General features: G+C 43.9%; 5 protein-coding genes and 3 long non-coding RNA genes across 41 annotated transcripts; 2 read left to right on the top strand and 6 right to left on the bottom strand.

Annotated features, from left to right (window-relative positions):
- Positions 1 to 5,237: 5,237 nt before the first annotated feature.
- Positions 5,238 to 100,774, bottom strand: LOC117978671 (tubulin beta-8 chain-like). Its single transcript, XM_055114379.2, is given in 9 exon segments — positions 5,238 to 6,662; positions 7,318 to 7,405; positions 24,011 to 24,206; positions 33,636 to 34,182; positions 37,914 to 45,142; positions 45,145 to 45,225; positions 45,721 to 45,831; positions 45,910 to 46,018; positions 100,529 to 100,774. Coding segments are annotated over 5 exon segments (1,503 nt in total). The 5' UTR covers positions 100,760 to 100,774; the 3' UTR covers positions 5,238 to 6,662; positions 7,318 to 7,405; positions 24,011 to 24,206; positions 33,636 to 34,182; positions 37,914 to 44,171.
- Positions 100,775 to 109,123: 8,349 nt separating this feature from the next.
- LOC129398084 (uncharacterized) lies at positions 109,124 to 139,634 on the bottom strand. Of its 2 annotated transcripts, XR_010109447.1 has the most exons (9): positions 138,498 to 139,626; positions 137,328 to 137,551; positions 133,684 to 136,326; positions 132,758 to 132,981; positions 129,081 to 131,756; positions 128,813 to 128,881; positions 126,888 to 127,647; positions 118,471 to 118,547; positions 109,124 to 109,138 (listed from the first exon to the last, which is right to left on the bottom strand). It is a non-coding gene; the product is annotated as an uncharacterized LOC129398084 (long non-coding RNA). The 2 variants fall into 2 exon arrangements; XR_010109446.1 differs by lacking the exons at positions 109,124 to 109,138; positions 118,471 to 118,547 and having other exon boundaries at positions 127,337 to 127,647; positions 138,498 to 139,634.
- A 4,509-nt stretch (positions 139,635 to 144,143) lies between these two features.
- LOC134728723 (uncharacterized) lies at positions 144,144 to 147,997 on the bottom strand. Its single transcript, XR_010109449.1, has 3 exons — positions 146,787 to 147,997; positions 145,617 to 145,840; positions 144,144 to 144,615 (listed from the first exon to the last, which is right to left on the bottom strand). It is a non-coding gene; the product is annotated as an uncharacterized LOC134728723 (long non-coding RNA).
- A 154-nt stretch (positions 147,998 to 148,151) lies between these two features.
- On the bottom strand, positions 148,152 to 151,863 carry LOC134728722 (uncharacterized). The gene is made up of 3 exons (XR_010109448.1): positions 150,652 to 151,863; positions 149,562 to 149,785; positions 148,152 to 148,560 (listed from the first exon to the last, which is right to left on the bottom strand). It is a non-coding gene; the product is annotated as an uncharacterized LOC134728722 (long non-coding RNA).
- Positions 151,864 to 152,021: 158 nt separating this feature from the next.
- LOC129392931 (zinc-regulated GTPase metalloprotein activator 1A-like) lies at positions 152,022 to 198,861 on the bottom strand. Of its 24 annotated transcripts, none has more exons than XM_063595270.1 (13): positions 198,584 to 198,861; positions 195,465 to 195,551; positions 193,022 to 193,118; positions 191,830 to 191,921; positions 183,755 to 183,814; positions 182,185 to 182,222; positions 176,254 to 176,300; positions 174,488 to 174,574; positions 171,811 to 171,855; positions 165,890 to 165,946; positions 154,596 to 154,743; positions 153,426 to 153,649; positions 152,022 to 152,424 (listed from the first exon to the last, which is right to left on the bottom strand). In XM_063595270.1, exons 1-12 carry the CDS (start codon positions 198,720 to 198,722, stop codon positions 153,635 to 153,637), a joined length of 912 nt encoding a protein of 303 aa, XP_063451340.1. In that variant the 5' UTR covers positions 198,723 to 198,861; the 3' UTR covers positions 152,022 to 152,424; positions 153,426 to 153,634. The 24 variants fall into 24 exon arrangements, with proteins under 24 accessions (XP_063451340.1, XP_063451344.1, XP_063451337.1 ...); XM_063595274.1 differs by lacking the exon at positions 154,596 to 154,743 and adding an exon at positions 197,490 to 197,587 and having other exon boundaries at positions 152,053 to 152,424; positions 198,584 to 198,722; XM_063595267.1 differs by lacking the exon at positions 154,596 to 154,743 and having other exon boundaries at positions 152,070 to 152,424.
- Positions 198,862 to 212,207: 13,346 nt separating this feature from the next.
- Positions 212,208 to 212,687, top strand: LOC129394287 (protein FAM87A). Its single transcript, XM_055100227.2, has one exon. It carries the CDS (start codon positions 212,208 to 212,210, stop codon positions 212,685 to 212,687), a length of 480 nt encoding a protein of 159 aa, XP_054956202.1.
- A 4,887-nt stretch (positions 212,688 to 217,574) lies between these two features.
- LOC134731052 (atherin-like) lies at positions 217,575 to 239,212 on the bottom strand. The gene is made up of 6 exons (XM_063607121.1): positions 239,139 to 239,212; positions 237,982 to 238,076; positions 228,773 to 228,933; positions 227,651 to 227,735; positions 220,957 to 221,437; positions 217,575 to 220,326 (listed from the first exon to the last, which is right to left on the bottom strand). The coding sequence occupies exons 1-6, from the start codon at positions 239,210 to 239,212 to the stop codon at positions 219,954 to 219,956; spliced, it is 1,269 nt and encodes a 422-aa protein (XP_063463191.1). The 3' UTR covers positions 217,575 to 219,953.
- Positions 220,062 to 281,548, top strand: LOC100970807 (tubulin beta-8 chain-like). Of its 10 annotated transcripts, XM_063595308.1 has the most exons (17): positions 220,957 to 221,095; positions 222,309 to 222,412; positions 235,146 to 235,319; positions 241,614 to 241,796; positions 243,276 to 243,357; positions 243,443 to 243,561; positions 247,368 to 250,843; positions 252,868 to 252,941; positions 256,603 to 256,771; positions 260,757 to 260,996; positions 268,123 to 268,201; positions 268,501 to 269,519; positions 269,785 to 269,946; positions 270,537 to 270,663; positions 271,604 to 271,693; positions 275,817 to 276,135; positions 276,780 to 281,548. In XM_063595308.1, the coding sequence occupies exon 12, from the start codon at positions 268,560 to 268,562 to the stop codon at positions 269,307 to 269,309; it is 750 nt and encodes a 249-aa protein (XP_063451378.1). In that variant the 5' UTR covers positions 220,957 to 221,095; positions 222,309 to 222,412; positions 235,146 to 235,319; positions 241,614 to 241,796; positions 243,276 to 243,357; positions 243,443 to 243,561; positions 247,368 to 250,843; positions 252,868 to 252,941; positions 256,603 to 256,771; positions 260,757 to 260,996; positions 268,123 to 268,201; positions 268,501 to 268,559; the 3' UTR covers positions 269,310 to 269,519; positions 269,785 to 269,946; positions 270,537 to 270,663; positions 271,604 to 271,693; positions 275,817 to 276,135; positions 276,780 to 281,548. The 10 variants fall into 10 exon arrangements, with proteins under 10 accessions (XP_063451390.1, XP_063451396.1, XP_063451394.1 ...); XM_063595310.1 differs by lacking the exon at positions 235,146 to 235,319 and having other exon boundaries at positions 268,501 to 269,946; positions 270,537 to 271,693; XM_063595320.1 differs by lacking the exons at positions 220,957 to 221,095; positions 235,146 to 235,319; positions 241,614 to 241,796; positions 243,276 to 243,357; positions 243,443 to 243,561 and adding an exon at positions 220,062 to 220,174 and having other exon boundaries at positions 268,501 to 269,946; positions 270,537 to 271,693.
- Positions 281,549 to 288,358: the final 6,810 nt, after the last annotated feature.

Raw genomic sequence — 288,358 nt, 5'->3', positions numbered from 1 at the left:
CTGCCGGGCCCTCTTGCTCCAAGTGTAGTGGCGGCTGGCTCCCCTGCTGGCAGCTGGGGACACTGCCGGGCCCTCTTCCTTGCAGTGTAGTCAGGGGACGCCCTCTTCTGACCGCTGGGGGTACTACAGGATCCTCTTGCTCACAGTGTAGTGGCAGCACGCCCCCTGCTGGCAACCAGGGCACTGCACGGTCCTCTTGCTCATGGTGTGGTGCCCCTACGCCACCTCCTGGCAGCTAAGGACACTGCAGGGCCCTCTTGCTCACAGTGTAGTCGTCGTTCGCCCCCTGCTGGCAGCCAGTGACACTGCCAGGCCCTCTTGCTGGCATTGTCGTGGCTGCAAGCCACCTGCAGGCAGATGGGGACTAGGCAGGGCCCTCTTGCTCCCGGTGTGATGGCTGGCGTCCCCTACTGGCCGCCTCCTGCACCACTTAAAGTCAGAGCGCCAGTTATTAATCCCCATCAGTTCTGTAAATTAAAACTGAAAAGGAGCTATTACTGGGAAGAGCTGATGTCCCAGTTAACTTGGAAGAAAGATTTTCACCAAGAGGCAGTGCAAAGATGGAAGACAACTTCATTCAAAAGAAATACAGTGTAAAGAGCTTATTGTAGAAAAATAGGGAGGAGTGGGCTGATAGTGCATGAAAACACCCTAAGAGTCCTGTGCGGGGAATTTTATTTTGGACTTCACATTCCTGCCTCTGTCTCAAGTCTCCGCCTGTTTTCTTTGGTTCTCCTGCTACTGCCTTAGGTCCCCAACTTGCCCCACTTAGGCTTGTGGGACCTCCTTACTGTTGATTGAGGTACATGTGTGGTGATCAATCCGAATCCACACTGGCACCAGCCTCCTTCCCGCCATCCCAGGCAGGCTGACAGCAGTCACGTTTGTATCTACTGCACCTTCCTCTTTTGAATGTCTTTCTCTGCCCTAATCTGTACTTATGGTGCCAGGTTTCTCTTAAGAATGTCCCCTTTGTCCTTCTTATCTGCATGTAGCTAGCAATATTCTGACATTTTTATTGCAGAGTGAATGATGATTGGGGCATCTTAAGAGAAGTTCTAGGGTGTTTCTGCGTAGGTACCTCTTCTCCCTCCTAACCACAATTGACAAGTGCCCATCCACTCTAGCACTAGAGATGCTACTAATATGTGCATTTTTGGGGGTCCCTCCAGGTGAGGCTTCCCAGACTTCCCCTTTTCCAGGAGCTTCCCCTCCTGTTCATGTCTAGCTATCTACTCTAACAGAGCCCACTATCCTGTGTCTTTCCCAAAAATAGTCAGGGAATGATTAATTGGAAACCATAAGAAATGATATGCATGTAGATGAAAACTTTACAACTTACACAAATAATCACTCAAAATCATCCTTACACTAAAAATGCAAAACTATACAATTTCTAGAAGAAACTACAGAAGAAAAGCTATGTGCCTTTGCGTCTGGTAATGAATTTTAACAAATGACACACAAGGTTGATATACACAGAAGAAATGACAATGTGGATTTCTTAATATTTACAGTTTATACTCTGGAAGAGACCTTGTTAAGAGAACCAAAAGACAAGCCACATATGGAAGAAAATATTTGCAAAATACAGATCTGAGAATTTGTATTCAAAATATATTAAAAATTGTTAAAACTAAACAATAAGTTAAACAGCTCAATTAAAAATGCACACAGATCTGAACAGACACCTCAACAAAGAAGATCTACAGATGGCAAGTACACTTACAAAAAGATGCTCAACATACTAGAGACCTGAAAACCATAAAAAGCACAGCTGGTCTATATATAAGACCAAATATAAGACCAAAATATGCCACCCCAAAATATAATGGTAGGAAACCAGAATATGCAACCCCAAAATATGTCCCTTTGGCTTAAGAATTATTCCAAGCTAATTATTTTGAAAAAAAAAAAAGCTAACAAAGGAAGTTGTGAAAACACAGTAGAAATTACTTGTGTAAGGAAAATTTACATCTATAAAGGAAATAACCATTTAATAACCTTTGTAATAACCTTTGTAATAAACCATTGTAATAACCTTACAATCCAAAAATAACATTCCTAAGTATTTTGACAACTACTTTGATGTTATTTCCAATCAAAACCTACCATGAAACCCCGTCTCTACCAAAAATACAAAAATTAGATGGGCATGACGGCATCTGCCTGTAGTCCCAGGTAATCAGGAGGCTGAGGAGGGAGGATCGTTTGCACCCAGGAGGTAGAGGTTGCCATGAGCTGAGATTGCACCTTTGCACTGCAGCCTGGATGACAGAGCCAGACCCTGTCTCAAAAAAAATTTTAAAGGAAAACTATAGCCATTATAGCTTATCAGATTCTAGTCTTGTTTCTTGTTTCTGGGCTATTTTTACCCCTTTGTAAACTGGATCCTGCCATCTGATGAATTTTGTCCCACAATGATACTTGGGGAACAAGAAGCCAAGTATTGTCTCTCCTACTAATGTATCCATTGTCAGTTAATTTGAAGGTCTCCAACCCTGGAACAAAGTTAGAAGAGGAAGGTTCTGCTCCCCAAAATGCATAACCAAATTGTGGTACATTCATGTAATGGAATACTATTTAGCCATAGAAAGGAACAAGCTATCAACTGACACAAAGACATGAGTGAATCTTGCATGCACATTGCTAAATGGAAGAAGACAGTCTGAGGAGGATACACACAATGTGATCTCATTTAATGAGACACTGGAGAAGGCAAACTATACAGATGGGAAGCCATTGGCTCCATGGGGTGGGGGTTTGAAGCATTCCATATGATACTTTAATAGTGGGATATCTGCCACAATGCATTTGTCGAAATATGCAGAATTTTACAGCCAAATGGTTAAAGCAAACTCTATTCAAATTAAATACAATTACTCAGGATGTGGAGTATCCCAGGACAGAATACATCATGTGAAAAAGAATTTATGCTACAAATTACTATGGTTTGGATGTGGTTTGTCCCCACAAAAACTCATGTTGAAATTTGACTCCCACTGTGTCAGTGTGGGGTGGTGGGGCCTAGTGGATGGTGTTTGGGTCGTGGGGATGGATCCCTCATGAATACATTAATGTCCTCCATGGGGGTGAGTGAGTTCTGTTCTCACAGGAATAGATAATTTCTGCAGGAGTAGGTAATTAAAAAGAGTCTGGCTTCCTTGGCTTCCCTCTTGCTTTCACTTCTGCTATGTGATCTCTGGGGCACCCCTTGCTCCCCTTCCACTTTCCACCATGAGGTGAAAAAGACTGAGGCCCTGCCAGATGCAACTGCCCAATCTCAGACATTCCAGCCACCAGTATTGTGAACCAAATGAACCTTTTTTACTTATAAATTACGCAGCCTCAGGTATTCTGTTACAGAACCACGAAATGGACTAAGACACAAATGTAGGTAAAAACTCACTGAAGGTGTAGGGAAAATGGTGTTGACCTAAGTCACTTTGAAAAGGAACAGAATCTGTAGGCTGAAGGCACATGAACTATACTTCATCATTGGATTCCACTTTATAAAGTTCTTTCCAACAAAAGCAATTGTGAACAATTGTAAAACCACAGTGTCTGTATCTGGAATAAAACAATGACTTACATAAGTCACAGATGGTGGGAACCAGGTTTCTCACTGTTGAAGTGGGAGATTACAAATTAGCAAGGCAAGAAGGCTAGAATGATTCATGTGATAGTAGATCAGAGGTGGAGACATCAATGTAAACTTATGTTTAGTTTAATAAAGATACACACAGTTCTACATAGAAAACTTTATAATTAGGTGTGTATAGGTAGGTTAGACACACACATATACTTCCTAGCATTGCCAATGAGGGACAAGATACAATGTGCTCATTCAGCAGCCAGATGTAAGTTTTCCTACCATTCTGAAAGGAATCAGGCTCTTTGAAGAAATGTCTGATACTAGAACTGGGACAGTAAATATAGGAGCCAGGATAATCTGGAAGTATCAGAAAGTAAGTAAGTACTAAAAAATTTAAAATATATCAAAGAAAAATAAGAGCCAATAAAAACAGCTACTGATGGCCAACACACGAATGAATTGTGCAACATAATACTGTAGTGTTGAATAATAACTAAAGCTTAAAGTCATTATCTAGGTGTCTGTATTTGTATCCCTAGGTGAATAAGCAAATGGAGTTGCATAGAAATCTCCTTTGCAAAAGAATTCCAAATAATTGATGTAGACACTCAGCCACCAAGAAGGTGGAGCCAACTCCTCACTCCATAACTGTGGGCTCTGCATAGTGACTTGCTCCAAAAGAACACACGGACTCTAAACCCAAACCCGAACCCGAACCCCTAACCCCTAACCCTAACCCTACCCTAACCCAACCCTAACCCAACCCTAACCGTAACCCTAACCCTAGCCCGAGCCCTAGCCCTAATCCCTAAGCCCTAAGCCGTAAGCCTAACCCCAACCCCAACCCCAACCCCAACCCCAACCCTAACCCTAACCCTTCCTCAGCCTCTCAACCTGCTTGGGTTACAGGTATGAGCCCCGGTGCCTGGCCAAACATTCCATTTTATATGCATATGCTAGGAATGAATAATCTCTAAACCAAATTATGAAAATTCTACCTTAAAAAATACCAATAGCAATATTATACTTAGGAATAAATGGAATGAAATGACAAGACTTAGATGAGGGAAATTATAAGACATTACTTAAGGAAATTAAATTCCCAATAAATGTAAAAACTTATCTTATTTGTGGATTTGTAGACCACATTGTTAAGTTTCCCAAAGTACACGAAGCAATCCGTGGATTCAATGTTATTCCTACAAAAATCCCAAAGGCCTTGGGACAGAAGTGGATAAGCTGATCCTGATCACATCCCAATTTCAAATTTTATTACAAAGGAACAGTAATAAAAACAGTGGGATCCTCGCACAGGAATAAACAGAAATATCAACTGAATTGAATTGGGAGTCCAGACAGAAAACAATACCTCTATGCTCAACTGATTTTAGACAAGGTCCATTACCAGTAAATTGGGGAAAGAATCCTGTCCTCAACAAGTGATGTAAGGCAACTTGCTATCCACATAAAGGGAAATGAAATTGTATCCTTACCTCATACCACATAAAAAATTAAACTACAATGGCTCAAAGACCAAAATAGGTGAAAACTAAAAACTCTGGAAGAAAACATACAGTTAAGCATTCATGACCTTACATGTAGCAATAGTTTCTTACATCTGACACCAAAAGCACAGACCACAAAAGGAAAAATAAATCAATTTATTTCCTCAAAATTTACAACTTTTACGTCTCAGAAGACATGAAGAAAAAAGTTGAAAGACAAAATGTTATAATAGGAAAAACAACTGTCTTATAGTATACTCTCAACACTCAACACAGAACACTTCTGTTACCAGATACATCGGTTTTTTCCCCACACAGACCAAATCTTGGGTACCAGCTGGGTGTCCTACAGTGCAACCCAATTGTGACAGTAAATGGAGAAAGCATCAGACCCCACAGGCTAAGGACTCAGTCCTAGGAATACACGTCATGCCCCTTGTTGCTTGCAAATTTAAATGACAAACACAAGGATGGTAAAAAGAAAGTGACTTTATGCCAGAGCTTAGCTGAAGGGAACATACAGGCTCTTGCCTTAAGGGAAGCGCTTCCACTTTCTGGGCAGAAAGCAGGGCTTTCGGACTTGCCAGAATGGCATGCAGGGGATGAGGTGAGGAGGTGCAGGGTCTATGGGACATGCTCTGATGTTTTCTCCATTAGGTGATCTTGCTAGCACCACCATGGGCAGAGCCAGGTTGTAAATTGACTGTTGTCTGCTGCCAATCTCCTGGTGGGGGAGAGATATGGAAGTGCCAGTTTGTTTCAAGGTTTGGTCCCTGGAACTTTTAAGTTATCACACAGTTGGAAAAGTTTGCAGTATAGGAAGTGTCTGGTGGAGAGACAGTAAAGCTTATAATTGCATTCCTAAAGAGCTAAGTGCAGGAACAGCAAAATGGTAAAACTAATTCATTTCTTCTGTAAGAAAATATGGGTACTCCGTTACAAGACTGTAACCACTTAAGGTGCCAACCACAAACAGTAGGTTCCCAGGTTACCTTCTGTCTGACTTTGCTACAGATTGGAGGCTCCCACAACACCCTTATTGGGTTCAGCAATTTGCTACATCACATTGCACAACCCATGAACGCAGTGTACTTACTATTCCTGACTTATTACCAAGGATCTTTTAAACGCTACAAATGAAAAGCCAGAAAAAGAGATGCACAAGGTGAGGTATGTGGAAGGAATGCAGGCCTCCCATGCCCTCACCAGACATGATCCTCCCAGTATCTCCTGTGTTGGGAGAGCAACACAGATGCTCTCCCAACCCTGTCCTTTATTACACAGGCAAATTGGTTACGTCTGTGGCCATAGGTGATCAACTCAACCATCAGCACCTCTCCCCTTCACAGAGACGGGACGGGGGAAGAAATTTCAAATCCTCTAATGACAAGGTTGCTTCCCTTGGCAGCCAGCCCCACTGAGGCTATCCAGGTGCCCCCAGCCATCAATCATTTCATTAGCATACGAAAGACACATTACTTCGTACATTCCCGAGGCTTAGCGCTCTGTTTCAGGACACTGCAGCAGAGACCACACATTAACTCTTATTACGTTCCAACAACCTATAAAATGGAAGAAAATGTCGGCACATTAGATACTTCATCAGTGTCTGTTATCCAGAATGTATAAAGAACTTTTACAACTCCACAGCAAAGACAACCCAATCTAAAAATTGACAAAAGACTTTAATACACACTTCACCAACAAGCACATGAAAAGATGCTTAACATCATTACCATAATTAAAACCATGAAGAGATAACCCTTAACTCACACAAGAATAGTTATACTAAAAAATAACAAGTGTTGACAAAGATGTGCAGAAACTTGAACTCTTAAACACTGCTTGTGACAATATGTGACAATAAGTGACAAAATGGTGCAGCCTACGTGTAAAATAATTTGATGTTTCTTCATAAAGTTACAAATAGATTTACCATATGACTCAATGATTCCATTCCTAGGTATATACCCCAAAGACCTGAAAACAGCTGTTCAAACAAAAACCTGTGTGCTCTTTAAATGTGTCAAGGTCATAAATATGAAGGAAAGTCTGGGAAACAGTTCCAGGAAAAGAAAACTGGATCCGAATGAAAAAAAAAAAAAACACATTATACTCCCAAGTGTGGCACGAGGTAAAAGTGAAGTGAGTTTGTGGACCGAATTATCATGTAGGAACAACGCTGATTTCCTGATCTAGGGGTTATGTGGTAGTTACCTGGGAGAGTGTCCATGCTTTCAGTGCAATATACCAGAGTATTTTGTGCGACACTGCAAATCTGGTACGGCAATAACTGTTGGGGAATCTAAGGGAAGAAAAAGTTGTATTTTGTACTACTACGGGAAGTTGCTTAGAAATATGACATTATTGGAAAGTAAGTTACTTTTTAAAACAACCATGTCAATACCATGCCAGCAAAGCAGACACATCATCAAAATCCATTACAGAGGCTATAGTTCAGCCAAAGCTGTAAAACCCTTAAAAAAGCCTCAATGTCAACAGGGTCCACTTACTAGATATTATTCTATATATTAGTATTAGAGGCAATTGTGTCAATATATTAGTGTTAGGGCATGGTATGGACATTTAGATTAGTGTTAGGGAATGGTGTGGATATTGTATCGGTGTTGGGAAATGGTGCAGATATTACATTACTGTTAGGGCATGGTGTGGATATTATTACATTAGTATTAGAAGAGATGGTGTGGATTAGATGAGTATTAGGGCATGGTGTGGATATTATTACATTAGTATTAGAAGGGATGGTGTGGATTAGATGAGTGGTAGGGCATGGTGTGGATATTATTACATTAGTATTCGAAGCGATGGTGTGGACTAGATCAGTGATAGGGCATGATGTGGATATTACTAAATTAGTACTGGAAGTGATGGTGTGGATTAGATCACCGATAGGGCATGGTGTGGATACTATTACATTAGTATTAGAAGCGATCGTGTGCATTAGATCAGTGATAGGTCATGGTGTGGATATTATTACATTAGTATTAGAATGGATGGTGTGGATTAGATGAGTGGTAGGGCATGGTGTGGATATTACTACATTAGTATTAGAAGCCATGGTGTGGATTAGATCAGTGTTAGGGCATGCTGTGGATATTATAACATTAGTATTAGAAGCGATGGTGTGCATTAGATCAGTGATAGGGCATGGTGTGGACATTATTACATTAGTATTAGAAGGGATGGTGTGGATTAGATGAGTGGTAGGGCATGGTGTGGATATTATTACATTACTATTGGAAGCGATGGTGTGCATTAGATCAGTGATAGGGCATGATGTGGATATTATTACATTAGTATTAGAAGCGATGGTGTGATTAGATCAGTGATAGGGCAGGTGTGGTTATTATTACATTAGTATTAGAAGGGATGGTGTGGATTAGATGAGTGGTAGGGCATGGTGTGGATATTATTACATTGCTATTGGAAGTGATGGTGTGGATTAGATCAGTGATAGGGCATGGTGTGGATATTATTACATTAGCATTGGAAGCGATGGTGTGGACTAGATCAGTGATAGGGCATGATGTAGATATTACTACATTAGTATTGGAAGCGATGGTGTGGATTAGATCAGTGATAGGGCATGGTGTGGATATTATTACATTAGTATTGGAAGCGATGGTGTGGATTAGATCAGTGACAGGGCATGGAGTGCATATTATTACATTAGTATCAGAAGGGATGGTGTGGATTTGATGAGTGGTAGGGCATGCTGTGGATATTATTACATTAGTATTGGAAGTGATGGTATGGATTAGATCAGTGATAGGGCATGGTGTGGATATTATTACATTAGTATTGGAAGCGATGGTGTGGACTAGATCAGTGATAGGGCATGATGTGGATATTACTACATTGGTATTGGAAGCGATGGCGTGGATTAGATCAGTGATAGGACATGGTGTGGATATTATTACATTAGTATTGGAAGCGATGGTGTGGATTAAATCAGTGATAGGGCATGGTGTGGATATTATTCCATTAGTATTAGAAGTGATGGTGTGGACTAGATCAGTGATAGGGCATGGTGTGGATATTATTACATTAGTATTAGAAGCGATGGTGTGGACTAGATCAGTGATAGGGAATGATGTGGATATTATTACATTAGTATTGGAAGCGATGGTGTGGACTAGATCAGTGATAGGGCATGGTGTGGATATTATTACATTAGTATTGGCAGCGATGGTGTGGACTAGATCAGTGATAGGGCATGGTGTGCATATTATTACATTAGTATTACAAGCGATGGTGTGGATTAGATGAGTGTTAGGGCATGCTGTGGATATTATTACATTAGTATTAGAAGTGATGGGGTGGACAAGATAAGTGATAGGGCATGGTGTGGATATCATTACATTAGCTTTGGAAGCGATGGTGTGGACTAGATAAGTGATAGGGCATGATGTGTATATTATTACATTAGTATTGGAAGCGATGGTGTGGATTAGATGAGTGTTAGGGCATGATATGGATACTATAACATTAGTATTGCAAGCGATGGTGTGGATTAGATCAGTGATAGGGCATGGTGTGGATATTATTACATTAGTATTAGAAGCGATGGTGGGGACTAGATCAGTAATAGGGCATGGTGTGGATATTATTAGTATTGGAAGCGATGGTGTGGACTAGATCAGTGATAGGGCATGGTGTGTATATTATTACATTAGTATTGGAAGCGATGGTGTGGATTAGATGAGTGTTAGGGCATGGTGTGGATATTATTACATTAGTATTGGAAGCGATGGTGTTGATTAGATCAGTGATAGCGCAAGGTGTGGATATTATTACAAAAGTATTGGAAGTGATGGTGTGGATTAGATCAGTGATAGGGCATGGTGTGGATATTATTACATAAGTATTAGAAGCAATGGTGTGCAATAGATCAGTGATAGGTCATGGTGTGGATATTATTACATTAATATTAGAAGAGATGGTGTGCATTAGATCAGTGGTAGGGCATGGTGTGGACATTATTACATTAGTATGAGAAGGGATGGTGTGGATTAGATGAGTGGTAGGGCATGGTGTGGATATTATTACATTAGTATTGGAAGTGATGGTGTGGATTAGATCAGTGATAGGGCATGGTGTGGATATTATTACATTAGTATTGGAAGCGATGGTGTGGACTACATCAGTGATACAGCATGATGTGGATATTACTACATTGGTATTGGAAGTGGTAGTGTGGATTAGGTCAGTGATAGGGCATGGTGTGGATATTATTACATTAGTATTGGAAGCGGTGGTGTGGATTAGATCAGTGATAGGGCATGGTGTGGATATTATTACATTAGTATTAGAAGGGATGGTGTGGATTAGATGAGTGTTAGGGCATGGTGTGGATATTATTACATTAGTAGTGGAAACGATGGTGTGGATTACATCAATGATAGGGCATGGTGTGCATATTATTACATTAGTATTAGAAGAGATGATGTGGACTAGATCAGTGATAGGGCACGATGTGGATATTATTACATTAGTATTGGAAACGATGGTGTGGACTAGATCACTGATAGGGCATGGTGTGGATATTATTACATTAGTATTGGAAGCGATGGTGTGGACTAGATCAGCGATAGGGCACGGTGTAGATATTATTACATTAGTATTAGAAGCGATGGTGTGGACTAGATCAGTGATAGGGCATGCTGTGGATATTATTACATTAGTATTACAAGCGATGGTGTGGACTAGATCAGTGATAGGGCATGCTGTGGATATTATTACACTAGTATTGGAAGCGATGGTGTGGAATAGATCAGTGATAGGACATGATGTGGATATTATTACATTAGTATTGGAAGCGATGGTGTGGATTAGATGAGTGTTATGGCATGGTGTGGATATTATTACATTAGTATTGGAAGCGATGGTGTTGATTAGATCAGTGATAGGGCATGGTGTGGATATTATTACATTAGTATTGGAAGCGATGGTGTGGATTAGATCAGAGTTAGGGCATGGTGTGGATATTATTACGTTAGTATTAGAAGTGATGGTGTGGATTAGATGAGTGTTAGGGCATGCTGTGGATATTATTACATTAGTATTAGAAACAATGGTGTGGACTACATCAGTGATAAGGCATGGTGTGGATATTATTACATTAGTATTGGAAGCGATGGTGTCGACTAGATCAGTGACAGGGCATGGTGTGGGTATTACTACATTAGTATTGGAAGCAATGGTGTGGATTAGATCAGTGTTAGGGCATGGTGTGGATATTATTACGTTAGTATTAGAAGCGATGGTGTGGATTAGATGAGTGTTATGGCATGCTGTGGATATTATTACATTAGTATTAAAAACAATGGTATGGACTAGATCAGTGATAGGGCATGGTGTGGATATTATTACATTAGTATTGGAAGTGATGGTGTGGATTAGGTCAGTGATAGGGCATGGTGTGGATATTATTACATTAGTATTGGAAGCGATGGTGTGGACTAGATCAGTGATAGGGCATGGCGTGGATATTACTACATTAGTATTGGAAGCGATGGTGTGGATTAGATCAGTGATAGGGCAAGGTGTGGATATTATTACATTAGTATTGGAAGTGATGGTGTGGATTAGGTCAGTGATAGGGCATGGTGTGGATATTATTACATTAGTATTGGAAGCGATGGTGTGGACTAGATCAGTGATAGGGCATGGCGTGGATATTACTACATTAGTATTGGAAGCGATGGTGTGGATTAGATCAGTGATAGGGCATGGTGTGGATATTATTCCATTAGTATTAGAAGCAATGGTGTGGACTAGATCAGTGATAGGGCATGATGTGGATATTATTACATTAGTATTGGAAGCGATGGTGTGGACTAGATCACTGATAGGGCATGGTGTGGATATTATTACATTACTATTGGAAGCGATGGTGTGGACTAGATCAGTGATAGGGCACGGTGTAGATATTACTACATTACTATTGGAAGTGATGGTGTGGATTAAATCAGTGATAGGGCATGGTGTGGATATTATTACATTAGTATTAGAAGCGATGGTGTGGACTAGATCAGTGATAGGGCACGATGTGGATATTATTACATTAGTATTGGAAGCGATGGTGTGGACTAGATCACTGATAGGGCATGGTGTGGATATTATTACATTAGTATTGGAAGCGATGGTGTGGACTAGATCAGTGATAGGGCACGGTGTAGATATTATTACATTAGTATTAGAAGCGATTGTGTGGACTAGATCAGTGATAGGGCATGCTGTGGATATTATTACACTAGTATTGGAAGCGATGGTGTGGAATAGATCAGTGATAGGACATGATGTGGATATTATTACATTAGTATTGGAAGCGATGGTGTGGATTAGATGAGTGTTATGGCATGGTGTGGATATTATTACATTAGTATTGGAAGCGATGGTGTTGATTAGATCAGTGATAGGGCATGGTGTGGATATTATTACATTAGTATTGGAAGCGATGGTGTGGATTAGATCAGTGTTAGGGCATGGTGTGGATATTATTGCGTTAGTATTAGAAGTGATGGTGTGGATTAGATGAGTGTTAGGGCATGCTGTGGATATTATTACATTACTATTAGAAACAATGGTGTGGACTAGATCAGTGATAAGGCATGGTGTGGATATTATTACATTAGTATTGGAAGCGATGGTGTCGACTAGATCAGTGATAGGTCATGGTGTGGGTATTACTACATTAGTATTGGAAGCAATGGTGTGGATTAGATGAGTGTTATGGCATGCTGTGGATATTATTACATTAGTATTAAAAACGATGGTATGGACTAGATCAGTGATAGGGCATGGTGTGGATATTATTACTTTAGTATTAGAAGCAATGGTGGGGACTAGATCAGTGAGAGGGCATGGTGTGGATATTACTATATTAGTATTAGAAGCGATGGTGTGGACTAGATCAGTGATAGGGCATGATGTGGATATTACTACATTAGTATTGGAAGCGATGGTGTGGACTAGATCAGTGATAGGGCATGGCGTGGATATTATTACATTAGTATTGGAAGAGATGGTGTGGATTAGATGAGTGGTAGGGCATGGTGTGGATATTATTACATCAGTATTGGAAGCGATGGTGTTGATTAGATCAGTGATAGTGCAAGGTGTGGATATTATTACATTAGTATTGGAAGTGATGGTGTGGATTAGATCAGTGATAGGTCATGGTGTGGATATTATTACATTAGTATTAGAAGCGATGGTGTGCATTAGATCAGTGATAAGTCATGGTGTGGATATTATTACATCAGTATTAGAAGGGATGGTGTGGATTACATGAGTGGTAGGGCATGGTGTGGATATCATTACATTAGTATTAGAAGCGATGGTGTGGATTAGATCAGTGTTAGGGCATGGTGTGGATATTATTACATTAGTATTAGAAGCGATTGTGTGCATTAGATCAGTGATAGGGCATGGTGTGGATATTATTACATTAGTATTAGAAGCGATGGTGTGGATTACATGAGTGTTAGCGCACGGTGTGGATATTATTACATTAGTATTGGAAGCGATGGTGTGGATTAGATGAGTGTTAGGGCATGGTGTGGATATTATTACATTAGTATTAGAAGCGATGGTGTGCATTAGATCAGTGATAGGGCATGATGCGGATATTATTACGTTAGTATTGGAAGCGATGGTTTGCATAAGATCAGTGATAGGGCATGGTGTGGATATTATCACATTAGTATTAGAAGGGATGGTGTGGATTAGATGAGTGGTAGGGCATGGTGTGGATATTATTACATTACTTTTGGAAGTGATGGTGTGGATTAGATCAGTGATACGGCGGGTTGTGGATATGATTACATTAGTATTGGAAGCGATGGTGTGGACTAGATCAGTGATAGGGCATGATGTGGATATTATTACATTAGTATTGGAAGCGATGGTGTGGATTAGATGAGTGTTAGGGCATGGTGTGGATATTATTACATTAGTACTGGAAGCGATGGTGTTGATTAGATCAGTGATAGGGCATGGTGTGGATATTATTACATTAGTATTGGAAGCGATGGTGTGGATTACATCAGTGTTAGGGCATGGTGTGGATATTATTACGTTAGTATAAGAAGGGATGGTGTGGATTAGATGAGTGGTACGGCATGGTGTGGATATTATTACATTAGTATTGGAAGCGATGGTGTGCGTAAGATCAGTGACAGGTCATGGTGTGGATATTATTACATTAGTATTAGAAGGGATGGTGTGGATTAGATGAGTGGTAGGGCATGGTGGGGATATTACTACCTTAGTATTAGAAGCGATGGTGTGGATTAGATCAGTGTTAGGGCATGGTGTGGATATTATTACATTAGTATTAGAAGCCATGGTGTGCATTAGATCAGTGATAGGGCATGGTGTGGATATTATTACATTATTATTAGAAGGGATGGGGTGGATTAGATGCGTGGTAGGGCATGGTGTGGATATTATTACATTAGTATTAGAAGCGATGCTGTGGATTAGATGAGTGTTAGGGCATGGCGTGGATATTATTACATTAGTATTAGAAGCGATGCTGTGCGTTACATTAGTGGTAGGGCATGATGTGGATATTATTACAATAGTATTAGAAGGGATGGTGTGCATTAGATCAGTGATAGGGCATGGTGTGGATATTACTACATTAGTATTAGAAGGGATGGTGTGGATTAGATGAGTGGTAGGGCATGGTGTGGATATTATTACATTAGTATTGGAAGTGATGGTGTGGATTAGATCAGTGTTAAGGCATGGTGTGGATATTATTACATTAGTATTGGAAGCGATGGTGTGGACTAGATCAGTGATAGGGCATTATGTGGATATTACTACATTAGTACTGAAAGTGATGGTGTGGATTAGATCACCGATAGGGCATGGTGTGGATATTATTACATTAGTATTAGAAGCGATGGTGTGCATTAGATCAGTGATAGGTCATGTTGTGGATATTATTACATTAGTATTAGAATGGATGGTGTGGATTAGATGAGTGGTAGGGCATGCTGTGGATATTATTACATTAGTATTAAAAACGATGGTATGGACTAGATCAGTGATAGGGCATGGTGTGGATATTATTGCTTTAGTATTAGAAGCAATGGTGGGGACTAGATCAGTGATAGGGCACGGTGTGGATATTACTACATTAGTATTGGAAGTGATGGTGTGGACTAGATCAGTGATAGGGCATGATGTGGATATTACTACATTAGTATTGGAAGCGATGCTGTGGACTAGATCAGTGATAGGGTATGGCGTGGTTATTATTACATTAGTATTGGAAGCGATGGTGTGGATTAGATGAGTGGTAGGGCACGGTGTGGATATTATTACATCAGTATTGGAAGCGATGGTGTTGATTAGATCAGTGATAGTGCAAGGTGTGGATATTATTACATTAGTATTGGAAGTGATGGTGTGGATTAGATCAGTGATAGGTCATGGTGTGGATATTATTACATCAGTATTAGAACGGATGGTGTGGATTAGATGAGTGGTATGGCATGGTGTGGATATCACTACATTAGTATTAGAAGCGATGGTGTGGATTAGATCAGTGTTAGGGCATGGTGTGGATATTATTACATTAGTATTAGAAGCCATGGTGTGCATTAGATCAGTGATAGGGCATGGTGTGGATATTATTACATTAGTATATGAAGCGATGGTGTGGATTAGATGAGTGTTAGCGCATGGTGTGGATATTATTACATTAGTATTGGAAGCGATGGTGTGGATTAGATGAGTGTTAGGGCATGGTGTGGATATTATTACATTAGTATTAGAAGCGATGGTGTGCATTAGATCAGTGATAGGGCATGATGCGGATATTATTACGTTAGTATTGGAAGAGATGGTGTGCATTAGATCAGTGATAGGGCATGGTGTGGATATTATTACATTAGTATTGGAAGGGATGGTGTGGATTAGATGAGTGGTAGGGCATGGTGTGGATATTATTACATTACTATTGGAAGTGATGGTGTGGATTAGATCAGTGATAGGGCAGGTTGTGGATATGATTACATTAGTATTGGAAGCGATGGTGTGGACTAGATCAGTGATAGGGCATGATGTGGATATTATTACATTAGTATTGGAAGCGATGGTGTGGATTAGATGAGTGTTAGGGCATGGTGTGGATATTATTACATTAGTATTGGAAGCGATGGTGTTGATTAGATCAGTGATAGGGCATGGTGTGGATATTATTACATTAGTATTGGAAGCGATGGAGTGGATTACATCAGTGGTAGGGCATGGTGTGTATATTATTACGTTAGTATTAGAAGCGATGGTGTGGATTAGATGAGTGTTAGGGCATGGTGTGGATATTATTACATTAGTATTGGAAGCGATGGTGTTGATTAGATCAGTGATAGCGCAAGGTGTGGATATTATTACATTAGTATTGGAAGTGATGGTGTGGATTAGATCAGTGATAGGGCAGGTTGTCTATATGATTACATTAGTATTGGAAGCGATGGTTTGGATTAGATCAGTGATAGGGCATGGTGTGGATATTATTACATTAGTATTAGAAGCGATGGTGTGCATTAGATCAGTGATAGGTCATGGTGTGGATATTATTACATTAGTATTTGAAGGAATGGTGTGGATTAGATGAATGGTAGGGCATGGTGGGGATATTACTACCTTAGTAATAGAAGCGATGGTGTGGATTAGATCAGTGTTAGGGCATGGTGTGGATATTATTACATTAGTATTAGAAGCCATGGTGTGCATTAGATCAGTGATAGGGCATGGTGTGGATATTATTACATTATCATTAGAAGGGATGGGGTGGATTAGATGAGTGGTAGGGCATGGTGTGGATATTATTGCATTAGTATTAGAAGCGATGTTGTGGATTAGATGAGTGTTAGGGCATGGTGTGGATATTATTACATTAGTATTAGAAGCGATGCTGTGCGTTACATTAGTGGTAGGGCATGATGTGGATATTATTACATTAGTATTGGAAGCAATGGTGTGCATTAGATCAGCGACAGGGCATGGTGTGGATATTATTACATTAGTATTAGAAGGGATGGTGTTGATTAGATGAGTGGTAGGGCATGGTGTGGATATTATTACATTAGTATTGGAAGTGATGGTGTGGATTAGATCAGTGTTAGGGCATGGTGTGGATATTATTGCATTAGTATTGGAAGCGATGGTGTGGACTAGATCAGTGATAGGGCATGATGTGGATATTATCACATTAGTATTGGAAGCGATGGTGTTGATTAGATCAGTGATAGGGCATGATGTGGATATTATTACATTAGTATTGGAAGCGATGGTGTGGGTTAGATCAGTGTTAGGTCATGATGTGCATATTATTACATGAGTGTTGGAAGTGATGCTGTGGACTAGATCAGTGACAGGGCATGGTGTGGATATTATTACATTAGTATTGGAAGCGATGGTGTGGACTAGATCAGTGATAGGGCATGGTGTACATATTATTACATTAGTATTAGAAGCGATGGTGTGGACTAGATCAGTGATAGGGCATGCTGTGGATATTATTACATTAGTATTACAAGCGATGGTTTGGACTAGATCAGTGATAGGGCATGCTGTGGATATTATTACATTAGTATTGGAAGCGATGGTGTGGACTAGATCAGTGATAGGGCATGATGTGGATATTATTACATTAGTATTGGAAGCGATGTTGTTGATTAGATCAGTGATAGGGCATGGTGTGGATATTATTACATTAGTATTGGAAGCGATGGTGTGGATTAGATGTGTTAGGGCATGATGTGGATATTATTACGTTAGTATTAGAAGCGATGGTGTGGATAAGATGAGTGTTAGGGTATGCTGTGGATATTATTACATTAGTATTAGAAACGATGGTGTGGACTAGATCAGTGATAAGGCATGGTGTGGATATTATTACATTACTATTAGAAGCGATGGTGTGGACTAGACAATTGATAGGGCCCGGTGTGGATATTATTAGTATTGGAAGCGATGTTGTGGACTAGATCAGTGATAGGACATGATGCGGATATTACTACATTAGTATTGGAAGCGATGGTGTGGACTAGATCAGTGATAGGGCATGGTGTGTACATTATTACATTAGTATTGGAAGCGATGGTGTGGATTAGATGAGTGTTAGGGCATGGTGTGGATATTATTACATTAGTCTTGGAAGCGATGGTGTTGATTAGATCAGTGATAGCGCAAGGTGTGGATATTATTACATTAGCATTGGAAGTGATGGTGTGGATTAGATCAGTGATAGGGCATGGTGTGGATATTATTACATTACTGTTAGAAGCGATGGTGTGCATTAGATCAGTGATAGGTCATGGTGTGGATATCATTACATTAGTATTAGAAGGGATGGTGTGGATTAGATGAGTGGTAGGGCATGGTGTGGATATTAGTACATTAGTATTAGAGGCGATGGTGTGGATTAGATCAGTGTTAGGGCATGGTGTGGATATTATTACGTTAGTATTAGAAGCGATAGTGTGCATTAGATCAGTGGTAGGGCATGGTGCGGACATTATTATATTAGTATTAGAAGGGATGGGGTGGATTAGATGAGTGGTAGGGCATGGTGTGGATATTATTACATTCGTATTGGAAGCGATGGTGTGCATTAGATCAGTGATAGGGAATGATGTGGATATTATTACATTAGTATTAGAAGGGATGGTGTGGATTAGATGAGTGTTAGGGCATGGTGTGGATATTATTACATTGGTATTGGAAGCGATGTTGTGCATTAGATCAGTGATAGGGCATCGTGTGGATATTATTTCATTAGTATTTGAACCGATGGTGTGGACTAGATCAGTGATAGGGCATGATGTGGATATTATTACATTAGTATTGGAAGCGATGTTGTTGATTAGATCAGTGATAGGGCATGGTGTGGATATTATTACATTAGTATTGGAAGCGATGGTGTGGATTAGATCAGTGTTAGGGCATGATGTGTATATTATTACGTTAGTATTAGAAGCGATGGTGTGGATTAGATGAGTGTTAGGGCATGCTGTGGATGTTATTACATTATTATTAGAAACGATGGTGTGGACTAGATCAGTGATAGGGCATGGTGTGGATATTATTACATTAGTATTAGAAGCGATGGTGTGGACTAGACAATTGATAGGGCATGGTGTGGATATTATTAGTATTGGAAGCGATGGTGTGGACTAGATCAGTGATAGGGCATGGTGTGTACATTATTACATTAGTATTGGAAGCGATGGTGTGGATTAGATGAGTGTTAGGGCATGGTGTGGATATTATTACATTAGTATTGGAAGCGATGGTGTTGATTAGATCAGTGATAGCGCAAGGTGTGGATATTATTACATTAGTATTGGAAGCGATGGTGTGGATTAGATCAGTGATAGTGCATGGTTTTAGATATTATTACATTACTATTAGAAGCGATGATGTGCATTAGTTCAGTGATAGGTCATGGTGTGGATATTATTACATTAGTATTAGAAGCGATGGTGTGCATTAGATCAGTGGTAGGGAATGGTGTGGACATTATTACATTAGTAGTAGAAGGGATGGTGTGGATTACATGAGTGGTAGGGCATGGTGTGGATATTATTACATTAGTATTGGAAGCGATGTTGTGCATTAGATCAGTGATAGGGCATGGTGTGGATATTATTACATTAGTATTAGAAGTGATGGTGTGCATTAGATCAGTGATAGGGCATGGTGTGGATATTATTACATTAGTATTAGAAGGGATGGTGTGGATTAGATGAGTGGTAGGGCATGGTGTGGATATTATTACATTAGTATTGGAAGTGATGGTGTGGATTAGATCAGTGATAGGGCATGATGTGGATATTATTACATTAGTATTGGAAGCGATGGTGTGGACTAGATCAGTGATAGGGCATGATGTGGATATTACCACATTAGTATTGGAAGCGATGATGTGGATTAGATCAGTGATAGGGCATGGTTTGGATATTATTACATTAGTATTGGAAGCGATGGTGTGGACTAGATCAGTGATAGGGCATGGTGTGGATATTATTACATTAGTATTGGAAGCGATGGGTGGACTAGATCAGTGATAGGGCATGGTGTAGATATTATTACATTTGTATTAGAAGCGATGGTGTGGACTAGATCAGTGATAGGGCATGCTGTGGATATTATTACGTTAGTATTACAAGCGATGGTGTGGACTAGATCAGTGATAGGGCATGCTGTGGATATTATTTCATTAGTATTGGAAGCGATGGTGTGGTCCAGATCAGTGATAGGGCATGATGTGGATATTATTACATTAGTATTGGAAGCGATGGTATGGATTAGATGAGTGTTAGGGCATGGTGTGGATATTATTACATTAGTATTGGAAGCAATGGTGTTGATTAGATCAGTGATAGGGCATGGTGTGGATATTATTACATTAGTATTGGAAGCGATGGTATGGATTAGATCAGTGTTAGGGCATGGTGTGGATATTATTACGTTAGTATTAGAAGTGATGGTGTGGAGTCGATGAGTGTTAGGGCATGCTGTGGATATTATTACATTAGTATTAGAAACAATGGTGTGGAGTAGATCAGTGATAAGGCATGGTGTGGACATTATTACATTAGTATTGGAAGCTATGGTGTGGACTAGATCAGTGATAGGGCATGGTGTGGGTATTATTACATTAATATTGGAAGCGATGGTGTGGATTAGATGAGTGTTAGTGCATGGTTTGGATATTATTACATTAGTATTGGAAGCATTGGTGTTGATTAGATCAGTGATAGCGCAAGGTGTGGATATTATTACATTAGTATTGGAAGTGATGGTGTGGATTAGATCAGCGATAGGGCATGGTGTGGATATTATTACATTAGTATTAGAAGCGATGGTGTGCATTAGATCAGTGATAGGTCATGGTTTGGATATTATTACATTAGTATTAGAAGGGATGGTGTGGATTAGATGAGTGGGAGTGCATGGTGTGGATATTACTTCATTAGTATTAGAAGCGATGGTGTGGATTAGATCAGTGTTAGGGCATGGTGTGGATATTATTACATTAGTATTAGAAGCGATGGTGTGCATTAGATCAGTGATAGGGCATGGTGTGGATATTATTACATTAGTATTAGAAGCGATGGTGTGGATTAGATGACTGTTAGGGCATGGTGTGCATATTATTACATTAGTATTGGAAGAGATGGTGTGGATTAGATGAGTGTTAGGGCACGGTGTGGATATTATTACATTAGTATTAGAAGCGATGGTGTGCATTAGATCAGTGATAGTGCATGATGTGGATATTATTACGTTAGTATTAGAATCGATGGTGTGCATTAGATCAGTGATAGGGCATCGTGTGGATATTATTACATTAGTATTAGAAGCGGTGGTGTGGATTAGATGAGTGTTATGGCATGCTGTGTATATTATTACATTAGTATTAGATACGATGGTATGGACTAGATCAGTGATAGGGCATGGTGTGGATATTATTACATTAGTATTAGAAGGGATGGTGTGGATTAGATGAGTTGTAGGGCATGGTGTGGATATTATTACATTACTATTGGAAGTGATGTTGTGGATAAGATCAGTGATAGGGCATGTTGTGGATATGATTACATTAGTATTGGAAGCGATGGTATGGATTAGATGAGTGTTAGGGCATGGTGTGGATATTATTACATTAGTATTGGAAGCGATGGTGTGGATTAGATGAGTGTTACGGCATGGTGTGGATATTATTACATTAGTATTAGAAGCGATGGTGTGCATTAGATCAGTGATAGGGCATGATGTGGATATTATTACATTAGTATTAGAAGCGATGTTGTGCATTGGATCAGTGATAGGGCATGGTGTGGATATTATTACATTAGTATTAGAAGGGATGGTGTGGATTAGATGAGTTGTAGGGCATGGTGTGGATATTATTACATTACTATTGGAAGTGATTGTGTGGATAAGATCAGTGATAGGGCATGTTGTGGATATGATTACATTAGTATTGGAAGCGATGGTGTGGACTAGATCAGTGATAGGGCATGATGTGGATATTGCTACATTAGTATTGGAAGCGATGGTGTGGACTAGATCAGTGATAAGGCATGGCGTGGATATTATTACATTAGTATTGGAAGCGATGGTGTGTATTAGATGAGTGTTAGGGCATGCTGTGGATATTATTATATTAGTATTGAAAGCGATGGTGTTGATTAGATCAGTGATAGCGCAAGGTGTGGATATTATTACATTAGTATTGGAAGTGATGGTGTGGATTAGATCAGTGATAGGGCATGGTGTGGATATTATTACATTAGTATTAGAAGGGATGGTGTGGATTAGATGAGTTGTAGGGCATGGTGTGGATATTATTACATTACTATTGGAAGTGATGGTGTGGATAAGATCAGTGATAGGGCATGGTGTGGATATGATTACATTAGTATTGGAAGCGATGGTGTGGATTCGATGAGTGTTAGGGCATGGTGTGGATATTATTACATTAGTATTGGAAGCGATGGTGTTGATTAGATCAGTGATAGGGCATGGTGTGGATATTATTACATTAGTATTAGAAGCGATGGTGTGCATTAGATCAGTGATAGGGCATGCTCTGGATGTTGTTACATTAGTATTAGAAGCGATGGTGTGGATTAGATGAGTGTTATGGCATGGTGTGGATATTATTACATTAGTATTAGAAGCGATGGTGTGCATTAGATCAGTGATAGGTCATGGTGTGGATATTATTACATTAGTATTAGAAGGGATGGTGTGGATTAGATGAGTGGTAGGACATGGTGTGGATATTACTACATTAGTATTAGAAGCGATGGTGTGGATTAGATCAATGTTAGGGCATGGTGTGGATATTATTACATTAGTATTAGAAGCGATGGTGTGCATTAGATCAGTGATAGGGCACGGTGTGGATATTATTACATTAGTATTAGAAGGGATGGTGTGGATTAGATGACTGTTAGGGCATGGTGTGGATATTATTACATTAGTATTAGAAGCGATGGTGTGGATTAGATGAGTGTTAGGGCATGGTGCGGATATTATTACATTAGTATTAGAAGCGATGCTGTGCGTTAGATTAGTGGTAGGGCATGATGTGGATATTTTTACATTAGTATTAGAAGCGATGGTGTGCATTAGATCAGTGACAGGGCATGTTGTGGATATTATTACCTTAGTATTAGAAGGGATGGTGTGGATTAGATGAGTGGTAGGGCATGGTGTGGATATTATTACATTAGTATTGGAAGTGATGGTGTGGATTAGATCAGTGATAGGGCATGGTGTGGATATTATTACATTGGTATTGGAAGCGATGGTGTGGACTAGATCAGTGATAGGGCATGGTGTGGATATTACTACATTAGTATTGGAAGCGATGGTGTGGATTAGATCAGTGATAGGGCATGGTGTGGATATTATTACATTAGTATTGGAAGGGATGGTGTGGATTAGATCAGTGATAGGGCATGGTGTGGATATTATCACATTAGTATTGGAAGCGATGGTGTGGACTAGATCAGTGATAGGGCATGGTGTGGATATTATTACATTAGTATTGGAAGCGATGGTGTGGATTACATCAGTTTTAGGGCATGGTGCGAATATTATATGGGTGTTAGGGCATGGTGTGGATATCATAGTAATGTATAGCACAGTGTGATTATTATATTAGAGGCCACTGTAAGAATATATATTAGCAGCCACTGTGTCTTGGACGTTGACCATGATACTAGGGTATACTCCAAACATTGAGATTTGGGTGTTTTATTTTTCTAGATTAATTTCTTCCTCTGCTGAGTACTCTAAAGACTCACTCCTTGGCACTCAGGGCCGTGGACAGCAGCTTTTTACTCACCAATGAAGAACACCAAATTAACTTGACCCTCGTGCTGCCCTGAGGAAGTTGAAGCTCCTCGCTGCTTCTGGCACCTCAGCGGGAAGTTGGTTGGGGCGGGATCGCGCGCCCTCTGGTGGAGCGATGGTTCATCACAGACGCTCTTGCTCACAGTTTCTCGGCGGATGTGCGCCCCCTCCTGGCTGTCCTGAAATACCTATAAAATTCAATATTCAGTTTATTCAGTGTCATAATTTTGGAAATTCAAACCGAAATAAAGGCCACTATATCCATACCTTTCCCATAAATGGTGATGGAAGAATTATTTGGAAGCCATATAGAATGAAGTGACTCTATACACAAATTAAAACACAAAAACCTGCTCAAAATAGTCCAGAGACTACAACTTGAAATGCAAAACTATAAATAATCTAAAAGAAAACCTAAGAGACATTGGATTTGGTGTTGAGTTTTAACACACAGCATCAAGTGCCAATTCGTGAAAATACTGAGAACAGACTTTATAAAACTAAGTTTTCTACTATGAAAAACCCTATTCAGAGAACAAAAAGACAAGACACACTGTGAGAAGATATTTACAAAATACAAACGTGATTTTAAAAACTGTATTGAAAATACACAAACAACTCTTCAAACGAACACTAAGAAAACTAAAGGCCCAAATAAAACTGGGTAAATATCTGAACAGACATCCAGCCAAATAAAATATATAGATAGCAGGCCAGGTGTGTTGGCTCATGCCTATAACCCCAGCACTTTGGGAGGCTGAGGCGGGTGAGTCACCTGAGGTCAGGAATTTGAGATCAGCCCGGCCAACACAGTGATACCCCCTCTCTACTAAAAATACAAAAAAATTAGCCAGGCATGCTGGTGGGTGCCTGTAATCCCAGCTACTTGGGAGGCTGATGCAAGAGAATTGCTTGAACATCGGAGGTGGAGGTTGCAGTGAGCCAAGATCACACCACTGCACTCCAGCCTGAGTGACAGAACGAGACTCTATCTCAATAAAAAAAAAAGAAGAAAAAAAAGAAAATATACAGATAGCACATAATCACACAAAAGGATGCTCAATATATCTCATTAGGAGACTGGAAATTAAAATAATGCTGAGATATCACTGCACACCTAGTACAACTGTGGGACTCTTAAAAAAGCTCAACAGTAACAATTGGAGGTTGAAGAACAATAGGTACGGCCATTCATTACTGGCAGAATGCATGAATGGGTACAGCCACTTTGGGAAACAGTTTGACAGTTTTTCCCAAAGATAAACAAGTCTTACCTTACAATCCAACAAATGCACCCCTAAATTATGTATGTTTAGACAGCTGCTTTGAAAAATTATGTTCAAACAAAAACTAGCATGTAATTATATACGAGCCACTCTACTCATCATGGCCAAAACTTGAAGTAATCAGAACATTCTTCAATAGCTGAATGCATAATCAATTTGAAGTACAACCATGCAATGGAATGCCATTCACCAACAGAAAGGAATGAACTGTCAATCCATGAAAAGAAATGAATGAATCTTGCATCTATGTTGCTAAGTAAAGGGTGGCATTATGAAGATGCTATACATTATATGACTCCATTCATATGACATTCTGGAAAAAGCACAACCAAAGAGATGATAGATCAGTGACTGTCTGGGGTGGGGATCTGAAGTATTCTGTATGCTACTTCAGTAGTGGATATCTGACAGTATGCATTTGATAAAACCCACAGAATTTTAATGCACAAAGAACAAATCACAATCTACACAAATTAAATTATTTAGGATGTGGAAGTATCTAAGGACAAAATACAGAGTGCAACCAAGAATCTAACTGTATTACCAATGTATGTTGCAAGTGGTGGGCCAAAGGTGCTGAGCTGGAAATGAGTAGAATCCATAGACTAAAAACAAAATGTACTATATACATGAACAGTGGACTCTATTTTATAAAGTTATTTCCCATAGGGATAATAGTTAATTTTGAAACCACTATATCTGTAAAAAGAAAAATAACCATGATTTTCCTCTATACTATGAACATTCCACTTTTAACAGCAAATTGTGGGGGGGGTGGGTGTTTCCCACACCAACCAATTTTCCAACTCTCTGGAAAACAATTGGGTATCCTGTAATTCAACTGTGACACTGATTACCTGGAGTTAGTATACACCCTACAGGTTAAGGGCTTAGTAACACCAGACTGTCCACAACCTCAGATGCCAATCACAAGTAATGAATCCCCAGTTTACCCAAACTTCTATATGACTTGGCTAGAAACTAGGCATTCCTACACCCCCTCTTCAGGTTTGACAATTTGCTATGATGGCTTATGGAACTAGGAAATACTTACTTATGTTTACCAGTTATTATGGTCTCAATGTGTGTACACCCCCACCCCAAATTCCTATTTTGAAATGTAATCCCCAAAGGGATGGTATTCAGAGGTAACCGAGAGGTGATCGGATCATGAGGGTGCTGTCCTCATGAATGAAACCAGTGCCCTTATGAAAGCGTCTAGGAGCCCGTTTCCCCATTCTGCCATGTCACGACATGCTAGAAGGCACTATCTATGATAGATGAGCCCTCACTAGGCATCAAATCTGTCAGCCTTTATCTGGAACTTTCCAAATTCCATATTTTAGGAATTTTTATGGAAGCTTCATCATGTAGACATGACAGATTATTAACTCAATTTCCAGTCCCTTCACACCCTCAAAGGATTGCATGTTAAGCTAAAAGTTACAACCTTCTTATCATGGCTTGGTCTTCCTGGTGACCATCCCCATCCTGAAACCATCCAGGAACCCACAGAGTGTCCTTATTAGAACAGAAGCCATTCCTATTATCCAGGAGATTCCAAGAGATTTAGGAACTCTGCGTCAGGAACCAGGGCCAAAGACCAAATATTAGAACACAAGATGCTCCTACTGTTCAGGAAATTGTAATAGTTTTAGGAGCTCTGTACCAGGAACTGCAGACACAGACCAAACATATATTTCTTATTAAGTCCCAACCTGGAATCTTGATCAAGAATGAATTCCTTGTTCCCAATGGTACAAGGGATGAAATAAATGGCAGATAGATAGTAGGAGCCAGGTTCCTCACTATTACAGTGAGAAGTTACAGATAAAAAATAGGGAAGCCTAGAATGATCTCTGTCATAATGAGTCAGAATATATATATACAACATAAGTATAAACTCACATTTAGCTTAACATATACACAGATGGTTCCACATAGAAACCTTTATAATTAAGTGGGTACATATAAGTTAGAAGACACACATATATTTCTTTGCACTGTCAGCTGTAAGTGTCATGATGCAATGACCACATTTAGTGTCCAGATGTAAGTTTTTCATACCATTCTCTAACAAAAGAAATCAGGGCTATTAGAAGAAATAGCTGGAACTAGGACTGGGACAGAAAATATATGAGCCAGGGTACTTTTGAAGTAACAGAAATGCATTATAAAAAAAACATGAAATTATGTAAAAGGAGCCAGTGGAAAGAGCTACCAATGGCCACAGGTATGAACAAAGAGCAACAAAATACTGTAGAATTAGATAACAACCAAAAGATTAAAGTAACTATCTGTGGATCCATACTGGTATAAATAAATGATTAAACAGATATGCAAATGGGCTGAATAGAAATCTCTTATACAGAAGAATTCCAAATACCTGATATAGACACTCAGCCATCAAGGAGGTGGGGCTAACTCCCCATTCCTTAAGTATGAGCTCTGCATGATGACTTCCTCCAAAAGCATACATACAATATAGACATGGGAAAAAAGTAACTTCACGGTGAAAAACCTGAAAACACTGCCTCAACCAAGTGATAAAAGTTAACATTAATGGTGATAACGCATCTTGAGAGCATGAAGTGACTAGACTAGCACTTGCAAACCAAAAATAAAATTCAAAGATCTTTCCCACAACCACCTCTCCACCAGGGGACACCAAAGTTAACCTGGAAGACTGGTTCAGGCTATGATGGGAAAGAGGTGGTCAGACATTCCTCAGTATGCCCTCCTACCTTTTGGAATTCAGGAAAAGCCAATCAGCATTTAACATCAACACGACCTTAAATCTGATAAGAAACATTTACAATCTATTCTCTCTGAAGCCTGCTACCTGGAAGCTTCATCTCCATGATAAAACCTTGGTCTCCATAACCCCTTATCATAACCCAGACACTCCTTTCTATTGATAGTAAGTCTTTCAACAAACTGCCAATCAGAAAAATTTTAAATGTACCTATAACCTGGAAGCCCCACCCCACCCTAATCCTTTGGGTTGTCCCACCTTTCTGGACCGAACCAATATATATCTTAAATACACTTGATTGATGTCTCCTATCTCCCTAAAATGTATAGAACCAACCTGCACCCCAACAACCTCGGGCACATGTTCTCAGGGTCTCCTGAGGGCTGTGTCATGGGCAATGGTCACTCATATTTGGCTCAGAATACATCTCTTCAAATATTTTACAGTCTTTGACTCTTTTTGCGGACACACTACACATCTGCTCTGCTTCCCCCAAACCCCTAAACCCAGGCTGATTATGAGAAAAACCCCAAGTAAACCACAATGGAGGACATTCTACACAATACCTCACCAATCCTCCTAACACTGTTTCAGGTCCTCAGAAGTAAAGTCTGAGAGACTGCCACAGCCAAGAAGAGCCTGACATGATGACTAAATGTCCTATGGGATCTTAGATAGGATCCTGGGAGAGAAAAAGGCAGAACTAAGGGAAACCAAATAAGATGTGAGCTTATTTAATAATATAGTAATATCCTGTCATTAACTATGACAAGAAATGATATAAGATGTTGGTCAGGAGTGGTGGCTCATGCCTGTAATCCCAGCACTTTGGGAGGCTGAGGCGGGCAGATCACCTAAGATCAGGAGTTCAAGACCAGCCTGGCCAACGTGGTGAAACCTCATCTCTACTAAAAATACAAAAATTAGCCGGGTGTGATGGCAGGTGCCTGTAATACCAGCTACTCAGGAGGCTGAGGCAGGAGAATTGCTTGAACCTGGGAGGCGGAGGTTGCAGTGAGCCGAGATCATGCCACTGCGCTCCAGCCTGGTTGAGACTCTGTCTGAAAGAAAAAAAAAAAAAAAAAAAGAGATGTTAAACCTATCTGATACATGTTGATATGTTAAAAAGAGGGGAAACTAGGTTGCGTCTACATGGGAAATCTGCATTTTCTTCCCAATTTCTGTGTGAATCTAAAACTAATTTAAAATAAAACCTCTATTTAAAAATTGTAATTTTTTCAGATATCTGCTAAATTATTTCTACTAAAAATTAGTAATTGGCAGTAACTACTCCTACTTTTAAAAATAAGAGCATTCATGATACTGCAAAGTAAATTATACAGACTAATACATACTTTCAAAGAAATGCCCCTTTTACATGTTTTATGTTAAGATAACATATATGTGTAAACATGGTCGTATCATTTTTCTTATGGTGTAGTTCACTCTCTAAGAAAGCTGGTCATCTTAGAACCAGGGAAAAAAATTCACATTTTGGAGACTATTTCAATTTACGGCTGGATGCTTTCAAAGTATGACTTTGTGAAAAAAAAAAAAGTTCAAATTGATTCCTTGTGACTGGATCACTTATTCTAATGAATGCTTGCCTTTATTTTGTTTCCCAGCATTTCTTTCAGCTACGATACAACAGAAGCAAATATTTGCCACTGGAAAAAATATTCAAAGACACTCTTAGGTTAATCTATAGCTGATGACAGTCAGTCTAGTCTACATAGCAAGCAGCTTCAAGATATGATTATTTAGCTAAGCGGGAAATGGGACGTGACTGCTGCCTCATTCCCACGCCTCTCTGGACCTGATAATTTAGAGGAAGCTCACATTTGCAAGATAAAAATTTTCTTTTCCTTCTCAGTATTAAATATGCTGTCACAATAGAAGAAAGCTTTACTGACTTCTTAAATGATGTGTTGAGACCGGAAACCTAAAATGATAGTTACTGAGAATAGTGCTAAAGCCCTAAGTTTTTAGTCACACCCTCACCTAGGTAGGAACCTAACCAAAAGGGGAGAACTGTTGAACAAATTACGGGAGGTCATTGTTTTGGTCACAACTCCTGCATGAGGCCACACTGAGCAGGCAAAACCAGAATGGAGACACTCACGCTGAATGACACACAACGAAGCTGAAACTTTAAGGAAGCAGATAGATCCCAAAAGAGCTCCCTTTTTCCTTGAAGAGATTCCAGTCTACCTGAGTCAGCATAAAGAAGTCCCCTCTGCTTTAATTCTTACCAAAACAAGTAACTTGAAGTAATCTGATATTAACAAATCAGTTGTTATTTTCTATTGCTCTATTTCCGCCTTACACAACACAGTGTTCTGCTATTGCCCAGAGGGCACTGAGACCAAATAAAAGTTGAAAATGCCACACTGAAAGCAAATAAGTCCTAATAACTCAACTTACAACGATAACAAAGAGTGACACCAATGCCCAAAGTTTTGATCAGTATCTCAAAATTGAGAGGCTGACCAAAAGGGAGGAATTCTTACATCAAACAACATTTGGGCTTTAGAAGCCTCCCAATGAGTCCTTGTAAAGAGTCGCGGCCGGGCACCGTGGCTCACGCCTGTAATCCCGGCACTTTGGGAGGCCGAGACGGGTGGCTCATGAGGTCAGGAAATCGAGACCATCATGGCTTACAAGGTGAAACCCAGTCTCTACTAAAAAAAAAAATACAAAAAAATTAGCGGGACTTGGTGGCGGCAGCCTGCAGTCCCAGCTACTCGGGAGGCCGGGACAGGAGAATGGCATGAACCCGGGAGGCGGAGCTTGCTGTGAGCTGAGATCGCGCCACTGCACTCCAGAGCGAGACTCCGCCTAAAAAAAAAAAAAAAGAAGAAGAAGAAGAATCGCAACCTACTTTACTATAGAAACAAACTGAAAACCTGACTTGGGAATGTATCATTGTTACAAATAGCGGCGGTTCAGCCAATCACATCAGCCGAGTGTCAGTCAATGGCCGGCAGCCAGCTGTTCAAAACAAGTTCCAAGAAGGCAAATCCGGGCTGTAACCAGGTCTGTAACCAATCCAGCCACCTCTATACCTCACTTCTGTTTTCTGTATGTCACTTTTTTTCTCTGGCTATAAATTTAACCTGCACATATTGTGTGGCAGATCATTCTGAACCATTTTTGGTCTGGACTGCTGCCTGATTCTAGAACCACAAAAAAAAAAGCCAATTAAGATCTGCAAACGCACATTTGTTGTAATTTTGTATTTTAACAGTTGTGCCCTACAAAAGACATTAAGCTGAAATTAATCAAAAATCATTTACGGTCATGATTAGGTCATAAAAAATTGTCAAACATAACAATTCTTCAAAAAAAGCTAAAAAGTATTTTTTAAAAATATTGTTGATGGAAAAAAGAGTGCAAAAGTAGATAGGAAAATTATGTACAAAACTAAAAACAGAGGAGAAATTAAAAGTCAAATAATTGCATCAAACTGGAAACCTAGAAAAAATGGGTGATTTCCTAGTAAAAATACACATTAACAAAATGGGCACTGAAATAAGGCAACTATGAATATACCAATTAGCATAGAAAAGCTAAGAAAGGTCCTTAAAGATCTCCCAGTGGAAAAAGGCCCCAGGACCATCTGGGTCCATAGCTTAGTGTAAGCTGACTTAACTAAATGTGATTTTACACTCATGCATTGCATACATATGATGGTGGTCCCATGAGATAAAAATGGAGCTGAAAAATTCCTTCCTGGCCATCTTGTCATAAGCTCATGGCTCAAAGCATTACCTTTTCTCTGTTTTGATACCATGAAAGGAAAATAAATCTCAGGACCCCCAAATCACTAAGCCAAGGGAAAAGTCAAGCTGGGAGCTCGGTCAGGCAAACCTGCCCTCATTCTATTCCTAACTAAGATAGCTACAAAGATAAAAAGCTACATACCTCACTCACAATTTGCCCACGAAGAATTTCCTTTTGGACAAAGGACAGACAGCACTCAAAGTCATCCCTCACCTGAGACAGATGCATATCTGATTGCTTCCTCTGCCCTATTATTTATGTAAAAATGCAGATTCATTGAGCCAGACTAAATTGTGTATTCAGTGGAAGGCTGATCAAGGATTCAAAAGAATGCAACCTTTTGTCTCCAACCTACTTCTGACCTGGAAGCACCCCCACTTCCTGCTTCCAGTTGTCCCGCCTTACTGGGCCAAATGACTGTATATCTTACACGTCTCATCTATTCCTAAAATGTACAAAAGCAAGCTCTACCCTGGCCACCTTGGACACATGTCGTCAGGACCTCCTGAGGCTGTGTCAAGGGTGTGTCCTTAATCTTGGCAAAATAAGCTTTCTAAATTGACTGAGACCTGTCTCAGATATTCTGGGATCACAATCTACAATCACCATGGTGTTATAGTTGACTGCAGCATTCAGTACAGAGACATGCTGTACAGGTTCGTAGCCTGGGAGCAATAGGCTATACTATGTAACTTAGGTGTGGAGTGGGCTACACCATTTAAGTTTTATAAGGACACTCTACAGTGTTCACACAAAGATGAAATCACCTAAGGATAGATTTCTCAGAAAGTATAACATCGTTACGAGATGCCTGAGTGTACTTTAAATGGTCAAAGCCTAGGAGAAAAAAAGAAACTTAACTCTTGTTATGGGTTAATAACAAAGCTTAAGAGAGTTAACATAGTTCATCTAATCTAAGATGCCAATGATTAAAAAACATTATTTTATGCACCATCACAAATAGGTTGCCAATTAAACCGACTTTCTGAATAACACACAAATGTGAATTTACTTCTATTAATGCCAGGGAAGTAAAATGAAAAATAAATTATGGTTTTGACATGTTAAAGCAAATAAGGCGGGGGTTAGCCTGAGGCCTTCCCTAAGCAAACAGAAACCGAACTTGGAGGCATTTGAACTGACTTAAAAAAATTAACAAACCAACCACAGTCAATGCCAAAAAGCTCAGCAGCCAGTTGGCTGTATGACTAGGGACGCTGAGGGAACCATCCCCACAACAGGCGGTCGCCTAGCTGGAGCCACTGAGGAGCCTCACTTAGGGGCCACCCTAAGAGCTCAAAGCCCCAAGCCGATTTCCGTTCTGGTGCTTCCTGCGTGATTCATGAACCATTCCTTTGCTGAAATAAACTCCGCTTAAATTTATTTTACCTAAAATCCTTTTAACAGACAAAGTCCAGTATTTACACTGAAAATACGGTTGTGAAAACTCACATCTACATCTGCTCTTCAATATTTTTCAAGTACTTTAACACTCTAAGAAAAACGAGCCACTGGAGCGCAAATAAAAGCAAATCGTGGGGTGCGCGTCTCCCTGGGGCTCTCCATGTTGCCCTCAGGGTTTCTCCCTTCTCTGTCCCGGATCCACCCCAAACAAACCCAAATTGGTCAAAAATTAAAAAATGAAACAACTCAGTTATGCTATAATAATGAATAACAAAGCCACTTAATGATGGGCCACTTTGTAAAATAAAATAAATACAACTTGAGAAAGTGGAGCGCGAGGCAGCGCGGCCTCCTCAACGCTGAGCCGGGACAGAAAGCTTTTTCCTCACCTTTCCTCGGGCAGCCTCGGGGACCATGAAGCCACAGCTTCCCCAGTCGTTCCTGAGGAGCTGAGGAGAAGGAGGCTGGGTCGTCCCTGGCCACGGTCCCCAGGTGTTCCTATAGAGCCAGCGGCGTCTCCCGAGTGGGTCCTGAGGAGGAGGAGGCTGGGTCCTCTCAGGTGTCCCTGTAGGGATGGAGGCGTCTCCTGCGTAGGTCCTGAGGAGGCGGCTCGGCTCCGCCCCCTGGAGCCGCAGGGCGTCTGTGCCGGAACCCGGGCGCCTCTTGAGGTTCTGTGAGGCGGCATCGCGCCCCCTGACGGCCGTCGCAGGCGGTGCAGGATGCTCAGGTGCTCGCGGTCGAGCTGTGGCCTCGCCCCTCCGGTGAATCTCCGAAGTTCACTGTTCTGACAATTACTTGCCATGACTTTTGAAAAACCAGCTGAGGCCGGGCGCGGTGGCTCACGCCTGTAATCCCAGCACTTTGGGAGGTCGAGGCGGGCGGATCGCGAGGTCAGCAGATCGAGACCATCCTGGCTAACACGGTGAAACCCCGTCTCTACAAAAAAATAAATAAATAAAAAATTAGCCGGGAGTGGTGGCGGGCGCCTATAGTTCCAGTTACTCGGGAGGCTGAGGCAGGAGAATCGCTTGAACCCGGGAGGGGGAGGTTTCATGGAGCCTCCTCTAAACAGAAAAGACCGACCCCCAGTCAGTGTTTTATTTTCCCTGATGACCGCAGGCCATGAACTTATGGAACAATAACGTAATTAGGCTCTTGGACCCAGGGAAGTAGCTCCATGCCACCTGCCCTCATTTGCTGAACATTTTGGTTTCTCGGATCTGCTACTCAGTTTCCAGTCTCTTCCTCCCTGCCAATGCTGCCTGCGTGCCTCTTCTGCAAGCAGCAACCGCCTTCCACCTTCCATTCTCTACTCTTTAGCCATCATCTGGCTGGACTTTTCAGAACGGACTGCAAAGGAGAATAAACTGGCTGAGTCTGAGGGTGCACTCACGTGCAAAGTTGCAAGCTTTAATGTACCCATCTTGGCAGATTTTGGCTCCTTAGAGTTCTTTCTCATTTGGGGATCTCATGTGCCCTCTCATGAGGTGGGCTCGCTGACTGTCTGCGCTGGTGGCATCTGGCAGCACCTTGTCAAGTGCACCTAGGTAAGAACCTGGCTGCACCTGATGCTTAGCCAAATGGGGAGCCCACAGTTCTGTGTATCAGGTGATGTTTAATCTCTGGAGGTTAATGAACGTGAGGGAGCGATACTGTCTGGGACTGTCCACATATTGCGTCTGAGTCACTGAAGGAAAAGAATGTAGGGTCTGTTTGCTGGGACTGGACACCTCCATAATCACATGCTCCGTGAAATGCAGGCAGGAGATCTCGCTTTCTACCTCTGGGATGGGAGTGTGCAGTTTCAGAGTGAGACTAGCTCACACAACTGACTCTTTATTTGGGAAAGAGAAATGAAATCAGATGCAGAAATTTAATATCCACTAAGATGATATCTTAATCACAAACACTCTTCTGGTTTTTAGAAATGTGAATGTTATTTACACTAGGTTAAAAAACCTGAATATCCAACAGCATGACACCGACTAAAGAAATACTGGTGCACTCTGGAACCTTGCACACCACTTATTGGCATGGGAACAATGGGAACACGCCTATGCAAAGATGTGCATGGAAATTAGAAGAATGCAACACTGTAGAACAGATGTGACTAGGTGCATGATCAAGAGCACACAAGACCAAGCCTGCCTCTTCACACACAAGACCGCGCCTGAGTCTGCACCACGTGACGGGACCATTGTGGAGCAAGCCTGGGAGATTCTGATGTAGGCAGCAGAGGCGTCACTTAGGGACCAGACTTCAGTGGGAAACCACCATCTCCTTCCAACCCAGATGCACTTCGTGGGAAACGCGAGCAGATGAAGGTCATGTAGGAGACGAAAGAACTCGCTCCCCAAGCCCATAGGCCTTTGTCCTCCACCCATGGACCGAAGCATCTTGTTAGATGACGGCCGCCCGCAGCCAGGGCCAGCGGAGAACCTGCCATGGAGCAGAGGTCCGTAAAGAACTGCTGACTGTCACTGTCCCTACTTGGGGGCCACTGGGGGATCTGATGCATCTCACTACCCTTTGTAAAGGAATTATTGAAAATGTCAGCCCTCTAACAAGGCATAGGTTGATTAGTTACAGGATTTAACATTTCTATTTTAAAAGGCAGCATTGAAGAATGTCTTTACAAAGGCTGTACAAAGCCTGCCATATTCTTTGTCACACAGATTGACTCATGTGCAATGCAGCCATTTGATGAAACACTGGCATTTACCAGATGTAAACTTATTAGCAGACGACAACTAGAAATAGTGTGCTGGATGTGCCCGTTTATTTATATGAATATAACCATCTCTCTAGATGCATCGAAAGATACACAACATGAGATCCACTTTATTTCTACAAGTTTATGATCAGGTGGTCAGGACAGGGAAAGAAGAGGAAAAAACTTTAAATCATGGACCTTTATTCTTAGACACCTTTATCCTACATACACAAGGGACATGCATGGTTGAAATAACGGAAACAAGGTGGATAAAAGTGAAAGTAACTTAAACTACTTTACCCAGGAATGCCCAATTCAGATGCTGCAGAGAAGAGCATGAGAACCGGGTGTCTTCAGGACAGGTGTGCATCTGGGAGCAGAGTGGGCATTCATCAGCAGGGAGGAGCAAGGCCTGGGTCGGGGGACACTGGGGCTGCTGTCCCAGAGGCTGGCAGTGTAGCCCTGAACCCCCAAGACTTCACTGAGTCTCCCCTCAACCACCTAAACCAGAATAAACTGATGTAGCAGGACTCCTCAAACACTGTGCAGGGTCTCCATGTCCTCGATGGCCCCCGATGAGCCACAGTACCCTCAGGTCCTGGTGAAGGAGCTGGTGCTGCCTCCTGCCTTTCCCCACATGGGGTCCTGCAGCTCATCCCACACAGCCTCAGATTCCCTCTACAGAACCTGCCCACAGATGTCTTCCGAGACCGGCAATACTGGGAGGCCTGTGGCCCAGACCCAGGAGGAACCAGCTGAGAGGCTCCGTGGAGGTATCGCTGATGGTGTAACCAGAATGAAAATGCCCACTTCTGTTCTGCTCCCTGAGAACAACTGTCAAGCCAGCATGAGTTTCCAGTTGGAACTTTTCCTTTTCTCCCCATGTTTGTCGCTGTTTTAATGGACATTGCCTGGCTATTAAATCCCCCGATGAACTCACTTTGAAAATTATCTATTGCACTGGGCACCCTTTCAGGAATCACTGAGTGTTAATTTTCTCAGTCTGAGTGATAATTTATGAGTCAAACAAGGACAGATCTGAAGCCAGAGGCTGCTCCTGTTGGAAAATCCCTGAGGATGATGTTCCGGGGAAGCCTCCAGCCTTGGGAGTCCCGTGGAACTGAGCCAGCCCAGGTCATGAAGGGAGCTGGTGCCAGACACTGACTGGGGACCTGCTGGCCTCTGGGCAGACCGCTCTGTCCCTGCACCTGGCCTGCCAGGTATCCCTGTGCAGTCATACCAAGTCCTGTGCTCAGAAGGGCCCCAGAGTAGTTTAAAGTTCTGCTGCCGCCCCTGGAAGCTCATGATTTTGAACAACAACAACAAAAAAAACCCCACGTTTTCCACTCAGCCCCACACATTATGTGGCCTGCGCAGCTGTCAGGCTGTGGCCACAGTGCTGGCATCTCTCACACAATGAAGGCTGCTGGAGTCCTGGCTGACTTGTTTTGACTCTTTTGTGAGGCCCACACCTAAGCTAAACACTCACGTGCCCCCATGCTGACTCCCCACACTCTAAAGCGTGAATCTGCCCCTTCAGCTGGGAGAGGGTCCTCATGTCATCTGGGTTTTCAGAGAGAAGGTCAAGGGAGCCTGGGTTCTAGTTCTTCAGTAATCAAGAGTAAGGGTCTTACCTGTTCACAGGTCCCTGTGGCTGCTTTACAGAAAGCAGGAAGTGGCCACTTCAGCCACACGGCTGCATTTCCAGCTCAGTCCAGGCAGAGCTGCACCCTGCCTTGCACCTCTGCAGATCCTGAGGGGAGTCCTTAACTGAGCCAGGGCGAGTCCTGGGGTCACTCTGCCCCTGTGGACACTGCCCCTGGGCAGGCCCTGAATCTCCTCTGCTCCCACACTCTAGAGTTCAACAGGTCTCAGGGGCTCTGCCTGAGGACTGCCCTTCAACCAGGTATTCGTAATTTCCCCAAGACCCAGGCTTGCTGAGTCACTCAGTTACCTGAATGCCTTTTTCACAAAGGGATGACTGTGCTGCTCCGTCTTCCTTCTTTTTGTTTGCGAGGCCACAGGGAAATCTGGATCCTCTGGTGAAAAAGCAAATCCAGTTTCTTCTTCTTCTCTTCTTCTTCTTCTTCTTCTTCTTCTTCTGCTGCTGCTGCTGCTGCCGGTTCTTGTAAATGTCCTCACTTGGTTTCTGGGCAGCAACTTCCTTGACTTGACTGGGGAGCAGATCTGAGCTGCATTTACCAGGCCATGCCCAGGGGAAGTGATCAGTGTGGGACCGTGAAGCTGGATTTCCCCAGGAGCTCCCTCCAAGCTTCTGGTATGATGATAAGACTCGGGATGAACCAAGGATCTCGAACCATGGGACAATGTGAAGTCTAGACCCAGTGGAGGAAGAGAAAGGCTACGGGAAGGGCAGGCTTCACTTTACTGAGCATCCGCTACCTGCCACACAGTTTCACGTGACTTATTCTGTGTGTTTCTCACAGCACCCTTGAGAAATACAGACTACGATCACATCTTTTACATAAAAGAAAACCACCATCCAGGGAGGCGAAGTCCCTTGCTCACAGACTGTCATGTGGGAAGCTCTCTGGATGCAGTGATGTCCTCCAGCTGCAGTACCAGGCAAGCTGTCCCAGAGTTCATGGAGCGGAAAGGCTCGAGAAGCAACTGAGGATGCTCGAATCACAGGTTTATAAAATCCATTCGTAAAACACAGCAAGAAGCTGAGGGAAGGAGATGGGAGGGCCGTATGACCTGATTCCTGTGCTGTCAACATTCATCGGTTCTCTTCTTTCTCTGCTAGTCAACCTCACCCCCTCAGGTGTGACCACGAGGACCAGAGCTGAGGTCTGGGCAAGAGTGCTCACAGCTGAAGGGCTTATGACACACACCAGCTCAATGGGACAGACATGGGACAAGTGTGCCTGATCATGGTGGAGTTGCCAAGAAGCAGCTGTCGCACTGCCATGGGTTCTACGTGTTTCTTGGGCAGAGGACGCATGCGACCAGAATGGGCACCAGGAATGGTGGTGAACGAAGGCCCCATGGTTCTGCATGTTTAGGTGTCTCTTGTATAAAGGCACATTGTGAATTGAACATTTAGTGCCCAGGAGCCTCATGCATATTAAGTATCTCTTGGCCCTTGTGTCTCTTCCTTCCCACATGTAACATACCTGTTCTCTGTAACTATCTATTCTGAACGTATCTAAAAACCATGTCTTGCCTGTGTTATACAAACCACATGCATACTCACGTTCTCTGATGTAGCTGAATGTTTCCTAAGGCCAGGGCACATTTCAGGGTCACATAGAGTGGAGAGAGGGACCAAAATAGCCTTGCTCTGTTTGACTCCCAGCCGAGATGTCTGCTGGGCAGCACTGCCTCTGTAGGCTCTAATGGGGGAAGGGAGCTCAAGGGAGCCTCTGGGGCTGGGCAGGCTACCAGAGAGTGTGGACATTTGGGTGGACCCTGACGGAGGACTTGGGTTTCCTTGGGAGGAAATGTCAGGAAGGGCATCTGGGGCTGAGAGCACTGTGTGAGCAACAGAAGGAAGGAAACTGTGGCTGGCTGGGAAGGGATGGTATGGGGGACAGGGTGAGACTTCTGGCCCTGGGTGCTCAGATGAAGACCTGGGGTTGCCTAGTGGCTGGAAACACACACCAGCTGTGGCAACTTGACCTCTGGGATGTGAGTGTACAGGCAGCTGCTGAGAACGGCTGTGGATTTGGAGATGTGGCTACAGGGAATGGGCAATGGATTCATCTGGGAATTCTGCAGGCAGTGGCCCATAGAGGAAACAGCCTGGAAATGAGACTGCAGATACGTGCTAAAGAGGCTGGAGGAACAGTGACCCCAGTACAAGTTTATGGATCTTATCCACAATCTAAAGAAATGGAGGCCAAATGGCTTTTGAAATTCTAAGATACATGCAGAGGAAGAGTAATGCTTCATGGGAGAGCCAGACTCTTACTGGCAGTGACGCTACACAGTAGAGCTCTGTTCCTCCTGCCCATGTCTGTGGTTGGGGCTGGGGTAGTGCACAAACATGACGCTGATGAGGCCCAAGCATTGTTGGAAAAGAATTCAGCAGCTGCCACAAGAATCTTGAATCCGTGGGTGAAGACCTTGACTTTCTCTGGGACCAATGTGGTCAAGAACAAAGTAAAATCATGACAACAAACACTGTTCAGTTTTCCAAATATAGGCTATTTTAAATACTCTACATTTACCCTCAAAGACTGACATAACTTAGAATAACTTTTATAACAGCAAGGATGAGAACTAAAACTTAAATTGTAAATACAATTTTATTTATAAAAACAAAGTTAGCTTCAAATATTTTATGAACTAGTAGAATTTTAACCTTTTGTCACATTTCCCAACAAAGTAAATAATTCTTTTTTTCACTTCTAGTCTGTCAGAAGAAAAGTCTTAGCTGAAATGGCCAGAAACTCTGACGCACACTCCGGAGGCTGCTTCCGGGGCACCTCGGCACGGCCGCTTTTCCATCCCGGCCCTCACTTGATGAGGTCCAGCAGGGTTGAAATTGTTTGACATGCTTGTTCCCAGTGCGGTAAAGAAATAGCACTTGAATGTAAATTTAATTTTCTCAGCAAGGCCATTTTTATTTTTTTTTTAATTTCTGCAGAAAGGGTACACTCACCAGCAGTTTTGCCACAAGAGTATACTGAGCAAAGGAGACAGGGTCATTTATAACCTGACGCATCCACCCTACTGCTGTGTCCAGTTTCCAGCGGCTGGAACGGGACCTCACATTCTGTATTTGTTCCGATTGGCTAGCAACTTAGAACTTTTTTAGAGAGGAAAAGGCAGAGGAGAACAAAGGAAGGAGGAAGTAACTTGTGGAATGCTGAAAAAAGTAAAAACACCTTCGAATAAAGAAGAGGAACAGGCAATGACCTAAAGCTTGCTTGGACTAGTATAAGCATGCCAGGGCAAATATTTAGGCTAAATTGTGGGAGCTAAGAACATAAAGTACATTGATTTCTTTATTAGGGCTAGCAGATATTTAAGAATGTTAGCACAGGTCTTTGAATAAATTTTGCTTCTAAGAGAAGTTACTATTTATTTCTAATGAGATGGGAAGGAAAGTCTTTGAAGAGGAAACTCTACTTTTTACAGAAGTAGGAACTTAGACTTACAGTTTGCACATTGACAAACTTGTTTTCCTTCCGTACACGAGGGGTTTATGATCCTCTGTTGCAACTGATTTGTCTTATGTAACTTCAAGAGTTACTCGTCAACCTACTTACTATTCTGGACTTTTCGGGAAATGGCAATTTGCCTTCCTATTTAGTGGGAGGGATACTGAGACTGCACTTTTTCTTACCCCAAGAAGTGCACAGTGTCATTGCAATGTCAACATCAGGGAGATCTCAGCCAGTGTGAAATAATTAGATCGTCCACTCAAAATTCTTAGTTACATCTTTTTAATATTTTCTTCACACTTCTTAAAAGCAGCTTAACAAGAATTGCATTAGTCAGGGTTTTCCAGAGAAACAGAAAAGAGAGGAGGAGATGTCCAGAATTGTCTCGTGTAATTACAGAGGCTAGAATCCAAGGAAGAGTGGCTTGAGTCCAGGGGCAGAATTCCCTCTTCCCCTGGGAGGTCAGTATTTCTTCCTTTAAGGCCTTCAACTGATTGGATGAGACCCACCCACATTATGGAGCATAATCTGCTTTACTAAAAGTATACTGGCTTAAATGCTAATTTCATCTGAAAAATACCACAGAATAATGTTGACCAAGTACTGGGAGAGGCCTTTTCCTTCATCTTTTGGTAAATTGCAATCCCTGGGTATATTCACATTTGAAACTCAAATGTGGGCATTGGCTACTGCAGGCCTTTCCCGGCTCAATGGAGTGCAGACAGGGGAGGCACAGGAGTGACTCCATTGTGTGAAGAGAAGACTGATGAGGGCCCGTGTGGCACCTCAGGTAGGGTCTGCACTGTCTGGACTATGGTCAGGCCCCTGCCTGAGCCAGCCCTGCTCTCCAGTGTCCCCAAGGAATCCCTGAAACTAGCATCTCATGGAGGAGATAGACGATGCAGGAGGTCCCCTGTGCCCAGAACAAATGGTACAACAAGGCCCCTCTGTTCCCCAAACTGGTCTCAGCAAACTTTCCCCACAGCTTGGATCTGGGCAGGTCACAGGGCCCAAACCTCATGACCAGCAGTGCTGGACCAGGGGGCTAGAAGGGCAGGTGGAGCTCTCTGACGACATTGTGGAGAGGAAGGGTGCCAGGCAAGGGGTGTCCAGGCAGGGGGTGTCCAGGATACTGTCCTGAGAGCCTCTCCAGGGACAGGTGCCCTTAGGGGCAGAGAAAAAGGCAACCGGGGAGACCAGAGGAGTCTGATGCAGATAAGGAGGGGCTCTGTCCAGTGATGTTTCTCCACAATGAGCTCTCCCGAGGACAAGCAGCCTGCTTTATAGGTGAACCCCATTGCACAGTGAGAAGACGAAGACTTCGGAACTCAGTTCCCTAGAACCTCTTCTCTCCCTGCATAGTCCGGCCCTATTGGTCCCTTCTGGTCTTGAAGGTCTTTAATGGAAACAAACCGCAAGGCCAAGGCCAGACCTGCCTGCCCTTCATGCCCATCTCCACGCAGCAGTTGAGTGTGGACTCTGCCTCCCCTGTCCCCCGAACAGTGAGTCCCCACCAGCCCCTCCAGGGACACAGTGCCAGCTCTGCAGCCCTCCCATCCCTCTGTCCATTCTTCTGCAGGCAGGATGGGCACTGTGGCTGGAGGAAGGCTCCTGATCCACTGCTTTGGGGGAATCTCTGATTTAGCACTCCACAGGGAACACAACAGAGATCCAAAGCTGAGTACTGATTCAGAGAAAGAACATTTCTGCTAAGCTTAGGGCCTCAGGGAGGACAGATAATTATCTAAAGTTGACAGAACAATCAATTTTCTGGGTCTGAAGTTTACAAACAAAATCCCTCTCCTTTGAAGGCAGATTAGCCGTGGAAACACCTTCTACATTGCCTGCCTAAATGGTTTGTCTCTGCAATCAATCTCTCTATTCTTTCAAACAGAATTAGGATAATTTGCATAATTGTTTCTTGTCTCAGAGAAATCTTACGGGGAGGCTGTCTCCAGATAACCAGCAGCCTGGGCTCCAGGCTGGGTTGTTTCCCGACGCCAAACCCACAGGCAGCCTTGCGGTAAGGCTCCAGGCTCTAGAGCCAAAGGCTCTAGGTCAGAGGCTCCACCTGGGACCCCTGCGCCCTCCCTGCCAGGGCGGCAGAGGGAGCCACATCCCTGAAAGCCTCTGGCTTAGGGACCTCAGAATTCCCACCTCTGATAAGGTAATGAAATGAGCCAAAGTTGGTGAACAAACTGTGAACAAACTGGCCTACAGTGGCTAAAACCAGAGGGAGAAAAATAAGGTGATAAACCCCAAAAACCAGCCATCCTGGGAAGTTTCAAGGGGCTGCATAGGGTTCTACATAGGGTTCAGTGCATGTCACAGGCCCAGCAACCACATCTGCAGCCCCCAGGACCTAATCCCCTTCTACATAGGGTTCAGTGCATGTTAGCAAACACTGGGCTTGATTCCTGCCTAGTCCCTGCCAGATATCCCATGCCCACCTCATTAAGAGAATGAGGCCACACAATCACACCCAGGCCATCGTGGTGATGGAGTGGCTGGGGTCCAACTTGCACACCCTTCATTGCTGGTTCAGAGCCAGCTGTCTGACCACATTCCTACTCCAAGATGGGACTTTGGGGACATTAAAAGGGGTCAGCGACCCTGGTGGACAAAGTTCCAAAACATGGCCAGCTGGTCCCCTAGAAGTTTGGTACATGGGATAAGCCAAGGCTTTTCTTCAGGAACAGGTTTTCCACCACGTCGCTGCCCAAGGCCCAGGGCATCCCCAAGTTTGCGTGAAGCCTGCCTGCCATGTCCACAGCCCATGCTGAGCCCTCCTGGAGCCACTGGAATGCTTGTTCCTGGGCATGTGATAAGCCCAGACAGCTTCCGCCTTGCAGGACAACTGTGTGCATCTGGCAGCAGTAGCCAGAGGGCCCATGGAAGATGGAGGTGAAACCAGATGCTGTGAGAACACTTTATTAGGCAAAACCGCATACTATACAAATGCTTTAAAATGCAGCAGGAGATGTGAAGACACAAATGAACAAGCGCATAGTGACACATGGCTGTCAGAACACAGGAAAGAATCCACACTGCTTCCCCCCTTTACCTAGAAAAGGAGAGTTCTAGGCCACCTCCTCCTCAACACACTCCTCATCCTCCTCCTCCTCCGCCGTGGCATCCTGATATTGCTGATATTCAGGCACCAGGTCGTTCATGTTGCTCTCGGCCTCGGTGAATTCCATCTCATCCATGCCCTCGCCTGTGTACCAGTGGAGGAAGGCCTTGCGCCTGAACATTGCTGTAAACTGCTCTGAGACACATGTGAAGAGTTCCTGGATGGCCGTATTATTCCCAATGAAGGTGGCTGACATTTTTAGCCCCCGGGGTGGGATGTCACAGACGGCTGTTTTTACGTTGTTGGGGAGCCAGTCAGCAAAGTAGCTGCTGTTCTTATCTTGAATGTTGAACATCTGTTCATCCACCTCCCTCATGGGCATGCGACCCCTGAAAATGGCAGCCGCCGTTAGGTAGTGGCCGTGATGGGGGTCACAGGCAGCCATCATGTTCTTAGCATCAAACATCTGCTGGGTGAGCTCAGCCACAGTCAAGGCCCAGTACTGCTGGCTGCCCCGGCTGGTCAGTGGGGCAAAGCCGGGCATGAAGAAATGCAGCCGGGGAAACGGAACCATGTTCACGGCCAGCTTCCGCAGGTCAGCATTCAGCTGGCCCGGGAAGCGCAGGCACATGGTGACCCCACTCATGGTAGCAGACACCAGGTGGTTCAGGTCACCATAGGTGGGTGTGGGCAGTTTTAGGGCCTTGGAACATATGTCATATAGCGCTTCGTTATCTATACAGAAGGTCTCATCCATGTTTTCCATGAGCTGGTGGACTGAGAGGGTGGCGTTGTAGGGCTCCACCACGGTGTCTGACACCTTGGGCGAGGGCAGGATGCTCAATGTGTTTATGATCCTGTCTGGGTACTCCTCCCGGATCTTACTGATGAGAAGGGTACCCATCCCAGACCCAGTCCCCCCACCCAGGGAGTGGGTCAGCTGGAAACCCTGCAGGCAGTCACAGCTCTCAGCCTCCTGACAACGTCCATCACTGACTCCATCAGCTCCGCGCCTTCGGTGTAGTGTCCCTTGGCCCAGTTGTTTCCGGCCCCACACTGACCTGTAAGACAGTACAGCCAGTCACTCGACGGCCAGGTATACGGTCATCAGTGGTCACCACCATAATGCAGAAAGGGCCAAGTGTCACATGTGAGGTGAAAGCACCATTCGCCCTGCAGGTGGAGCAAATGAAACCCGCTCCCCCAGAGTTACAGGACAGCAGCTTCCCCTGTTAGAAATTAAGACAGGAGTCAAACCTGAGACGGGCTCACAGACCTCGCTGCAGGTGGCTCCTGCCCATTCTCAGGAAAGGCAGTAGCCACGACCCCAGCTCAGCTCCCGACAAGGACATCAGTAGCTCCTCACCTTGAGGAGACACCCGGGCCTTCCTCCCGAAGCCCGTTTAGGACAGGCAGATTGAGCGACTCGACTCGGCGGATAGGAGGGTGTTCAGGGGCCCTGGCGCCACAGTTCCCACAGGATGACCTTGGGGTGTTCCTAGATTTTGAGCTGCCCTGGCTAAGGAGCCGCACCCCAGTCCTCGCCCGCAGCTCACCGGAAATGAAGTTGTCTGGCCTGAAGACCTGCCCGAAGGGCCCCGAGCGCACAGAGTCCATGGTGCCCGGCTCCAGATCCACGAGCACAGCGCGGGGCACGTACCTGCTACCTGCGTGGGGAGGGAGGGCATGAGCGAGGGGAGAGCTACGTTCCCAGGAGGGCGGTGGGGGAAGGATGAGGGTCTCACCGCTGGCCTCGTTGTAGTACACGTTGATGCGCTCCAGCTGCAGGTGGCTGTCCCCATGGTAGGTGCCAGCGGAGTCGATGGCATGTTCATCAGAGATCACCTCCCAGAACTGCAACAGACAGGAGGGGCCAGACAGGCCGGGGCTGAGTCACGGAGGCGCCCCAGCCCCTCTCCCACCCCCACCCTCATCCACACCCCCATCCCTAGGCCGCCCTGTCCCTGGGGTCCACCCCAGCCGCCTCACCAGCCGCCCAGTTCCACCGTCCCCGACAGGGAGCCCAGGGGCCGCAATGCAGGGGCACCGCTCCCGCCACTGCCAACATCTTCCCCGGCCACCCGGTAGGCCCGGGCTGGGCCCTCAGAGCCCCGGCTGCCAACCTTGGCCCCGATCTGGTTCCCGTACTGCCCGATCTGCGTGAGCACAATCTCCCTCATGGCTAAGGCAGGATTAGGGCGGCAACAGAAGCGCGAGAAGGAGGAGCAGAGGCGCAGCGACCCAGCCCGCCCTCCGCTAACGCTTAAATAGCCCCGCGTCCACCTCCCTCAGCCTCCGATTGGGCTCCCAGAATAAGCAACAGCTTTACTTCCACACAGGTGCACCCACCTGTGAATCCCTTGGCGTTGAACGTCTGTTGGAGAACTCAGGTATCCTTGCTATGGTCCCTTCCACGTTGGGGAAAGCTGCTCAGCTGAAGAACTTCCTCCCACGTCTTTAGTAAGACTAAATTCCTAGCTGAGCTGAAACTGATTTTTCCTCCCATGTGGGAGGGGAAGACTCTTGTTTCCATATTCACAGAGTGCCTTTGCACCTGTCCCAGATTGATGACATATTTTTGTAACCGATGAGTCTTTTCATCTATTAGGAGATCTGTGGTTAGGAAAGGCCTTCCACATGTTAACTCAACAGGACTTAATTATACGTTTTACTTTGGAGCAGTTCAAACCCGCAGTAAGCTATGGGTGTTAGAGATAGTCAGGCCTCTGATTTAGCTAGTCTTCTTTAGGATTAGCCCTTTCACCTTTCCAGAGGACTGCGGTCTCCAGCAGAGTGAAGGTAATATTGGATTCTTAAAGCTGAGGATAGGTGTTGGGTTACGCCTGCTGTGAAAGATGGGCCATTGTCACTTTGCAGGCTTTTGGATTACCCAAACTGAGGAGTTATTTCTTCTGGTAAACATTTTTCAGATGGGGTGGGGAATGCCTCGATCTAACCAGTGAAGGTATCAGTAAGCATTAGCAAATATTTGAATCTCCTGCAGAAAGGCTTCAGGGTAAATTAGAGTTGCCAGTTCTCATGTAGATAGGTTCCTCAATTTTGGACAGGTTTAACTGGAGAAGGAGAAAATTGCTGGCCGTTTGGGTCATGTCAGGCACAGAGCTCACAGGGCTAAGTCACCTGTTTTAGTGTCTTGAAAAGATTTACCCCTATAAACAAATGAGACATTAACAGAAACAAAGAATCCCTTCTAGGGTGAAAAGAATCATGAAAGTGCTGAGTTATACTCCTGTGTTTGGTACTTGGCATTAGTAATTTATTACCATCATTCAGCCCGAGGGGCCCTGGACTGAAATGCAATCCCTGGACCATTTTTGTTCTTCTTCAGGGTATTCCGGCCCAGTTCTATGTATGCTGACCAGCACGCCCACAAGCTTCATTGGCCCTTTCAGTGCAGGGGCCTTGGCTGTGGCATCTACAAGGGCATTTCCTTTTACATGGTCAGTCTCTCTTTTGATCTCCTCTGCAATTAATTATAGTCACTTTTTGGCAGCAAAGCAGCATTCTAACAAGCTCAAAATCTGAATGATGTTGTATGGAAAAGCCCTTTGGGGTCAGGAGTCCCCACCCATTCCAAATTGCAGCATAAGCATGAAGCACTAAAAAATCAGACTTGGAATCAGTGTAAATGTTAACTTTTAAATCCTTTCCAACTGCAGGGGCCTAGTAAGTTCAATTAACTCAGCTTTTTGAGCTGAGGTCGAGGCCAGCAAGGCTTGTGCCTTGATTCTCTTGTGCTGACTACTAATAGCATATCTAGCCCTCCTGTTTTCCTGATGCATAAAAAAACTTGCATCTGTTAACCACTCTTCCTTGGGATGGTCAAGGGGCTCATCTCTCCTACGTCTGGCCTGCTAGAATAAATTTGTTTCATAACCTGTGACATGCTTTGGCTGTGTCCCCAGTCAAATCTTATCTTGAATTATAGCTCCCATAATTCCTACATATCGTGGGAGGGGCCCAGTGGGAGGTAATTGAATCGGGGGATGGGTCTTTCCCATGCTGTTCTCGTGACAGTGAATAAGCCTCATGAGATCTGGTGGTTTATTTATTTATTTATTTTTGAGACAGAGTCTTGCTCTGTTGCTCAGGCTGGAGTGCATTATCGTGATCTTGGCTCACAGCAACCTCTGATTCCCGGGTTCAAGCGATTCTCCTGTCTCAGCCTCCCGAGTAGCTGGGATTACAGGTGCCCACCACCATGCCTGTCTAATTTTTGTACTTTTAGTATAGACGGAGTTTCACCATGTTGGCCAGGCTGGCCTCGATCTCCTCACCTCAGGTCATCCACTGCCTTGGACTCCCAAAGTGCTGGGATTACAGCTGATGGTTTTATAAAGGGGAGTTTCCCTACACAAGCTCTTTTGCCTGCTGCCATGTAAGAGATGTGACTTTGTTCCTCACCTGCCTTCTGCCATGAGTGTGAGGCCTCTCCAACCACGTGCAACTGTGAGTCAATTAAACCTCTTTTTTAATAAATTACCCAGCCTCAGATATGTCTTTATTAGCAGCGTGAGAACAGACTAATACAACCTGTATGCCAGAAAGGCTGGGAGCACCTGTGGACTCTGACAGGTAAGTAGCTGGGTTTATGGTTTGCCAGGCTTTAAGGGTTATGTCTGGAGGGTCGGTCTAGCAATAAGGCCTCACACTTTCATAAATATTCTCCTATTATCCACTGGTGCCCTTTAGCTTCTAGGACCACCTTCCCTTGTTGTGGGGTCAAAAACCTGTAGGTGCTGTTCTAATGTTAGTTTATTAGCTTTGCCAACTAGAAAAGTGGTAGCAGCAATAGCTCTAAGACATCAAGGCTAAAAGTCAGAGGATCACTAAGGAAAGTAAAAGCTAAACTGTTTGGGGCCTCTTTCCTGGGGCAGCCTCCAGACTACTGCAAAACGGAGGCGGTGGGCAGAAAGGCAACAATATGCAGAGCACTCAGGTGAGGGACAAAGCACAAGGTGGACAGTCCAAAAACAGAAAGTGGCAAACATCTTGTTTAGCCAAATCCATTCTTCTCAATATTCCCCAGGGCCTCTAACCCTGTGGGCTTGGCCTCTAATCTGAGTATGACACCCCCAGGTCTCTAACTTTGGGCTGAGTCTCTCACCCTAATATTATACCCTAGGGCCTCTCACTTAAGTAATAGTGGGTAATCATTCTTGCCAACCTGAATGGCTTCGCGACTCTAAAAGACAGCCCACTTGCCAGCTGAATGATTCTATGTGGATTGTTTTCCTTGGAGTGGGGGTCTTGTCTTGGTGTCCCTTCATGGTGTTGCTGAAAGATTTTGCTGGAAAAGAGGTTCCTGATACAGACCACAAAGTAGGATTCTTAGATCTTGTGCAGTAAAAAATTTGAGGTGAGTCAGAGAGCACAGTGAAAGAAGCAAGTTTATTAGAAATGACTCCATTACAGAGTTGGACATCCTCAGAAAACAAGAGCAGGAATGCATTGTCTTTTGTTAGTGTCTGTACTCTAACTATAAAGAGAAAGAGTTATAATTACACTTGGAAGGTGCAGATGTACTCACTAAAGTCGGGGCTATTGGTTTTAACAGTGACCATTAACCCGTTAACCTAAGCTAGCTCGTTAATATTATCTTTAACAAAAAATGCTGCACTCCTAGGACATTTATACATTTTTCAGGCTTGGTGGAAGATGTCTTGTATGGCCATAAATATTCTGCAATTGTAATCTGTGGCCAGTAAAAAAATGTGGCTATTTCCAGACCATAGGTATTAACCTTCTAGATGCCTTGTGAGTACCTAGCTACTCATATTAAGATAGAGAATTCTAGTCATGTTTATTAAACTAGAAGCTTGATAACCATGAGTTCCTCTAACACAGCAAGTCTACTCCTCAAGGAGAAAATGCATTTCTCAGGAATTTTGTGCATTTTGTATGGTGGCATTTGGTATGTTTACCAAAATGGCAGAAAAGAGTGAAATTAGTCCTCAAAGATTTCTCAAGATTGGATATAAAGTAAACAAAATGATTATAGTTAATATGCAAGTTGACACAGTTGATATGCAAAAGAAATTTTGTTTGAAACACAATGAGATTTTTATTTTTATTTATTATTATTATTTTGAGACAGAGTCTTGCTCTACTGCCCAGGCTGGAGTGCAGTGCACCATCTTGCCTTACTGAAACCTCCGCCTCCCAGGTTCAAGTGATTCTCCTGCCTCAGCCTCCCAAGTAGCTGGGATTACAGGCATGAATCACCACACCCAGCTAATTTTTGTATCTTTAGTAGAAATGGGGTTTCACTCTGTTGGCCAGGCTGGTCTCAAACCCCTGATAACAAGTGATCTGCCCACCTTGGCCTCCCAAATTGCTGGGATTACAGGCATGAGCTACTGCTCCCAGCCACAATGAGGCTTTTAAATAATTCTGATTTCCTGCTGTTGAGCAGGGAGCTGAGCAAATTCAACAGATCATGAGCCTAAAGTAGGAGAAGACTGAGGACAAACTCTAGAACACATGTGATTAAATTAATTACAATGGAAACCAAATCAAATTTAATAAGGCCATACCTCTTAGTTTCAAGATGTTTCCCCTCATTTTGAAATGTGGTGTTATTCAGTGGAAAAGAAAAATAGTGTTTATCTCCAGAGTAAAGAACAGGGTTCCCTGCAGGGACTGACTGACTGAGAGCTATGGCTCAGGATTAAAAATTCTCTTTTTTCCACTTACAAACTAAAAATTAATTTCTAAGCCCCTATTGACTAAATGGACCCCCCTTCTTGGATAAGGACATTCCAAAGTTACCCTGAAAAGCTAGTTCAAGCCATGGGTCACACCTGCCTCGTTAGACTCTCCTCCCTTTGGTTTTAATTGTAATTTTTAATTAATTTTTATGGGTACATAGTTGGTGTATATATTTATGGGGGTACATGACATACTTTGATACAGGCATGTAACAAGTAATACATAATAAAAAACAGGGTATCCGTCCCCTCAAGCATTTATAGCTTGTGTTATAAACAATCCAATTATACTATTTTAGTTTTTATAAAATATATAATTAAAAATTTTTTTACCATAATCACCCTGTTGTGCTATCAAATACTGTCTTATTCATTCTTTCTAACAATTTTTTGTACCCATTTCACATCCCCACTAACCCCCTGTTCCCCCACTGCCCTTCCCAGCCTCTGGTAAACACCCTTATACTCTCTATGACATCAATTATTTCAAATTTTAGCACCCACAAATAAGTGAGGACATGTGACATTTTTCTTTCTGTGCCTGACTTATTTCACTTAACATAAAGCCTTTCAGTTCCATTTCTGTTACTGCAAATGACAGACTCTCATTCTTTCTTATAGCTGAATAGCACTCCATTGTGTATATGTACCACATTTTCTCTATCCAGTCATCTGTTGATGGACATTTAGGTTTCTTCCAAATCTTGGCTATTAGCAACATTTGTTTTTGACTGACTTCTGGATAAAAGCCACCTTAACTGAGGTGAAATGATATCTCATTTTGGGTTTGATTTGCATTTCTATAATGATCAGTAATGTGGAGCACCTTTTCACTTGCCTATTTGCCATTTGTATGTCTTCTTTTCATAAATGTCCATTTAAATTTTTGTCCACTCTTTAATTGATTATATTTTTTCTATAGAATGTTTTGAACTCAATATATTGTAGTGTATTAGTCTGTTTCTGCACTGCTATAAAAAAACTGAGACTGGGTTATTTATCTATTTATGTATTCAGATGAAGTCTTGCTCTGTCGCCCAGGCTGGAGTGCACTGGTATGATCTCGGTTCACTGCAACCTCCACCTCCTGGGTTCAAGCAATTCTCTGCCTCAGCCTCTTGAGTAGCCGGGATTACAGGCACCTGACACCATGCCCAGCTAAGTTTTGTATTTTTAGTAGAGACAGGGTTTCACCATCTTGGCAAGGCTGGTCTTGAACTCCTGACCTCGTGATCCACCCGCCGCAGCCTCCCAAAGTGCTGGGATTACAGGCATGCACCACTGCGCCTGGCGAGACTGGGTAATTTATAAAGGAAATAGGTTTAACTGAGTCACAGTTCCACATGGCTGGGGAGGCCTCAGGAAACTTACAATCATGGCAGATGGGAAGCAGGCACCTCTTCCATGATGGCAGGCGAGAGAGCATGTATGTGAAGCAAAGGGGGAAAAGCCCCTTATAAAACCATCAGATCTCATGAGAACTCACTCATTATCAGAAGAACAGCCTGGGGGAAACCAACCCCATGATCCAATCACCTTCTACCAGGTCTCTCCTTCAACACCTGGGGATTACAATTCAATATGAGATTTGGGTGGGGACACAAAGCCTAACCATATCATGTAACTATTAATTGCTTTTCAGATGGGTAATTTACAAATATTTTCTTCCATTCTGTGGGTTTTCTCTTCACTTTGTTTATTGTTTCCTTCACTTTAAAAAAGCTTTCTGACTTGCTGTAATTCCATTTGTCCATGTTTGCTTTGGTTGTCTGTGCTTATGGGGAATTATTTAAGAAATTTTTGTCCAAACCAATGCCCTAAAGAGTTTCCCCAGTGTTTTCTTGTAAAATTTTGATAGTTTGAGGTGTTAGGTTTAAGTCCTTAATTCATTTTAATTTGATTTTTGTATTTTGCAAGAAATAGGGTTCTAGTTTCATTCTTCTGCCTATGGCTTGCCAGTTTTCCCAGCCCTATTTATTACTGAAACTGTCTTGTTTTTTGTTGTATGTTATTGACACTTTTGTTGAAAATTAGTTTAGCTGTATGAGTTTGTTTCTAAGTTCTCTATTTCATTCCATTTGTCTTTATGTCTTTTTATTCTAGTGTCATGCTGTTTTAATTACTATAGCTTGATAGTACAATTTAAAACCATGTAATGGGATTCCTACAGTTTTGGTTTATATACTCAGAATAGCTTTGACTATTATGGTGTTTTGTGGTTCCATATATATTTCAGATTTTTTTTCTATTTCTGTGAGGAATGTCATTGTTATTTTGATAGAGATGGCATGAAATGTATAGATTGCTTTGGATCATATGGACATTTTTTAAAATACTGATTCTTCCAATCTGTGAACATAGAAATAACTTTCCATTTTTTTGTCTTCTCTTTCATTTCTTTTATCAGTGTTTTACATTTTTAACTGTTGAGAACTTTTATTTCTTTGGTAAATTCCCACACATTTTGTTTTATTTGTGGCTATTTCAAATAGGATTACTTTTTTGAATTCTTTTTCAGTTTGTTGACTGTTGGCATATAGAAATCCTACTGATTTGTATATGTTAATTTTGTATTCTGCAAATTTACTCGTTATTACTTCTAATAGTTTTTTGATGGAAATATTATGCCATTCTCACATTGCTGTAAAAACAATCGGTGACTGGTTAATTTATAAAGGAAATAGGTTTAATTGGCTCATGGTTCTACAGGCTGTACAGAAAGCATAGCACTGGCTTCTGCTTCTGGTCAAGCCTCTGACAACTGACAATCAAGGTGAAAAATAAATCCAGTGCTTGCACATCACATGGTAAGTGTGAGGGCAGGGGGGAAGTGCTACACACTTGTAGATAACCAGCTCTCATGAAAACTTACTATTGTGAGAATGGCACCCAAGGAAATGATGCCAAACTGTTCATGGAAATCCTGCCCTCATGATTCAATCACCTCCCGACTAGGCCCACTTCCAACATTGAGGATTACATTTTAATATAAGATTTTGGTGGGAACACATACCTAAACTATATCATTTTGCCCCTGGCCATTCCAAGTCTCATATCCTTCTCATATTTCAAAATACAATCATGACATCCCAATAATCCCCAAAGTCTTCACTCATTTCAGCCTTAACTCAAAAGTCAAAAGTCTCATCTAAGACAAAGCTAGTTTATTCTTCCTATAAGCCTGTAAAATAAAAAACAAATTAAGTGCTTCCAAGATACAAATGGGGCATAGGCATTGGGTAAATACTCCTATTCTAAAAGGAAGAAATCAGCTAAAAAAAAAAAGAGACCACAGGACCCATACAAGTCTGAAGCCCAGAAGGGGAGTTATTGAATTTTAAGGCTCCAAAATAATTATTTTTGATTCTATGTCCCATTTCCAGGGCACACTAATGCCTTGGGATGTTTAGACCTTGTGGCTTTGCATGGTTCAGCCCCCACAGCTGCTCTCATGGGCTGGTATTGTGTGCCTCTGGCTGGTTTTGTGTGCTTCTGGCTTTTCCAGGTGCAAAGTGCAAGCTGTAGCTAGATCTACCATTCTGGGATCTGGAGGACAGTGATCCTCTCCTCACAGATCTACTAGGCCATGCCCCAGTGGGGAACCCACATGGGGATTGTAACCCTACATTTCTTTGCTGCATTGTTTTAGTAGAGGTTCTCCATGAGGGCTCCACCCTTGCAGCATGCTTCTGCCTGCACACCCTAGCTTTTTTATACATTATTTGAAGTAAAGGTGGAGGCTCCCAAGTCTCAGCTCTTGCATTTTGTACACTCACAGGCCTAACAACATATGAAAGCTACCAAGGCTTATAGCTTGCACCCTCTGAAGCAGTGACTGGAGTTGTAACTGGGCCAATTTGTGCTACACCTGGAGCTGGAGCAGTGGCCAGAATGCAGGGAGCCATGTTCTAAGGCTACCCAAGGCAGCAGTTCCTGGGCCTGATCCCAGAAACTATTCTCTTCTTTTAGGCCTCAGGGTCTGTGATGGGGGGCTGCCTTTTAGATTTCTAAAATGCCTTCAATTCCTCTTCCCCATTGTCTTGGCTATCAACACTTGCTTTTTTTTTTTAAGTTATACAAATATCTCTAACAAGTGATTGCTCCACAGCCTGCTCGAGTTCCTCTCTTGTAAAAGCTTTTTATTTTTCTGCCACATGACTGGGATGCAAAGTTTTTAAGCTTTTACGCTATGCTTCCCTTGCAAGTAAAAATAAATTACAACTTACTTTTTTTTGCTGCAACATGTGAGCATAGGTTGTTAGAAGCAGCCAGGCCACATCTTCAATGCTTTAGTGCTTAGACATTTTTTCAACAGAAACCCTAAATCATCACTTTCAAATTCAAACTTTTATATATCCCTAGGGCATGACAGAAATTCAGCCAACCACTTTGCTAAGACAACATGAATGACCTTTGCTTCGATCCTAATAAGTTTCTAATTTTCATCTGAGACCTCCTCAGCTCAGCCTTCACCATCCAGATCACTATCAGCATTTTCGTCAAAGCCATTCAAAGTTAAGAAAATCTCAACTTTCCCTCATTTTTCTGTCTTCTTCTGAATCCTACAAACTCTTCCAACCTCTGCCTGTTTACCCAATTACAAAGCTGATTCCACATTTTCAGGTATTCTTATAACAATTTTCCACTCCTTTGTGCCAATTTTCTGTATTAAGCTTTTTTCCCATCACTATAAATACCTGAGGCTGGGTAATTTATTTTTTAGAAAGGAGGTTTAAGTGGCTCATGATTCTACAGGCTGTAGAGAAGACACAGCACTGGTATGCACTTCTGGGAAGGCCTCTGGAAGTTTACAGTCATGGCAAAAGTTGAAGCAGAATCTTGCACATCATAGGGCAAAAAGCAGGAGAAAAAAAACAGAGGGGCGAGTTGTTACACACTTTTAAATAACCAGGTCTTATGGGAACTCACTCACTATCATGAAGATAGTACCAAGTGGGATGGTGCTAAGCCATTTATGAGTAATCCACCCCAATGGTTAAATCACCTTTCACCTGGCCCACCTCCAACATTGAGAATTAAATTTGGGAGGGGACACACATTAAAACCCTATCAGAGGAGTCTTTACGTTTTTCCAAATATAAGATTATATCACTGGCAAAAACAATAATTTGACTTCTTTTCCAATTGGGGTGCCTTTTATTGCTTTCTCTTGTCTGATTGCTCCAGATAGGAATTTCAGAATTATGTTGAATAACAGTGGTAAAAGTGGATATTCTTGTCATCTTCCAGATTTTACAGGAAAGGCTTTTAGTTTTTCCCCACTTAGTATGATACTAGCTGGGGGTCTGTCATATATGACTTTTATTATGTTGAGATATGTTCATTCCATACCCAGTTTTCAAAGGGTTTATTATTAAAGAATATTAAATTTTATCAAATACTTTTTAGCATAATGGAAATGATTATATGGATTTCATCCTTCATTCTTTTCTTTTTTTTTTTGAGATGACGTCTTCCTCTGTCACCCAGGCTGGAGTGCAATGGCATGATCTCAGCTCACTGCAACCTCTGCCTCCCGGGTTCAAGCGATTCTCCTGCCTCAGCCTTCCAAGTAACTGGGATTACAGGTGCCCACCACTCCACTCGGCTAATTTTTGTATTTTTAGTAGACATGGGGTTTTGCCATGTTGGCCAGGCTGGTTTTGAACTCCTGAACTCAGGAGATCCGCCTATCTCGGCTTCCAAAAGTGCTGGGATTACAGGTGTGAGCCACTGCACCTGGCCCCTTCATTCTATTTATATGATATATCACATTGACTGATTTGCATGTCGAACCATCCTTGTATCTCTGGGATAAATTCCACTTGGTCATTATGAATTACCTATTTATGTATTGTTTAATTGAGTTTGCTAGGTTTTTTGCAAATTTTTGCATCAATATTCTCAAATATGGGCTCATAGTTTTCTTTTTAAATGTGTCTTTGTCTTGTTTTGATATCAGTGTAATACTAGCCTCAAAGAATGAGTTTGGAAATGTTCTTTCCTTCTCTATTTTTCAGTCTGGTCCTACAGACATTTTTTTATTATGGCTTTAATTTTGTTACTCATTATTGGTCTGTTCAGGTTTTGGATTTTTTCCTAGTTCATTCTTGGTAAGTTATGTGTGTCTAAGAATTAATTTCCTCTAGGTTTTCTAATTTGTTGGCATACAATTACTTATAGTAGCCACTAATGATCCTTTGATTTTCTGAAATGTTACTTGTAATGTCTCCTTTTTCACCTTTGATTTTATTAATTTGTATCATCTCTGTTTTTTAGCTAGCTGTCTAAATATTCATTAATTGTTTTACTTTTCAAAAAACCAACTTCTTGTTTCATTGATCTTTTGCACTGTTTTCTTCATTTTATTTCTGCTCTAATTTTTATTATTTCTTTTCTTCTAATTTTGAGTTTTGTTTGGCCTTTTTATTCTAGTGAATTAAGATGTATTGTTAGGTTATTTATTTGCAGCTTTTCTGATTTTTATATAGGCACTTACAGTTATAAATTTTCCTTTTATAATAGTACCTCTTTTACCATATTCCACAGGTTTTGCTATGTTATGTTTCTATTATTTGTTTCAAGAAAATTTTCCATTTTCTTTTTAACATTTTTATTGACCTACTGATCATTAAAGAGCATATTGTTTAATGTCCAAGTGTTTGTATAGTTTCTGAAATTCATTTTTTAATTGATTTCTAGTTTGTTCCATGGTGGTCAGAGAAAATGCTTGATATTACTTCAATTTTTTAAAATGTTTTTAGACTTGTTACTTAATATATGGTCTATCCTTGAAAATAACCCATGTGCAGAGAAGAACAATGTGTATTCTGCAGCTGTTGAATGAAATTTTCTGTAAATATCTATTAGGTTCATTTGTTATACAGTGCAGATTAAGTCTGATGTTTCTTTGTTGATTTTCTGTCTGGAAGGTCTATCCAATGACTAAAGTAGGGTATTGAAGTGTCCAGCCATTATTGTATTGAGGTCTCTTTCTTTAGCTCTTATAATATTTGCTTCATTTATCTAGGTGCTTTAGTGTTGGGTGCATATATATTTCTTATTATATCCTCTGGAAGAATTGATCTCTTTATTATTATATAATGACTTTCTTAATATCTTCCTACAGTCTTTTGTTGAAATCTATTTTTGTATGGTATAAGTAAAGCTATTTCTGCTCTTTTTTGGTTTCTATCGGCATGGAATAACTATTTCCATTGTTTTATTTTCAGTCTAAATGTATCTTTACAGGTAAAGTATTTTTTTGTAGGTCATAGATTATTGTCTTGCTTCTCTATCCATTCATCCACTATTTGTCTTTTGATTGGAGTATTTAGTTCATGTACATTCAATGTTATTATTGATAAGCACTTACTCCTGCCATTTTGTTACTTGTTTTCTGATTGATTTTTATCCTCTCATTGTTCTTTTCTTTCTTCCTGTCTTCCTTTTAGTGAAGGTGATTTATCTTTTAATATTATCTAATTTATTGCTTTTTACTTTTTGTACATCTGTGGTATGCTTTTTGATTTAAAATTACCATGAGGCTTGAATATAATATCTTATAACACATCATTTTAGACTGTGGACAATTTAACATTGATTGCATAAACAAAGAAACAAGCAAAGCAACTAATAAAAACTCTACACTTTAACTCCATTGCCATTCTTTTAAACTTTTTGTTGTTTCTCTTCCTTCCCTATTTTACTGTCTATGTCTTGGAAATATGTTGTAGTTATTTTTTATTGGTTTATTGTTTACTCTATTTGAGATTTTTGCACACCATAATTACCATGTTATAATATTCTGTGTTTTTCCATGTGCTATTACTACTGAGTTCTGTACCTTCAGATGACTTCTTATTGCTCACTCACTTTTTTTCTTTCAGGCTCAGAACTCCCTTTCGCATTTCTTGTAGGACAGGTCTGGTGTTAATGAAATACCTCAGTTTTTGTTTGTCGGAAAAGTTCTTATTTCTCTGTCAAGTTTAAAGGACTTTTTGCCAGATACATTATTCTAAAGTAAAAGTCTTTTTTTTTTCCTTCGGCTTTTTTAATATGTCATGCCACTCTCTCAGCCTGTAAATTTTCCCCTGAAAAGTCTGCTGTCAGATGAATTGGAGTTCCATTGAATGTTATTTGTGTCTCTTCTCTTGCTGCTTTTAGAATCATTTCTTTATCCTTAACCTTTGGGTGTTCAGTTAAGTGCCTTGAGGTGGTCTTCTTTGGGTTAAATCTGCTTGATGTTCTGTAACTTTCTTGTACTTGAATGTTGATATCAAATGTTGGGGAATTGTTTTTAATATTATTTCTTTAAATAAATGTTTAATTTTTTTTTTTTTTTGACAGAGTCTCGCTCTGTAGCCCAGGCTGGAGTGCAATGGCGCGATCTCGGCTCACTGGAAGCTCCGCCTCCTGGGTTCACGCCATTCTCCTGCCTCAGCCTCCCAAGGAGCTGGGACTACAGGCACCCCCACCACGCCCAGTTAATTTCTTTTTGTATTTTTAGTAGAAATGGGGTTTCACCGTGTTAGCCAGGATGGCCTTGATCTCCTGATCTTGTGATCCACCCGCCTCTGCCTCCCAAAGTGCTGGGATTACAGGCGTGAGCCACTGCACCGGGCCAATAAATGTTTAGCTCTTATCTCTTTTTCTACCACCTCTTTAAGGTCAATAACTCTTAGATTCCTATTTTGAGGCTATTTTTTAGATTCTGTAGGCATGCTTTATTTTTCATTCTTTTTTGTCTCCTCTGACTTTGTCTTTTCAAATAGTCTGACTTCAAGTTCACTAAATCTATCTTCTCCTTGATCAATTTTTCTAAGTAACTCTGATGCATTCTTCAGTATGATAATTGCATTTTAACTTCAGGATTTCTGCTTTATTCTTTTTATTTCAATCTCATTGTTAAATTTATCTGATAGAATTTTGAATTCCTTCTCTGCATTATATTGAATTTCTTTGAATTACCTCAACCAGCTATTTTGGATTTCCTGTATGAAAGGTCACATATCTCTATTTTTCCAGGATTTGCCCCTGGTGCCTTATTTAGCTTGTTTGGTGAGGTCATGTTTTCCTGGATGGCCTTGATACTTGTAGATGTTCATCCATATCTGGGCATTGAAGAGTTCAGTCTTTATTGTAGTCTTCACAGTCTGGGCTTCTTTGTTCCCATTAGTTTTGGGAACATTTTCCAGGTGTTCAAAGACACTTAGGTCCCAAGCCCAAAAACACAGTAGCAAACACGTAGAGGTACTGCTTTGGTGGCCTTGGATTAACATTAAGAAAAATTCTCTTGATTTATCAAGTAGAGATTCTTGTTCTCTTCCCTTTCTTTCTCTGAAACCAGCAGTGTCTCTTTCTGTGCTGAGGCATGTGGAGCTGGAGTTGGGGTAACATAAGCACCCCTGAGGCCATCACCACTGAGACTGTGCTGGTTCACACTTGAAGTAGGCATAGAACTTGGTCTCACCCAAGGCCCACTGTAACCACAACTTGGCTACCATATAAGTTTATTCAAAGCCCTAACCCTAACCCTAAACCCTAACCCTAACCCTAACCCTGACCCTGACCCTGACCCTAACCCCTAACCCTGACCCTGACCCTGACCCGACCCTGACCCCTGACCCCTGACCCTAACCCGACCCTGACCCCTGACCCTGAACACTGACCCTGACCCCTGACCTTGAGATAGGAATTTTCTAAACACAACAATCGGCCTCCAGCACCATCTCCATTGTCAGGGCCCAGTGCTTTACTCCTAAGATCACCACCAAGGCATCAATGCTCATTTTCATCACTGTATTCAACACTGTATGGGAAGTTCCATCCACAACAAATAGGAGAGAAACAGAAGTAAAGAGCACTCATATGTGAAAGGGGACAGCAAAACTGTCTACTCACAGATCACATGATCTATCTTACATACAGAAAATCATTAAGAACCCCCAAAATATTATTAAAACTAGTAAAGTAAGCAAAGTTACAACACAAAATCTCAATACACAGTAATCTGCTATATTTCTAGACACTAGAAACAAACAACGTGAGAATGTAATTATGAAAAAAATTCCAGTCTAGGGGTGGTGGCTCACACCTGTAATCCCAGCACTTTGAGAGGTTGAGGTGGGAGGATCTTTTGAACCCAGGAGTTTCAGGCCAGTCTGGGCAACACAGGGAAACCCTCTCTCTACAAATAACTTAAAAATTATCTAGGTGTGGTGGTGCACGTCTGTAGTCCTAGTTACTCAGGAGACGGAGGAGGGAGGATTGCTTGAGCCCAGGAGGTTGAGGCTGCAATAAGCTGCGTTCACACCATTGCACTCCAATCTGGGCAACAGAGCAAAACCATGCCCAGAGAAAAAAAGAAAGGAAAAAGAAATTCCATTTTTAAAAATCAGCAGGCTGGACATGGTAGCTAACACCTGTAATCCCAATGCTTTGGGAGACAAAGAGAGGAGTATCACTTGAGGCCAGGAGTTTGAGGCCAGCCTGGGCAGGAGAGAAAGACCCTACCTGAAAAAAATAAAAAAAAATTAGCCAGCTGTGGTGGTGCACACCTCTAGTCCCAGCTACTTGGGAGGTTTGAGGTGGGAGGATCACTTGAGCCCAGGAAATAGAGGTTGTAGTGAGTCATGATTGTGCCACTGCACTCCAGCCTGGGAGACAGAGTGAGGCCCTGCCTCAAAAAATAAAACAATTGCTCATAGGAGTATGGGTTTATCTGGACTCAGAATTCAGTTCCATTGATCTATTCCATTGATGATGCCAAAATCATGTTGTTTTTGTTAATGTTGCTTTCTAGTAAGATTTGAAATTTGGAAATGTGAGCCTCTGAGTTGGTTTCTTTGACACTATGTTGGCTATTCTGCATCCCTTGAAATTTCATATAAATGATAGGATCAGCTTGTGAATTTCCGCCAAAAGTTTTCTTGAATTTATTTCAGCAATGTTTTGGAATTTTCTATGTATGAGTTTATTTTTTCCCCCCAAAACAGAGTCTCGCTCTGTCACCCAGGGTGCAGTGCAGTGGTGCAATCTCGGCTCACTGCAACCTCCGCCTCCCAGCCTGTAATCCCAGCACTTTGGGAGGCCGAGGCGGGCGGATCATGAGGTCAGGAGATCAAGACAATCCCGGCTCACACAGTGAAACCCCGTCTCTACTAAAAATGCAAAAAAAATTAGCCGGGCATGGTGGCTGAGACTACAGTCTCAGCTACTCAGGAGGCTGAGGCAGGAGAATGGCGTGAACCCGGGAGGTGGAGCTTGCAGTGAGCAGAGATCACACCACTCCACCACACCACTGCACTCCAGCCTGGGCGACACAGCGAGACTCCGTCTCAAAACAAACAAACAAACAAACAAAGCACTATGTCTAGGTATGACTGTTTTCAGAAGAGGTGTCATACTGGTATAACATATCATGGCATATCGTAATACCCACCCACAACACTGCTGTGATGTTCACAATGCAGATGATACCTGCAAGACTGCTATGGCACCCTTAAAACTGATGTGAAGCCGGCAAGATTCATGACACTCCTAAGACTCATATGACACCCTTAATAATGATATGACACCCATAAGGCTGATATGATGCCCATAAGACTGATGGGACACCTGCAACAGTGATATGATGCACACGATACAGACATGACACCCGCAATACTGATGACACCCACAAGAGTACTATGTCACCCCTAAGACTCATATGACACCTGTAATACTGATATGACAGCCGCAATACTGACATGACAGCAGGGCGCTTGGTATACAGCTTCCACTGACCTGGATTTGGATTGGTTTGGCCTCTATAATGAAGTTTGATGTCTCTGCTTTACTGACAAGGTATTAATGTGGTTGTTTATAGTTTACAATAATTTCCTTCTTCTAGGAATATTGCAATAGCAAAGTTTAACTTATCCCTTCTCTTGGATTCCCCAGCAGTTACAGCAACTTCACACAAAATACTCCTATGTATTTTATCAAAGCAAAGACAGCCTAAAAATTTTTTTAATTTAGAAAAAAAAAAGCAGCCGGGCATGGTGGCTCAGGCCTGCCTGCAATCCCAGCACTTTGGGAAGCCAAGGCAGGTGGATCACTTGAGGTCAGGAGTTTGACACCAGCCTGGCCAACATAGTGAAACCCCATCTCTACTAAAAATACAAAAACTTAGCTGGGCGTGGTGGCGGGTCCCTGTAATTCCAGCTATTCGGGAGGCTGAGGCAGTAGACTCGCTTGAACCTGGGAGGCGGAGGTTGCAGTGAGCTGAGATGGCGCCATTGCACTCCAGCCTGGGCAACAAGAGCGAAACTCGGTCTCAAAACACACACACACACACACACACACACACACACACACACACACACACACACACACACACAACAAACAAAAAAAAACGAGCACTGATCCGGGGGCGCCTGTTTTCTTGGCCTCAGGCTGTGGCGCCTTCCCGTCCCCAACCTCCTGACCGCGTCTCCTCTCCTGGTACCAGGGTCTCTCCCCAGAAACAAACTCACATCCATAACCTGCATCTTGGCCTGCGCTGGGGGTGACCAGCCCAAGCCCTCATGAGGGGACGCTTTTATTAATATAAAGTGAGGTCCCGCTACAAACGGCGGACAGGGAAACACGGCCGCGCTCCCGCCGCTACACTCAACGGCAACAGGAAGCTTTTTCCTCATCTTCGCCTGGGCGGCCCCAGGTGTCCCGAAGCTGCAGCAGCGTCTCCTTGTCTCACTGTGGACGCGGCCCCAAGTGTCCCCATGTCTCCCGAGGCCGCAGCCTCTCCCAGCCGCGTCCTGAGGGGAGGAAGCTCTGTCCTCACGGTAAACGCCCCGCAACGCCGCCTTGCGGATCAGATATGGCTCAAGCGCGCAGCGCTCGGGTTTAGCAGGGGCTGGGCGCCCCCTCGCGGCAGCCCTCGGGAATCTCTGAAATTCAGCCTCCAGATTACTCCGGGCCATGATTTTGGAAATTTCAACTGAAATCGAGCCCACCATCACATGCCTTGATCAGAACGCATGGAGATTTTTAACAAGTAAAGAAGATGGCCAGTAGACAAAGGTCAATGGATTTTCTTTTTCTTTTTCTCTTTCTTATTTTAGAGACGGAGGCTTGCTCTGTAGCCCAGGCTGGAGAGGCAGTGGCATGACCTTGGCTCACTGCAGCCTCCGCCTCCAAGGATCAAGCAATCCTCCCGCCTCAGCCACCCAAGCGCTGGGATTACAGGCGAGAACCTCCGCGCCCAGCCCTAGCTGATTTTTTTTATATCACCAATAATGTATAGGAATAATTTGAACTTAATGAATTAAATTTTGGGTGTGCTATTGTAAATGATATTCTTTAAAATTTCAATTCATTGAGTATAAATCTAACAAAAGACAAACAAATACGCATTCAGGAAACTGAATCATGGTTGAGAGGAATAAAAAATATATAAATAAATGCAGATAGTCCTCGTTCAGAAACAATAACTTAGTATTGTTATCTTTACCACAAAGCTAAAGTAATGAAGAGTGATATTGGTGACAGAATAAGCAAAAAGATAAATGGAACACAATAGAGAACCCAAAAGACCCGAATAAATACAGTTAACTGATTTTGTCATGGGGCAAACGCAATTCAATGGGGAAAGAAAAGTCTGTTCCACAAGTGGTGACAGCACAACAGAAACCATAGTGAAGGAATGAACAAAGACACAAACTTCACGGGTCAACCAAAAAATCACTCAAGGTAATCTATAGACTTAAATTTCCAAATATAAAATAGTAAAAGTTATAGAAGAAAACCTACATGGATTTGGGTTGGTGATAAATTTTTAGATACAATAGCAAAAGCTAGTCCATAAAAGAAAAAGAAATTGATAATGTGGACTTTATTAAAATTTGAAATGTCTACTCTGTGAAACATCCTGTTACAAGAATCAAAAACAAAGCCACGGACTGAGAGAAAATATTTATAAAACAAACCTGAAAATGACTTATATGCAAAATATACAAAGAAATTCTAATGCTCAACAAGAAAACAACACAACTAAAAGGTTGACACCTCACTAAAAATGATATAAGACAGCAAACAAGCATCCAAAAGAACGCTCATGGCACTTGTCAAGAGGGAAAAGCAAATTAATGCAACAATGGTATACCACTGAGCATCTACTAAACTGACTAAAATCTTTTTTTAATGCAATAAAAATTACAACAGGAGGCGGGGCACAGTGGCTCATGCCTGTAATCCCATCAGTTTGGGAAGCAAAGTCAGGAGGATCAACTGAAACCAGGAGTTCAAGACCAGCCTGGGCAACATAGTGAGACCCTCATCTTTAACAAAAATTAAAAAAAAATTAGCCAGCCCTGGTGGCACATGCCTGTAATCCCAGCTGAGGTGGGAGAATTGCTTGAGCCTGGGAGGTAGAGGCAGCAGTGAGCAATGCTCATGCCACTGCACTCAGATTGGGCTACAGAGCAAGACTCTCTCTCAAAAAAACAAATAAATAAATAAAATTAAAATAAGTTGCAACAGGAACTCTCATTCAATGATAGTGGAATGCATAATGATACAGCAACTTCAGAAAACAATACAGCAGTTTATATTAAAGTTAAACATGCTCTCACCATAGAAGCACTCCTAGGTTTTGGGGGGTTTTTTTGTTTTTTTTTTTTGTTGTTGTTGTTTATTTGGTTTTGTTTTTGTTTTGTTTTTTGTTTTTTGGAGATGGAGTCTCGCTCTGTCACCCAGGCTGAAGTACAGTGGTGCGACCTTGGCTCACTGCAACCTCCACCTCCTGGGTTCACGCCATTCTCCTGCCTCAGCCTCCCAAGTAGCTGAGACTACAGGCACACACCACCACGCCTGGCTAATTTTTTGTATTTTAGTAGAGAAGGTGTTTCACCGTGTTGCCCAGGCTGGTCTGAAACTCCTGAGCTCAGGCAATCCACCCACCTCAGCTTCCAAAAGTGCTAGGATTACAGGTGTGAGCCACTGCGCATGGCCAACTACTAGGTATTTAGATAACAACTTTATAAACTTAAGTCCAAACAAAAGCCAATATGCTGTTATGTACAGTTGATCTCTTCATAATGGCCAAATACTTTAAGGGGTCAGGATGACCTTCAATAGGTGAATGAATAACCAAGTTGGGTACATCCATGCAATAGAATGCTATTCAGCGAGAAACAGGGGTGATCTATGAAGCCATGCAAAGACATTGATGAATCTGACATGCACATCGCTAAGTGAAAGAAGCCACTCTGAAAAGATCACATAATGTGTGATCCCATTTCTGTGACATTATAGAAAAGTGTGACTATAACTCGTTTTAGGCTCAAACTCCTGGGCTCAAGCAATCCTCCCACCTCAGCCTCCTAAGTAGCTAGGACTCCAGGCAAGTGCCGCCACACCCAGCTAATTTTTTAACTTTTTTGTACAGTTGGGATCTCCCTATGTTGCCCAGGCTAGTCTTGAACTCCTGGGCTCAAGTTAACCTCCCACCTCAGCCTCCCATGTAACTTGGACTTAAGGCATGGACCACTACACCCAGCTAATTAAAAAAACATAATTTGGTAGAGATGGGCCTCAAAATGTTGCTCAGGCTAACGTGAAACTCCTGGCCTCAAACAATCCTCCCTCCTTGGCCTCCCAAGTGCTGCGATTACAGGCATAAGCCACTGCACCCCACCTGATTTTTTAGTCAAGTTATTGTTTGTTGTTGAGTTATAAGACTTTTTAAAATAAGTTTCTGGATATTAACTCCGTACCAGTTATATGATTTGCAAATATTTTCTCCCTTTCTATATATGTTGCCTTGTCACTCTGTTGATTGTTTCCTTTGCTACACAGAAGTTTTTAAGTTTGATGTACTCCCATCTATCTAATTTTGCTTTGGTTGCTTATACTTTTGGTGTCATATCCAGGAAGTAATTGTTCATTACAATGTTATAAAGATTTTATTTTTTTTCTTCTTGGAGTTCTGTACTTTTAGGTCTTACATTTCAGTCTTTAATTTATTTTGAATTAATGATAATAGATGATGCATTACACGGTAGCATTCCATAGAATGGAATGATCTGGTTGGGATCTGTGTCCAAAACTTAGTTGAAATGTAATCCCCAGTGTTGGAGGTCGGGCCTGGTGGGAGGTGATTGGATCACAGGACAAACTTCTTATGAATGGTTTAGCACCATCCGTCTTTGGAACTGTACAGTGAGATCTGGTTGTTTAAAAGTGTACAGCACCTCCCCATCTTTCTCTCTTCCTCCTGCTCTGGCCATGTCAATTGCTGACTCCGCTTTCGCCTTCAGCCATGAGTGTAAGTTTCCCAAGAAGCCAAGCAGGTGCCAGCATCATGCTTCCTGTACAGCCCGCAGAACAATAAGCTAATTAAATCAATTTTAATTGGAGGAGACTCTGGCAGCAGCTGACGTCTGAGCCAGGAGACAGCAGTGGCAGCTTCCCTGTGGGACTTGGGTGCCTCCGTTCTGCAAGTCCTCCTGTCCACTGGCCCCTCCCAGGGCCCATGCCTAGCCACTCTGCAAGAGTAGGTGCACAGTGCAGCCTCTGCAGCCCAGCCTGAGTGCATTGCTCCACCTGAGTACCTTCCCCGTGACCCAGGAGCACATTGGATTCCCCAGCGCAGCGAGAGCCCAACCCCAAGCCATAGGACTTCCTGGTGTCCCCAGGGCTGTGGCACGTAGCTAGGGATACCGAGGGGGAGATCTGTGGCCAGCACTCGAACGGAGGAGGAACCCCCACTCTCAGAGCACTGAGAGAGGTGAGACATGTGGGATCCTGGGCAACGAGGGAGCGAGGCATGCCTCCCTCCAGAGGGCCAGTCCAGAAAGGGGGCGACCTATGCAGCCTCTGCCCTAGGGAGCCCCGCAGCTCAGAACACCTAACAAAAGAAACGCAGGCAGGCGCCAGTGATCACAGGAGGCTCCCCTCAAGGTCCAGGAGCTGATGAGGGGCTATCGCTCTCCCGTCTCAATGCAAAGCACACCTGCGAACGCGAAGTACAAAAGAACTTTGCTGCTGGAGATAGCAGCCGTTCCTCTTAAGCACCATCTATTGGATCACAGCCCTAACTACAACACCAAAATTGGCCAGCTAATACAACATCTGTGAAACCAAGCACAATTCACCCACCCGTAAGGGTCCTGTACAGAACCTTGGCCCTCTGAAGCATCCAGAAACGAAGCCAGCTGACAATACCCAACTTACACCGCAGTTAAAGGAACACCAACCCTCCCAGATGAGAGTCAGTGCAAGAACTCTGGCAATTCAAAAAGACACAGTGTCCCCTCAGAAGACCCAGGCCTGACGAGGGACGTGAGGAGCAGCCCCGACTCCCGGCTCAGTCGCAAACACCGGCGTTGGGGAAAACCAAGTAATAAAACCGCGAAACTGCGCCTGTGCGCGGGAGGATTCCAGATGGTTGCACGCAATCCCAGCGGGGTGGGGCAGGACCTTCCCCAGGGGCGGGACCTTCCCCAGGGGCGGGAAAAGCCAGGCCCCTCCCCGACCTCCTGAGCCCAAAACCGGGTTGTGCCCATGACTGACAGGCAAGGCTCCGCCCTACTCCCCGCCCCTTTAGCACCTCCTGACTGCCGATTGGCGGGCTCGCCTTGGTCTCAACGCTGATTGGCTGGCAGCACTACAGGCTGGCACCCACCGCGTCTCACCTCCTGAGCGGCTCCGAGAAGACGCCCGGCCAGGGTGAACACCGCGGCAGGAGAAAACGGGAGACTGTGAAGAGCATGGGGAGCCTTTGTCGTGCAGTGTGAAACCCTCGTAAACCCTCATCCCAAGACCTTCAAATTTTAGCCTAGGAGACCCCAGATCCCCTCACCCTGAGAAGCTCCAAATCCTCTCAGCCTCAAAAGACCCCAAATCCTGCCACCTTGAGGGATTTAAAATCCCCTCAGCATGAAACCCCCAAAGTACCTCAGCTTCAGACACCCCAAATCCCTTCACCCAGAGGAACATCGAATCTCCTAATGCTTAGATCCCCAAATATTCTGAGCCTGAGGAGCCACAATTTCCCTCACCCTAAGGCACCCCAAATACCTCAGCCTGAGGAACCCTAAATATCTCAGAGAGACCAAATTTCCCCAACCACAGATAACCTACATAGCCTGACAACTCAACCCCGTCAGCTTCAAGGACCAAATAACCTCAGTGTCAAACACCCTAAAACCCATTAATGAGAGACCCAAATCTCCTTTACCCGAGACCCAGAATTTCCTCAGCCTCAAATATCCCAAATCCTTTCATCCCGAGGAACCCCAAATCCCCTTAACCTGATGAATCTCAAATCCTGTCAACTAGAGCACCCCAAATCTCTTCAGCCTAAAAGACCCCTAATCTCATCCTGAAAAACCACAAATACTATCAGCCTGAGGGATACCAAAGCTCCTCAGCTCGAGATACCCCAAATTCCCTCAACCTGAGAAACCCCAATTTCTTCAGTCTAAGACATCTCAAATCCCCTCAGCCTGAGGGACCCCAAATCCCAACCAGAGAGATAGCTTCCCCTTAGAGATGCAGACTGATTTACTCCTGGATTTTTCTAGAATCCCCAGGTAGAGATCCCCAAATCCTGTCTATGCAAAATGTTCATTTTGCCTCGCTAAAACAGAACCCTGCTCCTCAGTGTGACCCAAGTCCCAGCAGTCAGGGGGCCTCAAGGTCTCCTTGGGACTCCTCTGGCTCTCACACCTCAGGACTCCCCTCAAACACCGGTAGCTACAACCCTCCAGGCACCTGTGCCACCCTTCTCCAAATGAGCCAAGCTGCAGGGGAACTAAAAGAACAAAATCCAGCTTACATTAGGTGGCAGCTCATGGCCAGTGGAGGCCTTCCCATCCCATCAGTACCCCCAGACCTCCCTGGGGTGCTCGAGACCTCACCAGGAACCCAGTCTTCCTGCTCTGAACACCCCAGCCAGATGGAGACGACAGAGCCTGGTTCTGGGTAGTGCTCAGGGCTGTTGCCCCATCTCAGCACCTTCTCCTTCCACAGGAGCCTTTGGCCTAGGAGCTGGGAGACTCAGGGGCCCTTCCCATACGCAGAATTGGAGCAGGGCCTTCTAGACAGTCCCAGCACCATGAGCCCTGAAAGGTCCCAAGAGGAGAGCCCAGAAGGAGACACAGAGAGAACAGAGCGGAAGCCCATGGTGAGAAGTCGGGGAGGTGAAGCCAGACTCCCAGCAGGAGCTGATCTCTGGAGTGCTGCAGACTCCTGACATGTACCCTTGGGTGACTCTGTCTGAATGTGCATGGAATGGGGGCAGCTGGTCCTGGCCAGGACATGGGGGAGAAAAGAACACTAGCATCAGCGACTGCTCTGTGTCAGCAGAGAGCTAGGAAAATGCTCAGTGTCTGCTCAGTTAAACAGGACACAATCTGGAGAAGGAGGGAAGGTCTTTATGTTTCACAGAGACTCCCAGAGGCCCCAGGCTATGCCCTACACACAGGGTAGAGGAAAAGGACCAGCTCAATGTGTATTAGTAAATCACTGATGGAATCTGTTACTTCCTCTAGGTCAAAGATGCCTTCAAAGACATTTCCATATACTTCACCAAGGAAGAATGGGCAGAAATGGGAGACTGGGGGAAAACTCGCTATAGGATTGTGAAAATGAACTATAATGCACTGATTACTATAGGTAACAGGAAGTACTGGGCACAGACCAGCCTGGGCGATATAAAACAGGTCTTTGGTCCCTATATTATTTTAATTATCAGGTGGCGGCATCTGCCCACAATTCCCTTTTGCACGGAGACAAATCTGGAGGGAAATATTGTTCTTTTGCGTCAGTGCAGGGTTGTGTGTGGATACTGACCATGCAGAGGTCACATCTTGACCTTGTTCAAGACTCTCCCAGCTCATCAGACTGAGCAGCACTGACTTTGTGGTGCTTTCCATTGCCACTGCCCTTTGTTCCTCCTCCCAGCTCTTCCATTTCAGAGCAAAATTTTTTGCTTCTTTTCAGGTCTCAGAGCCACTCGACCAGCTTTCATGTGTCACCGAAGGCAGGCCATCAAACTCCAGGTGGATGACACAGAAGATTCCGATGAAGAATGGACACCTAGGCAGCAAGGTAAGAGGGAAGGGAAGGAGGATTTTTTTTTTTAAAGATGGAGTTTCGCTCTTGTTGCCCAGGCTGGAGTGCAATGGAGTGATCTTGGCTCACGGCAACCTCTGCCTCCCAGGTTCAAGCGATTCTCGTGCCTCAGCCTCCCAAATAACTGGGATTACAGGCATGCGCCACCACACTCAGCTAATTTTTTGTAATTTTGTTTAGTAGATATGGGATTTCTCCATGTTGGTCAGGCTGGTCTCGAACTCCTGACCTCAGATGATCTACCCACCTTGGCCTTCCAAAGTGCTGGGATTACAGCCATGAGCCACCACACCTGGCCTATTTTTATTTTTTTTAAGACAGAGTCTTGCTCTGTCATCCAGGCTGGAGTACAGTGGTACAATCTCGGCTCACTGCAGCCTCCACCTCCCAGGTTCAACAATTCTCCCACCTCAGCTTCTCAAGTAGCTGGGACTGCAGATGTGCACCACCTTGCCCAGCTAATTTTTGTATTTTTTGTAGAGATGGGGTTTCACCGTGTTGGCCAGGCTGGTCTCGAATTCCTGGCCTCAAGTGATCTGCCTGCCTTGGCCTCCCAAAATGCTGGGATGATGATGATGATGATGATGATGATGATGATGATGATGATGATGACTGTTACTATTATTACAGACAAGGTCTCACTCTGTCACCCAGGCTGGAGTGCAGTGGCACAATCATAACTCACTGCAGCCTCAAACTCATGGGCTCAAGTGTTCCTCCCACCTCAGCTTCCCAAAGTGCTGGGATTACAGGCATGAGCCACCGTGCATAGCCCCCAGTAAGATTTAGAAGTGACCTCCTGGCCAGGCATGGTGCCTCACACCTGTAATCCCAGCACTTTGGGAGGCTGAGGCAACCATGTCACTTGAAATCTGGAGTTTGAGACAAGCCTAGCCAACATGGTGAAACCCCATCTCTATTAAAAATGCAAAAAAAGATAGCTGGGCATGGTGATGGGTGCCTATAATCCCAGCTACTCAGGAGGCTGAAGCTGGGAAATAGCTTGAACCCAGGAGGTGGAGGTGGCAGTGAGCCGAAATCATGCCACCACCCTCCAGCCTGGGCAACAGAATGAGAAGACTCCGTCTCGGGGGGAAAAAAAAGTGACCTCCTGAAACCGGCCTCGGTTTAGGTCTCAGCTTCATTTCAGAATTTAACAAAGGAAAAAGAGTCTTCCCTCAAAAACATAAATGTTCAACAAACCAGCACAATGTAATCCCAGCACTTTGGGAGGCCGAGGTGGGCGAATCATGAGGTCAGGAGATCAAGACCATCCTGGCTAAAACGGTGAAACCCCATCTCTACTAAAAATACAAAAAATTAGCCAGGCACAGTGGCGGGCACCTGTAGTCCCAGCCACTCAGGAGGCTGAGGCAGGAGAATGGCATGAACCCAGGAGGTGGAGCTTGCAGTGAGCCGAGATAGCACCACTGCACTCCGGCCTGGGTGAAAGAGCGAGACTCCATCTCAAAAAAAAAAAAAATTTTCATTCTTTTTTTTAAAAAAAGAAAACATTGTTTTTGCTAAACAATGTTAATAAATCACAGAACAATTAAAGAAAACAATTAAACTGCAAATCCACAAAAAAGCTTTCTAACACCAATCTCATAATAGTTATTGAGTTAAATGTCTTAGAAGAAATAATATTAAGTAAAGATACATCATTTATGTACATTTAATCATACTATATGATCCTCTTATACCAAAATGTATCTACTTCTTTGTCTCGATTCTGGAGCGGGTTTGAGAGAGCTGTTTAGTTGCCCTGATCTTTCCCATACGTCACTGACCAGAGACAGCATCAAGTAGATAAAATAATGTACCATAATTATAAAATAGAAGTGCAAAGCTCATTTCCTCTTCTACTGCTTGGTTAGGAGAGTTTAGAAGTAAACACAGTCAATCTGCCCAAACTGGAGAAAGCAACTTGGATTGGGTCTACGATTTCCCCATCTGTGGATTTGAGATTCCTTAAGACCTTAATGTAATGTAAGAGGAATGAAAGGCCAGCGTTTGCTTTTCTGCAAATGTTTTGACAGGAAAAGAATGTCTCTTTAGAGGGAATCTATCTCCCGTGGTTTACCACACATCTATACATCTTTATCTGAACTCAGTTAAAATCCCCAATTTAAATCAATTTATTTTCTATTGTGGAAATCAAACAACATATATTTACTCTTCTAACAATTTTTAAGCATACAACTTTATTAACTATATGCACACTGTTGTGCAATCGATCCCTAGAACTCTTTATCTTGCATGACTAAAACCCTAACCCATTGAACAATAACACTCCATTGCTTCCTCCCTCCAGCTCCTGGCAACTGCAATTCTGTTTCTATGAATTTGGTTACTTTAGATACCTCATATACGTGGAATCAGCCATGAAACATTTGTCTTTTTGTGACTGGCTTATTTAATCACTTAGCAGAATGTTCCCAAGATTCACCCATGTCACAGCATGTGACAAGATTTTCTTCTTTTTTAAGGCTGAATAATATTCTACTGCATGTATATACCACATTTTGAAAATCCATTCATTTGTCAATGGATATTAGGTTGCTTCGCCTCTTGTCTATTGTGAATAATGCTGTAATAACTATCAGTGTGCAAATATCTCTTTGAGATCGTTTTTAATTCTTTTTTTTTTTTTTTTTTTTGAGACGGAGTCTCGCTCTGTCGCCCAGGCTGGAGTGCAGTGGCGCAATCTCGGCTCACTGCAAGCTCTGACTCCCGGGTTCACGCCATTCTCCCGCCTCAGCATCCCAAGTAGCTGGGACTACAAGCACCTGCCACCACGCCAGGCTAATTTTTTTGTATTTTTAGTAGAGACGGGGTTTCACCATGTTAGCCAGGATGGTCTCGATCTCCTGACCTCATGATCCGCCTGCCTCATGGGCTCGATCTCCTGACCTCATGATCCGCCTGCCTCGGCCTCGTGAAGTGCTGGGATTACAGGCATGAGCCACCGCGCCCAGCCTTTAATTCTTTTTAATATATTATATATCCAGAAGTGGAATTTCTGGATCAGAAGGTAGTTCTGGTTTTAATTTTTTGTGGAAGCGCCATACTGTTTTTTTACAGTGTCTGCACCATTTTATATTCCCACTACTATGGTTTGAATGTGTGGAAGTTCATGTATTGGAAACTTAATTGCCATTGTAACAGTATTAAGAGGTGGAGCCTTTAAGAGGTGATTCGGTAATGATAGCTCCAACCTCATGAATGGATTAATGCCATTATCACAGGAGTGGGTTAGTTATTGCAGGAGTGGGTTCCTGATGAAAAGGATGAGTTGGGCCCTTCCCTGTCTTTCTCTCTGTCTCACATGCACACTTACCCTTCTACCATGTCATGATGCAGCTTGAAGACCCTTGCAAGATGCCAGTGCCATGCTCTTCAACTTCCCAGCCTCCAGAACCACAAGCCAAATAATTATTTTCTTTATAAATTACCCACTCTGGGCCAGGCACAGTGGCTCATGCCTGTAATCCAAGCACTTTGGTAGGCCAAGGCAGGCAGATCACAAGGTCAGGAGTTCGAGACCAGCCTCGCCAGCTTGGCAAAACCCCATCTCTACTAAAAATACAAAATTAGCCAGGCATGGTGGCATGCACCTGTATTACCAGCTACTTGGGAGGTTGAGGTAGAAGAATCACTTGAACCCGGGAGACAGAGGTTGCAATGAGCCGAGATCACACCACTGCACTCCAGCCTGGGCAACAGAATGAGACTCCATCTCAAAAAAACAAACAAACACATAAATTTCCCACTCTCTTGCATTCTAGGAAAGCAGCAGAAAACAGACTAAGCTACCCACCAACAATAAGCAAGTGTTCTAATTTCTCCACATCTTCGCCAATACTGCTATTTTCTGGTTTTTTGACAGAGGCTATCATAACAGGATAAGGTGATATCTCATTGTGGTTTTAATTTTCATTTCCCTGATGATTAGTGATGTTAAGCATATTTTCATATGCTTCTTGGCCATTTATGTATCTTCTTTTGAGAAATGTCTATTCAAGCTTTTTGCCCATTGTATTAGTCAGCCCAGGCTGCCACAAGAAAATACCACACATTGAGTGGCTTAAACAACAGAAATTTGTTTTCTGACATTTCTGAAGTCTGGTAGTAAAAAATCAGAGTGCCAGCATGGTTGGGTTCCGGTGAGGGCTCTCTTCCTGACTTGTAGTCAGCCTCCAGCTCACTGTGTATTTACATGAATTATTTGTGTGCCAACAGCAGGAAGGAGAAGGAATTTCTCTCTTCTTCTTCTTATAAAAGCAATAATACCTACTAGAAGATTTTTTTTTAGACAGCCTCATTCTGTTGCCACAGGCTGGAGTTCAGTGGTGCAATCTCAGCTCACTGCAAACTCCACCTCGTTCAAGCAATTCTCCTGCCTCAGCCCCCCACGTAGCTGGGACTACAGGGGCACGTCAGCTAATTTTTGTATTTTCAGTAGAGATGGGGTTTTACCATGTTGACCAGGCTGGTCTCAAACTCCTGGCTTCAAGTGATCTGCCCACCTCAGCCTCCCAAAGTGCTGGGATTACAGGCATGAGACACCGCACCTGACCAAAAGCACTAATGTCATCCTAAGGGTCCCACCCTCATGACATCACCTAGCCCTAATTACCTACCAGTGGCTCCATCTTTAAATACCATCATATTGAGGTATTAAATATGCTTCAGCATATGAATTTGGGGGAAACAAAATTCAGCCCATAGCACCCATTATTTAATTATTTGTTTTGTTGTTGTATTATAGGAATTCTTCATATATTCTAGATATTAACTCTTTCTTCGGTTTTTTTTTTTTTTTTTTTTTTTTTTTTTTTTTTTTAGACAGAGTTTCGCTCTTGTCACCCCGGCTGGAGTGCAATGGCGCGATCTCAGCTCACTGCAACCTCCCCCTCCCAGGTTCCAGCGATTATTCTGCCTCAGCCTCCCGAGTAGCTGGGATTACAGGCACACACCACCACGCCCAGCTAATCTTCTGTATTTTTAGTAGAGACAGGGTTTCACCATGTTGGCCAGGCTGGTCATGAACTCCTGACCTCAAGTGATCCATCTGCCTCGGCCTCCCAAAGTGCTGGGATTACACCCATGAGCCACAGTGCCTGGCCTGGATATTAACTCTTTATCTTCTTTTTTTTTGATACAGAGGTCTCACTATGTTGCCCTGGCTGGTCTCGAACTCCTGGGTTCAAGTGATCCTCCCACCTCAGCCTCTGAATAGCTGAACTATAGTCATGTGCCACTGCACTCAGCAACATTAACCCTTTATCAGATACATGGTTTGCATATATTTTCTTCCACTCTGTAGGATGCCTTGACACTGTGTTGATTGTTTTCTTTGCTACACAGAAGTCTTTAAGTTTGATGTAGTCGTACTTGTCTATTTTTGCTTTTATTGCTTATGCTTTTGGTGTCATATACAAGAAGTTATTGTTCATTTCAATGTCATGAAGCTTTTCCTCTGTGTTTTCTTCTTGAAGTTCTGTACTTATAGACCTTACATTTCAGTCTTTAATCTATTTTGAGTTAATTTTTGTATGAGATATGTGGTAAGAGTCTGTCTTCTCTTTTGCATATGTATATCCAGTTTTCCCAATACAATTTCTTGCAGACTGTCCTTTCCTCCATTGTGTAGTCTTGGCATCATTGCTGAAGATCATTTGACCATATACACAAGGGTTTATTTCTGGCCTCTCTATTCTGTTCCATTGGTCTATATGTCTGTCTTTATACCAGTACCATACTTTTCTGATTACTGTAGCTTTGTAATATGCTTTGAAATCAGGAAGTGTGAGGCCTTCAACTTTATCCTTCTTTTTCAAGATTGTTTCAGCTATTCTGGGTCCTTAGAGATTCTACATGATTTTTTGGATATTTTTCCATTTCTGAAAATAATAGCATTGGCATTTTGATAGACAGGGCATTGAATCTATAGATCATTTTGATAGTATGAACATGTTAACAATATTAAGTCTTCAAATCCACGAACACAGGATGCCTTCCATTTATTTGCGTCTCCTTAAATTTCTGTCGGCACTGTTTTGTAGTTTTCAGTGTTCAAGTTTTTGCCTCCTTGGTTAAGTTTATTCCTAATTATTCTATTCTTTTTGATGCTATTGTGATTGGGATTTTTTTCTTAATTTCCTTTTTGGATTGCTCATTTTTACTAAATAGAAACACAACTGATTTGGGGTGTTGCTTTTGTATGCTGAATTCATGTATTACTTCTTTTTTTTTTTTTTTTTTTTTTTTGAGACGGAGTCTCGCTCTGTCATCCAGGCTGGGATGCAGTGGCATGATATCGGCTCACTACAAGCTCCACTTCCAAGGTTCATGCCATTCTCCTGCCTCGGCCTCCTGAGTAGCTGGGACTACAGTTGCCCGTCACCACGCCCAGCTAATTTTTTGTATTTTTAGTAGAGATGGGGTTTCACCATGTTAGCCAGGATGGTCTCGATCTCCTGACCTCGTGATCCCCCCACCTCGGCCTCCTAAAGTGCGGGGATTATAGGCTTGAGCCACCATGCCCAGCCCAAATTCGTGTATTACTTCTAACAATTTTTTGGTAAAATCTTTATAGTTTTATTTTTATTTATTTTTTTAGATGGAGTCTCGCTCTGTCGCCCAAGCTGGAGTGCAGTGGCATGATCTCGGTTCACTGCAACCTCTGCCTCCCAGATTCAAGTGATTCTCCTGCCTCAGCCTCCCGAGTAGCTGGGACTATAGGTGCCCGCCACCATGCTCAGCTAATGAATCATTATAGTTTTCTGCATGTAAGATCATGTCATCTGCAAACAGAGATTATTTTACTTCTTCCTTTCCATTTGGATGCCTTTTATTTATTTTACTGGCCTAATTGCTCAGGCTATGACTTACAGGACTATGTTGAATAGAAGTAGCAAGACTGGAAATCCTTACCTTGTTTATGACCTTAGAAGGAAGGCTTTCAGTTTTTCATCATCGACTATGATGTTAAAAAATGGGCTTTTTGGCTGGGCGCGGTGGCTCATGCCTGTAATCCCAGCACTTTGGGAGGCCGAGGTGGGAGGATCACAAGGTCAGGAGACCGAGACCATCCTGGCTAACATGGTGAAACCCCATCTCTACTAAAAATACAAAAAATTAGCTGGGCGTGGTGGCAGGCACCTGCAGTCCCAGCTACTCGGGAGGCTAAGGCAGGAGAATGGCCTGAACCCAGGAGGGAGAGCTTGCAGTGAGCCGACCTCGCGCCCCTTCACTCCAGCCTGGGTGACAGAGCGAGACTCCATCTCAAAAAAAAAAAAAAAAAAAAAAAGGGCTTTTCTTATATGACCTTTTTACATTGAGGTGATTTCCTTCTATTCCTAGTTTGTTCAGTGTGTTTGTCATGAAAGGTCAATTTACATTTTAAAAATTAATGTAATAAACACCTTATTAGGTATACCTTTACAGATAGGCTGGAACAAAGATGAAGTTTTATCTATTTTTTTTAATCTTAAGAAAATTAGCAATGCCCCCAATAGAAGCATAGGCCTTAATGATACTTCAGAAAACATTTCCAAATTGCCCTTGGATAATACTTGGAATCACCACTCTCTGATTCAGAATTCTCTGTCTCTAATGAGAAACTCCAGAGTTAGGCCGAGCATAGTGGCTCATGCCTGTAATCTCAGCACTTTGGGAGTCCGAGGCAGGTGGATCACCTAAGGTCAGGAGTTCGAGACCAGCATCGCCAACATGGAGAAACCCTATCTCTACTAAAAATGCAAAAATTAGCTGGGTGTGGTGGTGCACACCTGTAGTTCCCAACAACTCACAAGGCTGAGGCAGGAGAATTGCTTGAATCTGGGAGGCGGAGATTGCAGTGAGGGGAGATTGTGCCACTGCACTCCAGCCTGGGCGACAGAGGGAGACTCCATATCAAAAAGAAAAAAAAAATCTCTAGAGTTTGGAAACATTTACCAACCAAACCACTGATTTCTCATCACCTTTTAGTCAAACCTCCTTGGATGGCCTTCAGAGGAGAACAGAGTAAACGCCAGAAGGTAAGTATCTCCCAAATCCTGTTGACAAGAAAACTTCCTCATAGATCCAAATACAGGTAAGAGAAGGAGAATGTACAGACTATCCTAGGAACTACTGCCTTCCTCTCCTGATCTCTTTAGCGCAGTGTCTGACATCATCATTATTTTAAGAGTTAATAAGAACAGCAACAATAATCGCTACCATGGGTTATTTTCTCAGTATTTTCAGACTTTATTTTAAGCATTTTACATGAATAAACTTTACGTATAGTACCTATTCAACTTCACATATAGTACCTATTAAGTAGGTACTATAACTATAGCCATTTTACAGGTTAGGAAACTGAGGTATAAAAATGTTCAGTTATATCCCTGGGATCACATTCAGTGTTGGTGCAGTCTAATCCAAAACTCCTTCTCTAAAGCACTTACAAGATCATTAAAAGTTTCATAGTTTTATAAAGTTTATGCTGTCTTACCCATATGTCTTTACATCATTCGTCCAATTGATTTTTCAACCTCAGTTTTTCTCTGTTGTAGTAAAGTCAGATTTGCACTAAAACACTCTGATTAAGGGAAGCTTCCAAGTAAATAGACAATTCATACTGTGGATGGTACCAGAAGAAGATAGGGTCCCTACCCTCATAAGGGACCCATTCTGATCAGAGGAAGCAGCTTCCAGCCCTGAGGAGTTTCAGGTTCGAAGATTGAGAAACAACAAATAAGAAAATGGTTTAGGACTTCATATAGGTTACACCCTATTAAGTAAAAATATATTCTTCTGGAACCAATTTCAAATGCTCATTCCTGTAGAAGGCAGTAACGGCTCCTTCCTCTGGGCTCCAATTAGGGAACTCTCATGTTATTTGGAATTATTTGTTTAGCCTGCCTGCTGCCTCTTCATTGTGAGCTCTTCAGGAGTCTAGTCCCTTCCTGATTCTTCTCAGAACTCCCAAGCCCAGCTCAGGGCCTCTGAGAGCCTCCTGAGTGTTTTCTGAATGATTGATTCCAAGCTTATGAATTAAACTATAAGTAACAGGGTCAAGGAATGCTGAAAATATCTTTGAGTTAGATTTCAACTGTAGAGATATATCAGGACTATGAGATAATTTTTGTTTGTTATTTTTCTACAGGGGCAGGGGGTGGTTTGAGACAGAGTCTGGCTCTTGCGCCAAGGCTGGAGTACAATGGCTCAATCTCGGCTTACTGCAGCCTCCATCTCCTAGGTTAGTGTGATCCTCCTGCCTCAGCCTCCTGAGTAGCTGGGACCACAGGCATGCACCACCATGCCCGGCTAATTTTTATGTGTTTTGTACAGGCAGGGTTTTGCCATGTAGCTCAGGCTGGTCTTGAACTCCTGGGCTCAAGCCATCCTACTACCTTGGCCTCCCAAAGTGCTGGGATTACAGATGTGAGCCACCGCACCCAGTCTGTGAGAAAAATTATTTTTTTCTTTTCTTTTCTTTCTTTTTTTTTTTTTCAGACAGTTTCACTCTTGTTACCCAGGCTGGAGTGCAGTGGCGCAATCTCGGCTCACTGCAACCTCCACCTCCTGGGTTCAAGTTGTTCTCCTGCCTCAGCCTCCTGAGTAGCTGGGATTACAGGTGCCCGCCACCACACCCGGCTAGTTTTTTGTATTTTTTGTAGAGACAGGGTTGGCCAGACTGGTCTCAAATTCCTGACCTCAGGTGATCTGCCTGCCTTGGCCTCCCAAAGTGCTGGGATTACAGGTGTGAACCACTGTGCCTGGCGAGAATAATTATTAATCTCACATTCATACTGTATTAAGTACCTCAAAAAACACTTTGGTGAACATTATTATCTTTCATGTTCACTACAATATTAAGAATTAGTGCCAGGGGCAGTGGCTCACACCTGTAATCCCAGCACTTTGAGAGCCAGAGGTGGGCAGATTACCTGAGGTCAGGAGTTCGAGACCAGCTTGGCCAACATGGTGAAACCCCATCTCTACTAAAACTACAAAAATCAGCTGGGCATGGTGGTGGACACCTGTAATCCCAACTACTCGGGAGGCTGAAGCAGGAGAATCGCTTGAACCTGGGAGATGGAGGCTGCAGTTAGCTGAGATCATGCCACTGCACTCTAGCTTAGGCAACAGAGTGAGACTCCCTCTCAAAAAAAAAAAAAAAAAAAAAGAATTAGCATGGGCTGGGTGCGGGGGCTCTTACATATAATCTCTGCACTTTGGGAGGCTGAGGTGGGTGGATCACTTGAGGTGAGGAGTTCTAGACCAGCCTGGCCAACCTAGCGAAACCCCGTCTCTAATAAATATACAAAAATTAGCTGGGTGTGGTGGCACGTGCCTGTAATCCTAGCTTCTTGGGAGGCTGAGGTAGGAAAATCTCTTGAACCTGGGAGGTGAAGGCTGCAGTGAGCTGAAATCATGCCACTGCATTCTAGCCTAGGCAACAGAGCAAGACTCCTTTTCAAAACAAAACAAAACAAAACAAAAAAACCATGTATGCCAACTTCTGGATCGGGAAACTAAAGAGAAATTAGCTAACAATACACCCTTATTCAAGCAGACAAGCAGAATTGGTACAGGAACTAACTAATCTAATTCAAAAGCCAAATATTCTTTCCAGGATATGGCAACATGCAACTTTGACTTCACTTTCTTAGTTGTCTAGATATATTTTTGCCAATCATCTCTTTGTTCTGTTCCGAACCTTACTGCCCTATTACCTCATTTTCCAGATGTGCTTTGTCCCTCTGTGCTTTTCTACATTTCCCCTTCCATCAAAAGTCTACTAGTTTATGGAAGATTTCCTCCTTCTCTCTGTAAGCCCTTATCCCCTTCTTTCACAGATCTTGCTGATTCTCCAGCTAGTCTTCCCAAGTATTCTTCCTCCTTCCCTTTAACTTACATAGAACGTTTTGAGAGAAAGTTGAAGGAAAGAGCCTTAAGACATGGGTTAGAGTCCCAGATTCACTACCCACTTAGACCTTGTCTTTTCCCTCTAGTATTTAGACACTCTAGGTATTTCCAAGGTTTGAACATTAACTACAGTCATATGAAAACATGTTGCAAGCCGTAAAGAACTAAATAAATGCACGTTGTCTTTTAATATGTGATTCTCACATTAAAGGGAATGCCCAAGGCGTCATTCAATAATGAATCTAGTTTGAAAGAATTGTCAGGAACGCCAAATTTACTGAATACAAATGGCTCAGAGCAGGCTCAGAAACCAGTGTCCCCTCCTGGAGAAGCAAGTACCTCTGGACAGCACTCTAGACTAAAACTGGGTAAGAAAAAATTTGAGGGGAATTTAGTCCCGCTATGTCCTCTAGAAAGGTTGGTGAGTATGGTCTACCTATGTGGGGTGGACTTTGGATAGGCCTGGGCTTAAGCTGGACTCAACTGTGAGACCAGAAGTTAGATGCAGTATTTTGTTAAAATTATTTATTTATTTGTTCACTGAGACAGAGTCTTACTCTGTCACCCAGGCTGGAGTGCAATGGTGAGATCTCGGTTCACTGCAACCTCTGCCTCCACGAAAATAGCGATTTTCATGCCTCAGTCACCCGAGTAGCTGGGATTATAGGTGTGCACCACCGTGCCTGGCTGATTTTTAGTAGAGACAGAGTTTCACCATGTTGACCAGGCCGGTCTCAAACTCCTGGCCTCAAGTGATCTGCTCAGCTCAGCCTCCCGAAATGCTGGGATTACAGGCTTGAGCCACCATGCCTAGCCTTGGATACAGTATTGAATAGCATGTAAGAACATTAACTTTGAAGTCACTCACTTGGGTTATAATCCACACAGAAGCATTGGGGCCTTGGGCAAATCTTATAAATTCCATGGGCTCCTGAATGGTAATCTGTAAAATGAGACCAAGTATATAGAGCTCATGTATTGTTTGAAATCATTAAATTAAATATAAATGAATTGATACATGTGAGGTGTCCAATAAGTACCTCTCTGATAATATATATTCTTTTGTGCGTTTCTACATTTCCTTTTCCATCACATGTCAACTAGTACATAGAAGATCCCCTATAGAGACTATACTTTCTTAGTGTTGTATGTCCAGGCCTTTGTTCAATGCCTAAGATGTAATGAACTCTCAAAAAATATTTTCTGAATAAATAAATGCATGAATGAACCATTTTGTAAGCAGAAAGGCTGGGAGGTTAATGGGATAATGAGAACAGCTAGAAACTAAAATTGAATAGGCATCTACAGTCAGTGTGGGTGTGGGGTCTAAGTCTCTCTGAAGCAGTAAAGAGGGGGAGACTAGAGTATGTAGAAAGGTAGATGCTAATTTGATGGTAGGAGATTTCACATTTTCTTATGAAACAAGGACAAACACCCCAGACTCCCAATTTTACCCATCTACTCTTCTCCAACCTAGAACTCAGGAGGAAGGAGACCGTAGGAAAGATGTATAGCCTGCGAGAAAGAAAGGGTCATGCATACAAAGAGATCAGCGAGCCACAGGATGATGACTACCTCTGTGAGTGACCCTTTCAGCCACTCACACAGCTTGCTGTTATGTCCTGGTACAATAATTTCATCATTTGGCCCACAGATCATTCCCTTACTCGAATGAATTAAAGTACAGGATTGGGGCTAAATAATGTGAGTGCCAAGCTCTTTTTGAAGCTCTTATATCAAGGAACATGCATTACAACTTTCCTAATCCCTGCTTCCCTCACTTCCAGATTGTGAGATGTGTCAGAACTTCTTCACTGACAGCTGTGCTGCTCATGGGCCCCCTACATTTGTAAAGGACAGTGCAGTGGACAAGGGGCATCCCAACAGTTCAGCCCTCAGTCTGCCCCCAGGGCTGAGAATTGGGCCATCAGGCATCAGGCTGGGCTTGGAGTATGGAACGAGGCATCTGATCTGCCACTGGGTCTGCACTCTGGCCCCTGTGAGGGCCGAATTACAGAAGACGAAGAGGCATCCAACAGTGGATATTCCTGGCTAGTAAGAAGAGCCTGCTGTTTCCCCTGTTCTGTCTTCCCACATCCCTTCTGTGCCTTTGGTGGGACATCACCTTCTACATGTTAGGATATAGGTAGGGATAACATGGTTAGTTCTGTGTACTCAAGGGTCTTTGCATGAACATGGAACTCCTATTTAGAGATCACAGGGTACGTGGGAGCAGAGTGGTACAAAGACAAAGAAGTGCATCCTCCCTTTTGGAGCTTCTGCTCTGATTGGACAAACCAACTCAGATGTGTAGATGATGACTAAGGTGCATGCCATGTGGTCTCAGTTGGCAGTTGAAGCTCTGCAGGTCCAAAGGCCATTGATGACCGTGGAGTAAAATAATTCTTCAGATTTTTACCCTCTAAAAAGTCTTTACCTTATTTTTTGAAACTCAGATCACCAAGGGGAGAAACTGCTATGAGTATGTGGATGGAAAAGATAAATCCTGGGCCAACTGGGTGAGGTAAGGCCACTAGCTCTCTTAGTTTCAGAGAGAACCTCCATCTCTCACAAACCCGGACTTCCTTCCTTCTCATTATGCCTCCCTCAATGATTTTCACATCCCCTATTTCTATTTTTCTCCATACAGTGCTGTTTTATACCATCAACTTTTAGAAATAAAAAATAAAAATATAGATATTATGATTTATTGGTATCAAAACACAAATATGTATGCTAGACAAAATTGAGGCACCAAGATAAACCTTGACAAGGTTAATTCATGCTTTAATTTATGTAATCCACATTTGTTAAACACTTAGTATGTTCCAGGTTAGGAAGTGAAGTTCACTACTTGAACAGAAGTGAGCTGCAGGATGACCCAGTCCCTTTCCACAATGGGCTGTCGTTCTATCAGAGAATAGAAAAATGAATCAACTATTACTGTTCTATGTTATTGGGCCAAGAGAAAGAGGCTTCTGAGTTTCTCTAGGAATCTGAAGAAGTCAGGTGAATGGCAGCTGAGTGAACTGTAGGGTGATTAGAGGAAGGCCTGTCAAAGAAAGATGGACTTGAGCTGAGTGTAGAATGATGTGAGCTAATCTAGAAGCAGAGCACGTGATCAAGCACCAAGTTCTGTGGTATAAAACGAATTAATTTAGAGTTTAGAGAAGCTAGAGGTCAATGTGTTTTATGGCCAATCAAGGTGGAGGTAAGTCTGGAGTTGGGCTTTGAAAAAATGGCTGATTAGGCACAGCAGGGAAGCATTCTAGGCAGGATGAGCACTGTAGTCATCCTGCCTAGAGGGAACTCACTGCCTCTTTTCTTTCCCTTTGCCTGCCTTGACCCCAGGTATGAGAACTGTGCCCGGGATGATGAAGAGCAGAACCTGGTGGCCTTCCAGTACCACAGGCAGAGCTTCTATAGAACCTGCCGAGTCATTAGGCCAGGCTGTGAACTGCTGGTCTGGTCTGGGGATAAGTATGGCCAGGAACTGGGCATCAGATCTTCTATAGAACCTGCCGAGTCATTAGGCCAGGCTGTGAACTGCTGGTCTGGTATGGGGATGAGTATGGCCAGGAACTGGGCATCAAGTGGGGCATCAAGTGGAAGAAAGAGCTCATGGCAGGGAGAGGTAGGCATCACTATTACTCTTTTAAAAGGACAGGAAAGAAAGAATTATCCTAGAGAATTTTCATGATTGAACACTTAAGTAGACTAAAACGCCGTCTAAAGTCAGTAAAATTTTACATCAGTGGCTCCAAAATTAAAGATTCATGTTATGTGCCTTTGCCTCTTTGGAACAGTTTTTATATTTTTAAATCTTTGTTCCGATTTTATATTCAAAGTACTTCAGGCACAAAGTATATAACAGCACACAGTGCTCAAAGACTTAAAGACAAAAATCAAGTTCTCAAACACCTACCAGCTCTCCCAACAAGGTAGTTTCTTCTGGTATTTCCTTGATATTTCTTAATGATATGCATATGTTGTTATTCATTCATTCATTATCTCAATTAGCTGTCATGTGAATTCCTACTCTGTGCCAGACGATGTTGCAGGAAGTGTAAATACAGACTGATCAAGACAATCAAAAAAACTGCTCTTGAACAGATGACTTGTGAATTAGGGAACCATATGAATACACACAGACATATGTGTAATATCAGACGGCGATTAGTGCTTTGAAGAAAATGAATCCAGAAAGAATACCTGGGATCAGTGTGAGACCTGGGATCAGTGTGAGAGCTGAGGTCAGTGTGAGACCTGGGGGTCAGTGTGAGACCTGAGGTCAGTGTGAGACCTGGGGGTCAGTGTGAGGTGAGAGTAGAGTGTTGCAGGGGATTGTCAGGGAAGGTTTCTCTTAGGAGACAGCATTTGAGAAGTGCAAGTGCCTGTGGGCCAAGGATTCCAGGCACAGGGCGCAGCTAGTGCAATGGTCCTGAGGCCAGAAAGAGTTCAGCTTTGGTTCATTTTTGGAAAATAGGCTGCCATGGGTCATCCCTTCAGAGCTGCTCCAGTTTCCAAGTGAGAGAAAACGGTGGGCAGGATGAAGGTGGGGAGCATGGCGGTAAGCCTGAGTAGGGATATATTTTGAAACAAGACTTCCTATTATATTTAAAATGGGTTCAGACTGAATGAAATAACTCAAACATGAATACTTGATGTGCAGCCTGACAAAGAGCATATTCTCATTTTATGATTTGTGGAATCTGAAATAGAAGCAGTCCATGCACCTAGTTGGCGCAGCAGGACCCACAGTCCTTTAGTCAGTGGGACCTGGACCACTCTGTGTTGGCCAACCTGAATCACACTTCCTGATGGAGAACCAGGCACATAACAGTCCTCAATTAAATATGTCCTTTTGAATGAGGACACTCAAATTCAGCCTAGCCTAGCCTGTCACTCACACACATGTACAGATCCCAGGGTCCACACAGATACAGATCCCAGGGTCCACACCTATCACATATATGAACATTATCACACAGACCCCTGCAGACACATCTGTGAGGCATATGCATTCCCAAACACACAGACAGACTCATGATAAATTTGTTCCTACCCAGCCGTGACTTCTAAATGCTTGGGGAAACCAAGACATAGTAGAAAGGAGTGTGCAATTATCATTTCCCATGATGCCGTTACTTAAGAACTCTTTGTGTCCATCCTTCTAATGGCACCAATGCCTCCCATCAAGCCTTAAACCTCACCTAAATTATGTCATTGGGCTTTTTCATCCATAAATGAGCATACCAGGTGCCAAGGGAATCAATATGCCCTTTCACATGCCTTAGACCAGTGTCCAAAGAAAGATAAAATGTTATTCTATAAAAGCTTTCTCCCAGCATTTCTATTCCTTTACATTTTGTCCCATATACAACTATGGTTTTCTAATGATCTTATTTCTGACAGCTGTTTTTCTTCAGAACATCAACAGCTTCTTTCCTAAATTAGTTTTAGTATGAGTTCCATTTCTAATTAGCTCAAATTAAAGTCCTAGAGAGCAGCGAGGTAATATTTAAACCCTCAGGCTAAAATTTCGGAGTAGGTGCAGAATGTTGACTCTAAATGAGTTTTTCCTGTGACATAACACGCATGAAAGCAGGATTTCCTTCATGTGTGAAATGTCTTAAATCAGACTTACCCTTTGTGATTCTCTTTTAGCTTTAAATGTCATTTAAGAAAAAAAAAAGAAAAGAAAATTAAGCATGACATTCCCCAATATCCTCTGCTCACTGTGTTATAATCCCTATCACTCCCCAAGTGAATTGGAGAGAGTGAAGACACAATGACCAGAAACTTCCCTGATGCTTCACAGAGGAAGTGTTCTCCAGGACCACACAACCTCCACCATGTCCATCTATGAAGGGCTGTGGCAAGCCATATACACAAAGATGCCTGTTTCCTGTCTTCTCAGTTAAAAACAAAAACAAAACACTGGAAGGAACCCCAAAGCCAAGCTGCCATGGGTTGCAGAGTGCCAGCCCTTAAGTAGTGTTGTCTATGGGTAAACAGGAGACGGAAAAGGGCAATTTCAAGAAATAACAAACTCGAGGCATGAATATGGTTATCCAAACATCAAGGGACTCCTTCATTTGCATTTGGATAATTGTGCAGTTATATGATTTGTTACATGGAGACCAGATGGAAGTAAGAGAGCTCATCCTCAACTTCCTGTACCTCTGGAAGTCTTTACACACATGCTGGAGAGATAGATGAGAGTTCATTAGCATCAAACCACCATGGATTTCATAATCAATTCCTAATATCTGAATAAGTGCAGAAAAGTCACAGGCATCTAGAAGTGTGGCCCAAGTCCTGTTCTTCAATCGGCCCACCCATTTCTCAAGATTTCATTGAGAAGATCAAGAAATCTAATCTTCCTTGGATGCAAAATGGAGGTGGTGAAAATTGGAAGTATGTCCTTCCTGGTAATGAGGCAATTTCAGTACATAGGAAGTGCTCTGAAATCTTTAAGGTATACAGTCTGACTCACTAGAACGAGAAAGGGCCCCACTTGTTGCCATTTTATGAGGTGACCACCCCAGCTGGATAAAAGCTACAAGTGTCCATTGGGTCTACCTGGGTGTGGGTCAAGAAAGCAGAGTTGAGTGCCCTGAGGTAAGCTGAGATTTTGGTGTTCAATGGGAAAGAATGTAAGAATTGACTTTGCCACCTACTGCCTGAGTGACTTTGCGCAAGATCCCAAATCCCTATGTATCTCGATTTTGTTATCTAAAAGATCACATGATGGAGGATGTAAGCAAGTAACACAGCCAAGACCCAGTTTACAGTGTCTAGTACCTAACAGACTCTTGACACGTTTCACTTGCCCTTGAGTCAATCTTTCCATGTCACTGAATATTCTTCCACAACATGATTTTAATGGATATAGTCGTCCATTGTTTAAATGTACCATTATTGACCAATGTAAAAATGTTCTTTTACCTCAAATTTTTATATGTAAAACAAAAACATGTTTGAGGACTAAACCCACACTGTAGTATAAATTAAACTGGATGTAGGCCAGGCATGGTGAGTCACACCTATAGTCCCAGCACTTTGGGAAACCAAGACAGGAGGATGGCTTGAAGCCAGGAGCTCAAGAGCAGCCTGGGCAATACAGCAAGACCTCATCTCTACAAAAAAATAAGAAAAATTAGCTGGCCATGGTGGCGTGCACCTGTAGTCCCAGCTTCCTGGGAGGCTGAGGTGGGAGGATCCACGGAGCCCAGGAGTTTAAGGCTGCAGTGAGCTTGGATAACGACTGCACTCCAGCCTGGATGACAGAACAAGAACCTGTTTCAAAAAAGAAAAAAGAAAAAAAAAAACCTAAAAACTAAAAACTGGATGTAGTTTGCTAATAACTAAACAGCAAATTAATTGTAACATGCTGACATATCAACGATGTCTTTCTTCTTTAATCATAAACCTGCTCACTAAGAAGCTGCTGAAGTCCATGGTAGTGACAGGTACATGTCTGCATCCTTGTCCTGACCTGCATCTTCTTTGATTGTCCCCATCTGTGTCTCCGACTGGCACTGCCGAACCGGCTTGCTACCTGATCAATGTTGTACTGAACCGGACTGCTAACTGATCAATGTTGTTGAGCTCACTGCACAAAGCTGTTCTTACAAGGTAGATTTCTGCCTGGAATAGTCATACTTACACTGTTTATATTCCTTACTCCTGACCCATCCAACGCAGCACAAGTTCTATTTATTGCCATAAAAACATAGGTCATTTGGAAACACCTCCTTCATTTCTATGGAATGTTCAAACATTTCTGACATTTTGGACTCTGTTCTAGCCTCTTGTTAAATATATCCAGAAAAGAGACAAAGCTTTATGGGGGGGCTATATGCACACATATGCTATAGAATAAGCTATCTAAATGCTTAAAAATACTTTCCATCTGGCACCACACCTTAATAGGTAGACAGAAATTAAGTATGTGTATATCTATCTGTATAGATACGTATAAATATATATCCCCAAAACAAAAACTCATTCTCTTACTTATACATAGGTAGAATATAGGTGAATATACATATACATTTATAGGTAGAACAAAAAAACCCCTCAGCCTCTTTAGGGCCATGAGTTTTCTCTGAGTAATTGTCACAATTAATTAAAATACATGTGTATGCCTTTTTAGATAAATTCCATCAGACCAGTTTCTGTCTGGTTGGAAAATAATAACTGCCTATTTGCTAAGTGCCCCTGCCCCCATACTATGTTCCAGTGAACTAAAGACCTCTGGCAATCATAGATTTACAGCTCAGCAAGATTAAACAATTTATTGTTATTTATGACATCCAAGCTGGATCCTCTGTATTATATTCCACATTAGCATCTATCACTTTACATTTGGGAGATCCTGTCCAAAAAAAGATTATGCCTCCTAACCAAACATTCAGCAGGGCTGCAGGAACAGACCCCTGAACAAACATCCTGCCAAAGTACTTTAAAGCACCGTGAGCTCCCACAGCTGTGCATTTTCAGACGACTCAGCAGATTAGCATGGAGTCTCTTAGCCTCTGCTTGGTCTGTTCCTTTCAGTGATCTCTCACATGGCCCAGTCCATTCGGTTTGAAAATCCTCATGAAATGAGCAGATTAAGATCTGGCTTCAGTAGAGGGCCATGGGGTGGGCATGGAGGGGAGAGGGTTTGCTCTTAACACAGCCTGAGCCTCAGAAAGGTTTCAGATGGAAAAGCATTGCACTGACTCAGCTCATGCTTAACAGGAAATAATGCACAGACCACACCAAAAAAGTCCTTTATGTTGTGTGAAAGTCTATGCTGGAGCAGCTGCTGCCACCTCATGTACTGTGATAGAGTGTGCATGTGTGTGTTTGTGTGTGCATGAGTGTGAGTACGCACACAAATGTGTGCTGGGAGGGGGAGGAGATCACACCTTCCACAGTCGCCACCTCAGCCTTAGCTAGCAGCATGGAGAAATGCCAAAAGTCAAGAGGAAGCTGCACCAAAGCAACTGTGATCACCACATCAGCAGGGGCTTTCTGGTTAGTAGAACTACCGGGACTGAAAAACACACATGATCTCATCCTTCTTTTATTTTAATCAGAGCAAAATATTTTTATAATAATTGTGTTATGTGAATAAATAATTCATAATGCTGTAACCCATTATCACATTCAATCCTCCTAACAACCCTAGAAGATACGTAGACAAGTATTATTACTTTCCCTATTTTTATAAATGAGGAAATAAACCCCAGAAGGCTAGGCAACTTCCCCACGGTCATATAACTTGCAAACAGTAGTATCATGATTCAAATCCAAAGCTTCTCCTTTTGTCTTTATCATTTTAATTTTGAAGGTAATGCATATGCATGTATGATCTTTTAAATCCAGAGATGTATATGGAATAGATAGGAAAAGGGACTCTCCTTCCCCATTATACAGCCCCTCCACCCAAGCTATATACACTGTTGACTAGAGTATGTCCTTTCAATCCTATTTTCTATGCCTACATTATATACAGAAAAGCAGGATTACGTTACACACAATATTCCAGTCATTGCTGTTTTTCACCAACAAGCTATCATTCACATCTTTTTCATACTACATATAAATTTATATCCTTTATTTTAGTGGTGTATATTGTGCAGTTGTGTCATAAATTATGTACCTGTTCTCTGTTGAACATATAGATTTTTTCTGAGTTTTTCCTTAGCAAAATGCTGCAGTGAGTACCCTTGTACATAAATGTTTGTATATTTGTTCTAGAAAAATCTAGTAAAGATTCTTAGATTAAGAGATTCCCAGGTTATTAGAAAACTACTCTATTAATTTAGATATATACTTCCAAATTGCCTGACCAAAAAGTTATGTCAATTTAACTTCTATGAACAGTATACAAACATGACAATTTTACATCACCTACACCAACTCTGGGAAATTTCATCTTTTTTACAAGTTGATGGATTGTTTTAATTTATATTTCTCTGGTTATTAATAAGGTTGGCCACCTGTTCATGTGTTATTATTGATGATATTTGTATTGAATTGTTTGAATTTTCTTGATTTCGAAAACCTTTTTACATGTCATAGATATTAAATATTTGTTGTAAAACTCTCCTTCCAGTATTTTGTATGTGTTTAGTCAAGTAGAATAAACTCTTGTCCTCTGATTTCAGATTCCTTTGTCTTTCCATTAGAAATCCCTAAATGTAAAACTACATATTGATAGCTAAAAACCAGGATGTTTACTAGAGAAAAGGAATACAAAGGCAATAATTAAATATTATATTTATACAAAATACCTACTAGTACAAACTTAAAAAGAGAAAGTAAAAGTCAAATGCTTCTATGACTTCAGACTAAGAAAAAGAACTTTTGAGGTTGAATGTTCCTGAAATTTTTCTTTTCATACAACTACGGACATGACTTCAAAAGTTGATGTTACTAAAAATGTAAGATATGAAAGATATTTGAAGACTCAGAGAAGGTGGATTTTCATTTTAACAAGTCACATATATATTCTAGATATCCTCTTATTCGTAACTAAGAGAGTCAAATCAGATGAAAGAATCTAAAAATTTCCCTTTGACTGTGTTAAGTAGAAGTAGTAGAGGCATATTGGCCAAATCTTGAGTGTTTGCAAATTGACTCTTAAGGCTATAGGCTGGCACAGGTCATTGAAGCCCTAGCTTTTTATCTTTAATTTTAAAATCCCCAAACAATTTATACTAATTTTTCTTGTCCATTATTTCCAAATAATCTTGTTTAAATGTTATTACAGTGCTTGCTCATGTTACTGTTGTCTAACAGAAGGGTATCCGGGGCCTTAAAACTGAGAGGGTTAGGATTAATGATTCCAATACCTATGCTTGGACATCTCCAAAAGTGGGTTCCAGCTTCTTGTCCTCAAGTCTATATAGAAACTAGCAAACTTCCAGAGTTCACAAAAGGCTCAAAGAGAACAGATGTTTTATAGAAAATTCTTAGAGCAAGTTTCACGCATAATGTTGCTGATGTGTGTCTGCCTTTTCAATAAACATCACTATGCTTTATCACAAGATTTAATAAAGCAGCTTAGTTAAAAATGCCATCTGGGTCTCTGGACACATTAAACAAAGCTTAAAATAACCACCCCAGCAACTGGGAGGACCCAGCTGTTCTCATAATCTGTCCCACTCCTTTTACTTCCCCATAAAAAGAGTGAATGAAGACCACAGACTAAAAGCATCCAGAAGGAACTGACACAAACAGGGAGATAGATGGAGCCAAGGGCTCCTGTAAGTTTGCTATTGCTCACATAATAGATTTGCTAATTCCACAACCTGCGGATGGTGATTCAGAAAGGGAAGCAGAAAGAGGGAAGAGAGAATCATAGAAGGGCTCATTCAAGTTTTCTAATGTATCACAAACCTGTCCTCCCTAATGTCTGGATAATAGCAGCCCATTCCATTCACCTATTCTGTAGTGAACTCCAGTAGAAAATACAAAGCCATCACCACCCAGTTCTTTCTCCCTTCTAGAGATGAGATATTAGCCACCCAATCCCAGATTCTCAGATCCATTCCAGGAAAGAAGCCCTAGGTATTGAAGCACAGCTTTCCCTCCCTCCCTTCTTTCTTCCACCCCAAGATTTGTTCCCCAGATAGTTCTAGTAAATGCAAAACCAAGTATATTCTCATTCTTTAGAGCAACCAGCTTTTCATGGCCAACTGGAATCAAATACAACCTGCACAAACATCTATCTGGAGGACACTCCCAAGGCTCCTACTGAGCCAGCCTTCTGCATACCACTGCATTTCAGCTTCCTAGTTCACAAGACACTGAGACATTCTTGAATTCTGCAAGGTGCACTGTGTGTTAATATCATTGCTGCTCATCATGTGGCCAATAAAGGGCATGACTAGTCAACAAATAAATTTTCTCTTGGCTAAAACTTGCAACAAAACTGTAAGCTGTTTACCAAGGGGCCCACTACAGGTTATATTCAATACATACAGTCAAATCATAATTATCTGAGATGTATTCAGTTGACCATACACCTTTATATTTCAGTAAAAGGTCTTTACATTTCCCAGTGCTATCGATGTTACAAAGTGCTTTCATATGCAGTGCTTCATCTGATTTCCAGGATAGTTAAATGATCCTGTCATACCTGATTTTTAGATGAGGAAACAAGTGGTTTCTGGGTATTTCAAGAGGCTAATGCATCTGCCCTCCAACTTGTATGTGAAAACCAAAAACAAAATTCCAAGGCCCCTCAACCATCTGAATGGACTTTGACTCTTTTGGTCAATATATGGCAGAGCTAGGAAAAGAAGGTGAGTCTTCCAGCTGCTGATACAGGGTTTTTTCTGCCATACTCCATTACCTCCAAGGCTAAAGTCAAAAGAGGGTGTGGTTATCACATGAAAAAATCTGGTTTGGATTTCCCAAATGTGTATGTAGTATTTGGTGATTTATCTGAATTTAACCTACAGTTCTTTTGGGTTGTAACAGTCTGACTCCATTTTTGAAAACAAAACAAAATCGATTTTAAATGCTGAATTATAGATCTTTGCTGTCCAGTATGGTAGCTACTAACCACTTATGGTTATTTGCATTTCTATTTTAATTAATTAAAATTAAGTAAAATGCAAAATTCAGTTCTTCAGTTGCTCTAGCCACATTTCAAGTGTTACAGTAGTCACATATGGCTAGTGGCTGGGACAATGCAGATTATAGAACAGTTCCATCATCAAAGAAACTTCTATTGAACAGTGCTATTATATAACGTCATCTCCAGAGAAAGAAGACTTTAGAAAAAGTCAGAAACGGCCGGGCGCAATGGCTCACACGTGTAATCCCAGCACTTTGGGAGGCCAAGGCAGGCAGATCCCTTGAGGTCAGGAGTTCAAGACCAGTCTGGCCGACATGGTGAAACCCCGTCTCTAGTAAAAATACAAAAAATCAGCTAGGCGTGGTGGTGCATGCCTGTAACCCCAGCTACTCAGGAGGCTGAGTTGGGAGAATCACTGGAACCCAGGAGGCAGAAGTTGTAGTGAGCCAAGATTGTGCCACTGCACTCTAGCCTGGGTGACAGAGCAAGACTCCATCTCAAAAAAAAAAAAAAGAAAAAGAAAAAGAAAAAGTCAGAAACATCTTGAGGCAGGCACAGTGCTGTCATCTGTCCAATATTGAAGATGATTTAAGAATAAGAAAGAAGAAGAGAACAATGAAGAGAAAAAGAAGTTGCCTTAGGTGTACCTACCCAGAAAAGGACAAAGGCATTCTTGTAGTCATTGTGTTGTATTTTAGCTCTTAAACTTTTTAAGAGATTAGAACAATTTGACACATAGAAGATCTAAACCACTGAAGAGGCTCTGAAGCAGATAAAAGTAGAAAGAAAATAAAAAACTAATTAGTTACAAACTAAGCTTAACCACAATTCGTTTAAACGATACTATTTACTCTTCACATGATTGGTTTTTCTTTTGCTTTATAGTATGACATAGTTTATATCTTTCAAGGGGAATTAAAATATTTCTGGGAATTTTTAAAAGTAAGTTCACACAGCCACATAAAAACTACAGAAACAGATAAAACCTATCTTCTCATTTATTCCCTAATCCATTCAAATTAAATATAAAAATCCAAGCATCCACAGTGATATTCAAAAAAGCAAAAGTGAGACAAAACAAAATTCATTTGTCACCTGTGGAGGTAGTTACCTCACCTAATCTTCACTCCAAACACCAGTAATTTTTAAAAGACAGAAATAAACATATGTTCTGCCTTCCCGGAAGGAACTATGTTTCAGGGTAGCCAAATAACCCAGTTGTGAAGAAAATGGTCTGCTTATAGAAAAATGCCAGCTAAAACATGTAGATAGAATTAGAGAATTAGAAATTCACCATTTTGAAACCCCTAATGAAATAATCAAATCAAGCAAGGATCATTAATAAATGCTAAAACAATCAAGTAACTATTGATACAGAATATAACTGAATATACACATGGTACAAAGTTCACGTCACAGACTACTGGCTTGACCCGAGGGGGAATATAGCAGAGGAGATAGGCAGTGATCACCCTAACCTTACGATCATCTCACCATCACTAATGATGGGATGTGAATACACATTATTGCCTATGAAATAGTCTTTAAAAAAAGAAGTTGAACCTGAATCTAACTAAACCTTGCAATGGGCTGAACGTGTATGTCTTCCCAAAATTAATATGTTGACATCCTAACCCCAAAGGTGCTGGTATTAAAAGGTGGGGCCTTTAGGGGGTCATTAGATCATAAGGACAGAGCCTTCATGATTGGAATTAGTGCCCTTATAAAAGAGGCCCCAGAGAGCTAGCTAGTCTCTCCCACTATGTGAGGGCCCAGCAAGAAGGCCAATCTATGAACCAGAAAGCTGGTCCTAACCAGATATCAAAACCGCATGCTCCTTGATCTTAAACTTGCTAGTCTCTAGAACTGTGAGAAATAAATTTCTGTTCTTTATAAGTCATCCAGTTTTTGGTATTTTGTTATAGCAGGCCTAAAAGCCTTTAGAACTAACTTCCAGTTAACCAGGAAAAAACAGAGTGAAAAGTTAAATGACACCATAAAAAGCAACCAGAAAATTCCAGAAGGGGAAATATTCTACAGGACCACTGACTAGTTTTTCAACAAGTCAATTTCATTAAATAAATACATAAACAAAGAGTGAGGGTATTTTCCAGGTTAAAAAAGTCTTGAGCTAAATAATCAAATGCAATGTGTGTCCCTTGATTAGAAGAAACTAATTTGAACAAACCAGCCACAAAAGATATTTCAGGGAGACCAAGCTGGAAGGATCACTTGAGGCCAGGAGTTTGAGACCAGCCTGGGCAACGTAGTAAGACCTCCATCTCTACAAAAACAATAAATTAGCTGGGCATAGTGGTGTGCACATATAGTCCTAGCTACTCAGGAAGCTGAGGCAGGAAGATCACTTGAGCCCAGGAGTTTGAGGCTGCAATGAGCTATGATTGTTTCACTGCACTTCAGGCTGTGTGAAACAGCAAGACTTTGTCTCAAAAAATAAAAGGACATTTCATAATACTTGAGGAAATCTGAATGTGGACTGGGTAATAAATGATATAAAAAAACTATTTTTTATTTTGTTTGAAAAGATGATTTTGTAACTATACAGGAAAATGTTCTTATTTTTTAGAAATCTGCACTAAAGAATTTAGGGGTAAAATATCATTTTCTTTAATATACTTTCAAACACAAGCAAAAAATAATCATGACACAAATATAGCAAAATGTTTACAATCTATGTTCTATGTTTGCCTATGAGTGCCATTAATCTCATCTCTCTGCTTTTCTGAAAGTTTGAAAATTTCAAAGTTTTATAATAAATTTGTTTACATCCCATAATTTTATAATAAATTTTTTAAAGTTTGAAGCAAATCAACAACTATAGCTTCAAAAATATCCTGACCCACAATAAACATTGAACAGGGTATATTTCTCCCATTTCCTAAAAAAGTTGGCCCAGGAAGGAGTATGAGAGCTGCCATAGCTCTCCCAAGGCTCATTATTCTCCATCACTCCATGGGAAATCCCAAAATAAATTTTTTAAAAAGTTGTTTAAATTTATAATGTTTTTGATTCTATAATAATTTTATAATAAAATAATTTTATAATGTTTTTGATTTTATATTTTTAATTTATAAAAATTTTTATACATGTTTATGTTTGAAATGTCTATTTCAAACTTTATGAGATATTAAAATATAAGTAATATAGTTCATCACTTTAGAAATGCCATGCTTTTCTTCTCCAGCAATTACATAATCAAAGAGTAACTGTAGTTTTTCCTAGAACATTGCTTTGTAGGCCGGGCATGGTGGTTCATGACACTTTAGGAGGCCAAGGCAGGCAGATCTCTTGAGATCAGGAGTTTGAGACTAGACTGGGCATCACAGAGAAACCCTATGAGTAGTAAAAACACAAAAATCAGCTGTGCGTAGTGGCGTGCACCTATAGCCCCAGCTACTCAGGAGGCTGAGGTGGGAAGATCACCTGAATCTGGGGAGGTCAAGGCTACAGTGAGCCAAGACTGTGCCATTGCACTCCAGCCTGGGCAACAAAGTGAGACCCTGTCTCAAAAAAAAAAAAATGAAATTTAATTTAAAAAAAGAAAATTGCTTTGTAAAATTAACTTTTTCAATCAAAACCAAGATTTTTCAGATATAGAGAATGCAGCCCACTGGTCAGATTTGTCAGTTCAAAGAGAATAAATTCTAGTTTCCTATTTTTCTAGCCTGCTTATGATTATCCAATAGGATATCAAAAAAGACCAAAGCCTTTGGGATCCAAGTTCAGTATTCCTGAGTCTAACTCAGGATGCCAAATCAGGAGACAAGCACATTCTCATCAATTTTCAATCATTCAAGACCAATTTTGCTTATAATTATTCAGTTCTTTTAGACCGCCTTTCTCCTGAAGCCAGCCTTATGGCTGCTCACTTCACTTTAGCATAAGCCCCCAAGAAGGTGAACAAAATGAGGAAAAGATTGGTTAAAGTTGGCTGTTTGAAATTCTGAAACATGTCCACCATTCCCTTCACCCATGCCCACCCCTCTTAGAAGTAGTACTTTCAGATTATTTAAAAGTCGATGCTTCTATGTGGATTTTGTCATCTGTCCTTTATAACAGCTAGTAGGTTTAATTTGACTCTATTTTAAGCATATATTGACCTATGCTAATTATCTGTTAAAATAAATTCCACTCTTAGAGTTAATAAAGTGTGTTTGTCATGGAAGACCCATTGAAGTAAGAAGCTGAGGAGCCCTTATGGTAAAGTGGGACAAGAAATAATAAGACATAATAATTTTCCCATGCAAATCAACAACCGTAGCTTCAAAAATATCCTGACCCACAACAAGTATTGGACAGGCCATGTTTCTCTCACTCCCTAAAAAATTGGCTCGGGAAGGAGTATGAGAGCTCCCATAGCTCTCCCAAGGCTCATTATTCTCCATCACTCCACAGGAACAGCCTGTCAGAGAAGAGTGAAAGTCCATTTGTCAACCTCTCTTCAACTCCCTGACTCTAGCCAAACTTCATCAATCCCAAGTGAGGAGCCAGAGAGAAATCAAACCCCATATATCCAGCATCATTGTCTATTGGAGTCAAAAATCACAATTCCACTACCCACCCCAACACCACTGGCCCTGTTTCTCCCAATTGCTTTTTATTGTGTTTTTTAAAAAATCCTCTTTCCCCATCCCTGCAACACCGAGAAGGAGGAATTATAGTAGATAAATATGAAGCACGGAGATCCTTTAAAAATGTTTTTAATAATAAATGAGAAAATGAAAAGGAGAGGGTTGGGAAGGAAGGAGGGAATTCAAATGCCAGGGAATTGTTCAGTTTCGCTTTTAAAGATGTTAACACTCATTTATACATCTGCAAGACACTCCCCTTAAAGAAAAGTTCTATGAGTGTGGGTCTGGTTGCATGAATAAGGATAAAATTACTTTTTTAGACGATGTTTCCCACATATAATTCAGAGACCCCTGAAGTTAGGTATCCCTCTTGTAGATGTCCTTGAGATGCTGCTGGACCTGGGAAAGAGGAAACTGGGATATGGGTCTATGCCAAAAGGTGCTTCTAGTTATAGGACAGAGAGGAAAGGGGCAGAGGGAGAAAAACCCAAAGTCTGAGAATCTAGATTGCAGAAGACTACCGAGGTCGTGGGAGAAGGGAGAGAAAACAAGGATGAAAACCGAAAGGGGAAGAGGCATGAAATGTTGTTACATGTCAAAAGGCATTTGGAGAGAAGTTGGGAATTGCATTAAGAAAACCACTGCAAATCTCGTTTCAGACCATTTAGAGATATGCCCCCTGGGAACTGCGAGCTCAGGCTGTTTAGCATCAAACAAATGGATCCACTCCATCCCTACCCTAATTCAATAAATCATTCAGTAATTCCACTGGGTTAAAGAACCAAAATATTAAAAACCTTCAGGGCCTACTCTTGCCAAATATGTCAGGGATCGTGTGTGTGTGTGTGTGTGTGTGTGTGTGTGTGTGTGTGTGTGTGTGTGTGTGTTCTGAGACACCACTACTGTTAAATAGGCAGAGCTAAGACTTAGGGGACTGGCAGATTATTGCAAAAAGGGCACGGGGCAGAGGGACTATGTTGTGAGCCTGGGAAAGAAGTTTGTGTGGGGACTGTGGGCAGTGAACGCGTTGGGAACAATATGGAAAACTGGGAGCTGCCTTGGAATCCACAGGGCCGGGTAAGAGAATGTCCGAAAGAAAAATGAGCAGGTGCGGGATGTGCGCAGAGTCGGAGAAGAGTCCAGGGCGCCCGGAGTGGCTCCAGGAACGACGGACACCCCTCAAGGCTTTTGGGGGCGGTGGGTACTAATAGAACCCAGTGTCCGGGGTGCGCCGGGGAAGCTGCGAGCGCGGCGGGAGTGGGGCGCTGGAGGGTGAGGACGCGGGAGTGAGGAAGCAAAGCCGGGGCCGGGCAGGGGCCTCCCAGCTGGGCCCGGAGGCAGCAGGGGGACAAGGGCTAGGAGAGGGCATGGCGGCGGCGCGGCGGGAAGCGAGGGGCATCCGGACACTCACCCCTTTGGCCGCGGCCATCTGCCCCACGATCTCGATGGCCGTCCTGCTAAAGTACCTGCCGTCGCTGCCCACCACCATGGTGCAGCCCTGACCGTCGCGCAGGTCGATGGACGACAGCACGCTCTGGATGAAGTTGGGCAGGTAGTTGCACTGGCCCTCGAAGAGGCCGGTAGGTCGCCGCAGAACCCCGCCGCCGGCCCGCCGCGAGTCCTCGTAGGGCACGGTGGGCATTGTCAGCACCGGGATGGGGCTCCCCTCCGTGGCGCCTCCTGGCCGGTCCTGCTGCGGCTCCCGGGGCCGGAGGGAATCTGCAGCCTGCCGGGGGCCTCCACCAGCCTGGCCGCGCGCCGGGACTCCGCCTCGCACCCAGGCCCCCTCTCCGGCAGGTCGGCACCCTGCGCCCTGCGCCCGCCCGCCTGGGGACCGCCCGCCTGGGGACCGCCCGCCTGGGGACCGCCCGCCCGGGGACCGCCCGCCCCTCCTCTCCACGCGGCCGCTCGCTGACTCCCTCGGCGGAGATTGCTTCTGCCTTCCTGTAAAGTTTTCTCCCGCCCACCTTCTCCGCGGCCAGACCGCCCGAGGTGCCCTCAGTTTCTCCCCAAGTTGGACTCACTTTCGGGGTGTCCCAAAAGCCTGATTCCAGGGCCTGCTAGCCCGACCCCGGTGACGCCTCCACCCGCGCCTGGCCCCAGCCTTCACCCGCGATCGCCGCCCTCCGGGGCACACCCTCCGCCAGAAAACAGCCGGCGGGCGGCGAGACTTTGGGCAGAGTCCGGGTTCCTCTCCGGCACCCGGCCCGTCTCCCTGTCTCCCTGGGAGTGCGCAGCCTACACGCACCAGTTTCTCTTTAGAACAAGGACGGGGAGGGATTTGGGAGGGGGCTGAAACCTTTTGCCATCAGCAAACAGCCTCAGCCAAAAATAACCCTGGAAAGGCGAGCTAAGAATGGTTATCTCCTGCCAGCGCTGAAATCGGAGGCTGGGCGCTGCGTGTGGGGTGTGTGTGTGTGTGTGTGTGTGTGTGTGTGTGTACCCTCCCACCCCGACCATTTGTTGAAGGGAATCACCACTGTCAGACTTCAATCCAACAGGACCCATTCGAGCCATCCACACTTGCCCCAGCCTCCTCCAAAACAGCACACTTTCTGGTATGGACAATTCTTTTTTTTTTTTCACTTGTTTGTTTGTTCTGGTGGTTGCAACAGCAGCAACACAGACGACACATATTTCCCTATTCTTCTCGCCCTTCTCACCCTCCCTACCCAGCTCCTGCCTTAGAAACAGGCTTGGCCTACACTGTATCTGTCCACACTGTCTGAACTCTTCCCTGAATTAATCGTTTTCAATAGGAGGGGGCTAAATCCCTTATTAATGCCCTACCAGGAGTGAATGAATAAAGCCAAGTTAAAGGGGAACTGGGTACCACATACTGTGCTAGGTTCCTTTGCATGTATCCTTTCATTCTGCTGGAGCTAAAGATGTTCTGCCTCCTCTCCATAAAACGCACCCAAATTCCAAAACCAGGAAATTCTCCATAGAAAATAGGAGTGAAGAGAGAAAAGACTAACAGGATAAAACCCAAAGCAGGAAGAAAGTTCTGTCTCCCATTTCTCTCAAGGAATTTTTGGACCCACCAAGGCTACTGTCCTGAAATATCCTGCTGCTTCTCCTTCCCCAAATATTGTCCACTTCCTGAGAGTGAGGCTGACTTGCCGCAGGCTTATAAAGTGTTTGGTCACAGTAAGACAACTGTGAGTAATAACACACATTGTATACTGTTTTGCAATTGATAAAAGGCTTTGCATCTCTTTTTTCTTTGGAGGCTGAAGAAAAGAAGAATGGTATTCACGCAGTTCCCATTTTACAGATGAAAACAAGAGGACTTTTTCTGTGAAGTCAAGAAAGTGGTTACAATGGTACTTTCCGCCTGTCCGAATTATGTATTGCCCCTCCCCTTTCTATTACTAACATTGAAGTGTGATGGGAAAACCACTGAAACCGTCAGTTGAAACCTGCTGGGACTTTTTAGCCATTCTCTTCAACATAAAGAATGGGTGTTTTTGGAGGGGGTGAGAGGAATGGGGAAATGTTGTCAAAGAGTACAATGTTTTAGTTGAGACAGGAAGAATACATTTTGTTGAGATCTACAGCACAGCATGGTGACTGTAGTTAACAATGAAGTATTGTGTATTTCAAAATTGCTAAGATAATAAATTTCAAATGTTCTCAACACAAAAAAGATAGGTTTTGAGGTGATGAATCTATTAATTCTCTGGATTTAATTATTCCACAATGTATACATATATCATAACATCACATTATACCTCCGTAAATACATAGAATTTTAATTTGTCAATTAACATTTTTTTAAAAGAATAGTGTGGCCAGTCGGGGAGGTAGTTTTTTTTTTTTTTCCTCTAGTCTCTACTCAGTCTCCAAGATCCCATTCCCCATAAAGTTCCTGTCACCCAGGTGGAGTGCAGTGGCACAATCATGGCTCACTGCACCCTCTCCCTCTTGGGCTCAAGCGACCCTCCCGCCTACAGGTACATGCCACCACACCCAGCTAATTTTTGTAGTTTTTGTAGACATGGGGTTTCACCATGTTGCCTAGGCTGGTCTTGAACTCCTCAGCTCAATCAATCTGCCCACTTTAGCCTCCCACAGTGCTGGGATTACAGGTGGGAGCCACCAAGCCCAACCCATAAAGTTCCTAACTTTTTATCTCCCTGGGAGTGCACAGCCTACACACACCAGTTTCTCTTTAGAACATACTTAAGAGTCTTGGCTTAGCATCCAACAGACAGAACTTTAACACTTCTAGGGATCTGTGCACCTGTCTATGGTGTGGGGTTTTTAAGATCTCTTTCTAATGACACTTCATTTTGCAAAGCAGGACAGTTTCATTCCTAGAAGAGCAGGTATGGTAAATCCTTTGTTCCAGTAACGAAGACAATGATCCAAACCCTAAGCCTCAGAGAAGCCCAGAAACCCTCCAGGCCTCCATCTCTCTGCTCCTAGCACCTGCCTCTCTCTTGACATCAACATCATTCTCCCCTCTCACAGCCCAGCTCCTTCCACAGAGCCAGGGATTAGGCACCAGCACCTCAGACTAGATTTTAGAGAATTACCATTCAAGAGGCAATCCTCTTCCCTTGGTTCCAATTTCAAGGTTCTCAAAGACTGGAACAGGGCTGTTTGAGGCAATGTGCCCTACCACATAGCCAGAAAGAACCTTACAGTGAAAAGGAAAACAATTCTTCCAAAGTAAGGGGGTGCTGATCCCCAGAGGTAGGACAGATGGGCAACCAAACAGTAACCGGGCCACCACGTGCTTCACACTCACTGATCAAGGATTTCTAAAACCACTTTTCTTTTCTCTGAATTTATATAGGACTTTGTATCACTCATAAAGGAATGTCTTATAGGCTGATAACACCTTTCTATTCATGCTTATACTTAACATTTAGGCTAGGATAATTTCCTAACCTCAGTGTCCTCACTATAAGATGGGAATTATTATAATCCCTACCTCATAAATTGTTGGGAGGATTAAAATACTTAGTAAAGTGCCTGACTAATAGAAAGGCATTCAATAAATGTTAGCTATTCATGGCGTCATCATCATTATATTTACCATTATTACTAATCTCCTGTATTGCAAGAATTACACTTTATATTTTTGTAGACCATCACTGTAGCTAAAGGGTCTTTGGGCCGTAGGTGATATTCCATAAAAGTTGGTTAAATTGATCTGTGGTTTTTGACTATGGAAACTCAGAACTACCTCAAAATGTACAAAACAGATTTACCTGCTAAATAAATCTCTTCAAAGCTGACCCCAGGTTTAATTGAATTAATTCCAATGAATTTGTCACAATGATGGAGAAAGGAAACTTAGAGGGCCCCACAGTTGTTTGCTGGTAAAATGAGAAGTTTGGATTAGATCAATGTTTCCCAAAATATTTTCCTCAGAATGTTAGTGCCCCTCGAATCCTGCACAAAGCAAGAGTTTCATGACCAAGTAGCTTTTAAAACTCCTGTACACTCTACTCCCATTCTTCACAATGCACACTTTCATATTAAAAGTTCTGAGAGGTCCTCAACAGAAGACATCACTTAACTTTTTTTTTTTTTTTAAGACAGATTCTCACTCTGTCACCCAGGCTGGAGTACAGTGGCCACCACTCCTGGCCTAAAAGTTTTTTAACCTGGTGCTTCCCAATCTAAACTCACAGGGACCAGTTTTCTTAATGAAAGAGAATCAGACTAGCTTGTAACCATAGCTGGTGACACTCCCCTGCCCCATTCCTTGTATGTCCTCAGTGGACTAGGTCAGGAATAAATAAATTTTCCTGATTCTCAAGGGCTGGACACTCCTTTGCACTGAGCTCAAAGCTTCTCTGTAGCATGGGTCACAATGAATGGTAGCCCTGATAGCCTAGAGTAGCCTTTCAGCCTTCTCTGAGCCTCTAAAGACTGAGGATCCTTGGCATGAAATAGGAGCAACTGATATACCCTTGCTTCCCCTGGGGACTCTCTTGCTCTCAAAAAGGCATCAGCCATCATCTCCATCTAGAGAATATACTAGCTGACTCAGCTTGACCAGCCTGTCCCAAAATGAGAATCTGGGTAAAATAAGTATTGAAACACTTCATTCCTTGTAGATTCACAAAACACATTAGCATATTAAAGACTATGAAGTTCTGCAGGAAAAAAAAACCTATTTAACTTTAATCCAACATTGCCAAGTTTTATTTGACCATGGAAGATTTTTCCAAAACACTTACAAGCAGATCAAGGACATTAATCTTTCATGAAACACTTTAGATCCCCAGGGTCCTCTCCAGCTACATCATTCTGTGATTTTCTTTTTTATTTATGATGCATTAAAAGATTAATCTCTATCAGACTTCCATTTAGAAATTCACCAGAATGTGCAAAGGCAGCAGGTAAAATTGCCGAAGGGTATTATAAAAATACCTTCCAGTGATTTTTGAAACTTAAACTGAAATATTTATATAACTATATATTTCAGTTTGTATATTATATATATATGTATATACACACATATATATTTGTGTATATATATTTGTGTATGTCTATCTATATCTATGTATATATGGCATTATATCCATTTTACAGATGCGGAAACTGAGCTTTAGAGGGGGTGAGCAATTGGTCCAAAGCCACACAGCACACAGGTAGTCATTGATAAAGGTAAAAACAAGAGTTGAAGCCTGAAGTGTAAGGACACAGAGACAAGTACACAAATGTTTACAAGTTACACATATGACACGTGCCTTTAACATGAATTTCTTGAACATTCACTTAGAGGCCTTACAATGAAGACATCAGAGTGGCAGCAAGTTCTGTTGGAATCAGGGGAGCGTGTTCTTCTATAATCCCCTGGCTGACAGGAAAGCACACTGATTTGGCCCATGGTAGTTATACACTCCCATTGAGTCAGGGGCCACTTCTATGCACACAGGAGGTGCTAAAAATATGCTGTTGACTCATTGCCTCTAAGAGCAGAAGAAATGCCAAAAGTATAAGACAAGAGGCAGAAAAGCACACGGAAAATGTCGTAGGGCAGTCCTCTAAGGAAGTGTTAGATCCCTTTGAAATCTGTCCAAACACTTTCTTGTGCTGGGGAAAGTCAATTACATATTTCAAGCAACCCCACATGTCATACGAGTATCTTGTACATGTTTGCGTACTCGTGTCTGTGAACTTACATCTCAGACTTCAACTTCTCGCTTCCCACCCTTATCAATGACTGCCTGCATGGCCTTGGGCAAGTTGCTTTCCCTCTTCAAAGCTCAGTTTCTGCATCTATAAAATGGACATAATGCTACCTACCTCATGGGGTCAGTGATCACATTTAAGGAGCTAATATGTGGAGATTGCTTACACAGTACCTGTCACATCATAAGGGTTTAATAAGTGTTTGATGTAATTGTTTTGATTATTACTACTATTACTAAAATAATAATTACTACAATAATAATGATTCTTATTCTCTATATTAGTATTATCTTTGAAAACGGGCATGGATTATGTCTATGTAACACTTTTGGCACAATATCTAGCGTTATATCACACACAAATTAGAGAATTCATGTTATTTAGGATGAAAAAATATTTTTACTGACCCTTAAATTCTTCGTAAGTAACTGCAAAAGAAGCCATTATCCCAACACATGAAATAAAAAAAAAATTCAGTTCCTCTGGAGTTTGTTTTTGGAGGTAGCCACAGGATACCTAAATTTTTTTTTCTTTTCAGAGAGACCGAGGGGCTCATTAGGTTGACCAGGCTGGTCTTGAACTCCTGGCCTCAAGCCATCCTCCCACCTCAGCCTCCCAAAGTGCTGGGATTACATGCATGAGCCACCACATCCAGCCTACCTAAAATATTGAATGCTGTTAATAAATCTCCTTAGGCCAGCATAAGAAGGTGATGGGCAAAACTAATGCAGGTATGTTTTTCTGGCTTTTTCATGTATTGGGCCCAACTTTGAAAAGCACTTACTATTAATGGCTAACTTGCAAAATTTGTGATTTATTAAAAGCAGATATTAATTGTTTTACCTAAAAATAATAGGCCTCTGATCTGCCAAAGATGAAGATTTAATTTCTAGGTGTTCCCCACAATACCTAGAAATGCCAGTGTAATCGATTATTAAACACTTTAGAACTATTCTCATCAAAGTTCTTTGTTATATAATACAGCAAAAGAAAAGTTTCTTTTCTAAAGACTTCTCTATACCTTTTTTAATAGTTGAATTTCATTTCTGAAGGCTCCTTAAAAGAATAGAATTTAGATCTTTATTAAAGAGGAAATATATTTTCCATGTTTAATTTAAATTACATTCCATCAGTCATTTGCAATCTTAGCCTACACGGAATTTTTTTTTTTTGGTAGTTTTTATGTTTGGGCTTTAGGAGGGGATTCCCAATAATCTCTATATAAATATTTCTAATCTCTATATAAATATTTTAACATTTCAATGTAAATTAGTTTTTAAAGCTATTTTATCCATAAAAATAATGAATTTGCATGGCTGAGGGTGAAATAATGTGTTATCAGGACCCCTCAGTTTTGGGGGTTGTGAGTAGATCCCATCTTCATGTTCCTCCAGCCCAGCCCAAGCCTGGCTCAGGTCCTCCTCCCCCTTTTGTCAGGAACCACCATCCCCAGGGATTCTATGTGCCCTGCCTGACCAGTGTTCTCCATCAGAGTTTACCAATCTTTTGTTCATTCCCTCAGAGCACAGCTAAGCAAGAGTACACTAATTTGAAAATTAACTCAAGCAAATAGAGGAACAATATCCCCAACACATTGCATTTTAACATAGGGTTTCCTGGACACACTGTTTCAACCCAAGAGTTGGGCTAATAGTAGGAGTTCCATCTGCTAAAATACGGCTGTCAGCTTCAGAGAGAAATTCATGAACGTCTTCGTAGTTTGTTTTTACGTTTCACTTGGCACTGTTTCTAAAATTTCCTCTGAAGCCAAAAAATAAGTTATTTCCCAGCACACTGGTCACTTTTCATTTATCATTGGATTGATTTTTCTAACTTGCAGTAGGAGCTAAATCGACCAGGGGGTTCTTATCCAACAGACAGCAGCAAAACTCTTTGTGTATCTGCGTTCCTTTCAACAAGTGTGACTTCCTCAATGGCATCATTCGTGAGCATAACACAGAGCTCAGCAATAACGTTTCTTCACTAACCCTACCAGGTATCCAACATAGGATGTTACTTCCTTTCACTGTTTTCCGACTCCTGGCAGATATTAATCATTGGGATTTGGGAACAAGGAAATAGAATTTCTGAGAATGCTTGGGAATTCCCAAATTCATATGATTTTCATAACACTTCACTTACAAGTTTTTGAAAAATAATAAGTGACTATAATAACAAGCAAATAGTCGTTTTTTTCTGTAACAGGATTATATGAAAAGTTTTAGTAGTCTTCTGTTTTAAAAAGATATGATAACAAATGATTTATTATTATTATGAGCCAACATATTGTAACAAGATTATAAAATCCAATAGCATTAATAGAGAAAACATTAAAAAGAAATGAATATTATCACAAAATAAATGCTAAAGAAAAGTCCTTTAAAGATTGAAAGGTAACACCACAAATACTTAATGCTTTAATCATTGTTTACATGACATTGTTAAACAAGGCATCAATCATCCCCTCCAATACCATTTAAATAACATAACATTCTGATCTCCTGGCAAGATGAATAGCACTAGAAAGAAGCAACTGTCAAAATTGCCGATTTAAGGGCATATTTTGTTTCTAAAACTTGGCATTTCTTAGAAAACCTCTCATAGGATTTGTAAAACATATACTATGCCTATGAACACATTAATATTTATTTGCAGAAATGGTTCACTGTTAGCCGTGGACAAGGCCATGAACACACACTTGTAACAGAGCAACAGATACAAGAAAGTCTGACTGAGGCTCCTTTACTGCTCCTGTCCTGTTCACCTTAACTTTCATCTCCACATGTCAGTGCTTCCTCATCTTGCTTGACTTGAAGTCAGTGCATTTCTTCAAGCCAGTAAGTTCTCTATACTGACTCTTAAGCTGTAATTTTCACAGGAAAATTAGAATGTTCCTTCCCATTTTCCTAATTTCTCAACTGATTTTTCTCAGAATTCAGAATCCATAAATATTGAAATGCCAGGAGAGAATTTCCAAATGGAAATGCTATTCCCTTCATCCATTTTCAGAAGAAACTGTAGCATAGTGTTAGCCTTCTCTTCTCCAATTTTTTTTTTCCTGCAAACTTATGGTTATCACCTCTTTAAGTGCGTAGCTCACAATTTTGCCTCCCCTGCAAATGGTCCCAAAACAGTGAAGTGGGTCCTCTTTAGCTGTGTCTTTAGTACATAATCCTGCATTTCTGACCATATGCAGGGAGTGTGACCCAGGGAAGGATCCCTGACTCAATGGGATTTCTCTTGCTGTCTCTAGAATTTGAACACCGGAACCCAGACGTGCAGAGGCTGGGAGTCATTGTGGTGTGCTATATTGATGACGGCAGCAGTGGGTGGTGTGGGGGCAGTTAATTGACAGCTACCTGTTGCTGACATCCCAGGAACTGCCTGAACTTCCTCTTTCCCAGTCATAAGATATCTAAGATTCTGCAGTATTCTTCATTAAATCCTAGCATGGTTTAAGCTAGCCAGAATTAGGTTCTGCTGCTTTCAATCAACAGAACCTTAGCTAATACATTATTTCCTGGTCTTTGTTCCTTTAATTTTCCAGGAAAAGAAGGGAAAATGGCTTACTGGTTTTAAAAAGAGACAAGGGACAACATACCATTTATGCAAAATTTAGAAGCACTCAAAGGAAACTCTGGAAAGTTCCTGAGACATATATAGGTAGGATCAGCATAAAACTTGAACAGTGTATCTAGATCATGGTTGCCATGGTTGCCTTGACACAATGAACATCTGTATCAAGATCATATTTTCTTGGTGGGACAGAGAGAAGCACAAGGCGGGACTCACATTTACAATAATCCTTGTTTTCCAGGGACCATACAACCCAGTTTGTCCAGAGCTGTTCATCTTAAGTTTGTTATCCCGCCATAATTATAAATAGAACCTCCTTTTTCTCTCAAGAATATCCCACTTTGGATGATAATTTCTGTGACTACCCATTAAGAATATTTAATAACTATAGAAAACTGATTCTCTATATTTTTTGTATGTTTGAAACATTTTATAACAAAAATATCTTTTAAGTAATCGCCTACACAGAATATAGCTGCCAAATGCTCCTACTCTGCTATTCTAACCATGAATCCCTCTGGGGCCCCTTCCTCCTACGGCGCTTGTGAGGATGAAATGAAATAAACTCTATGAAGTGCCCAACAGTGACCAACACTGAATAAAATACAGCCACCATAGGCGGCCTTCCCTTATGTTCACCAAACTCCTGATAAGTTATTTGGTGATGTTTTAATCTTAATATTTTATGTAGATTATACATTCATCTGATTCAAAATGCAAAAGGTACAAAAGCATATACAGCTAAAAGTTTCCCAACCCACTACCATTTATCTCCCTGGAGGCAACTGTTTCCAGATTTTTGAATATCCTTAAAGAATATCATATGTATGGAAAATAAAGATTATATATTTATATGCATCTGTGTATGCATTTTCCTATGAGAGGCTCACAAAGTCTCCTTGAAGAGATATCATTATTACAAATACCCCTCAATTTACAATGGGGTTATATTCCAATAAACTTATGAAAATATTGTAAGCTGAAAATGCATTTAATACACTTAACCTACTAAACATCATAGCTTAGCTCGGCCTACCTTAAACACTCACATTAACCTACAGTTAGGCAAAATCATCTAACAGAAAGCCCATTTTATAATAAAGTGGGCTTTGAATATCTCATGTAATATAATGAATACTGTACTGAAAGTGGAAAACAGAATGGTTGTATGAGTACTCAAAGTACAGCTTCTGCTGAATGTGTATTGCTTTCAAACTATCTTAAAGTTGAAAAACCATAAGTCAAAATATTCTAAGTCAGGGATTGTTTGTACTTCTACTTTACATGATGAAATTGAGCCTTGAAAAGATTAAGTGACTCGCCCAAGGTCACACTGGCAGTTAAATAGTGAAACTTGGATCCAAATTGTTCAGTCACTACATGTATTGTCTTGAAATTTGAAAAAGAGGAAGAGGAATTAAACTACTAAATTGAAGGACTATTTTAGGCATAGAAGCAGCAGATGCCTTCATGTCCAAGTGATTGTGAAAAGCCCACTTGCCCCAAAATATGTCTCCTGGTCATATGAAATTCCACCATTTCAGATTTTTACCTGGGGATTTAGAGTAATCTGCTGTTTTCCTAGAGCTCCCCTAAAATAGAAATAGAAAATTTTGGAAGGCTAAATATATGCTAACATTGGAAAACTCATTTTCTCCCCTTCGTAAGGCAAGGTACTGAAGGAGGGGGCCCTACGGGCTGTGCAGGGACATCCTGGAGGCATGGGGAGAAGAAACTGAAAGGCAAGTTTGTATGGAACAAAGAATACCGATCTCAGGATTCTCCCTTGAACCTGCCCTAACTTTGTTCAAATACACTTAGCCACTGACCTGCTGTCAAAAGACCACAGCCAATCTGACTTGTTTTCAATATAATGATGAATATTGATTTGGTCCCTTCATCCAACATTCTCAGCTGGATCTTTTTTGACCAAGGATATACATTACTAGGTGAGTACAGGCAGTTAATTCTTCCACACGGGACTTCGGAGTTTCTGAGTTAACCAGAATCACCCACCTTAACATCTGCCAGTTTATACCCCAAGTCCTGACCAGTGCCCCCTACCTGCTATGCCTCATGTTTTCAATATAGCATAAAATCAGAAATGAAAGATGAAACATCATAGCCAATATCACAGAAATACAAAGGATCCTAAGAAACTGCTAGGTATAATTACACACTAACTAATTGGATCATCTAGAAGAAATGGATAAATTCCCAGACACATAAAACCTACCAAGATTGACTCATGAAGAAATTAAAAAATCTGAACAGACTAATAGCAAGCAAGGAGTTTGAATCCGTAAGAAAATGTCTCCTATCAATGAAAAACCCAAAACCAGATGGCTTCCCAGATTAATTCTACCAAATATTTTAAGAAGAACTAATACCAGTCCTTCTCAAACTCTTCCAAAAAGCTGAAGTGGAGGGAATACTTCCAAACTCATCTTACAGGGCCAGCATTACCCTGATTCCAAAGCCAGACAAGAACACTACAAGAAAGGAAAATGACAGGCCAATATCCTTGATCTACATAGATGCAAAAATCCTCAACAAAATCCTAGCAAACCAAATTCAATAGCACATTGAAAGAATCATTCACCATGATCATGTCATGGGTCAACATAAGCAAATCAATACATATAATATACCATATTAGAAAAATAAAGGATAGAAACTATATGGCCATCTCAATAGATATAGAAAAAGCTTTTGACAAAATTCGAAACCCTTTCATGGTTAAAAAAAAAAAACACCCAACAGATCACGTATTGAGGGACTGTATCCCAACAAAATAAAGGCCATATATGACAAACCCATAGCTAACACCATAATCAGTGGTGAAAAGTTGAAACTTTTCCTCTACCATCAGGAACAAGACAAGGATGCCCACGGACACCACTTCTCAGGGTAATTAGGCAAAAGAAAGAAATAAAAGGCATCCTAATAGGAAAGGAAGAAGTGAAACTGTCTCTACTGACAGCGTGATCTTGTTATATATAGAAAACCCTACAAACTTCACTTAAAAAAGGTTAGAACTCAACACAAAGAAGGGAACAATAGACACTGGGGGACTCCAAAGGTGGGAGGGAAGGATGGTGGGAGCAAGGGTTGAAAAACTACCTATCGATTACTATGCTCACTGCTTGGGTGGTGGGATCATTAGAAGCCCAAACCTCAGCACCATGCAATATACCTGTGTAAGAAACCTGTACATCTACCCTCCTGACTCTAAAATGAAACATACAATATTTTAAAAACAAAAACAAATAAATAAAATTTGAAAACTGTTAGAACTGAACTGATAGGTGAAATCAGTAAAGTTGTAGGATACAAAATCAACATATAGAGCCTTGAACACAGCAACATCCAGCTGTCTGACACGAAAGTCTCAGGGGCAAGAAAACCTCTATATGAACTCAGAAACAATGAGCTAGGTTGTGTTTATGTCTGAAAGGATGTTAAGAACTGCATTCATGTTACATCAGAGCCAAAAGAAAGAACCAACAGGAAACCTGTACCCAACAAACAGAAATGACAAGATGAAGGGAAAGCAGAGGTAAGGGCTTACCTTAGAAAGGGCAAGTGATTAGCTCAATATGCAATACAATGTTTGCTCCTGAGCCAAAAATTTGTACAATAATTTGGATATTACTTGCACAACCAGAAAAATCAGCCACTCATTAGGAAAATGTGTTTCTGTATAAGTCTTAGGACTCAGCTATCTATAATAACATGAAAAGACAATATTTTCATCCAAAATGAGTATTTTTGTTTGTCTTGGCTTGTTATTCCAACGTCAACAGCCTCTAAATAAACTGTTGAAGTACATGATATAACCACCTCTTTCTCCATCTTTCCCATTGCTCCCATAGGGTTTCAGTTGTGCAATTTCACCATTAGCAAAGCTTTTTGCTGAAATCTGGCTTTTCAAAGGGAGAGTATCCAGAAACAGAAGATGCTGATCTGGGAGGCTCTTCCTGATAGAACTGCTGCTTCAGTTTAGCTTGAAAAAGCCCACACCCAGTTCCTAATGACAAACATCTGAACACCGGGTCTTCCCACGAGCAAGACCATGCTATGCCTCCTGCTCGCTCTGTTCTATAAGCAACCCACAGATTGCTCCCTGTGAAGAGGAGCCTGCCAGGGGAGCAGCATTCCACCAGACCCTGATTTAGCAAGATATTTCTGTATCATTCCCCCAACCAGCTGGAAGTCCTCCACTGCTCTTGTGTAAAAATCTAACTCATCTCGCTGAATTTCCTGATTTAAAAGTCTAATTCATTTCACCAAAAGTGTGACAGAAGGAAACCAAGTACACCATCTCTCTCTTACAAACCAAAGCTATTGCATGTGCCTTCTGGGGGAAAAAAATGGTCCAAATATGTTATGGAGGGGGTGCCAGCCCAGTGTCATCCGCTTACTATTGCCATAGGATCTTGGCTGATGGCATCAGAGGAAAAACAAGTTTATCGATTACTTTCAACCATTAAGCTCACTCCTCCATGAAAAATAAGTCACAAGTCCAATGTCTCTTATTAAAATAAGCACTGCAAAATATAAAGGAGTCACAGTTTTAAAATGGGACACACGTTCTCTAAGCGGTGAACCACGTTAGAGGTGCACTGTTTACATTGTATAAAGTCCCCTGGAGCCAGGGTTAGGAAGCGCATCTGTTCTTTGGTGTTCTGGGATGAAGGAGAAAGGAAAATGTGCTGCCAGAAGTGAGTGGGAAGGAGCCCATGAGATAAAGGAAGTAAATCCATTTGCTGATTGCAATAATAATGGTAATACACGAAGCTATACATACATACATACATACATGCAAACTTTCACATTTTTTAAAAAAAAGAACTTAAGGCTTCCACACATGTAATCAGCCCTTATGAACTCTCCTGATTAGCTGCAAGGAAAATCTTCCTTTCTCCTTTTTCCTGCACCATCCTGGGCTCCCTTTTGACTTGTTTTTTTTTTTTTTTTTTAACTTATAAACAATCAGCTCATATTCTGAAGTTTGTAGTCCCCTCCCGCCCCCTCTCTCTCTATACCGCTCATTTACATTGGCAGCTGTCGTGCTGCTGGGCATCCTCAAACCCACCAGTTTCCCTTTTATGTTTGAGCAGACAAACATGATCATGCACTAGGCATCACTGTGCCACTCAAAATGCTTTTTTGTTTTTTTAATTGCATCTGAGAGAAATCTCAAGGTTGCAAACCTGGAGTCAGAATTGTCTCCATGTGTCTCAGTGGGAAGAGTATCGTGTGAAGAAACAAGTTGATTCTACTAATCAAAAGGAATTTTTTTGATATCAGGTCATCCTCCGAATGAATTTATATTACCGAGTGGAGGGTCACATGAAGAAAATGGTCAAACAGCACCACCTACAGCAAGAGCTCAGAAGTGCAGCGGAGCCGGGCTGAGTCAGGAAAGAAAAGCAAGCTGGGGCCTGGCTCAGCGCTCTCCCCTCTGCTCCTGTCTGCACGGAAAGATTAGGATGACAGTGGCAGGAAGCCTGTGCACCTAGTATGCATCACTTGAAGGGAACACACAGATTCCAGTAAACATTTGGAAGGAAATGTTAATACCAGGCTCTGCTAAACAATATGAAATGACTCCTAGATGAGACAAGCGACTTTCATCAAAGTTTCCTGATACCTGAAAAGACAGCCCAGGGGATCCTGCACTACATCTGCTGTATGTAAATTAAGCGGGGTTTTTTTCCCCTTTGTAATCAAGGCTCATACACAAACAAAATCACACTTTAGAAACGGCCTATTTCAACTTGTAACTAGCTTGCTTTCAGGGGCTCCAGGTCAAAAAGAAATAGAGCACAAAGACGCTTTCTCCTTAGGGATCATACACAAATTCACTCTGTCCGTTTCTTTCCCACACGGAGCAACAAAGCCATCAGACCTCTCCATCCACCCATCGGGTCCTTCCTGATTAAAGTGAGATAAATCACAGCCCTCTCTCTCCAGATGGCAGGCGACAAGAGGGGGATGCTTGCCTCAAGAAGTCCTCCCCATCCCTCTGCATTCATGCAAGCCCGAGCGGAGAGATGCAAGATATTATGGATGCATTTTAATTCCCCAGACCCTGCAATTAAAAATGGAAATTTTTTGGCCACACGTGTTGGCTCACGCCTGTAATCCCAGCACTTTCAGAGGCCGAGGTCGGCGGATCACCTGGGGTCAGAAGTTCGAGACCAGCCTGGCCAACATGGTGAAACCCTGTCTCTACTAAAAATACAAAAATTAGCTAGGAATGGTGGTGGGCGCCTGTAGTCCCAGCTACTCGGGAGGATGAGGCAGGAGAATCACTTGAACCCGGGAGGCAAAGTTTGCAGTGAGCCAAGATCGCACCACTGCATTCCACTCTGGGTGACAAAGCAAGACTTCATCTCAAAAAATGTTTTTAAAAAATGGAAGTGTTGTTCTTTCATTTGTAAATGTGTTTTGGTAAAAGAGGGGCAGTTTAAGCAACCCTTTTTATTGTCTACATTGTTAAAATTCATCAGACATGGACTCTTGACTCCGTTTTGCCTGGGCAGACCCAATTCAAGCATTTACAACAGCTATAACCTCCTCAAATCAAAAAGAGGAATCAGCATTATTGCTAAGTTCAAATAAGGTCTTGTTTTATTTCATTTTTATTTTTGAATGCAGCCATTCCTCCAGGTGCTATCATCAGGTAAGATTGTCAGTCCCGATTAGGTAAAAGTATTATTACAAAATGCAATTCTTAAAAATTCAGTGTCTAACTACACTTTTAATAAGCCTTTCCCCCTCCCCTATGTATTCTCCCTTAGACACCCCTTCTCAAATTTAAAATCACAGAAACTAAAATATGATGCCTAAAGAGAGCCTAGCAACTGCCCAGTCCTCTAATTTGATGAGTGGGAGTACTGAAGCCCAGAGGAGGTCATGTAATTTGTTCAATGTCTTAGATAAGAAGAAAATGACCAGCTGGGAAATCCCACTCATGTCAAGGCAGAGGCACAGGGCCACAGACTGTGGTTGAATTGTGCCACACTCCTACATCCTTCTTTAGGAATCACAGAACATTCCTGTGTTGAGTCGGAGTCACTGACTTCCTTTTCAGGCTGATTGAGTTCTGTCCTTATGGGCTGCGACAAGAAGTTTTGGTATTATGCTACACCAAGACCATTTATCTAGTTCAAGAAATGAGCACAGTCCTTAGAGCCCAGCAACTTTCCCCATGTCCAGTAAATGTAGCTTCTCCACTAGAAGCTGTCAGAATGGAGCCTTCTGGCTCATCTTGATTTTGATTTGTGCAAGAATGAATGGTTGTGCTAAGACAGCTTTCCTAGCTGATAGTGAGCAAAACTTTTTTCTCATAATCTATAAAAAAATATTAAATTAGAAGCACAGAGGTTATTTCATGACTTTTATCTTCCTGCAATTTTCTTGTGGGCATAAATGATTTGTTTTTATCCTGCCTGCCCCCCCAATCCCTTTTCCAAGAGACTAAAAGAGTATCTAGTGCAAAGTAGAGACTCAAATATTTTTTAATAAACAGTGATCCCAGCCACCCAGTGCATGTTGCCAAATGCCAACCCCATAAATGATCAAACACATCATCTCATTCAGCCAATCAAAATCAAGTGCTACCTATTTTTTTAAGTTTTCATAGCCCTTGGGCATCTGCTTTCTCAGCATTTCCCAAACTTGAGTCATTCTCATCCTGCCTTCATAATTTTGCTCTGTCAATTACCTCTACTATTATTTATTTCATATATTTTTAAATAGCCCCACTTTTGAAACTTAAATACATGCCTTTTAAAAGGAAGCTTTCTTACTACTATACATCAAAAGCCATTATTACTTGTTCTAAGTACTCATAACAACATGTTCACAACTATTAAAATTTAGTAATGTGCATCCACATACTCTATAAATTCATGGAGCATCTGCACACACTTTAAGAAACAATTCTGCATTACTCACTCAATTTTCTTGACATCCTTCTGAGGCAGGACAAACCTTGGGCCCAAAGAATTGAGGTAGGAGTCCAAGCAAGTTGCCAGCCACATAAAGGCAAACCTTGGCTCGGAAGTCAGGACTACCGGCCCCTAGGTTATGGTTCATGCTCTTTCCTCTGCTCTCCAGAACCTCCTATCTCCAAGTGTAGTTAGCAGCCCAGATGCAGCAGCATCCTCTAGAGACTTGTTACAAATGCAGAAGCTCAGGCTCCACCCCAGGCCTATGCAGACTGAATCTGCATTTTAACAAGGTCCAGGTAATTCACGTGCACATTAAGTTTGAAAAGGCCTGGTCTAGATCAGCGGTTCTCTAACTTAGCAGCACATTAGAACCATCTGTAGAGACTTTAAAAATACCAGTGCCTGGGCTTCACCTCCCAGAGAATCTGACTTAAGTGTCTGGGGTTTGCCCTGAGTCTAGGTATTTTTAAAAACTCCTCAGCTTATACAAAGCTGGCAGGGCCGGGCACAGTGGCTCATGCCTATAATCCCAGCACTTCGTGAGGCCAAAGTGGGCAGATTGCTTGAGTCCAGGAGTTTGAGACTAGCCTGGGCTAAAACCCCATCCCTACAAAAAAAAATACAAAAAGTAGTTGGGCATGGTGGTGGCACATACCTGTAGTCCCAGCTACTCAGGAGGCTGAGTCCTCGCTTGAACCCTGGAGGTCACGGTCTGGTCAACAGAGCAAGACCCTGTATCAAAACAAACAAACAAACAAACAAAAAATGCTAGCAGCTTACCAGCTAGGGAGGCCTGTACAGCCAAGTTTTCCAAATGGGGCTACATTAGTTGTTCCAGAACTTTAGCTGCATCAAAACCACCTGGATGGCTTGTTCAGCTACAGAGGGTCTGGCCATGCCCCTAGAGTTTCCAGCTGAGGGTCTGGAATGAGGCCCGATGATTTGCATTTCTAACAATCTCCAGGCGATGCTAATGCTGTGGGTCCAGGGACCACATTTTCAGAATCTATGCTAAATGAACCGGACAAGATCAAAGCTCAAACTTATTCCAAGAACTTTTCAAGGCCCACCTGCAAGTTGTAGTGGAAGTAAGCATCTAAGGGTGCAAAAAAGTTTGCACCCTTAGATGCTATCAACCTAAATAACAAACAGAGAGAGGCTCTCCACAAGAAAAAGATATTCGTTTGGAAACAGAGCCTTGCAATAGAAATAGGCAAGCCAGAGTAAACTATATGCATATTCACGGAGGTAAAGGAAGACAAAAGAAAAAATGAGGAAGATTATATGATCATTTGGAAATGATTATCCTTGGCTACAAAGATCAATAACAAAGGTGATGCCAGGCCCAGGTTGGACAGGCAGTTGTTGGGCAAATATCCTTCAGAAGCATTGTTGTGTGCAAAGTTGCAATGGGCTTTGTGCAAGATTGTGTTTTTTGCAGTCTTCTGTGATAAGTTTTTGTTATCAGGCATACAAGCCCAAGAATCCTTTTTTGCATGGCCTTCCCTGGCTCTATTTGTCAGGGTTTTGGTTAGGGGAGGGGTATTTTTAACACTCTCAATGTAAAAAATGCCATAAGGTAGGTGCCCCAATTGCTTGTTTCATCTTCATAAAATAACTTTTCCACCCGAACAAAGTCTACACATAAATTGTAAAAATACCCTGGCATGCAGTCCCTGGAAAAGTTTGGAGTCATTCTCGGGGTTCCCACCCAGGTGGGCAAGCGTAGCCACCACAGATAAACACAAAGTAGGGGTGCCCACTGGGGTTTGGTGGCAGGCAGTGGCCCTGGTTCTGATATTTGGCTGAAAACACAGCTCCTCTTTGTCACCCTCAGGAAGCCATCCCAAACCGCTCGAGGAGTCCTTGAAGCCAATGTTACCACTAGGACAGCAAGTTTGCCTGAAAACTATTTGCCTTTGCAGCAGATTCATTAAGCCAGAACAAAGAGAAGACCAATGACTAAAAGATTTCTCTCCTTTTAAAAATCATGCTCTTTAACTCATAGCACATTTTCATTGTCCATCTGGGCAAAGCCGCTGTCTCATTTTGCTTTTTCCCTCATCTGTGATGCTCACACTCATCCTCCCTATCCCATCAGCAACCTCTCTAGTATGTTTGATATGTGTCCTTAAACTTTCTATCTTGGCTGGGGGCGCGGTGGCTGTCATCTCAGCACTTTGGGAGATGGAGGTGGGTCTATCACTTGAGCCCAGGAGTTTGAGATCAGCCTGGGCAACATAGTAAGATTTCATCTTTACTAAAAATAAAAAACAAAAAACTTTAGCCAGGTATGGTGGCCTGTGCCTGTAATCCTAGCTACTCGGGAGGCTGAGGCAGGAGGATCACTTGGGCCTGGGAGGTCAAGACTGCAGTAAGCTGAGATGGTGCCACTGCACTCCAGGCTGGGCAACAGAGTGAGACCCTGTCACAAGAAAAAAAAGAAAGAAAAAGCAACTATCTCTGTAGAAATAGGCAAGGTTGTTTGATATGCAAATGTGGCTTTAAATTACATAATAACATTATATCAGTAAGCCCATTTTTTTCTTATAGTTGCACTCAACATCATGATTTTAAGACCTAGGCATGTTGCTTTATATTTTACCTCATGAGAAGTCACCTTTACACATCTGTTTCTCACACTGAAATCAACATGCTTTTGAGTCAGTATTTAGGACTGAGTGAGGCTGTTCGCTGGAGTTAATCTGACACCAGATGCATTTATCCCTCTTTAGGACTGTAACGAATTCCTTTCCGCTCTGTTCGCCCATGCTCACTAGTTGGCATCACAGGTGTCATCTTTGAAAAAGAAAAACATCTCATCCCTTGGTTTCCTGACAACCACCCCCACCCCCTGCCTTGGCTCTTTTTCATGGAATTTGCACCAAAGAGCACAGAGACAAACATATCTCTAACGTCTATGATTTATCCTTGCTTACACAAGATCACTCCAGCCTATAAAAAAGTATTTTTTAAAAATATGAAAAGTTACCCCAGTCTTGGATTACAGAGTTTCAGATAAAAATGAAAACATAGTAAAATTGCTTATCAGAGAGTTTCCTGTTCTTATTCGCCCTTACTCCTTTCGCAGATGTGAGTCATAAATCCACAACCAAATCCTCCCTCCTTCGAGGTCAACTCCTACTAACACCCATGAGGAGGGAATTTGGCTCATATAATAACACTTAATTAAAATGTATAATGTCCACATGTACATGAGAGATAAAAAGAATGCTTCTTCGGGTATGTTTCCGCCCAATCTTTCAAAATACGTGAAGTATTTCTTAACCTACTATACCCTATAAATGATAAATATAAGATACTAAGATTTAAAATACTTTCAATAACACTTTCCTAGGCCTCCAGATGAGCACTACATAAGTTTATAATCAAATGTTTCAAATAGCTACCATGTATTATGTGTTTATAATGTGCCAGGCACTGGAGTAATGTGTTTTCACATTTTAATCCTCATAAGCCAAAGACATAGATTTTTTATCTTCGTTTTAAAGTTGAAAGACCTAAGGCTCAGAGATAAATTTTTTAAAAAATCTTTAATCCCTTTATACAAGATTAGCTCATTCTCACAAGCCAAAAATAAAACCCAAAACTCCCATATCTCCCCATATAAAAAAATACTCTTTAACTTCTTTCTCCCTCCAGAACCCCTCCTCCCTCTCCTTTCTATCTTCAGCCAACATCTGGAAGGTTCTGTCTACATTCACTCCTCCATGTTAACGCCTCCCTCTTCCCCTCCTTTCCTTGCAACCTGGTTGCCCCTCACAGCAGTGAAACAGGAAGCTGTTTCCCCAGCCCATAACCAGCTGTAACTTTGAATCACTGTGCACCCTTGGCCGCGGCCGCCTCCTCCTTCAATTTAACTCCCTGCCTTGATCTGCCATCTCTGGCATGCTCTACTTACATTCACTCCTCCTCTTCATGTGTTTCTGGGCTGCTTTGCCAACTCTTCTTCCTCTGCTGCCCTCATACATCCAGGCAGAGGAGCACAGCTTCTGCCTTGGCCTCCTGCCTTAGTTCTAACCGGTGTCCCCTGAGCATCTCAAGCCCCCAGACTGGAGCCTGTGTCCTGGGGTTAATTCCCTTCCCCACCTATGGAGGCTTAGCTCCTGCCCACCAGTGGGGTTATCACAAGTGCCTGCCTTTTCCTCACACTCTGCCTCTTACAGGGTTTCCGTAGGCTGGCCATTTGTGAGTTGTGTGACCCTGGACCTCAGTGTCCTCCCATAGAAAACAAGGAGCATGAACTAGATTTATCTCTAGTGTCCTTTCTAGGTGTTTCTTTCTTTCTTTATTTTTAAACAAGATCTCACTCTCTCACCCAGGCTGGAGTGCAATGGCACTAACATGGCTCACTGCAGCCTCAACCTCCTGGGCTCAAATGATTCTCCTGCCTCAGCCTCCCAAGTAGCTGGGACCACCACTCCCAGCTAATTTTTTTATTCTTTGTTGAGATGGGGTTGCAATGTTTCCCAGGCTAGTCTCGAACTCCTGGGCTCCTAAGAATTTTAACATTTGAGTTTTCTTCCAACAAAGAGGTGGAGGAAAATATAACTTTATATAAACATGTATAAACCCTGCTTCCCACTTTAATTAAGCCATAAATTCCTGCGGCAGCTAGGGATGTGAAGAGGCAAGTGAGAAGAGGAAATGTGCATAAGACTCCCAGCAGCTTGGAAGTAAACAGGGAGGACTGAAGTGACCCTGTTGCTCCGAAGGTGGCTGTTCATTAGCCTCCTTCTGTCCTTAGACCCAGCTGGAGCATTGCATGCACTGGCTCCCAGGTTGCAGGGGATGTCAGCAGCTCCAGCTCATCCGATTGAAGGAGGCCATGTGGCTTTCCCTGGACTTTCTGCTTGAACAGTGAATCCCTGTAGGGCCTGGATCCATTGCCCTCTTCTCCTCCCGCCCCACCCAAGCACTCTTCTTCATGAGTTTGCTTTCTCCTATCTTTTTTTCCTCCACTTTTCCTTCAGAAATTGTTGATTAAGCACCTGCCATGGGCCAGACATTTTTCTAGAGTAACACCTCAATGAGCAGACAGGTTCTTGTTCTCATAGATCTTCCATTTTAGAGAGAAAGCTGAACGATAAACAAATAATACAGCAGGTGGTGAGGGGTGCTATAAAGAAGGATGAGCAGGGTAAGTGGGTGAGAAAGTGTGCTACTTTGTCCTCTAGAGGCCAGGGAAAGCCTCTCTGTTTAGGTGATATTTGACAGAGATTTGAAGACACTGAAGGAGTGAGCCATTTGGATCTCTAGGGAAAGAGCATTCTTCCCCAGACAGAGAACAGCAAGTGCAAAGGCCATGATGAAGAAGGGAGCTTGGCCAGAGTGAGGGACACAAACGGCAGCCTACGGTGCATGCACGTCTTAAGAGATGAGGTTCCTGGTGCCCTTTGACTGCCTCAGAGATCCCGTGCTCACAACACACAGCCCCAATCATCCTAAAATACATCTATGCTATAGAAACTTGTCCCAAAATATCCTTGCATAATGATTTACCTTCTGGTATCCCACCCATGAAAGCAGAAATTTCCTGCTTTCTCCTAATAATTACTAATAATTCTCCTAATAATTACTAATCTGTCTCCTCCCCCAAAATGTAAGGCAAAGAAGAGCAGGGACTTGGCCTATTCATTCACTGCTCTATGTTCGGCTCCTATTTCAGTGCTAAAAACCAAGTGGGCCCTCAATAAATATTTTTGTGAATTTATTTATTTATTTATTTTATTTTTTGAGACGGAATCTCTCCCTTCCGCCCGGGCTGGAGTGCAGTGGTGCGATCTTGGCTCGCTGCAACCTCCGTCTCCTGGGTTCAAGGGATTTCTGGCTAATTTTTGTATTTTTAGTAGAAACAGGGTTTCACCATGTTGGCCAGGCTGGTCTCGAACTCCTGACCTCAAATGATCCATCCACCTTGGCCTCCCAAAATGCGGGGATTACAGGCGTGAGCCACCGCACTTGGCCAGCCCTCAATAAATATTTATTTTCTAGGTGAAATGGGGAATCTAACTATGCTACATGGTAATGAGGCAGCTGACTTTCTTGGAAGCAGAAGACCTAATTCTAGATGTGGTGACATAAAAGCAATAAAGGAAGGACCTCTATAAATCACTTGTGCAGCTGAGCCTCAGCTCTCAAAGTGTTAGATTAGAACTAGGGATGGCAAAATCCTGTTACAGGCACAACTCACCCCCTCCCTTCCATGCCCACTAGACTCTCTAATGAAGCGTGGCTGTCTCTCTCTGGAAAAAACTACAGAATTCTTCCCACCCAGTGCTCCTAGCAGCCACAACCAAAGGGTCAGAGGTGACCCTTACAATGAACCCAATTTGCCATCCCTCAATTAGATGTTTAAGATTCCTTTCCACTTTAATATCCTGTGGTGCAAATCTAAGCAAGCCTGCTTGTTTGGCCACATGGAGGTACATGTTCCTGCAAAATCAACCCCAAGAAATCCTATTGCTCACAGGTAAGCAGGTAACCCCTGCTTCCATAGCAGAGGCAGTCACTAGTAGTACTTGCTTCAATTGGGACAAATATTTTTCACCCGGAAACTAATTCAAGGCTACCTTTTTCAGACTCCTTCGAAGACTGCTAGAATTGGTCCCTTGAGTAAGCTGAGTGTTGTGGTGCCCCTCAGTTCCCATGCCATAGAAGCTCGAACCTCATTCATTAATACACTAGCCCTAAGGCTTGAAACCAGTCTGGCCTGGCTTGGAGCCTTTAGATCACTCTCTAGCTTCTGGCCAATAAGAATGAGCTTCTAGGCCAGGCATGGCGGCTCACGCCTGTAATCCCAGCACTTTGGGAGGCCGAGGCAAGTGGATCACTTGCATCCAGGAGTTCAAGACCAGTCTAGGCGACATAGTGAAACCCCATCTCTACAAAAAAATACAAAAAATTCATCGGGCGTGGTGGCACGGGCCTGTAGTCTCAACTATTCAGGAGGCTGAAGTGGGAGGATCGCTTGTGTGGGGAGGTCAAGGCTGCAATAAGCTGTGATGACACCACTGTACTCCAGCCTGCATGACAGACTAAGGCTGGAGTGCAGTCTCCAAAAACAAAACAAAACAAAACAAGACAAAACCAAAAACCTGCAGCCTGCACCACTCCTACTGGTAGGCTTGCTCTGATATCAGCACTTCAAGCAGGTGATAACACTATGAGGTTTATTTTTAATTGCTAGGTGTGGTGGTTGTATTTCCTCAGAGTAAAAATGCATTTCCTTCCTCCCTTTGAAGTGAGATGTGGACCTGTGATTTGATCTGGCCAAGAAGGTGTGACCGAAAATGACCTGGACACTTCCAATGGGAGCTTTAAAAGCCAGTGCACAATTTATCACTGATCCTTGTTCTGCTTCAGTCATCGTAGAAGCCCAGGTCAGGATGGAACTCCCACCAGCCTGGATTGCTGATTAAGGATGCTCCATGTTAGAGCAAAAATATAAGTTGTTTTAAACCACAGAAATTTGGAGGTGGTTTCTTATTGCAACATAACTAGTCTCTATTGACTGATACTCCATGGTGTAAGATTACTCATGGGATTTTTCTAGCTCAGAGTTTCTCAATTTTGGTAGGATTGACGTTTGGGGTTAGTTATTGCTTTCTTGTGGGGACCATCCTGTGCATTGCAGGATGTTAAGTGGCATCCCTAGCCTTTACCCACTAGACACCAGCAGCACCCCATCCCAAGTTGTGACCATCAAAAATCCCTCAACAGTGTGATTCCACTTATTTGAGGTACCTAGAATAGTCAAAATCATGGAGACAGAAAGTCAAATGATGGTTGTCAGGGGCTGGGAGAAGAGGGAAATGGCGAGTTAGTGTTTAATGGGTACAGAGTTACAGTTTTGGAAAATGAAAAGAGTTCTATGGATGGATGGTGGTGATGGTTGCACATCAGTGTGAAGGTGCTTAGTGCCACTGAACTATACACATGAAAATGGTTCAAATGGCTAATTTTATGTTATGTGCTTTGCCACAATTTTTGAAAATGGAAAAAAAAAATGTCTCCAGACATTGCCAATGTCCCCTGGAAAGCAAAATCGCCCCTGGTTGAGAACTAGTGTTCTAGCGGTAGTGCAACACATTCAATTGTAAAATATGTGTAAAAACGTGGGCTTAGGGCTCAGCCCTGCTTTTTGCCATTGAGGGTTAGAATCTCATCTCTCCTAAAATATTTTTTATCCACTCAGATTTTAGGCCAGGATCAACAGGACAATTGAACTGTTTGATCTAGAAAAAGCCCCTCTCTATGGACCCAAAACTGGTGTGATATGAATACACTCTGTAAAAACTCTTACACTGTTTTAAGCTTTACATCTGATAAACAGAGCACAGTAGAGACTCCACTTGGGATAATTTTTCCTGAAACCTACTTGTTTTTCATGCTGTTTCTGCAGTTAAGGTGCCTGGTCTTGAAATGTGTTGAAGCAAAAGAATGGGAAGAGCCAAGGGACACATCAGGGAGTTTCCAAATGACAGAACTGCAAACCTGCAGGGCAGTCCTCTGCTGAGGAAGAGGTAGCTTACACTCTGAATGCATCTTGAGGAGTATTCTCCATACCTGAGGAATAAATTAAGGCTAACAAGGGGGCCTAAATGGTGATTGGCTCTGCTCTTGACCAATTGAATTCCATGCTCGGACTGAGGCAGCAGAGGGCTTCTTACACCCACCTCCACCACCATCACCCTGCCTAAGTCATCTCAGAGAATCCTCTTTCTATCTCAGTATTGGGTCTACATTCTTATGCTTCAGCTCTTTTCCATAATGACCCCTCCAGATTGCCACACTCTAGAACCACTACAGAGGGTGGCGTCACTGCTGTATGGACACTTCATCTCAAAGTGAGGGGCCAGCTCACATGATTTGCAGGGTTCCTTTCTCTGGCCTTCTAAAACATTCTCCAGGTTGAGGCTGAAACTGCTCCCCCAAAGCCCCATAATAGGCATGAACAGATTATCCTCCTCTTCTTGGTTCTCATGGCTAGAATCCTTAACCAATCCTCTCCCCACAAAGTAGGGTTGATTTCACAAGCTGTTATTTTACCTGCTCGTTCTGCCATCTGCTCTTGAGTTGCTTGGTGAACACCTCCAGCGGGCTTGGAGCTGCACTGTCACGCTTCACCCCAATCAGCTTCTGGCCCCCCACTCTCAAACACATCTGCATCGGCACACCCCTCCCACGCCCCAGTTCTGCCCACAGTGGATCCATCCATCTGCGCTCCAGGCCCCAGCCCCTTGGGAGCTTGCGCTATCAATTACTTGCACTTAGTTCAGAATATTTAGCCACTCCATGTTCATGGTTATTTCATTTATTCAATGTAGTAACATGTTTAAACCTCTCCCGTCCTGGAAAAAAAAAAAAAAGTCCTACATTTAACCCTATCTCCCTCTTTAGCTTAAAGTCATCTGTAATCTTCCTTGCCATTTATTTACTCCATGTCCCAGGTTGAACAGTATCCACACACCCCCAAAAATTCATGTTCTCCCTAGGAATCTTAGAATGTGACTTTATTTGGAAATAGGGTTGTTGCAGATGTAATTAGTTAGGAGTGGACCCTTAATCCACTGTGACTGGTGTCGGTGTCCTTAGAAGAAGAATAGAGGGAACACAGAGGCACACACAGAGAGGAGGCCATGTGATGATGGGGGCGGAAACTGGGGTGATGCATCCATAAGCCAAGGAATGTCAGGGCTTGCAGGAAACCCCAGAAGCGAATGGAAAGGCATGGAGCAGATTCTTCCTAGCATCTTCAGAGAGAGCATGGTGCTGCCAACACCTCGTTTTGAACTTCTAGCTTCCAAAACTGTGAGAGAAAAAATTTCTGTTGTTTTAACAAGACACCCAGTTTCTGGTATTTTGTGACAGCAGACCTAGAAACTGAATATACCCTTTAAACCACCACTGTTTTCCTTTTGGTTCCGAGATTCTTTCGTGTATGACCTGCGAGAGCCAAATCCAGTCTTTATTTGGCCTCTCTGGAGCACGTGCAACTCACTTATTCCTTATTGATGCTTCTCCCCCACATCCTTCTCGGCCTCTTTCATTGCTTCCTAATCTCACAGCCAGCTACTGCATACTGGAGTCCCTGGGTTCATCACCGCCTTTTCCCACTCTGTTCCTGCTCCACCGCAATCTCATCCAAATACCAGCTCTCCTCCCACCCCCATGCTGATGATTCCCCAAGCCCTCTGGCCTAAGCCTCTCTCCTGAGATCTACTTTGAGTTCCCCACTGGCTCCTGGACATTTCCACCTAGAACTTGTACAAGCACTTCAAAAACTACATGGCTAAAATGGAAGTCATGGTCTAGAAGCCTTCCCAAATAAACCTGCTTTTCCTCCTGTAACCTGCATGTCAATGAGAGGCTTCACGTTCACACAGGGGCATAAGCCAGACACCTGGCATCTTCTTGGGCTTCTCCTCTGCACTCTTGGCCGTGGTCACTGAAGCCAAAGGACTCTGCCCATAAGGGTTTGGGGAATGTATCCTCTGCATCCCTGCTGCAGCTGCTTCAGCTCAGCCTCTTACCACCTCTTGTGGCTAGCGGAGACCTCCACTACACCAGACTTTCATGCTGCTCTGGGAGCACTTTCTTATACCACCTTGTTTTAAGCCATTCCCCTGCTTTGAATGCTTCAGGGTTTCCTGGTCACCTGCAGGATGCTGTCCTTAGCATTCCTCCACTTGGAATAACAACGCCTCGTAGCATCTGGCTTTCAGGAGTTTAGAGTGGAGGGGCTCTGCATTCAACTCCAGGACCTACCACATACTTGGTGCGTGGCCCTGGGCAACATACTTACTCTCTCTGTGCCTCAGATTCCTCACCTGAAAATGGGGATAAAAATAGTACCTACCTCATAGGGTTGTTGTAAAGATTAAATGAGTGAATATGTTCAGAGTACCCGGAACTGTGTCCAGCATGTCGTAAGTGGGCACTAAATATTAACTGCTATTGCTGTTAAGTATTACCTTTCCCCACTCATTTCTGTACAGCTTCCCATATGCGTTGTTTTCCAGCCGATCAGAACACTCTTCCATCTTAGAAGAAAAAAAAAGAAGCCCCACCTGTGTTCCCCTGGCTCTTGGCCTTGACACACAGTGTCTGGAACACCTTTCCCACCACCTCTCCTCCCATGCTCCCTATGAACATACTTCGACTCATCTTTTCTAACCTAAGTACCCTCCCCTGCAGTCAAGCATGCTCTTCATTGAGCCTTCGTAAGGCCCTTGTGCTCACCTCTATTGCAGCACAGATCATACTGCATTATAAAGGACCATCTCCTGTCTCTCTGTCCATCTTTCAGAGTTTGCTGTATTGATCTTAGTGATGTCAGCACGTGGCACTCAGCTAGACAAAGAAAGCAGGCTCAATAAAGGCTGGTAGAATTAAGTAAAGAATTGTATAAAGGCATTAAATAGAGATGGGGTACAAATATGTCCCAGGCTGTCTGGGATAGTCCTGGTTTAGGCCATAGTCCTGATATAACTACTAACAACACCTTCTTTCACTGTCAAAAATAACTCCTTTGGACAACACATTATAAGGTCACTCTAGGTATTAGAGCTGTGATTCTCACCCTATCAGGCCCAATTTTCTCTTTGCTTAACAGCTATTTTAGAATACCCTATGCACTATCTTTAAATGGGATTGATAGGCAATAGAAACTGCCAATAACAGAATTTCAAAAAAACCAATGTAATACCCTAAATACAATGCTAAATGGAAAATGAAGGAGATTTTTTAAAAAGTAGCTTAAACTAAAATTATGTGTGCAGTATTTGGATGTGTAAATGCTTAGGTCTTACACTTCTGGCCAAGATGGAGTAACAGAGACCAAAATTACTTTCTGACCTAAAACAACAAAAATACTGGACAAAATATATGAAACTATGGCCCTCAAGCAACAAAGGGAATCAATCACTGGAATCAAGCATCAAAAGGCAGTGATCCTCAAGAAATGAGAAACGTATGAGGCTAGCCCCACAATTGACTTCCCAAACACCTTAGAAAACTTTCCAGGCCACAGCACAGGAAGAAAGAATGCAGATGGAGCTCAGAGATCTTCCTGAGTTGAGAGGACAGAACTCTGAGTCTGGGAAGGCCAATGTGGCTAGAATTCATAGGGCAGAATATTGAGGAGGAGAGGGCTGTACAGAGACAGAGCTCTGAAAATCTGCAGATAATACTTACCCTCCTTGACTGTTTAACAGAGTAGTGATCAGAGTATGCAGGTATGAAAATCACCTGAGAGGGTGGACCCAGTGGCTCGTACCTGCAATCCCAGCACTTTGGGAGGGTGAGGTGGGTGGATAACGAGGTCAGGAGATAGAGACCATCCTGGCAAACATGGTGAAACCCCATCTCTAATAAAAATACAAAAATTAGCTGGGTGTGGTGACACACACCTCTAGTCCCAGCTACTCAGGAGGCTGAGGCAGGAGGATCTCTTGAACCTGGGAGGCAGTGGTTGCAGTCACCCGAGATCCAGCAAAGCATGGGCAACAGAGCAAGATTCAGTCTCAAAAAAAAAAGAAAGAAAAAAGAAAACTGCCTGAGAATGGAAAAAGAATCATCCACAAAGAGAGTCAGCCCCTCTTCCCCCCTGGCTCTTGGGACCCCGATCGCAAGGTGGGGAGGCACCTCGCGAGGCGTGGTCTCAGAGCCAGCCCCTCTTCCCCCACTGGCCCTTAGGACCCCCGTCGCAGGGGGAGGAGGCACCCCCAGCGAGGCGGGGTCTCAGAGCCAGCCCCTCTTCAACCACTGGCCCTTAGGACCCCCATCGCAGTGGGGGGAGGCACCCCAGCGAGGCGTGGTCTCAGAGCCAGACCCTCTTCCCCCACTGGCCTTTAGGACCCCCGTCGCAGGGAGAGGAGGCACCCACCACGAGGCGGGGACTCAGAGCCAGCCCCTCTAAGCCTTCTGGCTCTTCGGACCCCCATCGCGGGGGGGGAGGCACCCCCCCGAAGGCGGGTACAGAGAGCCAGGCCCTCTTCTGCTCCTGGCTCTAAGGACCCCCATCACAGGGGGGGGAGGCACCCCCCGCGAGGCGGGTACAGAGAGCCAGCCCCTCTTCCCCACTGGCCCTTAGGACCCCCATCGCAGGGGGTGGAGGCAACCCCCGCGAGGCGGGGTCTCAGAGCCAGCCCCTCTTCCCCCACTGGCCCTTAGGACCCCCATCGCAGGGGGGGAGGCACCCCCCGTGAGGCGGGGTCTCAGAGCCAGCCCCTCTTCCCCCACTGGCCCTTAGGACCCCCGTCGCAGGGGGGGGAGGCACCCCCCGTGAGGCGGGGTCTCAGAGCCAGCCCCTCTTCCCCCGCTGGCCCTTAGGACCCCCGTCGCAGGGGGGGGAGGCACCCCCCTCGAGGCGGGGTCTCAGAGCCAGCCCCTCTTCCCCCGCTGGCTCTTAGGACCCCCGTCGCAGGGGGGGGAGGCACCCCCCGCGAGGCGGGGTCTCAGAGCCAGCCCCTCTTCCCCCACTGGCCCTTAGGACCCCCATCGCAGGGGGGGGAGGCACCCCCCGCGAGGCGGGGTCTCAGAGCCAGCCCCTCTTCCCCCACTGGCTCTTAGGACCCCCATCGCAGTGGGGGGAGGCACCCCCGCGAGGCGGGGACTGAGAGCCAGCCCCTCTTCCCCCGCTGGCTCTGAGGATCCTCCGTGGACTCACAGCCTCTTTACCATATTGTGAGTAATATCATCTCCCCCTCTGGAGATTAAGAACTCTTTCACAGACGGGTGTACACCCTCGGTGTACAGAGGGTGTACACCCGTCTGTATTGGGAGTAATATCATCCTCTTCCTCCCTGAATATGAAGAACAGTATCACAGGGGTGTTTCTACTCCCTGCGATATCGCGTGTCATATCCTCCTCTCCCACGTTGCAATTAGAAGGAATATCAGTGGGGGCGTGTCCACCTGTAGGGAAAAGAAAGAGAGATCAGACTGTCACTGTGTCCATGTAGAAAGGAAAGACATAAGAGACTCCATTTTGAAAAAGACCTGTCCTTTAAACAATTGCTTTGCTGAGATGTTGTTAATTTGTAGCTTTGCCCTAGCCGCTTGGCCCCAGCCACTTTGACCCAACCTGGAGCTCACAAAAACATGTGTTGTATAAAATCAAAGTTCAAGGGATGTAGGGCTGTGCAGGACGTGCCTTGTTAACGAAATGTTTACCAGCAGTATACTTGGTAAAAGTCATCGCCATTCTCTAGTCTCAATAAACCGGGGACACAATGCACTGTGGAAAGCCGCAGGGACCTCTGCCCTTGAAAGCAGGGTATGGTCCAAGCTCTCTCCCCATCTGATAGTCTGAAATATGGCCTCATGGGATGAGAAAGACCTGACTGTCCCCCAGCCCGACACCCGTAATGGGTCTGTGCTGAGGTGGATTAGTAAAAGAGGGAATCCTCTTCCAGCTGAGATGGAGGAAGGCCACTATCTCCTGCTTGCCCCTGGGAACTGAATGTCTCGGTGTAAAACCCGATTGTACATTCGTTCAACTCTGAGATAGGAGAAAAGCTGCCCTGTGGCGGGAGGCGAGACATGTTTGCAGTAACACTGCCTTGTTCTTCTTTACTCCACTGAGATGTTTGTGTGGAGAGAAACAAATCTGGCTTACGTGCACGTCCAGTCATAGTACCTTCCCTTGAACCTAATTATGACATGGATTCTTTTGCTCACATGTCTTCTGCTGACTCTCTCCTTATCATCACCCTGCTCTCCTACTACATTCCTTTCTGCTAAAATAATGAAAATCATAATCAATAACAACTGAGGGAACTCAGAGGCTGGTGCCGGTGCAGGTCCTTGGTGTGCTGAGCGCCGGTCCCCTGGACCCACTGTTGTATCTTTACACTTTCTCTCTGTGTCTTATTTCTTTTCTCAGTCTCTCGTCCCACCCAACTAGAAATACTCACAGGTGTGGAGGGGCAGTCCACCACTTCATCCACCTTCTGTCATATTGAAAGTAACATCATCTTCTTCCCTCCAGGATTGTGGGAATAATATCCCTGGGGGGTTTCCACTTTCTGCCATGTATGTAGTCATATCACCCCCTCCGCCGTGGAATATCATTAAGGAACATCTCACACGGGGGTGTATACTTCCTCCGATATTGGGAGTGACATCAACCTCTCGGTCTCTGAATATGAGGAAGAAAATCACAGGGCGGGTGTACACCTCGTGCTCTACGATGGGGAGTCATATCTGTCTGTTATGGGGAGTAATATCATCCTCTCCCTTTCAGGATACTAATAACAGTTTAACAGGCTGGGTGAACACAGCCTGCGATGCTGAAATTATCATCCTCTCCCCCTCTTTCTCCCCTGGCTCTTAGGATGCCCATCTCAGCGGAGCGAGCCACCCCCCGCGAGGCGGGGACTGAGCCAGCCCCTCTTCCCCCCTGGCTCTTAGGACCCCCATCGCAGTGGGGGGATGCACCCCTGGCGAGGCGCGGACTTAGAGCCAGCCGCTCTTCCCCCCCTGGCTCTTGGGACCCCCATCGCAGGGGGGGAGGCACCCCCTCGTGGCGGGGACTGAGAGCCAGCCCCTCTTCCCTCCATTTCTCTTAGGACCCCCATCGCAGGGGGGGAGGCACCCCCCGCGAGGCGGGGACTGAGGGCCAGCCGCTCTTTCCCCCCTGGCTCTTAGGACCCCCATCGCAGGGAGGGGACGCACCCCCCGCGAGGCGGTGACTGAGAGCCAGCCCTTCTTCCTCGCCCAACTCTGAGGATCCCCATCACACGGGGGAGGCACACCCCGTGAGGCGGGGACTGAGAGCCAGTCCCTCTTGCCCCCCTGGCTTATGACCCCCATCGAGGATTCTAAGACCCTTAGGACCGACCTGGAGGGCTGTGGGTATTAGCTGTCCAAGAAGAAAACTCAGATCTGCCGACGACCGCAGGTAGCTTACTTGGGATTTACTATTCGACAGGTGTCCGAAAGCAGCCCGGGATCCGAAAGAAAGCAGGTCATTTGCAATCTTCCGGAGCCTAAGGGCAGAAGGCTGGTGAGAGAATTCCTAGGAGCTGTGGGGTTTTGTAGACTGCGGAGCCCAACTTTGCAGTCTTAGCCACGCCTTTGTATGACGTCACAAAGGGGGCGGGGACCGGCAACATTTGGAATGGGGATTCCAACAACAGCAAGTCTTTCATGACTTAAAGGAAAAACTTCTGAAAGCCCCAGCCCAGGGGCTAGCGGATCTCACAAAGCCTTTTCCACTGTATGCGTCAGAGAAAAGATGGCAGCTGGACTTTAAACCCAAACTGTGGGGCCATGGCTGAGGCCGGTGGCCTACCTCTCTAAACAGCTAGACAGGGTTTCTAAAGGTTGGCCCCCCTGTTTGAGGGCCTTGGCAGCAACTGCCCTGCTAGTACAAGAAGCAAATCAGCTGACTCTTGGGAAAAACCAGAATATAAAGGCCCCCCAAGCTGTGGTGACTGAAAGCCAGCCCCTCTTCCCCTCCTGGCTCTTAGGACCCCCATCGCAGGAAGGGGAGGCACTCCCCGAGAGGCGGGCACTGAGAGCCAGCCCCTCATTCCCCCCTGGCTCTTAGGACCCACATCGCAGGGGGAGGAGGCACCTCCAGTGAGGCGGGGTCTCAGAGCCAGCCCCTCTTCCCCCACTGGCCCTTAGGACCCCCATCGCAGGGAGGGAGGCACCCCCCACGAGGCGGAGACTGAGAGCCAGCCCCTCTAAGCCTTCTGGCTCTTAGGACCCCCATCACGGGGGGGGGAGGCACCCCCCACGAGGCGGGTACAGAGAGCCAGCCCCTCTAAGCCTTCTGGCTCTTAGGACCCCCATCACGGGGGGGGGAGGCACCCCCCGCGAGGCGGGTACAGAGAGCCAGCCCCTCTAAGCCTTCTGGCTCTTAGGACCCCCATCAAGGGGGGGGAGGCACCCCCCGCGAGGCGGGTATAGACAGCCAGCCCCTCTAAGACTTCTGGCCCTTAGGACCCCCATCACGGGGGGGGAGGCACACCCCGCGAGGCGGGTACAGAGAGCCAGCCCCTCTAAGCCTTCTGGCTCTTAGGACCCCCATCACGGGGGGGGGAGGCACCCCCCACGAGGCGGGTACAGAGAGCCAGCCCCTCTAAGCCTTCTGGCTCTTAGGACCCCCATCACGGGGGGGGTGGCACCCCCCGCGAGGCGGGTATAGAGAGCCAGCCCCTCTTCTGCTCCCGGCTCTTAGGACCCCCATCACAGGGGGGGAGGCACCCCCCAAGCGGATACAGAGAGCCAGCCCCTCTTCCTCCACTCGCCCTTAGGAACCCCATCACAGGGGGGGAGGCACCCCCCGTGAGGCAGGTTCTCAGAGCCAGCCCCTCTTCCCCCACTGGCCCTTAGGACCCCCATCGCAGGAAGGGGAGGCACTCCCCGAGAGGCGGGCACTGAGAGCCAGCCCCTCATCCCCCCCTGGCTCTTAGGACCCACATCGCAGGGGGAGGAGGCACCTCCAGTGAGGCGGGGTCTCAGAGCCAGCCCCTCTTCCCCCACTGGCCCTTAGGACCCCATCGCAGGGGGGGAGGCACCCCCCACGAGGCGGAGACTGAGAGCCAGCCCCTCTAAGCCTTCTGGCTCTTAGGACCCCCATCACGGAGGGGGGAGGCACCCCCCGCGAGGCGGGTACAGAGAGCCAGCCCCTCTAAGCCTTCTGGCTCTTAGGACCCCCATCACGCGGGGGGGGATGCACCCCCCGCGAGGCCGGTACAGAGAGCCAGCCCCTCTAAGCCTTCTGGCTCTTAGGACCCCCATCACGGGGGGGGAGGCACCCCCCGCGAGGCGGGTATAGAGAGCCAGCCCGTCTTCTGCTCCTGGCTCTTAGGACCCCCATCACAGGGGGGGAGGCACCCCCCGCAAGGCGGGTACAGAGAGCCAGCCCCTCTTCCCCCACTGGCCCTTAGGAACCCCATCACAGGGGGGGAGGCACCCCCCGTGAGGCGGGTTCTCAGAGCCAGCCCCTCTTCCCCCACTTGCCCTTAGGAACCGCATCGCATGGGGGGGAGGCACCCCCCACGAGGCGGGGTCTCAGAGCCAGCCCCTCTTCCGCCACTGGCCCTTAGGACCCCCATCGCAGGGGGGGAGGCACCCCCAGCGAGGCGGGGTCTCAGAGCCAGCCCCGCTTCCCCCACTGGCTCTTAGGACCCCCATCGCAGTGGGGGGAGGCACCCCCAGCGAGGCGGGGTCTCAGAGCCAGCCCCTCTTCCCCCGCTGGCTCTGAGGATCCTCCGTGGACTCACAGCCTCTTTACCATATTGTGAGTAATATCATCTCCCCCTCTGGAGATTACGAACTCTTTCACAGACGGGTGTACACCCTCGGTGTACAGAGGGTGTACACCCGTCTGTATTGGGAGTAATATCATCCTCTTCCTCCCTGAATATGAAGAACAGTATCACAGGGGTGTTTCTGCTCCCTGCGATATCGCGTGTCATATCCTCCTCTCCCACGTTGCAATTAGAAGGAATATCAGTGGGGGCGTGTCCACCTGTAGGGAAAAGAGAGAGAGATCAGACTGTCACTGTGTCCATGTAGAAAGGAAAGACATAAGAGACTCCATTTTGAAAAAGACCTGTCCTTTAAACAATTGCTTTGCTGAGATGTTGTTAATTTGTAGCTTTGCCCTAGCCGCTTGGCCCCAGCCACTTTGACCCAACCTGGAGCTCACAAAAACATGTGTTGTATAAAATCAAAGTTTAAGGGATGTAGGGCTGTGCAGGACGTGCCTTGTTAACAAAATGTTTACCAGCAGTATACTTGGTAAAAGTCATCGCCATTCTCTAGTCTCAATAAACCGGGGACACAATGCACTGTGGAAAGCCGCAGGGACCTCTGCCCTTGAAAGCAGGGTATTGTCCAAGCTCTCTCCCCATCTGATAGTCTGAAATATAGCCTCATGGGATGAGAAAGACCTGACTGTCCCCCAGCCCGACACCCGTAATGGGTCTGTGCTGAGGTGGATTAGTAAAAGAGGAAAGCCTCTTGCAGCTGAGATGGAGGAAGGCCACTGTCTCCTGCTTGCCCCTGGGAACTGAATGTCTCGGTGTAAAACCCGATTGTACATTCGTTCAACTCTGAGATAGGAGAAAAGCTGCCCTGTGGCGGGAGGCGAGACATGTTTGCAGTAACACTGCCTTGTTCTTCTTTACTCCACTGAGATGTTTGGGTGCAGAGAAACAAATCTGGCTTACGTGCACGTCCAGTCATAGTACCTTCCCTTGAACCTAATTATGACATGGATTCTTTTGCTCACATGTCTTCTGCTGACTCTCTCCTTATCATCACCCTGCTCTCCTACTACATTCCTTTCTGCTAAAATAATGAAAATCATAATCAATAACAACTGAGGGAACTCAGAGGCTGGTGCCGGTGCAGGTCCTTGGTGTGCTGAGCGCCGGTCCCCTGGACCCACTGTTGTATCTTTACACTTTGTCTCTGTGTCTTATTTCTTTTCTCAGTCTCTCGTCCCACCCAACTAGAAATACTCACAGGTGTGGAGGGGCAGTCCACCACTTCATCCACCTTCTGTCATATTGAAAGTAACATCATCTTCTTCCCTCCAGGATCGTGGGAATAATATCCCTGGGGGGTTTCCACTTTCTGCCATGTATGTAGTCATATCACCCCCTCCGCCGTGGAATATCATTAAGGAACATCTCACACGGGGGTGTATACTTCCTCCGATATTGGGAGTGACATCAACCTCTCGGTCTCTGAATATGAGGAAGAAAATCACAGGGCGGGTGTACACCTCGTGCTCTACGATGGGGAGTCATATCTGTCTGTTATGGGGAGTAATATCATCCTCTCCCTTTCAGGATACTAATAACAGTTTAACAGGCTGGGTGAACACAGCCTGCGATGCTGAAATTATTATCATCCTCTCCCCCTCTTCCTCCCCTGGCTCTTAGGATGCCCATCTCAGCGGAGCGAGCCACCCCCCGCGAGGCGGGGACTGAGCCAGCCCCTGTTCCCCCCCTGGCCCTTAGGATCCGTATCGCGAGGGGGGGAGGCACCCCCCGCGCGGCGGGGACTGAGAGCCAGCCCCTCTTCCCCCCACGGCTCTTAGGACCCCCATCGCTGTGGGGGGGAGGCACCCCCCGCGCGGCGGGGACTGGGAGCCAACCCCTCTTCCCTGCCTGGCTCTTAGGACCCCCATCGCAGGGTAGCAAGGCACGCCCCGCGAGGCGGGGACTGAGAGTCAGCCCTTCTTCCCCCCCTGGCTCTTAGGAACCCCATCGCAGTGGGGGGATGCACCCTTGGCGAGGCGCGGACTTAGAGCCAGCCGCTCTGCCCCCCCTGGCTCTTGGGACCCCCATCGCAGGGGGGGAGGCACCCCCTCGTGGCGGGGACTGAGAGCCAGCCCCTCTTCCCTCCATTTCTCTTAGGACCCCCATCGCAGGGGGGGAGGCACCCCCCGCGAGGCGGGGACTGAGAGCCAGCCGCTCTTTCCCCCCTGGCTCTTAGGACCCCCATCGCAGGGAGGGGAGGCACCCCCCGCGAGGCGGTGACTGACAGCCAGCCCTTCTTCCTCGCCCAACTCTCAGGATCCCCATCACACAGGGGAGGCACACCCCGTGAGGCGGGGACTGAGAGCCAGTCCCTCTTCCCCCCCGGCTTATGACCCCCATCGAGGATTCTAAGATCCTTAGGACTGACCTGGAGGGCTGTGGCTATTAGGTGTCCAAGAAGAAAACTCAGATCTGCCGACGACCGCAGGTAGCTTACTTGGGATTTACTATTCGACAGGTGTCCGAAAGCAGCCCGGGATCCGAAAGAAAGCAGGTCATTTGCAATCTTCCGGAGCCTAAGGGCAGAAGGCTGGTGAGAGAATTCCTAGGAGCTGTGGGGTTTTGTAGACTGCGGAGCCCAACTTTGCAGTCTTAGCCACGCCTTTGTATGACGTCACAAAGGGGGGCGGGGACCGGCAACTTTTGGAATGGGGATTCCAACAACAGCAAGTCTTTCATGACTTAAAGGAAAAACTTCTGAAAGCCCCAGCCCAGGGGCTAGCGGATCTCACAAAGCCTTTTCCACTGTATGCGTCAGAGAAAAGATGGCAGCTGGACTTTAAACCCAAACTGTGGGGCCCTGGCTGAGGCCGGTGGCCTACCTCTCTAAACAGCTAGACAGGGTTTCTAAAGGATGGCCCCCCTGTTTGAGGGCCTTGGCAGCAACTGCCCTGCTAGTACAAGAAGCAAATCAGCTGACTCTTGGGTAAAACCAGAACATAAAGGCCCCCCAAGCTGTGGTGACTGAAAGCCAGCCCCTCTTCCCCACCTGGCTCTTAGGACCCCCATCGCAGGAAGGGGAGGCACTCCCCGCGAGGCGGGGACTGAGAGCCAGCCCCTCTTCCCCCCCTGGCTCTTAGGACCCCCGTCGCAGGGGGAGGAGGCACCCCCAGCGAGGCGGGGTCTCAGAGCCAGCCCCTCTTCAACCACTGGCCCTTAGGACCCCCATCGCAGTGGGGGGAGGCACCCCAGCGAGGCGTGGTCTCAGAGCCAGACCCTCTTCCCCCACTGGCCTTTAGGAACCCCGTCGCAGGGAGAGGAGGCACCCCCCACGAGGCGGGGACTCAGAGCCAGCCCCTCTAAGCCTTCTGGCTCTTCGGACCCCCATCGCGGGGGGGGAGGCACCCCCCGCGAGGCGGGTACAGAGAGCCAGGCCCTCTTCTGCTCCTGGCTCTAAGGACCCCCATCACAGGGGGGGGAGGCACCCCCCGCGAGGCGGGTACAGAGAGCCAGCCCCTCTTCCCCACTGGCCCTTAGGACCCCCATCGCAGGGGGGGGAGGCAACCCCCACGAGGCGGGGTCTCAGAGCCAGCCCCTCTTCCCCCACTGGCCCTTAGGACCCCCATCGCAGGGGGGGAGGCACCCCCCGTGAGGCGGGGTCTCAGAGCCAGCCCCTCTTCCCCCACTGGCCCTTAGGACCCCCGTCGCAGGGGGGGGAGGCACCCCCCGTGAGGCGGGGTCTCAGAGCCAGCCCCTCTTCCCCCGCTGGCCCTTAGGAACCCCGTCGCAGGGGGGGGAGGCACCCCCCGCGAGGCGGGGTCTCAGAGCCAGCCCCTCTTCCCCCGCTGGCTCTTAGGACCCCCGTCGCAGGTGGGGGAGGCACCCCCCGCGAGGCGGGGTCTCAGAGCCAGCCCCTCTTCCCCCGCTGGCTCTTAGGACCCCCGTCGCAGGGGGGGGAGGCACCCCCCGTGAGGCGGGGTCTCAGAGCCAGCCCCTCTTCCCCCACTGGCCCTTAGGACCCCCATCGCAGGGGGGGGAGGCACCCCCCGCGAGGCGGGGTCTCAGAGCCAGCCCCTCTTCCCCCACTGGCTCTTAGGACCCCCATCGCAGTGGGGGGAGGCACCCCCGCGAGGCGGGGACTGAGAGCCAGCCCCTCTTCCCCCGCTGGCTCTGAGGATCCTCCGTGGACTCACAGCCTCTTTACCATATTGTGAGTAATATCATCTCCCCCTCTGGAGATTAAGAACTCTTTCACAGACGGGTGTACACCCTCGGTGTACAGAGGGTGTACACCCGTCTGTATTGGGAGTAATATCATCCTCTTCCTCCCTGAATATGAAGAACAGTATCACAGGGGTGTTTCTACTCCCTGCGATATCGCGTGTCATATCCTCCTCTCCCACGTTGCAATTAGAAGGAATATCAGTGGGGGCGTGTCCACCTGTAGGGAAAAGAAAGAGAGATCAGACTGTCACTGTGTCCATGTAGAAAGGAAAGACATAAGAGACTCCATTTTGAAAAAGACCTGTCCTTTAAACAATTGCTTTGCTGAGATGTTGTTAATTTGTAGCTTTGCCCTAGCCGCTTGGCCCCAGCCACTTTGACCCAACCTGGAGCTCACAAAAACATGTGTTGTATAAAATCAAAGTTCAAGGGATGTAGGGCTGTGCAGGACGTGCCTTGTTAACGAAATGTTTACCAGCAGTATACTTGGTAAAAGTCATCGCCATTCTCTAGTCTCAATAAACCGGGGACACAATGCACTGTGGAAAGCCGCAGGGACCTCTGCCCTTGAAAGCAGGGTATGGTCCAAGCTCTCTCCCCATCTGATAGTCTGAAATATAGCCTCATGGGATGAGAAAGACCTGACTGTCCCCCAGCCCGACACCCGTAATGGGTCTGTGCTGAGGTGGATTAGTAAAAGAGGAAAGCCTCTTGCAGCTGAGATGGAGGAAGGCCACTGTCTCCTGCTTGCCCCTGGGAACTGAATGTCTCGGTGTAAAACCCGATTGTACATTCGTTCAACTCTGAGATAGGAGAAAAGCTGCCCTGTGGCGGGAGGCGAGACATGTTTGCAGTAACACTGCCTTGTTCTTCTTTACTCCACTGAGATGTTTGGGTGGAGAGAAACAAATCTGGCTTACGTGCACGTCCAGTCATAGTACCTTCCCTTGAACCTAATTATGACATGGATTCTTTTGCTCACATGTCTTCTGCTGACTCTCTCCTTATCATCACCCTGCTCTCCTACTACATTCCTTTCTGCTAAAATAATGAAAATCATAATCAATAACAACTGAGGGAACTCAGAGGCTGGTGCCGGTGCAGGTCCTTGGTGTGCTGAGCGCCGGTCCCCTGGACCCACTGTTGTATCTTTACACTTTGTCTCTGTGTCTTATTTCTTTTCTCAGTCTCTCGTCCCACCCAACTAGAAATACTCACAGGTGTGGAGGGGCAGTCCACCACTTCATCCACCTTCTGTCATATTGAAAGTAACATCATCTTCTTCCCTCCAGGATCGTGGGAATAATATCCCTGGGGGGTTTCCACTTTCTGCCATGTATGTAGTCATATCACCCCCTCCGCCGTGGAATATCATTAAGGAACATCTCACACGGGGGTGTATACTTCCTCCGATATTGGGAGTGACATCAACCTCTCGGTCTCTGAATATGAGGAAGAAAATCACAGGGCGGGTGTACACCTCGTGCTCTACGATGGGGAGTCATATCTGTCTGTTATGGGGAGTAATATCATCCTCTCCCTTTCAGGATACGAATAACAGTTTAACAGGCTGGGTGAACACAGCCTGCGATGCTGAAATTATTATCATCCTCTCCCCCTCTTCCTCCCCTGGCTCTTAGGATGCCCATCTCAGCGGAGCGAGCCACCCCCCGCGAGGCGGGGACTGAGCCAGCCCCTGTTCCCCCCCTGGCCCTTAGGATCCGTATCGCGAGGGGGGGAGGCACCCCCCGCGCGGCGGGGACTGAGAGCCAGCCCCTCTTCCCCCCACGGCTCTTAGGACCCCCATCGCTGTGGGGGGGAGGCACCCCCCGCGCGGCGGGGACTGGGAGCCAACCCCTCTTCCCTGCCTGGCTCTTAGGACCCCCATCGCAGGGTAGCAAGGCACGCCCCGCGAGGCGGGGACTGAGAGTCAGCCCTTCTTCCCCCCCTGGCTCTTAGGAACCCCATCGCAGTGGGGGGATGCACCCTTGGCGAGGCGCGGACTTAGAGCCAGCCGCTCTGCCCCCCCTGGCTCTTGGGACCCCCATCGCAGGGGGGGAGGCACCCCCTCGTGGCGGGGACTGAGAGCCAGCCCCTCTTCCCTCCATTTCTCTTAGGACCCCCATCGCAGGGGGGGAGGCACCCCCCGCGAGGCGGGGACTGAGAGCCAGCCGCTCTTTCCCCCCTGGCTCTTAGGACCCCCATCGCAGGGAGGGGAGGCACCCCCCGCGAGGCGGTGACTGACAGCCAGCCCTTCTTCCTCGCCCAACTCTCAGGATCCCCATCACACAGGGGAGGCACACCCCGTGAGGCGGGGACTGAGAGCCAGTCCCTCTTCCCCCCCGGCTTATGACCCCCATCGAGGATTCTAAGATCCTTAGGACTGACCTGGAGGGCTGTGGGTATTAGGTGTCCAAGAAGAAAACTCAGATCTGCCGACGACCGCAGGTAGCTTACTTGGGATTTACTATTCGACAGGTGTCCGAAAGCAGCCCGGGATCCGAAAGAAAGCAGGTCATTTGCAATCTTCCGGAGCCTAAGGGCAGAAGGCTGGTGAGAGAATTCCTAGGAGCTGTGGGGTTTTGTAGACTGCGGAGCCCAACTTTGCAGTCTTAGCCACGCCTTTGTATGACGTCACAAAGGGGGGCGGGGACCGGCAACTTTTGGAATGGGGATTCCAACAACAGCAAGTCTTTCATGACTTAAAGGAAAAACTTCTGAAAGCCCCAGCCCAGGGGCTAGCGGATCTCACAAAGCCTTTTCCACTGTATGCGTCAGAGAAAAGATGGCAGCTGGACTTTAAACCCAAACTGTGGGGCCCTGGCTGAGGCCGGTGGCCTACCTCTCTAAACAGCTAGACAGGGTTTCTAAAGGATGGCCCCCCTGTTTGAGGGCCTTGGCAGCAACTGCCCTGCTAGTACAAGAAGCAAATCAGCTGACTCTTGGGTAAAACCAGAACATAAAGGCCCCCCAAGCTGTGGTGACTGAAAGCCAGCCCCTCTTCCCCACCTGGCTCTTAGGACCCCCATCGCAGGAAGGGGAGGCACTCCCCGCGAGGCGGGGACTGAGAGCCAGCCCCTCTTCCCCCCCTGGCTCTTAGGACCCCCGTCGCAGGGGGAGGAGGCACCCCCAGCGAGGCGGGGTCTCAGAGCCAGCCCCTCTTCAACCACTGGCCCTTAGGACCCCCATCGCAGTGGGGGGAGGCACCCCAGCGAGGCGTGGTCTCAGAGCCAGACCCTCTTCCCCCACTGGCCTTTAGGAACCCCGTCGCAGGGAGAGGAGGCACCCCCCACGAGGCGGGGACTCAGAGCCAGCCCCTCTAAGCCTTCTGGCTCTTCGGACCCCCATCGCGGGGGGGGGAGGCACCCCCCGCGAGGCGGGTACAGAGAGCCAGGCCCTCTTCTGCTCCTGGCTCTAAGGACCCCCATCACAGGGGGGGGAGGCACCCCCCGCGAGGCGGGTACAGAGAGCCAGCCCCTCTTCCCCACTGGCCCTTAGGACCCCCATCGCAGGGGGGGGAGGCAACCCCCATGAGGCGGGGTCTCAGAGCCAGCCCCTCTTCCCCCACTGGCCCTTAGGACCCCCATCGCAGTGGGGGAGGCACCCCCCGTGAGGCGGGGTCTCAGAGCCAGCCCCTCTTCCCCCACTGGCCCTTAGGACCCCCGTCGCAGGGGGGGGAGGCACCCCCCGTGAGGCGGGGTCTCAGAGCCAGCCCCTCTTCCCCCGCTGGCCCTTAGGACCCCCGTCGCAGGGGGGGGAGGCACCCCCCGTGAGGCGGGGTCTCAGAGCCAGCCCCTCTTCCCCCGCTGGCCCTTAGGACCCCCGTCGCAGGGGGGGGAGGCACCCCCCGCGAGGCGGGGTCTCAGAGCCAGCCCCTCTTCCCCCACTGGCCCTTAGGACCCCCATCGCAGGGGGGGGAGGCACCCCCCGCGAGGCGGGGTCTCAGAGCCAGCCCCTCTTCCCCCACTGGCTCTTAGGACCCCCATCGCAGTGGGGGGAGGCACCCCCGCGAGGCGGGGACTGAGAGCCAGCCCCTCTTCCCCCGCTGGCTCTGAGGATCCTCCGTGGACTCACAGCCTCTTTACCATATTGTGAGTAATATCATCTCCCCCTCTGGAGATTAAGAACTCTTTCCCAGACGGGTGTACACCCTCGGTGTACAGAGGGTGTACACCCGTCTGTATTGGGAGTAATATCATCCTCTTCCTCCCTGAATATGAAGAACAGTATCACAGGGGTGTTTCTACTCCCTGCGATATCGCGTGTCATATCCTCCTCTCCCACGTTGCAATTAGAAGGAATATCAGTGGGGGCGTGTCCACCTGTAGGGAAAAGAAAGAGAGATCAGACTGTCACTGTGTCCATGTAGAAAGGAAAGACATAAGAGACTCCATTTTGAAAAAGACCTGTCCTTTAAACAATTGCTTTGCTGAGATGTTGTTAATTTGTAGCTTTGCCCTAGCCGCTTGGCCCCAGCCACTTTGACCCAACCTGGAGCTCACAAAAACATGTGTTGTATAAAATCAAAGTTCAAGGGATGTAGGGCTGTGCAGGACGTGCCTTGTTAACGAAATGTTTACCAGCAGTATACTTGGTAAAAGTCATCGCCATTCTCTAGTCTCAATAAACCGGGGACACAATGCACTGTGGAAAGCCGCAGGGACCTCTGCCCTTGAAAGCAGGGTATGGTCCAAGCTCTCTCCCCATCTGATAGTCTGAAATATAGCCTCATGGGATGAGAAAGACCTGACTGTCCCCCAGCCCGACACCCGTAATGGGTCTGTGCTGAGGTGGATTAGTAAAAGAGGAAAGCCTCTTGCAGCTGAGATGGAGGAAGGCCACTGTCTCCTGCTTGCCCCTGGGAACTGAATGTCTCGGTGTAAAACCCGATTGTACATTCGTTCAACTCTGAGATAGGAGAAAAGCTGCCCTGTGGCGGGAGGCGAGACATGTTTGCAGTAACACTGCCTTGTTCTTCTTTACTCCACTGAGATGTTTGGGTGCAGAGAAACAAATCTGGCTTACGTGCACGTCCAGTCATAGTACCTTCCCTTGAACCTAATTATGACATAGATTCTTTTGCTCACATGTCTTCTGCTGACTCTCTCCTTATCATCACCCTGCTCTCCTACTACATTCCTTTCTGCTAAAATCATGAAAATCATAATCAATAACAACTGAGGGAACTCAGAGGCTGGTGCCGGTGCAGGTCCTTGGTGTGCTGAGCGCCGGTCCCCTGGACCCACTGTTGTATCTTTACACTTTCTCTCTGTGTCTTATTTCTTTTCTCAGTCTCTCGTCCCACCCAACCAGAAATACTCACAGGTGTGGAGGGGCAGTCCACCACTTCATCCACCTTCTGTCATATTGAAAGTAACATCATCTTCTTCCCTCCAGGATCGTGGGAATAATATCCCTGGGGGGTTTCCACTTTCTGCCATGTATGTAGTCATATCACCCCCTCCGCCGTGGAATATCATTAAGGAACATCTCACACGGGGCTGTATACTTCCTCCGATATTGGGAGTGACATCAACCTCTCGGTCTCTGAATATGAGGAAGAAAATCACAGGGCGGGTGTACACCTCGTGCTCTACGATGGGGAGTCATATCTGTCTGTTATGGGGAGTAATATCATCCTCTCCCTTTCAGGATACTAATAACAGTTTAACAGGCTGGGTGAACACAGCCTGCGATGCTGAAATTATCATCATCCTCTCCCCCTCTTCCTCCCCTGGCTCTTAGGATGCCCATCTCAGCGGAGCGAGCCACCCCCCGCGAGGCGGGGACTGAGCCAGCCCCTGTTCCCCCCCTGGCCCTTAGGATCCGTATCGCGAGGGGGGGAGGCACCCCCCGCGCGGCGGGGACTGAGAGCCAGCCCCTCTTCCCCCCACGGCTCTTAGGACCCCCATCGCTGTGGGGGGGAGGCACCCCCCGCGCGGCGGGGACTGGGAGCCAACCCCTCTTCCCTGCCTGGCTCTTAGGACCCCCATCGCAGGGTAGCAAGGCACGCCCCGCGAGGCGGGGACTGAGAGTCAGCCCTTCTTCCCCCCCTGGCTCTTAGGAACCCCATCGCAGTGGGGGGATGCACCCTTGGCGAGGCGCGGACTTAGAGCCAGCCGCTCTGCCCCCCCTGGCTCTTGGGACCCCCATCGCAGGGGGGGAGGCACCCCCTCGTGGCGGGGACTGAGAGCCAGCCCCTCTTCCCTCCATTTCTCTTAGGACCCCCATCGCAGGGGGGGAGGCACCCCCCGCGAGGCGGGGACTGAGAGCCAGCCGCTCTTTCCCCCCTGGCTCTTAGGACCCCCATCGCAGGGAGGGGAGGCACCCCCCGCGAGGCGGTGACTGACAGCCAGCCCTTCTTCCTCGCCCAACTCTCAGGATCCCCATCACACAGGGGAGGCACACCCCGTGAGGCGGGGACTGAGAGCCAGTCCCTCTTCCCCCCCGGCTTATGACCCCCATCGAGGATTCTAAGATCCTTAGGACTGACCTGGAGGGCTGTGGGTATTAGGTGTCCAAGAAGAAAACTCAGATCTGCCGACGACCGCAGGTAGCTTACTTGGGATTTACTATTCGACAGGTGTCCGAAAGCAGCCCGGGATCCGAAAGAAAGCAGGTCATTTGCAATCTTCCGGAGCCTAAGGGCAGAAGGCTGGTGAGAGAATTCCTAGGAGCTGTGGGGTTTTGTAGACTGCGGAGCCCAACTTTGCAGTCTTAGCCACGCCTTTGTATGACGTCACAAAGGGGGGCGGGGACCGGCAACTTTTGGAATGGGGATTCCAACAACAGCAAGTCTTTCATGACTTAAAGGAAAAACTTCTGAAAGCCCCAGCCCAGGGGCTAGCGGATCTCACAAAGCCTTTTCCACTGTATGCGTCAGAGAAAAGATGGCAGCTGGACTTTAAACCCAAACTGTGGGGCCCTGGCTGAGGCCGGTGGCCTACCTCTCTAAACAGCTAGACAGGGTTTCTAAAGGATGGCCCCCCTGTTTGAGGGCCTTGGCAGCAACTGCCCTGCTAGTACAAGAAGCAAATCAGCTGACTCTTGGGTAAAACCAGAACATAAAGGCCCCCCAAGCTGTGGTGACTGAAAGCCAGCCCCTCTTCCCCACCTGGCTCTTAGGACCCCCATCGCAGGAAGGGGAGGCACTCCCCGCGAGGCGGGGACTGAGAGCCAGCCCCTCTTCCCCCCCTGGCTCTTAGGACCCCCGTCGCAGGGGGAGGAGGCACCCCCAGCGAGGCGGGGTCTCAGAGCCAGCCCCTCTTCAACCACTGGCCCTTAGGACCCCCATCGCAGTGGGGGGAGGCACCCCAGCGAGGCGTGGTCTCAGAGCCAGACCCTCTTCCCCCACTGGCCTTTAGGAACCCCGTCGCAGGGAGAGGAGGCACCCCCCACGAGGCGGGGACTCAGAGCCAGCCCCTCTAAGCCTTCTGGCTCTTCGGACCCCCATCGCGGGGGGGGGAGGCACCCCCCGCGAGGCGGGTACAGAGAGCCAGGCCCTCTTCTGCTCCTGGCTCTAAGGACCCCCATCACAGGGGGGGGAGGCACCCCCCGCGAGGCGGGTACAGAGAGCCAGCCCCTCTTCCCCACTGGCCCTTAGGACCCCCATCGCAGGGGGGGGAGGCAACCCCCATGAGGCGGGGTCTCAGAGCCAGCCCCTCTTCCCCCACTGGCCCTTAGGACCCCCATCGCAGTGGGGGAGGCACCCCCCGTGAGGCGGGGTCTCAGAGCCAGCCCCTCTTCCCCCACTGGCCCTTAGGACCCCCGTCGCAGGGGGGGGAGGCACCCCCCGTGAGGCGGGGTCTCAGAGCCAGCCCCTCTTCCCCCGCTGGCCCTTAGGACCCCCGTCGCAGGGGGGGGAGGCACCCCCCGCGAGGCGGGGTCTCAGAGCCAGCCCCTCTTCCCCCACTGGCTCTTAGGACCCCCATCGCAGTGGGGGGAGGCACCCCCGCGAGGCGGGGACTGAGAGCCAGCCCCTCTTCCCCCGCTGGCTCTGAGGATCCTCCGTGGACTCACAGCCTCTTTACCATATTGTGAGTAATATCATCTCCCCCTCTGGAGATTAAGAACTCTTTCACAGACGGGTGTACACCCTCGGTGTACAGAGGGTGTACACCCGTCTGTATTGGGAGTAATATCATCCTCTTCCTCCCTGAATATGAAGAACAGTATCACAGGGGTGTTTCTACTCCCTGCGATATCGCGTGTCATATCCTCCTCTCCCACGTTGCAATTAGAAGGAATATCAGTGGGGGCGTGTCCACCTGTAGGGAAAAGAAAGAGAGATCAGACTGTCACTGTGTCCATGTAGAAAGGAAAGACATAAGAGACTCCATTTTGAAAAAGACCTGTCCTTTAAACAATTGCTTTGCTGAGATGTTGTTAATTTGTAGCTTTGCCCTAGCCGCTTGGCCCCAGCCACTTTGACCCAACCTGGAGCTCACAAAAACATGTGTTGTATAAAATCAAAGTTCAAGGGATGTAGGGCTGTGCAGGACGTGCCTTGTTAACGAAATGTTTACCAGCAGTATACTTGGTAAAAGTCATCGCCATTCTCTAGTCTCAATAAACCGGGGACACAATGCACTGTGGAAAGCCGCAGGGACCTCTGCCCTTGAAAGCAGGGTATGGTCCAAGCTCTCTCCCCATCTGATAGTCTGAAATATAGCCTCATGGGATGAGAAAGACCTGACTGTCCCCCAGCCCGACACCCGTAATGGGTCTGTGCTGAGGTGGATTAGTAAAAGAGGAAAGCCTCTTGCAGCTGAGATGGAGGAAGGCCACTGTCTCCTGCTTGCCCCTGGGAACTGAATGTCTCGGTGTAAAACCCGATTGTACATTCGTTCAACTCTGAGATAGGAGAAAAGCTGCCCTGTGGCGGGAGGCGAGACATGTTTGCAGTAACACTGCCTTGTTCTTCTTTACTCCACTGAGATGTTTGGGTGGAGAGAAACAAATCTGGCTTACGTGCACGTCCAGTCATAGTACCTTCCCTTGAACCTAATTATGACATGGATTCTTTTGCTCACATGTCTTCTGCTGACTCTCTCCTTATCATCACCCTGCTCTCCTACTACATTCCTTTCTGCTAAAATCATGAAAATCATAATCAATAACAACTGAGGGAACTCAGAGGCTGGTGCCGGTGCAGGTCCTTGGTGTGCTGAGCGCCGGTCCCCTGGACCCACTGTTGTATCTTTACACTTTGTCTCTGTGTCTTATTTCTTTTCTCAGTCTCTCGTCCCACCCAACTAGAAATACTCACAGGTGTGGAGGGGCAGTCCACCACTTCATCCACCTTCTGTCATATTGAAAGTAACATCATCTTCTTCCCTCCAGGATCGTGGGAATAATATCCCTGGGGGGTTTCCACTTTCTGCCATGTATGTAGTCATATCACCCCCTCCGCCGTGGAATATCATTAAGGAACATCTCACACGGGGGTGTATACTTCCTCCGATATTGGGAGTGACATCAACCTCTCGGTCTCTGAATATGAGGAAGAAAATCACAGGGCGGGTGTACACCTCGTGCTCTACGATGGGGAGTCATATCTGTCTGTTATGGGGAGTAATATCATCCTCTCCCTTTCAGGATACGAATAACAGTTTAACAGGCTGGGTGAACACAGCCTGCGATGCTGAAATTATTATCATCCTCTCCCCCTCTTCCTCCCCTGGCTCTTAGGATGCCCATCTCAGCGGAGCGAGCCACCCCCCGCGAGGCGGGGACTGAGCCAGCCCCTGTTCCCCCCCTGGCCCTTAGGATCCGTATCGCGAGGGGGGGAGGCACCCCCCGCGCGGCGGGGACTGAGAGCCAGCCCCTCTTCCCCCCACGGCTCTTAGGACCCCCATCGCTGTGGGGGGGAGGCACCCCCCGCGCGGCGGGGACTGGGAGCCAACCCCTCTTCCCTGCCTGGCTCTTAGGACCCCCATCGCAGGGTAGCAAGGCACGCCCCGCGAGGCGGGGACTGAGAGTCAGCCCTTCTTCCCCCCCTGGCTCTTAGGAACCCCATCGCAGTGGGGGGATGCACCCTTGGCGAGGCGCGGACTTAGAGCCAGCCGCTCTGCCCCCCCTGGCTCTTGGGACCCCCATCGCAGGGGGGGAGGCACCCCCTCGTGGCGGGGACTGAGAGCCAGCCCCTCTTCCCTCCATTTCTCTTAGGACCCCCATCGCAGGGGGGGAGGCACCCCCCGCGAGGTGGGGACTGACAGCCAGCCCTTCTTCCTCGCCCAACTCTCAGGATCCCCATCACACGGGGGAGGCACACCCCGTGAGGCGGGGACTGAGAGCCAGTCCCTCTTCCCCCCCGGCTTATGACCCCCATCGAGGATTCTAAGATCCTTAGGACTGACCTGGAGGGCTGTGGGTATTAGGTGTCCAAGAAGAAAACTCAGATCTGCCGACGACCGCAGGTAGCTTACTTGGGATTTACTATTCGACAGGTGTCCGAAAGCAGCCCGGGATCCGAAAGAAAGCAGGTCATTTGCAATCTTCCGGAGCCTAAGGGCAGAAGGCTGGTGAGAGAATTCCTAGGAGCTGTGGGGTTTTGTAGACTGCGGAGCCCAACTTTGCAGTCTTAGCCACGCCTTTGTATGACGTCACAAAGGGGGGCGGGGACCGGCAACTTTTGGAATGGGGATTCCAACAACAGCAAGTCTTTCATGACTTAAAGGAAAAACTTCTGAAAGCCCCAGCCCAGGGGCTAGCGGATCTCACAAAGCCTTTTCCACTGTATGCGTCAGAGAAAAGATGGCAGCTGGACTTTAAACCCAAACTGTGGGGCCCTGGCTGAGGCTGGTGGCCTACCTCTCTAAACAGCTAGACAGGGTTTCTAAAGGATGGCCCCCCTGTTTGAGGGCCTTGGCAGCAACTGCCCTGCTAGTACAAGAAGCAAATCAGCTGACTCTTGGGTAAAACCAGAACATAAAGGCCCCCCAAGCTGTGGTGACTGAAAGCCAGCCCCTCTTCCCCACCTGGCTCTTAGGACCCCCATCGCAGGAAGGGGAGGCACTCCCCGCGAGGCGGGGACTGAGAGCCAGCCCCTCTTCCCCCCCTGGCTCTTAGGACCCCCGTCGCAGGGGGAGGAGGCACCCCCAGCGAGGCGGGGTCTCAGAGCCAGCCCCTCTTCAAACACTGGCCCTTAGGACCCCCATCGCAGTGGGGGGAGGCACCCCAGCGAGGCGTGGTCTCAGAGCCAGACCCTCTTCCCCCACTGGCCTTTAGGAACCCCGTCGCAGGGAGAGGAGGCACCCCCCACGAGGCGGGGACTCAGAGCCAGCCCCTCTAAGCCTTCTGGCTCTTCAGACCCCCATCGCGGGGGGGGAGGCACACCCCGCGAGGCGGGTACAGAGAGCCAGGCCCTCTTCTGCTCCTGGCTCTAAGGACCCCCATCACAGGGGGGGGAGGCACCCCCCGCGAGGCGGGTACAGAGAGCCAGCCCCTCTTCCCCACTGGCCCTTAGGACCCCCATCGCAGGGGGGGAGGCAACCCCCACGAGGCGGGGTCTCAGAGCCAGCCCCTCTTCCCCCGCTGGCCCTTAGGACCCCCGTCGCAGGGGGTGGAGGCACCCCCCGCGAGGCGGGGTCTCAGAGCCAGCCCCTCTTCCCCCGCTGGCTCTTAGGACCCCCGTCGCAGGGGGGGGAGGCACCCCCCGCGAGGCGGGGTCTCAGAGCCAGCCCCTCTTCCCCCACTGGCCCTTAGGACCCCCATCGCAGGGTGGGGAGGCACCCCCCGCGAGGCGGGGTCTCAGAGCCAGCCCCTCTTCCCCCACTGGCTCTTAGGACCCCCATCGCAGTGGGGGGAGGCACCCCCGCGAGGCGGGGACTGAGAGCCAGCCCCTCTTCCCCCGCTGGCTCTGAGGATCCTCCGTGGACTCACAGCCTCTTTACCATATTGTGAGTAATATCATCTCCCCCTCTGGAGATTAAGAACTCTTTCACAGACGGGTGTACACCCTCGGTGTACAGAGGGTGTACACCCCTCTGTATTGGGAGTAATATCATCCTCTTCCTCCCTGAATATGAAGAACAGTATCACAGGGGTGTTTCTACTCCCTGCGATATCGCGTGTCATATCCTCCTCTCCCACGTTGCAATTAGAAGGAATATCAGTGGGGGCGTGTCCACCTGTAGGGAAAAGAAAGAGAGATCAGACTGTCACTGTGTCCATGTAGAAAGGAAAGACATAAGAGACTCCATTTTGAAAAAGACCTGTCCTTTAAACAATTGCTTTGCTGAGATGTTGTTAATTTGTAGCTTTGCCCTAGCCGCTTGGCCCCAGCCACTTTGACCCAACCTGGAGCTCACAAAAACATGTGTTGTATAAAATCAAATTTCAAGGGATGTAGGGCTGTGCAGGACGTGCCTTGTTAACGAAATGTTTACCAGCAGTATACTTGGTAAAAGTCATCGCCATTCTCTAGTCTCAATAAACCGGGGACACAATGCACTGTGGAAAGCCGCAGGGACCTCTGCCCTTGAAAGCAGGGTATGGTCCAAGCTCTCTCCCCATCTGATAGTCTGAAATATAGCCTCATGGGATGAGAAAGACCTGACTGTCCCCCAGCCCGACACCCGTAATGGGTCTGTGCTGAGGTGGATTAGTAAAAGAGGAAAGCCTCTTGCAGCTGAGATGGAGGAAGGCCACTGTCTCCTGCTTGCCCCTGGGAACTGAATGTCTCGGTGTACAACCCGATTGTACATTCGTTCAACTCTGAGATAGGAGAAAAGCTGCCCTGTGGCGGGAGGCGAGACATGTTTGCAGTAACACTGCCTTGTTCTTCTTTACTCCACTGAGATGTTTGGGTGCAGAGAAACAAATCTGGCTTACGTGCACGTCCAGTCATAGTACCTTCCCTTGAACCTAATTATGACATAGATTCTTTTGCTCACATGTCTTCTGCTGACTCTCTCCTTATCATCACCCTGCTCTCCTACTACATTCCTTTCTGCTAAAATCATGAAAATCATAATCAATAACAACTGAGGGAACTCAGAGGCTGGTGCCGGTGCAGGTCCTTGGTGTGCTGAGCGCCGGTCCCCTGGACCCACTGTTGTATCTTTACACTTTGTCTCTGTGTCTTATTTCTTTTCTCAGTCTCTCGTCCCACCCAACTAGAAATACTCACAGGTGTGGAGGGGCAGTCCACCACTTCATCCACCTTCTGTCATATTGAAAGTAACATCATCTTCTTCCCTCCAGGATCGTGGGAATAATATCCCTGGGGGGTTTCCACTTTCTGCCATGTATGTAGTCATATCACCCCCTCCGCCGTGGAATATCATTAAGGAACATCTCACACGGGGGTGTATACTTCCTCCGATATTGGGAGTGACATCAACCTCTCGGTCTCTGAATATGAGGAAGAAAATCACAGGGCGGGTGTACACCTCGTGCTCTACGATGGGGAGTCATATCTGTCTGTTATGGGGAGTAATATCATCCTCTCCCTTTCAGGATACTAATAACAGTTTAACAGGCTGGGTGAACACAGCCTGCGATGCTGAAATTATTATCATCCTCTCCCCCTCTTCCTCCCCTGGCTCTTAGGATGCCCATCTCAGCGGAGCGAGCCACCCCCCGCGAGGCGGGGACTGAGCCAGCCCCTGTTCCCCCCCTGGCCCTTAGGATCCGTATCGCGAGGGGGGGAGGCACCCCCCGCGCGGCGGGGACTGAGAGCCAGCCCCTCTTCCCCCCACGGCTCTTAGGACCCCCATCGCTGTGGGGGGGAGGCACCCCCCGCGCGGCGGGGACTGGGAGCCAACCCCTCTTCCCTGCCTGGCTCTTAGGACCCCCATCGCAGGGTAGCAAGTCACGCCCCGCGAGGCGGGGACTGAGAGTCAGCCCTTCTTCCCCCCCTGGCTCTTAGGAACCCCATCGCAGTGGGGGGATGCACCCTTGGCGAGGCGCGGACTTAGAGCCAGCCGCTCTGCCCCCCCTGGCTCTTGGGACCCCCATCGCAGGGGGGGAGGCACCCCCTCGTGGCGGGGACTGAGAGCCAGCCCCTCTTCCCTCCATTTCTCTTAGGACCCCCATCGCAGGGGGGGAGGCACCCCCCGCGAGGCGGGGACTGAGAGCCAGCCGCTCTTTCCCCCCTGGCTCTTAGGACCCCCATCGCAGGGAGGGGAGGCACCCCCCGCGAGGCGGTGACTGACAGCCAGCCCTTCTTCCTCGCCCAACTCTCAGGATCCCCATCACACGGGGGAGGCACACCCCGTGAGGCGGGGACTGAGAGCCAGTCCCTCTTCCCCCCCGGCTTATGACCCCCATCGAGGATTCTAAGATCCTTAGGACTGACCTGGAGGGCTGTGGCTATTAGGTGTCCAAGAAGAAAACTCAGATCTGCCGACGACCGCAGGTAGCTTACTTGGGATTTACTATTCGACAGGTGTCCGAAAGCAGCCCGGGATCCGAAAGAAAGCAGGTCATTTGCAATCTTCCGGAGCCTAAGGGCAGAAGGCTGGTGAGAGAATTCCTAGGAGCTGTGGGGTTTTGTAGACTGCGGAGCCCAACTTTGCAGTCTTAGCCACGCCTTTGTATGACGTCACAAAGGGGGCGGGGACCGGCAACATTTGGAATGGGGATTCCAACAACAGCAAGTCTTTCATGACTTAAAGGAAAAACTTCTGAAAGCCCCAGCCCAGGGGCTAGCGGATCTCACAAAGCCTTTTCCACTGTATGCGTCAGAGAAAAGATGGCAGCTGGACTTTAAACCCAAACTGTGGGGCCCTGGCTGAGGCCGGTGGCCTACCTCTCTAAACAGCTAGACAGGGTTTCTAAAGGATGGCCCCCCTGTTTGAGGGCCTTGGCAGCAACTGCCCTGCTAGTACAAGAAGCAAATCAGCTGACTCTTGGGTAAAACCAGAACATAAAGGCCCCCCAAGCTGTGGTGACTGAAAGCCAGCCCCTCTTCCCCACCTGGCTCTTAGGACCCCCATCGCAGGAAGGGGAGGCACTCCCCGCGAGGCGGGGACTGAGAGCCAGCCCCTCTTCCCCCCCTGGCTCTTAGGACCCCCGTCGCAGGGGGAGGAGGCACCCCCAGCGAGGCGGGGTCTCAGAGCCAGCCCCTCTTCAACCACTGGCCCTTAGGACCCCCATCGCAGTGGGGGGAGGCACCCCAGCGAGGCGTGGTCTCAGAGCCAGACCCTCTTCCACCACTGGCCTTTAGGAACCCCGTCGCAGGGAGAGGAGGCACCCCCCACGAGGCGGGGACTCAGAGCCAGCCCCTCTAAGCCTTCTGGCTCTTCGGACCCCCATCGCGGGGGGGGAGGCACCCCCCGCGAGGCGGGTACAGAGAGCCAGGCCCTCTTCTGCTCCTGGCTCTAAGGACCCCCATCACAGGGGGGGGAGGCACCCCCCGCGAGGCGGGTACAGAGAGCCAGCCCCTCTTCCCCACTGGCCCTTAGGACCCCCATCGCAGGGGGGGAGGCAACCCCCATGAGGCGGGGTCTCAGAGCCAGCCCCTCTTCCCCCACTGGCCCTTAGGACCCCCATCGCAGGGGGGGAGGCACCCCCCGTGAGGCGGGGTCTCAGAGCCAGCCCCTCTTCCCCCACTGGCCCTTAGGACCCCCGTCGCAGGGGGGGGAGGCACCCCCCGCGAGGCGGGGTCTCAGAGCCAGCCCCTCTTCCCCCACTGGCTCTTAGGACCCCCATCGCAGGGGGGGGAGGCACCCCCCGTGAGGCGGGGTCTCAGAGCCAGCCCCTCTTCCCCCACTGGCCCTTAGGACCCCCATCGCAGTGGGGGGAGGCACCCCCCGCGAGGCGGGGTCTCAGAGCCAGCCCCTCTTCCCCCACTGGCTCTTAGGACCCCCATCGCAGTGGGGGGAGGCACCCCCGCGAGGCGGGGACTGAGAGCCAGCCCCTCTTCCCCGGCTGGCTCTGAGGATCCTCCGTGGACTCACAGCCTCTTTACCATATTGTGAGTAATATCATCTCCCCCTCTGAAGATTAAGAACTCTTTCACAGACGGGTGTACACCCTCGGTGTACAGAGGGTGTACACCCGTCTGTATTGGGAGTAATATCATCCTCTTCCTCCCTGAATATGAAGAACAGTATCACAGGGGTGTTTCTACTCCCTGCGATATCGCGTGTCATATCCTCCTCTCCCACGTTGCAATTAGAAGGAATATCAGTGGGGGCGTGTCCACCTGTAGGGAAAAGAAAGAGAGATCAGACTGTCACTGTGTCCATGTAGAAAGGAAAGACATAAGAGACTCCATTTTGAAAAAGACCTGTCCTTTAAACAATTGCTTTGCTGAGATGTTGTTAATTTGTAGCTTTGCCCTAGCCGCTTGGCCCCAGCCACTTTGACCCAACCTGGAGCTCACAAAAACATGTGTTGTATAAAATCAAAGTTCAAGGGATGTAGGGCTGTGCAGGACGTGCCTTGTTAACGAAATGTTTACCAGCAGTATACTTGGTAAAAGTCATCGCCATTCTCTAGTCTCAATAAACCGGGGACACAATGCACTGTGGAAAGCCGCAGGGACCTCTGCCCTTGAAAGCAGGGTATGGTCCAAGCTCTCTCCCCATCTGATAGTCTGAAATATGGCCTCATGGGATGAGAAAGACCTGACTGTCCCCCAGCCCGACACCCGTAATGGGTCCGTGCTGAGGTGGATTAGTAAAAGAGGGAATCCTCTTCCAGCTGAGATGGAGGAAGGCCACTATCTCCTGCTTGCCCCTGGGAACTGAATGTCTCGGTGTAAAACCCGATTGTACATTCGTTCAACTCTGAGATAGGAGAAAAGCTGCCCTGTGGCGGGAGGCGAGACATGTTTGCAGTAACACTGCCTTGTTCTTCTTTACTCCACTGAGATGTTTGGGTGCAGAGAAACAAATCTGGCTTACGTGCACGTCCAGTCATAGTACCTTCCCTTGAACCTAATTATGACATAGATTCTTTTGCTCACATGTCTTCTGCTGACTCTCTCCTTATCATCACCCTGCTCTCCTACTACATTCCTTTCTGCTAAAATCATGAAAATCATAATCAATAACAACTGAGGGAACTCAGAGGCTGGTGCCGGTGCAGGTCCTTGGTGTGCTGAGCGCCGGTCCCCTGGACCCACTGTTGTATCTTTACACTTTGTCTCTGTGTCTTATTTCTTTTCTCAGTCTCTCGTCCCACCCAACTAGAAATACTCACAGGTGTGGAGGGGCAGTCCACCACTTCATCCACCTTCTGTCATATTGAAAGTAACATCATCTTCTTCCCTCCAGGATCGTGGGAATAATATCCCTGGGGGGTTTCCACTTTCTGCCATGTATGTAGTCATATCACCCCCTCCGCCGTGGAATATCATTAAGGAACATTTCACACGGGGGTGTATACTTCCTCCGATATTGGGAGTGACATCAACCTCTCGGTCTCTGAATATGAGGAAGAAAATCACAGGGCGGGTGTACACCTCGTGCTCTACGATGGGGAGTCATATCTGTCTGTTATGGGGAGTAATATCATCCTCTCCCTTTCAGGATACTAATAACAGTTTAACAGGCTGGGTGAACACAGCCTGCGATGCTGAAATTATTATCATCCTCTCCCCCTCTTCCTCCCCTGGCTCTTAGGATGCCCATCTCAGCGGAGCGAGCCACCCCCCGCGAGGCGGGGACTGAGCCAGCCCCTGTTCCCCCCCTGGCTCTTAGGATCCGTATCGCGAGGGGGGGAGGCACTCCCCGCGAGGCGGGGACTGAGAGCCAGCCCCTCTTCCCCCACTGGCTCTTAGGACCCCCATCGCAAGTGGGGGAGGCACCCCCCGCGAGGTGTTGACTGAGAGCCAGCTCCTCTTCCCCTCCTGGCTCGTAGGACACTCATCACAGGAAGGGGAGGCACGCCCAGGGAGGTGGGGACTGAGAGCCAGCCCCTCTTCTTCACCTGGCTCTTAGGAACCCCATCGCAGGGGGTGAGGCACCCCCCGCGGGGCAGGGACTGAGAGTCAGCCCTCCTTCCCCCCCTGGCTCTTAGGACCCCCATCGCAGTGGGGGGATGCACCCCTCGAGAGACGTGGACTTAGAACCAGCTGCTCTACCCCCCCTGGCTCTTGGGCCCCCCCTCGCAGGGGGAGCGGCACCCTAGTTGAAAGTAGAATTAGTTTTTAAGGGCATGGCTAAGGCAAAATTAGAAATATATATATATCAGGCTGGGTGTGGTGGCCTACTCATGTAATCCCAGCACTTTGGGAGGCTGAGGAATGAGGATCACTTGAGCACAGGAGTTTGAGACCAGCCTAGGCAACATAGCAAGACCCCACGCTTACAGAAAATTTAAAAAAAAATTAGGCATGGTGACACATGCCTGTGGTCCCAGCTTCTTGGGAGGCTGAGATGGGAGGATCACTTGAGCCCAGGAGGTTGAGGCTGCAGTAAGCCGTTTGTGCCACTGCACTCCAGCCTGAGTGACAGAGAACCCCATCTCAAAAAAATAAATAAATAAAAAGAAAGGAAATATATATAGGAATGGGAATTAGAACTCTCAAGTATAGAGCCACCCACTATGCCTACCCTTAAGCAAAACTGCCCCACCAATTCAAAATACCCAGACACATGTCCATTTTCATGATCTTCTATGGACATATACGAGACTTATGAAATATTCATTGCAGCATTATTTGCAATAGCCAAGCTGTGAAAACAAGTTAAATGTCCACTAACAGAAAAAGGGATAAAGCAAACGTGGTATATGTAGAAAATGGAATATTATTCAGACTTAAAAAGGAAACCTTGCCATGTGCAAAAACATGGATGAACCTTGATGACTTTATGCTACGTGAAATAAACTAGTCACAGAAAGACAAATAATGCATGATTCCACTTGTGTCAGGTAATTAAAATAGTCAACCCCACAGAAAGAGTGTAGAATGGTGGATGCCAGGGGCTATGAAGACAGGGAAATGGGAAGCTGCTATTCAAGGGGTATAAAGCTTCAGTTATAAAGAGTGAAACATTCCAGAGATCTGCTGCACATCCTCATGCCTATAGTTAGCAATACCGTATTGTACACTTAAAAAATTGTTAAGAAGGTAGATCTCATGTTAGATGTTCTTACTACAATAAAAAAAGAAAAAGATACTGATGCACAAGAATAACTAAATTTTCTTCCCTCCCTTACCAAAAAGATTCCCCACAGGAGAAGGCAGAAAACTAATCCATTATTAAAGTGAAGAGAGGAGAGAGGAGCCAAGATGGCCAAATAGGAACAGCTCCGGTCTACAGCTCCCAGCGTGCGAGACGCAGAAGACAGGCGATTTCTCCATTTCCATCTGAGGTACCGGGTTCATCTCACTAGGGAGTGCCAGACAGTGGGCGCAGGTCAGTGGGTGCGTGCACCATCCACGAGCTGAAGCAGGGCGAGGCATTGCCTCACTTGGGAAGCGCAGGGGGTCAGGAAGTTCCCTTTCCTAGTCAAAGAAAGGGGTGACAGAGGGCACCTGGAAGATCGGGTCACTCCCACCCGAATACTGCGCTTTTCCGACGGGCTTAAAAAACGGCGCACCAGGAGATTGTGTCCCACACCTGGCTCGGAGGGTCCCACGCCCACGGAGTCTCGCTGATTGCTAGCACAGCAGTTTGAGATCAAACTGCAAGGCAGCAGCGAGGCTGGGGGATGGGCGTCCGCCATTGCCCAGGCTTGCTTAGGTAAACAAAGCAGCCAGGAAGCTCCAACTGGGTGGAGCCCACCACAGCTCAAGGAAGCGTGCCTGCCTTTGTAGGCTCCACCTCTGGGGGCAGGGCACAGACACACAAAAAGACAGTAGTAACCTCTGCAGACTTAAGTGTCCCTGTCTGACAGCTTTGAAGAGAGCAGTGGTTCTCCCAGCACGCAGCTGGAGATCTGAGAACGGGCAGACTGCCTCCTCAAGTGGGTCCCTGACCCCTGACCCCCGAGCAGCCTAACTGGGAGGCACCCCCTAGTAGAGGCAGGGTGACACCTCACACGGCCGGGTACTCCAACAGACCTGCAGCTGAAGGTCCTGTTAGAAGGAAAACTAACAAACAGAAAGGACATCCACACCAAAAACCCATCTGTACATCACCATCATCAAAGACCAAAAGTAGATAAAACCACAAAGATGGGGAAAAAACAGAGCAGAAAAACTGGAAACTAAAAAACAGAGCGCCTCTCCTCCTCCAAAGGAACGCAGCTCCTCACCAGCAACGGAACAAAGCTGGATGGAGAATGACTTTGACGAGCTGAGAGAAGAAGGCTTCAGACAATCAAATTACTCCGAGCTACGGGAGGACATTCAAACCAAAGGCAAAGAAGTTGAAAACTTTGAAAAAAATTTTAGAAGAATGTATAACTAGAATAACCAATACAGAGAAGTGCTTAAAGGAGCTGATGGAGCTGAAAACAAAGGCTCGAGAACTACGTGAAGAATGCAGAAGCCTCAGGAGCCAATGCGATCAACTGGAAGAAAGGGTATCAGCGATGGAAGATGAAATGAATGAAATGAAGCAAGAAGGGAAGTTTAGAGAAAAAAGAATAAAAAGAAACAAACAAAGCCTCCAAGAAATATGGGACTATGTGAAAAGACCAAATCTACGTCTGATTGGTGTACCTGAAAGTGACGGGGAGAATGGAACCAAGTTGGAAAACACTCTGCAGGATATTATCCAGGAGAACTTCCCCAATCTAGAAAGGCAGGCCAACATTCAGATTCAGGAAATACAGAGAATGCCACAAAGATACTCCTCGAGAAGAGCAACTCCAAGACACATAATTATCAGATTCACCAAAGTTGAAATGAAGGAAAAAATGTTAAGGGCAGCCAGAGAGAAAGGTCGGGTTACCCTCAAAGGGAAGCTCATCAGACTAACAGCGGATCTCTTGGCAGAAACTCTACAAGCCAGAAGAGAGTGGGGGCCAATATTCAACATTCTTAAAGAGAAGAATTTTCAACCCAGAATTTCATATCCAGCCAAACTAAGCTTCATACGTGAAGGAGAAATAAAATACTTTACAGACAAGCAAATGCTGACCGATTTTGTCACCACCAGGCCTGCCCTAAAAGAGCTCCTGAAGGAAGCGCTAAACATGGAAAGGAACAACCGGTACCAGCCGCTGCAAAATCATGCCAAAATGTAAAGACCATCGAGACTAGGAAGAAACTGACTCAACTAACGAGCAAAATAACCAGCTAACATCATAATGACAGGATCAAATTCACACATAACGATATTAACTTTAAATATAAATGGAGTAAATGCTCCAATTAAAAGACACAGACTGGCAAATTGGATAAAGAGTCAAGACCCATCAGTGTGCTGTATTCAGGAAACCCATCTCACGTGCAGAGACACACATAGGCTCAAAATAAAGGGATGGAGGAAAATCTACCAAGCAAATGGAAAACAAAAAAAAGGCAGGGGTTGCAATCCTAGTCTCTGATAAAACAGACTTTCAACCGACAAAGATCAAAAGAGACAAAGAAGGCCATTACATAATGGTAAAGGGATCAATTCAACAAGAAGAGCTAACTATCCTAAATATATATGCACCCAATACAGGAGCACCCAGATTCATAAAGCAAGTCCTGAGTGACCTACAAAGAGACTTAGACTCCCACACAATAATAATGGGAGACTTTAACACCCCACTGTCAACATTAGACAGATCAATGAGACAGAAAGTCAACAAGGATACCCAGGAATTGAACTCAGCTCTGCACCAAGCAGACCTATTAGACATCTACAGAACTCTCCACCCCAAATCAACAGAATATATACATTCTTTTCAGCACCACACCACACCTATTCCAAAATTGACCACATACTTGGAAGTAAAGCTCTCCTCAGCAAATGTAAAAGAACAGAAATTATAACAAACTATCTCTCAGACCACAGTACAATCAAACTAGAACTCAGGATTAAGAATCTCACTCAAAACCACTCAACTACATGGAAACTGAACAACCTGCTCCTGAATGACTACTGGGTACATAACGAAATGAAGGCAGAAATAAAGATGTTCTTTGAAACCAATGAGAACAAAGACACAACATACCAGAATCTCTGGGACGCATTCAAAGCAGTGTGTAGAGGGAAATTTATAGCACTAAATGCCCACAAGAGAAAGCAGGAAAGGTCCAAAATTGACACTCTAACATCAGAATTAAAAGAACTAGAAAAGCAAGAGCAAACACATTCAAAAGCTAGCAGAAGGCAAGAAATAACTAAAATCAGAGCAGAACTGAAGGAAATAGAGACACAAAAAACCCTTCAAAAAATTAATGAATCCAGGAGCTGGTTTTTTGAAAGGATCAACAAAATTGATAGACCGCTAGCAAGACTAATAAAGAAAAAAAGAGAGAAGAATCAAATAGACGCAATAAAAAATGATAAAGGGGATATCACCACCGATCCCACAGAAATACAAACTACCATCAGAGAATACTAAAAACACCTCTACGCAAATAAACTAGAAAATCTAGAAGAAATGGATAAATTCCTTGACACATACACCCTCCCAAGACTAAACCAGGAAGAAGTTGAATCTCTGAATAGGCCAATAACAGGAGCTGAAATTGTGGCAATAATCAATAGCTTACCAATCAAAAAGAGTCCAGGACCAGATAGATTCACAGCCGAATTCTACCAGAGGTACAAGGAGGAATTGGTACCATTCCTTCTGAAACTATTCCAATCAATAGAAAAAGAGGGAATCCTCCCTAACTCATTTGATGAGGCAAGCATCATCCTGATACCAAAGCCAGGCAGAGACACAACCAAAAAAGAGAATTTTAGACCAATATCCTTGATGAACATTGATGCAAAAATCCTCAATAAAATACTGGCAAACCGAATCCAGCAGCACATCAAAAAGCTTATCCACCATGATCAAGTGGGCTTCATCCCTGGGATGCAAGGCTGGTTCAATATATGCAAATCAATACATGTAATCCAGCATATAAACAGAACCAAAGACAAAAACCACATGATTATCTCAATAGATGCAGAAAAGGCCTTTGACAAAATTCAACAACCCTTCATGCTAAAAACTCTCAATAAATTAGGTATTGATGGGACGTATTTCAAAATAATAAGAGCTATCTATGACAAACCCACAGCCAATATCATACTGAATGGGCAAAAACTGGAAGCATTCCCTTTGAAAACTGGCACAAGACAGGGATGCCCTCTCTCACCGCTCCTATTCAACATAGTGTTGGAAGTTCTGGCCAGGGCAATCAGGCAGGAGAAGGAAATAAAGGGTATTCAATTAGGAAAAGAGGAAGTCAAATTGTCCCTGTTTGCAGACGACATGATTGTTTATCTAGAAAACCCCATCGTCTCAGCCCAAAATCTCCTTAAGCTGATAAGCAACTTCAGCAAAGTCTCAGGATACAAAATCAATGTTCAAAAATCACAAGCATTCTTATACACCAACAACAGACAAACAGAGAGCCAAATCATGAGTGAACTCCCATTCACAATTGCTTCAAAGAGAATAAAATACCTAGGAATCCAACTTACAAGGGATGTGAAGCACCTCTTCAAGGAGAACTACAAACCACTGCTCAAGGAAATAAAAGAGGATACAAACAAATGGAAGAACATTCCATGCTCATGGGTAGGAAGAATCAATATCCTGAAAATGGCCATACTACCCAAGGTAATTTACAGATTCAATGCCATCCCCATCAAGCTACCAATGACTTTCTTCACAGAATTGGAAAAAACTACTTTAAAGTTCATATGGAACCAAAAAAGAGCCCGCATCGCCAAGTCAATCCTAAGCCAAAAGAACAAAGCTGGAGGCATCACACCACCTGACTTCAAACTATACTACAAGGCTACAGTAACCAAAACAGCATGGTACTGGTACCAAAACAGAGATATAGATCAATGGAACAGAACAGAGCCCTCAGAAATAACGCCACATATCTACAACTATCTGATCTTTGACAAACCTGACAAAAACAAGCAGTGGGGAAAGTATTCCCTATTTAACAAATGGTGCTGGGAAAACTGGCTAGCCATATGTAGAAAGCTGAAACTGGATCCCTTCCTTACACCTTATACAAAAATCAATTCAAGATGGATTAAAGACTTAAACGTTCAACCTAAAACCATAAAAACCCTAGAAGAAAACCTAGGCATCACCATTCAGGACATAGGCATGGGCAAGGACTTCATGTCTAAAACACCAAGAGCAATGGCAACAAAAGCCAAAATTGACAGATGGGATCTAATTAAACTAAACAGCTTCTGCACAGCAAAAGAAACTACCATCAGAGTGAACAGGCAACCTACAAAATGGGAGACAATTTTCACAACCTACTCATCTGACAAAGGGCTAATATCCAGAATCTACAATGAACTCAAACAAATTTACAAGAAAAAAACAAACAACCCCATCAAAAAGTGGGCGAAGGACATGAACAGACACTTCTCAAAAGAAGACATTTATGCAGCCAAAAAACACATGAAAAAATGCTCACCATCACTGGCCATTAGAGAAATGCAAATCAAAACCACAATGAGATACTATCTCACACCAGTTAGAATGGCAATCATTCAAAAGTCAGGAAACAACAGGTGCTGGAGAGGATGTGGAGAAATAGGAACACTTTTACACTGTTGGTGGGACTGTAAACTAGTTCAACCATTGTGGAAGTCAGTGTGGCGATTCCTCAGGGATCTAGAACTAGAAATACCATTTGACCCAGCCATCCTATTACTGGGTATATACCCTAAAGGACTATAAATCATGCTGCTATAAAGACACATGCACGCGTATGTTTATTGCGGCATTATTCACAATAGCAAAGACTTGGGACCAACCCAAATGTCCAACAATGATAGACTGGATTAAGAAAATGTGGCACATATACACCATGGAATACTATGCAGCCATAAAAAAGGATGAGTTCATGTCCTTTGTAGGGACATGGATGAAATTGGAGATCATCATTCTCAGTAAACTATTGCAAGAACAAAAAACCAAACACCGCATATTCTCACTCATAGGTGGGAATTGAACAATGAGAACACATGGACACAGGAAGGGGAACATCACACTCTGGGGACTGTTGTGGGTTGGGTGGGGGGGAGGGATAGCATTGGGAGATATAACTAATGCTAGATGACGAGTTAGTGGGTGCAGCGCACCAGCATGGCACACGTATACATATGTAACTAACCTGCACATTGTGCACATGTACCCTACAACTTAAAGTATAATAATAATAAATAAAGAAATTTTTAAAAAACTCAAGAAAAAATAAAAAATAAAAAAATAAAGTGAAGAGAGTTATTTGTGTGAAAACGCTAAGCTAAAATTTTCTATGTATTTCATGCATTTTCTCATAGAAAGAGTATTAGACATAGTGTTTGGTGTAGAAGTGTTAACGATTAGCCTCTAAAGTTAACTATCATTTACACTATAATTTCTACAGGAAAATGCAATATGATTTCCAAACAACCAATTAGTAAAACTTCCAAGAATATACCTCATTAAGAATGGTCTTGTATGCCAAAGGAATGGCAGGAAGCTTAAATCATGGATGCAATTGTGCGAATCATTCCTGTTAACTATGGGGAAAAAAGGTACATAACAATAAAAGTAACCAAATTATACAAAACATACCTTATTCCAGAGAGACTATCAAAGGCATGAAGATCTAATACATTAGAGAGATCAACTCTAAAAGGAAGAAAACTAACGTGAGCAGTTGGAAATTCTGTGAAATACATCCAATTAATCAAGAAAAAAAAACTCTGACTCTTAAAAAATTTTACACATAAAATTCATAGAAGTGGGCAAATGGTGTAACATTTGAATCACAGTTGAATCAAGATTGAAAATTATTTGGTTATTACTTCAATGAATTAGGTTTTTTTTAAACTTTCAATTATCTTTTCAATCCTGAAATTTATGAGCTTTTCAAATACATTTTTATAGCTAAAAAATCAGCTAAAGAACAGAAACTTTTCCAAGCAGCTTATTACTCAAAAGATGAAACAAAAGAAATGACAAATAGAATTAACAAATAGGTACATTCCAGATACCTCTGCAATTTTTGTATTTCTTTTATACCCCCTCCCTTGATATAACATGTAATATAAAAATGAGGAGTCAAATAACCAATGTACAAAATATTAAGTTACTCTAGGACCCTGATCTTCACGTGATTTGATTTCATTCATTCAGAATGGGGCTGCATGTAGAAAGAAAATTCCCACCATCCGAATAGACATTATTTCTCTTAGAATTATTTAATGATAATTAAACTCATTTAATTGAATCAAATGATTCAAATCAGGTGAGAATAAATAACATATCACAATTAGCATTAGGTTTGGTTTAAATATAAAAAAGCAAATTTATAAAGACTGGTGATTGAGTTATAATTTTAACATAAGCCCAGAAAACCACAGAGGACAGGCCGGGCGCGGTGGCTCATGCCTGCAATCCCAGTACTTTGGGAGGCCGAGGCGGGCAGATCACAAGGTCAAGATCAAGACCATCCTGGCCATGGACAACGTGGTGAAACCCTGTCTCTACCAAAAATACAAAAATTAGCTGGGTGTGGTGGCACGCACCTGTAGTCCCAGCTACTCGGGAGGCTGCGGCAGGAGAATCATTTGAACCCAGGAAGTGGAGGTTGCAGTGAGCCGAGATTGCACCACTGCACTCCAGCCTGGCACAGAGTGAGACTCCGCCTCAAAAGGAAAAAAAAAAAAAGAACAGCAGAGGACAGTGATTTCTCATAATCAAAGCTAAGGTGAAGAAATATTTAAAGAAAATGACAAATGTATAGTTTCAAATTTAGATTCCAGAAGCTTGCCAAACATTTCTTAAATTTTCTTACAAGGAAAAAAAACATCATTGGTCAGATTCAAGATTTTTTTTTCTTTAATGCACAAACATATAAGAAAAAACATCTCCTTTATCTTAGGACTGACCAACTGTGCCTGCTTTCTTTATTCTCAACAGTCTATCACATACTCGCACTCGTGACAACAATACTGTGTTAGATTACGAATGCTTGTCTTGGCAAAAGAGAGAAAAATTCCCATCTTATTACTCCAAAGTTCTATGTTAGTAGACTGTAACAGCAACTCAAATTCTGGGCATTTTAGATGTACAGAATTAGAAAAATGATCAAGCAAAGAAGCAAATGTTCTATGAAGAAATTTTTGAATATCAGTTTACACTAAAAGGCCAAAGTCTAATATTAAACATATTTCCTTTTTCACCCCCCACCCCTCCCCCCACTACTGAGCATATTTATATTGACAGGTCACAAACAAGGGGCATGGGGGCTCCACTTTGGGAGGCCAAGGTGGGCGGATCACTTTGAGGCCAGGAGTTTGACACCAACCTGGCCAAACCGTCTCTACTAAAAATACAAAAATTAGCTGGGTGTGGTGGTGCACACCTGTAATCCCAGCTACTTGGAGGGTGAAGCAGGAGAATCGCTTGAACCCAGGAGGCAGAGGTTTCAGTGAGCCGAGATCGCACCACCGCACTCCAACTTGGGGGACAGAGTGAGATTCTGTCTCAAACCAGAGTGAGATTCTGTCTCAAATAGATAAAAATAAATAAAAATAAAAATAAAAATAAACCAAATGAATGAAGTTTCCCTCCAAGTTTGTCATCTTCATCTTAGGAAATAGCTTAAAGTTTAATAAAGTTTACACATGCCAATTTTGTGAATATCAAATTCAACAGTTTGGAAACACAAGCTTCTAAATAAACTGTTTCACTGTGACAGTGTCCTTGAGAATACATGTCATCCTGAGGTAATTCTGCTTTATACTCAGATTCTTTCCATACTTCCAAAAAAGGATCAATATTAGACCTGTACAACAAATTACACTCTTTTACAGAAAATAATAAAATATCCAAGTCTCTCACCAAATTTTCAAAAAAGAGGAAAAGTGTAAGCTTCCAGATGAAAGTTTCTATAGCTTTCCCCAAATTTAGTACCACCATGAAAAAGAAATTCTTCACTCATTCAAGGCATACGACTAGAAAACTAATTTCCATGGCATCAAATTAATTTCCTCCTTTGGAGATAAAACCATGAGATCTTTTCCAAAGCATTAAAATCGCCAAGAAAAAAAAAAAGAAAAAAAAGACCATTACCAGCATTTTAAAACTGAGTAAGAGAATGAAGTAAACAAAAAAGGGAAAGAAAAAGCTTCAAAAGTTCGTTTTTCTCCTCATTTCTTGAACTCTCTATTCCAGAAGTACCTAATGTTTTTCTTAAAAGAGAGGCTTTCAATTTTTCCCTAGGTCTAAAGGCTGCTTTAAGTAGCCTAAGACCAAAGACAGGAGAGTGAAAACGAAGAGGGTTTTGGCTCTCCAAGGTGGGGGTGGAATTGCAGCTACTGCTTAGGGATATTTTCCAGTGGTCATCTCTTCAAACTCCAGTGAGTCTCACAAACAGGGTGCACCAGCCAATCCAAGTATCCAGTATCTACAATGCAAACTGTAGATACTATCCAAATTGACAGTAGATAGCTCAGTAAATAGCTGAGCAAACTGCAATGATAGCTCAGTCTTGAACTCTGGAAATAAATTTCCAAAAGCCTTCCCCAGTGGCACTTCAAACTCAAAAACGTTTACAAAACTAATCACATTTTCCAAACCTGCTTCCACCACTACCCGACCTGTTGCTCCTCCTTCCTGTATTTCCTATACCTCGGAGATTAGCCTCACATTGAATCTACCTCCCAAGAGTCATGTTGCTTTTAAAATCCTTCACTAACTCCTTGCTCCCTACAGAAGAAAATCCAAACTATGTATCATGGCATTCAAGACCCTTTGTGGTAAGTTCTCTATCTCTTCAGTCATACCACTTTTTCTGTGCTACATAATACCAAGTTTTCTAGCCATTCTAAAATATTCAAAGGTCCCTGGAATACAAAATCTTCCTTATACCTGGAAAGTTATCCCTACCCTACTCCATCTGTAAAAGCCTTATTCATTCTTTAAGACTCAGGTCAATGACTGCCTTCTCGGTCAATATTTTCCTGACTCTTTTTCAAGAAAAGTTGAGCAATCATTCCCTCTATTTTCCTATTATTATAGAACTCTGTGCTTTTAAAATTCTTGTATTAATATTAATATCTATTATGTTGCCTTTTTGTTTGTTTGCTTCTGTTTCCCCCCAATGACTGATCTCCTTAAAGGCAGAGTTTTTGCCTTATCCATTGCTTATATAGTCCTTAAAATGCTATGAAATGCATAGCAGGCAGTTTGTCAAATTAATTTAACTTATTATTGACCAGCTGTGTTTTGGTTTTCCTCTGTTCAGTCCACTTACATTTCTAAAAATTAAGAAAAAGTCTAGAGAAGATTAAAATGACACATCTTCTAACCTTTTACTCCTACTTCTGAAATCTATGTGGTTCACTAGTACTTCCATTTGCTACTAAATCAACTTAAGTCTTACCACTAAGACGATGCTACACACTATTCCTTTTCCTTACTCTTAACTACTCAAGGTGAGCCTTTTTCTACACATGCTTATAGCAGTTTATTGTCAGTACTTGTCGGCTACAAAATGGTAAAAAATTTTTAAAAAACAAAAAATAAAACAAAACTTCTATAAGAGTGACTTTGACTATTTTGTTAACCAAATCTCTGGGTTTTTTGTTTGTTTGTTTGTTTGTTTTTTTTTTTGAGACAGAGTCTCGCTCTGTCACCCAGGCTGGAGTGCCGTGGTGCGATCTCAGCTCACTGCAAGCTCCGCCTCCCGGGTTCACGCCATTCTCCTGCCTCAGCCTCCTGAGTAGCTGGGACTACAGGCGCCCACCACCAGGCTCAGCTAATTTTTTGTATTTTTAGTAGAGATGGGGTTTTACAGTGTTAGCCAGGATGGTCTCCATCTCCTGACCTCGTGATCCGCCCACCTTGGCCTCCCAAAGTGCTGGGATTACAGGCGTGAGCCACCGCGCCCAGCCCAAATCTCCAGTTTCTAAACTGGTAAGCTCAAGTTGCTATGCCTCAAGGAATTTGAGAGAGTATTTAATGTAAGATTCAGGACCCAATAGTAAGAATTCTACTCAGGACATCTGATCTTCATTGAAAAGGATTCTAATCCAACTTCAGTCCTCATAGCAAGGAAGTACTCTTTCAGAAAGTCCCTAGATTCTCAGATGCATTGGCAAGCACCATACACTGAAGAACTCACAGAAGATTTTAGTCACTTGCTCACTCATCCACTTGAAGTAAGAAAAATCAATCACTGCATGTTTATTGTTCTATAATAAAGCAAATGTTAGAAATAAAAGTTAGAAATGTCAAACACACTAAATTGTTACATAATAAACTAATCAAGACACAACTTTTATTCAGGACATGGATATTTCTGAAATGAAAACAAAAGAAGAGAATTGACTTAAAATGTTTATAAATACGAATATTATGACAGAACCAAAGCTATTTATGAGCATTATTTTTAAAAGCTTGTTTAAGTATTATGCACTTGTCTGTGTGACATTTTGTAAAGCGGAGAAAAATTAAGGAGAAAGGAATTGTAGAACACTAACAGGAAGAGGACAGATACTGAGGAATGGCTCATGGTATAAGTGAGATTATCAGAGACTTTCTACAATGGAATTTGAAATGCAGGGAGCACATTTGGTGTATGGTTGCAGAGGACTTACACTAAGGGCATTCTTCTGCTACCTCTGCCAGCAGATGAGTGGCTCCTGAGAATGCATACCAAATTAATTCCCCAGCTGTTCACATGCATATAAGCAGCTGCTGCTGTTACTGCCTAATACTTTTATGGCAGTCTGTCAGCACCTCTAATCTCTGCCATAGCAGACAAGCCACTCACCTAAGGCCTCTGCTGTACTTCCAAAGAAAGAATTTCTCAAGTAGAGACTGAGTGGAACTAGACTGCCAGCTGTGAGCCTCAGAGCTCCTGGCTGCCTGTTGCTGAGTCTATCAGCTGCTGAGCCTTTCTCACCAAAAAAAAAGAGCTTAATAAAATAACCCTGCACAGAAATTTTCTGAAATTAAGATAACATTCAATGGAAAACAGAATTTAATCTACAGAAATACACTTCACAGATGTTTTAGGAACAGAACCTAGAGAAAATGAAAGTCAAAATTTAATAAAAGAATTTGTCAGGAACTTCAAGGTAAAGACTCCATGTATTTTTTGGCAACTATAAAACACTAAGAAGGCTTTTTAAATATTAAAAAGCCATTTAAACCCTTCAAATTAAGATTCCTCAATATACTTCAGATTTCTGTACTGAGTTACCCTCTCGAGTGTTTGTAAGTCTTTTCTTCCTCATTAAGCAAACACTTACACAGTGTTATCATGGCTTTGTAATCTTAGTTTTGAAGACAGGCAAATGTACTAGCCAAATATGCCAAACTAACTTATTAAGAGCATTCCAAACAACATTTTGGATCCAATTCTTTTTAAATGCACTTAGATCTTTCTTATATCAGAATCAAGCATATTTGTCAATTACTTAATGTTTATTATTAATAACTAAAATGATTTGTTATTAATAGGAATAGCTTTTTTAAAGTACCTTGATCTTTGTGTTTCTAAGATTTGTCCTAGTCCATTTATGGATCTGAAATAAATAATAAATGAGGAAGACAAAGTTTAAAAGTAAAAATTAACTTTTTAAAAAAGTATACAAAGTATATTGTTTCTAAAACAGGAAATAAGCATACCCAAATACATCTGGAACCAGAAAATAATTAAAAACAGAAAAACAAAACTTGCTTTAAAAAATAATTATGATTTTCCTTCAAACAATAAATCACATATATTCCACTCATACATCAATAAAGCATATATGCAAAAATTCGCACAACTGTCCGATTAAGGGCTACTTTGTGGTTAATAAAAAGACGCTTCACTTTAGAAAAAATCATTCATAAATAGTCAGTTATCCTAGTGTTCTTAAAAATGAGTAGATACTCAAAATTTTTACGGTGGTCACTTTTTTCCTCAGGCATACATGGTAGAAATGGCTATATACACACTAAAAATAAAAACCTAGTTGTAAGTTGCTTTGCCCCCAGCCTGTCCATAGTATTCACAGTAATTCTAAGTCACACATCCCAGGTTCCTTTATAGAATAACCTCGTCAGTTCCCTAATTAGGCTCTCTACCCGTTATGCCTGTTCTCCCTCTTTTGATACTATAGAATATGGCTTTGTATGGCACCAAAAAGTACCTGTTAAATTCTTTTCAACACACTGTACACCTCATCTATTTATCTTTTCCATTGCCTATCATCAGTCATCAATTCTCTATCATGAATTCAATTGTCTTTAGGGTTACTTACCCAAGATTCTTGCTACTTGTTCAAGTTTGTTCTCATGGGTAAGGCTTCCCACATATAATGATTCTGAGGCAAGTCTCTCCACTATTTTACAAAATTCTTAAATCTTCTTTTTTGAATACACTCTAGTCTGATGGCTAATTCCTCTCAAACATGTTTACCTTTTTTCACCTCCCCAAATATCATTCTGAGTCAGTCACAAGTCTGATATAAAGGGAGGGTAAAAGCCAAAAGGGTGTGTAATTTATCAAATTGCTTCTTCCAAATTCATTTCTAGTACTGTTAACAAGCTGGCTAATAATCAATATTGTCAGTGTCAGAGATTTAGCTTAGGTCTCTATAAGGATATAAAAGTCAAGTAATAATTATCATTCCTTTTATGCCAAAAACGTTTGCTAAATAGATTGTGTTCTTCTTAGCAATCACAATGGTGCACAAGATTTATGAAGAGAAACAAGATTAGAAGACCAGTGTCAAAAAATGTAAAAGCAATCTTCATTCATCACTTTCTCCTTTTCAAAATCAGCCATCTTTTTCTTTCTTCCCTTTTTTACTATACCTTGAACTTACTATGTAAGCTAAGAAAAAAAATTACATAATATAGCTAACAGAGCACTTACTATGTGTCAGCACTGTGCAAAGTTTACCAACATTGTCTCATGTAATACTCAAAGCAAACTTATGATAGGCATTATGCCTTTTACAGAGGAGGCTTTAAAAGGGTAAATAAGCTCCCTAAGAAGACAATGAGAAACAGACCAAGGATTAGAACCCAAGCAGATTCCAAGGTCTGTGATCTTTAACACTACGCAACAAGACCTACCCTCCACGTGGAGACATTATATTTTTTTATAGTAAAGTTTAAGGACATTACTATTAAAATAAGATGAAATATGTGGAAAAAATATGAATTTCTTTCTTCCACAATCATTAATCATGGCAAATAATCTCCTAATGAGCCTTACCTTTATTGATTCAATTTATAATATATACTATATGAACTGAGATGACAGATTCAAAATCTAATGTCAGTAGAACTTATAAATACTAAGAATAGTAATTTTGAGCCATCACGCTCAAAGCATTGTACACATTAAACATAACGAATAATAATAGCTACCGAATGTCTCTCTGTATAGGGCTTTTATTAGTTCAGGTCTTACAAAATAATTCAAAACAAAGCCCCTGAACTATAACCTCATTTGAAAAGTCCATCTTTGTTTTCAAAAGGAATGGGAGTCTCCAGAACAGTCAGCAAAATGACTGTTAGCACGTATTTGAGCATCATTCATATTGTCCTGATTGTCCTATGCTGATCAGCCTTGGCTATGGACAAAGAAGATATTAAAGCAAGCTGGACGACAAGGCATGGTTGACAGTTAAGGAAGATGAAGTCAACAAGAGTTCAGAGAAAACTGAGACCACTTGAGTCAGGGAAGACTTCACATAGGAAGTGGGGAGAGACAGAATAGGCTCTATAGAATAAATTTAAAAAAAAAAAAAAACAGAACAAGAAAGAACTCAGGGATTGGCAGAGTGAGAATACATTATGAGTAAAGACAGGAACTGACAGGATGCATCCATGGGAAAGTGAATTAACCATCCTGGGTAAAGTTAGGGAAGATTGACATTAGAAAAGAGTCAAAGAGAAGACAGGAAAAGAAAGATGGAGTGAGAAGACCCTGAATATCAGTCTATTAACTGTGAACTATATTCTGCAAGCACTGGGGACTAATTTTATGTATTACCATTTATATAACAATTAGCCATCAACAATATATGTGATTCCCTAACGTTCTTGAAGCAGGTCAACCTTATACCTTAAGTTTCTACAGGGCAACAATCAGAGTAAAAAATATTCTGTGTATACAATATGGATCTGTAGGCACTTAACACACTTATCATTTTGTACCTAATTGTCGTTCTTAATTTCTTTACATCTTCTTCTGGCACCAAGTCTGTTTTATTAATGAGAATGATATCTGCCAAAGCAACTTGCCTAAAATAGCAAACAAAAAGAAATGTTAAGAAATTTTAAATAATATACACGCATGCAGATTAATACATCAAAAGAGAAATGTTAACAAATTAAAAATAAATAAAAACACCTCACGTAGATCAATATATCAGTTAAGAATTATATAGTGCTCTATAGGAGTGATTCAGTTTACTCCTAATCCGCTAATTTTTCAATGTGAATGAATTGTATTCATTACTATGCAAGTTCAGATTTCACATTACCCATTCGCAAAGTATTTACTAAGTTCTGTTACTTGCTACTCTTGTGCTACAAAGATAAGTCTCAAAAAGTTTACAATCAAAAGGATGATTTTAAACTCATAATTTTCTTTGTGAAGAAAAGCATAAAATTCAGATATCCAATATGGTAAAAAGAAGAAGAGTTTACCTACTAAAATACTGTAATATTTACCAAAATTTTCAAAGAAATAGAATAACTTCACTTAATACTAAAAACTGTATTAAACAGGTTTTTTAAAACTATACTTCAGAGCTGGGCATGGTAGAGCACACCTGTAGTCCTGGCTACTTAGGAGGCTGAGGAGGGAGGATCCCTTAAGCCCAGGAGTTCAAGTCCAACCTGGGCAACATAGCAAGACTCCATTTCTTAAAAAAAATAAGCTATACTTCAGAAGATATATCAGGATATTGCCCATATGTCTTCTTTATCACTATAAATATACTGTATATTATCTCTGTAAAGAATCCAGTTGACTGAATGCTAGATAACAAAGTAGATGATAATAATCAGAAGCTCTATTTTCTATTAACAGGATAGTAAAACTGGAAATTCTTTCAATTTTCCTCAATTATTCAGGGTCTTATGCTTTATCTCAAAGAATACAACTAAATTCTCAAAACTAAATTAACTTTAGTTCACTGAAAGAGCAGGTTTCAACAGTATGTACATCACAAATCCAATTTGGCTATTTTCTATTTGGCTTATTTATATTTTCTATAATAACCATATTTTCATAAGGAAAAAAGTTATAAAAATACTTAAGTTCAGCCAGGCGCAGTGGATTCATGCCTGTAATCCCAGCACTTTGGGAGGCCGAGGCGGGTGGATCACCTGAGGTCAGGAGCTCGAGACCAGCCTGGCCAACATGGTGAAACCCCATCTCTACTAAAAAAAAATAAAATAAAATAAAATAATTTTAAAAAAATGCAAAAATTAGCTGGGCATGGTGGCGGGTGCCTGTAATCCCAGCTACTTGGGAGGCTGAGGCAGGAGAATCGCTTGAACCTGGGAGGCAGAGGTTGCAGTGAGCCTGCACTTCAGCCTGGGTGACAGAGTGAGATTCTGTCTCAAAAAATAATTATTATTATTATTATACATATATATATATATAAAATCTTCAATCCCAAAGAAATTGTATGACAAGAAAATATTTTTAAATGTTAATATTTCCCGAGTTCCTCAAAATTACAGAACTCCTGTGTTCAGCATTCACTTTATGCTACGACAAAAATGACTTTAAGTAAAAGTTCAGTTATGAGATCATTATAAATAGATAGCAATAATTCAACTAAGGGAAAAAAAAAATAAATTTTCCTTGACTATGTTTTAAATTTTCTTAGTTTGTTTTTGGTTTTCATCTTAGTGATTTTTCTCTTTACAATTAGCCAGCAATCAATATATACTTTAAATATGAATACCTAGTAGCTTCATTGATAAGGCCATCAGGTTTCTCTTCTGTTAAATGCTAAACAAAAAAAAGTTTGAATAAAGTTACTATAATACAATAAAAAATCTAATGTCAACACAAAGGATTTTACTTTAGAGACATTTTCTTGCATCTAATAAAAACTTCAACATGTTCTGTTACTGAATACACAAATCCAAAACTAACTTTTCTAGCTGAAAGCATTTTTCTTCCCCATTTGCAATTTTTTTCTACAAGTGAACCTGTGGGGTTTTATACGGGGAGGAAGAGCGCTTAGGATTTCATACTCCTGACCTTTTCTTTTACTTAAAAGGAAAACCCCTTTGATTCACATAATGTCATAAAAACATAGAAGATTACAGTTCAGATTTTAGGTATTTTCCTTCTTACAAAACTGTTCTGGTTCTAAATATTCATTATTACTTATTTTTAAAAAAGGATAACCACTGAAATATACTTTCTTAGAATCTAATATACTTCCCTTCACACCAAACCCCCATATTAGAATCTAAAATACTTCCCTACACCCCAGCCCACAATCATGCACCACGTGAACTCAGTACTAGGCCTTTCAAACACCCTAGAAACAAATAAGTGGTGGGAAGGCTGATTCAGCCCTGATTCTAGCCTAAAAGCAGTTTATCATTTAGAAACCTATACTTGCTAATCTGGCCTCTCAGTGCAACTGTTTATTTTACTGACCTCTCCAGAGTCAGGCTAACTCCAAAAAATATTTTGACACTGACTTAGAGCCCAAGTGGTAGTTTTCATCTCTCTGGAGGCAAGTTTTGTTGTCTGTTTTTTTTTTCCCCCCCTCATAATCCTGTTTACATCCCTAACATCATCAACATCACAAGCTTCTTCTCTGGGAAATTACACTTTTACCCTCATTACCTCAAACCTCAATAGAGGTTCCCTGTCACAATAAAAAGCTGGCTACTGAGGTTTAGAGGCAACTAGATTATAGTAATACTCTATATTTGAAGCCAACTTTACAAATGAATTAAATCCTTGAATCTAACTTTATAAATTATATACATTTTTCTCATTTAGCTTTCATAATAATTATGGGAGATGGCTATTTTCATTTATAAAGGAAGAAACTAAATCTAACACCCTCATCATCACAGGATACTATATTTTATATACAATCACAGGGACTTTTTTTTTAATTGAACACACACCCATCAAGTAAAATGAACATAATTTTAAAGTCTTTGTGAAATCTTTTATGCCACATAAAATCAGTCTGTGTACAATGCTACACAAATGTCAATAACCATATATCAGAGCCAAACCAGTTTCATAATTCACGGGGAGATGATCATTAGGGGTATCTGAATAGTTTGGAATCTCAGAGCAAGCAGGTAATAATTTTATTTAACAAGCTTGATTAGGTCTATAGAAGAAACATTTTTTCCTTCTAAAAGTTCAGCAAATTCTATTTTGAGGAAAACAAAACTGAAATAAAATCATGGCAATGATACTTCTACTTCAGGCAAAATCTTGTTCAATTCAACTGCAGATCCACTCTGCAATTATTGAAGTCACAGAACTTGACAAGTATTGTATCAAAAATCATTCCATGCCAAAAGATCAAGTTTAATATTTTTTTCATAATTCATCTTGGCCTGAGGCTACAACAAGTCCTATTGTTATATACTCTGCCTCTAGAGAATGAGGCTGCTAACAGACCTTGGAATGGTGCCTGGCACAAAGGCTCAAGACATATTTGTTGAATGAATTGTAATTAACACCTCCTGTTGTGGGGATACATAAAAGATGTTACATGAAAAATGCCATCTAACATGCAGCAACAAATCTCTTCCCATTAAGCAGTAAATCTACTTAACAATGATATATTTTTGGCAAGGCATCTGCCTCTGAATGATCCTATAGTACTGAAAATTCTTTTTAAACTGAAATATTTTTCAAGATATTATATTATTGACCTTATGAAAGCTTTTTTAACATATGAAATTGGGGTTATTTGGCTATGAGTTTGTGAGGCATAAAAATGATATGACAGAAGAATTACAGATTTGTTTTTGCATTTCCATGCCTAAATGTAACTAATACAATGTTAGTTTCACAAGGTAATGTGCAATGTTTTAAATGCATTTACCTCTCCAAAATATTAGAATTCTTCACTCAAAGCTAACAGTGGTAGACTAACGTTTTACTACTTCCAGGCAGTCAGAAAGTATCAAATATAAAAATAAATGAAAATCACCCCAAATGAGAGCCTGCCAATATTTACAGCTGTATTAAAATTATATGTAATCATATATAATTATAGCAGAAGAGATAAATGTCCTCTTCTATGCCCATAGGAAAGCTATACAAACATTTTAAAAAATAAGTGCATATTAACATTTATTTTCTTTAGACATCAGCCCTGCATTTCCCTCATGTGACTTCCTACCTTCCCAAGTCAAACTCTGCAAAAAGTATAAAATCAATGTCTTCTATTCAAAAGAACATTCTCCAATAATACATTATATACCATTTGGTCATTAAGTCAGATGACTTTCATTTATAAAATAAAACAAAATGGAAATTTTGGCATTCTATTCCACCTGTATAAGTGAAGAAAAAATTTTTGCAAAATATTTTTTAAATATTTTATACTACATAGATGTCCAAAGTATTCCTTATCTCTGCTTAACAACTATGGCTTTTGCTTATATATCAAAAAAGACAAAAATAATTTTGATACTAATTAATCCAACATATTCAAAAGGCTAAGGATCAAAACCCCAATTTAACTTACCACAAGAAACAAAGGAAATTAAAGGGGAGTGGTGTGAGATGTTGGTCAAAGAATACAAAGTTTGTTATACAAGATGCATAAGTCATGGAGAGCTAATTACAGCATGATGACTGTAGTTAATTCTATTGTATACTTGAATCTGCTAAAACATAGATCTTAATTGTTCTTACCACCCCCTCTCAAAAAAATAGCAATGTGAGGTGATGGATAGGTTAACTAGCTCGATTGTTTTATATTTCACACATTGTATACCTTAAATATATATAATTCTTACTTGTCAATTATACCTCAATAAAGCTGGGGGGGTTAGGGAGAGAAACAAAGGAACTCTCTGAAATAACACCACTGTAGACCTAAATTCATGAAGGGCTATAGGGTGTCCTTTTCTGCAGAAAGAAAGAAAGAAGCAGGACCGAAAAAAGAGAAAGAAAGAAAAGAAAAAACTATCTTAAAACCCACTGGCTATGAAAGAACACTGCTGTTGACCAGAGTGGAAATAAATCTAGTGTCAAAGACGTCTGGTGTCATTTTTAAAAAGCAGCAGCAGGAACTATTTCTTTCAAATGGATTGGTTACAGATGTAACACTATTTTAGTTTTTAAAAAATTATTGCATAATGTCAGTCTATTTATTGTTCTGATCTTTTCCAAGCTAACTGTTTTCTGACTGAATTGTTTCAACAGATTGTGCAATATAACAGAGGAACCAAGAAGAAACCTCTCACTTGACCTTCTCTGGGTAACTTCATTCATTGCTTCTATTGCATTAAATGCTGTCACATTTGTGGAACTGAAAAGAACAATGTCAGTAGCCTGGGTGTCAAGTCCTGAGAATAGAGAGCTGTCATTTTAAGTTGTCCAATTCTTTGCCTATGATTAAAAAATGAATATTTCAGATCAATGGGTGACAATCCTATTAGCATGATACCCCATGATATCAATTACCACTTCAGTTTCAATTTGGCTGGCTGGCCACAGGGTACCATTTCTCAAATTTACTTGTGATGGGCTGGCTCTGTGAAGCATGACATTCTTAAATTGCTGCCCATTATCCAAGTGTCATTACTTGTACTGCCTCAGAATTCTCTGAATCACAAGCAGCTACTGAGGTCAAGCTTTGCAACCAGAGGAATTGGACAAGTTGGAAAATTCTTTATATCAAGGCAAAGTTATTTATCTGGCATCCGACTTAGAAAATCTAAAGTTTCCATTATCCTGACAGTGTGTCAGTTTTGTGTAGGTATACTGATTTAATAATTTAAGAGGTTTTATCAAGGTAGCAGGAGGTTAAACGTTTACTGTGTTTGCATTATTCAGAATGTTGCTTTGTTTTTTTGGCCTCTATCATGCTGATAATAGATTCTATTTAACTCTTCTCCATACCCAACGATACATATAAAATTATTCCTATAATCATAAAATACATAAACAGTTTGACTTTTGGCATGGCATTTTCAGTCTATCAAAATAAAAAAAAATGTCTTAGCAGTTATCTGTCACATAGGTATATCAAATTTTGTAATAAATTTATGGAAGAGGTAGATTCAAACATGCCTATAATAAACATTCAAAATGAATAATTTGGGGCTTTTTTGCTACCTCCATAAGCATTTTGCAAGAAATATGATTTCCAACAGTCATTGGAATTTTTCTGCGTGAAACTGTAATACTGTATTTGGGATCATTCTTTGATTCTTAAATTATATTCATAAATTCATAAATTGAGATTTTAAACTCTAAAAAAGGAGTTTTCTTCCAAACTTTTCAAATTAGGGCACTCTATCAACGAGGGAGAGAAGACCCAGTGAAGAGGTATTGGTAGCTATTTGACAAACCTGACATATCCCCTTAGAGCATAATTTCAGCAAAGATTTGGGGAAAAAAAAGCAAACTTAAACATTAACAAGTTCAGGCCGGGCGTGGTGGCTCATGCCTGTAATCCCAGCACTTTGGGAGGCCGAGGCAGGTGGATCACTTGAGGTCAGGAGTTCATGACCAGGCTGGTCAACATGGTAAAATCCGGTCTCTACTAAAAATACAAAATTAGCTGGGCATGGTGGTGTGCACCTGTAATCCCAGATACTCAGGAGGCTGAGACAAGGGAATCGCTTGAACCTGGGAGGTGGAGGTTGCAGTGAGCCAAGATGGTGCCACTGCACTCCAGCCTGGGCAACAGAGTGAGACTCTGTCTCAAAAAAAAAAAAAAATTAACACGTTCAGATATGAGGTTGGATACAAAACAGACACTAATTTTTAAACACTGAATTTAAACTTCTAAGAACTTACTGCTTTGGGCCCTATCCATATGCTCAGATTGGGAACGGGTCAGTGGGTGGGATGATTTCATTCTCTTCTGCCTTTAGTGGTATTTCACTTGGGAAGTTGAGAAACATCATTTTACTGTATGTAACAACATACTTTTAAAGATCTTACTAAATGCATTTTATAAATTAAACCTCATTTAAATGCATTCTAGGACCTTAGAAGTTAACAAAAACATTCATAGCAGGATGTCTTTTACACTTGATCTCAGCCAAAAGACCAAGAAGTGATGCAAGATGCCTTTTAATGGAGAGAGTCTTCTTACTAATCCTATGTGTATATCCTGATTTTCTTCGATATGTACTTTTTAAATTTTAAGTTCCAGGGTACATGCTCGGGATGTGCAGGTTTGTTACATAGGTAAACAGGTGCCATGGTGGTTTCCTGCACCTATTAACCCATCACCTAGGTCTTCAATATTTTTTAAAAACTCATTTCCAGTGTGTGTTTAATAGTAATTTAACAAGAAAAATAAGATCTCAGATGCTTTATCAAGCTCAGCTTCTTCTATGGAACAGAAAAACTTACCAATATTGGGGTTGAATCCTTGTGAAGAGTTATACATACCAAACTCTATCCTAACCCCATATGCTTATTACAAATTATAATTCCAAATTTTATCACCAACTCAAACTCAGAGTAATAGAAAAGAAATATTTAACACAAACTAATAATTAAAACACAAATTTCACCTATTGTTCAGGATATCTTTTTGAGAAAGGTTTTTGTTAAAGAAAATTTCAGATACAAACATAAAGAAAATTAAACAATCAATCCCCATATTCCCAGCTCTCAATAATGAGCCACTCATAGCAATCTTTCAACTTACTTTTAATCCATATTTTGAATCCACAATAGTTATGATACCTACAAAGGAAAAAACATTTTAATCACTTTTTAAAAAGAATGTTTATTAATATTTATGCAACCATACTTCAGAATGAAAATTAAAACTAACCTATTTCAGTTCACAAATACTACTCAATAAAACAATGTACTGTTTTTTTCTCTTGCCAGTGCTGCCATTTAATTAAATTCCAGTAATAAGTCAATGTGTTTCATGAGTGGCTAGCACTACTTTAAGGCACTAGAGAAGATATAAAACAAATAAAAATGTTAAATTAAATAAATAAGAAAATAAGATTTCCTTGGCACTGAAAAAGCTTACAATCCAAAATATAAGTCAAATTTCATAACATAGTCAAATGTGATAAGTACATAAGACAGGTTATTTCTAGTTTATTTTCACATAATCAAAATCAAGACTTTTCTTAAGATTTAAATTATTGCCTAAAGAATGAGACATCTTAAGGTATCATTCCTAACATCTCTCACCAAATCCAAATCCAACTCATAAATGTTTTACATAACATATGCCTAAGTTTCCAAACTACCAATTCATTTTGCAATCTCTGAATATATGCTGATAACAAAAGAATGAGTTTAATTATGCCTAAGGAATTCAACCAGTTACCCGCCACATATATTAGAGCTCAATGATGGGGCCCAGCTTAATAATTCTTAAATTTCTTAATGATTATTACTTTTGAAAAAGTAAAAAATTTCGACTGGTTTTTAAAAAGGTGAAAAAGGGAAAGAGAAAGGGAGAAAACATAGTCGCTTAACTAAGAAAGTTTCTAATATATTTTCAATGAAGGCATGTCATTGCCCAAAAGTGTTCAGGTAAATAAAGTAAGGGAGGAGTGTTTAATTCTTATCTTCAAGAGAAAATAAAAGCAAAAATATGATCCTCATATTGCCTGGCGGATTAAAATAAAAGGCTCTAACATTATATTAAGGGCATAAATCAAACAACAGAGGATACAGAAAACCTACAAAGCATTTTTTTTTTTTTTAAAGAAAACCTTAGTGGAAGCACTAAATTCGAAGTTGAGTGACATCGAGTTCCACCACTGTCTGGGGTTTTTTAATCTATATGAACAAAGATTTCATCATTAAACTAAAGTGTGAAAAGAACAACAATGCAAGGAATTAAAGTTATAATATGAATGAACAACAATAAGCTTAACCATAAAGATTTTACTTAAAAACAAAAGAGGCAGGGTGTGGTGGCTCATGCCTGTAATCCCAGCACTTTGGGAGGCCGAGGCTGGCGGATCACCTGAAGTCAGGGGTTCAAGACCAGTCAGGCCAACATGGCGAAACCCCGTCTCTACTAAAAATCCAAAAATTAGCCAGGTACGATGGTGCACGCCTGTAGTCCCAGCTACTCGGGAGGCTGAGGCAGGAGAATCACTTGAACCCAGGAGGTAAAAGTTGCAGTGAGCCGAGATCATGCCACTGCACTCCATGCACTCCAGTCTGGGCAACAAAGTGAGACTCTGTCTCAGAAAAAAAAAAAAACAAGAAAGATAAAAGAAAACTGTTTTTTAACTTACCATCAAGGTAAATATCACTCCCTAATTCAGCATCAACCCAAAACACAGAAGCCACTGCACCTGAAAATATATAATATTCATCAAATAAAAATATTTCTTCACACTGAGAAACATGATTCTATCCATGTTTTAATTTGCCCTGATAAAACTAACAGGTAAACACATATATCTTCTTATGGAAATTATAGTGATAGAACCTTTAACTATTTATAGCAAAAGGGAATTATAGTGACAGAACCTTTTACTATTTATACCCATTCCATTTCCATCTCTCGTTATTTCCTTTAAAAAAGACCAATTCTAACCACATATAAACAAAACATCATTCTTCTACCAATGCCATAATAATTTAATTAACAGATATTATCAAACAATTTGAGCAGTATGGCTTTGTGCACATCAGACTTATTTTTATTTTCTCACCTCTTTAATATGATAATCATTCAATCATAAATAGTGAATTATCACTCTAAAGGAAAAGGAAAACAAAACATAGATAATTCCAAAATCACTTGCCCAAAAAAAATTTACTTGCAATCTGTGTAGAACTAGAAGTAAAATTATATACTCTATGGCATTACTAATTATTTCTCACACTATTTATTTAGTACTGTATAAAACCTGGGTCTTAGGAAAAATTTTTCCTAAATAATAAATTAAAACTTGCTTTTGACAGAAATTGGTTCAGTACCAAACCACATACCCTGATTAGTATGCCACAACGCAAGAAAAAGAAAACCGACAGCAAGGAAAGTATTTGATTTTTGAAAGCATCACAGGCCCAGTTAGTGACAGGGCTGTCTAAAAGAATGAGTGTAGGAGAAAAACAAGGATAATCAAACTCATTCCAACGTCTAAAGCTGTCCACCTACTCTGACAAGATGTGGTCCCCCAAGCATCACTCGGTGTCAACAATGAAATACCTGTCAGCTGTTTACAGTGATTACTCATGCAAGATATAGCAAGGGCCACAAGATCTAATGGTTTCCTGATACCTATTGACTTTTTTCCCAAAAACTTAATAGTTTTCCAATTTGACTCAAATAGGATTTGTGAGTAACAGGGGCTGAATCAATGTCCGTTCTTTTCAAGGAAATTACTTTACCATGACGATTATTTAACTTAGAACTGGAGAGTGTCAGTCTCCAAAACGGGAAACAACTGAATTGCCAATAAGAATTTTGTTCACTTTCTTGGCTAAAACATGATTTTAATTAATGAGGGGGAAAATTAAACCTACTGTATCACTACTCCAAACAATAAGTCATTTAAAAAAGCATGAATTTTTTCACTCAGTAAAATATCTAACATACATAAATCATTTTGTAATTTTTAAAAATTCATTGATTTTTATTCCAATAAATAGTTTACAAATCCTACTGTTAATATTTGCCTCTTAAGTTGAAATGCAAGAGTATATTAATGCTTTATTCTAAAACTGGTATTTATCTTTGATATAATACTTGCCAGACTACATGAGAAAGATCTATTTAAAATTTGGATGTAGGTATTTAGGAGGAGTAAAGATGAATGAACAAAATTGATCAGTGGCTCTCAAACCAGGGTGCTTTTCTCCCCAGGGAATATTTGGCAATGTCTGAAGATGTTTTTGGTTGTCTTAACTAGGGGAATGCTACTGGCATCTAGTGGGTAGAAGCCAGGGATGTTGTTAAATATCCTACTCTGCACAGGGCAACCCCCTCACAACAAATAATGATCCAACCCAAAATGTTATTTGTGCTGACACTGAGAAAACCTGAACTACATTTTAGAATCTCCCTTCTTCAAAATCTAATAAAACAAAAAATAAAAAATAAAACAAAAAGGCCAACATTTTATTAGCAGCAACCAAATATAAAAGAGCCTGCCATAAATTTTGAAGACTGATAGTCAAAATAAGAAACAAAGTTATAGGTGATTGATGGTCATTCCCAACTCTACCCCTACCTCCAATAAGAGGTTGTAGGGAAATAGTTTACAAAATCCTAAACACTTACCAGAAATACACTCCAAAATGGCAAAAAGTAGAGCCGAGGAATGAATAAGCAACACAGGGAAAAGTCAACAAAAAAATTTCAAGAGTGAGTTTTAACCATCTCCATGCTTTGGGAAGGAGAAGGTCAGGTCACATTCTAGGGCTCAGAACAAAGAGAAATGAGAGGTCTGAGGTCGAATGATGTCCCCATACAAGGCAAAGGAATTTTATTCATAAGCAGTTGGGCAGACCCAAGAGTGAGATACTTGGTACTTCAAGAGAGCAGAGCCTAAAAGCCACATTGCCCCCTTTGGCTCTCTGAATCACCACTTTTCCCTTCTCTTTCCCTCCACTCCAACAATATACAGCTTTCAAACTAGGGCTCAGGAGAAAAACAAACTTGGGTAAGGAGAGTGGAGTATTAAAAATATTTCCCATCAGCACCACATAGAAGTTCTCCCATATCAAGAAGAAACATGTATGCATATGTATTACAGCCTGACAAAAAGAAACACACACATACAGGGAATAAAAAGCAAGAAAGAACACAAAATGAAGAAATGAATAGGGCACACAAGTGGCAAAGAACCCATTCTGGAAGGATACACAACCCAATAAAAACTAAAGAAAATTCTCAACAACTTCATCATAATGAAGAACTTGAAAACAATACAACCTTATAATAAACAAGCTCAAAAGCAAGAAGAAGCAGAATAAGATGAAAATGCAGTTTGTAGTGCTAAAGAAACTTAGAGCCTATATAACACAATGATTTAACCAATTAATTCATTTAAAATATCAAAAACAGGACAGACACTGGAGAAAACAGAATTATTGACAAAAAGAAAGCCTTCAGATGATCACAGCATCTGAAAAGACAAAATCAAAGCAATTAGAATACATACGAAGAACAAAAGAAAATTCAGTATTAAAAAAACTGGTGTCATGAAGTAGAGGATCTAATAATTTGACCAAAAAAAAGTATTCATGGTAATAAACAAGGAAAATGTTCTTAGAAGAACTAAGGGCATATTATAATTTAGGGAAAAATGATTATAAGTGACACTTAGATATACCTTGTTTATATTACTGAATTTCAAAAATAAAGAAGAAAACTCTCAGGCATTTTAGATTTAAAAAAAAAACAGTGCCTTCAAGGAGGGAGGGAGAAAAATCAGACTTTTCTACAGTAACACTAGATGTCCCAAAATAATAAAACAGTGACCACAAAGTTCTAATGAAAGTGTTCCCAAACAAGTTATTTTTCAGGAACGAAAGCAATAGACAGACATTCTCAAGCATTAAAGAAAACAGCAAGCATTGAAACTCAGAGACTATAATACTCACAAATTCTTCCTAATAAAAGGAGAAAACATTGCACAAAGAAATCCAGCCAATCAAACACTAGGAGATTATGGAACAACATTTACAAAGTTGAGGGGGAAAAAAGTGTGACTGATAAATTTTATACCTAGCCAAGTAATCCTTCAAGTAATATAAAAACAAAAGACAAATATTTTGAATCAATGAAGTGTATAAGAACCCAAAGAATGCATGCAGTACCTGTAACTTGAAAAGACTGCCTGACAATGAAATTCAATCAGGAGATAGACTAACTCGGGAATGGAGAAGCAACAGTACTGGTAATGAGCACCAAAACTATTAAAACATAGAACTAAAAGAATTATGACAGAACCATGACAACATAAAGAATATGATCAACATGAAACTAGGCCAATTAATATCCTACAATGGCCTCTAAGTGTTCAAGTGAAAGGAACAGTCACCTGTTTCTCACTTTAAATCAAGAGCTAGAAATGATTATGCTTAGTGAGGAAGTTATGTTGAAAGCCAAGATACGCCAAAAGCTAGGTCTCTTGAGCCAGTTAGCTAAGTTGTGAATGCAAAGGAAAAGTTCTTGAAGGAAATTAAAAGTGCTACTCCAGTAAACACACAAATGATAATAAAACAGCCTTATTGCTGATATGAAGTGGTCTGGATAGATGATCAAACAAGCCACAATGTTCCCTTAAGCCAAAGCCTAATTCAGAGCAACCCTAACTCTCTTCAGTTCTATGAAGGCTGAGAGAGGTGAGGAAGCTAGAGAAGAAAAGTTGGAAGGTAGCAGAGGTTGGTTCACAAGATTTAAAGAAAGAAGCCATCTCCATAACATAAAAGTGCAAGGGAAAGCAGCAAATGCTGATATAGAAGCTGTAGTAAACTACCTAGAAGATGTAGCTAACATCATTCATGAAAGTAGCTACACTAAGCAACAGACTTATTTTTTATTTATTTATTTATTTATTTTGAGATGGAGTCTCGCTCTGTCACCCAGGCTGGAGTGCAATGTGCAATCTCAGCTCACTGCCACCTCCGCCTCCCGGGTTCAAGCCATTCTCCTGCCTCAGCCTCCCAAGTAACTGGGATTACAGGCTCCCACCACCAAGCCAGGCTAATTTTTGGTATTTTTAGTCAAGATGGGGTTTCACTATGTTGGCCAGGCTGGTCTTGAACTCCTGAACTCGTGATCTGCCCACCTCGGCCTCCCAAAGTGCTGAGATTACAGGCATGAGCCACCGAGCCCGGCCAGCAACAGATTTTTAATGGAGATGAAATGGCCTCCTTTTGGAAGAAGATGCCATTTAGGACTTTCATAGCTATAGAGAAGTCAATGCCTGGCTTCAAAGATTCAAACGACAGGCTGACTCTCTTGTTAGAGGCTAAAGCAGCTGGTGACTTCAAGTTGAAGCCAATAATCATTTACCATCCTGAAAATTCTAGGGCCATTAAGAATTATGCTAAATCTCCTCTGCCTGTTTTCTATAAATAATAAAGCCTAGATGACAGCACATCTGTTTACAGCATGGTTTATTTTAAGCCCACCATTGAGATCTACTGCTTAGAAAAGATTCCTTCAAAACACTATTGCTCATTGACAACGCACCTGATCACCCAAGAGCTGTGATGGAGATGTACAAGGAGATTAATGTTGTTTTCATGCCTGCTAACACAACATCCATTCTGCAGCCCACTGATCAAGGAGTAACTTTGACTTTTAAGTCTTATTTAAGAAATATATTTCATAAGGCTATAGCTACCATAGACAGTGATTCCTCTGATGGATCTGGGCAAAGTAAATTGAAAACCTTCTGGAAAGGATTCATCATTCTAGATGCCATTAAGAACATTTGTGATTCATGGGAGATCAAAGTATCAACATGAATGAGTTTGAAAGATGATTCCAGCCCTCACAGATGACTTTGAGGGATTCCAGACTTCAATGGAGGAAATAACTGCAGATGTGGTGGAAACAGTAAGAGAACTAGAATTAGAAGGGGAGTCTGAAGATGTGACTCAATTCCTGCAATCTCATAAGAAAACTTTAACTAATGAGAAGTTGTTTCTTATGGACGGGAAAAGAACGTGGTTTCTTGAGATGGAATCTACTCCTGGTGAAGATGCTATGAACACTGTCGAAATGACAACAAAGGATTTAAAATATGACAGAAGCTTCATTGATAGAGCAGGGTTTGAGAGGACTGACTCCAATTTTGAAAGAAGTCACACTGTGGGTAAAATGCTATCAAATAGCATCATGTGCTATAGAGACATCTTCTATGAAAGGGAGAGTCAACTAATGCAGCAAACTTCATTATCATCTTATGAAATTGCGATAGCCACCCCAACCTTCAGTAACTGCTACCCTGATTGGTCAGCACCCATCAACATTGTGGCAAGACCCTCTACCAGCAAAAAGATTATGACTTGCTGAAAGCTGAGATGATCGTTAGCATTTTTTAGCAATAAATATTTTTAATTAAGGTATGTATGTTTTTTAGACAATTCTATTACACATTTTATAGACTACAGTATAGTATAAACACAGCTTTTTTTTTTTTTTTTTTTTTTTTAAGAAATGGGGTCTCATGCTGTCATCCAGGCTGGAGTGCAGTGGTGCAATCATGACTCACTGCAGCCTCAAACTCCTGAGCTCAAGTGATCCTCCCAAGTAGCTGGGACTACAGGCCTGTGACATCATACCCGGCCAAAACACATAACTTTTATATGCAATGGGAAACAAAAAAATGTGTGTGACTCACTCTATTGTGATATTCAGTTTACTGCAGTGATATGGAACTAAGCCCACAACATCCCTGCGGTATGGCTGTACAGTATAAGAATCACCTGAAGGGCTTATTAAAAACAGCTTGCTTGACCCCCTCCCTTAGAGATTCCAATTCAGTAGATCTGGGTTGGTCAAGAATTTGCATTTCTAACAAGCTCCCAGCTGAGGCTGAGGCTGCCATTCAACATACTACCAAGTAGCACTGGCATAGAGAGATCCCTGGAATAAAATTTACCTACTTGTGTGTGTGTGTATGAATGTGTGTGTGTGTGTGTGCATGTGCGTGTGTGTGTGTGTGTATACAGTCTTGCTCTGTTGCCTGGGCTGGAGTGCAGTGGCGTGATCTCGGCTCACCGCAACCTCCGCCTCCCAGCTTTCAAGCGATTCTCATGCCTTAGCCTCCTGAGTAGCTGGGATTATGGGGTGCGCCACAACGCCTGGCTAGTTTTTGAATTTTCAGTAGAGACTGGATTTCACCATGTTGGCTAGGCTGGTCTTGAACTCCTGGCCTCAAGGGATCCACCTGCCTCAGCCTCCCAAAGTGCTGGGATTACAGGCATGAGCCACCATGCCCAGCCCCTACTTGTATATCACAATAGTGAGATGATTACTTTTCAACTTTCTTCTTTGTATTTTTTAGGTATTTAAATTTTTTACAATGAATGTTCCATCTTTACCCAAACAATAAAATCTTTATTGTAAAGAAAGTTAGAAGCAAGAAACATTAACATTTTTTATAACTACAATTTGTATAAAAGCTTTCTCTGTGATCTTTAGTTTTTCTTTCTTCCTCTGAAAAGCTGAATCGTGTTTAATTAAACTCTCAAAAGTATCAAGTTTTTGTCTATAAAATGGCAAAACTGGCTATGATGAAATAAACTGATATTTGCTATTTCTAATAAAAGCATACAATATATTTTTCTTTCTTACCAGATTCAAATAATATTTAATGCCAACATATTAGTCCAAGTCCTATCATCAGTCAGATTTATCAGAAAGGTATGAAAACCCATGCCTACTATAAGGACCAAAATAGCCTAATTCAATACTACTTTGAAAACATGGGGATGATGTTATTATGTAATTGTTTTAATTACAATAACCACTGATCGCATTTGAACTCTCAGGATACTTCAATATTTCTTTTGGACAACTATGACCTGTTTAGTAAATTACCCCCAAATACTTTAACATAGTTTTACAAATCGCCCCAATGCCAGAGACCCAGATCAAAAAGAAAATAATGGTATGGGTCAGATTCACAGAATAAGCACTAACTTTTATGCAAACTGAAAATAAAGATTTTATCTAAAAGTTATTTGGGGAAAATAAACAGACTTTATCAAGAATTAGAGCTTGGTAAGAAGGTAACAGAAACCCATTGTTAGAAACAGGTTGACTCTGTGTAGCTTTCCATAGTAGAGTTTAGAGTTTCTTGTCATGATTACCTTATCAATGCAATATAATAACTACTTACACAGCACTTACATTGTATTAGGTATTATAAGTAATCTACAGATGATTTAAAGTATATGGGAGGATGTGCATAGGTTATAGGCAAATACTACACCATTTTATGTAAGGGACTTGAACATTAATAGATTTTGGTATCCTCAGAGGTTCTGCAACTAATACCCCATGGATGCCAAGGGACAACTGTACTTAGAGGTAGAACGTCTCTGCTCTTCCTACATGTCCTTATTTTTAACAACTTCTGTTCTTACAAATAATCCTAAGTCAATCAATAAAACTTCAAATTCTATTAACAGCTTAAAAGTACCAAGAAATACTCTGATCATTCATTCAACTGCCAAAGAAAATGACAACCAAGTACTTTTCCTCATTTAAACCAAAAAAAGTTTTTGGTTTAATACTAACAAAAGCTTTAATACTCATTTTAGATATTCCTCTAATACATCTATTTACAATATATCACAGAACTATATTCTGGTTATTAATAATCTCGCTTCTTACCAGGATCTGCTAATCCAGTGGTCTCTAACAGTATGTAATCAAATTTCCCCTTCTTTTGCATCAAATTCTCAATAGCTCTAAGGCCACTGTCCCTGGAGAATACCAAAACATAACTTACAGTTAACTACCTAAATATTTTGAAGTGATTATTATAAACACTTTAAAATGTATTCAACAACCCAAGACAAAAGTATCCTTAGGAATGTGAAAATTTAACTCACTTCTAGCCTTCTAACAAAATGTCCGTCCCATATTTACCAGTGAGAAAACAATAGACGCATATATATAATAGGGAAAAAGAAATCATATACATAATAATACTTTATTAAAATTAAAAGCAGAGGAAACTTTATCTGACCAAGTATCTTTTTATAGCTTTATGAAATTTTTAAAAACCAACATACAAAATAATGATAAAATTTATTAACTATAGTAGTTTAATATAATAGCTAAAGGGACACTGATATTAAACACCATATAATTCTATTTTACATTAGGATGCAAGGTTTTAATTTCCTTTTTTCTTATTTTATCAAAAGTGAAGGAAAATCCTTAATAGATTACATTTTGGTTGTTCAAGAAAGTCTGTTATAATTTTATCCTTGCCAAAACATTTGACACAGAGTCAAATACCTAAGGGAGTAAATGATGCCGAAGAGATTTAATTCACTAGAATACACAAAATTAACAGTACAAGTAGTCATTTTTATAATTCATTCAACAAATATTTGAGTGCTACTATGTGTTGGGTAACTCTTCTAGGGTCTATGGTAGACTAGTGAACACTGTCCTTGAAAACTTAACTAGTAGAACATAATGTAAGGTTTTTCTCTTTTTTGATAGTCATTTATTTTTTTTATAAGGTTGAACACTTAGAAATATGACCAATGACAGATTAAATTCAGAATAATCATTTTTTACATATGAGACTTTCATGCACTACAGATTAAATAAGCCCTGACATCAAAAGCAATAAAAACTCAATAAAAGGACCAAAACATTAGAGCAGATAGAAAAGACAGCAAGAAACACTTTAAGAAAATGCTTCCTAATAAGTTTATTTTCTATTTGTTTGAAAATACAATGAAGCAAACTGTGTAAATTCAGTTAAATTACTCAAGAAAATTAAAGCTGGAAATATAATCAATAAACATTTCTAGTAAACCATGTACACAGTAAACACATTCCTCACTTCACTGAACAGCAGAGGCAACCGTTTCTAAGTTCCAGCCACTCTTCATAGAGCTCTCCACCTTGGCTGACAGCTAAGGATTTCTCCAGCGCACTTCCTAGAATAATTAACAAACAGCACTCTTTAGCTTATGTCCATTAGCCAACAAAAAACAAAGATGAGGATAATGCAATAATGGAGATCTTAAAGCAGAAACTGCATTTTATAACTTATATTCTTTCATTTTATTCATGCAGCCTCGATATCTAAATTACAGTACACTACATTATTTTAGCTTTTATTTAAGATGACTTAAGCCCTGAAAAAGACACATCCTAAACTAATAAACATACCTACTTCCTCCTTAGGCCTCTTACTTGGCCACCCCCATTTCTTAATAAAGTAGCTATCTTGAAGGCATTTTTTTCTTGTCCAGGGTAAACTTTCTAAATAGACTAGTATGTTTTATATACTGGATTTTGTATGCCCTTCAACCTCTTAAGAGACCGCCTTATCTATCTTTTTCTTTTCATTCTTCTTCTAAATTGTTTCTGTTAGACAAACTGCTGAATATTCCCAATGAGTAAAAACCCTAGTTCATCTTGAGGAAGGTTTTTGGCCAGTGTACCATGTGCTCATTTAAAAATTAAACTTATAGGGAGGCCAAGGCGGGCGGATCACGAGGTCAGGAGATCGAGACCATCCTCGCTAACACAATGAAACCTCATCTCTACTAAAATTACAAAAAATTAGCCAGGTGAGGTAGCGGGCGCCTGTAGTCCCAGCTACTCAGGTGGCTGAGGCAGGAGAATGGCGTGAACCCGGGAGGCGGAGGGTGCAGTGACCCGAGACTGTGCCACTGCACTCCAGCCTGGGCAACACAGCGAGACTCCATCTCAAAAAAAAAAAAAAAAAAAAAAAAAAACCTAAACTTTTAGTCAAATTCACATATTTTCCTAGCAATACTTACTTAAGAAAGAATAAACTATATTTGAAATGCTTGTTATCTATAAGAATTATTTTAAATGTTTTACTTTTCCTCTAATAAAGAAATATACCAAATGGTGAAGTTCTAAAAGTCCACTAAGCAAATGAGCTCCCATAAAATCGAGTAGTTTTACACTTACATATTTTTTATATTTCAGCTAGGTATTAATAAAGAGCTTCTAAAGAGGTTGCTACAGAATTCGGACTATATACAGAACATTAATGAAACATGAAGAAAAGTATTGAGAATGCTGTGAAAAATAAAATTGCAAAAATGATCTGGGAAAAAATAAAGAAAATAGTAAGAATAAATGTAATCAGTGTGCAATAGGTTATTTAATAAGATGATGAAAAAAACAGTCTGTTATTAGAAATCTCAGGATTTTTGCCTAAAAAGCACTTTTCTCTTTAGTTTATTAAAACCAGAAATCGAATATAACTGGCTTCCCATCCTGTTCATAAAACCTAGCTCTTTTACTTTTTACAACTGAAAAAAAATAGTACATTTTAAAAGAAATCGTTTAATAGATATTGTTTTTTGGCTAGAAGTGAGCTTTGATTACAATTCATACTTATGAAGAAAAACTCCTATAAAGATAACAGAAGTATTGTGTCTAGAGCTATTTTTTTGACTACAGTTTAATATTTCAGTTGAGAAGTTAAGCACACTTATTTTCACAGATAACTTAAAATACATGAGGATAAAGACCATATGTTTACCTTATTTTTAAAATACTGAGTTTTAACTGCATTGCAGATAATAAACATTAAACAAAGTTAACTAATAACAGAAGCATTTTCAAATATTTTTCATGAGTTGCAATAGAGTCCATACAAAAGTGCCTTTCTAATTCCTAAAAAAAACATTTTTTGGCCAGGCATGGTGCCTCATGCCTGTAATCCCAGCAACTTTGGGAGGCCGAGGCGGGTGGATCACAAGGCCAGGAGCTCAATCAAGACCATCCTGGCCAACATGGTGAAACCCTGTCTCTACTAAAAATACAAAAATTATCTGGGCATGGTGGCGCACGCCTGTAGTCCCAGCTACTCGGGAGGCTGAGGCAGGAGAATCACTTTAACCCAGGAGACAGAGGTGGCAGTGAGCTGAGATTGCACCACTGCACTCCAGCCTGGTGACAGAGAGAGACTCCATCTCAAAAAAAATAAAATAAAACAAAAAATAAACGTTTTTTCATATGTCTAGATTTTTACTTCTGGAGTCATTTATTTCAGGTAAAAATGTAGTTTAATTCTGTTAATAAGAACTCCAAAGTTATACAAAATAAAATTTTATTAAAACTAATTTCAGTATCTCAACCCATATAAATCTTAACAGAAATTAATCTAATTTTTCTAAAGCTATCCACATCAATACAATACCTTGCATTTTCATTTTTAAATATGGAATATCAATTCACCAGAGGAATAAACAGTCACACAAAATCTTGCAACATGACATTTATTGAACTTTACTTACCTTCCCCAAATTCATTTAAAATGACCGCTACTCTTTTACTATGTTGCTCTGTCAAAATATAGTTCAGAAGTGTTGTCTTCCCAGCACCTATAAAACATATTTTTTGTAAATAAAAAAATTCAAAATAATTTTAAAGATACAAAAAACATATAAAGAATCCTAACGTTTTTGAGAATTTGCATGCTATTTTTCATATATTATTTTAGTATAGAATATCCTAGAGGATAAGATTAAAGCATCCTTTGAAACCTGTTGCAAAATACTTTATGTAGACATAAAATTTTATAAATATTTACAAACACTCCTACAAGTTGAAACAGTTTCTTCAACCCAGCCTAACCTTCCCTAAAATTTACACACACTCTTTTATTTATAATGACCTTTTATTTCAACATTAACGAGACGCAACTTCAGGCTGACTATATGGCTACTTATAGTATGCTTTAAAAAATCTATAAAAGTTTTTATGAAATGGGGAATAGAGCGAGGTAGTGTCAACAATGGACAGAATGTTCAGTAAGATAAATTCATAAAGCTATACCAACTTTATCCAGCAGGTGGCATATGAAACCCAATATGTCAATCTCCAGTAGAAAAAAAATAGTCTTGTGAACCGTACACACTAAAATTCATAGAGGAAAAAAAGAAAATCCTAACTGCATAGTATTGTAGTTCAATTGTATGACTATATCATTTCTTTATCTTTTTTTTTTTGTTGGACATTTGGTTTGTTTCCAGTGTTTTACTATTACAGTGCTGCTAAAAACTTTTACATGTAGGCTATACATGTCTTCTGAAATACATTAAGTTTTCTAGTATATAACTAGATCTTCCTATAACTAGGAAGATTTTACGGAGTATTAGGGTATTAATATCTTTTAGGTCATATTCCTTTCAAAGCTTTTTAAGAGATGAAGGCTTATATTTAGAGTACTTTAGGAAGCTCAACATCACAAAAATATGAAGTATAGAATGGAAGAGAGAGACTTAGGGCAATGAGGAAGATCTTAAAACCAGTCCAAGCCTGAGACAGAGGCCCTGAACATGAGTGTTTCACAGGGCAGTGATGTGAAAACTGAAAGGAAAGGGTGAATGTAAGAAATCTTCTAAGAGAAGATTTACTAGGGCTTTTTAACCATATTATGAAAAAAAAAACACTTTAAGACATAGTTCATTCATTCGAAGGTTTCTAATACGTTACAGATTTATGCTGGGCCTTGGTGAAAAAGTGAACAAGATAGTCTTTGCCTTCATAGAGCTTAGAAATATTAAGGGAAGGGGGGAATGGAGGGGAATTCAGTGAATAAGGAGGCAATTATGTCACAGGGTGACATATTCAATAGGAGATGCACAAAATGCTATGGAGAACCTAAGAGGGACATCTAGCCAGAGGAGTCACAGTAAAAAAGTACCTATTCCAAGGGGCTAAAACACTTGGCACCTTTGAAGTAACATTAGTTCATTGTGCGGGGCCAATTTGGCAGGCTGGAAAGGTTGGCAAGATCCAGATCCTACAGGTCCTTGTAATTCATGTTAAGGAATTTGAATTTTAACCCATAGGGACGCCACTGAAAGGTGTGACGCAGTCGGATTGACATTTATAAAGATCATTAAGGCTAACATGCAACGAATAAATTAAAGGGCAGCAAGACTCCAGATTAGTCAGGAGGCTTTTAGAGTATTCCAAATGGTTGGGATCACAGAAGCAGGATTTGGGGGGATGGTAACAGATGAAGTTTCAGACATGTTAAGTTTTAAGTTGTAGGACATCAAAATAGAAATTACACAGGTGTGTAGCTAAAGATGGACAAAGGGGGAAGGAGGATGGAGCCTTAAAAAGAAGCCAGAGAAGCAGGTGGAAAAATCAGAAGAAAAATGTAATAGAAGCCAAAAGAACAGTGTTTCAAAAAGGGAAAATGGTCAGGGATAGGAGTGAAACTATCCCTAGATTCAGCAACAAGGTTGCTGGTATTAATTCTCACTCCTGAGCTTCAGATCATTTTCTCCAATGATCTACTGACCTACCAGTGAGCAACACGGGAAAGGCCCGAGGGGCACGTTTGAAATACATTGTTTTGGACAAGAAATTTGTTCATCTTCTCAGCAGAGCAGCCTCTGAATAACTGTGGGGAAACGCCAAAAATAAATTCCTTTATAAAATTACTTCCGAGCAAAAAACGGGAATAAACTTACAGTCTACAAAGTTTTTAAAAAAACAAAAGCAGTTATTTCTTATTTTTACATAAAAGGTCACGAAGTGGCCCAAGTCTGTACCTGTCTCTAGCAACAACTAGGAATATTATTTCCCGGAAACAGTATCATTTTATTTACATTTCTTAACTTTTTCCAAACTTCTAACACAGTCATATATTTGTTCTAGCCCTTCTATTTAACTGTAAGGTTTAAAAATATATTTCTCAAACTTTTCCAGTAAGAAACTTCTAGTGTAAGTGCATAAACCGCCCTTCACGAAACTACCAACTTCACAAACTTGTGGTTTCGAGTATCCCTGTACACTCTCAACGTTCTTAGTTTGAGAAATAGTCTTGGAGGACAGAGATTTTATTCTTACTTCCTACGCAGTGGTTTACAAACAGACCTCCAAAAAAAAGTGTTTAAGATGGGAGCACTTCCTGCCAACTGGCTGGAGGACTGTGGCTCGTGGGGAAGGGGAATCTACTGACGAAAGCCCCACGTGTCGGGCATTTTACAGACGGGACATCCTTTCACGGCAATAGGTAGGTGGTTCCGGCCCTGTTTCCCAGGTGACAGGTATTTTTCCATTTTCAGGTGAGGTAGATGAGCGTCAGGAAGGTAAGATAACCTGGTAAGAGGTCACAGAGACAATTGGGGGGCGTGTCTTAGCTTCAAAGCCTTGTTTCAAAGGCTAACTTTCCATCTCACTTGAGAAACGGGAATCGAACGCAGAGGGGACCGGGCATCATTAACTCCCAAGATGAGAGGTAACCCCTACGAGAAGCAAGTGACCCAGCCCCTACCTCAAAGACATTTGCTCTTGATCATGAGGCCCCAATGCCTCAGGAGAAGAGGCACCGGCAGCCCGCAAAATCCCACGACACCAGAGTTCACGGCATTTTGTGACTGGGATGGTTAGTTACCTAAATACCCGGTGATGATTGTGACTGGGATCTTGGCGCCGAGGCCAGACTTTTCCTCCTCCTCGCTTTGCGTCGTCTCAATGGGAACCAATTCAGGACAATCCTCTTCCTCATCCGCAGATCCAACAGCCGGTAACATTCCGGCCTACAGCACGTCCCTACCTCAGCTGAACCGCTGGGACCAACCCGCCATACTGCAGCCGCGCACGCCCAGCGCGCCACTCCAGGCCTGCCCGGGGCCTGACGTCATCACATCGCGACGCCAGCTGATCCCGCCCGGATTACCTGGGCTCTGGACGAGAAGTGCCTCGTCCCTTAGCCACACCCCCCGGGGAGGTGGGCTCTCCCCGACGACAGCTGGACACGCCCCTGGGCGTGTTCTGTGAACCTGAGCGACGCTGCGGAGAGTCCTTAGGGCGCACTAACCACCTGTCTGAAGGTGTCACTGGCGCCTAGAGCCTTAATAAGCTACTGGCTGTAGGTAGAGCTGAGGCCAGCCTGCTGGAAATCTGGAGTGGGTAGCCTGACCTAACCAGTTCCCACAGGGCATAGATTTTATCAGCTTGATTTTTTAGTCTCATTAAAAAAAAAAAAAAAAGTTTTAATTCATAGGGGAAAGAATGGAAGGTTATAACATTACAATTTTTTTTTTTTACAAGATAATGGCTTTATGTGTGTTGCTAGTCCTTCATAGTTTCTATGTTTTTTTTTTTTAATTATACTTTAAGTTTTAGGGTACATGTGCACATTGTGCAGGTTAGTTACATTTGTATACATGTGCCATGCTGGTGTGCTGCACCCACTAACTCGTCATCTAGCATTAGGTATATCTCCCAATGCTATCCGTCCCCCCTCCCCCCTCCCCACCACAGTCCCCAGAGTATGATATTCCCCTTCCTGTGTCCATGTGATCTCATTGTTCAATTCCCACCTATGAGTGAGAATATGCGGTGTTTGGTTTTTTGTTCTTGCAATAGTTTACTGAGAATGATGGTTTCCAATTTCATCCATGTCCCTACAAAGGATATGAACTCATCATTTTTTATGGCTGCATAGTATTCCATGGTGTATATGTGCCACATTTTCTTAATCCAGTCTATCATTGTTGGACATTTGGGTTGGTTCCAAGTCTTTGCTATTGTGAATAATGCCGCAATAAACATACGCGTGCATGTGTCTTTATAGCAGCATGATTTATAGTCATTTGGGTATATACCCAGTAATGGGATGGCTGGGTCAAATGGTATTTCTAGTTCTAGATCCCTGAGGAATCGCCACACTGACTTCCACAATGGTTGAACTAGTTTACAGTCCCACCAACAGTGTAAAAGTGTTCCTGTTTCTCCACATCCTCTCCAGCACCTGTTGTTTCCTGACTTTTGAATGATTGCCATTCTAACTGGTGTGAGATGATATCTCATAGTGGTTTTGATTTGCATTTCTCTGATGGCCAGTGATGATGAGCATTTTTTCATGTGTTTTTTGGCTGCATAAATGTCTTCTTTTGAGAAGTGTCTGTTCATGTCCTTCGCCCACTTTTTGATGGGGTTGTTTGTTTTTTTCTTGTAAATTTGTTTGAGTTCACTGTAGATTCTGGATATTAGCCCTTTGTCAGATGAGTAGGTTGCGAAAATTTTCTCCCATGTTGTAGGTTGCCTATTCACTCTGATGGTAGTTTCTTTTGCTGTGCAGAAGCTCTTTAGTTTAATTAGATCCCATTTGTCAATTTTGGCTTTTGTTGCCATTGCTTTTGGTGTTTTGGACATGAAGTCCTTGCCCACGCCTATGTCCTGAATGGTAATGCCTAGGTTTTCTTCTAGGGTTTTTATGGTTTTAGGTCTAACGTTTAAATCTTTAATCCATCTTGAATTGATTTTTGTATAAGGTGTAAGGAAGGGATCCAGTTTCAGCTTTCTACATATGGCTAGCCAGTTTTCCCAGCACCATTTATTAAATAGGGAATCCTTTCCCCATTGCTTGTTTTTCTCAGGTTTGTCAAAGATCAGATAGTTGTAGGTAAGCGGTGTTATTTCTGAGGGCTCTGTTCTGTTCCATTGATCTATATTTCTGTTTTGGTACCAGTACCATGCTGTTTTGGTTACTGTAGCCTTGTAGTATAGTTTGAAGTCAGGTAGTGTGATGCCTCCAGCTTTGTTCTTTTGGCTTAGGATTGACTTGGTGATGCGGGCTCTCTTTTGGTTCCATATGAACTTTAAAGTAGTTTTTTCCAATTCTGTGAAGAAAGTCATTGGTAGCTTGATGGGGATGGCATTGAATCTGTAAATTACCTTGGGCAGTATGGCCATTTTCACGATATTGATTCTTCCTACCCATGAGCATGGAATGTTCTTCCATTTGTTTGTATCCTCTTTTATTTCCTTGAGCAGTGGTTTGTAGTTCTCCTTGAAGAGGTGCTTCACATCCCTTGTAAGTTGGATTCCTAGGTATTTTATTCTCTTTGAAGCAATTGTGAATGGGAGTTCACTCATGATTTGGCTCTCTGTTTGTCTGTTGTTGGTGTATAAGAATGCTTGTGATTTTTGAACATTGATTTTGTATCCTGAGACTTTGCTGAAGTTGCTTATCAGCTTAAGGAGATTTTGGGCTGAGACGATGGGGTTTTCTAGATAAACAATCATGTCGTCTGCAAACAGGGACAATTTGACTTCCTCTTTTCCTAATTGAATACCCTTTATTTCCTTCTCCTGCCTGATTGCCCTGGCCAGAACTTCCAACACTATGTTGAATAGGAGCGGTGAGAGAGGGCATCCCTGTCTTGTGCCAGTTTTCAAAGGGAATGCTTCCAGTTTTTGCCCATTCAGTATGATATTGGCTGTGGGTTTGTCATAGATAGCTCTTATTATTTTGAAATATGTCCCATCAATACCTAATTTATTGAGAGTTTTTAGCATGAAGGGTTGTTGAATTTTGTCAAAGACTTTTTCTGCATCTATTGAGATAATCATGTGGTTTTTGTCTTTGGCTCTGTTTATATGCTGGATTACATTTATTGATTTGCGTATGTTGAACCAGCCTTGCATCCCAGGGATGAAGCCCACTTGATCATGGTGGATAAGCTTTTTGATGTGCTGCTGGATTCGGTTTGCCAGTATTTTATTGAGGATTTTTGCATCAATGTTTATCAAGGATATTGGTCTAAAATTCTCTTTTTTGGTTGTGTCTCTGCCAGGCTTTGGTATCAGAATGATGCTGGCCTCATAAAATGAGTTAGGGAGGATTCCCTCTTTTTCTATTGATTGGAATAGTTTCAGAAGGAATGGTACCAGTTCCTCCTTGTACCTCTGGTAGAATTCGGCTGTGAATCCATCTGGTCCTGGACTCTTTTTGGTTGGTAAACTATTGATTATTGCCACAATTTCAGCTCCTGTTATTGGTCTATTCAGAGATTCAACTTCTTCCTGGTTTAGTCTTGGGAGAGTGTATGTGTCGAGGAATTTATCCATTTCTTCTAGATTTTCTAGTTTATTTGCGTAGAGGTGTTTGTAGTATTCTTTGATGGTAGTTTGTATTTCTGTGGGATCGGTGGTGATATCCCCTTTATCATTTTTTATTGCATCTATTTGATTCTTCTCTCTTTTTTTCTTTATTAGTCTTGCTAGCGGTCTATCAATTTTGTTGATCCTTTCAAAAAACCAGCTCCTGGATTCATTGATTTTTTGAAGGGTTTTTTGTGTCTCTATTTCCTTCAGTTCTGCTCTGATTTTAGTTATTTCTTGCCTTCTGCTAGCTTTTGAATGTGTTTGCTCTTGCTTTTCTAGTTCTTTTAATTCTGATGTTAGGGTGTCAATTTTGGATCTTTCCTGCTTTCTCTTGTGGGCATTTAGTGCTATAAATTTCCCTCTACACACTGCTTTGAATGCGTCCCAGAGATTCTGGTATGTTGTGTCTTTGTTCTCGTTGGTTTCAAAGAACATCTTTATTTCTGCCTTCATTTCGTTATGTACCCAGTAGTCATTCAGGAGCAGGTTGTTCAGTTTCCATGTAGTTGAGCGGCTTTGAGTGAGATTCTTAATCCTGAGTTCTAGTTTGATTGCACTGTGGTCTGAGAGATAGTTTGTTATAATTTCTGTTCTTTTACATTTGCTGAGGAGAGCTTTACTTCCAAGTATGTGGTCAATTTTGGAATAGGTGTGGTGTGGTGCTGAAAAAAATGTATATTCTGTTGATTTGGGGTGGAGAGTTCTGTAGATGTCTATTAGGTCCGCTTGGTGCAGAGCTGAGTTCAATTCCTGGGTATCCTTGTTGACTTTCTGTCTCGTTGATCTGTCTAATGTTGACAGTGGGGTGTTAAAGTCTCCCATTATTAATGTGTGGGAGTCTAAGTCTCTTTGTAGGTCACTCAGGACTTGCTTTATGAATCTGGGTGCTCCTGTATTGGGTGCATATATATTTAGGATAGTTAGCTCCTCTTGTTGAATTGATCCCTTTAACATTATGTAATGGCCTTCTTTGTCTCTTTTGATCTTTGTTGGTTTAAAGTCTGTTTTATCAGAGACTAGGATTGCAACCCCTGCCTTTTTTTGTTTTCCATTTGCTTGGTAGATCTTCCTCCATCCTTTTATTTTGAGCCTATGTGTGTCTCTGCATGTGAGATGGGTTTCCTGAATACAGCACACTGTTGCGTCTTGACTCTTTATCCAACTTGCCAGTCTGTGTCTTTTAATTGGAGAATTTAGTCCATTTCCATTTAAAGTTAATATTGTTATGTGTGAATTTGATCCTGTCATTATGTTAGCTGGTGATTTTGCTCGTTAGTTGATGCAGTTTCTTCCTAGTCTTGATGGTCTTTACATTTTTGCATGATTTTGCAGCGGCTGGTACCGGTTGTTCCTTTCCATGTTTAGCGCTTCCTTCAGGAGCTCTTTTAGGGCAGGCCTGGTGGTGACAAAATCGGTCAGCATTTGCTTGTCTGTAAAGTATTTTATTTCTCCTTCACTTATGAAGCTTAGTTTGGCTGGATATGAAATTCTGGGTTGAAAATTCTTTTCTTTAAGAATGTTGAATATTGGCCCCCACTCTCTTCTGGCTTGTAGGGTTTCTGCCGAGAGATCCGCTGTTAGTCTGATGGGCTTCCCTTTGAGGGTAACCCGACCTTTCTGTCTGGCTGCCCTTAACATTTTTTCCTTCATTTCAACTTTGGTGAATCTGACAATTATGTGTCTTGGAGTTGCTCTTCTCGAGGAGTATCTTTGTGGCGTTCTCTGTATTTCCTGAATCTGAACGTTGGCTTGCCTTGCTAGATTGGGGAAGTTCTCCTGGATAATATCCTGCAGTGTTTTCCAACTTGGTTTCATTCTCCGCATCACTTTCAGGTACACCAATCAGACATAGATTTGGTCTTTTCACATACTCCCATATTTCTTGGAGGCTTTGCTCATTTCTTTTTATTCTTTTTTCTCTAGACTTCCCTTCTCGCTTCATTTCATTCATTTCATCTTCCATTGCTGATACCCTTTCTTCCAGTTGATCGCATCGGCTCCTGAGGCTTCTGCATTCTTCACATAGTTCTCGAGCCTTGGTTTTCAGCTCCATCAGCTCCTTTAAGCACTTCTCTGTATTGGTTATTCTAGTTATACATTCTTCTAAATTTTTTTCAAAGTTTTCAACTTCTTTGCCTTTGGTTTGAATGTCCTCCCGTAGCTCAGAGTAATTTGATCGTCTGAAGCCTTCTTCTCTCAGCTCGTCAAAATCATTCTCCATCCAGCTTTGTTCCGTTGCTGGTGAGGAACTGCGTTCCTTTGGAGGAGGAGAGGTGCTCTGCATTTTAGAGTTTCCTGTTTTTCTGTTCTGTTTTTTCCCCATCTTTGTGGTTTTATCTACTTTTGGTCTTTGATGATGGTGATGTACAGCTGGGTTTTTGGTGTGGATGTCCTTTCTGTTTGTTAGTTTTCCTTCTAACAGACAGGACCCTCAGCTGCAGGTCTGTTGGAATACCCTGCCCTGTGAGGTGTCAGTGTGCCCCTGCTGGGGGGTGCCTCCCAGTTAGGCTGCTCGGGGGTCAGGGGTCAGGGACCCACTTGAGGAGGCAGTCTGCCCGTTCTCAGATCTCCAGCTGCGTGCTGGGAGAACCACTGCTCTCTTCAAAGCTGTCAGACAGGGACATTTAAGTCTGCAGAGGTTACTGCTGTCTTTTTGTTTGTCTGTGCCCTGCCCCCAGAGGTGGAGACTACAGAGGCAGGCAGGCCTCCTTGAGCTGTGGTGGGCTCCACCCAGTTCGAGCTTCAGGGCTGCTTTGTTTACCTAATCAAGCCTGGGCAATGGCGGGCGCCCCTCCCCCAGCCTCGCTGCCGCCTTGCAGTTTGATCTGAGACTGCTGTGCTAGCAATCAGCGAGATTCCGTGGGCGTAGGACCCTCTGAGCCAGGTGTGGGATATAGTCTCGTGGTGCGCCGTTTTTTAAGCCGGTCTGAAAAGCGCAATATTCGGGTGGGAGTGACCCGATTTTCCAGGTGCGTCCGTCACCCCTTTCTTTGACTCGGAAAGGGAACTCCCTGACCCCTTGCGCTTCCCAGGTGAGGCAATGCCTCGCCCTGCTTCGGCTCGCGCACGGTGCGGGCACCCACTGACCTGCGCCCACTGTCTGGCACTCCCTAGTGAGATGAACCCGGTACCTCAGATGGAAATGCAGAAATCACCGTCTTCTGCGTCGCTCACGCTGGGAGCTGTAGACCGGAGCTGTTCTTATTCGGCCATCTTGGCTCCTCCTCCAACATTACAATTTTAATTGTAATTTTTATACCTGAAGGATAACCAGTACACTTTTTTCTTTATTATTACATATTATATATGTAATTCCAAATTTTTAGTATTCATGCATCACTTTTATTTACTTTTTTCTCATTATTTATTTGGACCTCAGATAACCTAAGTTCATTAATCATATTTGCTGGTGCATGACACTCTCATCACTAATCCATAGATAGCCCTTCTTTCTAATATAAATTTATAGTGAACTCCTTTGACCTCATTCCTAACCTAAAAGCATTACCAGTAAGTTACACGTACCTATGTGCACCGCCCCTGCTTCCAATCCACAGCCTGCTCCATAAGATAGTAACAACAGTCATGAATTGGTTCTGGATTGCTGATCATTCCCTGTTTTCTTTTTAGTTTTATCACATATCCCACGTATGTACTTAGAGAATATGTTGTTTAATTTTGGGTGTTTTTGAGCTTCATAAAATTATCCATATAATATATAAACTCCTGAGGCTTGCTATATTTTTCAGCATCACTGCTGTCTTGTATTCTATTGTGTGGCTACACGGCAATTTATTCATTTCCTCTCAATTGTTCCAGGTTTTGCTCTTATGAACAGGGCTGCTATGAACATTTTTCCTGACATATGTGTGTGCAACTTCCTCTTGAGTGTCTGTGTAAGAGTTGAATTGCTGGGTCCTAGATTATTCAAATGTTTTACTTCACAAGAAAATGCACAATTATTTTTCAAAATGTTTGTACAAATTGATACATTTTCCCAGCAAATTATAAGAGATCTCATTGGTCTGTATGTCAATATTATCAGGCATGCATTTTTCACCAATCAATTGAGTACAAAAGAAGACTTCATTGTGATCTTCATTTGCATTTCCTTGATTACTAACAAGGTTGAGAATCTTTTCATGTGTTTTGGCAATATTTAATTCTTAGAATGACCCTGTAGAGTGTTATCCCTCTTTCAAACATGAGGCACCAAGAGTTAAGTTACTTGTCCAGGTTAGGTCATAAAAATCTATCTGATGCACAAGTAGAATGTTTTACTACTATCCTGATGCCAAATAGAAGGTTGACTTTTCCTTCCTTCTCTGAAATTCCCCATAAAATATACTGTGTGTATTCCATTAGTTCTACTGATAAGTACATATAACTTGAAAGTATTTATCACGCCTTTTGCAGAACACAGTTAAGACAGAGGGTTTATATTTGTGCAAATGAGTATATTATCACACATACACTCCGTCTGAGAAATCAGGTCTTGAATGCTTTGCCAGCTTTGACAATGTAACCATGAACCAGCTGAGGAAGAAATAAGGCAAATACCTTAGGCATGGTGGTTCAGTTCACTTTATTCTACCAAAGGAGAGAAGCTGTGATGGGTAGCCCAAAATAGATAGCTTACACCCTAAACACAATGGTTCATAAGCTTTTTCGTTTCAGGAATGCTATGAAGTATTGATTTTTTTGGCAACCTAAGGGAAGGAGTAACATTGCACCCACAGGCATCACACTATTTGCTTGATGTCCCTTCAGCACTGCATTACTGCCTGAATAGCAGCTATTACAGCCCTCACCACCTTCTTTGACATATTTTTTTAAGTACATTCTTGTGGGTTCCCAATATGGCACTGGCTGAATGTTATACTAAAATCCCTCTTTCTGTTTTTTGAGACAGGGTCTCACTCTGTTGCCCAGCATGGATTGCATTGGCACGATCACAGCTCACTGCAGTCCTAAACTCCTGGGCTCAAGTGATCCTCCCGTCTCAGCCTCTCAAGTAGCTGGGACTCCAGTCATATGCCATTACATCTGGCTAATTTTTCTTTTTCTTTTTGGTAGAGACAGGGTCTCACTATGTTGTCCAGTCTGGTCTAAAGTCTCATCTCTAACAATGAGCAACCTGTAACCTATGAGGCCAGCTCAGTCAAGTTGACCAAATAGCATTGTTGTAACAGTATGTAGCCTCAGTGAGAGCAAAATAAGTTTTACACATTGGCCAAAAATTAAATGCACCACAAATATCTATCAACTGATAGACAACCAAAATGTGACAAATGGATAAACAAATATGATCTATCCATACAATGGAAAATTATTTGGCAATAAACAGGAAAAAGGACTGATACCTGCTACAAAATGAATCAATCTTGAAAACATTATGGTAAGTGAAAAAAGCTATTCACAAAAGACCACATGTTGTATGATTCCATTTATATAAAATATCCAAAATAGGCAAATCTATAGAGACAGAAAGTACATTAATGGTTCCCAGGAGTGGAGGGCTGGGGAGAGACTACAGTGGTTTTTGGGCGGTGATGAAAATGTTCTAAAATTGATTATGGTGATGGTAGTACAACTCTGATTATACTGAAAACCATTGACTTGTACACTTTAAATTGGTGAATTGTATCATATGTGAAATTTATCTCAATAAAGCTGCTATTCTTAAAAGAAATAAACACCTATCTGTGCATCAAAATGGGGTGCTTGTGTGCATTTGTAGAGAAACACTGTCTTCAGCAGTTTCAAGTTCTGGCCTTAGGCACAAGTATAAAGATTACAGCTTGATAAAATTTTTCCTTTGGTCTGTTCCATATTCCTCTTCAGTTAAATTTTTATCTATGGATTCTGTGGAGTCCTGTCATTTTATTTTCTCAGATAGAGTTGTAATTTCAGTTCTCCCAAAATAGCTGGGCATGACTTTTTATTTTTATTTCTTTTTTCTTTTTGAGATGGAGTCTTGCTCTGTTGCCGAGGCTGGAGTGCAGTGGCACGATCTTGGCTCACTGAAACCTCTGCCTCCGGGTTCAAGCGATTCTCCTGCCTCAGCTTCCTGAGTAGCTGGGATTACAGGTATGCACCACCATGCCCAGCTAATTTTTGTATTTTTAGTAGAGACGAGGTTTCACCACGTTAGCCAGGCTGGTCTTGAACTCCTGACCTCCTGATCCATCCACCTCAGCCTCCTAAAGAGCTGGGATTACAGGCGTGAGCCACCGTTCCGGGCTTTTTTTTTTTTTTTTTTTTTTTAACTTATAAGAGGGTTAAATTGTTAAATTGTTAAATTGAAAATGCCTTTTTAAATAAGTATGAAATTTCTTAATTATAATATTTTAGAATCTATTACAGTTTCTGATGTAACTTAAAAATTCCTCCTCATTTAGCTTTGCTATTTTGTCTCATTTACTTTAGGGTAAAACAACAACAATAACAAAAATAATGTGTTGAGCCCCTAAGCATCTGATAGGCACTGTGTTAAGCACATTAAATGCATTATCCCATTTAACTCTCCAAGGTAAATACTATTTGTGTGCCCATTTTATAGATGAGGAAATTGAGGCTTAGAACAAGATAAATACCTTGCTCAAAGTCATACAATCAGTAAATGGCAGCCCTTGGGCTCAATCCAAACCTGCCTGACACTAAATCTCCTGCTCTTTTAAACCAGAAGATCTGCAAACTTTTCTGTAAAACTAGATGATAAATATCTTAGTCTTTACAGATCAAAAAGCAAATTTGAGGACATTGTGTAGGTACTTATATAATAAGAGAGAGAGCAAATGTCTACAAGTTTGAAATTTGAATTTCATGTATTAAACAAAATTATGAGGGGCCATTGTTTTGGACTGAGCTCCTGCACTAATCCCAAGCAGACCAGACCAAACCAAAATGGAGTCACTCATGCTAAGCACCACAAAATCAAACTAAAACTTTAAAAAACAGGTCCCAAAATAGACGAGTTTTTTTTTCTTCTCCTGAAGACAGAAGATTCCAGTATAATAAGGAAGTCCCCTCTGCTCTATCCCTTACAGAAAAGTAACCCAAAGTAACAACAGATTACTTACAAAAAAGCAATCTCAGCCAGACACAGTGGCTCATGCCTGTAATCCCAGCACTTTGGAAAGCCAAGGCAGGTGGATCACCTGAGGTCAGGAGCTTGAGATCAGCTTGGCCAACGTGGCAAAACCCCATCTATACTAAAAATACAAAAATTAGCTGGGTGTGGTAACACAACACACTTACGGACTCTTAACACACCCTTCTTACATGAAGGGAGCAGCAGAGCAGAGGGCGACAAGAGCACCAAGGCCAGGTGGAGCCACAGCCAATGTGGGCCCATCTCACTCCGCAGGGAGAAGCAACTGCACTGTGCACAGAGTACAATCTGGCAGAAGGGAAACGCCGTCTTAAAGAGCTTCAGATGCAGCAACCTTGAAGAAGGGCTGTGCCAGAAAGTCCACCAGATGAGGCCGTAAACCTATCAAAGGGCATCAGACACTCTGTGCACAGGGTACACAAAACAATGCCTCCCACATTCTGTGACTTCCTGCGTGTGCCACTTGGACCACCACACTCCCTACCTGCACCATCTTACCTGGACAGACTAAATCTCAGCCACCTCATGACTAGGATATTAACATGGCTTCCAGTTCTATAAATTCCTCCCCCTTAAGAATGCATGTCTGTAATATCAGAAATGATGAAAACTGGACTTGTGAGCGGCTTTGTAGTAGGGATTACAGGTCCAGAATAGAATAGGTTCAGTAACATATTTAAGATATTTAAGGGAAAAAATATAAGCCAAAGATTTAACATCTAAATAGTGACTATCAAGGGTAAAAATCACACATATTTTTTATGAGTACACACAAACACAGGAAGTATGGTGACCAGGAGCTGAGGGATGACCCACTAAAGAATAAGCTCCGGAAACCAAAATGACTAGAGGCAGATGCAAAGGTGAGCTGCAGGGTGGTCTGTATTTATCTGTGGAGCTGCTGGCACATGACAGTGATAAAAGTGCAGCATGCCATGGTTACCAGCTTGGACAATGCAGACAAAGAAGAACCACCAGAGAAGTGGTAGGGGCGGGCAGAAGATGTGCAGGGGCCAACTGGGACTGGGGTGTCCATCAGCTAACTGCAGTATCAGGTACTATGGGGAGCCAACCAAAGAAACTAAGTGTTTGCTATAAAGGCATTAGGATAAAAGTGGGGAAAAAAAGGGAGGAAGAAAGCCCTCTTAAATACCAAAAGGGTAAAAGCAAATAAAATAGAACAAGGTGGTTCCCTGTTATCTGTGATGTAAAAAATGGACTTGGCTCACCTATTAAACGGAAAACAGTCTTGGATTGGCTCACAAAGCAAAATCAAACACCATACTGCATATAAGATATACAGCTATAAAAGGCTGGGAAAATATAGAGAGAATTTATAGGACTCAGAAAAAAAGTGACTGTCACAGGAAACTTTATAGCATTAAATACCTATATCAATACAAATTTAAATAATAAAAATAAATTATTTAAACATATAACTGAAAAAGCCAGAAAAAGAATAAGTGAACCAAAAGAAAGGAGTGAATTATTACAAATAAAAGCAGATATTATTAAGTAGAAAAAGAATAGAACTAAGAAGTAAATCCGAAAGCTGGCTCTCAAGAGAAAATAATCAACCAAAACAAACCACTAGGTATCTGATTAGAAAAAAAAAAAAAAAATAAGAAAGTTACAAGTGCTAACAGAAGAAAATTTAAACATTGTAAAAGATAAGGAAAAGAAAGGGATAGAGAGAAAAATGTGTAGATTAAAAGAGACTTTAAAAACATATCAAATTTTAAGAATAAAACAACACTAAACTATAGTGTCTAGGGATATACACTTGGTGATAAAACTATAAAGATTAGGGAAATGATTACCATAAGAGTTTGGGAAGTGGTTATTTTTGGGGAGAGGAAGTAGGTTATAATAGAAATGGGACATGTGGTGGGCGCTTCTGGGATGATTGATAAAGTTCTATTCCTTGACCTGGGTGTGGTTACAAGGATGTTTCCTTTATAAAAATGAAGAAAAACATTAAAAAATCATTACAGGCAACTTTATAAAACTCTTTGCAGTAAGTTAGAAGTAGATGAAACGTTTTTTAAAAATATTAAATTTAATGCTATTCCAATACAAAATCAAGTTTTTTTCTTAGAGCTAAACAAGTTAATTATAAAATGCATTTAAGAACAAGAAGAAACTATCCTAAAATTCATATGGAATGAAAAGAGAGCCCAAATAGCCAAAGCAATCCTAAGCAAAAAGAACAAAGCCAGAGGCATCACACTACTCAACTTCAAACTATACTATACAGCCCCAGTAACCAAAACAGCTTCTGTTCCGGTACAAAAACAGACTCATAGACCAATGAACAGAACAGAAAACTCAGAAATAAAGCAACACACCTACAACCATCCAATCTTTGACAAGGCCAGCAAAAGCAGCAGTGGAAAAAGACCATCCTATTCAATATATGGTGTTGGAATAACTGGCTAGCCACAAACAGAAGACTGAAGCCAGACCCCTACCTTTCACCATATACAAAAATTAACTCAAAATATATTAAAGATTTCAATGTAAGACCTCAAACTGTAAGATCTTGGAAGATAACCTAGGAAATACTCTTCTTGACGTTGGCCTTGGCAAAGAATTTTTGGCTGAGTTCCCAAAAACAATTGCAACAAAACAAAATTGGCAAGTAGAATTTAACTAAATGAAAGAGCTTCTGCACAGCAAGAGAAATGTTTGACAGAGAATACAGACAACCTACGGAATGAGAGAAACTATTTGCAAACTATGCATCTGACAAAGGCCTAATATCCAGAATCTACAGGGAACTTACGCAAAAAACGTTCACTTTCTGTCTGTGTTCACGTCACCAAGAGAATAGAAAGGAAAAGGGAAGAATGCAAAAGTCAAAGACACGTCACCCTCCTTGAGACAGCCCTCCAGTCCAGGCCAAATCTCAGCCTGCCCTTGGTCCGCTGTGGTTGGGCCTGCACCCAAGCCATGAGCACACGCAGCAATTGTGGCAGCAGAAGCTTCCTCTGGGCTCAGACTCAGGCTGATGCTGTGTCAGGACCTGCCGCGGTCTCGGCTGGGCTTCCTGGGACTCGGTGGTTGTGGGCTGATTGTAAAGCATGGAATGACTCTTAGAAACTGGGCGTCATTCTTTGTGGTTTTCCAAGCTTGGTCTCTGATGATACTCCAGGTCTTAGGAGACATGCTGAATATTTATTATGCTTACATTCAAGCAACATTAACCCTTAAGGTTGATGTAGCTCCCCGTCTTTTTTTCCCAGAAGGAGGAGCACTGAAGGAACATTTTTCCAGTATGGATTCTTTCCAGCTCCGAGAAGCTGGAGGCACACGGATCCCTCGGCCAGCTCCCATCTATGGATGTGCTGTAGTCACAAGGACTGTGACTAAGGCTCAGTCCCTGAGGAGTGCCTTGGCATGGGCTGCTTTAGGCTGTAAACACCCAGTTTTATCCACTTTATGTGAAGAAAGCCAACAAGGGGCATGGAGTGAGTTCCGCAGGTTTTAGCGGCTGCGGCGGCTGGTGCTCAGTGGGGATGATGGAGGGAAGGCGCCTCCCTCTGGGGGCCCCGAGGTCTGTGCAGGAATCAGCTCTGCAGCTGTGTCCAGGGGCAGCCGTAGACCACACACGGCAGGCTCACAGCTCTGTTCCATGAGAACTTTATACACAAAAGCAGACAGGCTGGGCTTGGCCTCTGGATTATAATCTGCTGACCCCTGGGTAAGAAATTTTAAATATTTACTTAATTTTGTTCAACAGAAGGGGTGATATACTGAGGAGTGAATAATGGGAAAGATCTGATTCAGCTGTATCAGGAAGGACTGGTGTAAATTCAACTTATTAACTGAATTCACAGTATTCGTGTTTTATGCCTTTAGGGGTTAAAAATGGGTCACACACGAGCAGCATGCACTTCACTGGCATGGCAGGCCACCTCAGTGTTTACATGTGTGGTTCCCATGCTTACCAGGGCTGGAGGCCCCTGTTAGTAGTGAAGTGCATGTGCAGTTCTGGATACTTTTCCTGGCTTTCTCTATTTGTGTGAGCTTGTGCAGTTAGAGGTTTGGGCTGAATTTGGGTAGAAATGGGTGGCTCACAGGCTGCAAAAGTTCTGTGGACCCTTTTTCCCCCAGCTGATTAATGTTGTAAATATTAGAATATTATTACATAAAAGTCTGGATTTTTAGTTTCTTTCACATTGGAATAGCTGCCAACATTGGGCCTGCATTCATCTCTCTAGGGCAACGTCGGCTGCAGCGGAGATGGCTGCTCCCCGGTGGGGTGTGTGCTCGGCCTGCAGCCCCCGCCCTCCGGACTCCATTCGCCTCCGCTCTCAGGTTTGCACCTCGTCATTGTCTTCTAATTTTGCATCCCTGGACTGCGTGACCTACAAGGCTCTCAGCACAACAAGACTATGATTCTGTCTATTGGAACAAAAAGCCAGTGAGGCAAGTGTATCATCCTGTTGATGAATTCACAGCATTAACTCTGGGAGTTCGGGACAGTGTGTATTCTTCCTCCAGACACTCTCTGTTTCTCCTGGATGGAAAGGTTCTGCTACTTGTCCCATGGTCAGGCCCAGCCAATGGAACAGAATGGAACTGACTCTGCCCCTTATTGGCAGAAACTTTAAAAACCGCACAATGTTCCTGCACCCTCCCCTCTGCCATGAGCCTGGCAGTGCTCAGGATGGGAAAATTATCTCACCTGGGCCTGAGGAAACAGGAGCTACCCCCAGCCTGCAGTGGAAGAGAAGCATGGACAAGTGATTAAACTTTGTGTTTTCAAGCCACAGAGGTTTTTTGAAGTTGTTTGCTACCATGCTTTGTCCCTACAAACACAGTCATGGAGAAGGCCAGTGGCAGAGCCTGAGCCGTTCGCGCATCTGTTCACCAGTATCCAGAATAACAACAGATTTTTGAAACATTCCTGAGAAAATTCTGGGAGTTGCATACCGGCCAGTCTTATTCTCTAAAGTTGTTCCTTCTAAAGGGTGGGATGACTGAAAATTTCAGAAAAGCAAACCACCGCTGAAAGGCAACATTATTTCTGATGGCAGAAGGCGGCCTGAGCAATCTAGATTTTCCACAGTTCACCAACTAGTTTTTAAGGAAATATGGCTGTGAGAGGAATAAAACATGATTCCTACCTTTAAGGAACTCAGAGAAGTGAATTAAAGGAAGTCACAGATCAGACAACCAACGACACAAAGTTTCTAAGAGCAAACTGTTCAGGTCGGCAAGTCACTCTTATCCACTGTTTTGCCTTCTAAGGTTTCAGTTACTCTCAGTCCGTCATGGTCCAAAAACATTAAATGAAAAATTCCAGAAATAAACAATACACATGTTTTAAATCGTGTTTCATTCTGAGTAGCGTGATGAAGTCTCATGCCGTTCCACTCAGCCCCACCTGGGGTGTGACTCCTCCCTCTGTCCAGCAGATCCACCCTCTCTACACTACCTGATTTTCCAGCAGATCCACCCTGTCTACACTACCTGCCTGTCCAGCAGATCAACCTTGTCTACACTACCTGCTTTTCCAGCAGATCCACACTGTCTACACTACCTGCTTTTCCAGCAGATCTACCCCGTCTACACTACCTGCCTGGCCAGCATATCCACCCTGTCTACACTACCTGCTTTCCAAGTAGATCTGCCCTGTCTACAGTACCTGCCTATCCAGCAGATCTACCCCGTCTACACTACCTGCCTGGCCAGCATATCCACCCTGTCTACACTACCTGCTTTCCGAGTAGATCTGCCCTGTCTACAATACCTGCCTATCCAGCACATCCACCCTGTCTATACTACCTGCCTGGCCAGCAGATCCGCCCTGTCTATACTACCGGCCTCTCCAGCAGATCCACCCTGTGTATACTACCTGCCTGTCCAGCAGACCCGCCCTGTCTACACTACCTGCCTGGCCAGTATATCCACCCTATCCACACTACCTGCCTGGCCAGCATATCCGCCGTGTCTACACTACCTGCCTGCACAGCAGATCCGCCCTGTCTACACTACCTACCTGGCCAGTAGATCCACACTATCTACAATACCTGCCTGGCCAGGAGATCCACCCTGTCAACACTACCTGCCTGTCCATCAGGTCCACCCTGTCTACACTACCTGCCTGCTCAGCAGATCCACCCTGTCTATACTACCTGCCTGACCAGTAGATCCACACAATCTAAACTACCTGCCTGCCCAGCAAATCCGCCCTGTCTATACTACCTGCCTACACAGTAGATCCGCACTGTCTACACTACCTGCTTGTCCAGCAGATCCACCCTGTATACACAACCTGCCTGGGCAGTAGTTCCACGCTATCTCCCCTACTTGCCTGTCCAGCAGATCCACTCTGTCTACACTACCTGCCTCTCCAGCATATCCACCATGTCTATACTACCTGCCAGTCCAGCAGATCCGTCCTGTCTACACTACCTGCCTGGCCAGTAGATCCCTCCTATCTACACAACATGCCTGGCCATCAGATCCGCCCTGTCTACACTATCTACCTGACCAGCAGATCCGCGCTGTCTACACTACCTGCCTGGCCAATAGATCCATGCTGTCTACACTACCTGCCTGGCCAGCAGAACCACCCTGTCTACACTACCTGCCTGCTCAGCAGATCCACCCTGTCTATTCTCCCTGCCTGGCCAGTAAATCCACGCTATCTCCACTACCTGCCTGGCCAGCAGACCCGCCCTCTCTATACTACTTACCTGTCCAGCAGATCCACTCTCTCTACACTACCTGTCTGTCCAGCAGATCCGCCCTGTCTATATTACCTGCCTATCCAGCAGGTCCACCATGTCTACACTACCTGCTTGACTAGAAGATCCACGCTATCTACACTACCTGCCTGGCCAGCAGATCCATCCTGTCATCACTACCTGCTTCTTAAGCAGGTCCACCCTGTATACACTACCTCCCTTCCCAGCAGATCCAACCTGTCTATACTACCTGCCTGGCCAGTAGTTACACACTATCTCCATTACCTGCCTGTCCAGAAGACATGCCCTGTCTATACTACTTGCCTGTCCAGCAGATCCACTCTGTCTACACTACCTGCCTGTCCAGCAGATCCACCCTGTCTATACTACCTGCCTCTCCAGCACATCCACCCTGTCTATACTACATGCCTGGCCAGCAGATCCGCCCTGTCTACACTACCTACCTGACCAGCAGATCCGCCCTGTCTATACTCCCTATCTGGCCAGCAGATCCACGCTATCTACACTACCTGCCTGTACAGCAGATCCACACTGTCTACACTACTTGCTTATCCTGCACGTCCACCCTGTCTGGCCAGTAGATCCATGCTATCTCCTCTACCTGCCTGCCCAGCAGATCCATCCTCTCTTTACTATCTTCCTGTCCAGCAGATTGACCCTCTCTACTCTACCTGCCTGGACAGCAGATCCACCCTGTCTACACTACCTGCCTGTCCAGCAGATCCGCCCTTTCTATACTACCTGCCTGGCCCGCACATCCGCCCTGTCTATACTACCGGCCTGTCCAGCAGATCAACTCTGTCTATACTGCCTGCCTGTCCAGCAGATCCATCCTGTCTACACTACCTGCCTACCCAACAGATCCACCCTGTCTACACTACCTGCCTGGCCGGTAGATCCACGCCATCTACACTACCTGGCTGGCCAGCAGATCCACCCTCTCTATACTACCTTCCTGTCCAGCAGATCCACCCTGTCTCTAATACCTGCCTGTCCAGCAACATTAGTCCTTAAAAAAAGCAAACACACAAAATCAGTGTCTATTTACAACAGCCAAATATTATGACTACGATTTGAAATAAATTTGTAGACTCAAGTAAATAAATTTTAAAACTTAATGAGGATGTAAAAATGACATGAATAAAGCCTGAAAATCATATTATTAGAATGGAGGACATAGTGACATAAAACCTCTGTGACTGTAGACTCAGGGCAACCTAGACTTAAAAGTCCCATGTGGTCTTTTACATGTAAAAAATGAGAATTAGTCTAAAAGTCAATTTTGTCTAAATTTTGATTTTTGGTGAGTGTACAGTCAAAATAGTTGTGAAAAGAAAAAAATTAAGTTGTCAAATTTCATGTAACCTATGTTATTTGGAAATTTAAAATAAGTTATATAAATATTTATAACAATGTTAAACAATTTCATAAGTGGACTGAATAAAACATAATATTTTATCATATACAATAGCTCCTGCCTTCCTGAGGAAAACAAAATCAAAGGACGTGAAGGAAGGATTTTGGTTTCACTGCAGAAACATAATAAGACACCGAAGTGTGTGTTTGTGTGTGCGTACATATAATTAAGCTACAGAATATAAAATAGCATCTAATATACATCAAAAATGAGTTTCATAGAAAAATTCATTTTACATATATGTCTATAAAATAATAAAATTTATTCAGCCTCACAATTACTTTGTGAACTGGAAATAACAATGAGTTGTCATTTTATCCAAATCTAAAAAAAAACATACATACAGTATCAAGTTCTGGTTAAAGTAGTAGATGAACTTTACGTGGTACATAAGAGTATCTATACAGTTTGTGGGCTGCATCTTGCTAGAATATATTACATTATAAAATGCACCATTTATTTACTCTGCGATCAAACCCCCAACTTGCCCCAAGTGGAGGAACCCTCAGACATTTGCAGAGGAGTCAGTGTGCTAGTAAGCAGCATTCTTTACAAATCTATGAACATCAAGGTCTCCTTGGAACAGATGCTCTGTGAACAATTTATAAAACTCCCTCCTGTTAGACACTTAGGTTGATTCCATTTTTAAATCAATTACTGAATAAAACACACTCCATCATGTGGATGAAATGCTACCTTAATTTGTCAAAGCTATCATTTTCTAAACTTTTCTTTTTAATTCAAATCATTAATATTTTGTGACCAGATCAATACTGATTCATTGTTTTAAGCTTCAAATGCATTATACAGTTGGGCAGAACACATTTCCTCTCATCAATCTTCTTTTCCAGGATTTGTCAGGTATTCCTGACATTAATTCACTACTAATATGCACAGTTTCTCTAATCATGGTCAAGAAAGATCTGACAGTGCATTGTCCCTAAACGATCCATACTTGCCTCACTGACACCATGTGGCCCACTTCCCATCTATAATCTATGTCTGGGTGTGAAGCCCTTCCCATATGACCCCCCGAATGGAACTTCGCAAGTTCGAATTCACTGGGTCACAGTGTGATAGTGTGAAGATAGGAGGACGTTAAGGGAAGGCTATGGGTGAGTTGGGAAATGTGTTAGGCAGGGTCAGAGATGACCACATCCTAAAAACAACACTTAAGGAGGGAGATGACAAAACAATCAATGAATAACATGACTTTTTCCAGTGAAAGTGCCATATCTAATCCTTTTCCATTTTTGTTTTCTGAGCTTCTTTCTTAGGGAAGATCCTTCTTGAGAAGCCCCTGCTGAGTATTAGGAAAATGCATTTCAGGACCTCTCATCAACACATCCTCTTTCTTTACCACAACCACATATATGGGGGTATAACTCAACATGTGTAAAAGACAATCTTCTGCTTTTCACTGAACCTCCAGGAATTCAGGACAATAAACGTCTACATGGAGACCAACAGGTGAGTTTTTCTGCCCCTTCTTTCATAACACCGTTCTTCCCTAGTGAAGTCCACACACATCCTTACATGGCAGCTGTGGGTATATCAACTGGTCTGACCCCTTTTAGTCACAGAGCCTGAAGTCTCTGCTAGTACCTGCTGAGCACAGCTTCATGGGTGAGAATGGGCAAGTCTTTTTCTTTCTCTGGTTCCTGAACTTCCCAGGCTCTCTCACTTCTGGATCCTGAATACCCAAATCCCAAGCTTCCTTCCCAGAACCAACACCTCCTCCTCATTAGAAAGATACCTTTGTTCTGTGCTTACTTTATAAAGTCTTGCTCTTTCCCTATCCACTGCCTTGTGTCACTATGTGTGTGTCTTGGGGCCGGTGGAAAGGTGAACAGAAGCCAGTAGAGAGTAACCAGCACCAGCTTCACAGGAATGGCATGACCTTGATACGATAGCGGCAGTTTTCCCTTAACATCCCTGCCCCCTAAAGATTTCAGATCATATGTCACACTCTCAAGTAACAGCGATTTGTCTTTCACGGTTTTAATCATATTGATTAAAAGCATTTGTCTTCTCCAGAACATCACATTAAGTCATCAAAAAATATAAACCTAAAAAGATGTAATTATTGGAACTGAAAAACATAAAAGGTGAGCTTTGGAAATATCTTTGAGCAATTTATTCATTATGAACACATGTAATCTGTTGGAACAAAGTTCTAGGACAATCCAGGTCATCCTTCAATATTTTCAGAAAACAGCACAAAGAAAACTTGATACTTATACTTAGTTGGAAACTTTATGCCACAGCCATTAAATACAGAGATCATATAAAGGAATAGAGGAAGCTGTTGAATACTAAACTAACTCAAATCATCAATATCCTTACGAAGTGCACGCTGAATTAATGTAAAAAGTATTTAGTAAACAGAAAGTATTTTCAGTATACAATTAAGACTGAAAAGTATTGAGGCCTCATAAGCTGAACCTGACACAATAAATTTAAAAGGGAAACTAATTTGGAAATCAGAAAACCATCTAAGGAATTTGGGAATTAGGCTTCTGCTGCCCTCTCTGCTACTGACGGTCAAGGCCTCCTCATTGTATTCTGTCCTCCATATCGCTGCTGATTCCCATTTTGTCTATTTCCATTTACCCCACTACTACTTGCTCAGGTCACTCTCCTTCATTGTCAGTGTGTGTTCAAATTCCTCAGACCCATCCACTTCCCATCTAAACTTCCCTCCCCTTTTCCCGCTCGTTGGCTCTACCTCCCTCCTCTCTGTTTTCTCCTCACTCTCCTGCCCCACCTCGACATCCACAGCGAGGCAATGAAGAAGCCCCCGCCAAGGAAGAGCCCGCTTCTCAGTGGGACACCGGGAAGGTAAACACCCAACACTCACCGCTAGTGGGAGGCGATTGCGCAGAAGCACGAGGGTTGTTACAGGATCGGGCAGGTCCCCTACCCCAGTCTCGGACTCAGGGTCCTGTCTGAGGCGGCCACCCCGAAGCGTGGGGTTTGCGGAGACGTAGGGCCTGGCGGAGGGAAGGATGGGGAAGCATCTCAGGGAGGACTGGCGTCTGCCGAATCCCAGGGCTGCCCTGAGGGGCCAAGAGGGGCGAGGGTGGGGACGACGGAAGACAAGCCACATGCCGAATGGGGACCTGACGCGGCGCGCGACAGGATGGGCGGACGGTGAAGAGACCTAGGGAGGAAGGGCCGGACAGGGGCGACCTCAGTGACGGAACCGGACACAGACGCAGATCTGGCAGCTGAGCGACAGGCTCCGGAGCATTTCCGGGCGTCGCGGGACTCCCCGCCGACAGGAGGGCGGTTGCCGAGCCTGTGACATCCGCGGAGACCAGCAGGCCCCGGGTGTGGAGGATGCCGCAGGAAGGGGACTGCGTGGCTGGGTTTGGCCACAAAAAGCGGAGGGCACTCACCCGAGCGGACCTTGGCTCCGGAGAACCCGTTTCCCGGTCAACAAAACACGTCGCGCGAGGGGCGGGGCCCGTACGTGCAGGGAGGGGAGGCAGAGAAAAAGGCGGGGCCGGGCAGGGGCGGGGCCGGGGCGGGGCGGGGTCTCGGGCCGGGGCGGGGCCGGGCCGGGGCCGGGGCCGGGGCCGGGGCCGGGGCCGGGGCCGGGCCGGGGGCGGGGCGCTTACCGACCTCCGGCCGCCGCTGCGCGCGTTTCTGGCCCTGCCGGTGTCTCCGCCGGTTGAAAGCGCGTGTCTGCGTCGGGTTCTGTTTGAGAGCGTTCGGTGCGCCGTGGGTCCGCGCTGCTTCCACCCAACTTCCTGTTAGGTAAGAGGCGCGTGAGGCTCCTGTGCCGGGGGCGGTGCTGCTCCCGAGTCGGCGCGCGGCGGGGACGCGAGTCCGTAGGTGCTGGCGGGAGCGAGAGTGGGGCGGGGACCCTCGCGAGCCCGCACTCCGCCTCTTCGGCCCCACACGGCGTGACGCGCGCTCGGGCTCCGCGTTCGCGTCGAGGCAGAGGCCTAGTAGGGGTCGGGCCCGGGGCTGGAGGGGCCGGGACCGGGCGGGGTGCTGCCCTGGACACCGCGCCGGCAGCTGTTCCGCGCGGGTTCGTGTCATTCGTATTTTCAACCTGTCCTGCTCCGCACCTGAGATGATTTCTAAATTCGGTACCTTTGGGACAGGCGTGGATGACATCCCATAATTTACTTCGTTATTAATTTCTAAATGTAATACATACCACTCTCTAAAAGTATTTTTTAATTTGAAATATATTTGTATACATGTACATGTATATTTATTTATTTCTGAATTTTGTCTCCAGTACATATAATGAGGCTTGTAAAGTGGATAGTGTTCAGGACATAGGTGGATTTTGCTTTTAAGTAGTAAAGACTTAATTGGTGACTTACTGGGGCTATTTGATAAGGATTTTTTTTTTTTAATGAACATTAAAAACAGTGAAATTGTATTTCCGGATTTCATTAACTTCATTTATATCTTAATTGGTGAAAACTGTAAGTTAATAACTCATTTATATTTCCTTTGGAGATTCTTAAGTTTGTGCTACCAATGATTATTTCCAAAAAAAGGCACACTTCTGGTTTTCCCAGAACTAATGCTAGCTTCTCAATCTTTTGAGTTTACTTGATATTAATGTTTGACCTCAAATCATGTCACATTTTTGAAGAAAACTTTCTCTTAGCCAGTGGAACATAAACCACCCTGGAGTTCATATAGAGGAGGGGTTCAAATGCCTCTGATAGTGTCGTGTTAAAACTCATGGCCAAACGCAAGGTCACATAGCTTTCTTTCCATGTTTTCCTCTAGAATTTGTATAGTTTTGTCATTATAAAATGGGTCTTGTCCTAGACTCCAAGAACAGGTTTTTGGATTTCACATGGGAAAGACCTTTTGGCAAGTCACAGAGTATAGTGAAGTTAAGATAGTTTATTAGCGACTACTCAGCTACATAGCAGGGCGTCCTCAGAAAGCAAGAGGAGGAATGCACCTGTTGTAAACATATAATTTTTTTTTGAGACAGAGTTTCTCTCCTGTCACAATGGCATGATCTCGGCTCACTGCGACCTCTGCTTCCTGGGTTCAAGGATTCTCCTGCCTCAGCCTCCCAAGTAGCTGGGATTACAGGTGCGTGCCAATATACCCGGCTAATTTTTTTGTATTTTTGGTAGAGACTGGGCTTCACCATGTTGGTCAGGCTGGTCTGGAACTCCTGGCCTCAAGTGATCTGCCTGCCTCGGCTTCCCAAAGTGCTGGGATAACAGGCATGAGCCACCCGGCACCCGGGCTTAATGTTTGTTTATATAGGTTATTAAGAATCAGTTTGTGACAGGCTATTAGTATTGTTACTTCTCTTTGTTACTGTCGATTTTAACAACAATTTATGTGTGTACTATTACCTTTAAAGTAAAACTTATTTTTAAACTAAGAATGCTGAGTGGTGTGCTGTGTGGGTGTACCGTGCTGGTGTTCTATGCAGGTGTATTATGCATGTGTGCTGTGAAAGTGTATTGTGGGGGTATATTATGTAGGTGTGCCATGCAGGTGTATTGTACAGGTGTGCTGTATAGGGGTGGTATGCAGGTATATTGTGCAGGTGTGCTGTGTAGGTGTATTATATGGGCATGCAGTACAGGTGTGCAGCATCTGAGCTCCGTCTTCACCTTAATCCTGAACACTCTTTTCACCTCTCACCTGCACTGCAGTGCTGTTTCCTGGATCACACTTTTTTGTTTGTTTGTTTAATTCCTCCAGGAGAATGAGTGTATAGGAAATAAGGATTTCTCTTCACATGTTACTTGACTAACAGTTTCTCTGGTTATAGAATATATTTTGGATTTAAAGCTCTCTCTGAATTTTGAAAACACTGTTTCATTTTCCGCTTGCCTCCTATGTTGTTCTAGAGAAGCTCAATCGCAATCTCGTCCCCCATCCTCAAGCAATACACTTCTTTTTTCTTTATTATCTTGAAGCATTGAGGGTCTTTTCTTCATTTTTGGCTTTCTGAAATTGCAGGACAATATGATGTAGGTTCATTTTTATCTCTGTGCTAGCTCTTTTCATTTGGAAACCTGTGTTGCGTTCTGAATGCTATGGTCTGAAAGTGTACCTTCAAATTCATATGTTCACACTTAATGGCCAAGGTGATAGTATTGAGAGGTGGGGCCTGAAGGACGTGGTTAAGTCACAAGGGCAGAGCCTTCACAGTGGGATCAGTGCCCTTAAGGAAGGGCTGAGGGCCTGGGTTTGCCTTTTTACCTTTTCACCTCCTGCCGCGTGAGGGCCCAGCCACAAGGTACCATCTGGGAAGCAGAGTCCCAACCCTTGCCAGACACTGAGCCCACTGGTGCTTTATCTTGGACTCCCAGCCTCCAGAACTGTGAGAGATAAATTTCTGTTTTTTATAAAGTACTCAGTCTCCTGTATTTTGTTGGAGCAGTACAAATGGAGTAAAACACTAAGACATTTTCTGGAATTCTTTGATTGATAATTTTTTCTTCTCAGTCTTTTATCTTGTCTCTTCCTTGAACACATTATTTCTGGTGTTGAACGTTCCAGACCACTTCTCCAATTTTCTTATACTTTTTTCTCCTATTTTTCACCTTTTAGATCTCTTTTTGTTGTTGATTTACTTTCTGTGAGGTTTACCAACTTTATCTAGTACAAGTATTATGGAATTTAAAAATTGTTTCAGAGTTTAAGTTCCCAGATCCTCTTTTTTTAACTGTTTATTTTTCATGACTTCCAGTTCTTTAGTGGTGACGTATCTTTTCTCTCTGAAGACAGTATTTACAGTTACTGGAATTCCTTCCTGCTCTCCACCTGTCTTTGGTCTGTTTTCCTTTTCCTGTTTTGATCTCTGTCCTTCATGGTTCATCCTCCTGTTGACTCCTGACCATCTGTTCACATGGGGCTGCTGTGGGGTGACCGGGCCGCGCAGTCTCCCTTGGCAGCTCTCAGCTCTCTGTATCCGTCAGCATTTTCTCTTGGTCTGGTCAGGTTTTCCCAGAGGGGACAGTCCGTTCTCCAGCCTGGGACAGAGGTCAGGGACACATGTGCTCCCTCCCTGGGTTGGCTCTTTATATGGTGAGTGGCAACTGGTTTTGGACCTCTCTCTTGCAGGCTGGGTCTGTGGGATGTAATTAGAAAGCAACTTTATTTCTATTCACTTACATTTATTCATTGGAGGAGGAGTTTCTCTTTCCTAGGGTACACGCGGACATGCCTATGACTTTTCTGCTTTGTCTTATGTTTAAAAATGTCCTTCAGTCATTGCAGGTCACAAGCAGGCTATCAGCTCAGTAATTAAAATAATTCGGTTCTTCATAGTGAATGTAATTCTAAATTAGATTTTAAGTTGTAACTCCCTGCTTCAGCAATGGTGATGGGGCCTAGAAACCAGAGCACCTGAGCTCCATCCTACAGGGGGCCATACCGGGATCTTTCCATTTTCAGAGGCTTCTCTCTGACAGTGAAGTGTGATGACAGACTTGGGGGCAGGGCAATGGCTAGCTTCTAAAAGCCGCTGGCACTTTAGTGATAAATTTAAATTAAGTGACGGGTAGTGAGGTGTTTGTCAAGGAAAGTGCCGTCCAAATGCTAAATACTGATTATTTCTGCAGCAGTGACTGCAATACCTCAATCTCTGTCTTTCTTGAAGAAGTCATAAATAAACACGATGAATCTATGTAGAAGCGGTAAGTCAGAAAAATCTGTGTGTTTCATTACATAAACAGCAGTTTATCATTAATTGACAGGCTTGGATTGGGAGTCGTTACTGAAACTGATGAGATGTTGGGCAGATGAGCTCCCTCCTATTTCGAAGAGCTTATCTAGGGCTGAGTCATGGGACCTGATAGCGTCTTGTGGTGCTGTCTTCTTGTAGATATATCCGTGTTTTAGAGGATTTCGTTTTTTAAAATTTCTCTTAGAATGTGAATTTTACAAAAAAGGACTTCCCAAATGGATGATTATTTGAAAAATGAATTGTCAGACAAAACTGACACATCAGTTATGGAGAAACCCCTTCAAGAACTGGCTTTAAATGTGTTTTAGTGGGAGCCACAGTGTGGAGAGAAACAGAAGAGGGAGGAGAGGGCGCCCCTTGTTTCTTCTCTCCACAGCCAGGCCTTTGCCACCTTTCTCAGTGTCTTCAAGAATAAAATGCCTCCGTTGTTGGTTTTAGCTGCTTTTCTCCCTCGGGGTAGGTAAAGTGGTTCCAAAACGACAAGCATCCTGTAAAGTCGGAAGAGCTGTGTCAACATTAAGCTGCGTGACTTTGGCTATGAGGGAAAAAAGGCTGGTGAGTGCAGAGAAGACTCAGAGCTGCGGCAGGGCTCCTCCCGCCAAGTCGCCGTGGAGAGGGGCTGTGAGGTGTCCTTAAACGGCCTGGTCTCCAGGGTGACTCAGGAAGGGCTGAGAATGGTCAGCTCCCTCACCTGCTAAACCCGCGCTGCCCCCCTCAGCACACACCCTCCACTCTCCAACCTTGCCCAAGTGCTAGTCCGTCACGTCACTAGGACAGGGCATGGAGACTTGGGCTGATTCTTTTCTTTCCCTTCCTCCCTCATTTTTTTCTTCTCTCATTCCTCCTTTTCCTTTCCTGCTGTTTCCTGCTCTCCTGTTTCTGTCCTGCAGTGTCTGGGGCTCCGGAGAGGCTGGCCCTGGGGTGGGGTCCACATGGACATGGGCGTGAGCAGGTTTGATGGTCATGGGCATAGGCAGGTTCGATGGCCAGAGTTCTTTCAGCTCACAGTAAGTTTTGTTTTGTTTTGTTTTGTTCTGTTTTGTTTAGTTTTGTTTTGTTTTGTTTTGTTTTAGATGGAGTCTTCCTTTGTCGCCCAGGCTGTAGTGCAGTGGCGTGATCTCGGCTCACTGCAACCTCCACCTTAGAGCAATCCTCTTGCCTCATCCCCCCGGGTAGTTGGGACTACATGTGCACGCCACATGCCTGGCTAATTTTTGTATTTTTAGTAGAGACACGGTTTCACCATGTTGGCCAGGCTGGTCTCCAACTCCTGACCTCAGGTGATCCATCCGCCTCAGCCTCCCAAAGTGCCGGGATTACAGGTATGAGCCACTGCACCTGGCCTCAGCTGACAGTAGGTTTTAGAGCCAGATATTTGCACACTAACTTGCCAGAAACATATATGACTTTATTATTCTAATTGATTTTAAGAGATATTATGAACTCAAATCCAAAGTTATGTCCCACCTATCATGACAATTTCATTAAGGAAAAAGTCAAACCATTTTGGAAACGATTCAAGTGAGCAACTTGGAAAAATTTTCTACATTCCTAACTTACTTTCCGGGGGATTGTTCCTGACTTAACATCTATCAGGTGTCTTAGCTTAGCTGTCTTTTTACTTCAGGTTTTTCTTGCCTCCTCAGTGTGCTGGGAGTCCCACTCCACTCAAATGCCCTCAGGTCTAATAATTAACTTCATTGCAGGCTCCTGGCAGGCCTGGGTGGGCGGCAGCTGCATTGTGCTCCTGAAGAAGACTTAAGTTGGGTTTGGTGAACTGGTAGAATTTGCATTTTGCTGTTTCTTTCCCTCTCCCAGAATTTGTACCTTTAAATAGGTTTTTTAGTGTCATTAAGTATATCAAAAGGAAACCCAGTGGGGCAAATTGGCCAGGCTCCATAGAGGTGGCCTTGTCTAAGCCTTTCATCTTATCGATAAGGAAAGACAGGACCAGAGAAGTCACCGACTGTCCCTGGTCCCACTGCTTGGTTTGCGGCAATTTCCTGAAAATAATATCCAAGATGCAAAGCATATGGCTCTGGTGAGACATGTATGAGGAGCTGAGAATGAGAGGCTGAGTGTCAGGGGCAGATCACGAAGGGCTGCGCTCACCATCAGGAGGTCTGGACTTTGCTGTGAAAGACACAGGCCCTCATGTACGTCCAGGGTGCGGTGACAGCGAGGCTTGCAGGAGACAGGTCCCTGCTGTGTGGGGGTGAAGCTGGAGGCAAGATGATGCCTGGAGCTAAGAGATGGTCACAGGAAATCCGGCAAGAATTAACGAGGACTGGACAGTGACAGGCAGGCCAAAGAGTGAGAGGAACTTCACTGGCAAGAGCCAACAGGGCTTGTTGATTTAGGAGAGGAGACAAAGGACTGAGGGGTTTCTGGGCTGGGGGGCTGGGGCCTGGGAGGGTGGAGAAGCCACTGTCTGCATTATGGGATGCAGGAGGAGAAGCATTCAGTTCTCCACACAATGAGTTCCCTGAGAGGTGTCTCAGTGGGATCGTGGTGCAGTTGGAAATGTTCATGAGAAAGATGAGAAGCGGCACCAGCAGCAAACATCCAGGAACCCAGAAACCATCAGCACAGGTGCCTGCTGAGTCCCATAGACCCACCAGGGCCCACCAGGACCAACCAGGAAGCAAGTGTGGAGCTGGGAGTGAGGGAGCTGGGTGTGGAGATCAGGGGGAAGACTGTCATCTAAAGGGTGAGAGTGGGAAGGTTGGAGTCATCTGTAGCTAAAGGGAACCACCATTAGTCAGTCCTTGTGATGAAGGTGCAGGATGTTCCTGCTTCCGTGCACGTCGCTCCTGGGCTGTGGGCAAGTTTGGAACTGCTGTTGTTCCCCAGCATAGTCTCAAGCGAGTGGAATGACGGTTTCCTATAGAAGCACAGTTCCTACAGGAAAGAAGGCGTGGTTAAGAGCATGAGGGCCAAGGAAAAGGAGGGGATTAGAGATAGCCAGCAGTGAGGGAGACGGTTCCAGATACGAGCCGAGTGGCAAAGCAGGGAATTCAAGAGAGAGAGGAGCATATATTACGCAAATTTTAAATTTTTTGGTAGCAAGCAACCTAGCAAAACTAGCTGAATCCAAAGGGGATTTATTGGCTCACATCATAAAAATCTAGTGAAAGATTCTAGCTGAAGTCATAACTAGATATACAAGTTTAAATAATTTTGTCAGAAACTGTTTCTTTGCTGCTCATCCACCTATCCATCCACCCACCTATCTATCCAACTCTCCCTCCCTCCCTCCATCCACCCATCCACCCACCTACCCACTCACCCATGTCTTTATCCATTGATCCGTGTGCACATCCATCCTTTCATCTCTACTTTCCTCCATCCCTCTCCCTTGCCTCCCTCCCCATCCATCTGCCCATCCCTCCATCCACCTCTTCATCTCTCCTTTCCTCCCTCCCCCATCCCTCCACCCCCTGTTCACCCACCCATTCATCCATCCCTGCATCTTTCCGTCCACTTCTCTGTCTTCTTGTCTCTGCTTCTCTTTATATTTTGTTCTCACTATTCTCTGTTTCATAAGGCTTCCTGAAAGCAGCATCCATTTATCCCTTGTAGCAAGATCCCTAGAGAAAGACTCATAATTTATCTCTCAGTGTTCATAAACTCTCAGGGCAAATTTTATTTGGCCTGACTTGGATCACCTGCCAATATCTGAACGGATTGCATACCCGGGTAATGGAGTATTTTAATCACTGCAAACCCCCCACCCTCACCTGACCAGTGCCCCACAGCAGGACCACGAGCAGGGCCAAGGTGTCTCCAAGGTGCTGAGGAGCTGAGCGCTCAGCCAGCCCACGGCCACGATGGTGTGCCGCCGAAGCCACGCGGCTGACTTCACAGCCAGGATCCGGGATCAGGCTATGTCCCACGCAGCCTGATGAAGGGTAAAAAAGAGCCCAATGCAGAGTGCTGGGGAAGCATAGAGAGAGCCGGGGCACCTGACCCAGCCTGGGACGGTCAAGGGTGACTGCCGTGCAGGAGGTGGCATCTGAGCTGTTCCTTAATTAGGAAGCCTGGCACAGAATGAAGAATGCATTCCTCAGACTGAGGCAGGGCGTAGGGATCCACATGACCATGCTCCTCTTATCCTTAGGAAGGGACAAGAGACTCCATCCTTCTGCCGTGCAGGAGGTGGCATCTGAGCTGTTCCTTAATTAGGAAGCCCGGCACAGAATGAAGAATGCATTCCTCAGACTGAGGCAGGGTGCCGGGATCCACATGACCGTGCTCCTCTTATCCTTAGGAAGGGACAAGAGACTCTATCCTTCTGCCGTGCGGGAGGTGGTATCTGAGCAGTCCCTTAATTAGGAAGCCTGGCACAGAATGAAGAATGCATTCCTCAGACTGAGGCAGGGTGCAGGGATCCACATGACCGTGCTCCTCTTATCCTTAGGAAGGGACAAGAGACTCCATCCTTCTGCCGTGCAGGAGGTGGCATCTGAGCTGTCCCTTAATTAGGAAGCCTGGCACAGAATGAAGAATGCATTCCTCAGACTGAGGCAGGGTGCAGGGATCCACATGACCGTGCTCCTCTTATCCTTAGGAAGGGACAAGAGACTCCATCCTTCTGCCGTGCGGGAGGTGGCATCTGAGCTGTCCCTTAATTAGGAAGCCTGGCACAGAATGAAGAATGCATTCCTCAGACTGAGGCAGGGTGCAGGGATCCACATGACCGTGCTCCTCTTAGGAAGGGACAAGAGACTCCATCCTTTGGCCTGCAGCTGCTGAAATGACCCTTGCAAGTACTGAATCATCTTTAATGAAAAAATACACTGATATGCTGCGAATGTGGAGCTTATCCTTTCAGCCCAGTCCGTGGGGAAGGTGTGAATTAAAGACCCTGTGCGTGTGCTGGAGGCATCGTGGACTTTTGTTCACGATTTCCTTTCCTTTTGATGCTTCAGTTGTGGTGGTTGCAGCTCTACAAGCTGTGTGATACGGGCAATTCCTCTCACCTTTTGACCAGTATTTTTCTTACTAATGAAATGAATACATACAAGAATACTTGGAGTTTAAATAATGAAACATCTGATGCTCACAGGCACTACAGTATTGGCTGAATTCTTAAGTGACTATAGGACACCTTTAAGCATGTTCTAGGGCAGGATAACCAAGGACACCGTCTCACGTGCCAGGAAACGAGGGGCCTATGTTCACTAAGTCCCTGGCTCCACGTGGCTCTGCTGTTGCCCACTTCTCTTGGACCCTGGTTGTGGCCTTCCCTTGCCACGGGGCCTTTGCTGGTGATACTCCCTCTGCCTGGAGTACCTCCATAATGTCCACTGCTGGGGCCTTGCCCATATTCTCTACACGTGGCACTGCAGTGCCCCCCCAGCCAGCTCCCAGGGGCCAGTGCCCCCAGTTCCTTGTCCAAGGTCTTTGTCCCGCAGCTAAAACCCAATCTGCTGCCACCGGCTCCATCCACAGGCAAAAGTTCCGGGGAATAAATGCGTCAGGGCACAGCCCTCAGGAGACCTTGGTTACGGACATCTATCCGTCTCCTCACCCTCTGGGGTGAATACATCTCAGGTGCACTCTTTTGGGTGTTTGTTTTTGCTTTTGTTGTTTGCATTGGCTCCCAGAGTCTGACAGTGGCAGAAGGCTCCAGCTGCCCACAGTGGTGACTGGTTTTAAGCGTACCCTTTGTTGGCCATCTTCCTCGCTCTTGGAAATAAACAGCCTGCACTCCAATCCTTGTCACAGGGTCAGCTCCTGAGGGATCTTCTTGGCCTTGCTAATGCTGGCTTATCCTTCAGAATTTAGCTTCCATTTTCACTTCTTCATGGGAGTCTTCTTGAGTATAGTCTCCTCGTCATGTCTGCCGCATCTTCCTGAGTCAGGGAATATCTCTTAGGCCATATCTATTATAGTCGTGGTCTGACTTATATTTGTGGTCAATTTTTTTTTCTTAATTTTTCGTAGAGACGGGGTCTCACTATGTTGCCCAGGCTGGTCTCAAACTCTAAGTGATCCTCCTGCCTCAGCCTCCCAAACTGCTGGGATTACAGGCTTGAGCCACCAAGCCTGGCCTATGTTTGTGGTCTCTTTGACTAAAAATGATCTTTTCTTCTAACCTGAAATCTCCTGAGGGATGAAACTTTGTGTCTCTTTGGTTTATCCCAGCATATAAATAGTTACGCATTTTTGAATTAACAAATGAGCACAAATTTGTATCAAATTATTATCTAGGACAAGCAGTGGAAAAAAATTCTGTAAAGGGCCGGATAACTGTTTTAAGCTTTACGGGCCATGCAGTTTCTGTTGCAATTACCAACTCTGCTGTTGAAGGGTGAAGACGTGGGTAGGTAATATATAAAGGAATGAGCATGTCTGGATGTTCCAGTAAAATTTTATTTTCAAAAATAAGCAGCAGAGGAGAGCTTCTGGAATGGTGGTGTGAGGAGCTTGGCAGGCCCTCTATCCAAGGAAATAACCATTTAACCGCCGAACATTCATTTTTTTAAAACTAGAAATTATCCTAAAGGCATACAGCAGGTGGATAAATATTTACTCAAATAAATAATCAACTCTCAGTAAGAACAGTAAGGATCAGTGGTATCAGAGCCACAATCCACCGCTCCCCACCCTCAAAGTGCATTGTGATGAAAGCTCTGCTCCAGGAAGGTCCAGCTAACAAGATGCTGTGGTCTGTCTTCCCGGCTCCTGGTCTAGGGCTGTGGTTTCACCCCAGGAAGGCAGGCCACCAGCATCTCTCATCCCTCTCAGTGTGCACTGCAGAAGCACCGTTCCAGGAAGTTGCAACTGAGAGGACTAGGGCTCCCCTGCTTCAGCCTGTGCTTGTCCTCAGAGGGTGGGAGCCCCATCCCAGGTGTGGCAGACTGAGCACATCTGCCTGGATTGCCCCACACCAAGTCACTCACAGTGTGGAGGTTCCATGTCTGGAGGGGCAAGCTAGGAAGACAAGAGGCTACCATGCCCACCCAGCTACTGGCTCGTGCAGCAAGGGTGTCGCTCTGGTGGAACTGGATCACGGTCCCCAGGAGCAGAGGAGACCTAAGAGCAGAGCATGTCCCTGAGGTGACAGACTTTACTTGGAGAACAGCATGCGGAAGTTCAAGCCCAAGGAAGTTGGCAAAAATAGTGGAGATTTTGTTGATGAACAATTAAGAGTGGGTGAAATGGTAGACTAGATAGAACTTAAACAGAGGGAACAAGGAAGAGAGATTGTTGAGAAGAGCTCCAGGGGTCTGAGCAGACTTGAAAAGCTGGCAACGCTCTGCCCCTACAAAAGGGCCTGATGTTCACTGGATGAGTCTATGGAGCAATTTGTGCCCCAGGCATCATAAAAAATGATAGAGCACTTGCATTTAGTGGATGTTAACAGCTGTGTGTGACACCAAAGAGAGACAGACCAGCAGAAGCTTAACAGAGAGCCCAGAAGAAACCATAGATACCACAGGTGGTCAGAGAGACTGTGTGCTAGTCCAAGGCTGTGCCCTCTGAGAAGCAATATCAGAGCTACGTCCCTAATCAAATAAACAAGCAAGCAATCACACAGAAATAGCAGCCCCTGGGGGTCGGGGTCACAATCCAGATTTGCTACGATATATTACCTAAAATGCCAGTTTCCACAAAAATGCAAGAAAACGGGAAAGTGCGACCCATGCTCAGGAAAACAGAGGGCAACAGAAACTATGACAAATTCCAGACATCGGATTAACAGACAAAGACAGCCAGTGTCAAAACAGCCACAGAAACGTATTCAAGTTACTAAAGGAGACCATGTTAAAAGAATTAAAAGAAATTATGATGACAATGTCCCATCTAATAAGGAATATCAATAAAGAAATAGAAATTATTTTAAAAAACAAAAAATTGTGGAGTTGAAAAGAACAATAACTGAAATGAAAAGTTCACTCAGGGGCCCAGCAGTAAATTGGAGCAGTCAGAAGAAAGAACCAGCAGACTTGAAGTTATGTCAATAGAGATTATACAACCTGAAAAACAGAGAGGGAAAAATAATTAAGAAAAATGAACAGAAGCTTGGGACACCTTTAATGAGAGTACCAGAGGAGATGTGAGAGAGAAAGAAGCAGAAAAAAAGTTCCAAGCAGAAAAAATGTCCAAGAAATAATAGCTGAAAAGCTCCCAAATTTGCTGAACAATGTTAACCTACACATTCAAGAAGCCCAAAAAACTCTACACAAAGAGACACACCTAGACACACACACCTGGACACACACACCTGGACACAAACACCTAGACACACACACCTGGACACAAACACCTGGACACACACACCTAGACGCACACACCTGGACGCACACACCTAGACAAACACACCTGGACACACACACCTAGACACACACACCTAGACACACACTCCTGGACACACACACCTAGACACACACACCTGGACACAAACACCTGGACACACACACCTGGATGCACACACCTGGACACACACACCTGGACACACACACCTAGACACACACACCTGGACACACACACCTAGACACACACACCTAGACACACACCTGGATGCACACACCTGGACACACATACCTAGACACACCAGAATCAAAATGTTCAAGACAAAGACAAGGAGAAACCTTGAAAGGAACAGAATAAAATGGCTCACCACAAAGAAGGGAACCCAGTAGGATTAATACTTGATCTCTCTGTAAAATGATGGAGGCCAGAAGGCAGTGGGATAACATATTCAAAGTGCTCAGAGGAAGAAACTATTAATCCACAATCCTATATCCAGCAAGGCCATCTGTCAGACATGAAGGTGAAATAAAGAAATTTCAAGATAAGCAAAAACGGAGAGAATTTCTTGCTAGCTGAACTGCTTTATGAGATATTAAAGGAATTCTTCAGGCTGAAAACAAGTGAACTCATATGATTTTCAAATCCACACACACAAAAAAAGGGCAGTAGTAAAGGTAATTATGTACTTTTTAAAAAAAGTATAAATGCATATATTTTCTCCTGTTTTCAAAAGCAACTGCATAGAACAATAAGTATGGAATTGTATTATTGGACGCATAACATACAGAAATGTAATATAGTTGACAATAACAGTACAAAGGAGGCAAATGGGAAAAACTGTACTGGATTAAGGAAATGACCACATATTGTATAATCCCATTTATATGAAATGTCCAGAATAGGCAAATCCGTAGAAGTAGAAAGTAGATTCATGGTTGCCTGGGCTTGCGATGTGGGTGCAAGAAAGAAGGAAATGAGTACTAATGAGCATGTTTCCCTTAGGGAATGACAAAAATGTGATGATTTCACAGCTCTATGAACATACTAAAAACCATCGTAGTATTAAAAAAAAAAAAAGAACAGAAGAAAAGAAGAGTAGAATTTTGGGTACATAATTGTAAAATCAATCTTTAGTGGAAAGCTCTGTTATCCAGAAACTCAAAATTAGCTACATAACTTCCCCAGAAATATTCATCCGCAGCAAATATTCATCAGAGACAGAATCCAAACCCAGGTCTGTGTGAATCTAAAGTTTATTTTCCTCCATCTGCCTTAACAACAAATTATTGAATAACTCAAGGACGCAATACCTCGAAAGAGTCTGAAACATTTCTGTGATGAATTTACTTGTGAATCCCAATACTCTTGATTCTAGATGATGTGTTTTGTTCAGCATCTGTTTCAGTCATATCAAGTAAAACCACTTCCCCCAGGTAATATAGTTTTCCTTTTTACTTTTTCCTTGGCATCAGCATTTACAGCCCCGTGCAGACTGTTTTAACAAACGCGTTGGTGAGGTGTGGTAGAATCACAGGCAAAGGCATGCTTTGCTGTGCTGTGTAGGTACATATCAAACGCTCACCAAGAAATTATAAAATATTATTCATAGCAGTTTTTTTCTTCAGTATTTTATGGGCTAAGTGCAATCTGGCTTTTGATAACAACGGCTGAATAATATTTGAGTTTGCCAGCTGAAATGTCCTAAATATCTTATTGATTCATTTATTGCCTCTTCAAATAACAAGGCAACAAGACAGTGTCAGAATGCTCAGTGTTTTTACTTTTTTGTCTATCATGGGGTGGTGTCAGTTTCAGTAAAAACGATGTCTCTTATTTTGGTCCACATTGTAGGAATCTCATCAGTGACATGCGTTTGTGAAAAGCTGTGAATATTCAGTGCCACAGGGTTAAACCTCGGTACAGAAGCGAGACCCTGCTGGGCAGAGAAAGGGTGACCTGGAAGGTGTGTGAGGGCCCCGCCCATGGGCCCCTGTGATGGTCATGGCCTCAAGAATCACAGTCCAGGTGAGGCCCTGAATCTCCACAGCCAGGACCAGTTCCCTCTGCTCTTGGGTGCCGAGGCCAGCGTCAGCCAGGAGAGGCCTGCAGAATCAGCCTGTGCACCTCTCTGACGATAAGCAGAGATGCTGGTTTAGAGACTTGCTACTCACGGGGCAGTCCTCGGGCCTCCTGTACTCACATTACCTGGAACTTCTTGGAAATTCAGAATCTCAGGCCCCAACCCAGACGGACTGAATCAAAATCTTCATTGTGGTAAGACCCTCGGTGACACACAGGCCTGGGAAGCACAGGTTAGCGTGTCACCTTGGGCAAAGCTGTCAGCATTGTGAGCCTCTGTTTTCTACTCTGTAAAGGAGGCATCAATATCTACATGATAAGTTTGCCATGAGTATTGAAAAATAATGTCTTAGAAGCACAGGGCAGAGCCTGGCATGTAGTTTGTGCTCAGTGCACAGCAGACAAGAAACCACATGCACCAGACCCGGGCGGCCGTCGGCAGCCCACGCTGAGCAACCATGGGTGGCCCTCTTGTCTCTCGGGACAAGAAATGCTTCTTTAGAAATGCTTCTTTCCTTTCTAAAATGAAAGTTTTGGACAGTATTTCCTTTCACTTAAAAATTTCATCTGTGTATTTGATGGCCTCTGTTGTTTCTTTCCTGAAACTCCTGCTAACATACTGGGAGCTGAAGAAGGGCTCCGTGAAGGCGAGTAGGGGTGCCTGTCCCTCCCAGGGAGGAGCTTCCCTCCTCTCACCTGCTGCACGAGCCCTAGTGCTTCACCAACTCCAGCCTCAGTGCCCTGACACTGGGGGAGGGAAAGGAAGCGCACGCACCAGCCGTTCCACCCACCGAAGTTGTTTGGTCCCAATCTGCAAAATCAGTTAAACGTCTTCCTGCCTGGCAGCAGATCAAAGGTTGAGGGGTCTGGGACAGACAGAGATGGCTAGAGAATGGATGGTGAAGTGCTCAGAGGCCCTGTGGGCTATCCCACACTTGGCGGAAGACAGCAACACCATCAAATCTCCACCCTTTGTTATCCATGACTTAAAAGTGAACAGGGAGGTGGACAACTGTGCAAAGACTGGCTGGAGTCAAATCCTGGGCATAGATGAAGCATCGAGAATGCTTGTCACACGTTTGAATGTGCAGGGGGACTCTGACTGGAAGCTCCTAGCAGAGGCTGAAGACACTGGTTAGGTCCTGGTGTGTGCCTTGGGATGCATCCCAGGCAACGGGCCCAGGAGCTTGAGCTCATGTCCACCTGGCTCACCAGGGAGTCCTGCACCATTCTTCAAACCTAACTGGAAGAGACACTGATCCTTCCTCCCACCTAAGGGCTCCCAGAGCCACAGGTCTCCGCCTCTCCTGCAACACCTCCTGCTGCCTGTTCCCACCGCCCATGATTCACTCAGTCACCATCCTCAGCAGCACCCGACAGCCTCTGTGTGTCTGTGTCACTCACCATTACCAGCCCCCTGGGTGACCAATGCATGTATGTTAGACAGAACAAATGCACGGCGGCCTTCAGCAGCACCGACCGCGTCGACCCCTCTCTGTGCTCACACCAGGAGTGATCAGCGCACACGCCCTCCCACAGGATGGGAGAAGGTGATAACAGCTGAGCTGGGTGTCCAGAAGCCAGCCCCACCCCACGGCCACTACTGAGAGGTTATGAGATCATGGCCTTATCCCGAGTAATGCTGCTGCAGTGAACTGGGACTTTTTTCCTCTGAATTCAAAGGTGGGGCAGTCTAGGCACCTGGATGCACCATCTGCTCTGTCCCGGCCCGCTGGCTGCTCACTGTGGGATGCTGTGCGATTAGACAGTTACTATCTTTCCCTGGTTGACGGATTAGAGTTTCCCTTTTCTGAGTATCTTGTTTTGAAGTGATCCGAAGTGTTTAGGGTTAAAGAGTGTGATTTTCCCAAACTGTCCAAAGAAATAGAAGCAGGTCTGCAAGAGGGGGGTGCCCAGAGCCTTGAGATGGAAGCGAGATGGGGTGATACCTGGGGAGCTCTCCAGGCCGCCGGGAAGCTGCACGTCATCCTCTGGACCTCTTTGCTGACTGTGTGCTGTCACCACAGCAGCCGCCTTCTCTCATCTGTAAACAGGATTTTACGTAACTTTCCATACACTTGGTTGTTGACAATTAAGTAGATTGTTTTTAAAGATACTTGAAATTATATCAGAATTTCCTAAATATATCATTAAAACAGGAAACTTAGTTACCTATGCACTCGAATCACTAGAGAATACCAAATAGGAATAGGAAAATAACACACTGGTAAGAAAAATGTCCAAGGCCAATCACAGGAGTCAAAGCTCGTGATCAAATCAGCTCTGCCTGGGGAGGCTGTGCTCATGGCACCATTTAGTGACAAGTGGGTGACTCTGGGGCGAGTTCCAGGGGTGTCACCCCCAAGGCAGCAGCTCAGGTGCAGCCACCATGGAGGCAGTTTCACTAAGGGGCCCTCTGAGGCCCCTACTCTGAGATTCTAAGACAGGGTTTGAAGAATGTTCCAGCATTTGAACAAATGAACCCTATGATGTCCTGCTGTGAGAGAGAACAATGTCCCAATTTTGCCCAGGTGATTTGAACATCTCGGTATGAATCTGTTATGGGTTGAATTTTCTCCTGCCCAAATTCTTATGTTGAAGTCCTTACCCCTGATGGGACTAGATTTGGAGACAGGGCCTTTAGGGAGGTGATTAGTGTAAAGTGAGGTCACCAGGTGGGCCCTGATGCAATCTGGCATCCTCCTAAGAGGACATGAGGACACAGACACATACAGAGGGATGATCGTGTGAAGACACAGGGAGAGGATGGCATCTGCATGCCAAGGAGAGAGGCCTCAGGAGGAACCAGCCCTGCCCACACCTTGATCTGGGACTTCCAGCCTCCAGGGTTGTGAGAGAGAAATGTCTGTTGTTTAAGCCATGCAGTCTATGGTGCTTTGTTATGGCAGCTCCAGCAAGCTAACCTGGGATCTAAAATGATACTTAAACTGGTTCAGTCTGATTCTTAAACTGGTTCAGTGGAGCTAGGCCAGGCTCCCTCACTCTGAGCAGATGTTGGTCCCTTTGCAGGCCTGCTGTGTGTGATGATTGCTAACCAGGTTATGACAGTGATCTTTAAGTAAGTGGGAATCTTGTGAGTTTTGAGGTTTTTTTTTTTTTTTAATGAAATCTACATGGGAGCTTTCAAAGAGAAATAGCAGCCTCTGTATACATTTGTCAAGCAGGAAGCTGGGTCTGCGGGGAGTAGGGTGGGGCTGGTTCTCCCACACTCTTGCCCCTTTCAGGCCCTTGCCTTGCATGGGCTGCGGTGGTTCTGCCAGTGTGTATTCGAACTGATAGGTTTCGCTGTACCTTGATCAGCATCCTGCTGCCAAGAAAGCCAAAAAGGGCTGGAGCAACCCTCCCGTGTGCCATGTGAGCCTGTTTCCTTTCTGCAGTCACCAGTTCACGCAGCAAGTGTCAGAGCGTTCCCATAAGGCCCGGCTCTCCACAGGGGCCAGGGGAGCTTTCTCTGGCAGGGTCTTCTTCACTGTGTGTAGGATACGGCAGCCTTCGAGGCTGGGGAACCGAAGTTTTCATTTTATTCTATTTTAATTAATTTAAATTACAATAAGTATTATCACTAAGTTTATGCAAACACGTGAGGGAATACTGATTTAGAGCTGGTGGCATAAGGTCACAGAGCTCCCACGAATCTCACATGGAAGGCTTGTTTCTCCAGGTTTTTTGTAGTTTGTACTGAATCACACACCATGCTGCTTCCATGTTTTTTCAGGGATTTCCAACACAGATTTTCCTGAGTACCCTGGATTAATCTCCTTTTGGATAGGTCCATGGGGGCCCTGCTGCTTTTTCCCCTTAGCCCTGGGCGAGGTCATCATAGAGGGGGAGTGGCAATGGCTCACAAGGTACTAGTGGAACCCCAGTAAGTTATCTCAGAGCCCACTTAGAACGCAAGTGCTACGTCCCCCAAAAGCTTTGCAATGAATATCTGATGGGAACAAACTCAGTCAAGGACAGGCCCAGGTTGGGGCTTGCAGGCTGCAGATTCAGAATTGTTTATGAGATGGGAGCCATACTTTCTAACAACAAGACCTGAATTTCTCAATTTAATCCAAGTCGTGACTTAAGTTAGCACCCTTCCGTTCCTCTATTACATTTCTGTTCGGCATGGATCAAATTGCCTACAAGGTAGAACAGATTTCAACTGCAATCTCTGAACCAGAAAATTCACTTATTCTCATGAAAGTTTGTAATCTTTGGAGAGTTGCTTAAAGAAACACTTAAAACCATCTTTCCTCTTTCTATACTCCAAACTTACCTGCTGCAATTTCTTGCTAAGAAGCAAAGTGCTATTTGCCTATTCCTATCTCTCTTTACCATCAGACACTCCTAAGTTAAGAGCTAGATAATTCGCTCAGCCTCAGGCCAGGCCGAGCCTCCCTCTAGAAGTCACATTCCTGAGGTGTAGGGGGTCAAAATGCCTCTCATTGTTCAGAAGCAGGTGAGGGGCCAGCCAGGGCACGTCCTGCTCTCCAGGCTTGGTTCAGATAACTGTCAGCCCAGTTTTCAAGAGCACACACCAAAAATGCACCAAAGCTTACATCCATACAAACACCCGCACATGGATGTTTATGGAAGCTTATTTGTTTTTATTCATAATCACCCAAACTCAGAATCAACCAAGATGTCCTTCAGTAGACGAATGGATAAACTGTGGTGTCTCCAGGCAGTGGAATATTATTCAACGCAAAAAGAAATGAGCTATCAAGGCATGAAAAAATATGGGGGAACTTTAAATGCATAAATGAGTGAAAGAAGCCAGTCTGAGAAGGCTACACCCCGTGTGCTTCCAACTACAGGACATCCTAGAAAAAGCAGAATTACCGACACAGTGAAAGATAAGGCCTGGTGGTGTGGGGAAGGATGAACAGGTGGAGCACAGGGATCTTTAAGGCAGACGATCTACTCTGTGTGATACTGCAATGATGAGTTCATGCCACTAGATATTTTCCCAAACCTATAGAATGTACAGCACCAGTGGTGAGCCCTGATGTGAGCTGTGGACTCTGGGTGACAATAGTGTGTCAATGGAGGTTCATGGACTGTAACAAATGCATCACTCTGGTGGGGGATGTTGATAATGGGGGAGGCTATGCATGTGGGGAGGTGGGTACGTGGGAAATCTCTGTACTTTCTGCTCAGCTTTGCTCTGAATCTAAAACTGCTCTAAAAATCGTTTATTTAAAAATACACCAAAGCAATGAGGCCGGGCATGCATACAGCCAAAGCCAAATGATATTTGTGTGAGTCAGGGAAATTTGAGATCTGAAAAATGATCACTCCAGGGAGGCTGAGCTGTCATGGGGCACTTTTTGAGAACCTACTTTATGCCCATCTGGTGCTTAGAATTACGAATTAGCTATTATTATTACTAAACAATTCAAAACAAAGTCACTTATCTCAGGGCGCTTTCAATCTTGTTGCCATCGAAGCTAACAAAAATGGAAACAGAACAAAGCTACATACGGCACATTTCCCAGAACATTCCAGGTGGAGCCTGGCCCTGTTGATTGTGTGTGGCTGTCACTTGCAGGGGGGTTCCATGGACAAGTGAGTTTGGGAAATGCTGGGTTAGGCAAATACCAACAGGCTTCCTTACTGCAAGATTTCTCATAGTCAAAACATACTTTAAATCTCCAAGAGGATGATACAGAGAGCCATGTTTCCCATAATTAGTTGGCCCCAGAAACAGTTTCTTCTGGGAACATTTTGTAAGATTAGTGCTCCTTGAAACACACTGAGGGAGAGGCTAAACTGAGTGGTAGAGATTCAGAGACTGTTTGGATTCTAGCCCCAGAGTATAAAAGGCCAGGGAGAAAGGACTGTGTTCCTGAGATGTTGAGGTGGAGAAGGGGACGTGTTTCTCCACCACCCACAGAGAGGGCTGAGAAGCCCTGGCACACGGGCTGAATCTGGGAGGTCAGAAGTTGAGGTGAGAGGACAGGAAGACAGCCCACGAGACTTTCAAAGGAAATGGTGAGTCTTACCATGGCTCTCTGGGCTGATGGCAGGGCCTGGCACAAGGTAGGAACTGAGTGTGAGTGCGGGATGCACCCAGGTCTGAAATGCTCAGGAAGGACCCTAGGAGATGAGCAACCTGGGCTGGTCCCTCATGGAACCTGAATGGCTGGAAGGAAGGAAGGGTGATCCTGCTGAGACAGGGTGTTGTGAAGATTTCCTTTCCCTCTGAACTAACATCTCACTCACTTCTCTCAGTTTCCATCATTATCTTTTATGGAGTTCTTCATTCCCACATCTGTGGCCCTTAAAATCCTACGGTTGAGTGCCTGCCTTGGATCAGCAGTCAGTTCATTACCTTGGTTCTCAGACGATGCTTGCAACAACGCCATGCGATTCGCCCACTCTTGGGTAGATGGAGACATTGGGGCTCAGGTGTGGGTAAGTGATTGTGAGACTCCTTGTTAAGCGGCAGAACCAGGACTCAAATTCACACAGATCTGATTCCAAACCCTGTGGCCCTAAGCACAGTGTTATTAGACAATAAGCCCTCTGCAGGGAGATTTCCAGTGCTGATGGCAGAGTCTGTCATGAAGGAGGACTCTGCTGAATTTTTCTTTGAACCCCAGGAAGTGCCTGGCACAGTTCTCTGAAGAAATTAGAATGCAGCCAGTGGTTACTAAAGAAATGAATAAGTCAAGTAAATGGACAGAGCTGTGTGCTAGGAGTTCTTTTGGGACTACAGAAATGGGTCAGAATTGGAAATGTCCAGAAAATACTCTTGGATAATTATGAAAGCCACATATAGGAGCTCAGGTTTAACTCCATATGAAATGAAGAGTCACAAAAGAAAAGGAGGAGGAGCATGTTCAGGCAGAACCTCAAGCTTGAGAGTGCTATGAAATATGTTCGAGACTCAGAAAATAGTTCCTGAAAGAAATGACACATTAATGAATGAAGGTATAGTTATTTGGAGAAAATGAACCTAGATATAAGAGGAACCATATCAAAATGTGTTTCTTTAACTGCGGTCTTCAGAACCTGTGAGGTTCGTTGGTATATTCTTGGGAACTATGTGTGTTTGAGAAACATATTTCTGGTGCCAAACTGACAGTCACCTCAAATCCATCACAGCACTTATGATGAATTCGTTTCAAGTTAAATGCTGTAAAGAAAATACTTCTCTTTTTTACTATTAATTCACAATTTAAAAGTGTTTTCTTACTGAACTACATGTTGGTCCCTCAGATAAGGATTTCTCGAGTCTCAGGTCTTTTGGGTCTTTGAGGAGTGTGACTTCTCAAATTGGATGACACTGATCTAACTGGCTGTAGTATCCATTCAAGCATGAGGGAGGTCAGAGCCTGGGAAAGCTCAGGTCCAAACAGCTCTTGAAAGAGGACGTTGCAGGGCAGGCTGCTTTGCACAAAGGGACCTGTAGACACTGAGAACATCAGTATACCAGGAACCAGCCCACCCTTTCACTCTGCCAGACACGAGGCTGTGGGTTACCCATCTTTCCCTGTCTCCTGAACTCATAGCAAAAACAAAAAACTTCACTTGTTTGTTAACACATATAGTTCAAGACGGAAAGGCTTACACTGAAGCAGAAAGGATTGAGGTTTATCAGCATCTTCGCTTTGAGGCCTCATAATGTACTTCCCATGGACTAAAGTTGTTCACTTTCTTTAGAGGATATTAGCTAAAGATGTGGTAAAACCACATTTTTGCAGAAAAGTGAATATTCAAAAACAAATGTATATGGTGATTATTTAATAGTTTTCACTCCACTTCACAACTCAACTTTTGGTTGATGCAAGAGGGATGCAAAGGGAGAATTGTGCTTATAATTCCAGCATTGTGGTGGAATAAAAGAGCAGAGCATTGCAGCTGTTGAATATAGTTTTTTTCTTTTTATAGGCAGTTTTAAGAAGAATGCATTGATTCTACAACATGCTATTGTGAAGCCATCCAGGACTGTTCACTCACTTATTTAAGAAAGGTATATTTTCCACTTGGGGTGTGAGAAAAAGTGTGGTGTTCACTCATTGTTCTTCCTATCTGGCTTTTATTTTTCTTACTTTTAGAGAAAATAAGAGAAGTATCCCTGAAGGATGAAATATCCTCAAATATGAAAATGTCTGCTCTCTGAAGACCAACTGTCTTAGTCTGCTTTTTGCTGCTGTAACAGAATACCACAGACTTGGTAATTTATAAACAGTAGAAGTCTATTTGGCTTATGCTTCTGGAGGCTGGGAAGTCCCAGATTAAGGGGCTGCATCTGGCAAGGGCTTCTCGCTGCCTTATAACATGGCAGAAGGCACCATGTGGTGAGACAGTGAGGAAGGGCTGATTTCACTTTCACAGCAAACCCACTCCCATGATAATGGCATTAATCCATTCAGCAGGGCAGAGCCTTCGTGACCCCATCACCTCTTAAGGCTCCTGCTCAGCATGGTTGCACTGGGGTTAAATTTCTAACACCTGAACTTTGGGGACATGTTCAAACCATAGCCAGGGCCCTGAGAAACCCATTTCCACTGACTTCAAAATAGTTCATGAAAATGGAGTGCTGAGAGAGCAGCAGGGCATTCACAAGAATGGTTTTGAGAGGCCTCACTGTGCCAGGCACGGCCCTCAAGGCAGGCAGCTCTGCACAGCCCCCCATGGCAGCAGCTGGTCAGGCTGCCCAAACTCACCACTTTGGAATCACTTCAGCACCACCTATCTTCACTTGAAATCAATTGTCTGCAGATTTTAAACTCGTTTCTATGTGCCCAGTAGGCAGAGAAGCCTTCAGAGAAGGATCCTGACTCGGTGGTTTGTGCAGTGACATTTGGCAGTGTTTGCTCGGCAAGCGAGTCTTTGAGGCTGCCCTCATGCTGCTCAGTGGGCACACCAAGAACGAGAGCTGGCCAGGGATGACGGACGCATCTAGGCCTTCTCGGCCTAAGGGCAAGTCCCATTCTTCCTTGATAGGACTTTAGATGTACCAGTCAGCAAATGTCATCCCCCTCTGCATTCATGTCATGCTGTGCAGGGAATGCTAAACAGAGGCAGATCTAAACTTAGGAGTTAGGCTTCTTCTCCATGGAGATGTGGATCTGCACAGACAAAGTGACCAAGTGGGATTTTCCTGCTATTTCAAGGACTGCTGCTGCACCCTGCTGGCTCTTCCTGCACTCCCTGCCTCCAGGAATGACTGTGTCTCTTTGAGTTAGTGAAGTCATCAACTTTTTTTTTAAATCTCTTTTTATTATTATTATTATTATACTTTAAGTTTTAGGGTACATGTGCACAATGTGCAAGTTAGTTACATATGTATACATGTGCCATGCTGGTGCGCTGCACCCACTAACTCGTCTTCTAGCATTAGGTATATCTCCCAATGCTATCCCTCCCCCCTCCTCCCACCCCACAACAGTCCCCAGAGTGTGATGTTCCCCTTCCTGTGTCCATGTGTTCTCATTGTTCAATTCCCACCTATGAGTGAGAATATGCGGTGTTTGGTTTTTTGTTCTTGCGATAGTTTACTGAGAATGATGATTTCCAATTTCATCCATGTCCCTACAAAGGACATGAACTCATCATTTTTTATGGCTGCATAGTATTCCGTGGTGTATATGTGCCACATTTTCTTAATCCAGTCTATCGTTGTTGGACATTCGGGTTGGTTCCAAGTCTTTGCTATTGTGAATAATGCCGCAATAAACATACGTATGCATGTGTCTTTATAGCAGCATGATTTATAGTCCTTTGGGTATATACCCAGTAATGGGATGGCTGGGTCAAATGGTATTTCTAGTTCTAGATCCCTCATCAACCTTTTTAAAAAGCATTTAGGAGCTGCTGGTTGTAAATGATCACTGAGAAATAGTATTTCCCTCACTTGTAGCTATCTGCTTCTCTTTTTGGTTCTGGAACATTCTAGAACCTTGGAAGGTGGCTGCGGCTGAGTCTCAGCCAGCAGGGTTGCCCAGTGCCCCTTGTCACCCCCCGAGCAACACAAGGCAGGCTGCGGTTACTCTGGGTCTGTGCGTCTGGGATCATAGTTTTTAAATCTGCCCCAGGGTCCTCCAGTCCCAGCTGTGGAAAGTCACCCTCAGAGGGTGAGGCGGGCGGCGCGCCTCTGTGTGAGTGTCCCCATCCTTCACAGCGAGTTTGTGTGTACTGAATCCCAGACTCTTGGAGGCTGAAGGGTTACAGAGGTCGTGTGTCTCACGTCGCCACTTCACAGTTGAGGACCCCGTGACCCGCTTTGCTCAGTGGCTGCGCAAGATGAGTAATGACCTGAAACAGGGAAAATGTCTTGGATACATCTTGCGTAATGAGGAGAAAAATGCAGCCATGTTGCAGCCTGATAAAATACTCTGCCAGTATCCTGCCATAAAATGACAGGCGAATTTTCAGTAACAGATTCTCTAATAGTTCTATGGTCTTCTAGATGCTAAACTGTTTAAGTATCTACATTTTCTAAGCCCGCCTAATGGAAATATTCTCAAAAAACATAAGCCCTTTATTCTTTCTCAAATAGGTTACATTAGTTATAATATACACTCTGGAGGTGACTTGACCTGTCATTGTGAACAACTATTGCTCTTGGACGACCCAGGACATAGGCCAGCCAGTACGTACCCCAGTGTGTTGGAGAATCGCGCTCGGCTTCTTCCTCTGTGCTGAGTCATGAAAGTTGCCGGAGCAGGTGCAGTTACACAACCTCCAGGCAACATCACATGATCGTTCAAAAAATAATCATCAAGTCCAGGATGCAGCATCTGTCTCAGTTTTGGGCATAGGATGACAGTCTGAAATACACTTACTGAATTTGAATAAGAACGGGCTCAGGTCAGTGATTATCGCTGGTGCCTTATCAACGCCCTGTGGCTTTTCAGCATTAGTCCCCATATCCTCGACCGGTGTGGCACTGAGAGCAGCTAACTGTTGCCCTCATTGGTTCCCAGTTGGCTTCCATGACTGGTCAGGGTCAGGTCCACTGCCAACAGGCTGGTGTTGAAGCCCTTGGAGAAACACAGACATTCTGACCCTAAATTATGCTTTCAATGCCATGTGTTTTCTTATCACAAAAATCCTCGTTCTCAAGTTTCTTCTTTCTTTATTTTCATTTCATTTCATTTTTTACCATTCCTCCACAATTCATTGCCCAAATCTACTTTTTACTCAATTTACTTGCTTTGGTCATTTTTCAATATAGCACTTTAATTTCTTAGGCAAATATTTTCAACATTCTCCTGTTTTCTCAAGGATGTATGTTTTCTCCCCAAGTATGATCCTGTTTAAGGACTGGATTTAGGATAACTACTTAGAGGTTAAAAGTCACAAGGGTGTATGGATGAGGCTGGAGTGATCTGGGACCAAAGGTATGGGTGATAAAGCAGAGTATCTAAGTAGCTCCTGTGATTGGTGTCTTTAAAAAAGTAATAATGCATTTGCTTATTTTAGAGACAGGGTCTCACTATGTTGCCCAGGCTAGACTTGAACTCCTGGGCTCAAGGGATCCTCCCACCTCAGCCTCCTAAGTAGCTGAAACTGCAGGCATGAGTCACCACACTCAACTCAGTATCTTTTTTTTTTTTTTTTTTTTGGAGACAGAGTCTCGCTTTGTCCCCCAGGCTGGAGTGCAGTGCTGTGATCTCAGCTCACTGCAATCTCCACCTCCCGGGTTCTAGCTATTCTGCTGCCTCAGCCTCCTGAGTAGGTGGGATTACAGGCGTGCGCCACCATGCCCGTCTAATTTTTGTATTTTCAGTAGAGACGCGGTTTCGCCATCTTGGCCAGGCTGGTCTTGAACTCCTGACCTCAAGTGATCTGCCCGCCTTGGCCTCCCAAAGTGCTGGGATTACAGGCATGAGCCACTGTGCCCTGCCTAGCTCACTATCTTTCAATCAGTAGAGATTCTTTAGTTATTTTTTAACTCCATGGATCCCAAGCTTTGATTTTTGTTTTCCAAACAAATTGCATTTATAAATAATAATTTTTATTTATAATCAACAGACATCTAGGCTTGCTGTCAAGGCTTCTGATCAACATGAGATGACCGCCGTGTGGTAAACTGATGAACCCCGACCCTGATCAACGTGAGATGACCGCCGTGTGGTAAACTGATGAACCCCGACCCTGATCAACGTGAGATGACCGCCGTGTGGTAAACTGATGAACCCCGACCCTGATCAACGTGAGATGACCGCCGTGTGGTAAACTGATGAACCCCGACCCTGATCAACGTGAGATGACCGCCGTGTGGTAAACTGATGAACCCCGACCCTGATCAACGTGAGATGACCGCCGTGTGGTAAACTGATGAACCCCGACCCTGATCAACGTGAGATGACCGCCGTGTGGTAAACTGATGAACCCCGACCCTGATCAACGTGAGATGACCGCCGTGTGGTAAACTGATGAACCCCGACCCTGATCAACGTGAGATGACCGCCGTGTGGTAAACTGATGAACCCCGACCCTGATCAATGTGAGATGACCGCCGTGTGGTAAACTGATGAACCCCGACCCTGATGAACGTGAGATGACCGCCGTGTGGTAAACTGATGAACCCCGACCCTGATCAACGTGAGATGACCGCCGTGTGGTAAACTGATGAACCCCGACCCTGATGAACGTGAGATGACCGCCGTGTGGTAAACTGATGAACCCTGACCCTGATCAACATGAGATGGCCGCAGTGTAGTAAACTGATGAACCCTGACCCATTAGGCTTTGGCTACAGAATGTGGAAATAAGTTGTGTTACTACATGTGTGTAATCCTAGGGTTCAGGACACAGGCCGGGAGGTTCCATAGAGTGATGGGTTGTGCAGGTAACTCATCCTCTAGTCCTCTGTAAGCCCCTAGAAGGAAGAAATTATGTCCTTTAGACTAATAAAATTCCTCCAAACCAAATACAGCACCTACTGTGAAGACACAAAGATACTTTTAGAATAGTAAAAACTTTATCCATTGAGAAATTCCTTAATGAAACAGTATCCAAGAAGTCATTTGCCAGCAGATTTCTTAGAGGTGCAATAAAGAAGAGGACATTGCCAGTTGTCACAGCAGCTGCAATAGCTCCTCTCTATTGTTAAACAGTGACATATCTTGTACAGGTTTTCAGTTGACAATCAATTTTAAAGATTAGTTTCGGTCCCCATCAATCAATTATTTATTAACCCATCAATAAAAATTTAAATGCTCTGTGAGGTACAATAGCTATTAAAAGAGACAGAGGCACTTTCTGTGTCCAGAGGGGCTTTTAGTCTGCCCTGGAAAGCAAGATGTGTGCAGATGAGTGACGCAGTGCATCGTGTGGATGCAAAGGGAGGGACTCACATGGGAACCAGAGGAGCTGCAAAGGGAGGCAGCGGGGACTGGTGGGTCGAGACCTGGAAATAACACTCGAATAGGCAACAAAGGCTTCCGTTCCTCTTCCATGCACTTCAGTCCTTGAAGAACATCTCACCACGGAATTCCACAGTGTACCAAGCGATTCCACAGCTTGATGGCACACTCTCCTTTCTCAGCATTCTTGAAAATGGCATGTGAGCCAAGCCATCTTACTGAGAAATTACCTTAAACCATTTGATGAACCAAAAATATTTTGTAATACCCATCTCCGACATGAGGTAGGCAAATCACACAGAAACAGTGAGGTCTTCTGAGTCATATTTATCCGAAAAATCACAGCTTGGGTGCATGTGAAGCCAGAGGAGCACTCCTGGGGCCTGCGGTGCCATCGCTCAGCTCCCCTGGGCTTCACATGGCCATGGAGCACCCAGCAAGTGCAGGCTCTGAGCCTTCAGGGAGGGGCGGCATCAGCCAGCACCATCGTCTCCTGGGTCTCGTGCCTCTTACTTGGTTGCGGTGTTGTCAGGGCCAGAATGGGGCAGTTCCGGGTGACATCCAGGTGTGGTTGCTGACACGGAGCACAGGTGAGGTTCACTGAGGTAAGTGGGCCATGGCCTTGGGCTTCTAGTGCAGAGCACACCATCCACTCAGCATGTGAACCCAGCTCCAAAGTGTATGTGTGCATGTGTGTACGTGTGCACATTGCGCATGTCTCTGTGTATGCATGTGCTTTGATGCATGTTGATGTAGGGTGTATCTGTGTATTGTGTATGCACACATACGAGCATATGTTTGTGTACATGAATTTGTATTGCACATGTGTTTAATGTGAACACGTATGTGTTGTCATGTGTATGTGTTCACATGCATGTGTCTGTGTACTATGTGCAACAATGTGTGCATGTGCGTATATGTGGGTTTATGTTTGTACAGTGTGTGTAGTGTGTGTACACATATACACCTGTGTGCATGTGTACATGGTATTTAAGCATGTTTGCACGTGTGTTTGTGCTTGCATGTGCTGTGTGTTTGTGTTGGTGGGATGTGGGGAGGCTGCTGTGGAGACAAAAGCTGGAGAGAACTTGGTAGAGTAACCCAGGTCGGGAAATGGCACCTGCAAAGGAAGGCTGGAGTGCCTGGGATTCACGTTGAAATGGCCAATCCATCAGCTGGGCTGGACACAGCCATCACGCTGGGCAGCTGTGAGGTTAAAACAGAAAGTCTGGGCTGTAGGGAGGCTGAGAATTGAGATGCATGTATGAGATGAGTCACGAGGGCCAAGTGGTGTGTGTGAGAAAGCAGGCACAGCACCACTAAACACTAAGGAGATTTCAGGGGAGTTACGGGTGGAGGGAGGACATCAGATCTACCCTGGAAGTTAAACGTGTTTTGAGTGCATTAAATACTATGGGCCACAGACGACTTGTCTCTGTATCTACTCTTTTATAAATGAAGTAAAGTTCTTGGGAAATACTTTTCTCACTGTAAAGCTCACAATCTATCTTGCAAAAAATATTTTAAATTCCATCTCAAATAAGCCAGGGTGAAAAGGGAGCCTGTGCACCAGACACTGCCAGCCTTGCCTGGCTCTCGCCTTCTTGCTCTTCCTTCCCCACCTGCTGGGGATTTTCTTAACGATGGAGATGGGTTTGGGTTTGTCCTGCTGTGCTCTGCTCCCCATTCCCGGATCCAAGGTCCTGCCTCTGTCCTGTCCCCTGAGCCACCTCAGGGATGCAGGGTCCCCCACCTGGTCAAGTGCCCAGTGCTGTGCTGTCATTTGCAAGTTCTTCCTGTGACTGAACTCCAAATGGCACTGGGACTGCTGACTCCACCCACTGGACACCCCGTGTTCTTGCTTTTGGGGTTTCTGAAACAGCCCCAAGACTCTGGGCATCTTGATTTTGCTCCCATTGCTTCTCAGGACGCCCTGCTCCTGTGGTTTGCAGCCCCGGTCTTCTCTTCGAGGACGCCTCTGCTCTTCTGCCTCACACTCGGATTGGACCTTCTTCAGCACAGCCAGTGGCCGAGGCTTCCTCCCTGGGGCTCAGTGGAGCAGGACAGATGCTGCATCCAAACTCTTCCATTGGGTTCCAGTCTGTTCCAGTCATGCCCTTGAGCCTCTAAAGCTCCTAGGTAAGAGACATAGCAGCTGACAGCACTTCCCACTCAATTTGGGTGGACTCCAGCCTCCCCAGCAACAATAAGAGATCAAAGGCATCGTCGAGGAAGCAGCTTGCTGAAACGCTGAGTGCCCGCCACTCTCAGGTCAGGTGGGACCGGCAGGCCAGCGTGAGTTCCTGAACACTTGGTTCTCAATACTGGCCACAGCCACACTGTAAGGGGAAACAAGAGGGCACTGTATGCAAACATCTCTTGAACTCTGGAGTCTGCTCACCTTCCTGCCTCAAGCCCCTCTCCCACGTGGTCCAGTCACCATTCTCCACAGAGACTACCCTAAAACCCAGTGACTCTCGTGTGCCTGCAGAATGGCACAACCCTTTCTCATAGCAGCACTCCTGTTTAATCAGAGGGATGTTAACGACCAAGTCATATTTGCTCGATTTGTGTTCAATATATTTCATTTCTACCGATAAAACTTAAAAATATCCCCACACATGCATTGCCTATTAAAGAGTATCTTCCAGGTACACCTCCCTTACACATCAGTTAACTTGATAATTTCTTCCCATTCTTGTGCAATAAATTTCCTTCCTGATCAGCTCTGTCCAGCAGCAACAATAATCCACGTAGAGACATGCAAACTAAAAGTCCGTTAGTGGAGGCACAAAGCTGATGAGGCTTGGAAAAAAATGACCGATTTGATTAAAATTAGGACCCACGGGAGTGGAGCTCTGCCTATTTTAGAGGCAAAGTAAATGCCTGGGAGTCCAATGACTGACATTCTGTTTGAGGTTTCTAATCACAAGGAAGATGGAGAAAATGCAGAACAAGTGGTCAAGAACAGGGAGATAATAAATAGAATATTTATGGGCTGAGGAAAACAATTACCAGGGGAAAGCCCAAGAAGCAAAGATGAACAGAGAACGTGCTGACTGCGCTGGTTTGGAAAGGCCTAATGACCAAAGGAGGAGAGGCATTATGAGGAGCAGTGACCGAGTGGGCAGGACCCACGGGGATCAGGAAAGGTGCACGGGGGGAAATGAGAGGCCTGAGCAGCTTCCCAGCGAAGGTTTTTGAAGCACGGTTTGATTTTCTCTCTCCCCCTCACCATCCCCAAATTTTAGTTGTGACTATCTCCAGGTACATGGCTTGCGACAGGCATTATATAAAAACTAATGTGAGTTTAATTTTAAAATCTTAGCCATTTTCTGGAACTTAAATATCAAAGAGAAAATGTCCACATATGATGTTAATTGACGTTTGTCTCACTGGTGATTTGTGCTGATTCAATTCCTTTTTTTGTTTTTTTCTTAAGGGGTCAGTTTTAGAATTGGGAGATAGGTGTATAACATATGACTATACAGCACAGGTTGGTTTTTTAACATATAGAAATATCTGCCTTTAAATGAGAACTGAAAACGGAGCTTCTTGGAGGCCACCTACTGGTGGCAGTGATCTGACCGCTGTTTAAGCTTTCTTTGAACTCCTTTTTTTAAAACAGCCTCCATAATCAATGATGTACGATCTACTCTCTCGTGGTAAAACTTACTCAGTGAAGAGTGTGTTTTATTTTCTGAGGAGCTGAACTGTTCCAATCTGAGTATTCTGAATAAGGACAGTGGTCGAGCATGAGTGATGTCATCTGGGCTTAAAAATAAGTGGGCCTAAAATCTGATTGTTTTCATACATTGTTCAGATATTGACACAAACAGCAATTTATTTTGTAAAAAATGACTGGTATCCGGAACTTGCAACAGCTGTGTGTGGCTTGAAGGGAGATGAAGTGGTGAAGGCCTGGTTTCCACCGAAGCTCTCACAGCCCAGCCTTTCACTGTGTGGCCGGGGGAAGGGTGCTCCGGGTGGGGGACGGGAATGGTGGGACTGGGGATGCCACGCGACAAGGCTGCTGGCCTGGAAGGTGGTCACGTGGAGAACCGCAGGAGATGAGATTGGAAAGTAGTAATAAGCCATGTGGATAAGAACAGAGGAGTGAGTTTTAAGGGGGACGTCCTGAAATGCCGCTCATGTCGTTTCAGTTCCATAGACCACAGGAAATGCAGGCGAGAGGGCAGCCCGGCAGGAAGGAAGGAAGAGGGTGGTGTTGAGCCAGGTGAGTGTGGAGCCGCCCAGGGCACCGTGCTGTGTTATAGCTCAGGCATCGGGTGCTTCTGCCAAACCCTTCAGCACCTGGTTTGGGGCCAAACGTCCTTCCTGTGTGAGAGAAGGCAGAGCCTAGGCAGCATTCCAAACCCCATCCAGGTGGGAGGCTGAGTGCAGAGCAAACGGAGCCCAGCACTCCAGAACCGTGTCCCTTCACTGCCATGATCACGTCACAAACAGCGAGGCTTGGAGAGGACTTGAGAGCTCCTTCAATGCCATCTTCCATCCACTGCGTGAGCCAGAATAGAAAAAAAGGAATAAGAAGAGGTCGGTTAAGCTCTCTATTAAGTTGAGAAAATGGGAACTTCAGGTGATCATGTGAGATATTCAAGTTAAAAAAATTATTTAAAAAGCACATTCTTATTAAAATTTTAGAAAGTACAGAGAAGGAAATTTTAATAACCTACACCTAGAACACTAAGATCCTGGTAACGTAGAAAAATGTGTAGTTAATGCCTTGATGGATTCTTTTCTATTTTTTTCTCTAGCAATATTTATGTCTATCCACAGAAAGCATATTCATGTATTTGCATGGCTAATATATTTTATGTAAAGTTCTATATATTTCTCAACATTTCACTTAATATTTCTTTATAAACATTTTTCCAGTGGGTAAAAATTTTTCAAAACAGTAATTTTAATGACTATATAACATTTCATTGCATTTATATATCATTTATTATTTAACTACTTCATCATTTTGGATTCACATATTTTCAATAATTTCCATTATAATAATACTGTCATGATATCTTTGTACAAGAATATTTATATTTCTAATTATTTCCTTAGTCTAGTATCCTAAAAACTAAAATTCCTACATCAAAAGGTCAATGTGTATCACGGCTCTTGATTGACATATTGATTTCCATGAAGCTTTCATCAATTAACCCATGAATAGTGTCTGCAAGTGCCCCTTGCCCCATACCTTCAACAATGTGGACTCTCATGGGAAGTATCTAAATCTCACTTCAGAATTGCAGCCCTGAGTTATTAAACACAATTCTGCCAGTGCCCCTTGCCCCGTACCTTCAACTATGTGGACTCTTATGGGAAGTATCTAAATCTCACTTCAGAATTGCAGCCCTGAGTTATTAAACACACCTCTGCAAGTGCCCCTCGCCCCGTACCTTCCACAATGTGGACTCTCATGGGAAGTATCTAAATCTCACTTCAGAATTGCAGCCCTGAGTTATTAAACACACCTCTACTACACCTATGAAATTGTCTACAAATTGTCTTAGTTTCTTTTCAGCTTTGATTTCTAGAATTGCATGACATTGAAGACAAATGATATAATACCCATAAAGAAGGTTTTATGACCTCTTTCATTATCTCCAACAATCAGAAAGGCAAATTCACAGCAGAGGGCTGAGAAATCTTATCTGAAAATTAACTAAAATGCTGCTTTTGTCAACAGAATAACTTGGGCTTCATTTCATTCCACAATTTCCTGTGTACTGTTTATTACAAGAAGAAAAAATTTCCTGCCATACAAAATGCTCCATGCAGGTAGAACCAGGAAGCTAAAGAAACCTGAGGAAGGTGCTAGAATCATCACTACCTTTTTTTTTTTTTTTTTTTTTTTATGGAGACAGGGTCTTGCTCTTCACCCAGGCTGCAGTGCAGTGGTACAATCTTGGCTCACTACAACCTCCACCTCCAGGGGCTCAAGCGATCCTCCCACCTCAGCCTCCTGAGTAGCTGGGACCACAGGCAAACGCCACTGTGCCCAGCTAATTTTTAAACTTTTTTGTAGCAACAAGGTCTCACTATGTTGCCCAGGCTGGTCTTGGACTCCTGGGCTCAAACAGTCCTCCCGCCTTGGTCTCCCAAAATGCTGGCATTCCAGGCAGGAGCCACTGTACCTGGCCCCACCTTCTTTTTGCTGCAGGCTGAGCACAGGAGAAGTTGAATTTATCAGGGAACCTAAAGACATGCCCTTCTTTGAAGGCAGAAGTCCTGTCCACGTCAAATGCCCTCCCTCCATCCCTCCCAGCTCCCCAGTCATCCTTCCTATTCTAGGCTCCAGGAGCGAGACCTCCTCCCTGTGCCTGCTAACGTCAGTGCCACGGGTCCTCTTTGGTTCTCCTGCCCACCTTCTCTGACTCTGCCCAACACCCACGGGCCAGAGGCCCTTTTCCTTCTTGGCACTTCTCGGTGGTGTAGCAGGATGAGCCACGGACAAAACCCCTCAGACGCCGGGTTAAGGAATGATTTGGTTTTATTCGGCCAGGACCTTCCGCGGACTCAAGTCTCAAGAAACGAACTCTCTGAAGACAGAGTTCCTGGCCCTTTTAAGGGTTTACAACTCTAAGGGGTTCCACGTGAAAGGGTCGTGATAGATTGAGAGCACATGCGTTTAGAGTGGGGTGGGGGGTTAATCTTTTCACCTCAGGCCTGATCATCGGTGGCACCAGCTGGTCTTGTAGATTGAGAGCACATGCGTTTAGAGTGGGGTGGGGGGTTAATCTTTTCACCTCAGGCCTGATCATCGGTGGCACCAGCTGGTCTTGTAGATTGAGAGCACATGCGTTTAGAGTGGGGTGGGGGGTTAATCTTTTCACCTCAGGCCTGATCATCGGTGGCACCAGCTGGTCTTGTAGATTGAGAGCACATGCGTTTAGAGTGGGGTGGGGGGGTTAATCTTTTCACCTCAGGCCTGATCATCGGTGGCACCAGCTGGTCTTGTAGATTGAGAGCACATGTGTTTAGAGTGGGGTGGGGGGTTAATCTTTTCACCTCAGGCCTGATCATCGGTGGCACCAGCTGGTCTTGTAGATTGAGAGCACATGCGTTTAGAGTGGGGTGGGGGTTAATCTTTTCACCTCAGGCCTGATCATCGGTGGCACCAGCTGGTCTTGTAGATTGAGAGCACATGTGTTTAGAGTGGGGTGGGGGTTAATCTTTTCACCTCAGGCCTGATCATCGGTGGCACCAGCTGGTCTTGTAGATTGAGAGCACATGCGTTTAGAGTGGGGTGGGGGGTTAATCTTTTCACCTCAGGCCTGATCATCGGTGGCACCAGCTGGTCTTGTAGATTGAGAGCACATGCGTTTAGAGTGGGGTGGGGGGTTAATCTTTTCACCTCAGGCCTGATCATCGGTGGCACCAGCTGGTCTTGTAGATTGAGAGCACATGCGTTTAGAGTGGGGTGGGGATTAATCTTTTCACCTCAGGCCTGATCATCAGTGGCACCAGCTGGTCTTATAGATTGAGAGCACATGCGTTTAGAGTGGGGTGGGGGGGTTAATCTTTTCACCTCAGGCCTGATCATCGGTGGCACCAGCTGGTCTTGTAGATTGAGAGCACATGCGTTTAGAGTGGGGTGGGGGTTAATCTTTTCACCTCAGGCCTGATCATCGGTGGCACCAGCTGGTCTTGTAGATTGAGAGCACATGTGTTTAGAGTGGGGTGGGGGTTAATCTTTTCACCTCAGGCCTGATCATCGGTGGCACCAGCTGGTCTTGTAGATTGAGAGCACATGCGTTTAGAGTGGGGTGGGGGGGTTAATCTTTTCACCTCAGGCCTGATCATCAGTGGCACCAGCTGGTCTTGCCACTGACTTCATTCCTGTTGTTTTTCAACGTTTACTTCCTCCTCCTCTTCAGACAGGAGACAGTAAGAGAAATGGCCTCTCTCCTCAGCGGCACAATGGACTTTAGACATCGCGCCTGTTTTGTACTCTCCAAGCCGGACTTCTCTACTCGCTGGCCTGGCGCTGATGCCCAGAGGCCCCCTGTGCTTGTGGTCGTGGCCTTAGACAGTTCCCTGCCCTTCGTAAGTACTAACTTAACTCTTGAATGTGGACGTTTTAAGCTGACTTTTCTTCTTAGCCCTCTGTAAGAGTTTCTAATCTCCCCACAGCAGTCAATGTAATTATTTTCACCCAGGGTGTTGGCCCTGGCTGCTTCGATTTTAAAGTAATCTCTCATTTTGCTGAGGAGAATTTATTAAAGTAAATGACTGTTTTCTCCTGTCATGTCACATTAAAATGTGGAGAGAACTGGTTGTAGGGGCAGTCAAACGGGCTGTGAGACTCTTCGAGCAGCCATGCATCTCCTGGACAGCTCGAACACTGATCAGGGAGGAGATACTGAAAATAAGAAATACGAATTGCCTTTATATGTGTGTATGAGTATAGACACATACATCATGTACATATATGTGTGTATGTGCATATGTGTGCATGTGAAGATGGATAGATGATAGATACATAGGTGATTTATGTATAGGTAGATGACAGATATTGGTAATTAATTGATAGTAGATAGGCTGATAGTATATAGATGATTGATAGATGGATGATAGATCATTGATAGATGATAGGTAGATAGTAGATAGATTATAGGTAGATAAATAGATGGATGATGGATGGATGATAGATACTTGATTGATAGATGATAGGTAGATAGTAGATAGATGATAATGATAGATGATAGGTAGATAGTAGATGTGATAGGTAGATGGTAGATAGAGATGATGATAGATGGATGATAGATGGATGGATGGATGATAGGTGATTGATAGATGGTAGATAGGTGGATGGTAGATAGAGATGGTAGATAAATAGATGGATGATGGATGGATGATAGATAGCTGATAGTAGATAAGGTAGATAGTAGATAGATGATAGATGGATGGATGATAGATGATTGATAGAGAGATAGAGAGAGAGAGAAGGATGATAGACTGAGCATCATAACTTCACTGAATGCTACCAGTTGGATTCAAAAGTCAGCAAACTGAAACGTCGAATTTCAGCCAGCTATCAGAAATATTGTAATCTGACAACAAAAGATAAACAAGGGGACATGGAAGTGGCAGCTATTCCAGAAGCTGCACCTCTCAGCATGGGCACAGAGCCACAGAAGTGGAGCCAGAGTCCTCTCCACATCTCCTCTGGGTCGGCGTTATCATTGTCACAATGGGTGGAGGCTGGACCTTGTGAAGGCAAAGGCATACGATGCTTTCTTGCTTCTGCTGTTTGGTGACTCCCTTACTCATTCCCTCTGCGGTGGCTGAGGGGCTGATGATCAGTTCCTCTGCCCAGAATGCCCTGACCATGCTGGGTGTCTGTCCTCCCTAGACCTAGGTCTGCAGGATGACAAGGACCCTGCAGCAGAAACTCCTCTGTCTCTTCCCTGAGCACCGTCTTCCATGCTGCCTGACTATGGTGCTGGTTCCCCTCTGATATGGAGATGGGTGGAGAATGACCAGGATATTTTATGTGGCAATGGGGGTTGAAGCCCACTTCAAAATGGCTTAGGATAAGTGACCAAAAGTCCCAGTGTGAGCATCAGGCATGGCTGGATCCAGGTGCTCAGCACCATCTGGAAATTTGTCTCCATCTTTGACTCTGCTGTCTCTGTGTGGGCTTCATTTCTAAGATGGTTTTCTCTGCACAGCTGTAACAAAGCTCAGGGCTTGCATGATGCTTTGCAGCCAGTACATCAGAGAGGACTTTCCCTCAAGACTTCTGGCAAAATTTGGGGTAACATGCTGTTCTTGCTGGGGTCAGGAGCCGTCTTGCACCAATCTCAGAGGCCAGGGGATGGAGAACTCTCCTAGGGTAGTCCCAGGTTCTGTGCCTCCCCTGAAAACACAAGGTCGGAGCCTCCCCATCCAAATTAATGCTCAGACTGTCAGGGAGGAATGACTTCCAAAGAAAAACCAAGGGCCCTTATGAAGAAAAGGAAGGGGTGCACCTACAGTTGCCAGTTCTGTTTGGAAGTGAGGGAGGGGAGGGCAGATTCCCTTGGCTTGTTCCCTAGGACAGCTGTACTTAGGTTTTACTACACAGTCCACTGAAAATGCTTCTCTCATTAGTGTTGTGCCTCTCTCATGCCTCTTTCCTTGGATAAAGAGCAAGCACATTACGAGCCACACTTGGTGCTGGTGCTGTGGCATGCAGCACTACCTAATGCGAGAGAAAGATGTGAGCAAATATCCGGAATATACAAATATAATACAAAAATACAAATATAATCAGTTATACAGCAAACAGCTGTGGGAACAGCAGCTCTGCTTGCAGGGTTGGGTAGTGGAAGGTTTCAGAGTTGATAGCATTTGGATTGGGCTTTGAAGTATGACTAGGAGCTTACCAGATAGAGAAGTGGCGTTTGGACATTGTATGAGAAGGAAACACAATCTGAGAAGGTGTACCATCCTAAGTGAATCTGTCACAGAAGCGAGAAGATGCTGTGTAAACCGGAATAATGCTTGTGTGCGTGGATCTTGATCCCTTCGTGAGCAATAAATGATTTTGTGAATAAATTGAAGAATGCTAAATTAGATCATAGGGTGTGTTTGCAGGGGTGGGGAGAGAGGAGAGCGTCGAAACTGGGGAAGTGGGGAACCAGAGATGGCAAAGCCTGGGACTTCCAGCTTCACCCACAGGACGCGAGGAGCCACATCAGTATCACCCGCACACGCAAGCTCCCATGAAGGCAGCGGTGTCCAGGCTCTGTCGCGTCCTTTCTTTGCAGCCTGGGCCTTGGTTTCTTGCAGGTGCTGTGCCCAAAGGTTAGATTGCCAGATGTGGCCGTGTCTATCAGGGAACATGGACTGAGGCCGGTGCTTTCAACCACACTCACTTTTCACTGTGTTCAGAGGGGGTGGGAAACCTCCCTTAAGGAGGAGATACGACGTGTGCAGATTGAGAGCTGGGGCCACACGGATTCCTCTAGGGGCAAGGGCTGGTGACCTTGCAGTAACTTCCACAGGCCTCAGCACCCTCCTCTGCACAATGGTGGTGGGCTAGCCAGGGCACCACAGAAAGGGCCAGCAAGGCACACCCTCGTCTATTGCCCAGGCACACATGGGCATCCATGACAGCCATGCACGTGTTAGAGCCCGACCAGAGCTGCAGCCTCCTTTGGCTGAGGTTGGAAAAGCAGAGATGTGTTCACAGTTGGAGAATTGGTATGCCTTACCCAAGTGACATCCCTGTCCTTGGAAACTTACTCTGGGGTCACAGAATTAATTCCCCAGGATTGGGTGTCACGAGGAGCTAGTTCCTGTGGCTGAAAACCACCAACACCTCCTTTCCTGGAACATTTCCCTCCTGGCATAGGGCAGTTCTCATGCCAGAACATCTTGGGCCACAAAGAACCTTTAGGACTGAGCATGTCCTTCTGTTTGCTTTAAGCTTTTAAGAAAAAGAATATGCAAAGGCTGATTGAGGCAAAAATACAGGCTATTTCTGACGTTCATTCAGAATGCCACCTAACTAGGCCAGTTTTTGGATTGTATGCCAGCCTCTTTCTGCGGGATGTAATCTCAATGCCTTTGAGTTCAATCAGTCCTATAAATTGCTATCCCTATTCATGCAGTGTGTTTTCCCCTGCGTGAGGCATTTGTGAGTTCCATTAGCACTGATAGGACTTTTAAATGCAGAAGCAGCAGTGAAGGGAATGGCATTTCCCAGCTGTAGGGCACGGGCCTTCTTTGAGATAAAAACCCACCCTGGCATCGATGACATGGGAACTATTCTGTGTCTTTTCACCCGAGAGCTCTTCAATCAACTGATGATCGCACCTGCATAACTGCTACGAGACCTGCTAAGGGGGAGCCTGGCCCAGCCATCTCTTCTTTGTGGTCACAAGCATGAACGGCCCTGGGACATCCTCTTTCCTCACTGTCCCCTCACAGCATTTCCTGACCACTGTGGCCTTGGTCCCACCACCCACCTGTGCGGCTCATCTGGCCATGCACCTCTCCAGCTCACAACTCTGTTTTCTCCCTGTTGTTTCTATGAAACCAGGTTCCAGCCCCGCCACACAGTCTGCACGGCCTCCACCGCAGCTCTGGTGAGCCTCTTGGCCAGCTTCTGGTGACAGCGTGCACCTCCCTGCTCTGAGAAGGTCTCCCTCTCCTCTCTGCCCACCCTGTACAGAGACATCTTTCAAGACCGTCCCAGAGGAGAGTGGCCTCTCTCCTCCACCCCAAGAGGACAGCCTCTCATGTGGCTGTCACCCATCTGACCCCTACCACAGACCTGAGGGTAAGTGGTGCTCACGGGCCCATATCTGCCAGCCTGCGCCCAGTTGGAGACGCCTCCCTCTCATTTGTCCTTGCTTGCTGCATGACTTTGGCAAGTGCTTGCCTCTTTGAGACCCTCAGTTTTCACACCTGAGAAATAGAAAGGCGGTGCCTGCCCCAGCTGCCCCGCAGAAGAGTTTAGGTGGCATGTGAGAAAATGCCTTATGAACTACGATGTGAGCAACTGCAGCATGCTGTGAACACCGCTTTCATGAGCTCCTCAGGGGCAGGGTAACACCCAAGCATTCTTACACCTCCCACCGGGAGGCGTATGCAAATGAAGGCCATCAAGCTTGTTTGATCAGTGATGTATTTCTTTATTTTTAGTTGTAGGATATGACAACTCTATTTTTAGCAGCTATAGCGGCCAAAACTTTGTTACCACTCAGCAGTTGTGTGTTCTTCGAGAGTAGGTTTTGTGCTTTCAAAATATCTGAATCCTCTACCATTTACAGGTGTTCTGTGCATACTTGGTGTATGAGTTGCTCAGGAAGGAAGAAAAATGTGCCCTTTTTATCTTTTAAAAAGATGGCTTGGCTTGGTGCTCCCTTGCCTGCATTCCTTCTCTGTATTTAGAAACGAACCCACACAAGTGAAGGTAAACAAAGCCTCTTGAAAGATAAGGCAGGAAAAATGAGGATAGAAAACAAAACCCTTCTAGAGAGTTTACGTGGAGGCTACCACTGGCATCGCTGCTCTGCAGTCTGTCAACCAGAGGCCCCTGGTGCTGCAGCACGGCCTTGGCAGCTTCACCAACAGGAATGTGTTCTCCTAGGGTACTGGAGGGTGGCAGTCCCAGAGCAAGGTGTGGCAGGGCTGGTCCTCCTGAGGCCTCTCCCTGGCTTGCAGACGACATCTTCTCCCATGTTCTCATGTGGTCCTCCCTCTGCACACGCGTATCTGACATCCTCCCATGTCCTCACACGTTCCTCTCTCTGCACTCGAATCCCGGACATCCTCCTGTGTCCTCACGTGGTCCTCCCTCTGCACTCACATCCCTGATGTCCTCCCGAGCCCTCATGTGGTCCTCCCTCTGCACTCACATCCCTGACGTCCTCCCGAGCCCTCACGTGGTCCTCCCCCTACACTCACATCCCTGACGTCCTCCCGAGCCCTCACGTGGTCCTCCCCCTACACTCACATCCCTGACGTCCTCCCGAGCCCTCACGTGGTCCTCCCCCTGCACTCACATCCCTGACGTCCTCCCGAGCCCTCACGTGGTCCTCCCAAGCCCTCACGTGGTCCTCCCTCTGCACTCACATCCCTGACGTCCTCCCGTGCCCTCACATGGTCCTCCCCCTGCACTTGCATCCATGACGTCCTCCCGAGCCCTCACGTGGTCCTCCCCCTGCACTCACATCCCTGACGTCCTCCCGTGCCCTCACGTGGTCCTCCCCCTGCACTCACATCCCTGACGTCCTCCCGAGCCCTCACGTGGCCCTCCCCCTACACTCACATCCCTGACGTCCTCCCGTGCCCTCACGTGGTCCTCCCCCTGCACTCACATCCCTGACGTCCTCCCGAGCCCTCATGTGGTCTTCCCCCTGCACTTGCATCCATGACATCCTCCCAACAGTGAGCACGATATGTTATTGGGGTGGGTGTGGGATAAATAAGGTATACCAGGTGAGAATAATAAGAAACTCAACTTTAAAAGATGGTGCTGATTTGGACTGTGGAGAGATTCAACTGCCCTGCTTAGCATTTGAGATTGTGATGGATGAACTAATTAAGAGCCCAAAATGAAAGTTTGGGATAAATATCTGAGGGTGTCTAATATCCCAATTTTTCATCCTAGAGTGGGCAGAGTCCTTGACCCCATTCTAGGGAGACTTCCAAAAGAAAAAAGACCTGCATTTCTTCAACAACCCACACTGAGAGACTTTCCTGCACTTTTGACCTGTGGCTAACACTCCTCACCGTTCATTCTGTCATCAGTGTTTTGGGGAAGCACCTTTATCTCTCTGATTTACAGGTTATTAAGTGGCCCTTACAATTCCCTCCAGAGGTGGAAAAGACGATGATGGTGTCTGAGCTCACAGCAGCAAAAAGCAGGCGTGTGTGCTCAGCAGCCACGTGGCTCGTCTGCTAGGAGCTTACTAAATACGATGTTCTACAACATTGCTTAACACAAGGGGAGACGCTCCTGACTCAGAGTGTTTAATTGCTCACCTACTTCATTTTCTGCCCTCTTGGGCTTCTAAAATGAAAAGAAACCTGGGGCGATACAGTGAGTCAAAGGGGTGCCAGCCGCATCACAGCAAAATAGATTCCTAAAAAATCCCTGGCCTAAGATGACAGCCTTGGCTGGATCAGTTTGAATGTGCTGATAGTGGACATGGTAGAATGAAGGTGGTTGAAATGTTCATATTAAAGAACTTCCACCCAGATTGCAAGAAAAGAGAGAGGAATGGAGATGGCAGCACGAGCCCCTACAATAAAAGCAGATGTTTTGAGATCAGTTATATTTCTTCTGACAAAAAGACAGAAACCAAAGTTTAGCCTGAGACTACAATTAATTGGGCAATAAGCCAGAGGCACATATGGCATAGACAGATTTAAACATTTCTCCCTGATATTAATACAAATACTAAAATTACAAATACTTTGATTCCAAATAAAACAAATATTTAAAAAATTTAATGAATAAACACTGGGGTCTGCAGTAGTATTTGAAGGAGAGCTCACAAACAGGTTTGGTTTTTGAAGGTTAGAACTGGTGGTCTAGAGAATTCATTTCATTCCAGAGACAGAAAGAGAGGAATTTCTTGGGTTCCTTCAGGAATGCATCTAGCTTTGCCTCATCTTTGTTTGAACTATGGATACGGCAGAAGAAAACATGAGGATTTCACAGATTTAAGGTGCAAAAAGTCACTGGGTTCTCTAAGAAGTCTGGGATTCTTCTGCTGGAAAAATAAGTTTGTTGAGAAAAAATGAGTTGGAGGAGGCTGTTATTGAAGTGAAGCAGAATTGTTTTTACTAATCTGCTTATTACCCACTCTGTAGTGTGGAAACAAATTATTCATGCACGAGGTCCTCTTACTGTTCCTAGAATGCAGTGGAAAGAGAACAGATTAGTTTTTCTCCCTCAGAACACAACCACTAGAAACATCCTACCTCAGATGAGATATTGCCTAATTATTTTCAAAAGACAGTGAAAAATCATGGATGTTAATGTTTCCTGCAAAATAAATACATGCTAGAAACAGAAGCATCTGGGTCACAGCTATATTAGAACTGCCTGTGTTCCCCTGTCACTGACATTAAAACAAAAATGTCCAATACAATCATTCACAGCGTGGGAGAGGGGAAGTTGAAGGATGGAAAGGCCAGGCATAAAAGGATTTCAGAATTTCGGTCCATAAGAAAGTGGCTTTGTGCATTGTCTGTTACTATGTGCAAGGTGAGGTTTGAAGAATGAAAACATGCAGTAACAAAGGCTGTTTTGTCCATCTCACCTCCCCAGATACCAAGTTTCAGACATGTTGCATTTTAATTGAAAGGTTGATATAATTTTTTAAAAGAACACTCGTGGTGTTTGAAGTGACAAAGGCTGCTGTGACAAAAAAGCAGGGAAAGGGAATTTTTTAAAAAAAGCAAACAACAACAACAAAAACCCCACAGAAAAGCAAACAACAAACAAACAAAAAACAGGAAGAAGTCGAACTCCCTGGGCTATGACTACTTCCAGGAAGGGGCTACAAGAGGCAGTTGGAAATTCTATTTGCTTTGCAACTGTGGGTTTTCTGACCTGCTTCCTTTCTAAAGTATATTACTCTGCTTTTGGTTCATGAAGTTATCCATTTCTGTTTTCTGGAACGGCTATGTATTTTCTTTATCTATCATCCATCTATCTACCTGCCTATCATCTATCTATCTATTTACTATCTATCTTTTCTACCTTTCGCCATCAAGAGCTTCAACACCTGGACACATTCCGCAAAGTTTCCTAAGAAAGCAAGAAAAATAATTTTTTAAAAAAAATCCGGAGTCCGGGGGGCTAATGGGGCTTTACTGGGACTCTCTGGCTTAATCCTCCAAACAACCCTGCCATAGCAGTCCATCAGTCCTCTGAGACAGGTGAGGAAACTGAGGTCGCAGGAGGGCACCCAGAAGGTCCAGGCAGAGCCCCCGGGCCCCCACACCTGCCCCCGTGGCAGCTCCAACCCCAGCTTTTTCACTAGTAAGGCACTCGCGCTGCTGGGCCACGCCCACTGCCCCACGCGGGGAAGGAGCTTCGCGCTGCCGCCTGGCTGGGGACTGGGCACCGCCCTCCCGCGGCTCCGGAGCCGGCTGCCACCAGGGGGCGCGCCCGCGGTGTCCGGGAGCCTGGCGGCGCCTGTGCAGCGGCCAGTGCACCTGCTCCTGCCCTCGCCTCGGTCTCTGCCAGGACCCCGACGCCCAGCCGGACCCTGCCCTCCAGCGGGGCCGCGGCTCCACGGCCCGCAACAGCAGCCCCACCCGGCATTCGGCGCGCTCCCCGGGGCAGAGGTCGCGGTGTCCTCAGGCTGTGGCGCCGGCCTACAACCCCCACGCCGGGCCCGGGCCCCGTGATTATATTTGGGCCCCGCGTGATTATATTTGACAGGTCTTAGTTGACGCGCTGTTCAGCGCTTTGAGTTCGGCTGAGTTTGGGGTTGGAGAATTTTCTTCCACAGGGGATTGTCTTGGATTTTTCTGTTTCTCCCTCAATATCCACCTGGAAAACATTTCAATTAATTTGTATTCACTTAAGTATTTCCGTGCAAAAACTGTGTACAAAAGCCCCAAAGTATAATTTGCGCAGTTGAGCACATGTTCTGTTGTCCAGCATTTATGGTGGTTTGTAGTGGAAAAGATTTTTAGAATATGTGGATTTTGGGGATATTCCCAGAAGCCCAGATGGCCACACTTTAACTTTGGAGGAATTAATTCTCAGAATATTGCACACAATCAATCGCCTTTGGAAGGAGCATATATTCCCAGCAAAAGCTCTGGTTTTTTGAAGTCTGTGTTGTGTGTTATTTCCAGGAGAATATGCAATGATGACAATGTTATTAACTGATTCGAATATGAAATGCTGTTATGCCAAACAATGAATCTTTGTGTCACACATTATGCCTAACTATAAATCTTCGTGTTATACATTTTAATGTCATTGGAGAGTACTCCTGTCTTCTTGGCATTATTGATAATTCGATTCTAATTGCTAATAAGTCAGAAAAATTAGGAACACCAAATTTCAGTCGTCTCAAAAGCACTCCTCTTATTAAATTTGGATTTTTACCTTTATCACATCAAAAGAAGTATTGTTAGAAAGGTGTTTAATGTTTTCCAGATGGTTAGATTACTGTTATTAGTTCTGATTTCATTGTTAATTTTTAAAACCATAGAGTTGGAAGTATCAATATGCCTTTCAATATACCTTAGTGGGATTTATTAAATTTTCATGGATGTCTTTTGGAGGTTCAGGAAGTTATTTCTATTGCTAGATTTCTGGAAGATTTATCAGGAATGAGTGTCAGACATTGTCAGACGTCCATTGAAATCATCATGGTCTTTTCCTTTATTCTATTAATATGGTGTATTACACTGATTTTTAAATTTGTATTGGTAGGATAATTCCACTTGGTTATATTGTCTAACTTTTTTCTAATTTTCTTTAATTTTTATTAGAGATGAGACCTCACTCTGTCACCCAGGTTGGGGTGGAGTGGCACAGTCACAGCTCATTATAACCTCAAACTCCTGGGCTCAAGTGATCCTGCCACCTCAGCCTCCTAAGTAGCCAGGACTACAGGTGTGCACCGCCATGCCAGGCTTATCTAACATTTTTATGTGTTGCTTCTTCCAGTTTACTAGAGTTTTTGGAGATTTCTGTCTTCATTCATGAGGGATAATAGTCTGCACATTTATTTTCTTGTGATGCTTTTGTCTGATTTGTTACCTGGGTAATACTGGCCTCAAAAATGAATTGATGTTTTCCTGCTTCTCTGCTTTGCAAGCGTTTGTGAAGGATTGGTTATTCACTAAGTGTTTAATAGAATTCACTAGTGAAGCTTTGTGAGCCTGGGCTAGACTGATGAAGAGTTTTCATTAGTCTAATCTGTTTACTTGCTGTATGAGTATGCATATATTCTCTTTCTTCTTGGTTTACTTTTACAATTTCTGTATAGCAGGGAATTTGTTTCTAATTTGTAGTATTTCATGCTTCTAGGTTTTCATGGCAGTTGAGATGTAAGAATAAAAATAATGTTGGGAGAAAGAAGTTGTGGACAATCTGTGAATATCCCAACATCTGTTGTAGGAAGGTTAAGGTTTTTTTTTTTTTTTTTTTTTTTGCTGTACTTAACTGAATACTCATATTTATAGTGTGAGACAAATGTAATGTTGTGTATAAATAGAACTAGGAAAATGTCTTAGTATTTAATCGAGATGGAAGTCTGGGCCTACCTCCTCTCTTTTATTAATATGTAGACAGGACACCAACACAAATTTGAATGAGGACAAATAAAATGTTAGCAAATGAAGAATGGTATGAATTGGTTAAAATGTGATGAAATAGAGTGGTGAATATTTACATAGAATCCATGATGTGTTAGGTGCTATTTCAAGCTATTTGCACATATAGTTTTAATACCAATGACATTAAGATGTATAACACAAAGATTCATATAAATAAAAATTACAACATTGAAAATAATATTAGATGACACTAAAACTATCATAGAAATACACATTTATATAAAACATAAAGTAACATCTATTAAATAAATTTTAGAAACTTTGATTACTAACCAGATGAGTAAGTGATTAGCCTTCTAATCCAGTAAACAAGGCATACATATTATTTTCAAATTCCAGAGACAAATATTTTAAATATTGAAGCTTAAGACCTAAAAATGTGTCCTGTAACTCTGGGGGAGGGGGTTTCATTTGTTCCACCTGCAGCGAGGTCTGTTAGCCCGTCTCAGGTTTGACTCCTGACTTAATTCCTAACAGGGGAAGCTGCTGTCCTGTAACTCTGGAGAAGGGGGTTTCATTTGCTCCACCTGCAGTGAGGTCTGTTAGCCCGTCTCAGGTTTGACTCCTGACTTAATTCCTAACAGGGGATGCTGCTGTCCTGTGACTCTGGAGAAGGGGGTTTCATTTGCTCCACCTGCAGCGAGGTCTGTTAGCCCATCTCAGGTTTGACTCCTGACTTAATTTCTAACAGGGGAAGCTGCTGTCCTGTAACTCTGGGGGAGGGGGTTTCATTTGCTCCACCTGCAGCGAGGTTAGCCCGTCTCAGGTTTGACTCCTGACTTAATTTCTAACAGGGGAAGCTGCTGTCCTGTAACTCCGGGGGAGGGGGTATCATTTGCTCCACCTGCAGGGCGAATGGTGCTCTCACCTCACACGTGACACTTGGTCCTTTTTGCATTATGGTGGAGACCACGGATGACCGTATACCTGGCCGTCGAGTGACTGGCTGTACTGTCTTACAGGTCAGTGTGGGGCCAGAAAAAACTGGGCCAAGGGGCACTACACAGAAGGCGTGGAGCTGATGGAGTCAGTGATGGACGTTGTCAGAAAGGAGGCTGAGAGCTGTGACTGCCTGCAGGGTTTCCAGCTGACCCACTCCCTGGGTCGGGGGACTGCGTCTGGGATGGGTACCCTTCTCATTAGTAAGATCCGGGAGGAGTACCCAGACAGGATCATAAGCACATTCAGCGTCCTGCCCTCGCCCAAGGTGTCAGACACCGTGGTGGAGCCCTACAACGCCACCCTCTCAGTCCACCAGCTCATAGAAAACGTGGATGAGACCTTTTGCATAGATAACGAAGCGCTATATGACATATGTTCCAGGACCCTAAAACTGCCCACACCCACCTATGGTGACCTGAACCACCTGGTGTCTGCTACCATGAGTGGGGTCACCACGTGCCTGCGCTTCCCAGGCCAGCTGAACGCTGACCTGCGGAAGCTGGCCATGAACATGGTCCCGTTTCCCCGGCTGCATTTCTTCATGCCCGGCTTTGCCCCACTGACCAGCCGGGGCAGCCAGCAGTACCGGGCCTTAACCGTGGCTGAGCTTACCCAGCAGATGTTTGATGCTAAGAACATGATGGCTGCCTGTGACCCCCGTCACGGCCGCTACCTAACGGCGGCTGCCATTTTCAGGGGTCGCATGCCCATGAGGGAGGTGGATGAACAAATGTTCAACATTCAAGATAAGAACAGCAGCTACTTTGCTGACTGGCTCCCCAACAACTTAAAAACTGCCGTCTGTGACATCCCACCCCGGGGGCCATAGATTAGGTCCTGGGGGCCATAGATGGCTGTTGCTGGGCCTGTGTGCTCGGGGCAGTGTCTCCAAAGGCACAGATGGGGTTTCTGAACAGGACCTGGGGAGACAGGCAGGTGCTCACAAGTGCTGCTTCCCCCAACTGGCAACCAGTGAGGAAAAACGCCCGAGTGGAGGTCTGACCTGCCCCACTCTGGAAGGCTGATGCTCTCTGGAAAGGTGGGTGATGTGCAGTGTCTGCTGTCTCCCTGTCCCCCACTCCAAAACTTCAGGGAAAAGATAATCCAAGATTGTCAGGATGAGCCTGGTGAGGGTGGCACCTTTGGGGATAGGCCCTTCAGCCTGGCAGAGTCTCCTCCCCAGGCTTCTTGGGGAGCCTGGACTGCAAAGCCTGCTTTGGGGAAGCTGTCAAATAAGAGGTGTGTGTGTGAGCTGGGTGCTGGGCAACACGCGTGGACAGTGCTCTTCTCCCTGGCTCTTGTAGAACTTGTCCACGGCCTGTGTGATGACCTCTTGGTAATTCCCACCCCCACCCCATCACACAGATAAGATGAAGCCAGCACAGCCCAGGGGTGGGGAGATGTACAGGTTCTACTCCAGGTCCCCTGGGAATGCCCACCTGCCTCCGACGTGTCAGGGAGAACAGGTGAGGCCCCTTCTTGTTCTCTGAATGTTGGCAATGGTCTATTGCAGCCAAATGGGAACAGGCAGGCAGGAGACTCCCTCATCTCAAAAGAAGTGGCTCCTGGAAGCAGCTGGGAGGTGGGAGAGGTTCCCCCATACTCCCCCATACTCCCCCATACTCCCCCACACTCCCCCAAGCTCCCCCACGCTCCCCCACGCTCGCCCACGCTCGCCCACACTCCCCCATACTCGCCCAGCCTGTTCTAGGAGCAGGAAAAGGGGCCTCTGTGACAGCCCTCCTCAGTGGCTCTCACTCTCTAAGGGGTGTCCTTGCCCAACCCAGGTGCACACCCATCTGAGATGGCCTTGCATGGACCTGGTTAGGAAGGTTCAGCTGTAGCAACCACTGGAACCTGCCCACACCTGGTGTCTCCACTCAGACGTGGGGCTAGATGTTCCTCCCTCCAGTAGTGGCACAGCCAGTGGCAGAGGGGGCAAGCACCGCTGCAGTTCCCACCTGGGTCTGAGGGGGGGTCAGGCTTGGTGCCCATGTATTTCCCAATTACCTGGTTCCATATGGGGGCTTCATGGACAGGAGTGGTGCTTTTCCAGGCCTCTTTTCCATAAGCCAGCTACAGGCCCAGGTTTCCAAGTTTCTGGAGCCCCTCTTCCAGCCTGGCAAGCATGGCGTGTTGTAGGGGAAGGACGTCAAGCCTACAGGCAGCAGAAACCTGTCTGGGTATGTTCTCTACCCCTGGAGGCCCCTGGTTGTTTACCTCTTTGGGTGAAAGTCGGCTTAGGATCTCAACATTCTTGTAGGACTTCAGAACTGTACCGACAGGGGCCCAGGAAGGAGCAGAGGCTGGGGCTGGCAGCTAACCAGTGTAGTGGGGGTTGTAGGGCTCAGTTTGGTCTTGCAGGGAATTCAGGGAGGCTTGGATTTCCTGAAGCTCTAGATGAGCTTGGGCTTGGATATGGAAACGGCATGGAGCCAGGGCCCTTCTGCACACTGGGGTCTGAGTAGTTGCACCCTGGTGCATCCATAGGTGTGCCCCACCTGGAGCACAGCTGTGGATAAAAGCCGGGAGAGCTGTGGAGGGAAGAGGAGGAGGAGGGAGTCTCGGGGCAGCCCCAGCTGCCAGGCAGGGCCTCTGCAAGTGAGATGCAGATCCAGCCTGTTGGCCACTTAGCACCTGCTTGGCCACCTGCAGATCACCTGACCTCTGCTTACCTGTAAATGGGGGTTGCAGCAGCACTTGCCTTCTGGGACTCCTGCAGCTTGAAGGGGCAGCACACACCACATGCTGAGAAGGCGCCTAACTCAGGCAAGCTTCTCCAACAGCACCACATCAGATTAACATCCAACCTGTACAGGACATCAAATCTCCCCATCCCTCATTCCAATGGAAGAAAAGGGAGTCTCTGTCCTAGGGGAGCAAGCACAGGCCTATCTATGCAGTTGGCAGTTGGCACTTGGCCCAGGTTGGGGAAAGGCCCTTGGATACATGCTGGTTTCACCAACCATCTGTGGGTTGGGTTTGGCCTGGACCCATGTACCCCAGGAGGCCAGCAGCCCCCTGCATGGGACAGGACTGGGAGGTGTGTGGGAGGGCTGAGCTTTGAGGGAAGCCATTATTTGGCCTCATGGGAAGTGGTGCAGGTGGTTGTTGGTGGCTCAGTTTTGCAGGGCCTGGGTGATCACCCAAGGAGTGAAAATTGCCTTTTTATGAGAAATTGCCAAAACTGATGCAAGCTCATCAGTTGAAAAGGTGAGTAATGCTGACAGTTGGCTTCACCTGCCCCTTCCCCACAAGTAACTGGTGTTCAGAGGTGGATTTGGTTCCTTCCCAGCCTTTCCCATTTGCATGTAGCTGTGTGCATGTACTTTTGTGTGTATACACACATTCCCTGGAGGGGTTACTTTTATTTTTTTATTTGGGGGGATAACTAGTGAGGCAGCCTGACACTTGCTTATCTTGTCTTTTAATTGTGGAGTCCTCTATGGAGTGGGCATCGGGTACTTCCTAGCTGGCCTCTGCCAGCTGTTTGGCTGCCCCAGTTTCTGCCCTTCACAGACATGCCGGCCACCTGGTGTGACATTCAGTGGCCTTGTTTGCAGCTAGTGTGATGAGACAAGTGGATCAGGTACATTATAAACTGAAAAAGCACATGACACGCAGAGGGAAAGGATAAATGACCATGGGTGTACTGCTCTGCTGAAGTCCGCATCACATGACTGAGATGACAAACATTTTTTCACCTAACATTTGGGCCCTGAGAAACGGCATCTATGTTTTACTTTTTATTTATAACAGAGTTAGAAGAAATACTACCAGGCTTTCTTTTCCATTTTCCCCAACTCCCTCTTTACCCCCTTAAGTTTACCTACCTCAGAAAGAAGAGCTTACCTGGTTAACGAGAGCCTGAAATTATTTGAGCCAGGTCACTGTGTAAAGGTCAGACTGCTTCTGTCTCCTTGTGCATCACTTGTGCAGCTCAGATGTTTCATAGCTCCCTGTATACAGGTAGCTGTGTTACCCTCCTAGCCTGCTTTCTTGGTTTGATACATGCCTGGGAGCATGTGAGAGCACTTAAGGTCTAGGCTCATGGGAGGACTGTTCTGCCGACCCCAGCTCATCTCTCCAGCTCAGCCTGCATGCCTGCCTTCCTCCAACTGATTCCAGAGTAGGGGATGGGAGGTCTCACATTGACCTCAAGTTTATGTGACTTTTTCCACCTCTGCTTTCCCAGACAGCCCCTGCTGTGGGACTTGTAAGGAGATTTGTGAAGTCAGTATCTACTTTTCTTGTGTGGGTGTTTATAAATTATTCCCCTGGAGGGGAATAAATGTTAGAGGTACTCCAAACCCCTAACATATAAACATCTAAGCCTGGCCCTTTTTTGGTGGTAAAATATATATAACATAAAACTTACCATTTTAACCATGTTTAAAGGTGCAGTTCCATGGCATCCAATATATTCAGTGTTGTCCAACCATCTAATTTATCTAATTTATCCATATCTACAACTTCTTTATCATCCTAAAATGAAACACCAAAACCATGAAGAAGTCACTGAATAGAAGACTGATGTGTTTGACTCCATAAAAATTAAAACTTTGTATGAGAGAAAAATGCCTCAAAGTCAAAAGTCAACAGGCTGGGGAAATAGATCTGCAATATACATTACACACAAAAAGCTAATTTGGGATATATATATACACACACACATATATATACATATGGATATATGTAAATATCCATTTTTAACACCATTTTAAAAATACCATCGTTTCCCCATTGAATAGTGTCGACTCCCTTGTTAAAAATCATGACCGTGTTTTTTGGTTCTTTATTTCTATCGCATTGGTCTTTATGTCTGTCTCTATGCTGGTACAGCATTGTTTCGGGTACTGAAGCGTTACAGTAACTATGAAACCAGGAGGTGTTAGTGCTCCGAATTTGTTAGTTTTTAAGATTGATTTGGCTACTTGGGATTTTTTTAGATTTCATCTGAATTTTAGAATAGGTTTTTCTATTTTTGAATATATTGGAATTTTTATAGTGATTTTATTGAATCTGTAGATCGCTATAGATAACAATGGCATCTTGACAAGGTTTTGTCTTCCAGTCCATAAACACATGATGTCTTTTCATTTATTTGTGTCATCTTTAATACTTTTCTGCCATGTTTATAGTTTTTGCTGTACAGGTTAAGTGGGTTTCTAAGTATTTTATTCTTTTGATGCTATCATACATGATACTGTTGTCTTGATTTCTTCTTCAGATAGTTTATTGTTATTGTAGAAATACAACTGATTTCTGTGTATTGATTTTGTATCCTGCAGCTTTGCTGAATTTTATTTATTGTATCTGACAGTTTATTTCACAGAAACTAAAAGATTTTGAATATATAAGGTTATGTCATCTGCAAACAGATAATTTTACTTTTTAAAAAATTGGAATATCCTTTATTCTTTTACTCACCTTATTGTTTTAACTAACTAGAACCTTCAGTACTACATTAAATAGAAGTAGTAAAAGCAGGCATCCTTGTTTTTGCTCTGAGGGTAAAAGCTTTCAGTCTTTCACCATGTTAGCTGTGTTTTTTGTTGTTGTTTTTTGGTTTTTTTTAATAACATTATGTTAAGGTGGTTTCTTTCTTTTTATAGTTTATTAAGTACATTTTATCATGAATGTGGGTTAAATTTTGACAAATGCTTTTTCTTTAAGATGATCACATGAGGTTTTTTCCTTCATTATGTTAATGTGATATTACACTGATTTTCATGTGTTAGAAATACTTTTATTTCAGGAGTCAGTTATACTCATTCATAGTGTATAATCCTTTTAATGTACTGCTAAATTTGAATTGCTGGTATTTTTTGAGGATTTTTGCATGAACATTTGTAAGGGATGTTTGTTTGTAGTTTTCTTATGGTGCCTTTGTCTGGCTTGGTGTCAGGGTAATACTGGCCTCATATAATAAGTTAGAAAATGTTACCTCCTTTTCAACGTTTTGAAAAAGTTTGAGAAAAATTGGGTTAATTCTGCTTTAAACGTTGGGTAGAATTCAACAGTGAAGCCATCTGGTCCAGGCTTTTCTTTGTTGCTGGGTTTTTTATTACTGATGCAATCTTCCTGCTGAATCTCCTTGCTCAATAGGTTTATTCAACTTTTCTGATTCAGTCTTAGTAGGTTTTTTGTTTCTAGGAATTTGTTCATTTTATTTAGGTTATTCAATTTTTTTAGTGTATAGTTCCTTATGGTACTCTTCTACATCCTTTTTTTACTCCAAAAGTTTGTTAGTTATGTACCCATTTTATTTCTGAGTTTGGTAATTTGAGTATTCCCTTTTTTTCTTAGTCAATCTAGATAAAATTTTGTCAGTTTTTATCTTTTTCAGAGAACAAACTGGGTTTTGTTGATTTTTGATATTTTTTTCTATTCTCTATTTCACTTATTTCCACTGCTATCTTTATCATTTTTAAAATTTTGCTAGCTTTTATTTGTCCCTCTTTTAGTAGTCCCTCTTTTTCCCTCTGTTTTTAGTTCCTTAGGAGTAAAGTTGTTGATTCGGTATCTTATTTTTTATAATCATTTATAGCTATAAATTTTTTCCTTGTGGTACTGTTTTTGATGTATCTCTTAACTTTTGGTATTTCATATTTTTAATTTGTCTCTAGATATTTTCTATTTTCTCTTGTGATTTCTTCTTTTATCCATCCTTGGGTGTTTAATAACTATATTTTTAGACATAAAATGTGTAACCTACAAAATTTTCTTGATTTGTTACAGTTTTATTTGTTGTAAGTTTTTATTTCAGAATTAAATATGTGTATCAACATTTGTTGTGTTCTCATAAACTTTGTAATACATGGAGATTTCTGGTCCACATATGTAAGTCTCTACATGAATATTATTTTGAAGCATTTAACCTTCTGTTTTAATATTTCAAAGGTCTAAATGAAATTGAGATTTTTGGTTTCTGAGATGAAATCATGGTAGGTGACTGAGAAATGCTTAAAAATTAGCCAAAACTTAAAATTAAGTTAAAGTTTACCTTCAGGATTCAACCTGAATAAGTCACCCTGTATTGCTGGTAATAAAAAATAAGTCTTTAATGGTATAAAAGCAAACTTCAGAGAATGTTTTCTTTTCCCCAGTTGACATCTAAATTAAAAGCTGGAAAAAATTTTTATGGCCTTATGCGTTTTTCACTTTACAATTTCAACTTTTTCTGGTCAAAATTTTTCCAAACAGAGTCCTGTGTATTTGAAAGACAAATTTTTTTCAGTTGAAATGCTTAAGCAGTTAAATAAGGCCATGAAACTTTCTTGAACCTGTGGGAATCCATGAGAAAATCTGACATTATGTTCTATTCTCTTGGAAGGTAGAAATATCGTTTGACTTCTGTTTTGCTGACAAGAAATGTGGTCCTGAGCAAGGCTCCCTGGACAATGACCTCACACATGGAAAACGCTGGAGCCCATCTGTCTCCAATCTGCTGTTTTCCAAAAATTAGGGAACTTCAGTTTTCCCTTTGATACTCTCTGTTTCTACCAACCCCAACGCCAGGGCTGTCCTGCTTCTACAAGTGACAATGACAAATATAGGCCTGAAGGAAGATGAGCTGATGGCATTCCCAGCTTACTACCACTCCTTGGGGGCCTTATCTCACATACGTGGATTCAACTCATAGACTCAGCTGGGTGAGGATCTATTGTTCAGCTACATTAGAAGTGACTGCTTAAGACTCTGGTGTGTGGTGAAATGAGGCAGAATTTTCTCAATGCAGTGTTGGGAGAAGTTTCTCCTCATAATTACCATCTTACTATCACTAAATCATAGCTAAAATAAGGAAATTATTCAAGAAGAAATAGAAATGTAATCTTATGAAGACATAAATTTAGAGATTTGTGGAAAGCCCTTCATAATTTTATGGTGTTCTCTTTGAGCTGGGATTATAGTTGACATTTCATTATAATATATTAGCTATTCTAGACTTTATGCATTTATGTAAAGTTTTCTTTGCTGCACTTTAAGTTCTGTGATACATGGGCAGAGCATGCAGGTTTGTTACATAGGTATACACGTGTCATGGTGGTTTGCTGCACCCATCAACCCATCATCTACATTAGGTATTCCTCCTAACACTATTTCTCCCCTAGCCTCTCACCCCACAACAGGCCCCAGTGTGTGATGTTCGCCTCCCTGTGTCCATGTGTTCTCATTGTTCAACTCCCACTTATGAGTGAGAACATGCAGTGTTTGGTTTTCTTTTCTTTTTTTCTTTCTCTCTTTTCTTTTTTTTTTTTTTTTTTTTTTGAGACAAACTTTCACTCTTGTTGTCCAGGTTGGAGTGCAATGGCGCGATCTCGGCTCACCGCAACCTCTGCCTCCCGGGTTCAAGCGATTCTCCTGCCTCAGCCTCCCAAGTAGCTAGGATTACAGGCATGTGCCAACATGCCTGGCTAATTGTTTGTATTTTTAGTAGAGACGGGGTTTCTCCATGTTGGTCAGGCTGGTCTCAACTCCCCACCTCAGCCTCCCGAAGATCTGAGACTACAGGTGTGAGCCAATGCTCCTGGCCTGGTTTTCTTTTCTTGTGTTAGTTTGCTGAGAATGATGGTTTCCAGCTTCATCTACGTCCCTGGAAAGGACATAAATGCGTAGTATTCCATGGTGTATATGTGCCACCTTTTCTTTATCCAGCTTATCATTAATGGGCATTTGGGTTGGTTCCAGGTCTTTGCTATTGTGAACAGTGCTGAAATAAACATACAGTGCATGTGTCTTTATAGTATAATAATTTATAATGCTTTGGGTATATACCCTGTAATGGGATTGCTGGGTCAAATTGTATTTCTGGTTCTAGATCCTTGAGGAATTGTCACACTGTCTTCCATAATGACTGAACTAATTTACACTCCTACCAACAGTATGAAAGCATTCCTATTTCTCCACAGCCTCATCAGCATCTGTTGTTTCCTGACTTTTAGTAATAGCCATTCTAACTGGCGTGAGATGGTATCTCATTGTGGTTTTGATTTGCATTTATCTAATGACCAGTGACGATGAGCTTTTTTTCATATGTTTGTTGGCCACATAAATGTCTTCTTTTGAGAAGCGTCTGTTTGTTTCCTTTGCCCACTTTTTGATGGGGTTGTTTTTTCTTGTAAATTTGTTTAAGTTCTTTGTAGATTCTGGATATTAGCCCTTTGTCAGACAGATAGATTGCAAAAATTTTCTCCCAATCTATAGGTTGTCTGTTCACTCTGATGATAGTTTATTTTGCTATGCAGAAGCTCTTTAGTTTAATTAGATCCCATTTGTCAACTTTGGCTTCTTTCGTTGCCGTTGCTTCTGGTGTTTTAGTCATAAAGTCTTTGCCCATGCCTATGTCCTGAATGGTATTGCCTAGGTTTTCTTCTAGGGTTTTTATGGTTTTAGGTCTTATGTTTAAGTCTTTATTCCATCTTCAGTTATTTTTTTGTATAAGGGGTAAGGAAGATGTCCAGTTTCAATTTCTGCATATGGCTAGCCAGTTTTCCCAACATGATTTATTAAATAAGGAATCCTTTCCCCGTTGCTTGTGTTTGTCAGGTTTGTCAAAGATCAGATGGTTGTATGTGTATGCTCTTATTTCAGAGTTCTATATTCTGGTTCATTGGTCTTTGTGTCTGTTTTTGTACCAGTACCATGCTGTTTTGGTTACTGTAGGCTTATAGTGTATTTTGAAATGCCTCCAGCTTTGTTATTTTTGCTTAGAATTGTCTTGGCTATTTGGGCTCTTTTTTGGTTCATGAGAATTTTTAAATAGTTTCTTCTAATTCTGTGAAGAATGTCATTGGTAGTTTAATGGGAATACCATTGAATTCTTTTATAAATTACTTTGGGGAGTATGGCTATTTTCACGAATTAATTCTTCCCTATCCATGAGCATGGAATGCTTCTCCATTTGTTTGTGTCCTATCTGATTTCTCTGAGCAGTGGTTTGTAGTCCTCCTTGAAGAGGTTCTTCACTTCTCGTTAGCTGTATTCTGATGTATTTTATTCTCTTTGTAGCAATTGTGGATGAGTTTCATTCATGATTTGGCTCTCTACTTGCCTGTTGTTGATGTATAGAAATACTAGCAATTTTTGCACATTGGTTTTGTATACTGAGATTCTGTTGATGTGGTTTATCAGCTTAAGAGGCTTTTGGGCTGAGATGATGGGGTTTTCTAGATACAGGATCATGTCATCTGCAAACAAAGATAATTTGACTTCCTCTCTTCCTATTTAAATACCTTTATTTCTTTCTCCTGCCTGATTGCCCTGGCCAGAAATTCCAGCACTATATTGAATAGGAGTGGTAAGAGAGGCCATCCTTGTCTTGTGCCAGTTTTCAAGGGGAATGCTTCCAGCTTTTGCTCATTCAGTATGATATTGGCTGTGGGTTTGTCATTTATGGCTCTTATTATTTTGAGGTGTGATCCTTCAATAGCTATTTTATTGAGGGTTTTTAACATGAAGGGATGTTGAATTTCATTGAAGGCCTCTTCTGCATCTATTGAGATAGTCGTGTTGTTTTATGTTTAGTTCTGTTTATGTGATGAATTACATTTATAGATTTACCTGTGTTGAACCAACCTTGTATCCCAGGGATGAAGCCATCTTGATCGTGGTGGGTCAAGGTATCCTTAACAGTCTTAAGTTCAGTCTTTTTACATAATCCCACATTTCTTGAAGGTTTTGTTGTTCATTCTTTTTTGTTCTTTTTTCTCTATTCTTTTCTTCCTGTCTTGTATCAGATAGTTTTCAAGCTCTGAGATTCTTTCCTCCACTTGGCCTATTCTGCTAGTGATACTTATGGTTGCATTGTGAAGTTCTCATGTTGTGTTTCTCACCTCCATCAGGTCAGTTATGTTCCTCTCTAAACTGAATATTCTGCTTATCAGCTACTGTGTTCTTTTATGATTTTTACCTTCTTGCATTAAGTTAGAACGTGCCCCTTTAGCTCAGTGAGGTTTGATATTACCCACCTCCTAAAGCCTACTTTTGTCAATTCAGCCATCTCAGCCTTGCGTCAGTTCTGTGCCCTTGCTGGGGAGGTGGTGTTGTCATTTAGAGGAGAAGAGGCATTCTGCCTTTTTGAGTTTTCAGCGTTTTTGTGTTGATGCTTTCTCATCTTTGTGGGCTTATCTACCTTTGATCTTTGACGTTGCTGACCTTTGAATGGGGTTTTTGTGGGGTCTTTTTTGTTGATATTGTTGTTGTTGCTTTCTGTTTGTTCTTAACAGTCAGACCACTCTTTCCTAGGGCTGCTGTGGTTTTCTGGGGGTCCACTCTGGACCCTAGTCACCTCAGTCTCTCCTGCACCTGGAGGTATCACCGGTGAAGGCTGCAAAACAGCAAAGATGGCAGCCTGATCCTTCCTCTGGGAGCACCGTCCAAGTGGGTACCGACTTGACGTCAGCTGGAACGCTCCTGTAGGAGGTGTCTGGAGACCCCTGTTGGGAGGCCTCACCCAGTCAGGAGAAACAAGATCAGGAACTGCTTAAAGAAGCAGTCTGGCTGCCCTTTGGCAGAGCAGGTATGCTGTGCTGTGCTGATCCCCGGGAGTCTCCAGAGCCAGCAGGCTGGAAAGGCTCAGCCGGCTGAACTGGGGAGATAGCAGCTACCCCTCTCCCTGGAGACTTCATCCCAGGGAGAAATCAGAGTTCTGTCCATAGAACTCTGGCTGGAGTTGCTAAAATTCCAATGGGGAGGCCCTGTCCAGTGAGGAGGGATGGATTTTGGTCTCACTTAAAGAAGCAGCCTGGCCACAATCAGGCACAGCAGCTGTGCTGTGTTATGGGGGACTCCTCCTGGTCCCTGGTGCCAGCAGGCTAGAGTGGCCAACTCAAACCACAGATATAGCGGCTGCCCTTCCCCCCAGGAACTCGGTCCATCTCTGGCTGTCTCCAGCCTGCTGCCGCTGGCCAGCTGGAATTCCAAGCCAATGGGACTTGTGAGGTGCTGTGGGAGTGGGGCCTCAGAATGATGTCACTTGGCTCCCTGGATTCAGCCCCCTTCCTAGGGGAATGCACAGATGTATCTCCCACTTTGCTGGAATTCTCGGGGCAGAGGATGCAAAACTCCTGGGTTTCCACGCATGCCCCAGTGAGCCAGCGAGCACTCCACTGAGACTCCACACAGCTCTGTGCTTCAGACCCAAGGCCATGGTGGCTGAGCTCACTGGGGGACCTCCCGATCTGCAGGTTGCAAAGATCCGTGGGAAAAGCATGGTTTCCCAGGCAGTCACACAATCACTCACCGCCTCCCTTGGCTGCGAGTGGGGGCTCCCTAGCTCCGTGCCACACCTGGATGGGCCATCACCCCACTTGCTTTTCCTCACTCCCTGTGGGCCTAGTGGGCCTAGTCAGTCCCAATGCAAGAACCTGGATACCTCAACTCAAGGTGCAGAATTCACTTGTAGTTTTCATTGCTCTCCATGAGAGCCATGGGCCACAGCTGCTTCTAATCGGCCAGCTTGGCCCCATCTAAAGTATGATTTCTTAATACATGAGATGTTTTAAGTACATGACAATAATGATATTTATCACAAATAATATTTTATCTCAATTTCATATAAAAATTGCTAATAAATCAATTATTTTTTGGTTACCACAAAGCTATCTGGAAATGTAACATCTGCCATTTATAAAATTTCTGTAGAGTTAATAGAACTTTTCTTGAAGGGAGGCCGGCAATATGCATCATGAATTCAAGCACTACCAGTGAAGTTGTGGAGTTTGAAGTGGTACTCACATCTTGTTACTGGGATTATAAATTCGTACAAACTTTATCTAATGTGACTAAACAATATATACCAAAATTATCAGTGGAAATACTCTCTGATTCAGCAATTTCATTTCCAGAAATTTACCCTACAGACATACTCATGATGCCTGGAATTATGTATGAATGGGAGAAAGTATTATACCACCTTTTTCATTAACAAAAGTCTGGAAATCACCTTAATGTTTATCAGTCACATTAATGATTATCACCTTACTGTGTATTGAAATTATGGTTATTCATATGATAGCATACTATGCAGCTATTTAAAAAAATAAATTTTAAAAGGATGCTCAAAAATGATGTCCAATATATGTTACAAAGTAAAAACCCTGGGTGCAGAGCCATGTGTCTGATATGCTTCCATTCCTATAAAATCAGAGTGTGTAGAAATGCATAGAATATCTCTATTAACTGGTAACTGTTACAAAATTCAAAGTTAATGCAGGCAAGACCTTTCTTTTTAATGCTAACACTCCAAGGAACTGCACAACATTTGAGGATTTCCAACACATGCCAATCTACCTTTGAACCTACAGATTTTAGGAAATGAGGCTCTTGAAAAATCAAGCATTAATATTCCTAGCTACAGTTGTTTGGGACATAATTAGAATTATCCATTCTTTGAAAGTTTGTAAAATTTGCTCATACAACCGTCTGGGCCTAGTCCTTCCTTTGTGAAAGATTTTATTTTACTAGAGATTTTATTCTCTTCACATTATAGTACTTCTTAGGTTTTCTATTTCTTCTTGATTCTTGAGTCAATTTTGGTACCACTTTGTACCCCACAGGGTGCTTGGGCTCAGAACACATCAGTCAAAGAAAGAGAGAAGAAAGGAAGGCAGGAAGGCAGGGTGAAAGGAAGGAAGGAAGGAAGAAGGAAGGAGACAAGGAAAGAGAGAGAAGGAAGGAAAGAATGAGAGAAGGAAGGATGGAGGGAGAGAAAGATGGAAAGAGAGAAAGAAGGAAATGAGAGAGAGAGAAGGAGAGAAGGAAGGAAGGAGGGAGAGAAAGAAGGAAAGGGAAAGAAGGAAAGAAACAAGGAAGCAGGGAGGGAGAGAAAGAGAAAGGGAGAGGAAGGAAGGAGGGAGAGAAAGAGGAAGGGAGAGGAAGGAAGGAGGGAGAGAAAGAGGGAAAGGGAAAGAAGGAAGGAAAGAAACAAGGAAGCAGGGAGGGAGAGAAAGAGGAAGGGAGAGGAAGGAAGGAGGGAGGGAAAGGAGACAGGGAGGGAGAGAGGGAGGGAGGGAGGAAAAGAAAGAAAGAGAGAAAGGTGAAAGGTGGGGACGGGAAGGGAAGAGGAGCCAGCCACAGGCTACAGGCTGTTTGTTCACTCTTTTACTTGACCCAAGAAGTTCTGCCTTTTAAATATTCCACCTTCTGCCATGAGTTACACTGTTCAATATTCATTTCTGAGAGCATTCAAAGGTCTCTGTGTGCCCTGCCATGATGGACCATGGCTTCAGCTCTCAAACACAACCCTCAGCCAAAATATTCATGACTGTTCCCTCCCATATACTCATCAATCCCCCATGCTATGGTCTGCATGTGTCCCCCAGAGCTCACGTGTTGGAAACTTAATCCTCTATATGACAGTGTTGAGAGGCAGGGCCTAATAAGAGTGATTAGGTTATAAGATTCTGCCCCCATGTATGGATTAATGTCATTATCTCAGGAGTGGGTTAGTTATCTTGGGAGTGGGCTTGTATTAAAAGCATGTTCAGCCCCTTTTGCTCTCTTTCTTTCTCAAACTCTTGCTCTTCTGCCTTCAGCCATGAGATGACACAGCCAGAAGGCCCTCACCAGATGCAGACCCCTCATCCTTGGACTTCCTAGCCTCCAGAACTCTAAGAAATAAATTTCTTTTCTTTATAGATTCCCTAGTCTGTGGTATTCTGTTATAGCAGCACGAAATGGGTTAAGATGCCCCATTACATGGAGAGTGCTGATCCACAGGGTTCAGATCATTGACTTAGGGCTTGGAGTCTTATACAACATCCCTATGGGAGTTGACCTCCATATTCCCTATCTTCCCGGAATCGCAAATGGTGATTTCAGATCAAAATATAGCCCAGATATTTTGCATTTGGCAATATTGCCCACTTTTCCACAACTTTATCATGTCAGGTTTGATGTGCTCACTTCTATGATCCCTGAAAGGATATGGGTTCAAGATCCTGCAAGGTTACAATCCAAGGATAGAAGAGCCTAGACAAGAGTCCCATCACCTGGGCGATCAGTGCAGAGATATGTCACAAAGCCCCCATAGGCAGAGCCTAGACAAGAGTTACATGACCTGGGTGACACGTAAACAACAATGACAACTTATTTTCATCCCCACTTCAGTCTTTGAGGTCAGACAGACCTGGATTCAAATCCAAGCTCCACCCCTCGCTGTGTGAGCTTGCTCGTGCTGCTAACCTCTCTGAGACTTGACTCTTCACTTGTGAAATGAGGATAAAGCCCCTTCTCTCAGGGGCTGTGCCAAGGATGAAATGAGTCATGCATTGGTCAGGACAGGTGATGCTGTGTAACAAGCCCCTAAACCTCAGTGGCGTCAACAGCAAAGTTGACTTCTTTTCTTTTCTTCTTTTTTTTTCTTTTGTTGGGGGTGGGGAGGTGGATGGAGTCTCACTCTGTCACCCAGGCTGGAGTGCAGTAGTGCAATCTCAGCTCACTGCAACCTCCACCTCCTGGGTTCAAGTGATTCTCCTGCCTCAGCCTCCTGAGTAGCTGGGGCTACAGATGTCTGCCACCAGGCCCGGCTAATTTTTTGTATTTTTAGTAGAGATGGGGTTTCACCATGTTAGTCAGGATGGTCTCGATCTCCTGACCTCATGATCTGCCCACCTCAGCCTCCCAAAGTGTTGGGATTACAGGCGTGAGCCACTGCACCCGGCCTTGACTTCTCAATTGATTTCACATCCATCACGGTTCAACAAGGGGGTTCTGGTGGTCGCAGTCAATGAGCCGAGACCATGCCACTGCACTCCAGCCTGAGTGACAGAGTGAGACTTCATCTCAAAAAAAAAAAAAGTCTCAGGCTACGTCTGAACTAGGAGGGTAGAAAGAATAGTCATTTTGGTTGCCACAAACCATCAAAACAAAGATGCAGATCATTGATGTAAAATTACAGTTAGTTCCTTCCCACTCCTTTTCAGCTTCTCTTCGTTGCTATGACCCAGCGTCTCCTGTGTCAGTTTTCAGTCTATTGTCTCCCAGCTCCTAGTGCACCTTTCAATATGTGCACTGTGATAAACTGGGAAGCACTTTTCAATACACCTTCTGGAAGTGAACATTCTGCAGGCATCTAGATAGAGGATGGAGAGACTGCAGGGGGCAGGAGCTCTCTGGCTGGACCTTGATCATGTTCAAGCCCCAACCACAGAGACCTAGGCATGGTCCCTCAGCCACCTTGCAGCCTTGGCTAGCAACATCTCGACATGGAAACCAAAACGCAGCAGAGCCCATGTGATCTGAAGTTCCTGAAAAGTTGCCCAGACCTCCTCTTGTGCCCACATACAAAGAGTGTGTACAGGGTCATGAGTGAGCATAATATTACAGAGGAATGTAAACAGGAAAACCATAGCATAGAGCAGTGGGGATCCGCAGCTCACAGTGATAGCATGGAAGTTTCCTGGTTACATGAAGTAATTAAGATGTATTTAAAAGCCAAGAGTACAAAATTAGACCTGATGAAAAACCAGAAGGAGTTATCATCCCAGCCAAGCAGAAAAGCCAAGCCTTCTCTCCCTTCTCAAGAAGGAACAGAAGACAATGATGTGATCTGTGAGTCATGTGTAACATGAAAGTACAGGAAAAGTTGAATTTCTGATACACAAATCTGAAAAGTTTTTATAGTAACAGATTTCAGGATTAAAAGTCAATATTTATTACTTCATTAAGAGCAAATAAATACTTTAAGAAAACCTTGTTGTTTTAACCAAAATTTTTAGTTTTGTATCACTATGTTTTTAATATTACAGCTAATTTAAATAATCTTTATAAACAATCTATCTGAGCTCAATCAGTTTTGACCTCAAGGTAAGATTTACGTAAACTTTTAATAACCTTGTATAATTTTTTCCGTCTTTTCCAGCTTTTTATACACATTTAGTTTTATCTATCTTTTTTATTCCTTCAATTTAAAATAATCCTTAAAAATCTCTAAGCGAATTTACTTTCTCTGAAACAAAAACTGGTATACATTTTGCATACAGAATTGTTTCTCTTGTATCTAGTAGTCTTAATCACATATATCTACCACAATATTAATACTTAGTAACCCTTATTTTAATAAAAAACCTAGGAAGCAAGAAATCTTGAATTGTCATATAGCAGTATCTTACAGATGAGAATAATTTCATAATTTAGAAATATGTGTTCCTAAAACATTTTTTTTTAAGATGGAGTTTCGCTCTTGTTGCCCAGGCTGGAGTGCAATGGAACAATCTCGGCTCACTGCAACCTCCGCCCCCCGGGTTCAAGCAATTCTCCTGCCTCAGCCTCCCAAGTAGCTGGGATTACAGGCACCCACCACCACACCTGGCTAATTTTTTGTATTTTTTAGTAGAGACGGGGTTTCTCCATGTTGGTCAGGCTGGTCTTGAGCTCCTGACCTTGGGTGATCCACCTGCCTCAGCCTCCCAAAGTGCTGGGATTACAGGCGTGAGGCACCACGCCTGGGCTGAAACATAAGTTTTTAAATTGGAAATAACCCAGATAGTTAATGAGTATCTATTATTTAATTTAACATAACTAAAATTTCAAAAATAGGCTGGGCATGGTGGCTCACACCTGTAATCCCAACACTTTAGAAGGCCAAGGCAGGAGTATCATGAGACCAGCCTGAGCAAAATAGTGAGATGCTGACTCTACAAAAAAAATAAAAATTAGATGAGCATGGTGGTGCATGCCTGTAATTACAGCTACTTGGGAGGCTGAGGTGGGAGGATCCCTTGAGGGCAGGAGGTCAAGGTTGCAGTGAGCTGTGATCATACCACTGTACTTCAGCCTGGGTGACAGACAGAGACACTGTCTCAAAAAAACTTCAAAAATACATTAAGATGTCTTGGATAGACATGTATCCATTTACATTTACTTATTTTTAACAGTTTATCTAGAGTATTTGTGAGAACTGAGGTATTAGGCAAAGCTAGTCATCATTTCTAGGTTATTTTCTTGTTAACCATGTTATAGCCTGTGAATATCAGGTGTTCACGTAAGTGGGGACTTCAAAGTTAAATACATGGGTATTTTACCAATAACTCAGAAAATTCCATTACTTTTGTTCAACAAACCGTATTAAATTGGTCTTATGTATTTAAAAAATCACAAAAACAAATATTCTTTTTTTCCTGTGTTTATAGCTTTATAACCTTCATGCCAAACCCTAGCACCTTAAAATATCTAGCAAATGTAAATATAAAACACAGTCAGAAATGTATGCTGACAATTCTGAAGACATTTCTATTTTTATTTTATCAATACTTTTAAAATTATTTGTGTTTATAAAAGAACTCTTTTGTCTGGGCACAGTGGTTCATGCCTATATCCCAGCACTTTGAGAGGCTGAGGCAAGAGGATCACTTGAGCTCAGGAGTTTGAGACCAGCCTGGGCAACATAGTGAGACCCAATCTCTACTAAGAATAAGATAAAAAATTACCAGGCATGGTGGTGCATGCCTATTGTCCCAGCTACTGGAGAGGATGAGGCAGGAGGATCACCTGAGCCTGGGAGGTTGAGGTAACAGTGAGCTCTGGTCCCACTACTGCACTCCAGCCTGGGGAACAGAGTGAGACCTTAGAGAGAGACCTTGTCTCAAAAAGAGAAAAAAATAAAGAATTATTTCATTCTTTTGTTTTTCTTCAGCCAAGTAACCTTGAATTGGTAATACCACAGACAGTAAGTTTCATCTCATCACCAGTAGACAAGTCAGGAGATTCAAAGTAGGCAGGGAAAAAAAAATAGATAGGCCAAAGAACTGAGACTTTTTCATTTTAGGGTTTTTAAAAATATAAACTATTTGAGTTCTGAATTTTCTTTCATGTTATTTGGCCATCAGGTTTAAAGTGTGCACTAGAAGCCAGGCGTGGTGGCTCATGCCTGTAATCCCAACACTTTGGGAGGCTGAGGCAGGTGGATCACTTGAGGCCAGGAGTTCGAGACCAGCCTGGCCAACATGACAAAAACCCATCTCTACTGAAAATACAAAAATTAACTGGGTGTGGTGGTGTGCACCTGTAGTCCCAGCTACTCGGGAGGCTGAGGCAGGAGAACTGCTCAAACCTGGGAGGTGGAGGTTGCAGTGAACCGAGATTGTACCACTGTACTCCAGCCTGGGAAACAGAGCAAGACTCTGTGTCAAAAAGAAAAAAAAAAAAAAATATATATATATATATATATATATAGGCCTGGGCGCAGTGGCTCATGCCTGTAATCCCAGCAGTTTGGGAGGCCGAGTTTCTCCATGTTGGTCAGGCTGGTCTCGAACTCCCAACCTCAGGTGATCCACCCGCCTAAGCCTCCCAAAGTGTTGGGATTACAGGCGTGAGCCACCGCGCCTGGCCTGCTTGTTCTTTTCATTTCATCCTGATCTCCGAATACAGGAGAGTAGCTGAGTTGGTGTTCACTAACAAGCACAGAAGCTTTGTTACATTTACAGTGTCATTCTTGGCAAAACCTGAAGTTTTGCCTCCCGGGTTCACGCCATTCTCCTGCCTCAGCCTCCCGAGTAGCTGGGACTAGAGGCGCCTGCCACCTCACCCAGCTAATTTTTTGTATTTTTAGTACAGACGGGGTTTCACTGTGTTAGCCAGGATGGTCTCGATCTCCTGACCTTGTGATCCACCCACCTCGGCCTCCCAGAGTGCTGGGATTACAGGCGTGAGCCACCGCGCCCAGCCAGAAGCTCTGTAATTTCAATGATGATTGTGCTTTTAATCTCTTTCTCCGCATCTGGCTCATGATAAAGTTTCAGGTGTCTTGATGGTATCTAAATCAGCTGTGGATTCGGTCCTGGAGAAACACAAGCATAACCTCTACGCCAAGTTATTATTTTACCTATTTCCCAACTTTTTGTTATTGGATCTCTCCACCAAACCAGTTGTTCT

Source organism: Pan paniscus, chromosome 1 (genome assembly GCF_029289425.2).
Source record: "Pan paniscus chromosome 1, NHGRI_mPanPan1-v2.0_pri, whole genome shotgun sequence".
Taxonomy (NCBI): domain Eukaryota; kingdom Metazoa; phylum Chordata; class Mammalia; order Primates; family Hominidae; genus Pan; species Pan paniscus.
The sequence above is the reverse complement of the archived record's forward strand: the minus strand, read 5'-3'. Positions and strand labels throughout refer to the sequence as shown.

What these genes read in the sequence shown, in the direction of transcription:
- LOC129392931 (XM_055099956.2), bottom strand. Translation starts at nt 198,722, where the DNA reads ATGTTACCGGCTGTTGGATCTGCGGATGAGGAAGAGGATTGTCCTGAA. An exon ending in CACTGGATTAGCAGATCCTG is followed by an intron (nt 183,815 to 191,829) that starts GTAAGAAGCGAG and finishes ATATATTTTCAG; the next exon opens with GTGCAGTGGCTTCTGTGTTT. An exon ending in TTAGAAACACAAAGATCAAG is followed by an intron (nt 167,825 to 171,810) that starts GTACTTTAAAAA and finishes TATTTGAGACAG; the next exon opens with AATCTCACTCTGGTTTGAGA.
- LOC129394287 (XM_055100227.2), top strand. Translation starts at nt 212,208, where the DNA reads ATGCTGTGTCAGGACCTGCCGCGGTCTCGGCTGGGCTTCCTGGGACTC.
- LOC134731052 (XM_063607121.1), bottom strand. Translation starts at nt 239,212, where the DNA reads ATGACCTCGCCCAGGGCTAAGGGGAAAAAGCAGCAGGGCCCCCATGGA. An exon ending in CAAAAGGAGATTAATCCAGG is followed by an intron (nt 238,077 to 239,138) that starts GTACTCAGGAAA and finishes ATGTCCTCTTAG; the next exon opens with GAGGATGCCAGATTGCATCA. An exon ending in GCAGCGGCGGCCGGAGGTCG is followed by an intron (nt 220,327 to 220,956) that starts GTAAGCGCCCCG and finishes TCCCTCCGCCAG; the next exon opens with GCCCTACGTCTCCGCAAACC.
- LOC100970807 (XM_063595326.1), top strand. Translation starts at nt 268,560, where the DNA reads ATGGAGTCAGTGATGGACGTTGTCAGAAAGGAGGCTGAGAGCTGTGAC.